The following is a 257030-nucleotide window of genomic DNA, read 5'->3' on the forward strand; positions in this document are numbered from 1 at the left end:
TGTTTGCCTATGCAGATGCTGTTAGGGTAAAATACACAGTTTGTGTTTTGAGAATAGCTTTCTATTGTTAAAACACCAATGAATGAAATAAATATACTGAAATAAATACCCTGAAGCAAACCACAGAAGTTGTCTAATTGTGTCCAGATATGTCTTGTAGGTACATGTACTAGGTAAACAATGAGGAAAACCCATAATCAAATGTGATGCATTGCTGATTACAAACTTGTACTTGTGTGTTTGTACACATGTGTGTATGGGACTGCATGTACATGTTGCATACAGATGGAAGCCAGAAGTCAGTCAACCTCAGGTGCCATTCATTGGGTGTCATCCACCTTGTGTTTTTGAGACAAGTAGTCACTGGCCTGAAATTTACTTATTTGGTTAGGCTGAGTGCCCAGTGGGTACCAGGGATTTGCCTGGCTCTGCCTCCCCAGTATGGGGATTGCGAGTGCATAGCATCATGCCTGGACTCTTAACTATTATTTTGAACACTTTATAATTAGAAATTATAATCCAGTTATACAGCATGCATGACTAAGGAGCCACATTCAGGAGGGAAATGGAGTGATGGAGCCCTTCCTTCGGTTGTCAGAGCTCATGCTCTCCGGGCGCTGATAGGCGCTGGGAGTTCGAGACCAGCATTGTCTACATAGCAGGTCTCAGTCTACCCAAGGCTTCATAGTGAGACCTTGCTTTTAAAAAGAAAAAAATGTGTAAAATAATAAAGCTGCTGGCTCCGCAGCTAACACTTAAGGTTTGCTATAGGGTGTGCAAATACCTGTAAGACCTTCACGTGAAACTATTTTACAGATAAAAGGCAGAAAATGTTGCAGCCTTATGCCTAAATTTCCTTACTAATTTTGATCCCTTTGAAAGTCACCCATTACCTGTCCCTGTATCTTTCACAACCATTAAAATATATTTCTAGAAGACCATTGGTTTTCACCAAGCCAAAGGCTAAAAATGCCATCATACAGCATTTGAGTCCTCTACCAAAGCTTCCCCCATTTCGTCATAGCCCACAGGCCTACAGTCCACACCAGTGTATTTGGTAAGTGCTCTGATTCATGACTTCCTTTGCTCTGGGATAATGTGACATTTAAATAACCACTCCCACCATGGGATGTAACTTTGAAGGCAACCTGAATCCATGTTTCCAGATCATAGTCATTACCATTTGGGTCAAGAATAAACTCTGCCTTATGTCCTTGGAAATGAGAGCTAGGTTTGTGTTGACATTAACCACAGACTTCTAAAGTTATAAGTGAAATGACCAGAGTAGAACACTGGTCATTATAAGGTGAAGCAATTCTTAGAATTCAGTCTTCTCAGTTGGCAAGAATCTCAGTTTTTTACTTTCAATATTCTCCATTCCATATTGAGAGTGTTCAAATCTCTAGCCGAAGCAGGAGCCTATGCAATGAGGGACCTCACCAACCCCTTTCTGTAATATTTAATATTAATAGTAAATGTTATTTTCTAGTGGGGCAGTGTTTCAGCATTTTCACAACCTGTATGACAGCTCAGAATTACCCAAGTATGAGCCTTGAGCATTATCAATACTCTATATTTAGGAAACATTATTAATTTGGAACAAGAAGATGGAAAGAAACAGGTTTGATTTTACTCAAAAAATAAAGTAATTAATAAAACCCTCAGATATGTTGTGCTCAGGGACATATAACAACTAACGGACAGTAAAGGAAAGTGAACTAACTCTTCAGATATAAAGTCTCCTCTTATTGGCATATTGAATTATAAAACATTGATACTTTCTAAAATTAATGTTATACACTATAAATCCAACATTTTCCAGAATATAATTATAATTGCCTGAGAACATATCAAACGTTAACTTACATAATGTGATAGTCTATTTCTCATTCTGGAATCCATAAATTTCACATCCTGATCAAGCAAGCAGAACTTAGACATATGTGAGGAGGAAAAGCTATTCGCCCATGTACTCAATAAGCCTGGTGTCATTACTCACTAGAGAAAAGTTCTAGAAACAAAATTGATTTGTTGCCATTGGTTCACATTTAAATAAAGCAGCAGCAGAAAATGATGGTGCTATGGAGAATCATGCTCATCTGTTGCCACGTCAGAGCAGATTATTGAAAGCCAGAAACACAACTCACAGGTAGCAACTTATCAAAGGGCACAAACCTCCCTAAAAAGGGGAGCATCCATCTAATGTCTTCCAATATTCTGATACCATCATCTCATGGACTGAATATTCTTGTAATTTGAGGTGGGGAAAAAAGCATTTTTACTCTGGAAATCTCTTTGGTTGGTATGAAATAGAGACCACCTTTATACAAATGGATAGGCATCAAGAAATCATGCCTGACAAATAAAGTAGGCATCAAAGATGATGTTTTCTATCATACATAATTCAGCTATCAAGGCCCTAAGCTCTAGATTAAAATGTCAGTCTGAAGTCAGCCTTGGATAAGTTTTCATTATGAAATATCCCAATGCTATGTGCTATTAACTTGTGCATGCTATTTCTTGGAATTGTGTGGCTGTCATGGATTTGTCACTGTGAATGTTGTTTGGGAACTGTCACCACATGATGTCACTACAATTCAATCTTGTCCTTTTCTGTCTTGCCACTTTAGGGTGACAAACAGCTCTACTAGCCATTCTGGCCAAGGAAACAGGAAGCCGCACTGCAAATCTTTACCTCGCTCTCCTCTCCTTTAAATCTGATGCCCTAGTCTCACCCCAGATCTGTAGCAGACTATTTGTTATGGTCCTCTCCTCACTCTCTGCCCCCATTCCGGATACTAAGCAGATCCTTCTGGAACACCCTGCTTCCTCCCTCCTGTGAACCCCCTCAGCTCTTCCCCTTATATTCCATCCCCATTTCTAAGTGTCCGTTCCCATTACCTAGAAATACAGTCTACCCAGGACACTCAGTGGCCTCACTTATCAGGATCCTACAAGAATTTCTTACCAGGCAACCAGGAGCCACCTCACCCTCCTAAGAACCAGTGAGGATGACAGAAACCAAGGAACAAAACACCCACTCAACAAAGTCAAGACTAGATGCCAGCACCTAGAATTACAATCAGCCCATACACAGATGAGCTAGATGCCAGGGGGAGGGGAGCAAACAACAGTAACAGCCAAGAAAACATGTCTCCACTAGAGTCCAGCAATCTTACCACAGTAAGCCCCATTAAAGAAATCTATGTAAACACAAACAAGCAGTGGAAGAAAATAAATAAAACCATCCAAGACCTGAAAGTAGGAATAGAATCAACAAAGACAACCCAGAGGGAAATCTGGAAATAAAAACTTGACAGGAATCTCAGAAGCAAGCCTCATCAGCAGAATATAAGAGACAGAAGAGAGAGTCTCAGCTAATGAAGACAAGATAAAAGAAATGAATACCGTGGTCCCAGGAAATCTGAGACACTATGAAAAGACCAAATCTGTGAATTATAGAAATATAAAGGAAGAAGAAATTCAGGTCAAAGGCACAGAAAATATTTTCAACAAAATCAAAGAAGAAAATTTTCCTAAACTAAAAAAGGAGATGACTATCAAGATACAAGAAGCATACAGAATACCAAGTAGACTGGGCCAAAAAAGAAACTCCCTAAGGCACATAATAATTAAAACATTAAATGTGGAGAACAGCAACAACAAAGAATATAAAAAGTTGCAAAGGAAAAAGACCAAGTAACATATAACTGAAGCTAACTAAAGTTATAAACCAAATGGACCTAACAAATATTTACATAACTTTTCACCCAAACGCAAAAATTTACCTCCATCTCAAAGCCTCATGGAACTTTCCCCAAAATTGATCATGTACTTAGATACACAGTAAGTCTCAACAGATACAAGAAAATTGAAAAAAAAAATCCTACCTGACTACCAAAGATTGAAGTCAATATCAACAAAAACAGAAACAACAGAAAGCCTACAAGCTTATGGAAACTGAACAACTCACAAATTAGTGTAAATGGGTCAAGATAGAAATTAAGAAAAATAAGCTTTCTAGAATTCAATGAAAAATGATAATACAACTTACCCCAACTTATTGGGCACAATGAAGGCAGTTCTAAGAAGCAAGTTCATAGCACTAAGGACCTACATTTTTTTTGTTTAATGGAGAGATCTCATAGTAGTAACTTAACAGTACACCTGAATACTCTACTAACACACACACACAAAAGAAAGAAAGAAAGAAAGAAAGAAAGAAAGAAAGAAAGAAAGAAAGAAAGAAAGAAAATAACATCATACCCAAAAAGATTAGAGGGCAAGTACTAATTAAACTCAGGGATAAAATTAATAAAATAGAAATGAAATAACAATACAAAGAATCAATGAAGCAATGAGTAAGATTTTTGGAAAAAAACAGTAAGGTTGACAAAACTTTATCAAAATTAACTAAAAGACATAAAGAGAAGAACCAAATTAACAAAATTAGAGATGAAAAGAGGGACATAACAACAGATACTGAGGCAATCCAGAGAATCAAAGAACTTGCACTTCACCAAACACAAAAACCTAGAGGAAATGCATAATTTTCTCAATACATACCACTTGCCAAAGTTAAATCAGTATCAGATAAGCAGTTTAAACAGACCTATAAGCCCTAGTAAAATAGAAGGAGTCATTAAAATTTCCCCACTCAAAAAGAAAAAGCCTAGGGCCAGATGGTTTTAATATACAATTCTATCAGACTTGGTTTTTTTGTTTGTTTGTTGGTTGGTTGGTTTTTTGTTTTGTTTTGTTTTGTTTTTTGAAACAGGCTTTCTCTGTAGCTCTGGCTGTCCTGGACTTGCTTTGTAGACCAGACTAGCCTTGAACTCATAGCAATCCTCCTGCCCCTGCCTCCCTAGTGCTGGGATTAAAAGCATGCACCACCACGCTTGGCTCTACCAGATTTTCAAAGAAGAACTAACACCAATACTCTTCAAATTAGTCCACAAAACAGAAAGAAAACAAACATCACCCAATCATTTTTAAGAAGTCACAGCTACTCTGATGCCCAAAGCATATAAAGGCCCAACAAGAAAAAAAGAGAATTATAGACCATGTCCCCTTATTAGCATAGATGCAAAAATTCTCAATAAAATACTTGCAAACCAAATCCAAGAACACATCAAAAAGATGATCCACCGTCATCAAGTAAGCTTCATCCAAGAGATGCAGGGATAGTTCAACATACATAAATTGATATATGAAATCCACCATATAAACAATTTTAAGGGCAAAAAACCCACATGGTCATTTCAATATATGCAGAAAAGGCCTTTGACAAAATCCAACATCCCTTCATGATAATAGTCCTGGATCTATTGGGGACACAGGCAATACACCTCAACATAGTAAAAGCAGCTTAAAGCAAGTCCATAACCAAAATCAACTTAAACAGAGAAGAACCCAAAGCAACCCACTAAAATCAGAAACAACATAGGGCACTCAGCTCTCTCCATACCTACTCAATACAGTACTAGAAGTCTTAGCTACAGTAATAAGACAACTGAAGGAGATCAGGGGAGATACAAATAGAAAAGGAAGAGGTCACAGTAGTTTTATTTCCAAATGGTGTGATTGTATGCATAAATGACCCTAAAAATTCTACCATGAGACTCCCACAGCTAATAACCCCTTTCAGCAAAGTAGCAAGATGCAAATCTAACACACACCAAGAAAAAAATAGTAGCCTTTGCATATACAAATGACAGAGGTAACTGAGAAGAAATCAAGGAAACACTAGCTTTTACAATCGCCTCAAAAAAAAATTCTTGGAGTGTTGCAGGATATTTGATCTCATTGTGACCACAGAGATTGTGAACTGCAAAACCCTGTTTCTTGTTTGGTATGGTTGAGCCCTAACACACACCTTAAATTCAGGAATTTTCAGTTTATTGTAAACAGGTTGTATTGCCTCAGTTACGATGGCAATCACTGTGGAAAGAGGAAGCAAAGGTCATAGGAAAATGAAATCAGGGCAGAGGTATTGTTATTTCCCAGGGTCAGCTGATAGGTGATGGTCAATATGCTGATTTACAAAGACAATTTGAATTTGATGATCACACCCTGGCACTATGTCATCTAGCAGCTTTAAATGCTTGGAATAAGGTTGAAAAAATAAGGAAAGAGGTCTGACTCATTTACTAAAATTATACAAAGCATAAAAGAAGCCTTCACTTTTTTTTTTTTTTTTTTTTTGCAAAGATTGACTTCAGCTGTAGATAGAATACTATCATATTTAGAAGTTACAAAAAATACTAGTTGAATCTTTGGCTTTTGAAAATGCTAATTCAGAATTCAAAAGAGTGATTAGGCCTTTAAAGGCAAGATCAGCACCAATAGGGGAATGGATTAGACATACGGCTGATACTGGATCTCATGTTTACGATGATAATCTGACAGGAAAAATGATTTCTAAAAGTCTTAGGAGAAATCAAAATGGCAGAGGTCTTAATTGTGGTAAACAAGGGCATTTGAAAAGGGATTGTGGGCAAGGTGTTCCTAGAAGCAATGGTTTTCCTAGAGATAATCCAAGAAGGCAGCCCCAGCCTTCTGGAGTATGCAGAAGGTATAGCAAGGGCCGGCATTGGACTAATGAGTGCAGATCAACAAGGAAAAGCCAAGGTAACCCTGTGCCATTAGGAAACACCCGAAGAGGCCTCCCCAGGCCCCAACATCAAATCCTATGCACCTGTTCTCTGTCAGTACAGGAGAAACTCATCCACAGAGCAATTAAAAGATTTAATAAGTCTAACGGTTGCAAATAAAATTTTAACAGAAAGCAAAAAAAAAAAAAAAAAAAAAAAAAAAAAAAAAAAAAAAGATTTAATGCCTGTTGTCAAAAAACAATTTTGCTCTGGATATAATCAATAACAGAACAGCTTCAATAATTAATACAAATATTCAAAAAAGACTATAAATCAATCTACAGATTTAATGCACTCCACATCAAAATTCCAACTCAATTCTTTACAGATATTGAAAAGACAATTTTCAGCTTCATATGGAAATAAGAAGCAAAACAAAATAAAACAAAAACAAATCTAAAACAATCCTAAACAGTTAAAATAAACTGCTAGAGGTATCACCACCTCCAATCTCAAAACATACATAGTAATAGAAACAGCATGGTATTAGCATAAAAACAGACATCAATGGGTTAAATCGAAGAAACAGGCAAAAGTCCATATACCTATGAATACCTGACATTTTATTAAAAAAAAAAATACACACTATAAAAAAAGCATCTTGAGCAAATGGGCTGGTCAAACTAGATGGTTGCATGTAGGATACAAATGGATCCATATTTATCCCCCTATACAAAACTCAACTCCAGATGCATCAAAGATTTCGATATAAGGCCAGATACCCTGAATCTGACAGAGATAAAGTGAATAACAATCTTGAACTCATTGACACGTGAAAAGAGTTTCCAAACAGAGCATTGATAGCACAGGCACTAAGATCAGCAATCAATAAATGAGACCACATGAAACTGAGAAGCTTTGGTAAGGAATGCACAACGTTGTTCAGATAAAGCAGCAGACTCAGATGGCTGTGAAGAACTCAAAGATGTGTTCAATATCCTTAGTCATCAGGGAAATGTAAATCAAAATACTTTGAGATTTTTATCATACACCTGACAGAATGGCTGGAATCTATAAAACAAATGATAACAGCTCATGCTGGCTGGGATGAAAACTAAGGTAAGCACTCATTCATTGCTGGTGGGGGTGTTAACTTTCATAGCCACTATATAAATCAGTTTAGTGATTCCTCAATAAGTTGTGAATAGATTTATCTCAAGGTCCGGATACACCACTCTTGGGCATATACCCAAAGGACACTTTATTCCTAGTACAGAGATATTTGCTCAATCATGCTTATGGCTGCTCTATTCATAATAGCCACGGGAAAAATGAAAGCAGCCTAGATGTCTATCAGTGGATGAATAGACAAAGAAAATGTGATATATTTACACAATAGAGTATTACTCAGACATTAAAAAATTAAATTTGAAGATAAATAGATAGATGTAGAAAAAAATCATTCTGAGTGAAGTAACCCAAACCCAAAAGGACAAATATGTTATGTATTCACTTATATATGTATGTTAGCTGTTAAATCATTGATAAGCAAACTAAAATCCATAGAACCACAGAAGTTGGGTGTAGAGTAAGGAACTAGAGGAGAGGAATGACTCTCCCTAGGAAGTAGAAGTAGAATAGATAGTTATGAATGGATGAGGTAGGGGACTGGAACAGGGGGATTAAACTTGGAGGAGGAAGAAAGAAGCAGGCGAGGGAGGGTCAGTTAAAACTAAGGGGTCATACGGAAACCTAATTTAGTAGACACTTCCTATAATATAGGCATATATGAAGGTGACATAAATGAAATGACCAAACAACGGAGAAGACAGAGCCCCAACTGGACATCTGTCATCACCAAATGGAGCTTCCAATACCAGGAATGGGTTACATCTAATTGAGTTGTTGGCCAAATGGATTCCATGGGAACCCCCAAAACAACCCAGGTCGTTGCCAAAACTATTGGTTGCTCTCCACAACCTGTCAGTGAGACCATATTTCTGAAAGCAACACCTACAGAACTCAGTGAACCTGGAGAAGCCAAGCTGGTGCTTACCTAGATCCTTTGCCCCTACTGGGTGAATGAACAGATGTGTGAGCCAGTTTCATTTATTGCCCACAGTCCTCTTTGAGGAAGGCACTAAATTCCTACTACATTTATTAAGTTTACTACTTTTAGGAATCTGCAGTAAACTTAGTTCACAGTTACTTCTTTACTGGTCTTCCAAAGTAGGAACAGAGGTCCCATCCACATGGAACGGGGGTTTTTGCTTGACTCATGAAACATGCCTGAGTGGACTGATCTTCTACTTGGTAAAGACTCTACTTCCACAGGTTTCAGGTGTGCATTTTCCTACTTGTTCCCTATGTATCAGTGCTGGTCATATGCAGTGGTATGAACAGGAATGGCCCCCATAGGATATTATATTTGAATGTTTAGTCACCAGGGAGTGATTATTTGAAAGCTATTTGAAAAGATTAAAAGGGTTATGAGGTATAGCTTTGTTGGAGGAAGTGCGTCACTGGGGGTGGGCTTTGAGGATTCAAAAGCCCATGCCAAGTCCAGGGTCTCTTTATTCCTATCAGTCAGGATGCAGCTCTCAGCTACTGCTCCAGCACCATTTCTGCCTGCATGATGCTTCTTGCCATGATGATAATGGACTAAACCTCTGAAACTGTAAGCAAGGCTCCAATTAATTGTTTTATTTTATAAGAGTCTCTATAATCATGGTATATGATCACAGCAATAGAACAGTGATTAAGAAAAGTGACTTTTCCGTTTGTAATAATCTGCACCCCTTTCTGGGTTCTATTTTCTCTTCTCAGCAAAAACAAAAGGATCGGGGTGACCTGGCTTCTATTAGATGTTGATTGCTGGGACTAGACTTCGCTGTAAAAGCATGGTGTGTGTGTGTGCTTGGGAGCTAATCTGTGTGCATCAGTGGGTACCATGGTCTCTCTGAAGCTCATTCTGACTCTCCAGGTGTTATTCAGTTAAATACCTTTGATTTGCTTATGCAGCTTTCAAGTCTTGTCTATTTTCAGAAAACTGCATTAGGTCAGGAATTGTTCTTGCTTTTCACACTTTATATGAGATGCAAAGCAGCGTGTACATTCCCTCTTCTCACATGATTCATCTAATAGAAAAGAACAAACACATGGAACCATTTGTTCTCTTTAGACGAAGTTGTTTTACATGTCCAAGCAGAAGATTTTCTCTTGTGATGTCAAAGAAGCTAACTGAAAAAACTACCAAAAGCAAAAGAGAAAAATCTCTAGAAGCCCGTGGAACAGTTTTGCCATGCTACAGATTTTAACCATACCAGGGCTGGGCTGGGGAGCGAGGTAGGCTCTGTATTACTAATATTCAACAAAGAGCTCAAATGATTTATCAGCATTGTTAGATGATTTTGTTCCAGTAAAAGGAAGGAAGGAAGGAAGGAAGGAAGGAAGGAAGGAAGGAAGGAAGAAAGAAAGAAAAAGAAAAGAAAGGAAATAAATTCTTGGCATGTCTACACAACTTTTTCATGTACCAGAGAAATTTGAAGAAGAAATCCAAACAAAATATTGGGCAGTTTTGTTCCAAGTTGAGATTATCATCAAATTACTTTACTTATAAAAACTTCTATTATCTGTGAGTCTGACAAAGTTATCATGAGGTAAAATTTTTATTAGCTTTTTCTCTTGCTCAAAAGTATCCAGTAGCTTGTCCATTTTCTTTTTTTAAATAAAGATTTATTTATTATTGTGTGTACAGTGCTCTGTCTGCATGTACACCTGCAGGCCAGAAGAGGCCATCACATTACATTATAGATGGTTGTGAGCCACCATGTTTGGTTGCTGGGAATTGAATTCAGGAGCCATTGCCCTTAACCTTTGAGCCATCTCTCCAGGCCCTCTTAAGTATTCAAGTTAAAGCACGCTGTAGACAGGCTACCACTTCTGTAATGACATGTAAATGGGTGATTTCTCACCCACAGTTTTCCTACATACATTATAAGGTTTCATCACCCCAAAGCTATCCTCAGCTTGATTTCTTTTATGCCCCTTCTAACTTATCACTGGGGACAACACTGGACCACAAATCTTGCACTCTTCCAAGTTTGGCCTTACAGTGTGAAAAATGAAATTAATATTTGCCTTTTTAATGTGGTATTAAGTACAGTGAACTATGATGCACACAGGCTCTACAATGAAGCACATTTTATGGCAAGTAAAAATCACCACCTATTATTCAAATGCTGGTGCAAGGCTCCTCCCCTCGGCAGGTTTTCTTGCTCGTTTTCTTGTCTACTGGTGGCAATGACTAACAATTCTATCCCTCTGACAGTGATTCAGATACTATACTGAGTACTTCACCTACTTCTACGCACTTAATCATCATGACCATCATTGGATTATGTTGTATTACTATTGAAAGCAGATAAGCCATTAAGTGAGTAAGGTCCTGACTGACAGTGTTGTTAACATAGGCACCCATATCAAGGATCCCATATCTTTCCCCTGGGGCGAGACTCAGTGATAAATGGCAAAGCCTTACTGGGAGGGAGGAGGTCGAGTTGGAGAGTTGACAATGAGTTCAGAAATGTTCACCCTTCTCTCCCAGGATGTTTATGGCCTGAAGGCTGTTCCCCTGCAGAGACTGATCCTACTGAGACTAGATAAACCTGTATCACTGGTCCAGCTGTGCACCATAATCCCTGCCTTCTTGTTTATCTAAATGTAACATCCCTACATCCTTGATGCTGTGTGCAATAACCCACCTTTCTGTTCAGTACACTTCTGTGGTGCTGCAGTTTCTCCTGCCGATAGCTCAGTCTGCCTGATCCCAGAGTACTGCCTGTGTGTCCATCTGTCTCTATGAAGCTGGGGATATTAGTGCTGCTAGTGGATTCTAGGCTTCAGCATGCTCTCTGGTTGATCTCTTGAATTACTGAGAGCCACTCTACCTAGAGGTAGCTTCTTTAGGATTCTCAGTTCCTGTGTATATATTAACATGTTGAAGAGACCACTGCACTCCCATATTGATTGCAGCACTGATCTCAACTAAGAAATGGAAACCACCTGTATCCATCAACTGATGACTGAACAAAAGAAAGATGCTACATGTACAAAACGGGACAGTGCTTCACCACAAAAAGAAGAAATCCTGTCATTTTGTGGCATGAAGGGAATTAAAGAGCACAAGGGAAGTAGGTTAGAGACAGAAAGGCACATGTTGGCATGGCCTCACTCATGAAACTTAAAAAGTTGATCTGATAAAAGTGGGGAATAGAATGGTGGTTAACACAGTTGGGAAGATGGGATGCAATATGGGGTTGGTAGATGTGGGCTGTGTTGCAGTCGATAGGAGTGAGAATTTCTCTTGTATGATACCAGAGAAAAATGACTACACCAGAAAGAGTGTACTATAGAATTCAGAGAGCAGGAAGAAAGGATTTCCAATGGCTTCAGCCCAAAAAAAAAATGCTCAACAATTCAGAGGATGGGTTTGTTTGCCTTCATTAAAAATTATGCAATGAGTACAAATGCTGAAACACTCCATAACACCCACAGATTGGAACCAATTTTTCTGTTTTTGTGTGTCTATTTAAAATTTTAATTTAAAAGACAAGAACAAAGAGCTAATGAAGCACAGACAGTCTACACTTTGGGAATATGAACAGAAACTAATCTATAGAATACAAATTTTCATTAATTTTGTATAATATGAGAACCTAGATCCAAGTATTCTGTTGCACTCTGAGAGCTGTGCAGCTGGACAGTGATTTGGGGGAAAAATCCGTTTGACTCAGTGTTATGGTTTGAATATGAAGGATCTCCCTAAAACTCAACTGTGGACAGCATGGTCTCAGTGTAGAAGTATTCAGAAAATGGGCTCTGAATTCATGAATGTGTTAATCTATTGATGGATTCATAGATCAATGGGCTAGGGGCAGGAAGTGAAAACTTGAGGAGGCCTAGTGGGAGGATGCAAGTGTTTTTTCAGAATATATTTTATCTCTGGTATTCTTTTGTCTCCTTCACTATACTTCCAGGCCATAAAAAGTGAAAGGCTTTGTATTAATCACGCACTCTCCACCATAATGCTGTGCCTTGTCACAGGCTCAGAAGCAAGAGAGCCAAGCAAAGCTTGGCCTGAAACCTGGGGAACCAAGATTCAAAACCAATTCTTCCTCCACCAAGATGATTTTCTCAGTTATTTTGTCACGGCAATGTGAAGCTGATTGACACACTACAGAAACAAATTCTAGAGTATAAAGAAGGAGCAAGAAGGGCACCAGATGATTTCATGGATATGAGTAAATGTACACTCCATAATATCCTTCAGAAGATGACACAGTCCACATTTTAGAGACAGAAAATATGCTCATGGAAGTTTTAAATATCACACACACACCATGAGCCCTGATTCGGGAGCAATGGTAGAGCTCCTTAAGCCTTCCTCTTCCATACAGTCTGAGACCATTTATACACTTTCTTAAGGCTGTACTTCAGATTTATTATCTTACAATAAGAAGAGAAGGCTTGGACTGGGGAAATGGCTGAGTGGGTAAAGTGCTTTCTCTGCAAGCATGAGGAACTGAGTTCAAATCCCAGCACCTACACGAAATCAGGATATAGTAACACATTATTTCTATAATCTCAGTGTTCCTATACCAAGAAGAGAGGCAGAGTCAGGAGAATCTCTGGGGTCTAGCAAGCCAGGTAGCATGATCTGCACAGCGGTCAAAAACAAAGAAACTCTGCTTTAAGCAAGATAGAAACTGAGGATGACCTCTGTATACATGCTGTCACACACCTGTGCCTGAATGCACACACAAGAGCACTCATGTGTAAGTGCACACACGCCATACACAGAAGAAAGAGGAGGAGAGGAAGAGGAAAAGCAAGAAAAATAGGAGGAGCAGCAGAAGGAGGAGGAGGAAAAGGAAGAAGAGGGAGGAGGAAGAAGAGGAAGGGAAAGAAGAAAGGGAGGAGAAGGAAGAAGAAGGAGGAAAAGGTGTCAGAAAGAAAGAGAAGAAGGACCATACCTTGCAGTCCAGAGCTGCTCTGGTTAATGCCTTGTCATTTTTTATTGTGTTCAAAGTAAAACTTAATTTAGTTTCACCTGGAGGAAATCATCCAGACAAAGTACCAAAGTGAACAGCTACTCACTTTGTGAGCAAGGGGGAGCAGTAAGTCACCAGATTTGAACACAGAGGAAGAGGAGGTGCTGAAACCAGCAGTGTACAATCTGTGCCCTGCTTGATGGTGTGCTCTGCCTGGGCTTTCCCCGGGAAAGGATTTTACTCAAGCCTGAAATCACAAAAGCTTTTCTGCCCTTGGCCTTATGGCTTTTGGACTGTGACCCTTCATGAGCATGGCATTCATCAAGGTTCATTGAAAAGGAAGGAAGAGGAGGAGGGAGAGGAGGAGGAGAGGGAGGAGGGAGAGGAAAGGGAGTAGGAAGGTGCCAGGCTCACAAACCATGCTAGGGAGAAAAAAACCATTCAATTTTGCTGGAGGAAAAACAGACGTCACAAGTTATGAGTGCCAAAAGACTTGGAAACTAGTGAGAATTCATGTCAAATATTGTTAAGTAAAATTTTGTGGTAAGAAGATTACCAGAATGCATTTCATTCAGAGGGAATAGTTTCAAATGCTGCATCCAAAAAAGTGAGTATTCAGAAAAAAAGTGAATCCTTTTGAGTGTTGATTAGAGACATTGTGAGAAATTAACTCTTTAAACTCTATAAAACTGACTACATGTTCCACTAACATTGAAAGCATATGTAACCCTACTCATTAATGTAGCATACATAAGAATAAGTTGTAAAGGCTTTGCTTGACAAAGTTCCAGAGATCTCCGACTGTCCAGCATGATCTCTAGACATCCAGAGCAGCTGTTGAGGCTTTGCTTGACAAAGTTCCAAAGATCTCCGGCTGATCACCACTGCCACCCAAATATTACGTATGGTCCAGGTGTCATGTTGTTTAGAAATCTGCTATTTCTCCTAAAACTGTTTTTTATATTTATATCTCAGCCCTAAGGATAGTCATACATGGAAAACTTTTTCCCATAAAGAATGTTGAAAGAGGGCATCTGGCCAAAGGCTTGAGACCATGATAGAGTTTTTTTTTTTTTGCTCTGATGTGAGCACCCAAGCAGAAACTGCATCAAAGAAAGTTAAGACCTTGACATGATAGTTCCTGGCTAGATACTGCTACCTGTAGAAATGTTTCCTTAGAATCTGCTTTGAGAGCAATAGATGGGGGCTTGGAACTTCATGCTGTACAGATAGTTTACAATAGAGGACCCCTTGGCAGTTGGCTTAGGCTTAGATAACACACCTGTTGGTCTGGGATTGGAAGCAGGTCAAGTTTTTTCTTTATTAGATAACATTTAGCTTAAGCTATGTTGTTATGACAATCATATAAACACAATGGCTTTGTCCCAGGGAATTTATAATTAAACTTTCCTGAGCATTGTTTAAGAAATAATAATAAGGTTATGCTGACCATCGCTTGGAAATTGATTGATTTTTGCAGTATGTTCTATTGTAGGATATACAGAACTGTTTGTGCTTCCTTGTTAGACTGTTCTATTGCTTTGTTGATTTTTGAATGCCCTATTGATTGTAAAAGATGAGGAATTCATGATGTAATCTGTAATGAAAAATTTAAACTTCACTTTAATAAAATACTGGGGTTGGCCCATGGAGAGAGCTAGTTGGACAAACAGCCAGCAAGCAAGTAAGAAATCAGTTAGTTAGATAGAGGGCAGGAGCAAGCAAGTAACAGACGTGAGAGGAAGCTAGCATGAGATGGGGAACAGCAGGAAGAGAAACAGATAGATGGGAAACAAGCAAGCAAGGAGACAGAAAGCTGGGTAACAGCAAGAGATAGATAGATAGATAATTAGATAGATGATAGATAGATAATTAGATGGATGGATAGATAGATAGATAGATAGATAGATGGATAGATAGATAGATAATTAGATGATAGATAGATAATTAGATGGATGGATAGATAGATAGATGGATAGATAGATAGATAGATAATTAGATAGATGATAGATAATTAGATGGATGGATAGATAGATAGATAGATAGATAGATAGATAGATAGATAGATAATTAGATGATAGATAGATAGATAGACAGACAGGAAGCGAGGAAGCGAGCAAGGAGCAAGGAGCAAGAAGCAAGCTTGTCAGACAAAAAGCAAGACAGAGACAAAAGCAAGATAGAAAAGTTCTCCTGGGGTTTGAGACCTTCTGCTTGTACCGCATACTCCTGAGTCTCCACTTTTCTTTTCCCTCCAGTCCTCAACCTCTCATCAACAACTAGATCCTCTAGCTGGTTGTTCATTCAATGCTTGGGTTCCCTTATCCAGCCGCTAACCGCTTGCTCAATTCTCCCTACTGCATATCCTCCTTTCTCTCCTCCTCGCCGTTCCCGGAGCTGGTCTTGGGGAGCGGCACATTAATATCACTTTCTGATGTTATTAATATTATTTTTCTGTAGTTGCTGCTTTTTATAATTTGGCATGTAAAGTTGTGTATATTAATTGTACATGCAGTGGTGTTTTAAAATATGTGTACATTGTCAGCTAAACCAAGTTAATTAATATATGCATTTTCTCATAATTCTTATTATCATTCACCTTCAAAAGCAAACTCATTCCTAAAAGCTGATGAAGGGAGGGAAATAGTAAAATATGTTTCTCTAAGGGTCCAAATTTTAATTAGACAGGAAAAGTATAGTGAAAGAATTAATACAGTATAGCTGCTGTATTAATAACAATGTATAGTCTGCTCCAAAAATGCTAAAAACATTTTAAATGTGATCATAACAGAAGACTTATATTAGTAATTTACTATGTTCTTAAAAACATCTCTCTGTGAGGAATATATTCATTTCATTACATTTTGTAATATAATAAGTGCCAATCTTGAATATATTGTAAAAAGAAAAAGCACCAATTGAATTACAAAATAATCCATTTTTTTTTTCTTGTCTAGTAAACACAGAGAAAAGGACACTGCTGGGTAAATATTTGGATTTTATCATCTACAAATCTCCCTGACTCACATTATAAGAACAACACTGCCCTCTAGTCTTCACTCTGCGTGAAGACACTGTTACCAAAGAAAGGAAACTATCCTCCAATACATGTAACATGTTTTTTAACTACATAAGAATTATTTACTCCTGAAATAATTTAACTAAATAATTAAATAATTATTTAGTCAAAAACCTGTCATCTTTTCACCTCAAATATTTAATTCTGTCTTTTAACTTTTTTCTGGTTTTTTTTTTTTTTTTTCAAGACAGGTTTTTCTGTCTGCCTGCCTGCCTGTCCTGGAACTCTTTGTGGTGTCGGCTGCCCTGGAACTCATGGACATCCACCTGCCTCTGCCACCCAAGTGTTGGGATTGAAGACGTGTGCTACCATGCCCAGCTGTTTTTTTACTTTTAATTGACTATATCTTTTGATAGCCTAATAGATATCAAGAACAGAATTGGACAGAAAGATATAAGGCTAGCACAATGTATTAAAATGTAATTGTAACATGCCCAACATTGAATTTGTATAGGAGAAATTGTGGCATTCTCTGAGTAATTATGAATGGAAAAGAGTCTCCTAGAAATGCCTTAAGGAAATGTCTCACATGGGCCTCCAGGGCTCCAAGCAGCACATAAGTACAGTAACTATCTGAAAACATCAATCCCACACCTCTGCAAAAACAGAAAAAGTGTAACATTCATGACATCTTGGATACTATTATTCCTACACACACACACTAGGAAGCAGGAAAGCCTGGCCTGAAGCTAGGACCAAAGCTCAACTGGAAACATACTGACACGGTAAGAACAAAGCCTGGGTCTTAGAAACAAGCTAGGCTCAGCCACCTGTCTCCAATGGGCCAATTAAAGAGACAAAGAAATAACGGAAATCAGGGAAAGGTGACTTACTCAATATGGTCACATCGAGAAGAAGCAAATCCATTAACACTTCCTCCCTCAAGTCCATCTTTGAAGTCATGAGGTTTATGTTTAATGGAGGAAGAGGTGTGCAGGAGCTCCTGGGGCATGGTCAATATGATAAAGCCAGGCTGAGTGATGATGTGAGGGGAGACCAACCCATCTCATGCTGAGCCAAGGATCACCCCAGGTTTTCCCTGCTTTCAAGTTGGCTGGCAGGAGCATCATTCATGACAGGACTTCATTGCAAAGAGGTCAGCCTATGTTTTAAGCCTGAAGATCTGATTGATTACAAACCTTTTGCTCATCACTGGGTCTATTAGTAGAGGTGGACAAAACTGGGTTCCTTTCAGCATTGCCTGATGGACCTGGACACAGAAGTTCATTTCATGACCAGAAGCACTAAATGGACCCCCCCCTTTATTTGTCAATGAAGCCTCTAAGACTGAGAAATGTGATTTAGTAAGTGAACTCTTTATTGAGGGGATCAGCAGGAAGCAGAAGCTGGGCAAAGATCAGTGTCATTAAAAAAATAAATGAACATGGAGCGTGGCGGGGGGGGGACTAAAAATGGGGCCATTTTAAATACTCTGACAAAAGTCAGACTGAGTGAGAAAAGATGGCAAGGCAGAGAATGGATTTGAAGAAATAATGACTGGAAGGTTCTCAATTTGATTAAAATAATAAAAGCCCACTAGATGATCAATAGAGCCCCAGAAAAAAAAAGCCTGAGCACGGAGCTGGAGGACAGCAGGCAGTGTCCTCACATGCTGAGGGCCATGCTGGGGATGAGTGGAGAGAGAATAGCAAAGACATGCTTCCCACAGAACACAGAAAAGAATGGTGACACCATCTCAGCAGAGACGGTTGCCCGGTGACATCATCTCAGCAGAGACGGTTGCCCACCGACGCCATCTTTAGAAGCTCCCAATTTTTATTTTGGAGCTCTAATTCACCATCTTAGCAGATAAAGACAGAAATCCATGTGGGACATTTCAATATGGGTCTGGTCACAGCTTACAATTATTTGAAATTAAAAATTACTTGACAAAATCCAATGCACAGAGAAAGGATCTATCCCCACCAAACACCAAACAAACAAACAAACAACTCAAAACTTCAATGGACACTAATTCTAATAGTTAGAAGGCAGCTCTGCAGAGTTATTTTCCCTTAAGAAGCAAAGCTAAAGCTGTTATAATACAAGAATTGTCACACAAACCACTCAAGCACCAATCTTAATGATACATTGATGGCTTATTAGAATGCCCCAAGATGACCATGGCCAGGGACACAGTAGACTCAGGAGCTGAACTGTGACACTGGTCTGTTTCTAATGCAGGCATTCACAAGAAAACCCATAACCAGGTAACAACCAAGTAACCAGGTGAAAAGCAAGGGGGGGCAGTATTACATCATTTTGATTAGTCAAACACAAGAAGAATCAATTTTGTTCCGAGCACAATGTCCAGGTGGCTAGACAAAGCATTTCAAGCTGATTGGCTAGGATATAGGCTTGGGGGCTTTCCAGTTCCCCACTGTTCCAGGAGAAAGGAACATAGCAGGATATTGTGGTTTTGTTTAAGTAAAACACATATTATTAATTCAAGCAGAATGTCCAACCAGTATTGAATTGTAAGCAAAAGGCCAGTCAAGTTCCCAAGCAGATAGAGCCGGAGAACCTGAACCTAATCTTACTTTGTGATCAGGATGGAGACTTAGAGACAAAATGGCCTCTGATATGCTAAGAGTGAAAGCTGGTGTTAACAAAGGAGGCACAGTTTTGCTAGGAACTAAAGTAGGTCTCAACAGAGAGGCTATAGAGTTTAAGCAGGTTAAGCAGGTTACCACAAAGCTAGCATTGGTGCCTGTGTCTGAACTGAACAGCTCTCTCCTTCCCCCACGAAGGCAGCAGCACAGCATCTTCCCTTTCCTCTGACATCCTGACCCTATTACAAGGGGGTGATAATAAATGGGGTTCACCTGGGTAATCCAGCCTACATTCCCTACTATAGGATCCTTAACACATCACACCTGCTGTCAAGATTAAATTTAATCGTCAACTTGACTGAATTAAGGAACTCAGACTTAGGTCTTAATATTTGGATAGGTCTGAGACGACTGTACCAGGGAGTATTAACCAAGTGGAGAAATCCAACCTTGAATGTGGTCACATCAGCCCTTGGCCTGGGGGCTGAGACAAAATAAAATGGGACAAAAGGAAAGATCCAGCTGTGTGGGCATCTGCCTTTTTTTGCATCCTGATCTGCCCAGATGGCCTTCATGCCTAGCCAGTCATAATGGATTGTATCTCCTTGACCCTGAACCTGAGCCAAGCCCTACTCACCTCCTTTATTTTGACAAAGCCGGGCATTTTATCCCAAGTAGAAAAGTGCCTGGAAATCACATATCTGTGTAATGGTTGATCCTCACTGTTGGCTTGATTACAGTGAGAACAGGTCACTTAGTTCACAATTCCTTTGTAATGTGTGTGCCAACCAATTTGGGGGTTAGCCTGTATGTACCTCTGAGGGCAGTTATTTAGTCTGCCAGGACAAGGATGCCTTGGTTTTACTGTTTACCACTCAACACTGCTCTAGAATTCCTACTCTTTGCAGAAAGAAGAGAGATAAAGAGGAATTACATAGCACCCAAGCATTCACCCTACACATATGTGACACTACAAAGCTCAAGGTAAACACATGCATATTTCCAGCATTATCAGTAACACAGGGGTAAAATAGTTCCTTAAGGAGTCACCAAAGTCGGTTCACTTCCGGAGGCTTCTGGGCTTTGTGTGTATGTGTGTTCCCTTCAGCCTGGTGAGCACTGGTCAACCTTCTTCATAATCTGAGGTCCCAACTTCCCTCTCAGCTGCCGTGTTTCCTTCTCTGTTCTTTGGGATATAAATCCTTTAGAAGAATTTCACCTGTCAGTTACACAGCACCGGAATTGCTCTTAGGAGGACGATGAAACCACTGTTTGGAATACACACTAGAATGGTAGCGCCTCTATAGCTCAGTCTCTATAGGAAACCAGGAGGCTAACTCTGGTGGCCTCCTTCCTCCAACCTATAAAGTACATTTTAACTAAAGGAAATGAGAATACTTTGCTCTAGATCGTAAACAGGGGCTTATTGTCTGCTCCCATCCTTGTCCTCAGCTCTAAAGTCTTCTGAGCTTAGAACCAAGTTCTGGCCTTATTGCACTAACAGAAGAAATAGCCAGAATAAGGTGTTTCTTCCAGTTCAATTTGTCTGGGTGTGTGTTTTGCCTTCTCTGTCTTGACTTAACATTCTGTCAGCTATCAGGTAGATTGTATGTGTAGAATGTATACATTCTATACATTAAAAATTATAAACTGGACAGACCACTAGTTTATACCAACTCAAAAGCTAAGAATGTCATCAGAAAGCATATGAAACCTATAGCAGGGATACCCCCATTTTGCTCTGATTGCCTACTTAAACTTTCTACCAATGTCTTTGAAAAATTCTGGAACTTTTGCCTTTGTTATGTTCTGAAACTAGAAAACTTCATAATATCACGTCTATGTAGGTGCATATTTTTTAATCTATTTTATTTGGTTCCTTATATCTCTTTCTCCCTTCTCCACCCAGTACCTTCCAGCCCCCCAACACCAGGTTTGAGAGAAAGAAGGTTAGTGGGGAGAAGGGGTGTAGGTCTTTTTAGCTACTTCCTGCTGGTTAGGGTCGTTGGGCTCCTTGGGGCGAGGCCAATCTCCATTACTTCTTCCCAACAAACTGCATCAGCAGCAACCAGGAGCAGCATAGGGAGCATCAGCAGCCTCCCTCCTCTCTCTCCAGGCTCCGGAATTTATTCCCTCTCCAGATTTCCCAGAATTAAACTATCTGCTTTTGACAAAGATCATGCCCTTCTCAAAGCCTGCAGGAGGCAAATAGTCTACTGCTGGGGACACTGTGGAGCAGCACCATACCCCACATCTGGGATTAAAACAAAAACATGTTTACACAACACAAGTGAGTTTTTAAGGACACCAAAACTTCTACTACATTTCCAGGTTTGAACATGTTATTGGGGCCACCAAAAACTGGTCCTGATCACAGTTGCCAATATTTGGTGAAAGAGTAAATGTTTCCTTATACTCTTTGAGATTCAAGTGCTCGCCCAGCACTCAGGAGGCAGAGGTAGGCGGATCACTGTGAGTTCGAGGTCAGGCTAGTCTACAAAGCGAGTCTAGGACAGCCAAGGGTACACAGGGAAACCCTGTCTCAAAAAAAAAAACAAAAACAAAAAAACAAAAAGAAAGGGAAGCTACTTGTCATTCTCATATAAGTACCTTAACCCTAATTGGGTGGATTTATGATGCACTTAAGGCTGAGACCTCTCTAGAGAAAAGGGAAAAAAATAAAAGAAAATGAGGAGAAAATCTGATTAAAATTTGCACTGAACTATCAAAGATTTTGTAGACCATGAGCAGAGCTGTTGGTGGAGATGGCACTGGGTGCCTTCAGGTCCACTGTCAAGCACATAAAACAATTAAGAGATGAACACCAGAAAACTGAAGGCCAGTTTGCTGGAGTCAGAGGAAGAAAACGTTTAGAAGCAGTCTTGTGTCTTATGTTCTGCTGCTATTACCATGATAAAACACCCTGACAAAAGCAGCTTGTGGGAGGAAGGCTTTATACTGTCTCACAGTTCAAGAGCACAGTCCACCATGGTGGGAAGTTCAAGGCAGCAGGAGTTTGAAGCAGCCATATTTTCTCTCAAGTCAGGAAGAGAAGGGTGAACAGTGCTTGTGCTTGGCTTGCTTCCTTTCCTCCTTACACTATCCAGACCTAAGCCCAGCGAGTGGTGCAGCCCACACTAAGAGTGGACTTCCTATATCAAGCCTGCACACATACACACACACACACACACACACACACACACACACACACCAAAATGCTTCATTTGGGCCACTTTTTAGTTTTCTGGGTTATTTTTTTTTTCACTTACCCCTTCTATACCAAAGTGATAACAATTTTTTTCTTTCTTTTTTTTTTTTTTTTTTTAGTAACCTTTTAAGTTGCTGCAAGATTTTCAAAGCTCTTAATATTAAGAAAGCAGAATATCCTTTACAAGTAGTTATAATTAAACATCATTGTGTTCTAGTCACAAAATAGCAAAGAACTAATTTCTAATTCAAATGTTCAAATTAGAGTTTTATACAGTTGTTTTGAAAAAGTAAAATGTTAGATAGAGTTCTATATTATTTTTATAAACATTAAATTAGTTTTCTTTATAACTGTATCAGGAATCTTTTCTCTTTACTAATTAGTAGTCACATATATTATTTAACTATGTATTACTGTATATTTGGCATACTACATATATGTAGTATATAAATAATAATATATTATATAATATCTATATATTATTACTATTATCTGCTATTATTATCTAACTATATATATTACTGTGATCATATAGTACACTGTATATATAGTATGTAGTTAGATAACTTAGATAAATATTGAATTAATCCATATGTTATATAATTATATTATTTATATACTTATGTAGTATATAATTATTATATTATATATTAATATATGTAAGATATGTAAAATATTACACATGTCTTATTACAAACCAAACACACACACACACACACTCAAATGCATGAGCCACTTGAGTTTTATACCAATATTTGATTTTGGCTGTTAAGATCACAACAAATAAAGGAATAAAAGAAGTTGGCAACAGTCAAGTGCTCACATGTTCTGGGGAAGTCAGGAAGTGAACAATTGATTACATGCAAATTTCAGTACAGTGCTTTGTGCTCACAACAAAGAGCAAATTATAGCTTTGCTCTAACTTAAAACTATATGAAGCATTTAGATACTCTCACAGGCTTATGTGTTATCTTCTGCAAGAATATTGTTTAATAAGCTAAAGGGAATTTGCAGTATAGCCCAGGATAGTTTTCATTATTCAGTTTAAAAATTAACATACAAAATGTCTGTTTATTGTGGTATTCTTATACACAATGCTGATAGATTTTGTTCCTGTCCGTCTTTTCACATATTTCTTCTCTATCTATTTTGCTGGTCCCCTTCTCATATCAAACAGTCCCTTCCTTCTGCCTTAATGTCAGATGCATTTCATCACCCTCCCCACGTAAGATGTTTTCTACCCTGATGGTCCTCTTCCTACTTGAATATCACACACACACACACACACACACACACACCTACATCTGGATTTTACATATGAGAGAAGACATGCTTGTCTTTCTGAATTTGTTTCAGTCATTTTTTTCCGCAAATGAAAATGTCATAATTTCATTTTCTGCGCAGCTAAATAAAATGCCATTGTGAATATAGGCCACATTTTCTTCGTCCATTCATCTGTTGATAGACGTCTAGGCTGGATGCATTTCTTAGCTGTTGTGAATACTGAAGCAATGAGCATGGATGTGCAAATGTGGTGAATACTGCAGCAATGCACATAGGTGTGCAAATGTGGTGTTCACTTAGAGTCCTTCAGCTATATACCCAGGAATGATATAACTGGGCTTTGTAGAATTTCTGTTTTTAGTTTTTGAGGAGCCTTCACGCTGACTTGTATAGTGGCTGCCACAGTTCAAAGTCTAGCATCAGTGCATAAGACGAGTTCATCTTCTCCTCACACCCTGTATTTTCTTGAGGATAGAAATTCTGACTGGAGTGAGATGGAATCACAATATAATTTTCATTTCCATGATAGCTAAAGATAGTGGACACTTTCAAATAACTCTTGGTCATTTGTCTTCTTTGAGAAGCTTCTCTGCAGTTGATTCATCCATCTATTGATTGGATGAGGTTTTGTGAATTTACATTTCAGTCCTTTATATAGTCTAGATGTTAATCTCATGTCAGATGTTTGTTAATGGTTTTTTATTCTGTCTGTTGTCTTTTTACTTTATTAATTATTTCTCTTGTGAGGCAGAACATTTATTCATCCTTGAGGTTATTCTCCTGCGATTGGATCCTTTTTAGAAATTCTGACTATCTCTCACAGTGATTTATGTTTTTCTTTATCAGTCTCAATGTTTTGGGTCTTATATTTTATTTTTAATACATTCCTGTGAAATATGAAATTAATTTTATTTTATTCTACTCCATGTGAATACTCAGTTAACCCAGCAACATCTCATGAAGAGGCTTTTTCTTTTGTCAAAAATTAGGTGATTGCGGCTGTGTGGGCTGATTTCCATTTTGGTGGGGATTGAATTGGTTATACAGGTATTTTTTGCTAAGATAGACATTTTGGCAGCATTAATTTTGGCAATTCATGAACCCTGGAGGTCTTTCCATCTTCTTGTGTCTTCTTCAGCTTCTTTCACCATTGTTTTATTGTTTTGTTTCTCTATTGATTCTGCGGTAGAGGTTTTTCACTTCCTTTGTTCAGCTCATTGCAAGGTTAGTTTTCAAAAACCTGTCTTGAATGGGATTATTTCTTAATTTGCTTTCCCAGTATGTTTGTTACTGGTACATAGAAAAGCTACAGGTTTAAGTGTTTTTAGGTGCAGTGAACTTTGTTGATGGTATTCAAGAGAGTAAGGCTCCCTGGGGCCCTCCCATTATTCTGGGGGTCTAGGATAGAAACTGTGAGGGGTGATGTTCAGTGACAAGGGCTGAGTTGGAACAGGGACTCCTCAGCAGCCAAGGGCCTCTCTCTTGCTCTCATGTCCTTGCTGGAGTGGGTGGTCCAGGGTGTCTTACTCCTTGGAAGCCATGTAGGCCATGTAGGCCCTGAGGTCCACCACCCTGTTACTGTAGCCATATTCATTGTTATACCAGGAAATGAGCTTTGCAAAGTTGTCATTGAGAGAAATGCCAGCCCCAGCATCAAAGGTGAAAGAGTGAGAGTCACTGTTAAAGTTGCAGGGGACAACCTTGTCCTCAGTGTAGCCCAGGATGCCCTTTAGTGGACCCTCAGATGCCTGCTTTACCACATTTTTTATGTCATTGTACTTGGCAGGTTTCTCCAGTCAGATCCAAGATGGACACGTTGGGGGTAGGAACATGGAAGGCAATGGCAGGGAGATTCTCTTTCACCTCTGGGATGACCTTTCCCACATCCTTGGCAGCACCAGTGGATGCAGAGATGATGTTCTTAGCAGCCCCACGGCCATCACGCCACAGCTTTCCATAGGGTTCATCCACAGTCTTCTGGGTATCAGGATGGCATGGACTGTGGTCATGAGTCCTTCCACGATGCCAGAGTTGTCATGGATGACCTTGGCCAGGGGCGCTAAGCAGTTGGTGGTGCAGGAAGCATTGCTGACAATTTTGACTGAGCTGTCATACTTCTTGTGGTTCACGCCCATCACAAACATGGAGACATTGGCACAAGGGGCTGAGACGATGACTCTTTTGGCCCCACCCTTCAAGTGGGCGTCAGCCTTCTCCATGGTAATGAAGTCACCAGTAGACTACACAACGTACTCAGCACCAGCATCACCCCATTTGATGTTAGCGGAATCTCAACCCTGGAAGATGGTGATGGGCTTCCCGTTGACGATAACCTTCCCGTTCTCAGCCTTGACTGTACCATTGAACTCGCCATGGGTAGAGTCATACTGGAACATGTAGACCATGGAGTTGAGATCAATGAAGGGGTCATTAATGGCAACAATCTCTACTTCTCCAGATAAGAAGCCAGCCCTAGTCACCAGGCGCCCAATATAGCCAAATCCGTTTACTCCGACCTTCACTATCATGTCAAGTGATGAAGCTAGCACAGCATGAGAAGATGCAGCTGTCTTTGGAATGGGGAGGAGTAAAAAGCCAAGCTACAGGTTTTTTTAATTTTTGACTTTTTGCTGTTAATTTTCTGAAACTATGAATTACAAGGATTTTTGAGTGAATACATCTGAGTTGTTTGCAAATAGAATCCCATTGTCTCCAAATGGGAAAACTTTGACATCTTCCTTTCCTATTGATCTCCATTTTATTTCTTCTTATCATATGATTATTCTGAAACCTTTAAATACCATATGAAGTGAAAGCAGGCTACCTGTGTTCTCTCTTCCCTCCTCCGTCATTCTTTCCCCCTAGTCCTTCTGTTGCTTCTCTCAGAGAGGCCCCTTTCCTCAATCCATTTCCCTTTCTTTGGGGCTTGAGGCCAATCCACTTGTTACCAGATACCCTGCAGTCATTAACCTCAGTCCTTCTTAATACCAGGGACCCTGCTGCCAAAATACATACCACGCACCCACATGGCCTACCTATGTTCTCCTTCACCCCCTCTCCATTCCAATTGTTTGTGCCACATCAACCTCCAGGCCTTGTGTGGGTCCCATGTTCTGTGCCCAGGTCTAGTCTGGTGAATTCCCTGAACCCTGGTCCATTTTTACCTCTCCAAACCCCAGACTTGGCATGGGTCACACATCTTCATCACAGGCCCAGTCAGATAAGTCCTGCCTGTGCTGTTTCCATAAATCTACTGTACCTACCCAGCAAAATTATTTGTCATGGTTGAAGAAGAAAGAAAAACTTTCATGGTGTAGACAGGTTAAAAGATTTCATGTCCACCAGCTAGCTATACACAGAGTAGTGAAAGCAGTACTCTGAACTGAAGAGAGGAATAATCATAGCCAAGAGACTACAGAAAACAAATGAGTTTTCCTGTATGTATGCATGTGTGTGTGTGTGTGTGTGTGTGTGTGTGTGTGTAACTAAGTATACATGTGTATATAATTACTAAAACACAAATATGACTAAGAACACAAAACAAAAAAGCAAAAATAAAAATTAAATGACTACAAGCAACATATGCCTTTAAATATTAACAGCTGTAACTCCCCAATAAATAGTCAGAGGTTAGCTGAGTGGATTAAAAAACAAACTCCATCTTTCTACTGTCTATGAGAAACTCAGCTTTAAAGACAGAAACCATCTTTAAGTTAAAAAGATGGAAAAGAGTGTTCCAAACAAATGAGACCAGGAAACAAGTGTCGCTATCCTACCATGTGGCAGAGAAGACTTCAAATCAAAACTAATAAGAAAAGATAAAGAAATTTCATTCCAATTGTGGGAACTACTCACCAAGAAGGCATCCATAGGTTCTAAACATATATGACCCAAACTCTGGTGTACCGATTTCTTTTCTTTTCTTTTCTTTTCTTTTCTTAAGGGTATTAATGGGCTGGAAGACTCAGATTAGCTTCAATTCAACACCTATAGGTGATTTCAGCACTGCACTTTCTCCAATACACAAGTCATCTGGGCAAAAAAATAAACAGAAAAACATCATAATTGAACGACATTATACAGCAAATATACCTAACAGCACTCTAGATTTAAGCTTCATACTTCCAATATCAATACTGAGGAAGCGGAGTTTTAACTTCGTGGAATTAAAAAGTGTCAGAGGAGTCCTGAAGGGGCACAGCCTTCATCTGGTAATGGAAAACTTTATGTACAACTGAGTAAGTATTAAAATCAGGAAACTAAGTGCTCCCTTTACCTCTAATTTACTCAAAGTTTCACAAAGGAAGAAATATATACAAGAGTGTCAATTTGTCACAGTCAAGCATCATTAATGAAGAATAGCCTGGTCAGATTGGTCTGTGGGCATGTCGGGGGTGTGATATTCTACTAATTGACATAGGATGGCACACCCATTGTGGGCAAGTGATCCTGGGCTGTATAAAAAGGCTAGCGTGCAAGAGAACCAGCAGGATCTCTGCTTCAAGATCCTGCTTGGGTTGCTTCCTTGGCTTCCTCCAAGAACAGTCTACAACCTGTGAGCTGAGATAAGCTCTTTCCTCCTCTAAATTTTGGTTGTGGTATTTACCACAGCAGCAGAATGAAACTCTTGTATATATGCAACACATAGGAATCTAACTGAATGAACGTTACTAAGTGATTAGAACTCCAACCTCACTCCCAGAAACCAGGAAGACAACAGGTAAACAGGCTGTCTTCTGCTCTTCCCTGATTAATCGGCATCTCTGATAGTCTTAAAGCTTCCTACTGTGTAAACAAGCTGCGAGCTGATATCTCATTTCAAAGAGAGTCCAGCTGTGCAAGTCCTACTTTATGTTTTCAATTTCATTAGCATAGCAGTGCCCAATAGCTGTAATGAAAAGTGCTTTAAACATCATCTAAATGCCGTTTATTTATATAGCATTTTTTGCATAATGCATTTACCGCCGTCTACAAATGACCAAACAGATAACTAAGCCGGGGAATATTTATGAAAGTATTCATTTGTTTTGAGAGCCTTACTTAGCTGTAGGTAAATTAATGTGCAAAATAAATATTCATTAGCCAATTTATGTTATTGATTTACATTATAACATCTGGGTGCCATTTTTCTCTTCTTCATATTCTATGATAGACATCTGAGGTTCAAATGCAAACACCACCAAGCAAAATTGTTATGCCTGCTGTCATTAAAAATGAATCATGAGGCTCCCTGGAAGAAAGCATTTAATCTTTAAAATGAGACAGTTCCCTTGGGAATCTTATTTTCTACCTTAATATTATATCTATAGTGCCAATTTTTAGCACAACTGTCTTAAAATTTTGGTCTTTGGGTTTGTTGACATTATTAGAACTTATTAAGGAAATGTTTTTCTTTATGTGGATTATGTATAATAGTTGTATTAGAAATATTACAAATTAAAACTACTAAAAAATTAAACTCTTCTGTTTAATTAAAGTTACATTTATACATTATAAAATAACAATTATAAGTATCCTTGCATGTGTGCCATGGTTTTATAAAATTTTCGATTTTCTAAAAACAAAATAAAATTAGGATCACTGTATTTTATATTTTGGTAACTATAGCTTGGTAGTGGGTTTTGGGTTTTTTTGTTTTTTTTTTGTTTGTTTGTTTTGTTTTTTTTTAGTAGACTAGGCTCAGTAGAAATCATACTGCTTCTCCTATCTTCCTCTGTAGTTAGTGTGTTCCAAAACATGTTGGTTAAGTATGTACCTGAAAAGAATTCGGGTCAAAACACATCATTGGAAAGGGCAGATATTTCAGCACCTTATTTTTCTTTGACACATATAAAAGTGAAAACATCATTTTTCTGTATGAAAATTGAAATTATGTCAATGAAAGTTTTGTTCTCTTGATTTTATCAACCCAGCTGTGCTATGCACAAACCAATTGGATGCAAAGCAAGTGGTGTACTACATGCTAATTACATCAGGATCTGACTACCTTTCTCCTTATATATAATCAACTCAATCTGTGACTAGTTATTCAATGTCACTGAAATTTTATATGATTTCTTATTAATGTGTGTTGTGTGTAGATGACATGTGTGCCTGGGTGCTTGTAGCGTGGCTCATATGCAGGACTCAGGGGAAATTTTGTGCTTTGGTTCTCTCCTTCCCTGTGTGTTTTTCAAACACTGGCCACATCTTTGCAGTTTGGAATCTCTTTCCAGATCACCACTCTTGTGCCGGTGTCCCAGAAGGGGAGCACATCTCCAAAAGTCACTCTTCACCCTGGATTCTCACAAACAGCATGTATGCCCAGGTGTTGGGTTGGCTACTTCTTCATAGAGAAAGTCCCACCTCAGCTTCTTTCTTTTTTTTTTTCCCCTGAAGCTTTTTCTGTAATATGAATAATGATATGAAATGTAGTTCTTCACCATGACTCTTGATTTTTCACATGGCTGTCCACATTTCAGATTGACCTTGATTTCCTAGACTGCTATCTGTCAGTTCGCACATATGCTTTATAGTTTGCCTGTTGTTTGAAGAAAATCCTAAGCATTAGATTTTACCAATAAAGACACAGGAGCCAGATGCTGGCATGAAACCTTGCTAGCTCAGAGAGGCAGAGAAGGTACCCAGCCGACCTTCCTACTCAGCTCACATCCCAAAGGAAAAAGCCAAAAGCCAAAAGTCCAAGGCCAAAAGCTTGCTAGCTCACCCAACAGGCCAGGAGGAAAAAGCCAAAAACTAAGACCCAAGGAGCTAAAGAGCTCAAGAGCCCTTTTTCTTCTCCACAGTATCTTAAATACCCTTCTCTCAAAGTCCCTACTTTCTGTCAGCTGGTTTCTTGCTCTGCCTCTTGACCAAGGGTTACCTTACTAAATCCTTTATACAGAAAGCTCTTAGATTAAAGGTGTGTGTTAGGCCTGGCTGAGCCACACTATAATCCCTGTTTACAATAAACAGAAAGTTCTTGGATTTAAGGTGTGTGTCAGGACTGAACCACACCAAATAAGAAACAGATTTTTTTTTTAAAGTTCACAATCTCAGGGTTCACAATGGGATCAAAGGTCCTGCAACATTTGCCCATATAAAGTTTTATTAAAACTATGAAATTCAACTTTAAATGATCAGTTCCTGCTAGTTCATATTTACATAATTATTTACAGTGTTGGCTTGAAAAAAGATGAAGATATTTGCGAAAGCAAATGAAAATTATATACATCAGCACTTGAATACAGATATGGATAACAACCTAGTTCTGTGGGATAAAAGCCATTCAGAAACTGCTAACTTAACCCAGCTAATTTGAAACTACTAATGTTGAAATTAAATAATTAGAATTGCTTTATTAATATTTCATGTTTGTATTAAAACTATATATTGCCCAAGAAGAACTGAAGAGCAATTTATAATATTGACTTGACTACTTAGGTCTATTTAGAAAGTCTTTAGGTGGGAATCAATACATCTGGTTGTCTTGGAACAATGAAGAGACTAAAGTCAGAAGGTCTGGTTTCTGGGGTGGGGTCAATATTTGTCCTGTTAGTTATTCTTTGTAGGGAAAATTCCCTAAGTTCTTTACAAAACAGACTCTCCTATGGAGAGGTTTGGTCTGAATTATGTGTGTGACTAATATGAATAGTGAATTACAAAATAAAACTGTTACGATCTCTAAAAAGCAAGCGATTATAAGAAAAATATCCTGTACTCCTGGCAGAAAACCCAGACAGAGAAATACAGTTTTGATCATTTGAAGGCTGTAATCTTTTCTTCTTTCAACTTAGGTAAACAAAAAGCTTTAAAATGCTTGTGGAGAAATAAAACAAAAGATGAAAGAACCACAGAGTGTAAAGACCGGATGCCCCAAGGTGAGAGCTATTGCCTCTCTTTCTGTGTATTTAGAATATTCAGCTTCATGGTGCTGCTAAAAAACAACTTCTCAAAGATGAAAGGACATGTTTCTGAAAGAGACCAGCAATTTATGAAAATAGATGAAGTAACAGCTCATGAAGCAGCTGCATCATCAGTGTGTCTTCTGAGAGTCTATTGAGTTGCTGCCTCCAGCTACATAGCTGTAGGTAATCCCTCTGACTTCACATCCATCTTTTATTTGAGCCCAGACATCCTTAAGCTGTATGGGGAAATATGTAAGTCTGGCCTGGTTTAAAGGGATAAGATAATTCTTACGGTTTTATCATGTGACTAAGTGCCATGTTGATGTTCAAAGAATTGAACTTTAGGCCCCCTGAAAACGTATACAGAATTAAACATTGTTTTTCATATCTTCTAAGTTCATAGACTATAAACACCAGAGTATCAAAACAGATAAAAAGAAAACAATATTAGGGAAAACAACAGTATGGAAAATGTCACATTCTTAAATATTAAATAACATGTTGAAATTCAAGACTTTCTGTTTACCAACTCATTGGATGAGTAACTGGCTGATTGTCAGTAAGGCACTCACATTCAGTGAGTAAGGCAGACTTTTTGTGCTTCTATTTCTTATTTGGAAAATAATGCTACAATAATAGTGCCTATGTACAGTATAGGTTGTAAGCCTTCCTAATATGCATCTTCTCGTTGGTTTATCAACAGTACTGTGCATCTTTTCATTTTTCCCTCTTTCTACTCATCTATATGAAGTGATGAAAGGTGTCCACATAGCTAAGGGTTATCATACACTTCTGCTCCATAAAATCTTCTAAAGAGTTCTTCTACCTTGTGGCCCTGCCATTCTCCACACCAGTACTGCTAGACTATATTTCTAGATATAGAAATGTAATAGAGATATTCTGACAGACTATGATTTCTGACCCAGCAATGATAGCTGAGAGTTCTACATCCAGATCCAAAGGCAAGAGGAAGAGAGAGATACCAAGGCCGAGTTGAGCTATTGAAACTCCAAAGCTCACCCTCAGTGACACACTTCCTCTAACAATGCCACACCTGCTCCAATGAGGCCATGCTTTCTCCAACAAGGCCACACCTCCAAGTCCCTGTCAAGTAGTGTCACACCCTAATAATGAATCATTCAAATCTATGTGTCCAACAACAGAATGAATAAAGAAATTGTAATGTGTATGTGCAATGCAATGTTTCTCACTAATAAAAAACAAATTTATGCAGTTTGCAGGGAAGTAGATGTTGTGATTTCATGGTCCAATCAATGGCCACGTCACATCCAGAAGACAGTTCTTTAAAAAGCACCCTCCCCATGTTCTAGCTCTTCTATCCTTTTAACTCTGTCTTTCAAAATATTTCCTGAGTCTTGTGCTGGAGAGGGTGGGTGATAAAGATGTCCTACTTAAAGACTGAGCACTCAGTAGTCCCTTATTCCTAACTCTTTGACCAGCTATGAGTCTCTGCATTAACTGCTGCCCAGTGCCACTAGATGTTCCTTGGACAAAGATTAAGAGCAGCACTGACCTATGGATATAAATATGGGGTTTTTTTTTTTCCTTTACTGAAAATAGCTTCTCTTCTCTCTCTCTCTCTCTCTCTCTCTCTCTCTCTCTCTCTCTCTCTCCTCTCTCTCTCTCATCTCCCTCTCTCCTCTCTCTCTCCTCTCCTCGTCTCTCTCTCTCTCTCTCTCTCTCTCTCTCTCTCTCTCTCTCTCTCTGGGTGTGTGTGTGTGTGTGTGTCTGTGTGTGTGTGTCTGTCTCTCTCTCTCTCTCTCTGTGTATATGTGTGTGTGTCTCTGTGTGTGTGTGTGTGTGTGTATGTATGTGTGTGTGTCTCTCTCTTTCCCTCTCTCTCTCTCTCTCTCTCTGTGTGTGTGTGTGTGTGTGTGTGTGTGTATGTGTGTGTGTGTGTCTCTCTCTTTCCCTCTCTCTCTCTCCGTGTGTGTGTGTGTATGGGTGGGTGTGTCTCTGTCTCTCTCTCTATGCATGTATTCTGATTGTTCTGATTGTTTTCCCTCTCCCCTCCTCCCAGTGCCTCTCTACGCACACTTTCCATCTATATAAATATAATCATTTATAATTCAGTCTGACAATACAGCCAGTTGGCAAAACAATAGTAACAGGTTTCTTCCTAGGACTTATGACCATCATAGCCATGGGCTTTGGGCTAGGTTTGCCAGAAAGTAGTTGGCTACCCACATAGCATTCTTGCCACCACTGCACCAGTGAGTATATCTTGCCTGTAGATCAGTATTGTAGCATGCATGATCCACTGCTGGGAAAGAGCACTAATGGCGGTTCTCTCCCAGCATTCTGCATAGCATCTTCTGGCACTGTGAATGCTAGCAAGCAAGAAGAAGGGTGTTGGGCACAGCCTAGCTTGATTGCTCTAATCCTGCAAGCATCAATAGAGTCTTACCACCTACGTCAGGTGAGCAACCAAGAGCAGCAGCAATAGCGCGTATTGTTTGGAGAATGTGTAGAGACTTCCTGGTCAGCAATTCAGATGACTGTATCCTAGGTCTCAGGCTGTCCAAATGTACAAAAATGAGCTCAAGCCAGAGTACAGATTCCTCCTCAGGAACTTGTGGATTTGGTTCCCATTTTCTTTACCTCTGGCAGAAGGGACATATCACTAGCATGTGCCTGTGGCAGCAGAGTAAAGCCTATGCAGCTGACCTCCAGGCTCCCTCAGTTCTTACTTACAAGCACTTGTTCATTTCACAGTCCGTTATAGCATTCCAGCCCTTCTCACCTCCTCCTGCCCTACCCCAGACTCCCTCCAGCTCCGTGAGCTTCTCTCCACCCATCTAGTCTCATCCTTTTTCTATCTATCTATCTATCTATCTATCTATCTATCATCTATTCTCTACCTACCTCTCAATTCCCTATCTCTTGCTATCTCAATATATCCACCTTCTCTCCTGCTCTTCCACTCCCTTTATCCTCTCCAAGTCCACTCTTATGGCCATTTTCAGTCGGCTTCTCTCTCTGCTCTGGACTCTTCCAGATGCCTCTGGATGTTCTCTCATATCTACAGTGAGAACCTTAACCATATCGTGGAGCAGTCATTTCTGAAGTTTCTTTACTGTGCTGCCAGGCATCCCATATCTGACACTGAAGTTATATTGGTATATATGGTGCACAATATGTGCATATACATTATGGGATGGCTAAGTGGAGCTGAGCAACACATTCACTGCCTAACAATTCGTCAATGTCTTGGTATGAGAATACTCCAGATGCGCAATACATTTTTAATGATAGTCATGTTATACAAGAAATCCTTTGATTTATTTCTCATGGCCATATACTTACAGGTAAACAAACATCTGCATTATAGTTTGACTGTCAGATCCACCTAAGGAATAAGATTATATATGACTGGGCATGATGGGGGCAGGCTGTTCACATGTTCACCATTCATGGCAGGCAAACTGTACTCTTAGGTATGTCTCTAGTAGTCTTTCCTCTTCCCTGGGCCCAAAGGAAGCCTTCTCTGGGCCCCACAACAACTGACTCCACCTCTGAGAAGACCACAGAGTAACTGACTTTTTCTCTCAAGCTCCAGGGAAGACCTCACCTCCTAAATTATACTCAAAGAACTGCACCTGCTGTGGTGTTGATTGCATCCTTTTGACATTAAAATCCCTACCACACTTCACTGGGGCCTAAGAATTCTTTATGTGGGGAGCCTGCCCTCTTAGATAAAGGCAGGAACCAGGTTTTCTGAATCAAAGCATCTCTGTGTTCTTAACTGGCTTAGGAAGCATGGTGGTCTGTCACTCTCTTGGGTGAACTGTAACACTCCTCTTTAGCATGGTGTGGTTATTTTTTCTCACTGGGAGGGAAAGCCTTCAGACCTACCAATCTCTCTGGAGCAAATTCTGGATTTCTTCCCAGTTCCGCCTCACAAGGTTCTACTTTTATAAAGGTTTTCTCTTGCCACCTGACTCCTCTGATACTGTTATCCAATTTCCTTGGATGGTTTCCTGGAGATTCTAGCAGACTGTGCTTGTGTGCCATCCATCCTCTTCCCTTTCCAAGGGCTGTCTTAGACAATCAATTTACGCTTTCAGAAATACACGCACTGGTTTTGAAGAGAAAAACATCACTTAGACGTGGGGGGGGGGAGGTAAGCTGAAATACATCGAAGAGTCTGTATTGTATAAGGTTCTGAGCACTACAGGTCTAGGCAAAAACACCAGAGGTACACGTCTCCTCAACAAACAACTTCACAAAATGGGCCCCACATTGGTTCTAAGAAAGAATTAGATCTCTGTAAACACATCTTTCAAGGTGAGCCAGGTGCTCTTATGTAAAGAATGCTATATTTAATCCCCACAAGTTATTCCTGGATTTTTAATGTTTTGACAATATCTGGTGATGACCTAGCCTGCCTCCATCATGGGCTTAAAAGGTGTCTTATAATAAAGACAAACTAGGCCAATTCTTGCTTATAGCTAAACCTCTGTTTCTCAAAAATTGGGCTATGCCCCACATGTAACCTGAACTACAAATGTTTCTGTACTGCCTGTTCCAGGAAATAGCAACTATGTCTTTGTTTCAAAAAGTTGCTGTGGCCACTTTGCACCACCTGTGCCTTTGTTCCAGGAGTTGTTAGGACCATCTTGCAATCCTACCTTTGTTTCACATGTTGATATCACCTTGTTGTTTCTGTGACTGGCCTATTTGGAAACTCTCTGCTCCTGAGCTATAAAAACCCTTATTCTTCCCTGTTAGGGTATTTTGGAAGAGATCCTTGGTGGATTAGGGCCAAGGTGTGCTGAAAAAAAAATCACACCATGCAACAGATCTCACACAAGAGATTTATTGGGGTGGAGGGTGGGTGCAAAAGGCATTCCCAGAGCTGGGACTTGAGAGACTGAGACAGAGAAACAGAGACAGAGTGAGAGAGTGAGGGAGTGACTGTGATGGCAGGAAGCTTTTAAAGGGTGTGCATGTTGCACAATTAGAATATGAGACTCATGGGTGACAGTGGATTGGCAGTGGCAGGTGATGATGTGGAGTCTGGCACTGAGTTGCTGGAAGCAAGCTGGGGCTAACCTTTGCCCAGATCCAATGCTAACCTCTTAGGGAAAGGTAGCCTGTGGACACAAATAAAACAGGTTGCTTTAATTTGGGTCAGTGTCGGGGGTTGGTCTGGTGCTGTGTGTTCTAATGCTAATTAATGGTCCCCAAGATCCGGTTGCTGCCCAGACAAGCACATTCTCCTGTGTCTTTGTTGTGTAAGTTTTGCTCTGTCTAATTCAAGGTTAATTGGTTAATAAAGACGTTGAAGCCTGTGACTGGGCAGAAGAGAGGTAGGCAGGGCTTAGGTTCCTGGGCTTAGGGTCTTGGAGGGACTACAAGGAGAAGTGGGGAGAGAAAAGAGGAAGAAGGAAGGGGCTCGGCAACTGGACTGGATGGGCTAGGAGCACCAGACCTAGGCAAGTCGGCTCTGAGGACCAACTAATGGAACAGAGCAGCCGAGGCAGGAACTATCATGACAAGTAACTTGGGGTATATATCTGGGAAATAGCAAAATAGCTTAGAGGCTTGATACCTGCCCAATTATAGTGCCTTAAAGATTTTATAAATCCAAGAGGTCTCTGTCTCAATTATTTGGGAACTAGCTGGGGTAGGGAAGCCCTCAAGAGTTTAATATTCTTCGACAACAGGTCAATGGTCTTTCTCCTCGCATCTTTGGGATTAAGACTGGAAAAATTTTAAACTAGGCACTTTGGTTGATATTCTATGAAGCTCCACTGATAAAGCATGCTCTCTGCTTTGACTGTTCTTAGATCCTGGCTGGAAAACTGGCTACATAATTTGATCAGGATCCCTTTGACTTTTCAAGCTTTTCAGTGTTCTAATGTGTAACCCTATATTAGTTACTTTTCTGTTGCTCTGATAAAACATCATGACCAGAAGCGACTTATTGATGGTATAGTTTATTTGGGGCTTACAGCTCCAGATGGATGAGAGACCATCGGAACAGGGCAGCGGCATGGTAGCAGGCAGACAACGTCACAGGAGCAGGAAGCCAAAAGGTCTCATCTTCAAAGGTGAACATGGAGCCGAGTGTGAACCGTGAATAAAGAAAAGGAAATAAAAGGAATACATGACTTCTCCTAAGGACTTGAGGTATTTATTATAGATTTAAGAGAGAAAACAGATAGAGGCAGAAACATAGGCATCTGGGAGAGTACAGAGTGGATATGAACAGCAGTCTGAGGTGGGCAACGTGAGGAGAGGGGAGAAAGGGGAAACTGGAGCATCAGCCAAGAGGTCAAAAGGCAAAAGGGGGCCAAAAGAACTGGTGTAGCCAAAACGCATGGCTTCCATAGGAATCAGAGAATCTAAGGAAAGGGAGAGCCCAGCCCAATTTCTGGGCAGGAGAAGTTTAGGGTAGTGGGTGGCATATGCCAGCCATGAGGACCATGTAACAGGTAAGGACTGAAGGATGCTGGGAGAACCTGGCAGCCAGAGTCCAATTTGATATGTTAATAATAGGCACTTCAGCCATTTGTCCTAGGTTTGAGAACTAACAAACCAACAGAAGGAAGCAAATTAAGTGGTATGAGACTTAAACTCTCAAAGCCTAACCCCACTGACAAACCTCCTTCATCAAGGCCACACCACCTAAACCTCCCCTAAACAATGCGGCCAACTTAAGATTTGAGCCTAAGAGTGTTATTCTCACTCAAAATACTACAATACCCCAGGTCGAAAACCATGTCACATAGTCTCTGCCTCACCAACAACTGGCAATTCAGCAAAAGCTAGCAAAAAAAAAAAAAAAAATCTTTTTTAAAGAAAAACCTTGTGTACATTGAAACTCAAGTGATTTCCAATAGAAGCATTCATCTCAAAAATGGGAGAAGGAGGACCACTAACCCAAATCATCATGGCCAAATTAAAACAAGCAATTAATTAAAGCAAGTTTTCTTTATTTATTCGAGTACACAGGCTGCCTCCCCCTAAGGAAGAGTTCAAGAAGTGAGCATTGGAAGAAGACAAGGGGTAGGTGGTTTCCAAATGAGGATTTGGCAGGAAGAATAGGCAGGGTTAAAGAGCAGAAGATAAGTATCCCAAGTTAGTCCCTCTTGAGCAAAACAAGGTAGTGGTAACAGGTAGTCACAGCAACACAGTCATAGGCACTCAAGGCAGTTAGTGTATCTCATGGTCATCACAAGCATCTTGTGTGTAGACGCAGATGAAGGCACAGAGAGCAATCGCATCGAGCGGACTGGTTCCCATCAGCTTTCAGCAAGTCCAGGGCATTCCTGTTTTGTAGGACAACTGGGGCTGCCATGGTGTAGATCACCTTTGAAGCAGTTCATAGTCCACAGTTGATTTCTGGATGGTGTCTACCAGCTTAGTGGAACTCTCCCAAGACAGATACAGACTAGGGACAGAAGCTGAAGTTTAAGAACTTAATGTTTGGAGATGCTCCTTCGGGAACAGGCTTCCCGACAGGGAGGCTTGGGCTGTTGGTTGGGAGGGAGGGCTTCTCTGGAGTCCATTTCATCAGTGAGAGGTGGATCTAAAGCTTACGCTCTTATTTTCAACTGCCCAAAGGTTACCTTAAAATCTTGAGCTTGTGGCTGATAATAATAGTTAGTGCTTTACCAGAACTCCACTGATCAATGTTAAAACTTTGGATTTTTGAACTCTTAGTATACTAGTAACAGAGTAACTTTTACTTATATATCTTAAGTTGTTTTTAGATCCTTATAATTTATTAAAGCCTTTTTATATCCTCCGATGTTTACAATTTTAAATTATTTTAGACCTTTGTAATTTATATAAACCTTAAACATTTTTATTCAATTATTTACCACTAGATATACATAAGTGGTTGATTGCTAAGAGCAGTCTTTGCAAAGCCAGTTCCTTTAAATAGTAAATAATGCCTGAAACCTGTTTGCCCTTTAATGCGAAGCCTGTTAGTAAGGCAAAGCTGTCTGTGAGTTTCCCTTTTTCTTCAGGTGACCTAATAGCTCTAGAAAATAAGGCCTGGTTTTTATATGTGAAATGCACTGACCAGACATCTCCTGCTAAATTGATGCAGCTACGAGAACTGAGAAAGATTAAATTATAGCAGGAAGTGTAATCCAAATGGCCTGCATATCAGCTAAAATGACAGAGACTTACCCACTACCTAGATGGTTGTCCTAGGCTCCTGTGGTCTCCATGGCTTCCCTGAGAGGAGCGGTTGTAGGTCTTCAACTGTCCGACAGGACATCATCAGGCTTTGGATGCCAGGTCTGAGAGATTTTCTGTAAAGGAGGAACCTGGGGGGCTGTCCTTACTTTGACAAGGCAAAGTCAACCCAACAGTGTCCACAGTTCGTACAGGCCTCTCTCGAGTGGCAGGTGAGTCATGGGCCAGTTTCTCCCTGTGGTTGGGATTACCACAATCCAGGTAGAGTCATTGTGCCCTATATGCCCTCTTTGGAGACCTTAGGAGCTGTCATAGTGAACTTTTTTCACTGAACATTTTTAAATGACACAATAAGCAGATCTCTGAAAAGTTTCAGGGCTGTCTACCAACTGTGCCGGATTTTAAATAAACTTTGTTATTAGTTGCTTGTTCTAGGCTTTACTTTGAAAACATATATAAGAGGCTAAATTAAGCTTTTTCCCTATAAATGAATTGCATTTGTAAAAAAAAATTGATCATTTATAAGCTGTATGTCTTAATTATCTTTAACAGTTTATAACAAGTTCATAGCTTTTATAAGATTGAGATTCTATAGTTTTATCCCTATTAAGTTTGGCCTTAAAAATTACAATTCTTGAGGGACTGAAGAGATGGCTCAGTGGTTAAAAGCACTGTCTGCTCTTCAAAGGGTCCTGAGTTCAATTCCTGACAACCACATGGTGCCTCCCATCTATACTGGGATCTGATGACCTCTTCTGGTGTGCAGGTGTACATACAGGTAGAGCACTCACATAAATGAAAAAAATTTACAATTCCTGAATTGAAGCTTTTTTTAGTATAACTAGAACTTTAAACCACAACTACAGTCCATAGGCAGACTGGCAACTTTACTTTCATAGTGCATCCTTGCAGAACGTCACAGTTTCTTGTATGACTCAGTTTATCAAAATAGCTAAAGCTGCATTAAGTTAGCAAAGAAAATGAGTCTACAGAGACATTCTTAAGTCAGTCTCTGTCAGCCTGAAGAGCCCTCAGGTTCGGAGAGACATGTTATAGGCTCTTTGCCGTATCGCTTCCGTCTTGCTGCATCGTTAGACGGGAACATGCCCATGCCTGGTCTTCAGCAGCTGTGGTCCTGACTTTAGTTGGCCGGTGACTATGCCAGGTGTTGGGGATCCCAGTGGAGCCTTAAGCCTTTTTTCAGAGTCAGCCCTTAAGCATGAAAACTATGTTTTGGCTTGACATATTTCAGCTAACAAGAACAGGTAGTCAGAAGTAGAACGTCAGGAGTTAAAAAGCAAGGTTGGCACATTTGAATTTTTCCCCAGAACTTTAGACATTGATGAACTAGGTGTTCCCTTTTAAGGTTACCTATGTAGCGTTCTAATTATTCACCTTGTATTATAAGTTTTAACTTTTGTTACAGATTCTATACATTTTTAACTGCATCCAATAAACTTATAAATCCTGAGGTACAGAAAGTTCATGTAATAGCTTTACAGATATAAGATTTGTATCTTAGCAGAAGTTAAACCAATAGTCTTCATCATGACCCATACACAGAAGATATTTGGATCCTTGCTAAACTTAATCCAGTGACCAGAAAGCTCAGAGAATATGAGGAATTATCAGCCTTGGCTATCAAGGCAGTCCCGGCAAGCAGAAGCAGTGGGTTTGGACCTGGGCCCTCCCGGAGAGGGCACAGAAGATGCCCACAGGATGGCATGCTGAGGGCAGAGGCAGTGCCAGCAGCGCCCAAGCTTAGCTTGGCAGTGTGGAAGTGGCAGCAGCTAGAGCTTGGTCTGGCTCCCAAGTCCACCTGGAACTGGCACAGAAACACACACATCTAGAGACCGAGTACAGTCAAAACCAATACAAAGAACTCGCCCCAGGTGCACTGCACAGAGACAAGCAAAATGCAGACACAGAGCAAAATAACAGAGGCAGCAACAGCTGGGGTCCTTCAGAGGTTAACCAGTTTGAACAAAAAAAAAAAAAAATGTCTTAAAGAGAGGCTTTTTTTTTTCCCCAGTTACCTCCCCTGCACAAGCCAGATGTTAGGAACCCACCAGAAGCTTTCTAAGAGTCAGCTTTACCCAACAGAGTTATGCTGGGCCTTTCTGAATTCTCCTGGCTCCCAGTGTGCCTGACATCATGTGCTAGGCCTCTCCAAACCCTTGGCTCAGTGCCAGTGTAGTGAGACATCCTTCTGTTTCCTCAGCTCTGTTAATACAGCCTAGGCATTGAAACCCTGCCAATGGGTGTTGAGATGTCAGGCCTCTCAGATGTCCTCAGCCCCGGGTATCACCAGGGCATCCTCAATGACTCAAAGCATGTCAGAGAAAGAACAGATAGCTCAAGACGAATTTCTAATTAACCAGAAATGACCAGTGAGCCATGGGACATCTCCCTTTGCCATGGATAGAGGAATTCCAGGCCTTATCAGATCCCCAATGTCCCCAGATCAGGATCCCACAGAACCAGAACAGAACCAGAAACCAGCTGTCACAAATAAATAAATAAAAAGTTTCTATTATTTATTAGAGGAGGCCTCTGTAAAAAGGGGCTTACTATTTTCCTTTTTTTTTAATGCCATTTTCTCAGGCAGTCCAACAACTGAAGGTGTGCCTTGGGGCCCTGGAATATCCCCAAGGTGTGCACTCACTAAGGAACAGCTCTTCAGCTCTTCAGTCCCCAAGAGCAAGAGGAAGAGGCCTGGCTTCTGAATTTCTGAATTTGGGCCGTGGTCTTGATCTTGCTGGGGAACTCCAAATGTCCATCCAAAAGAGAGGAGGAAAACTAACCACAGAGCCTTTGGTCAGCAGTATAAACCAGTTACCACAACCGTGCAGACTATTCCATAGTCTTAAGTACAATCCTAAATTGAGGCTAAGAGAGGAACCACAATATGCCAAAGAAACTGTATAAAAAACCATGCCTGGCAAAAACACATGAACTATGCACAACACACACCTTCAAATCCAAGCTCCCTCAAGCTTAATCAGCTTCCATAGTATCTGGCTTGGACTGAGTTATGTTTTAGATGTAAAAAAAAAAATATATCCCACATGGTCCCCAGAGGGCAGTGCCATTTTGGGGGAGGTTGTAGGACCTTTAGGAGGCAGGGCCTAAGTAGCAGTGGACCATGGGGAGGGACAAGAATTGAGATTTATACCCCGGCCCTACCTCATCTCCTCTTCCACCTAGATGTGAACAGTCTCATATTCCTACCACAGCAACTAAAAGCTGCCCCTGAGCCATTCACTCACTACCTTGATAAAAAGCAAGCCACAAGTCAAAAATAAATCATACCTTGCTTAAATTGCTGGTCCAGCATTTAGTCACAGCAAGTAGGAACTGTAGTCAATATAGACGATCCTAGAGAAACACACCACGGTCAAGCCCCAACCCTAGATCTGCTTCGCAAGCTAAATCAACAAGCTTCCACCAAGCCCTGCCTACCACCTCCCACCTATAAACTGCTTTGCCGAACTGATCGGAAAAAGAAAAAGAAAGGTGCCCAAGTGTGTAAGCCTCTCCGTTCATTGTTGAGTGGCCTTGGCTTGGCAATATTCTGATAAGCCATCTTGCTTTTCCAGTCACAACATCTATTTCCGCCCGTCTTCTGGGGGGTCCTCTGCCTACAGCCACCTAAAGAGAAACTGGATTACAAGAAGAAAGAGAGACCGCTTCCTGCCCCCCCTAGAACGTGACAGACATGAATCTCGGACTGGAGAAAAAGGAGACACAAATATTAAATGAGATTTTACTGAGGCAAAACCACCAGCCATTGACCATCTACATCCAAGGTTACAAATAGGTTAAAAGCGTTGGACGTGTGGCCTATTGGCTGAATGAACTGTCCCTTCAATGCCAAGTCAGAGACTGGGCTCATGCAAAGGGTTTAGTGACCTAAGTCATTTCTTTTTTACCCCCTTAACCTCTTAAGTAAATTACCCAAAGGAAATGTTTCTGATAAAGTGTTCATATTATTCTTCAACTAATAGCCCCACAGGTTCAAATATCTCTATGGGACAGGATTGGTGAAGGCCTTTCCCAGCCCTCGGATACATTAGCCCTTGTTATCTGTGGAAAGAAGCTTGCTGACCTCCTCAACTCCAACAACAGCGCGCCCTTCCAGTAATTTCCATCCTGTTATCGTCATCTGCTGCAGGGAGGGTGGGGTTTGAGACATCCCACGTGCAAGTGAGCAAGGCAAACCACTCGCCAGCCTCAGTCTCATACTCACAGAAGCCGCTACCAGGGCAACCAGGAAGGGTTTTGTCTGCCAGAGGGAACCCACTCTCAAGTCAGAAATCTAAGAAGGAAACAGAGCAGAGAGTGTGAAGAGGAACACTCGAGCAGCAGCGACAGACTCCCGGGAAGGAAGCCTTAGCGGAAGGGAAGTAGTCGTCATGAGAACACTAACGGTCCCAAAGCATGAAGAAAATGGCTTCAAATGAGGCCAAGAGTCCGGTGATACGGTACTGTTCCAGCATGGACACATTTCTAATTAAAGCCATATTTTTTTCTTTTTTAATTAATTAAATTTGTTTACTTTACATCCCGATAGCAGCTTCCCCTTCCTCCTTTCCTCCCAGACCCTCCCTTTCCCCTTCCCCTCCCCACCGTCCACCCCTCCTTCCCTTCTCCTCAGAAAAGAGGAGGCCCCCCCATAGATATCAACCAGCCTCGGCATCCTGTTGTGATAAGTGAGACTAGGCACCTCTTCTACTGAGGCTGGACAAAGCAGTCAGAGGAGAGGGATCCAAAACCAGGCAATGTAGTCAGAGACAGCCCCTGCTTCTGTGGCAGGCGTCCCACGTGAAGATCCAGCTGGACAACTGTTACCTATGTTCATACCAAGCATGCCATCGTGGTTTTCCTCTGCTTCTAAGACATGAACGACATCGATGCCTTTTCTCGCCATCAGCACACCTTCTAATTTGTATCGGGTTTTTTCCCCCTTCCCTACCATTCTCCTCAAAGGAAATTATATATCTTTGCTTGATGACTTGTTATGATGCGCATTTGCATTCTCCAGATAACCTTCCCCGTGTCTCCTTAACTGAACCTGGACATACGTAGCTTCCGCTGGAAGGCTTTGTCTTTTTGATTCTGCTTTTTAACTAGAGGAGTACTGACTTACTCCATCAGTAGAAAAGACCTTCAAGGAAGACCCCTCTTGTTCTCCCAAAGAAGGTTAAAGAGTGAAAGCCAAAGGCGTGCCTGAAGGATGCAGTGGCCAGTGAAAAAGCCACTACGTGACCTACAGGTGGGATGTGATCCGTTCTCAGGTTGCATATCACCTATGACCACAGTGACCAATGTTCTCACTAAGGAAGCTGTACGTGGGAAACTCAGAAGACCTGGCCATCTACCAGTAAAGAGTTTGAGGTTTAGTCAAAACCTGGAAACAGTGAATTAATCATTGAGAACAAGGAGAGCCTGGTCCACGGGGCAGGTTTCCAGGATACTGGCTGTGGCACTCCTACCTTAACAGTGCAGTGTTCACCAGAGTAGGTGCAGTGAGCTCTGTGAAGCAGGGAGCCTGCTCTTCTTACTGGGTTCAGAAACACAAAAAAGATTTTAAAGTCTACCAGAAGAACTCAACTTCCTTGACTTCAATCCTGTGATTAAGCACGGTGCCTAAACCAAGAAAAGTTAGGAGTTACTCTCTCAGACATTTTAGAACTGTAGTTCTTGTCCTAAGGGCTTACCAGCTCCTGGGCTATTGATATAATAATAAGATGTTTGAATATGCTGAAATGTAGACCTTGGAAGGAGGGAGAAAGAGGCATGGGAGGAGCTTAAGGAAGAATATTCCCCAGTCGAAGAGTCAAACTCTGGTACAAAAGGCATCAGCAGCTGAGACTGCCAAGTCCCTGGAGAGAAGCACAGGGATGCCTCTGCCTCACAAGCACTTGGAACAGTTCTTTTGACACAGAGAGATACAGTAGACTCAAGCCTTATTCAAATAAGGAAATCTTCACTGTTCAATCCAATGCATTCCATCATATGTTCCAGGCAGCTCTGCACCCCGTCTGCATCAGAAAACACCCTTTAAAAAAAGGAGGAGGCTCTCTTGATTTATTTTCACATTTTTCTAGTCCGACTAGTGCTAACAGCTGCTTCAGTAGCTAAAGACAGTGGGAAACTGGCACGAGGCATAGCACAGAGGGCGTATGTCACACAAGGGAAATACACTAAGACAGGAAAAAAACCAAAAAAAAAAAAAAAAATTAAATTAAAATAAACTTAAGCACATATTTTTCTATTTTCTGAACAATCTTATACCTTCAAACAAATACTGTATATGCTATCTCTAGTTTTCTGCATCACTGCATTGATTCAAAATTCAGTTACCAAAGCTGGAAGCTTCATGGCTAATTCCAAGACATGAATGGGGACAAGAGACCAAGCACAGGGTATCACAGCTTTGCAAATGAACAGTGGATACAAAGCAAAGGTAACAAGAGCAAAAAGCCAGAGTTTTCTGCACAGCACTCTATTTTTATTTTATTCTAGAATTCGCTGTCTGTGATATCAGCTCTTTGAAGAGATGGAGAGATACATCCCAGAAGAGCTGTATGTTGAGCTAAGTGCCTGAGTCCAGGCGAGGATCACCCCCTGACTGGCTGTGTGATTTTCAGTGTGTTATTTCACCTCTGCAAAGTTCTTTTTTTTTTTTTCTCCCCTAAATGGGACACACAATAAGAAGAGTTGTCTGTAAAGTGTAAGTGGGATAATCTGTGTAAAGGATTTGGCTCGGTATCTCACACACACTGAGAAAATGGGTGTGGCCAAGGACACTGATGAAGTATAAAATGAGCCATTCAAATTCAAGACTTTTCTAAGCAAAGGGAAAGGGGCTTTACAGGATTCTATTGCTACCTAAGAAGTAGCACAGTCTTCTTTAAATGTTGCCTTGAATTAGTGAGAGATGCAGGTGGCGAACTATAGGACAACTAACTTTAGAATGTAAAGTATATTGGATACATTTTTTTAAAAATTTAATGGAACTGTAGCAATTATAGAAAAGCTCATCTTAAGCCAACAAAAGGACGAAATGGGCAGAAAAGGGACACAAAAAGTTTCAAATAACAAAAGTCTGTTTTAATTGTAATATGCTAATTTAAATGCCAATGGCCTAAAGATGTCAAGTTAAGGGCAATTCCTATCAAAGTGGATTAAAAAAAAAAAAAAAACAAAAGAGCCAATGACACATTACCTGAAAAGATCCACTTTAGGTGGATCGCTTTTTTGAGAGGCCCATAGCCATGTCTTGAGTGTGTATTAACCGTTTCCTAAGCACTTTCTCTCTCTCCCTTAATACCTGTCCTTAAATCTATAACAAAGTTCTATAACAAAGTCTTTTAATAAACTCAACTTTGATTCCAAAAAAAAAAAAAAAAAAAAAAAAACTTGAAATATGGCTCAGTCAGTAAAGCACTCACTACATGAGCAGGAGGACTTGAGTTTAGATCCCCAACACCTATGCAAACCGCCAGACAGAAGCAATGGGGGAGGCCTTATAATCCCAGCACAGGGAAGCTGAGACTGGAAGGTTACAGGCACTCACTGGTGCCAGTCTAACAGAACTGAGGCACTCCAGTTTTAATGAGAGACTTTATCTTTAAGAAATAAGGTGGAGAAAAACTGAAAAAGATACCCAGTGTCAGTCTATGGCCTGCGCGCGCGCGCACACACATACACACACACACACACACACACACACACACACACACACACACGCACACGCACGCGCACACACACACACACGAAAGAAGTCTACTTTAATGAGGACATAGATATGTTAAGGCTAAAACAAAGAGATCTACCACAATTACACTACGCGAGAGAAGGCCAGAGTAGCTAAATGAATTTCAGACAAAGCTAGGGAAATTGTCAGGGACAAAGCAGAGCATTATATAACAATACAAAATTTAGTTCTCCAGCAAGACTAAAGTGTTCGTCAGCGTAATAACAAAGCATCAGACTACAGAAGGTAAAATCAATAGGAGGCTGTTAGGCATTATGGTGCACACCTGTAATCCCAGAATGCAGGAAGGTGAAGGAGGGGGATCTTGCGTTTGAGGCCAGCCTAGGCGACATAGTGAGTTCCAGGTTAGCCTGGGCTACATAGCAAGACCCTGTCTCAAAATATAAACGAAAAGCAGGTAGACCAGAAGACATAGACAAACCCACTCTTAGGGTGGGAGGCATCAACATTATTCACACTTCTAAGTGAACACAATAATCAGAGAGTAGATAAGGATACGGTGGAATTAAATGGTACTTTCAATCAACTGCAGCCAGTTGACATTTACAGAAACCTTTATCGACCAGCAGAGGGCACAGTTAAGAGTCATAAATCAAATATCTGCCCTCAGACAGCAGAGTTAATATAATGATCAAGAACGGAAATGTAGCTGGAAGATCCAAAAATATTTGAAGGCTGATGTCTGAACAATACGTGACCACATGGCTGAAATTTGGGTCAATAGCAGATTCCATCAACATGGAAACAAACTCGATAATATATAGATAGGTTAAAGAAGAAGTCTCAAAAGAATGTGTTTTACATTTTCAACAAACTGAAAGTACAGTTTATAAAATTATAGGCTGCAGGGGAGCCACGCATGCGTTCAATGTGCATGGTGTAAATAAGAGCAGAAGTTTCCTAATCCCAAACCCAGCAATGGAAACTCAAGTTAGAGCAGAGACTGATGAAGCCAGATATCCTAACTCAGTGCCCAAAGAGACAACCACACAAAATGCTGGGTTTGCAGAGGAAATCAATGAAACTGATAAACACAGACAAAAGGTAACTGAAGAAACAAATTGCTGAAAGCAGAAATGAATGAGGAGACATCAGTACCGATCCCATGAACATTAAGAGGATCGTAAAGGAATGGAATTATAGCTCAAAGGTGGAGAGCTCAGTCTTCATGTGTGAGGCCCTGCCAGATTCAATCCCCAGCACTACAAAGAGAAAAAGGGGCAATTGAAAGAATGAACAAAATCTATATCCAAGAGAAATAGACCAATTCCTTGAAAAGCACAATCTAAAAATATTCATGAAAAAATAGGTCCCTTATCAATTAAAGAAGCAGAATCAATAATTAATAGGCCCTGTAAAACAGAAAACACTCAGACTTACTGGTGGATTCTTCCAAAATTTTAAGGAAGAAATTACACCAATTTTCCATAACTCCTTCAGCAAATAGAAGCAAAAAGACTCCTTTGTAACTCAAAGTGGGAATCCATCATCACCTAATACCCAGACAGCCAAAGACATGGCAAGAAAGGGAAAATAGAAGTATTTCTCATAAACAAAACACAGACAGCAGATCAATCAACCAGAAACATGAAACAGCCAACCACAAGTACAGAACAACAAACCACCTGAAAGAAGGTGAGGATGAGCCCTGGGGGTACAAATCCAGAGAAAGTAGCACTGAGTGGCCGGCAGGTCGGCCAGGTGGGTCAGCCAGGCAGGTAGCAATGCTTGCCAAGAAGAACAAGCAAAGTCATCACTTATACAAGGAAAGCCAGCAATGTCTGTTTATTACACGCTGGATAAGAAGATCAGAACCAAACAAGAACAACTTCAGCCTTCTGGGCAACACCCCGTGCGTAGTAAATCCCAGAGACCTAGAACTGCCTGCCTCCACTCCAGAGAAAGCTGGCAAACGGCCACAGGGTCATCAAATGCCACAGTAACAGAGCACAAGCATATCTGCTCAAAGAAAATCAACAGGCTGTGAGGGGTTGGGAAAGAAATTAGCACCATCACCATTGACGGTACAAAACAAAACGAAATAAGCATTGCCCGCTATGGCTAAGTGGCACAGACTCTACTAAGAATAGTGAGAGTACACAGAGAAATAGTTAGATGACTCCAAAACAAAAACTAGAAATTACAGGATTTCAAAATTTCACACAGAGAGAGGAGAGGTGGGAGAGGGGAGAGGGAGAGACAGAGAAATCTGAAAGTTTCTCAAGGGGAAAAAATCAGGAGTGAATCATTTATCTAGGTCCTAAACAAAACAAAATAAAACCCATCAGATTCTACAAGAGTAAGTAACAATACAAAATACTCAGGACTATAGTCCCAAATTTTGTGACCTTTCTAGCTGTCCAGGCTATGAGCCTAAAGGACTAAAAGGCATCTTTTCAGATATGTGTGTATGCGTGCGTGCATGCGTGCATGTGTGTGTGTGTGTGCATGCGTGCGTGTGTGTGTGTGTGTGTGTGTGTCTAAGTTCTCAAATATTTTGCCTACTGAAAACAAATATCATGAAACTATGTATGGAACAGGATTTTCTTTGTACAAGTGAGGAAGAAAGCCAAAAGAAAGATGAGTTCCAGACATCAGTGAGCAGGGGGTGAATACATGAGAAATGTAACAGAAATTCCAAGGCTAAGGATAAATACTGCCCAGATGACCTTAAAAAAAAAAATGTGTTCATTTCAAACTAAGATGAAGGACATAAGGGCAAGGTGGGGAGCTATCTGGTAGCCAACCAGGTCTCTTCACCTTGCACTGAGAAGTTTACAACTTTATACTAACATTGCAGGGAAGAAAGGTATTGTGGACACATTGATATATACGTAGAAGTTGAGACAATTTACTCTAAAAAAAATATATTGAGAAAATTGGCATTGTGAAATAAAATTCTATGAGAGGTGACAATGTCTGCCTAATGCTTAGCCGTGTGTAATTTACAAACCCTGGAGCTAAGATTTTTAAAATGAAAATAAAACCTTTCAAAATGAATATTTAGAATAAGCACCCAAAAAAGGAAGCAAAATATAGAGACAACTTGATCCCTGAGAGAAGCCAAATACGCAAGGTAAGATCTGTGTTTACATGATTTGTTACCCGTGCACACACAGGGCCATGTGGCATAAAGACGCTGAGCCTCAAGCAGAATGCCACCGTACTGTGGGCTCCAAATATTAGAAGATTAAGATTAACTCTGCACGTGAGTGGGAAAGGAAGAATAGGAGGAAGACAAATTCCAAAAGCAAAGTCCAAATCGCCCCCTCAACTGCGCTAGGTCCTGTTGAACAAGCAAGAGCAGAGTACACACAGCGGGAAATCTCAAACTTTGCAGGGGCAGCAGGCAAGAGGCCGCGGTAAGCCTCATGGGGCTAACCCCCGTGTGCATCACATACACAAAGGTGAACTCAGATCCCAGTCTCACACACCGTGCAAAAATCAACACCAAGTGGCCACTGAATTTTTTCCAAAGACCCACCTAAATGGAAGATGCAGAACAGCAGCAAAACGCAGTGACTGCTGGTGCAGTATCCAAAGCACATCTGACACGGGGCGGGGGGGGGGGGGAGGAAGAAGAGCAGAAGGGGGAAAAAAGAAAACTTGATTTTACCAGTACAAAAAAAAAAAATCAAAAGTTAAATGTAAAAGTGCAGTTGAGGGACAGAGACAGAACAAGTATTTATTTTAACAAGGTCCTTGGGTCTAGAATATTGAAAAAAAATCATACAAGTTACTAACAACCCAGTGTTTAAATAGCCAAAGTGCCTAGGTAAGCAGATCTTCCTAAGAAGACCTAAAATGGTCAATGATCACACTGAACAGTTTTCAGCACCTTTAGCTATAGGAGACAAAAGCAAAAACCCTAGTGTGGTGCCCTCTGCACACCCACTGGGATATCTGTAATCAAACTAAAGTGAACACCAAGCAGATTGTAGAAAAACAAAACCTGGACGCGTTCGTGGCGGGAATGCAACACAGAAAACAGCTTGGCGGTTCCTCACAGTGCACAGCACAACTTCTGTAAGACCCACCATCTTCATGTCTAGAGGAAGACTCCGGGAAAATGCAAATAGTTGACCCCACTGAAAAAGTGTACACGGACGGCCCTGGTATTGGGCTGTGACACTTGACCTCTGTTGCACCCATTCCAGATATCCATGCCCTCAGTCTGGGTTATGAACAAGGCCAAACGTGGATGGTACTCTACAGGAAGCCTGGGCCAGTGACCTTCAAGACTGACAATGTCATTAAAAATAAAAGATAAAAGCTAAAGAGTGCCTACATTGACAGGGCACAGGAGATATGACAAGAAAAGGTACTGTGTTACCATGGTGGGCTACTGAAAAAGAAAAGAGACATGAACAGAGCACCCAGGGAGTGCCTAAACAAAGCCTACAACGAGTAGCGACGTACTAGGTCGGAACCTAAATGCTGGCAACTGTGCCACGGGAATGTAAAGTGCTGACACTTAAGTCAACTGGAGAAGACTGTATAGAAACTCTGTGGGGTTTTCTGAACACGCATGTAAGCCTAAGATCCTTCCAAAGCTCAAAGTTTTGTTTTGTTTTTTAATTTCTTTTTCCTTAAGCAAGGTAACTAAATATAACCATTTCAACAATATTAACTGCTGGAAGTCAGTGGTACAACGTGTCCAAAATTCTTATCCTTCCATATTAGAATACTACCCCCAGAATATACATTAATTCAACCGGGAAAGCCTCAGTTTACTGTTTCATACACTTTTTCATGAAACTACTATAAACTATGCTTCAGAGAAATGAAGTAAACCAGGAAAAGAACCGTTCGGAGTGCCGTCGCTTCTCCCCCCGTTGCTCACAGGGTCCATCTGGAGAACTGAGCACAGTTTGCCTACCTACATGATAAGGAAGGAAGACGACAGCAGGCAGGGGGACGGGAGGAAGGAAAAGGATCCTGAACAGAAAACGGGAAGTAAACATTTCCGTGCCACCTGAACAGACTGTGGGTAGCCGTGGGAAAATCTCCTGAGGGGCAATCGCTCCCGAATACCTGCCTTGGATCCACCTGGTCCAGGAGCATCAGTTACCCACAGACTTCTCAGACTAGCTAGCTATCAATTAGGTTTCTGGGTCTTGTGTTCTGGCTCAGGTACTTCTTCAGTGGGCCAAGCCAGCCAAGTAGCTAGGTGGCCTTTCAATGTGTATGTTTTTGTCTTAGGACATATTCTTTGGAGACATTATGTGATGTATATCCCATTGTCCCTGTCTTTTTCTATGAGCTCTGATACTTTTATGTCCCTGTAAGTTCCATCTAAGGACTTTGTAACAGCACCACAGCGCCTCAGCAATCCACGACACTCACCCACTATGCCAAGCAGACACCCCAGCTGGTCTCAAGCCAACCCCAACCCCGCTCCTCCCACAGTGCTTCGGGAAACTGTCCCAGCATACCTCCTACCACAGAATGAATGTCCAAAAGCTGTCAACGTGAGTCTCAGGGAGCACTGACAGATTGCTTCCATTCTAAAAGACTTGACATCTCCTCTCCAGGCACTTTCCACACACCCCACCAGCTCTCAGCACTTATATTTCTCTAACCCATGCAAGCACTGGAAGTAAATTATTATTTCTCCTAAACTTCACTTCCTCTTATTATCATTAATTTGGATTTCTAATTAAAAGTCTATCAGTAATTGACCAGAATTAAAGAAGAGAGTTCAAAAAGAAAAGCACACACAAAAGCGTATTTTCAAAAGATTCATATAAAACTGAAAATGTAAATTATCTAAGGTTAACCCATCCTGGGTAGGAGGTGGGGATGTAGCTCAGTTGGTAGAGTGTGTGGCCAGCTTGGAGAAATCTTAGACTCCAAAACAAATCACAGTGGTACATGCCAGTAATCTCAGCACTTGGGGGGAGGGGGGGTGGAGGCAGAAGGATCGGAAGTTCAAGGTCATCCTCAGCTACATAGCAAGATTGAAGTCAGCCTAGAATACATAAAACCCTCTGTCAAAAGAAAACAAAAACAACAAACCCTGAGTCGCAGCTAGCCTAGGAGACTTGCCTGGCAGGTACACTGAGTGCCGTGGCCAGTCTCCGTGTGCCGTACCATGGTGTGAATGTGTTGGCTACATGAGCAAAACGATCTGAAATGACAGAATTCCAGAATAGTGGCTTCCAAAGCTTGGGACTGAGAGATCTGAAGCCACATAGAAGAGACAAAGGCAGAATGCACAAGCAGCCCCCCGCCGGGGGGTTGGGAGGGGGCCTCTGAAGAGTAGTAGAGGCTGGGTGTGTCCCTGTCCATGTCCTAGTCTGGGGTTTTAGACTAGCAACTTATCATTTATTAAGACGTTGCCATTAGCGAGCACTGAACAAAGTGTGGGAAAATCCTCAGCACTGATGCACAACATCATGCGGGTGAGTACAGACTCACCAATCACATTCTCAACCAAAATGTAGGAAGCCAATGAGGCATGACTACAAACAGCATGCGCTATGTAGGACACAGAATGAAACAGGCTAGGAAGTTAGGCAAAGTGCCACTAAGTCAGCATCAGACTGCCTAGTAAGAATATCATGGGAGTCCCCCTACACACACACACACACACACACACACACACACACACACACACACACACACACACACGTGAATGAGACCAAAAAAAATTATGAGGAAATAGTGGCCAAAATATTTTTCAATTTTCATGAAAGCCACTCAACTCTCATAGTCAAGAAACTCAGTGAACCCACAGCTCCAATACCACACCACGCTCAAGTTTTCAAGCCCAGTAACAGACAGCTGTAAAAGCAACTAGACTCATAAAAACATAAGTGCCCAGCAACATGTTAGGAGAGACTACAGAGCAACTGGATTCAGGCAGAGGAGGGCGAAGACACAGTCCACCCCTCTCTGTCCACAGGAAGTATCTTTCAAAACCAAAGGCAAAATGAAGATCCGCTTTGAGTCATACAACAGCTTAAAGAAACAAAAAAGCTGAAGGAATTGGTCACCAGAGCAATGTTCTAGGGAAGATAAAGCCTCCAGTCCGAAGGGGAAACGACGAGGTGTAGAACCTGGCTCCACACAGAAGCAATGAAGATCACAATAAACTGTAAACTTGTAGCCCAACAGAACACGATTTCTCAGGTTTTTCAACTTCTTGGAAAATAACTGAGTGTTCAAAGAAAAAAAAAAATGGTACTCATAAAAGCATATAGGATTTCTAAACATCAAGCCTACCATAATGGCACAAAAGCCATAGAGAAAAAAAAAGTGTCAAGTGTGTCCTTGTAACGTGCTTGCCTCGTCTGCTCACACACCATGGTCAACAAGTATACGCAGGCTCAATTTAAACAACACATATTTATTTTCTCAAAGTTCTGGAGGCCAGAGATGTACAGTCAGAGTACTGGAGGGTTGGATTCTGCTGAGAGCCAACTTCTCCCCGCATGAAGATCCTGTGGCTTCTTCTCCTGGGTGTACCTGTAACGTAAGAGAGCAAACAAGCTCTCTGCTCTCTTCTTTTATAGAGACACTAACCATACCCGGATGGCCCCACCCTTATGAGCTCATCAATCTCAAATTACCTCCTTTCACATTTGTGGTTAGTGCTTCACCATATGGAGTGGGAGACAAGAAGTCTGTAAGAGGCTCTGTTGAATGCATCAAGTTTTCATGTTGTATGAGGGTAGAGTGATATAGTACAGTAAAAGAATTAACCAGAGTAATGTTGATCAGACAAGACTGCAGGTGGGAGGATTTTTGTTTTTTTGTTTTGTTTTGTTTTTTCAGTTTTTTTTGTTTGGTTGTTTTTTTTTTTTTTTTTTTTTTTTTTTTTTTTTTTTTTTAGTTCTCAGCTAAACTAATAGAAGAACAAACTTGGGGAGAAGAGGAAACCTTGTCTAGATTAGACAAAAAGAAAATGGCACACCTAAAAACATCGTCACATTAAACATAAATAGTCTAAACACCCAACTGATTGTCAGATTTTGTTGGAATAAGTAAGGGGGAAATGGCTGTAATGGTAAATCTTGTCGCTCTCCGTGGGATTTGAAATCACTATGGAAACAAACATCTGAGTATGGATGTCAGTCAGCGGGTTTTGAGAGTTAGTTATCTGGGCCAATAAAGCATACACAGGTGTGAGAGTAGGGTGGAAGAAGAGCTAGCAGTTGAAAACTAGATAAAAGACTTGAATAGGCATTCAAAAGGGAAGAAAGGGGAAGGACCAAAGCCAAATATATGAAAATGACCATCCTCATTTGTAAAAAAATCAAGCATTAAAAATAAAAATATATAAGGTGTCATGTTATATGTAGTAAGGAAAAAGTTTAAAGTGACATTGAGCAATGAAGATTATATTTAGTAGAGAATATATTTGTGTTCATCTTGAAAAAATAATTTGCATTTCTTTCTAAAACTGAAAACCTATATGCTCTGAGATTCAACAGTTTCTCTGTGTTGTAATGCTTTTGCAAGTTTACCAACAAAAAGAGCATGCGTAATTTCCTGGCAAAATTTTTAATAGCCAAAAAAAAAAAAAAATGGAAAAGAGTATACTACCTGCCATACTCAGGAAGATTTGTAATCAAAATATTGTCACAAAAGATACTTAGCAGTGACAATGAGCTGTGGCTGCAGTGTGAAGTCTCAAGAGAATTCATGAAAAAATTAACGCAACACTAAGCAACATATTGTTGAGAAATACAAGCCCAAGCGGAAAAGCCAGCTGTGATATTAGCTATGTCTGGTGGCCTTGTCTCATCTGCTAGATCGGTGCCCATGTCACACCAGTTGTTAAATATTTTGAATATTAACCCTCAAAACAAAACAAAAGGCTGAAGGACTATAACCCACAAAATTCAATTCCTACCCATTTTCAGGAATGAACAGCAAGCAAAGGCTTAAATGGCTGAAGTTTGGGGCAATTTTCTATTTTTATATGTATTTGAGAGTGTGTTTTCTCCAACCCTCTTCCCCATGTGTGTGTGCACACACACACACAATACATCCCAAATGTTCCTGTGCTCTGCCATTTGTGTCACTGTGTCATCCCTTCAATAAAGGGCAGGGCGTGGCTTTAGAAATGACAATGTATGGTTTCCATGCATAATCGGGCTCATACAAAGCAAAATTGCACTACTGTGTTGTGAGGTGCTCCTAGCAGCCCTGTGCAGAGACCCATGGGTCAAGGAGCTAAGGCTTCCAGGAACAGCTAGGACCGGTTTCCAGATGTGAGAGTGGAGAGGTATCTGGAACTAGACCTGTGTGTCCCACACAGATGTTCACATCACTGCCTCAGATGATGATGATGATGCCTTAAAATTCATGAAGTGTCCACAAACAGACAGCACCACATAGCCTGGAAGTCTCTAATTCCTGACCCAGCAAGACCAGCGAGACAGTAAGTCACTCACTCTCCTCACCGGGAGCACTGAATCTTAGGTAACTGTTGTCAAAATAAGGAATAAATTTCAGAAGTGGGGTGCTACTGCCAAGGAAAACAACCTAAAGTATATGCTTCAATGTGGACTTGAGAGTCTCCATATGCTGAGGGCTTAGTCAACAACGGACATTGCACTATGGGAGACACAGGGTGAAGGGGCAGCCTAATGGATGGACGTCAGGTCAGTGAGGAGCAGACCACTGCAGGGCATACTGGAACCCAGACCTAACTCTCTTTTACTTCTTGGCCACCAGCAGGCAAGCAGCTCGGCTCTGCCACAAGCAACTTGCTGTGATGTTTTCTGCATTGCCACAGGCCCACAAACGATGGAGCCAGCCAAGCACAGACTGAAGCATCTGAAACTCTGAGCCAAAATCAGTCTTTCCACCCGACAAACTTAGCATCTCAAGTATTTTGTCCCAGTGACAGAAAGCTGACCTCACCTACACCCTATGGATGGAGCAGTGGACAGAAGCAGAGGCGGACCGCAAGGGTTGTCACCTCATGGGCTTTGAGGGAATTGTCTGCAAAACTTTTGGTGACGTTGGAAAAGTCACCTTATAAGGGCACATAGGAGCTGCCAAGTGACAATATAGGAGGTTGTGTAGTGGCAGAAAGCTTAACAACATTGCTATGTCCAGAATCAAGAAAGCATAAAATGCACCCAATGAACTAAGCTAGACAGCTGGATTTTGACATCAGAATTGCTGACATTTAACTGTTAGGGCAGAGACAAACTGAAGGAGAAGCTATCCAAAGGATTCAGGGACAGTTGCATTTGAAAAATCTCCAGCCATTCCAGATTTTCAAAGGAAACTGCAAACTGGTTTTTGAGCAAAGATCTTTGCCGGAGCCCATTGAAAAGACTCCGCTCCGAAGACTCCCAGATTGCATCCGCAAAGCCCCTTAGCTGACAGCATCTCTGAGAACTGAGAAGCAAACAGCAGAAGGTTCTGTGGGTTACAAAAGCACTGCCCCCACCACCACCACCACCACCACCATCACCTCCACCAGCCTCAGCTGCTGTCTGGAGTAAGGGGAGGCTTATTTTGAAAAACTTGTAAACATGACATCTGTCCTATAGAACCAGCCCATTTAAGCAGGCGGTCTACCGGGCTGGAAGGGAATTTGACAGGAGCAGCCCCCCAGCTGCTTGGGCTACAAGTGATATAGAGGCCACCAAATGAAAGGTGGCCTCTGAACTTTCAAATATCTTCACGCAGGAAGCAAACATTAACCACCAATCAGAATCATGCAAAGATAGAGACTATCAGCGAGCGCAGAGAAAGAGGCCGAAAGAGCGGCTTCCGTTAAGCCAGGAGAGAAACCTTCCTTGAGACATGTTTTAAAATGCACCCATGTTGGGCTTTGGAACAACCTCAGTGTGAACAGAAAGGGCCTGTGGCAGTTCCCTGTGGCCTGTCCTCCGCAAACACTCAGATGTGAGGACCTTGGACCCCAATAGCCCTAATCACATAATGTCACCCTGGAGTTTCCTGGGTGAGCATTTTTGTGAAATGAAATTCATGGAAGAGGGAGAACTTGCAGGAGAGAACACTATTTTGCCCACGGAAAGCACTGGGGACTGGAAGGCAAGTTAGGGTACCAGTATCCAAGATGACCTCCAGTTTTCCTGGGTTCCTGGTATTCAGATCATATGGGCTTCTTCCACAGCCTAGGGGTGGGCAAAAGACATTTCACCTACTCTTGTGCTGTCTTGGATTACCCATTCTCCAAAAACTGGAACACTACAGCAATTTCCAGTGACCCATGTTAGCAAGGAAGTAACACACAATTAGCACGGGCTCTTGCCAATGGCTAGCTGACTTCAATTTCCCAGGCACATGAGACATTTTGATATTGTTTTAAACATCCACTAAAAACATGGGGTTTGTTGTGCTGTGGCAGATGTATACTACAGTTCAGAATGTGGAACGGGGATCACCAAAAGCAACGAGCTTATATAGGAGCTGCTGTGGATTTGACAGTGGGCAGAAGCCAGGCCGCCTCCCTGCACACCGCTACCCACCACCTCTACTCTCATCTCCACTCCACCTCCAAGCAGGTATAAAGCTTTTTTTTAACAACCGTGAGACCTGCACCCATTTCATTACAAATCTTTCTCAGAAGAAGGAAGCATCATGAACACAGGCTGAAAGGAAACTACTAACAGCTTCTAAGCTGTCAGCATAATGAAATCCATTTCACAAAAAAAAAAAAAAAATCTTGTTTTAAACTTAAAAGTTTATACTTCATCATATATACTGCAATAAAATGGATTTATTCATAATTCCATTTTTAGTAACAGTAAACAAAATGAGGTTTTTTACATTTTTTTTAATTAAAATATAATTACATCATTCCCCTCCTTCTCTCTCCAGCCCTTCCTACATTCCCTGCTCCCTCCCAAATTCATTTCATCTTTTTCCATAGTTATTGTTTTACATATTATCCTTATATCTAAATGAGTAAATATGTAAATACAACCTACTGAGTCCATTTAATGTTGTTTGTATGTATATGGTTTCAGGGCTAGCCACTTGGTGTTTAATAACCAAATAGGGGTTTGTCCCTGAGGAAGACTGATTCTCCCTCTCTTGGCAGTTGTTAATTGCCTGTGACAGAGTCCACTTCAGAAAGCCACAACTGGTCAAAATGCAGAGAACAGTTGATCTTGATTGCCCAGCCCCAGCTTCACGTACAATGCAATCCTTACCCCCAAGGCTCAGGGAGCACCAAGGAGGACCTATAAGAAAGAGCCAGAGGACTAGGGTGTCTGCTATGAGACTGTGTCTTCTAAACATGATGAGGAAACATCACTGTGGAATTTCAACAACACAGTTGCCCTAAACAAGACCTGAACAATAACCATGGCTACACCCATTGAAAAGGTTTTGTTTTTTTATATACTTTGTATATCCACCACAGTGACGCTGCTAACTTTACTTTGTGCTCTTTTCCCAAGTTCACTCGCGTGTATTTTATTCTGTGCTCATTTGCAATTACATCCGACCGGATTTTTTTTTTCATGCCTCTTTTACACATCATCAACAGTCATTGCAGGTTTCTTAGAAAATTTTATAATCAGAAGAGCAAAGAAAATGTGGAGTTTAAAAAAAAAAAAAGAAAGAAAGAAAGAAAGAAAGAAAGAAAATGTGGAGTTTTATCCCCTGTGGCTACTTGAACACTTTTTTGAGCCTGCCCCTCCCTGAGTAGTGAGGGGGTAACGTTTGAACGTGACATTGCACGTTACTACAGGTCTCACCCTGTTAGGTGGATGAACTAGAAGTGAATGGCATCTGCTTCCTCTGTTCTCCTTAGGGGTGGGGCAAGGGGTGTGAGGTCCCAATGGCATGACAAGCCAACCAGCATCCCCAGTCTCCATGCCAAGGCATATCTTGGTCCCACATAGGCTGACTGTCTTGATGACAAGCCTCTTCTTTGGGAGTTCCTCCCAAGGAGCTCTGTCACCCGCCCTTGCTGACAACACTTCCCTATATCCTGGCTGGAGCTGAGAGCCAACTGGGGGGGGGGGGGGCGGGGTCTCCTTGTTGCCCATCCCTGACCCAGGTAACTAATCTGGATACTTGACAGCTTCAGGGACAAGTTCTCAATAAGACACAAGGGTCCACCCTGCAACCCCCGCACTGATTCCAACACGTACCCAATGCTGCTCAGTATGGTATAAACCTGTGTTACATTTCCCTTCATCCATGCCCTCCTTCCTGGGAATTTCTAAGTGCAAGGAGACAGGTTTAGCCAGCCCATACTGAGCACTCACTGCCCTGCCCTCCCCCCTACACACACACACACACACACACACACACACACACACACATACACACATCATAGCCTTCTGTGTTGAGCTACACAGAACAAAGTAAAAGAATATCTGGGACAGAGCCCAAAGTAACAACAAAGGCAGAAGAACCCTTAATGTCACACATAAATGACCAAAGGCACAGTTGTGTAGAGGCCAGAAGGGTGAGGAGCGGAAAGGGACACATGTAGAGAAGGCAAGATCTGCTGCCACCTGACCACAGGCCTTGGTCACATGCAGGCTGTGGGTAGCCTTGAATTAGGTCACTTTGCAGAGTATACAGGAGATAGAAAGCCGTTCAGCTTTATCCTGGCCGTGGGGAGGCGAAGCCATGGATATAAGCACTGTTTTCAAGAAACCTGGCTGTGAGGGGGGTGGGGGTGGGGAAGACATGAGCTGCAGGACAAGAAGAGCATATCCATCACTGAGGAAGAGAAGCTTGCCTCCCCTTTCTGCACGGGGCAGATGTGAGTGAGTTAAATACTTATAAGAACCAGTATTGTGGGATTCTAGTCACATCCTGGCATCACTCCATCCAAAGGACAGGTAAGAGGAGGATCCCTCGGCATCTGTCCTAGTGAAGCATCTTCTTCTCCCATCAACAGGGCAAGACCTATGGAGATGCTTCTCAGTCCAGCTCCAGGCAGTGCCTCAGGCATTCGCTCCCCCACTCGTCCAGGTGCTTCTAACTGCAGCTTCTCTTTTCAAGGCTCTCCCCTCAGTCTTTCCAAACACTCCTCCCTCCCTCGTGAGTTCTCCTAGGTGCCTGGGCCACCTCTAGCTCTCTCCTCCCTCTAGCCATTCGGGATCCTCCTCTGAGCCATCTGCCCACTGGGCCACTCCCCCGTCAGCTCCACTCCTTTCTCAACCCTTCCAACCTGAGTAAGTGCCCCAAAGGGGACTGTCCTCTGCAACGTCACCAGCAGCCTAGCCAGCCACACATGCTTCTCTAATTATTTCCTTCCTGTCATTTTCAGAAGATTTGAACACTATGAACTGTTGTGATTTCTCCTTAGGATGCCATCCCCTCAGGGCTCCAGCTGACATCTCTGCTCACCTTCTGACCCTCTGGCCAGCTTTCTTGAGCTCTCGCTTTCGGTGAGGAGTTCCCACTATATCACCAGCCTGCACACAAAGGAACTCCCTTCCAAGGTTTTATTCACTACTATGGCTCGGATGTGTTCCCCAGATTTCTACCTCCAGATTGCAGGTCTGCTCAGAGTTCCTGTCCCACTCCTCATCTCTTCCATCTAAAGGCTTCAAGAGCACCCCCATCTCAGCAGGACTGAGAACCAACCAGAATCAGCCTCATCAGGGTGCACAGTCCTCCCTCCTGACAGACTGTCCCCACTGATGCAGATGCTTCTTCTTGGTGGCCTCCTCTTACAAAGTGGCATGTCAACAAAGAAGCCACCGGTGCCAAAGACATGAACTCATCATCCTTCATGTCTTCTCTTCCTCCTGCTTCCACCCAATCCAACATGGGCTGAGTTCTACCAACTCTGTCTTCTGAATATACATCAACTTCACCTCCATCTCTGCCCCTTCTACCCTAACCATGACTTCTGCTATATGATGCTCCCAAAAGCGCCTACACGCTCCACCGCCCCGCCTCCCCAGTCATGAGAATACTGCTGAAAGCTCTGTGTCACTTCACATGATCCTTAGTGTGGCCCCTGGACATGGGGTCTCATTTACCTTGGACCATGCTGTGGTGCCAGAGTGTGGCACCTTGGGTTTCTTGGTACTGAGAATGGATTGCTACACTACACGGGGGTTGACATGACACATCCGAAACACAACTTTGTGGGGTCTCTCTAGTGACAGAGCTGTTTCCAGAATCTTCAGAGAGAGTGGACATACTTCTATTGAGAGGAGAAGAGGGTCAATAGAGGGGAGGGCGGTTTCAGTGTGCTCAGCACTCAGACTGATGCCAGCAAGGCATGGGGGATATTGAGGCAGAATCCCACTCAGGCAAAGTGGAACAATGAAATTAGCAATAAGAAAAGAAGAGCAGACGACTATCTCTAGACCTTCAGCAGGTCCGCAGGTCTCTGTCACACCAAGCAGAAAAATCATAACTACAAATCTAGCCCTGGCCATCCATAAGCTGGGGCTGCGGTCACTCATGGGCCTTAATGTTTGTTTGCCGGGGACCAGAGTAGAAGGCAATACTCAGAAGTAACAAAAAGGCCATTGAACCTTGATAACCGTGACACCGCTGAGTACTTTTACCTCCAGGCACAATTGATGTGCCCTTGAATTGCACCTTTTACTCATGTGCCCACTTGCTATGGACAAACAGAGTTCTTCAATTCATCCAGAGTCTAACTTTCCAAGGGCCCTGAAGCCATCCTTCTCCATGGCACAGGAACTGTCTAGCATCCGCTGGAGCCGATGCCCATTTCACCACACAGCAAGTCATCCTTTATGGGACTATATGGAAAGTGTAGAATGTGTCTAGGCCTTTGTAGACTTGGACCTATACATAGCAGTCCTCCCTTCCATCCGCGTGTCACACGTGAGCTCTGTGCTATGCCTTGAGTGTTCCAGTGTATGATGAACCCTGACACAGACATCGGGGGATAGCATAACATAGAAACCCAACTCTTCAAGCTGCAGCGCTTTTTTTTTTTTCTCCTATATCTCTCAGCTTCTCACTGAGGCTGACACTTTGCTCATCTATGTCCCTTCCCCCTTGATGGAAAGTATGATGCTTCTTACAGCATCCCTCTGGGATCACACCGCCAACACACATTCACACCCATTAATGAAGCCAAATGGAAAATTACACGGCGCTGGGTCCTAGCCCAAAAGGACCTAGGTCTGGAAGAAATCACCCTGGTCTACATCTTGCATTCACAGGGACTATAGGAGTTGAGAGACTGGCTCCTCTGGGGAGCACATAAACTGCCTGCCCTAGGAGCCCACAGTGGTGGTAGACGGGGAAATCCAAATCATGCTCTCCTTGTCACCTACCCTCAAGTTTTACACAGCATGTAAGAGGAGACCCACTCCTGGCACTGCTCAGAAGCCATTATTCCATGTGTCTTCCTTTCCAATCATACTCAAACACTTGCCAGTGGGAATTTACCCAGTACTTTCTATGTACCAGGTACTTTAAAGACCAAACAAAGTTAAGACTGAGTCAGCTGTTTGCCTGGTTGTTAGAGGACATACAAGCCAGGTCAAAATGCAAGGTGTCATTGGGCAACTGCATTCCCTATAGCACTGTGGGTGTCAGTGAAGCAGACCAGCCCCGGGCACCACCACTCTACCACCCCAGCAGGGAAAACAGCACCAAAGCAGGCAGATAAATGAAGAAGAGTGCAGGTGCAAATCATCAAAGCCCGGGAGTCAAAAGATGAAAGGAGTCGTCCGGGCTGAACCCACGGGGCTGAACCCTGTCTTCTCGGAAGTGTCATGGTTGAGCTGTGTCTCCATAGGAATTACTCTGCAAAGACATGAGACAAGAGCTTTCCTGGAGCCAGGAGTGGGGTAGAACCTACAATAGATCTAGGGCCAAACGAGTAGGCAACTCAGCAGAGAGTGTAGGAAGAATGCGGAGCTGTGCACGTGACATATGCAGAGCTCTCTGAGATGAGATGAGGGATTTTCATTTTATCCTAAGGGGGATCGGTGGTGTTATGTAGATGAGAGACATCACTAGGATTGCCATGGTAAATATAGATGCCATGGTGACGAGTGAGAGTACCATGTCCGTGGGAGCCACAAATGTGCCAAAGAGGGCCAGAAAGCAGGACTGTAAGGGACAGTGCCAACTTATCTATCCCTCCTGTGCTGGGCACCTACTGTGAGGTGGCATAAGCAGGGAGGTGCCACAAGGGGAAACACCTGCTGATGCTTAAAGCCTGTCTGCCACCTTTGGAGGTGGGCTGATGGCACATTTGCTCATCACTGCCCTTAAAGGAAAGACAAGCTTGTGTCCCAAGGTCACAATAGATATATGGGTTGGAGAATCTTAACATCCCTGTTAGAGGTAGCAGCCGGAACAAGGTGGCTCATTTGAGAAAAAATGAAAAGTCCTCCAAGAGCCAGAGAGAATGCAGGCAAAACACCTTAAGGGTAGAGGCCTTGTGCCTGGTTCTGGGCAAGGGACAAAGCTGCAGAGCAGAAGGCCAGGTGGCTCAGAGAGCCAGAGCAGAGGATAGCAGGGAGGGAGCGGGAGGCCCCGCAGGACACTGGGCTCCCAAACAATATTAGAGTTCTCACTGTCTCCTGTGGATGAAGTAGGTTTCCTTTGGGAAGGAAGCTATGATTCAGGTTTAAATCAGGGAACTGACTTTAAGGAGACAAAGGGTGGAGTACCCCACAGAACATGTGTGGGTCCCTTTCAGAGCCAATTGACAAAAAATAACCACATGCTGGGGGGAAGGGGGACTTTAGGACTGAGTGCTCAGTGCTTCCTGTCTCAGCGCCCTCTCCCTGCCCTGCACAGTAGATAGAAGCTGTCATTACCTCAGTTCATAGACACAGCAAAGGACAGAAGGTGGAGCTGTGCAGGACACAGTTCGCAGTCTGCGGGGCTGTCACCCTGTTTTGGGTAACTATACCGAGAGCCAGGTTGCATTCATAGCCCTCTCACCAAATAAAAAAGGTCCACGTAGATACAGTGCCCTTTTAAAATAGGTGGGGCAAGACAACTGGAAAGCAAATGGATCTCGGGATGTCCTGGGGATGCCTTTAGCCAGAGCCTGCTCGCTCCCTTTAGCTCTCCTTTTTCAGGATCTTCACTAACCACCTCTCAGCATTTTTTATTTTTTTTTTCCCCCAACTGGGCTCTGAGAAGTGGGCCACACAGAAGCATCTTGAATCCACCCCTGCTCCCTGAAAGCCAGGAGAAAATGAAGGTGCCCCAGCCTTTCTGTGGGTGCCCAATGACACTTTATGGTTCTCTCAATTCCACTCCAGGCTCTTCACCCTGCCACCATCACTTCAGTATCCTTAGAGCCATGAAAGTTAAACTTCTCTTCAAATCCCCTCCCCCAAACGAACTCGCACAGAAGCTGTCGGCCAAAATGTGGCCTTTCCAGATTGTGCTCTCTGGTGCCATGGCATAGAGCACTTATCCCAGTCACCAGGACACCTGGGCATCCACCAGCGCTTCATCCAAAGTTCCTACTCAGTGCTTCCTCTTTGGGAGGAGACAGCCCGCCCATGTGTCTCCCCACCTTGCTTGCCCCTCCGCAGTCAGGCTTGTGGCTCCAATGATCTCGTTCTCTACCACCCCAAAGTCAGAGCAACTCAGATTTCCCAATCCTACACCACGTCCCCTTTTCAAGATCTTCATGGACAGGACCAGTCATTCTATCTTTCCGTAGCAAATAGCTACATACCTGTGTTCATACATGACAGATTAGGTGCTTTGTATTTCTTAAATTACTTTTTGTATCCGATTAAACCCAAGGTTTTATGTCTATCCCATTGGTGTGTGTCCCAGGGAGACAGAAACTTAGAGGTTCAAAATCAAGTCACTCTAGGGCTTTTGTTAGTGAGAGCCAGTGACGAACATCATTTGACAAAACTTGTATCTGCCATTCCTGAGAATAAGAATAAGAACAAGAATACACGTTCAGGAGATTTTGAAAAGTGAAACAAAGAAAAACTAGTGCGTTTGACCTAAGAGAGAAGTGACAAAAAGTTGGGGGGGTCTCATTCTTCATTTCCCCTCTGAATTTCAGCATGACTTTATAGTCATTTCAGAATTCAGTATAAGCAAATTGTTGGAAGGAAAAATACCAGGCAGGCGGCTGACAGAGAAAGTGGGTGTGGTGGCAGAGAAGAGCCAGACAGCTTCCCTAGCTGGGATTTGCCAGAGATAATGTCTGCCTTCCTTCTGTGGCAGCATACAGTGTGAGAGTCCCCACTGACTGCCTTCTCATGACTGAGCCCAACTTTAACCTTTAACCATTTAACCTGTCATCTCAGAGACCCCTCCAGAGCCGCGGGACTGTGCCCAGAACATATGAGAAGTGAATTCCCAAACCAGATTGCCAATTCTTTTCCTATGTTTTAAAAACAAGAAAACAAAAGCAAAAGCAAAATTTCCTATAAGAAAAAAAAAAAAAAAAGTAACTCCTTGTCTCCAGTCTTCTCAGTTTTTAACCTCCTCCTTAGAGTTTTCTTACTTTTGTCTCATTCTCAGCTCCAGCTCAGCCAACCAACTTTTCTGACAAATGCAAAACAGAGTAAATAAATTCTCTTCTTCCTGCACAGCAGAGACCTGGGGTTGGGAGGGTACACAATGCTGCCCATGGCCTGGACCCTCCCTAGAAGGCTTCAGTGATGGCCACAGCCAGCTGCCAACTGCACTTGTATTGGGAGACTTGACCCACTTGGAAAGACTGCTACTTCCCTAAGAAATCTCCAGTCATAGGACTAGACATGAGAAAGCCACAGCACAGAGGCAGCTTTGCCAAGTGTGGGATTCTGGCCTCACAAACAATAACATATTATTTGCAGGTAGGTTGTGTCTGTTCTCCAGAGAGTTCAGTGTATAAAACTCCTTCCTCTTGTAGTAGATGTATCTATTGCCCTCTTCTTGTTAATAGTAACCACAGGTCCAGGAGAGGGGAGGCAAGGCAGCCAAACTCCCCAAAACCACAAAGCCCTCAGTCAGCCAGAGGCAGTAAGGACTGGTGTTCATCCCAGCCAGTTCTCACCATTTGCCTGGTCTTCCAGGTTCCTGGGGTTGTGGGGAGGGGAGTTTCAAGAGAAGCCAGAAAAGCAATTTCCAGCACTCAGAAAGTCGCAGGTGTTTTAACATCTACAGCCAATTTGACCTTTTCCTAAAACACTGTGTAAATCACAGGACACATTTCTGCTAGCTGGCTTAGATCTCTAGGGGTGTCCATTTGAGATCTGTGGCCTGGAGCACAGGCCTCACAACTGTACGTTTAGACTGGCTGGTGCACCCACACTTACAGCCTTAACAGGAGTTAGGGTAGGGCCAGAGCCTCATGGTGTGTTTATCCTGGAATCTTGTCATAAGTCTGTGTCTTAGGGAACATTAAGAGGCCTTTCTTAAATAAGCTGTCTTCTTGATTATCACACAGGATATTTTACTTAATGTTTCCCTTTAAAAGGCTAAGAGATTTTTACCTTGGCTTTTTACACAAGGTGTAACAAAGGAGATATTTCTTTCCAAATTATAGTTCAAACTTTAGGAGCTCCATAAGGTTCATAGGATAAAGAATGGCAGTGTTCCTTCCCAGTTTATTCCAGATCTCGTAGCTCTGCATCCAACCAGCTCAGGCCCGAGACTGCATCCTAGTACCATGTCATCCGTACCCTACCTAGGCCAAACCCCCCAACTATATGGGGAACTCTGGCCCAGGATTTGTTTCGCTCATAGAAATCATCTTTTTAAATCAATCCCTTAAAAATGTAGACATTTTCATCAAATGGCAGCATTTCCTCAGGGTGTCTGAGGGCACACGAGGATCGCAGCCCGTGACACCCTGCCTTTCGACGTGTTCATATTTCACATCACATGGGTGCCTAGAGCCATGCCATCACCTTCTAACACAAGGCCCTGGGCAAGGGAAGACAGCAGGACCCCAAATAAAATTGGCTCTGTCTTCCACGTGGGACACTGGGGACCTTGCATAGGATCATGATGCTATGAAACTTAGTGGAAGCAAATACAGGTAGCTGTCTCTTGACTGAACCCAGATGGGAACTTTAGTAAATAGGCAACATTGTAATATGAATTGTAAAAAAAAAAAAAATACAAAATAGATAAATGGGCAACATATTTAAAGCTTGCACAATCAAATACCTGGGATATTAAAATATACAACACATGACCTTTGTTCTAGACACTTCTTAGATTCTACAGAAGCATTCTCCATGCACCACCTCCTTCACAAAGGCGATGTACCACCCTTTCCCCAAAGCCCTCTACCACTAGTACAAGAAACTGAAGATTTTGTGCCAATCAGGACACTGGAGTGAAATGGCTATGCCCCGGTCATAACTCAGAATATGGATGTAAGCTTGAATTTAGGCCCTCTGATTTGGGAGTCTAGACTATATTTTGTCTGTAAATCTTTGAATGCCAGATGTCATGCCGTATCTATGCTTAAATAGGTCCAGGAAAAAGCAATAAACTACAGTGGTAAAGATTTCCTTGCTCTAGGGATCACCATATTGCAGCAAAGACTTTATAGTAAGTGACTCAGCAAAGCCAGCCCCTCGTGAACACAGAGGAGGAGACACATGGCATCAAGTGATTGTATAGGGAACATGGACTTTACAGCAATGTGTTCTCAGGGCTACTCGGGCTCTCCTGGAAATGTGCCCATAACTATGTGAGGAAGTGTTCAGTCCAACAGCACTTGTGTAGCATGCACCTCGCCCCTCCCCCCCCCCCACACACACACTGGTCATGCTTGTGCTTCCTGGTGCATCTGGCTAGGCTCTCCGGGCTTTTCTCCATGGTTCTACTGCATGTAGTAACTGCGGCAGAAGAAAGCTTGTGGCCCATGTTTGCCCAGGCAGACCTCTTACCAGAACATTTGCCATCATTACAAGGTAAAAAGGCATTTTTCTGAAGCTGAGGGAGTTATGACATAAGCTGCATTGACCACCATGCATGGGGACCTTACTCAGAGACAGTGTCAACGCAGAGAGACAAGAAGGCTCAAGACTTAGTGAGTCTTGATCACATTCAAGCTCCTGGATGTGATCAACGTTGAAGCTATTATTACCTTGAGGTCTCGGAATTATCTGGTCAAATTCCTCGTTTTGCTTAAACAAGTTTGGCTTGAGTTTCTGTTGCTTGCAACCACAAATCTTGACAGAGATGAGCAGTCAGCAGAGACAACGTGTGAGTCGTACACTTGTGAGCTGCTGAGTGTCTTAAGTGTCACTCTTAAAAACCCTCACAGAGATGTGTGGGCATAGTATGCCGAGAGCCCTTTGTACGCCACAGTCATTATTAATACTGATCACTGTCAGTTACGATGTTGTAAAAAAAAAAAAAAAACTGTTAAAATTTGGGAGAATGCCTAACAAAAGCAAGTCACAAGCGTCCAACTTCTGGGCCATCCGAACACAAATGTCACTCCCTTGGGCATTCTTCCAGCTCATGAGAGGAAGAAAGCAACCCAGGTAGAAGTGAGACCTTCCCCCGCCCCTTTGAAATGACAGTGACTAAGGGGGAAACCCACAATTGTGAATAGGAGACTTATGAGCAAAGATCTCCTGAAGCCTCGCCCCTCCTCCCAAGAAGCTACTGCTCTATTCCTTAGTAACCAGAGTAACCAGCAGTTATAGCGCCCTAATCATAGGAGGTTTCCTCTCTGGACCCATCAGCATTGGTAGAGGAAGTCCCTGGATGGAGAAATGACAGAATTTGTTTTCACAGCATTTCTTAAGTGCTGGCGTGGGTTGTAGCGATTTTAGCCTTAGTCCCTTCTATCTCCAGAAAATAAAAATAAAAAGCCAGTAAACCAAAGAAAAGAGAGGGTTGCATCAAGAAGGTATTATTCGGGGATACAGAATTAAACCACATATTGCCAACGCTGAAAGGGAGTCAAGGAGCGTCTATTTGAACTCTATTGTTTTACAGAAAATGAGACCTAGAAATGTCCTAAGAGCCTTAGGCAAATATTTAGCCCAATGTTATAAAGTTAATGGTGACATTCTCACCATATTAAAAACGAGTTTAAGATGCCTTGTCTCCTTCGTGTTCTGTTTTTGAAGATGGCTTTAACTATATAGCCCGTTCTTTATACACAGTCTTTCCCCCAAATCCCTGGAGACTAAATCTTTCTGCACACAATCACAGATAGCAATACCTCAGCTCTGGCACTCGGTCCTAAAGGCCTCATTGTAGCAAAGGTTAACATATTTTGTTTTTGTAATCTGTGCGTGAGACTTGTAAATTTCTTAAGTTAAACTGAAGTTTTCTATTCTACATTTTACTGCCTCCCACCAAAGTTGACAGTCTCTCAGCAGGTCATTTCCCACATTATCATAGTGCCCTTCGGGTGCCCCTCTATGATCAGGAAGGAAGCCAAGAAGAAACCTAATGGAAGTCTCTGTTTATAGATGAGACGAGCAACACTCTGGAGAAGTTCCTGGTCCAAAGACATCCCACAGTGACTCCTGGTAAACATCCAGAATCAGGAGCAGGCTCCTCCTCCTATTTCCAACTGCCCTTGTTGCACAGTAGTTTACGTAGATGCTACTCTGCCTCAGGACCATAGCCAATGAGTGAAAAAAATAAAAGGACTTAACTGCTTCTAGGTATGGAGGAGAAAGTGTTTTATTAGGGAGACCACTTGTAGAAGAAGCAGGAGCCCAGAGACCAAGAGAGCAAGGGGACAAAAGGACCAGTGTAGCAAAAATGGCTAAGTTATAGGCAAGAGCATCATGGGGAGGAGGTGAGGGAAGGCCAGCCCAGCCCAGTCCCTAGTCTGGAGAAGTTTAGGGTAAAGGGCCGGGTATGCCAGCCAGGAGGACCCTACTGATAAGGACGGAAGGATACTGAGAGAACCTCACAGCGTGTATCTGCTTTGATAATGTTAACATATACCATTCATCCCAGGTTTGAGACCTTACCATCCCGGAAATGAAAGGCTTGCCAGGGATGTAAATAATTATAATCCAAATTTTTTTTTCATCAAAATCTGTGGTAAAACAGCAAACCCATCCCATTGGTTGAGTTCAATGACGCAAAAGTCAGCCAAAAATTTTCAGTCCTACTCATTGCTTCCATGTTGTTTTGTTATTTACTGAAACGTCTAAACATGCCATGGATTAATAACGGTTACCTTATGTTATGTTTATCCTACTGTCTTAACACCCCAGGTGTGAACTCAGGATTTAAAGATACAAGAGTAATCAAAATAGTTTAAACGCAAGGCTACATACAATCCGTGGCCTCACATTCTAAAGAATCAACATTTTCTCTTCATCTGCTACTCTAAAACAATTTCACGAGGCTTTGTTTTATTTATATGTTTACAAGACACTGAGGAAAAGCACAGAATCCACAGTTTTTACCCCTTAAAGAACGTAAGTAGTGAGGAAAAGGAGGCACACACATTTTTTAAAAAAAAATTTTTTTTTTACTTAAAAAACTTATCAGTCAAGAGGCAAAAGTTTATCACAAAATAAATCTTCCAAATTAACTTAGAGGAAGAGAAATCAGAGGGCAATATTAGGGAGCAACTGGCTTGTCAAATGCCAGGGGATGGGGGTGTCCAGTGTGAAAAAGAGAAGACCAAAGAAACCCATGCAGACGGAACTGGGTACATTTTGAATAACCACCTGGGCAGCATTATAACAGTTTCCTGGAGTCCTACAAAATCTGACTGTGCAGCTTCAGGCTAGAAACATCAAAGCTGTTGCCGCTCTGGTAGGGGTCCCCTTCCTGGCAGAAGACATTAAGTTGTAAAGAAGAGAAACTAGGGCGTACCACATTTGTCGGGCCACATTTATACAAGTGTGTGTGTGTGTGTGTGTGTGCGCGCGCGCGCGCCCCATGTTGTGCAGAATGAAGGGTCTGCAAAGTAAACCTGCTGTGGAGAACCACTCCCAGATAGAGAAGTACTCGTCCTTGTGATAAAGACTATGAACAAAGTGACAGGAAGCGGGGATGATGTGCCTTAGGTAGGAAGGCTCTGGGATCCTGGGAAACCTAGTACAGGGTACTTTTGTTGAGACCTAGAGAAGCCTTCAAGAGAGGTGAGGAAAGCCCCCAAGAAGAGCAGACTGAGGCATGTCAGGTGGCTGATGAGGGTAGCAACCCAGAGTTGGCAATGAGGAAGAAAGAACTGGCCAGGAGATCAGAAAAGTCTCAGAGGACATCAAAGGGACCGACTCTGTGGGGAGTAGCTGGGAGTCAGCCAAACAACTAATGAAAACAATATGGCTGCTGCCAAGTACTGGGAAAGCTTGGTCCTTCTCTGCGCACTTCAGGAAGCCTTTGGGAAATAGGACCCATGCTTATTGTCAGGCACCACACACTTGACTAAATGCTGCTCCCCTGTTATGTGCTGCTCTAGAAATGACTACGTGTTCCCCACTTGCTTTCTGGCTTGTTGGCAACGCCATGTGGGCTTCCCGCCGCCTGCGTTTGGCCATCGAGCTCTGATTTCCTCTCTGAATACACAGAAGCACCTTGTCATTGGAGGCAGCAGAAGAGCACAATTTGCCCTGGGAGGCTAGACCTTTCCTCAAGCCCTCCCTGTCCCCGCCCCCGCCCCGCCCCGCCCCGCCCCGCCCTGCCCCACCCCGCCCCATTGCTCTCCCTCTAGCACAAAAAGGTTTGTGCTCTCTACCACCTGGCAGGTGGTGCGAGCCTCCCTCAGCCCCAGCCTGTGGCCCACAGGCAGAACAGAGAGTCCTACAGGATGAGATCATTCCCAGCTGTTGCATGGAACCACTTTCCCAACTGCCTTAGATTCTAACTGCTGCCCATCAACTGCCCCCAAGCAACTGCCACTCAGCACCGCCCGGCTGCGGGGGGCTCAGGTCACACAGTACCACATGCCTCCTCCTGTCCTCTCTGCTTCTTGTGGCCACTTCAGTGTTGACTCCAAGACTAGGCACTACTAGTTCTGAAACCTAGGACGAACTTCTGACTAAAGTGTTGTCATATGCTAACATACATGATATTATCATGCCAAAGCTGCGCTGGCCACCAGTTTCTCCCAGCATCCCTCAGTCCCTATCTGTTACAGGGGTCTCCTTTCTGGTATAGCCTGCCCACCCCCACCCCAAATGTCTCCTTTTCCCCAGCCTCTCTGGCTCCTATTTAACTCAGTCATTGTGGCGATGCCAGGCCTTGGGCCAGTCTGTTGGCCTAGGCTGCCCCTTTGGGTTGGCAGTTCCTCTATTGCTGTCTCTCCTCTCCTCTCCTCACATGGCTCCTCTCACTTTTTGGTCATGTTCACTCTGAACTCTTAAAGGTGTGTCTGGTGTCTCTGTCTCTGCCTGTTTTCTTCCTTATAAGAAAAACCTCAACCCCTTAGGAGCTTCTGTGTCCTTTTTTTTTTTTTTTATTTCATCAGGTTTTTTCTTTAAACACTGTTTCTCATTTTCACAGTAGAGCTGGAGTCTAGTGGCCATTGCCCTAAAGGACATTGTGATTTCTGAACACACAGGCCTTTTGAGGGCCTGTCTAAAGCAGCTGGAGCTCACATATCTAGTTTTAAAAAAAAAAAAAAAAACCACCCTGACATACAACCCTGCTTCAGCTCATGGGACCACCCACCAGAAAGTCTAGTATGTCTGCCCATCTCCTCCATAGCACCAAAGTGCTTTAAATCCAAAGAACATTTGGATTCAAGATCCAGAAGTCTATCGTTGAAATTTTAGCACAGTCAGAACTGAACTGCTATAGCCTAGCCTTATGCCTGATCTACCAAGAAACATAAACGTTCTCCTAGCCTGGGCCCTCCTGTCAGGCTATAGCCCATTTCAACTAAATCACTTCACATTTTCTCCTTCACAACCAAATTTCTTGGAAGTGTTGCTCACTCTTTTCCTCCTCCTCGCCTCCCCTTCAACACTTATTTTTCATTTATAAACATTGGTTGATGGTTTGCCTGAATGCATATCTGTGTGAAGATGTCTTATCCCCTGGGACTGGAGCTACAGACAGTTGTGAGCAGTCATGTGGGTGCTGGGGATTGAACTCAGGACCTCTGGGAGAGCAGCCAGTGCTCTTAACCATTGAGCCATCTCTCCAGCCCCACTTCACCACTCTCTAATCCATGCCATTCCAGTTTCTGCATCCACTGTGTGCCCCGTATACACAATCGTATACAAGATACCAGTGAACTGCCGTGTTGTTATGATAGACTTTTATCATTCCTGGGAATATGTCCCAGGAATATGTCTGTTGAGCACCGTGTCTTACGACCCTGTCGGAGATCCTGACATTTTCAGGGTCCATAACAAACAGTGGGACTGCAGAGACAAATTCAGACACCACCCTCCCAAACATCTCACGTCTAAAGGAAATGAAGCTAACTCTTCTCTGGGGAGGACAGCACAGGCCTCGGGCTAGAAGAAGCCCAGGAGAAGGGTGGAGAAGTACCCAAGTAAAAACAGTAGAAAAGCCCAAAGGGATAGTTCCTGCTGCCAAGACAGTGGTCTTGGGGCCTATACCACAAGATTTCAAGGCCAAGAGAGCAGCTAAAAATCCCTGGGCAGTCTCTTTTTTTTTTTTTTTTTTTTTTCCATCTCTGTCCCGCTGAGTAGATATATCCTTTTTTTTCCCATCTGCAAAGTGGTTCCCATTTTCCTGGCTGCTCTATTGTCTGCGTTCAGATGCTATACATCATTATCCAGTTCCTCAGGGCCAGCATGATGGGCCTAGAGCACAGATGTGCCAGGCAGAACACAACCCTTTCAAGATACTGTAGCCCTTGATCCCAGAAGCCAGCGGAGTGGGTTCAAGCACAGAGAAAGATAAAAGCTATTGCTACCCTGTGTAGGTTTTGCACTGTCCCTCATTGTTCACTCACTAAGCTTTCTGACCTATCTATGCACTGATTGGTTAGAAAGACCCAACCCCCTCTTATTCCTGGGTCATGTTCTCCAACAGGTACTCCTGGAAAACACTAGCACAATAATCTAACTCCCTGCCCAGTTTGGAGGCTAGCCCCTTCCCCGCACACCCTGGCTTCCTTCCTCCCTGGTGTCTGGCTTCTGGTGGAGCTTGTTGGCCCCATCAACTCGGATTTTCTTCCAAGATCTTCCTAATACCGTCTTCCCTACAGCTCGTTCCTGAAGTAAAGGATGCTGCTACCATCAACGGTGGCTTGTAATACTGACCACAGCCATATCTGACTTCCACAGACAGCATGCACTGTCAAGGACTACTGTTGATATAGGATGAAAGTCCTGCCCCTAACACCTGCCAGGATTCTGACAAACAATATTTCTAGTGTAGGTGACCTCGTCTCTGGGATCAAGGTTTGGAGCCATTGCATGGCTTGTGTTCCTAGGAAGCAGAAGCTGAACTTTGCTTCTCACCTCACAGCCCTTTAGGGAGAGGTGGCTTTCTAGAAGCTGACTTAGGATATCAAGTGTTATAACGTGACACCTTGACTTCGTATCCACACATCACAATTAGCATTGATCGTGACCTGAAGAAGGGAGAAGGGATTAAATCAGTAAGAAAGTAAAATGTCCTTCCTATTAATCAATTACATTCCTATTTGGAGACTTTATTCAGATTGCTTAGCAAGTTACAGGTCTGTAGCCATTTGTGTGCTGGTAAGTCAGGATCTCTGAGAAGAGAGGGGGAAGGGCCCTGATTTCCAGCATTTGTTAATTTCTCTAGTATAAATATTCCCACCATAGTTACCACTATGATACCACTGAGCAAAGTATGTGACCAGGGAAATGTAGAATGTGTGTCATTGGCTCACACAATCCAGGGATGTCCCTTCCATTCCCAGCCCTCCCCTTGGGTTTTTAGCCACTTAAGTGGGATATAAGATGAGTCGCTTTATGTGTGGCAGCCCTGAGTCACCAATCTGCAGAGATCTTTTTTTCCCATGCACTGTTGTGTGGCTCCCTTGGTCTGATGACACCACCTGCCACTTTTCTGATGTAAGATGTTAGTGAGCCTACTTTCACACTCCTATCTCCGCCTTCTTATTTTTCTACCTCTGCATCTTGCTGCAATGTTGGTGCCTCAACCTGGAGTCAAAAGGCACATAAGCTTAATTTACTCCTTCCTCAGCCTTGGAGCATGGACTCTTAGCACAGGAAGCGAGATGGGTGTGGTGGAAGCTATCTCCTTTCTTTCTAGATCCTATCCAGTTTTCATATCATTTTCTGCAGTCTCTTCTTTCTTGGGGATGCCATGTCTAAAAGACCTCCGTCTATTCATTTACTCAGAAAGACACTAAGAGCACAGAACACCAGAGAAACTACACTTCTCTCTGCACAGGGCTTACATTGGAACCCACTTCCTTTCTGGTAACCATTCACTGTATTTGAAGCTGCTTCCTGGATCTGGAAGCCACTTGATAAGGTTTCCAGGCCAAGGAAGGGACAATTTCAGAGGCCCTGAAGTCAGAAGGGAATCCAGTGTCTAAGGACCAGAAAGAAAATCTATGAATGTGACCAACACGTGTGGTGGGAGAGTGGCAGGAGCCAAGAAAGGAAGCAGAATCTAGGTCATACAGGAATCAAACCAGGTCAAGGAGAAAGACAAGGTATGAGCACAAGACACACCAAGACCAAATTTTCAACACAAAGGAGATTTGCCCCAGAGGAACAAAGGGCATAGCACAGCCATATAGGCAGCATAGACACAGCACATAAGAAAACGGTGCTTTATAAAGGTAAAAGGGGAAACCTCGTGTTAGCATGAGATGTTTCATTTTAATTGAGCATGTTAATTAGGTAAGCCAAAGGCGGTTTCTAATTGCTAGACTTGAGTACTTTGATAGCTGGGTGTGGAAGTCAGCCTCAGGAGGAGAAAATGGCCAAATAAGGAAATATTTGGGGAACTTGGGAACTGGCTTTAGGAATGTAACCTAATGGCTTTCATCAAGGCAGAAGAGATGAGAGAAAACATCCAGATCCATGCTTGCCACACTAGAACTGGCCAGAGTCCCTTCAGAGATAGTTCTTACTCAACTGTAAAGGGAAAACATTTCTATATAAGCAACAGAGTGACACAGCTGGGACACAAAGTTCTGTTGAAAACATGCAAAACAGGACCACTGGAAGTGTTGTAGAAAATAAAAAGATGAGTAAGGTTTACTATTAATTACATAATTATTTCAGTGGTTATATTTAACACACTATCATATTAATAAAAGACACAGACACCTGATAGGTTTTTATTACGGTTTTTCAAGACAGGGTTTCTCTGTGTAGCCTTTGGTATCCTGGACTCCCTTTGTAGACCAGACTGGCCTTGGACTCACAGAGATCCACCTGCCTCTGCCTCCTGAGGGCTGGGATTAAAGACATATGCCATCACACCTGGTTACCTGATAGATTTTTAATAAATCTTATTAAGTTGGGGCTGGGCAGATATTAACCTCCTAAACTACCTCATTATTTCCCAATCTCACATCCCATGCGATTTGCTCTAATCATTCCTATCCTATCCCATCCAAAATACTATAAAAACTTGCATATGCTTTCCATCTGGGCTGCTTCTCTCCAGTCACACTGATCCTCAGAATAAATTCCTCCTAGCCACTCGGTTCTTCTTTATACTAAGAAGCCTTGGCAGTTTACCTTCTCCTGCTCCTCCTCTACCTGCCTCTCTCATCTTCTCTCTCTTCCCCTCAGGTGACCTTTGTCCTCCAAGCCCAGAAACCTTAGCTCTACCTACCTCACCTCTGCCCTGCCTGGGTGTGTAGGCAACTTTATTTAAGCCAATCGGAGAATTTTGGAGGCAAAGTTACACAGTAACATTTTGGTATATGTGAGGGACTGCTCATAGAGCAGGAAGTAGGAGACGTGGGGCAAGCAATCAACATCTGGATACAAAGCACCAGAACTGGTGCTGTAACAGGAAGATGGGTTGTACAAGAAGTAGATGAGCCCATCGGCCATGCTTCTGGAGGTGCCAGCAGCAGTGAAACTTGCTAGAGTTTATCCTTGGATGCACTACACTGGGGTAAAGAAGTTGAGACCAAGATGAATGGATATCAAGATGACTCTATGACAGTGTTTCTCAACCTTTCAAATGCTGTGACCCTTTAATACAGTTCTGGTTACTGTATGTGGGCATATCTGCATGTTGTCAGACCGGCCGATAGACAGGGGAACAGAGTCTGGGTTCATTTCAGAGTCATTGGAAATATATGTTTTCCAAGGGTCTTAGGCGATCCCTGTGAGGATCATTCAACCTCCAAAGGGGTCACCACCCACAGTCTGAGAACCACTACTCTGTGAGGACAGATATGCTTGTGTACATATTAATGTTTAGTCCTTTGTCCTTAAGGGAGACAAACACGCCACTTAACCAAAGTGAAAACAACTGGGTGTACTTGGCAAAAAGTATATTGCATCCCCATGACTTCTGCCTTCCAGAGAGATGTGTGATGAGTGTGTGTTCACAGTGCCCCTCAAGGCAGTCTTACTTTGTTTCTACCCCAGCAGCTACAAGCAGGAACAGAGGTATCATTTTCTCATAGCCAAACATGTCAGTCCATTTTCATCCACATTGTCTGTCTTCCTCTAGGCAGACAGTAAGGCTTACAAACCTATAGCTTGCTATAAAACACTGATAAACCCGTGACCTGTTCTGATATCTGTAACTTGGTATACAATGAATGCAGCTAGAAAAGCGCATCTGTGGAGGTAAGGAAAGAGGCACCAACATCATAGACCTCAGGGATCCGGTGGGCCACCTGGTGAGAGGAACAAGACTGAATTCTGGAGTAGCTGACTGCCCTGTGCTCCTTTGTTATGTAACCTGATGTCGGGACATGAGACAGAAGTTTTCTAAGGTGTTAACCTGTGTGGCACCCGTGCCACCATGGTACCGAGTTGAGGGCAAGGGACTGCAGATTTAACTCATGCACACACACACACACACACACACACACACACACACACAATAACACAGCAGGTCCTTCGTGCTAAGGGAGTAGCAGCCGCAGCAGCAGCCTCCAGAGTTCCTCTCCAGAGTTCCAAAGAGCCTTCTTATAGGCAGCAAAACAGGAATCCTCCTCCCAGGTGAAATCCCCCAAGAGGTGATTGCACACAGGAGGAAAAGTCTCGAGGAAGGGAGGGGTGCGTTCTCAGAGCAGTAAACATGACTTGCTAACCAAGATAAACACAGACATGGAAGCTGCTAGAAACAGGACATGAAATAGCAAGACAGGCAGGCAGCCCAGTCGGGCCTGGTTCCTACAGGTCCCCCCTTTATATAAAATACAAATGAGCTCCTGTCTTAGGCCACCAGAACATTGGTTTCCTATCTTACCTGTCATTGGAAAGGCTTTGTGCTTCAAAACCCTCCTGTCTTAGGTGGATAGGTACCTCCATGGTCTTATCCGTCATTGGATACTCATTTATCAAGGCTCAGCCAAGTCAGGGCAGTAGGGTTATCCCCTGCCAAAGGCATGAGGACCTGTTTGGCATGGAACTGTTGAAATGCCTGTTGCGTTCTTATGCGGCAGAGGCTCCAGAACAGAAAACCTAAGCCACATAGCAGGATGCCTAGCGCGATAGCATCACTTCAGCTTTTTAGCAAGCTTCCCAACATCTGTAGGCCCTTTATGAAGGCATTCCCCGTAATGGGTGGAACTCTAGTCTCCTGTAATAAGGCTGTTCACTGATTAAGATTTTAGATAGCCAATTGTATCATAGAATTTAGAGAATTCTGAGTAACCAATGCACTGGCCACCTCTCCTGAGAGTTTATCCACCGTGTGCACAGTAGTTAACAGACTAAGACATGGCAATCACAGTGGTAGCGGCAGCAGCCGCTACAGCAATGGTGACAATAACAGTGGCAGTATTTCTGAAATCTCTCCTTTCCTGATAGATCACCAGGCCTTGCCAGCCGTCATGCATCACAGGAAAGGGAACCACTCCAGTTGTCCATGCCACCACTGCAGTCTTCTCATCATTCCAGCAACTTCTTAAATGGCAAACCTGCAGGGAACAATTTAAAGTCTCCCTCTCAAGGGAGTCATTAGTAACAACAAGGAAAGGTGCTACAGCACAGATAGCTGAACGTATGATATTTTAAATGAAATGTCCCCATAATGCTACTCCTTTCCAAATCCTCAAGCATAGCAGCCCTGCCCAGGCTGCAATTAGTCAAATACAGCCATACTGGTCTGCTCAGACCTACTGACATCAGGATGGGAGGGCTCTTCACCAGAGCCCAAACAGTCTCCTGTAGGCTGGGCTGACTCTTGTGGGAAAATGCACAGGTTGAATCATTTGAAGGGCAGGTGTCTGCAAGGCTCCATACACCTGTCTTGACCAGGTCCAGAGCTGACCCCGGGGGCTGTTTCCCTGCAATGGCCTCCCTTGCCTATTTGTCTTAGAGCGGCGCTCATTCCCCCAATGATACCCTCGTTGGCAACAAGGACACAAACCTGGCTTAGTATGATCAACTCTATCTCAAGCGTTGTCCAGTCTCCCTTCCAGTACATTCTCTCTTAAGGTGTCCTATCTGGTCACATCTGAAACATGTTTTCGGCCGGACTACCCCAGAAGGTGACCGTCCCTGAACAGCAGAAGCTAATACTTGTCCCATTATGTGAGTAAGTATCTATACTTCGGCAAATTTTCAGATAATCATTCACACTTTTATATTTATAAGGCATAAGGACTTCCTGACAATGTTTATTAGCATTTTCAAAGGCCAATTGTTTAATAATAGGCATGGCTCCTTCCACATCTCCAAAAATCCTCCCTGCCAATTGCATAAGGCAATCAACAAATTCCTGGAAGGGCTCCAAGGGTCCCTGGACCACTTTAGACAGCTGTTCTCCTGCCCTCTTATTAGGCAAAGACTTCCAAGCCCTTGTGGCGCAAGTTGCAATCTGCACATACACAGCTGGGTCATATTGTATCTGGGCACTAAGTTCAGTATACAAACCCATGCCTGCTAGCATATCCATGTTTCTCTGTGGAACCCCAGCTGCCGCATTACGTGCGGCGGTCTGAATACACTGTTCTTGTTAATCACTGCGCCAAAGCAAATAATCACCCCCACTGAGGACTGCTCTACACATTTGTTGCCAATCACTAGGTGTTAGAATTGTCCTGTGAAGGATTCAAAACTGGCAATCGTAAAAGGGGCATGTGGACCATAGGCCATAACTGCCTCCTTAAGCTGTTTTATGTTTTTAAACTGGAGGGCTTCATGCTGTCTCTGCATTTGCCTTGGGTTAGTTGGGTGAGGCACTTCGACTACTGGAAAGACTACTCCCCGAGGGGGAGCAGAAGGCTTTGCCAAAGATAATTGACTTTGATAATCTGAGTTATACACCGAGGGCCACTCTCCTCTAGTTTCTTTTCCTTCAATCTTACACTCCTTCAACTTCTTCTTTAGGGCCAGTATCTCAGAGGTTAAAGTTGCCTCTTCCTCCTCAGAATTAAAAGATATATCAGAGGCAATCTCAGACAGGGCCAAGGATTTTACAGATTGCTCCTCCTGCACTTCGTTTAGGGCAAGTTCCAAACTTCCTAGCTGCTCTCTTATTTTCTCGTCCTCGCTCCTAAGTGCACCTCTAACAAGATGCCATAACGAAAAGGTAGCGATAGGAACACTGTTGGACCCTTCATTTCGTAAAGTCTTCTGGAGATCAGACTTCACCTGACCCCAATCTTGGATATTTAGCTCCCCCGATACCATAAACCAAGGACTACTCAATTCTACTGTTTTTATAAAATTTTTAACACTCTCATGCTTAATCCTGGTGCCTTAATCACTAGCCCACCAGAACCGTGGACGAACCTGCAGCACCTATTTTCCCGGTGCCTTAATCACTAGTCCACCAGAACCATGGACGAACCTGCAGCACCTATTTCCAATACACCTATTTCCTACCTCCGTGAGGCGCTGGCCAGCTTCCCTGGGCGATCCATCAGCTTCCTCCCTTCCTTCCCTGATCTCGGTGGAACCTCCACTTGTGGCGCCCGTACCACCACGGTACCGAGTAGAGGGTGAGGGATTGTGGATTTAACTCATACACACACACACACACACACACACACACACAATAACACAGCGGGTCCTTCATGCTAAGAGAGCAGCAGCCGCAACAGTGGTTTATTATTCTCATTCCTCCCAGAGTTCCAAAGAGCCTTCTTATAGGTTGCAAAACAGGAATCCACCTCCCAGGTGAAATCCCTCAAGAGGTGATTGCACATAGGAGGAAAAGTCTCGAGGAAGGGAGGGGTGCGTTCTCAGAGCAGTAAACATGACTAGCTAACCAAGATAAACACAGACATGGAAGCTGCTAGAAACAGGACATGAAACAGCAAGACAGGCAGGCAGCCCAATCTGGTCTGGTTCCTACAAACCTGCTGCCTTCTTAGGTCACAAGCCTTTGGAATAAGTGCAGCTTTTCTGCCTCTGTCTCTGTTCATTGGCATCTGTGGTGGCGGGCATTACAAACTCCAATATTCTTGTCACAGAAAGTATTGTCATGAAAACCATGAAGAAACTAATAATGCATGGCCAGGTGTGTGACCTCCAAAACAGTAAGGTAGTTTAAGAAAGAGCAAGCAGAACCGCGGCTTATGTTGATTTTACCATTCTGGTATTACCATTGGCACCAAGACAAAGGGTGAAGGCCAAAAGTGGCAAAATGAGAAATGCTTAGCAGGGTGACTAGCATCACACTCTCACCCGAGCCCATGGTATGAAGTGTCAATGCTCTGAAAGCAAGGAATGAACCGAAAACACTAGAGGAGGACAGATGCCACACAACATCCTCTAGCAGTGAAAATGTCAAATGCATCAATAAAAGCTAAGTACTTGGGCTTGGGGAGACAACCCAGAGGCTAAGAGAGTGAACCATTCTTGGAGAGGAGCCAAGTTTGGTTCGCAGCACCCACAATAGGCAGCTTATACCTGCCTGTGACTCCAGTTCCAGAGGACCTGATGCCTGCAGGCACCTGCACTCAGATGCTCAAACCCACACATAGATACATGTGTACACACTTAAGTGTTTTTCTTTGTGTGTGTGTGTGTGTGTGTGTGTGTGTTTTCAATAAATTCTCTTTTTTTAAAGATTGATTTTTTTCTTTTATATGTACAAGGGGTTTGTGTGTGTGTGTGTGTGTGTGTGTGTGTGTGTGTGTGTACCCCAAATGCATACCTGGTGCCTTCAGAAGCCAGAAGAGGAAGTCAGATTCCCTGGAATTGGAGTTGCAAACGGTTGAGAGCTGCCATGTGGGGCCTGGGAACCCAGGTCTGCTGCAAGAGCTGCAAGTGCTCTTAACTGCTGAGCCATCTCTCTAGCCCTAAAAATAAAAGTTACTTTGTTTTAACAAAGAAAATAAATGTTTAATGTCAGCTGACCATTTGTGTCTGTTGTCTGCCCAAGGATGTGACAACTAGGTGCCACACTGTCTTAGTTCCTTTTCTATTGCAGTGACAAAGCACCATGACCAACACAGAGTTTAATTGGACTCACAGTTTGGACAGGCTAGAATCTGTGATGGCGGAGCAAAGGCGCAGCAGCAGGAACAGTTGACAGTCATATCTCAAACCACAAGCAAGAAGTAAAAGCAGGCGTTAAGTCTTTTGACACTTCACTGTTACAAGCTTGGGAATTCAAAAGCCTCCTGCTGTGCCCAGTGCCTTCCCTTTGCCTCCCACTTGTGGGTCAAGATGTGAGCTCTCAGCTGTCTGCTGCCATACCTTCACTTGCTACCATAGACTTTAACCGTCTGGCAATGTAAACCAAAATTATCTCTTTTATAAGTTGCCTTGGCCATGGTGTTTTTATCACCACAATAGAAATGCAACAAACGTGGCTTCATAGTTAGAAATTAAATTAGGTGCATTCAAATTCTTTGTAACTGACACCACATATACTTAAGAGTACAAGGTAATGTTTGGTTTGTATTTATACTGAAGATGGTTAAACGAAACATAAGCTTGGTCTCATAGTGACTCTGTTGAAGGCACTTAATATGTACTCTTTCAGGAATGTTGTGACATAAGATACAGTATGGTGGGTCCTTAAAAAAAAGGGTGCAAATAGAAACTACCACATGAGGGCCAGTGAGATGGCTCAGTGGGTAAAGGCACTTGTTACCAAGCCTGCTGGTCTGGATGACTTGGGGATATCACCTGATGGAAGAAGAGAGCCAACTACCAAAACTTTCACTCTGTTCTCTACACGCATGTCACGGCAAGGAGGCACATGCATGCAGACTCACACATAAAAAGGTTTTCAATGTTCTTACAAAGAACTACCATAAGATCCAGCAGTCTGCTATTGGGCAAATGTCTAGTAGGCTAACAGAAAGCCTAGTGCTGGCAATGTGTTACTTCTTTTGGAGTTGTTGACCAATGAAACCCCAAATACACCCCAAACATTACAAGCTATTGCCAGTGTTCTTGGTTACTCTCCAGATTTCATGGTGAGACCTTCCTGCTGAAGACGCCATGTATTTGAGTCAAAAGACGTGAAGAAATTGAGCAGGTTCTGGCCTGGAAGCTTCCTCTCTAATTGGCCAGCTTTCCTAGAAAGGATGGGTCTAAGCGTGTTGCTGGAGAAGGAAAGTACACTCTCCTGGAGAAGACATACAAGTTATATTATACAGACTGAGGAAGCTATATCTAGGTATGTGTGCGTGTGACAATGATGCCATGAATTTGAATGAGAGCATGGAAGGGTCCATGGATGGGGATGAAGGGAGGAAAGAGAAAGAGAAAGTGATGGAATCATATTACAAGCTCAAAAACAATATTTTAAAGTAATCCTCCTTCCCCATAAAAAAAAATATATATAGTCTTCACCCTTGACAATACCTCTAGCCTTCTTCTAATTTTGACTTAGAAGCCAGAGGCTTTTGGCTCCAGGTGCCCTAGCTGCTCCTCTGGGGTCCAAGCACCAGTAGCCTGGCACTCTGCCCTTAAGGAACAGCAACAGTCAGCAGCAGGTAGTGCCAGCTACTATTAGGGCCTTCAAGAACTACCTGTTGACTCTCCACTTATACCCTACAGTGAGCAGGAAATTAGCACTATCGCTCTCACGCAGGCCTAGAGTAGCAGGACTCTCAACCATGAGGGCTGGGCAGCTCCAGTGACCACGCCCTGCAGAGCATCTATTTTTCACAGCCTCCCTCTTTCTACTCTTGGTCTTTCACCCCTGCCTTCTGCCTCTACCCTTCCATCAAGTGCCACTGGACCTCAGGAGCTGGTGATGGTTGCTCTCCTAACCCTCCAGCTGTCTTCTTACCACAGCAGCTTGTTGTCACTGGTGTTTGCAGCTAAGCTGGCGGTACCCATGATGAAAGACCACAAGTAGGCAAGAAAAAGACCATTTGGGGGTTCATCTTTATTAGACCTAATGTTGCAACAGCATAGGGGCAACAGAAAAACTAGCTCAGCCATTTATTTATATAGCCCGGAGAAGGATTTGGCAAAGATGTGTCATGTAAATGAAGAATTGTATTTGCAGCCGTCACAGCACACAGCCTCCAGCTTCGTGGCCCTGGCTACCACTTCTCCTCCTATCTTAAACGCAAAGAGCTCCCAGGCCATCTAACAGTCACCACGGCCCATCTTGGCTGGAGACACTGTCTTCCAAAGCTGGCAGGGATTGTCTGTAGTGGTCAGGACTGGAACGAGGCCTTCTGGATCAGAAGTCGTTCCTTCAGTTGCTCTTATCCATTCAGCTGGCGTTCGTCACAAGGCTTTCAAGCGTAGAGAACAAGCTGGCTATTAGAGAGCGGCTGCTGCTTAATTATCTTCTCCCTTCCAAGCTGCCAAGCTTAAGGGAAAGGTCTACCGAATACACACTATCCACTGCTATCCAAAGGTCTCACCAACCCATCTTGGGAGTTTTGCTCATTCGTATAAAGTTCCACCAAAACTTAACATTTTCAACAGCCTTTAACAATGCTCTACCCTAACCCAGCCCCATGGGTCTCCGTCTCTGTCTCAATTCGAGCAAGTGATAACCTAACCGCTCCTGCCACAAGCCAAGGAGTTTTGTCTGGTATTTAAGGTACGCGAGCAGCCCCTGGTAGCAATATTTTCCATAGGAGGAGGTATTTACGGTAACAGACTGCGCGGCGGCATTTACGGTAACGCGGCTGGGCTGGCCAAGGCCCGGCATCTGGGTCGGCTCCGCCAGTTTGCCGCGCTCTCAGGGGCCAGCTCACGCCCAGGACGATCAAAAAGATGCACAATGGCCCGTCGGGGCAGTGAGGGGCCGTGGCCCTCAGGCTGGACCCACCGCAGCCACGCCCCACAGCCGGTGTCCCGGGGTCCGAGTGCAACGCTACCTCGTGCATCGGTAGGAGCCCCGGTCTGACCTGCGAGACCTACCCGCGCCCCGAGCCTCGATGGGCCTGTGCTACAGCCTGCGGCCACTGCTCTTCGGGAGCTCAGAGGAGGCCCCCTGCGTGGCCTCGGACTCGCGCGCTGAGGATGGCGCGCGCTGCGCCTCCCCGGCCCCTGTCCCAGTCCCGGCCCCGGCTCCGGCTCCGGCGGGGACCTTGCTCCGGAGGGGCGGCGGCCAGGACCCCGCCAGCTCGCGGCCGCCAGTGGAGCTGCAGAGCCGCCGGAGACAGGAGCAGCTGCGCGCGGAGGAGCGCGAGGCGGCTAAGGAGGCGCGGAAAGTGAGCCGCGGCATCGACCGCATGCTGCGCGAGCAGAAGCGCGACCTGCAGCAGACGCACCGGCTCCTGCTGCTGGGTAGGTGTGCAGCCGTGGGCACGAGAGCTGGGGATTCGGGCGGGACCCTGCCTTAGGGAATGTCAGGGTGGACACTGCAGACAGAATGACTTTCACCCTGACATTTAAATGGCTTCGTCGCCACAACGCCCCTGGGTGGTTTCTCTCTTTCTCCCATGCCTTGTGACCGAGGACAGTGGTTCACGGATTACTAATTAATAAGCCTCTTTGGGAAATTTCCGCCCTTGATCCATTGATTTCCGCAGCGTGAACTCCACAGGGATGTCTTATCCTACTCCTCCATTTCCTGTCACAGTCCAGGAGGCTTAGTTTGTTCTAAGAACACCAATAAAAGGAGACTTAGAAAGCCTTTTAGCTAGACCGCAAAGCTTTTACTGTAAAAGCAGAGCTGGGATGGATGTAGGGTGCTGGCTGTTGAGAAACAGTATCATTGTCTGTATAGTGTTATAAGCTGTATCCGGTGCTGTGGTGGTATTTCTTCTTTTCAGAACAGTTTAAGAGGGTGTCCTGTCCAGTCCTGTCTGTTCCCGCCCTGTGCCCCGCTCCTAGTCTCAATAGTCCCTCATCAATTATACGAAAATGGACATAAACCTGCCGGCATTTATTTAGAGGTTCCCTGGTATTTTTCAGAGTTTAGGGTAACTGTGCTCTTATTAACAATTAGAAAACGTTTTCGGTGCAGTCAAGTGTAAAATGAAAAGAGAAATGAGTCGTATGAGGTCCTCGGCATGACTCAGAGGACAGAAAGAGACCAGAGGAGGACACTGGGAGTCCTGCTCTACCCGGATTGTAACAGTCAAGCCTTTGGGGTCTCAGGGTTTCACTGACGCTGGACTCCCAGAGCATCAAGTCCCACGTCTCAATCCTCTAAATCACAAAGGCTTTGTTTTCTTTTACAATTTTATTGCATCTGTGTGTGTAGGTCAGAGGACAACATTTATGAGTTTGTGGTATCCTAACAACTTGTGGGTCCCAGGGCTGGAACTCAGGTTATCAGACTTGGCAAGTCCTGGCCCTGAGTCGTGAATTTCGGGAGGGGGGCGGGGCGCAGGGGGGATTAAGATGGCAGAATTTAATCCATCAGATGGAATGGCTGGCAGCTGTGCTCAGCTATATGACTGCAGCTCTTAACACCTCAAGAGCAAATACTGAGTTTAAAACGAATAATGTAAGAACAAAACTAGCTGGTGTATCATGGTGAAATATCCGAATTCTAAAACAAAGAGAATTTTCTTTTGAAACAAAGAATGTATAAGCATGAGAGTCCCTCCTTTTCTTCAGGAGATGCATTTCCAGACCTCTATGGATAGTGAAAAGTGTGTATAGAACCCTCTACACACTATGCTTTGCCCATGTATGCATACCTATTGTGAAGCTTAATTGGGCTTAACTGTGAAGTGTAAATTGGGCACAATTTAGACTAACAACAGTGAATTACAATTTAGACTAACACAATAGAGACTAACAACAACTAATAGTACACTTACAAACAATAACCTATAATAAATGTCATATGAATGTGGTTTCTCTCCATATCGTGTTGTGCTCTATACCTGCCCTTATGATTCTGTGAGGCAATACATAGTCTCAGTGATGAAATAAAGGTGAATGACACTGGGGTTGCTGTGTATGTGGAATGCTGGAGCATCCTATGTGTTGTCCGTCTCCACAAAGGTACATAAACAGACACATGTTATGTTCACACTGCACTTCATTCAGTGGACCTGTGATCTAAAAAGGTCACTGCCAAGTTAGCAACTAAAGAAACTGTCTCCGCATTTCAACCCCAGTCAACAGTCGTTACAGAGAAAAAAAAAAGCACAGTTTTTCCTAGGTAGCCTTGAGTACTGGTGTTCGTGATGAGCTCGCCTCCCTCATTAACAGCCTTTGCACTTGTCTTTCATTATAATCTTTATGAATATCTGGGCAGAGACACTTGGACCCCTACGTCTAGCTAGTGTCTGCTAGTGTCAACTCTTTGCACCCTTAAGAACAAATGGATCATTAATAGAGTGTATATGCAGATCCTTTCCTATGCTACAGAATACAGAAAGTACCCTAGCCCATCCTGTGACCCTCCCTGACCTCGGGGACCACTGACCAATATCTCCCAATATTGGTCCCCGGGGGCAAAGGAAGCAAGGGCAAAAGATGGGGAATTTGGAAACTCCATGAGTACAGCCATAAATGACGACTTCCAGGACCAGCTTCAGGGAGGCAAACCAATTTTATTCAGGATAAACAAGGGTTATATTGAACTTTGGTGAGGGGGAAGGGATTTCCAGGGTGGGTGTAGATCTTTGGCTGGAGGGCTAAGGTACTGAGATGCCTCATTTACTTGGAAAGGCATTCCAGGAATCCCAGGTGCTTGCTGGGTGGGTTCTTACCAGGAGAAAGGGAGCTGAACCTGCAAATTCCATAAGAGACATGAAACATTCCTCAGGTAGAGGGTGTGGGGATCCAGGGGTCCCTGGGCGGAGAAGAGGAAGCCAGCTGACAAAGGGAATTCTCTATTTTCTGCCAAGCTCAAGGCTTTCGAGTCATGGTGAACTGCAACCTTAACCAAAGGAGTCCTGAGCACTGGCCTTGGGTTCACCGCACCAGTACTGGAAAAAACAAACAAACAAAACAAAAAAAATCACAATAATTTTTTTAAAAACTGTTACATCAGACTGAAACAGCTTATAGATTTTATATAGATCTAAGTTAAATACAGAGAAGTTGTTAACATTTGTTACAATTTAAAACGTACTTGACTTAGAAATCTTGGGTCAGCCTTGTAGGCCCTTGATCTCATATGTCTGCTTCGGTCGCTCCTATGTTTGCTAGTGGTGTATTTTTGCTTGCCCGCTCTTTTACTGATCCTAGATTGAGAGCCTCGAATTGGGAACAGAGTTCACAGACTCGGGGAAGGCACACTGCCTCCATGCCTCCCCGTCCTGGCCCACTATGCTGAGAATGCTCTCCTCCCATTCCATAACAACTCCTCAAGCAAGGATGTCACTCCAAGATCCAGCTCTACCATAAGGTGGATCGGGTGGCATGGCTGTCTCCCATACAGCACTCAACATGGTTCCCCAGCAACATCTAGGCATCCCTGGAGCAGTGAGGGCCCTTGATGGGAAGGATATGGCCCTGTTTTGATTCTTAGGGGGAGCCATCTTCCAGGAATATAGGATATTATCAGGTTCAGGAGTTGGATGTGGATGTGATGGAGTCAAATTTGGACAGCATGGTAGGAACTGGGAGGCGTGGCTTTGGGAAGAGGGCTCAGAGTCTGGAGTGGAGTACAGGCAGCAGGGAGGGATCTGAGATAACTTGGTTCTGTAAGCAAGAAGTCTGTGATGGAGGTGCTGACAGGGTTGTTTTCTAGCGTGGGATCCAGGACCTATAGACAGAATATTTCACATGGTGTTTGCTGTTAAAATATTCTGTGTGCAGGTGAGGGGCTCTCTCCTGCCTCTCCTCCTCTTATGAGGATGTCAGCTCTATCAGATTAGAGTTTTGCCTCATGGCCCCATTTTACCTTAGGCTCGGTGGCAAGATAACATTGAGGATTATAATTCAGTATATGAATTTGGGGTAGAAAATGCAAAGTTGTGCCCTAGCCAGCAATTAGAGAGTGCATGCCCTGTCTTAGAAGAAGCAGCTTCATTTCCTTGTTGCCTTATGAGAATGTACACTGGTTCCCACTCAGATGTTCCTAGAATAAGATGGATCTATCCGTTCTCCTCTGAAAATTATGTTTGACAGGGTCTATTATGAGGCTCTGTCATCCAACTCAGATCTACCTGCCTTTGCCTCCAAGTGCTGGGAGTAAAGCCATATGTTACCACTAGCCAGACTATTTCTTACATATTATCTCATATTTTTTGTGAGCCACTGTCTGAATGACCAATTCATGGTTAGAAAACTCTTGCCCCTAGTTTCTTTCAGGCCACACTAAGAAGGCCCATTGATGGCAAGCCTGGATCTATACCAATTTAAATCATAATTTGCCAGAGTCTAGCTCCAGATGAGGGTTGTCTTGCAATGAAACAGCCAGGGGGGAAACTTACCCTATCTTCAGGTCCCTGTTTGGGCACCAGTTGTGGGAGTCCAGCTCTGGATAAGGGTCGGGCCCGGAAGAAGGGTGTATATAAGAGTGACAAGAGACGGGACAACATCCAATTCTTTTGATGAGAGACGGGACAGAGAGACGCCTTAGTGGCTTTACCTGCCCTGACAACCTGAGTCTCCTTTAAGCTTTATTTATACACAAAATCATTTCCTTAAAGACTTTAATCATTCATTACACAGCTTGAAATCTTTTTCGGTTGCATAAATATATAGGGACAAGGGGAGCAAAGCAAGGAAACAGCAAATTTCCTGAGAATTAAAAATTAACTTTAGGATAAAGTCAGCTTTCTTTTAACTTAAAACTTTCTTCCTGATGACTAGTATCATAAAGCCTTGTGGTTACAAAAGGTATTAAACAAAGTGACTCTATTTGATTTTGTTTTAATTTGGCATATAGTTAATAGATCAAAGATCAATACCTTTACCTGATACCCTTAACTTGTCTTCCTGACCCTTACTTAGTTATCCTTTCTTTTCCTATTTTATATTTAAAACAAAGCTATCATTTTAAAATGTTATGTAGCCCTTTTACTTAAAAGCAGCTTGTCCTTTTGTCTTTCCAGAACATCAGGAAAGTCCTGGCCTGTCAAGTTTATTCAGCAGGGCAGGCGGTTCACTGAGCCAACATGCCTGTCTCCGTGACTTTGTCTCGAACTCCTCTATCAATACAATTTCTATATTTACTATAATTTTGTAAAGAATAGAAAACTGTTAGGACATTAGGACTGTCTCCAGTGCCTTCCTTTAACCTCATCATGAACTTTTACTTCAGTGCAATTTCTATCTTTACTATAATCCTGTGAAGGAACATTAGAATTTTAAAACTGTTTTCTTTTGCTTTTAAGCAGGCACCAAGCTCTATTGATAATGGCATGATCAAGATCTCTTTTCTTTCTAAATTAGCTCCTTGTTTCCGAAGCTGAGTATAAAGACCTAGTGATTTTAATTACAGCTTGTCAGCTTTCAAAGCTTTCCTAAATTTTTCTTCTTTATTATTCTAAAATCCTCTAAATCATTTACCAAAATCATTTATTAATAATCTAACAATCAATCTGAATAAATTGTATAAAAGACTCAATTTTCTGCATAGCTGTATTTTCCCAGGGAATCACCAATAACTTTATTAATTTTTATTAGTATCAGCTTTTACTAATTTTCAGTTCTAGCCTTTGGAAAGAAGCCTCTAACAGGAATTTCCACAGTAGAGGGTCAATCCAGGGCATCCAGGCACTGGAACTTTGTCAAGCAGGCCTTAAGGACACCTGGTTGTTGGGGCACTGGAACTTTGTTAAGCAGTGCCCCCAGAATTCTTGGCTTCACCAATAATTGACTTGACTGGATATACTAATCCATTTTGCAATACTATATTGAAATACCTGAGGCCAAGTAACTTTGTAACAAAGAGAGGTTTACTATGGAGTATACTTCTGAAAACCAATGTTGAAGGGCTTACATCTGGTGACTGTCTATTTGTTAACCTTTTAGTGATCTCTTGGTCTTGAGGTGGTTCAGTCTCGACATGCAAGAGGGGGAGAGGGGAACAAAAAGAAGAGGAGAGAGAGAAAAGAGGAGAGGACAGCAGAACAGAGCAGAGCAGATACCCTGGTCTCTCCCGCTCCTTGGTTATTCAACCACAGAAACCAACACTAATTGTTGTTCTGTGTCCTGTGGTAGGCTGGGCTATTGGCTTCCAGATGGAAACAAAGGAACCTCAAGATCAAAGGTTCTGTTTCTCTCAGGAACAGAGTGCTCAGAGCAAGGCCGTGTGCTAGGCACGGTTTCTGGTCTCTCTAGGAGAGGTGGAAATGCGTTTTCCACTGGGTGCTACAGTTAGCTCTTATAAGGGAGATTGCCAGTATCAGACAACAGTGGAAACTCCAGAGTTTCAAAAACCTGTGATGACACTGAAATGTTACATCCCTTTGGTTAAGCCGCTATATTAACAGCAAGGTATGGGTGAAAGCCCGTGTGTGGTCAGCTCACAGCCGAAACATAGGTCTGGTGAGAGATGTGGGCCTGGTGGGTGCTCTGCCAGGGTTCAGCACAGAGCTTACAGCTGTCAGGCAGGCTCCAGTGGTGAGTGACTGAGGCATCTATGGTGGCCTGGCCAGCAACCACACCCCAGGGTCCAGAAATAAATTCTCTGGGAAGAAATGGAGCCCTTTCTCTCTCTTCCCCAGAATAAATGATGAGTATCAGAAGATCTTTGATGAAACAGGTGATGCTGGTCCCTTTATTTTGTGTGAAACAGGGACTTATAAACCTTGGGCACTTGGAGAAGTTTTGAGGGTGTTTGATGACTCGCTGGGGCTAGAGGTGCTAGGAATACTTCATTTATATTCAAAAGCACAACCCTATCATAAGGAGGGAAACACAGTACTTAATTATCCTAGGGGTGGGGGAAGATCTCCAGGAATAGTAAAAGGTCATTGGCTAAAAGCCAAGACAATTCACTAGCATAGATATTTCCAGGAATCCCCAGGTACTTGCTGAACGGGTTTCTTATCAGGAAAAAGTTGGGTTTGTAATCTCCCTGAGGGCTATGTGACTCTCCTTAGATGATGAGGGGTTCCCCTAGATCAGGCGGAGAGAGAACCAAGCTAAGAAACTGAGTCTGTCATCTTATACCAAGCTCAGAAGCTATTCTGAAATGCAAGACTTCACCTTAACAGTAGAGTCCCTCACCTAGTGACTTCATCTAGATTCTAAACAACTAGTACAGGCCCCACCTCTAGACATCAGATTTGGATTAAGTGTCTACACTCTTAATATCTCAATTTTTCAATTAAATTTAACATAAGAAGCATAAGGTACAAAGTCAGAGCTGTTCATAGTGGCACACATAATACTAGCTTTTGGAGAGGCTGAGGTAGGATTATCGTGAGTTTGAGGTCAGCCTGGACGATAAAGTGAATTCCAGGCCAGCCAGAACTAAATAGCAAGATCTTGTTTCAAAAGAGAGATATGGGGGTGGGAGGGGAGTGGCTGTGGTGGGGTGGAGTGGAGTGGAGAAGGGAAAGAGGAAGGGGGAAAGGGTTTAAAAATATATATATATTCAAACCATACCTTTTTCACGAAGGGCAATCTCTTTGGGATAGTCATTGGTGTTCTTTTACCAGAATCCTGGTGTGACTTTAACTCATGTCTTAAGATCCTTAAAGGAATAAGGTAAAGTCATGCAAGACTGTTTCCCTTTCCTATGGAGTTAGTCATTTTTCTTTCAGGTATCTTTGTGCTAGCTAGTTTTTATGAGACAAGCTTGAGACAAGCTAGGATCATCTGGGAAGAAGGAATCTTAACCAAGAAAAGCCTCCGTAGGATCAGCCTGTAGACAACTGCGTAGGGTGTTTTCTTGATTGATGATTGATGTGGGATGAGTCAGATCACTGTGGGAAGTGACACCTCTGGGCAGGTAGTCCCGAGTGGTATAAGAAAGCAGGCCCAGAAAGCTGTGAGGAGCAAGCCAATGAGCAGCGCCCCTCCGTGGCCTCTGCATCAGCTCCTGCCTCTAGGTCCCAGCTCTGGAGCAAGCCAGTGAGCAGCGCCCCTCCGTGGCCTCTGCATCAACTCCTGCCTCCAGGTCCCGGCTCTGTCCTCCCTGGATAATGGGGTATAAACTGTAAGGTGAAACTCTTTCCTCCCCAGGCCGCTTTGGGCCATGGCGTTTTCTCGTCCAGCAATAAAAACTCTAAGGCCAAGATTGATGCCAGGTCATGTAGTATTGCTGTGACAGACCTGACCATGTGTTCTGGGGAGAATTGTAGAAGGAGCTTAGAACTTTAGGCTAGGAGAGCCATTAAGTACTCAGAACTCAGTGTACTGTTCTCCAGGAGCTTCAAAAATCAGAGAGTGGAGAGAAACGCAGCCGATGGACATACGAATTGTGAGGCTTCGTGGAGAATTCTAAGAGCCCTTTAAAGATTATCCAGGCCATTTTCTGTTTTGCATTAAGAATCTGTGGCTTTGGTGGGCCATAATTAACAAGAGATCGGAACCACCAAGATGAAACATTTTCTTGGCTGGGTCAATGGACGCCGGCCTGCTGGGGCTGAGAATTCGCTGTGATTATGAAGGGGCTAGCATCACTGAAGTGAAATCTTCTGCAGAGTGTTCCCTCAGGATCAGTGCACAGAAGCTGTGGCTGTGGTCCAGAGTCACCCCCTCTTCCCCAACCGCTCCCCAGAGGCTGTACCTTGTGCTGGCAGCTGAGCTTGGTAATGTGTAAAGAGTTTTCTAGGTGGTACTGATTGTGGACAGTGAAGAGGTCATGGTGAACCACAGGGTTGGGAGGGGCGGGGCTTGATACTGGGTGGCTTGGCTGGCAACCCTGAAGAGAGAGGGTGGGAGAGGCCATTGGTGAAGGTGCGTCAGTTGCAGTAGATAGAAGTCCATATTTTGAAAAGGTCTTGGAGAGACATTGAGGCTTGGCACCATTTGACAGGGCCAGAGTCCCTGGAGAGAGCCCAGGAGAGGGTACTGGTGAAGGTGCAGAGACCCCAGCATTTTGTAGAGGGAAGGCTGCCAAGGACAGCAGCAGGTATGAAAAGGAGCCAGTCTGAGCCTACAAGACAAGTTGTGTGTGCTGTAGATGGCAGAGCTCCTAAAAAAAAAAAAAAATTGGAGCTGTCGAAGTCCTTTGGAGCCCAGAGGGTTGTGAGTCCCATATGTCAAGCACTGAACATTTTATACTGTTGAACTTTAATTTTGTTTAGTGTTATTTTTTTAACTGTGCTCTGGTTCTTCCTTCTTGTAGTAAGTATGTATTTAACTTCTTTTTATTTAACAGGAATCCACAGCTCAAACTTTTAAACAGATGAAATTTTTAAAGTGTTGAAATGTTTAAAAACTGGGAAACTTTTAAAAGTTGGAATGTTTTGTCTGGTGTGGTGGGGCATGCTTGTAATCTGAGGCAGAGACACTCTGGGAGGCAGAGGCAACCAGATCTCCATGAGTTTGAGGCCAGCCTGGTCTACAAAAATGAGTCCAGGACAGGCAATGTTACAGAGAGAAACAAAAAAGGTGGAATGTTTTATATTGTCATATTAACTTGGAGTTTGGGGGACAACAAAAAATGCTGTGACTTAATAAGTGATATATTTATATGTCAAGGTGACAAGGAGTCAGTTGTACCAGCTTGACATAAGCTGGGACCATCTGGAAAGAAGGAATATTAATCAAGACAATGCTTCCATAGCATTGGCCTATATGCCAGTGTGTAGGGAATATTTTTGGTTGCTGAAGTAGGTGGGCCCAGCACACTGTCCCACAGTGCCACCCCTGGGCATGTGGTCCTGGATTGTATAAAAAAGCAGACTGACACCGAGTATGGTGGCGGTTGCCTTTAATCCCAACCCTCAGGGACCAGCCTGGTCTACAGAGCAAGTTCCAGGATATCCAGGGCGGTTACACAGATAAACTCTGCCTCAAGAAACCAAGAGAGAGAGAGGGTTGGGGGAGAGAAAAGAAAGGAAAAGAAAGAAAGCTGCCCCATGCCTTTTAATCCCAGCACTCAGAAAAGAGAGACGGGTAAATCTCCATCCTCTGACAGTTCAAGGACAGCCAGGGCTACACAAAGAAAGCAGTCTGACCAAGCCATGAGGATCAAACCAGTAAGCAGCATCTTCTATGGCCTCCGTATCAGTTCCTGCCTCCAAGACCTGCTCTGACTTCCCTGGGTGATGGACTACAAGCTAAAAGGTAAAACAAACTCTTTCCTCTTCAAGCTGCTTAGGGTCATGGCGCTTTATCACAGCAACAGAAATACTAAGGCAGTGTCTGTGTGCTCTGGTTTTATTTGGTTTGGTTTCATTTAGTATGGTGATTAAACCTTTGATTAAATGTGGGTGAGCTGCATCACACGTCCTAGAATGTCCCCTGTAGGTCCCACGTTCATGCACCTGCCATGTGACAGATCAAGGAGTCCAGCCCGGCTATCTGTACCACTATACATCGTGAGAAGGTGGCAGCACAGCCAGTTGCTGACCATGAATATGTTATATGTTCCAACCAAGAGGTATGAGGTGAACACAGAAGCTGTATGAACAACAGAGGAAGGGGTGGGCATTGTTGTGAGTGGCAGTTGAATGGGCCCATGCTGCGCTGTCAAGAAGGCAGTTTGGAAAAGTACGAATGAAATGGGCGGCAAAGGCCAGAGGTTGGGAGAATCCTCCATCTTTGTACTACTGGACTTGGAGGTCCACCTGTCTCTGCCTGGACAATGGTTTTGCAGCCACTGATAGAACACTACCGTACCGTGTGTGGACTCGGTCTCTATCCCCTGCCGCAGGTAACTCCGCTGCTGGCACCATCTGACAGGCTCGCAGTTTAGAGAAAAAATAATTAAGGAATGAGGAAGACAGAACACTCTGACAAACTGTTTATAAAAGATTTCCAAACATGCATGTCCTCAGAGACAAAGCCTGAGTTCCGAGGCCTGACAGCGGATGGTGACCCTGGAAACAGTCATTGGGAGATGCCCCGCGGCAGGAGCTTGTGATATAATGGCAGAGCACCGGCCTAGCCTACAGGAGCCCCTCATGTCAGTCCCCAGCACCCCCTGGCATGGGGGGTGAACCTAGAACCAAAGTTTTGTGACAAAATTAAATGAGAATGGGGAGGAGATTGGGGCTGGAGAGCTTGCTCTGTGGTTCAGAACACCTGCTCTAGGAAGTGTGGACAAAAGGGTATCCTGTGTAACACACTGTGACACACGACAGCTTCCACAACCAGGCTTTATTCTTCTTTTGAGAGGGAGGCTTCAAGGGCAAAGGGCAGGTATGAGGGGATGAGGAGGTGGGTGAGATTAGGGCATGTGATGTGAAATCCACAAAGAACTGAAAAGTTTTTTAAAATGCAGTAAGCACATGACATTTACCCTGTCCTCCCTGTCCTCCCTGCCCTCCCTGTCCTCCCTGCCCTCCCTGTCCTCCCTGCCCTCCCTGCCCTCCCTGCCCTCCCTGTCCTCCCTGCCCTCCCTGACCTCCCTGACCTCCCTGCCCTCCCTGACCTCCCTGACCTCCCTGCCCTCCCTGCCCTCCCTGTCCTCCCTGTCCTCCCTGTCCTCCATGTCCTCCCTGCCCTCCCTGCCCTCCCTGCCCTCCCTGCCCTCCCTATCCTCCCTATCCTCCCTGCCCTCCCTGTCCTCCCTGTCCTCCCTGCCCTCCCTGCCCTCCCTGTCCTCCCTGCCCTCCCTGCCCTCCCTGCCCTCCCTGTCCTCCCTGTCCTCCCTGCCCTCCCTGTCCTCCCTGTCCTCCCTGTCCTCCCTGCCCTCCCTGTCCTCCCTGCCCTCCCTGCCCTCCCTGCCCTCCCTGTCCTCCCTGTCCCCAGTGAGAAAGTGAATGACTTACTAAGTAATGAGATCTGGGTCACATTTACAAATAGTGTTTCTAATTTTCTATCTCCAGTGTACTAAGTACATTTTTCCTACAAAAATAAGTAATAAATACACTTTATTACCCACCACAAAAAAAAAAAAAAAAAAAAAAAAGCTTTCTCTTGCAAAAGACCCCAGTCCAGTTCCCATCACCTATGTGGTGATTCTCAACCATACATAACTCCAGTTCCAGGGACCTCTGTGGCCACTAGGCAGGAATATTGTGTTCATATATACATGCAAACAAAATACTCATACACTTAAAATGAATAAGTAAATCTTTTAAAATGTTTTAAAAAGAAAAAATCCACAAGGACTCTTGTTTACTTCGTAGCACACTTAACACTGACAGTATCTGGAGCACCAACAGTATCTGGAGCACTAACAGATTCTGGTGCATTGACAGATTCTGGAGCACTGACAATACCTGGAGCATAAAAGAATCTGGAGCACTGACAGAATCTGGAGCACCGACAGAATCTGGAGCACCGACAGTATCTGGAGCACCGACAGTATCTGGAGCACTGACAGTATCTGGCACACCGACAGAATCTGGAGCACCGACAGTATCTGGAGCACCGACAGAATCTGGAGCACCGACAGAATCTGGAGCACCGACAGAATCTGGAGCACTGACAGAATCTGGAGCATCGGCAGTATCTGGAGCACCGACAGAATCTGGAGCACTGACAGTATCTGAAGCATCGACAGAATCTGGAGCATCGGCAGTATCTGGAGCACCGACAGAATCTGGAGCACCAGCAGATCTGGAGCACTGACAGAATCTGGAGCATCAACAGCATCCGGAGCACCGACAGCATCTGGAGCACCCACAGAATCTGGAGCACCGACAGTATCTGGAGCACTGACAGTATCTAGAGGGGAAAGGGTGATCTCGAACTCAAGTCAACGCTTCCTCTGAAAAACATGGAAATGAGATCCTATCCACTGAGGCAGTGACTTCCGTGTGTTTAGAGGCCAGTGAAAATGTCTAGCATTTCAGGTTCTTTAGCAGGGCTAGGAGGAGCCAAGGTATCTTTAGGGCAGGGAAGCTGACCTATCCAATGAAGCCAGGGAGGGTGTGTGTTGTTGCTCCTTCGTCCAAAACCACTGAATGCCCAGCAAAACGGGGCACTCCCACTGCAGACTCAGTGAGAGTGATGTGTCTGGGTGCTTCATCCATAATGCCAGATGCATCTCTCTGTGGAATGGCAATGAGGCAGGCTATGTGTGAATGTGGAGGGACAGATGGAAAACCTCTGGACCTTCTGCTCAGCTTTGCTGTGAACCAGAATGGCTCTAAAAGGCAAAATCTGCCAGATAGGTAGGTAGATAGGCAGATAGCTGGGTCTTCAGCTCTGGACAAGAAAATTTTAGGCAGCTAAGGAATTCTGGGAGTAGGAGAAATAGTTTTCCTCAAGGAAAGGCCCCTCTGTTGGCAAGTGGTCAGCCCTGCAATTACATACATACAGTGGCATTAGGTGGACTGAAAGGTTGTATTTATATATTTAAGAATAGATATGGATGTGTGTGTGTGTGTGTGTGTGTGTGTGTGTGTGTGTGTGTGTGTAAGAGAAGAAATAGAGGCCATGAATTTTTGAGAGAGAAAGAGAGAGGAGAGAGAAAGCATGGGAACAGTTGGATGGAGCAGGGAGAAGGGGAAATTTATGTAACTTTTAATTTTAAAACTTTTTTTTTAATTAAAGCTGAGATTTAGTGCTGTGGTAAAGCACTCAGCTATCATGCACAAGGCCCTACTATGTTCACTCTTTAGTACCACAAAAATAAAATAATTATTCCCTTTTTCTGGTATATTGTATTAGTGGGGGAACACAGGAACTGTGGAAACAATTGCTACTGTATTTTTGATGCTGGCAAATCAGTGCATAGTGCTGCTGTTGCCCCGGATGCATATCATCTGAAGACCCCATTGTGAGTCTGCTGTGCATTTGCACTGACATCCAGGCTTCCTGTGTTCCAGCCACAAGAAGAACCCACACGTACCTATGGCGCCTGGACCTGGTGTTCACGCTTAGCTACTGTCACCTAATGGTCTGAGAAATCCAAGACTGCATGAGTATGCTATGGGGTCAAGTGGGGATTGCACATCTTTTGTCCAACTTTCTTGTGTAGACCACAACATCGTGAGAGATTGGAGATTGTCACCACAAATAGATATAAAGAGAAATATGGAAGGTTTATCTTCTGTGTGTGGGACTCTATATTAATTGCCATCTACTACAGAAAGAAGCTTCTCTGATGCAGGATGAGAGGTGAACTAGTCTATGGTTATAAAGACAAGAACTTAGGGAATGGTTTTATTATTATTATTATTATTATTATTATTATTATTATTATTATTATTACTTCCACTTACCAGAATAAACAGTATTACGTTCTCTCTGGTGATGCTTTGTGACCTAGCCAGGCATGGGTTTTGTCCCCAGTAACAGTGAGGGGAATGAATTCTGTCTTGTGGAGTTGTCTTTAAATGCAACCAGAGGGTGATTAGTTACACAATATTTGTGCCACGATTGCACTAGTGGCATTATCTTGGCAGGTTAGCCAAGGTAGTTCACAGGATTCACAGCTATGTAGTAAGATGGATGATGGCCTCTCTCCCCCAGCAATATGCATAGCCACTCCAGCACTGTGGAAGCTGCCCATTAGAGATGAAACTTCCAGGTTGTCTAATTTGACTTCCCCATGCCTTAGGATTCAAGTATGTGGTGTCTTCAGCAATAGGGTTTTATCAAAAAGTCTGAAGGGTAACCAATGGAATGTCAGCAGACTACAGTATGTGTGAAGGGCAATGGGACCCCATGGACCAACAGCTCGAAAAGAGGTCATCAATACCTAGCACAGGGCTTTGTACCTAACAGCATACGGTGCCTGGGAGGGGCATTGTCTCGGTTATAGCGTAACTCCTTTCAAGCTCCTTTTATATGATTACGCATTTAATGAAGTATCTACAGCAGCGGTATTTTCAAAGGTCCTTAGTGTTATCCCTCTCCAAACTTCCTCCACTACTCTGCCTTCACATCCCCCAACCTGTTTACCCCTTCTTGATGCATTATTTCCCTTTTCTCCATCACCTGTGTTCTAGCCTCCTTCTTTCAAACTTTCCCTGTTGTCCCAGTATTAGTCAAGGTTCCCTTAAGGAACAGAAGTAAAGGAGTGTGTGTGTATGTATGAAATATATGTATATATACATATATATGGATCTAATATTATACTGGCTTACATGATACAGCCTGGGTAGCCCCACAGTGGCTGTCTCACACTGGAGAGAGGCTGAGAATCTGGTACCTTCTCATCCTGTGAGGCTCATGCCTTCAGTCCCAATCTGATGCTGAAGGCCTGGAGGACTCCTGGAGAGCTACTAGTCTTCAGGCTGTGATGGAATCCTGAAGGACCGGTTCTAATGTTGGGGGAGGGGCAGCGAAGCGACAGGAAGGATGAGCTTGCCAGCAGGAATGACAGCAAGCAGACAAGAGGCAAAGCTTCCCTCTGCCATGTCCTTCGGATCTGCCACCAGGAAGTGCCCCACATTCAAGGCAAGTCTTCCTACTTCAAGTAATCTGATCAAGAAAATCCCTCGCTTGAGTGCCCAGTGGCAGGAATTTTAGTTGATTCCAGATCCAGTGAGGTTGACAAACAATATTATTCATCGCAGCCCCTTACTGGTTTTCTAATTTCTATGGGTACTAAGTACCCTCAGTATGCATTGGAGTATTTATTTCATCTAATTAATCATGATGTTTCACAAAAGGAAAGAAATGCATTAAGGAATTCAGGAGATACTACATGCCTTGGAAACCTTTGACATGGGCTGGGGGCAGTGCTAGCTAATCTGGGGGTGCAGGCAGCAGCTATTCTTCCCTTGATAGTGGCACTTAAGATGTCACCACAATAGAGTCCTGCTTAACTCTCGTCTCAGTGGCTGGAAAGGAATCATTGTGAGAAAGGTGGGTAGGTGCTGACCCACACTGCTGAAACTTGGCTGCTGGAGAAGATGCATTTTATATGCCCTCTGGGAGCAGATAATGTATTCTGGAGTCTCCACAGAAAGGCAGCAAGAGAACACAGGTCAGAGTCTGTGCCCTGAAGCTCACATTTATCAAGACCCCACTGTCCTTCCTCTCCAAAAGAGAGTTCCCTGGAAGTAAGTGTCCTGCAGAAATGTGTGTGAGTCTCACCAGCACAGGAGTAAACTGTACAGAGGAAAGAACAGCGCAGGCAGGCCTGAACAAGAGCCACAGAGCAGGAGCACTGAGTGGACCTCACCTTCCCCTGCCCCTCAGAGGCCACAAGTTTACCACAAGCTTACACTTACCCTGAAAAGGAAGCATGGGACACAGCCAAAACCAGAATAGCCCTAAAGACTGAATGGCTGTCACAAATCAATCAGCCATTTGATGTATGGGACAATATCTGTATTGAGACAGATACCTGAGCTGTGCTCAGACCTACTCCCTGTAGACTGGCCATTATTGGGAATCAGTAGTCACACGTCCCTGTTGTTTCTAACAAAAATATCAACCCAATAAAGACTCGGGAGCCAGATGCTGAGGTAAAAGCCTGCTAGCTCAAAAAGGCAAAGAAAGCACCCAGCTGCCCTTCCTCTTCAGCTGTTGTCCCAAAAAAGAATGCTCCTTCCCCACACTGTCCAAAACCCCCTCAAACTGAATGCCCCTCCCTTCTACTTCCTGTGCATCTTTCTATCCATCCTCCTTACTTTATCTTACTCTCTATGGTTTTCTTCCTGTGTTCATCCCCTGTCAACTTGTTGCTTGCACCGCCTCTTGGCCTCTGGTTGATTTTATTTCATTCAAGCAGGAAGCTCTTGGATTAAAGATGTGTCCTAGGTCTGAGATACACCACAACTAGAAACAGGTTTTTCCAGTAAATAACACAATCTCGGCATTCACGGTATGATCAAATATCCAACAAGTTCCAGGCCAGTCATAGTTGCTATCTTAAAAGACAAGCCAAGTTCAGTTAACATCTATGGCATTATTCATCAGAACCAAGTTGACTTCATTTCATAGATGCAAGGGATGGTTCAGCATTAGTAAAGCAATAATGTATTTGCCACATAAATGGACTCAAAGACAAAAATCACATGGTCATGTCCATAGACATAGAAAGACCATTGACATGTTGTGGAGTCTGCTTAGATTCAGCATAATTCAAACACCAGGTCAATGCAAATGACAAGAATGTATTGTAATCAGGCCACTACTGATCAATCAAGGTCTCAGAACAAACTCTGGAGCTGAACTGTGACACCCCCAACTCCCAGTCACCCATCTCCCGCACCTCATCCCCCACCCCAAGCCAAAATATTACAGAGCTTTTAAGCAAGAAAGCCTCAAATACCTGTGCCAAGTTACAGTTACATTTTTTCCACAATTCAGGATTTAGGGATAGAAGGCTTCCTTGAGAACATGTCTTTATGGTACATTTATCCTGTTCCCATTAATTGGGTTATTCAACTGTGATGGGGAGACTTGCCTAGCATTCATTCTCAACTTGCCAACCAGGATGCCAGTTACCCAAGCACATGTCTCTTTCTGCTAAGCAGGATGTCAGTTACCCAGGGAGATCTTGGGAACTTAAATGTTACTTGATGCCTATTATAAATGGAAGTTTTATTCAAAATAGCTTTAGTTTGGTTTCTTACAGACAAAATCTAACATCCCTTTATGCTGAATGTTGCAGAGAAGCAAAGCACAGAGGGAACATACATCAACATAAAAATGTTCTATATGACATGGATTCTGAAAGCAATGGTTGTAATTCTAACTTTAAAAAAAAAATACATGAGGCCAGGCATAGTGACACATGCCTTTAATCCCAGCACTCGGGAGGTAGAGGTAGATGGAACACTGTGAGTTTGAGGCCAGCCTGGTCTACAAAGTGAATCCAAGACAGCCAAGGCTACACAGAGAAACTCTGACTCAAAAAAAAAAAAAGAAAGAAAGAAAGAAAGAAAACCAATATGCTTTTTAAAGGGAGAAGATGAGGCAGAGTGAGGGGTGTGGTTTGAGCAGAATAATTTCCCCAGAATAAAAAGCTGCAGTTATTAGAGGCACATTGTATGCTGGTAAGGGCAGTAGGGCAGTGTATTAGAACCAGAGAAGTGAGATTTGAATCCAGACAGACTCGGCTGTAGCCTACTGGCATGACCTTAAGGAACAGACTCTTTCTTTCTCTTTTCCTCTTCTGTGACTGTCCTGGACTTGCTTTGTAGACCAGGCCGGCCTTGAACTCACAAAGATCCACCTGCCTCTGCCTCCCTGAGTGCTGGGATTAGAGGTGTGCGCCACCACCCCCATCTGAAACAGATTTTTTTCCTAACTCTCAGTTTCCTGCTCTGTAAAATGAAGAGAAACCTGTATCTCTCAGAGGTATAAAGTTTGGGTAGAAAAGGGGGTGTTCAGATCAAGCACAAGAAGACACAGTTTTTCCTGTAAGTATTCTGCAGATACGAACCATCTGATTTTTAAATTTTGCATCTGAGGTCTGCTCTAAAGAAGGAATGTCAGTACAAGCACTGTGGACCTGGTCAAGGGCCCATCCATGACTTTGGAAGTCATAAGCACTAGGTGTGAACTTATAACTTTTGTTTTGCTGAAGTGGCAAGTTGTCAAACGGTCTCGTAAGTGTTTATATTTATACCCATAGACTAGTGCTGTCTTTGATTAAAAAAAAAAAAACTTCTCTTTGCAGAAAATGAGGGTTAATTGAGATACTTGTGGGCTGGCCAAGGTGCTAAGAACAAATGACTGTTGAGTGCTTACAGTGACTGGCAGCTTTATCGCGTCCTCAAGAAACATTGCAGCAGAGAGGGTAGGAAGGACCATGAAACACTATCTTCTGGACATCACGTGGCTGTGTCATTCATGAACTCAGAACAGCTGCATTTGCCTGCCTGCGTGCAACCCGCACAAGACTGAACCCACAAACATGCAGTCGTAGGTGAGGCAGGGTTCCTGGGTCATGGCCAAGGGCATTAAGGGCTCCTATAGGAGAGGAAGACTTTGTCTTTAGTAAGGTAGCACTGGCCAGTTGCTCGGGCTCCTGCAGATAGCTTCAATCCCACGCCCAAATAAGGGGCCCTCATTAAATCCAGTGGGTCACAAAGCAAAAACAAGACATAAGAGAGATGGGGATTTGGTGGAAGGAGTCAGTCAAATTGGTGGAGATGGGAGCATAATAAAGAATAGGAGGCGTGAGGAGAGTGTATTATAAACATACATGAAATTTTCAAATATTGAATTGATAATATTTTAGAAGAAATAGCAACAGGCAAGGGAAAAGGAGGATCTGTCGAGGAAAAGACCTGGAGGTGCCTTCTGATCTATCTTGAGCTGCACATAGATGCTCAAAATCGTGTTCACGAGTGGATCATCCCCCGAAGAGCCCACAAGGGGGTGGTGTTGCACAGAGAACAACCCTCTCGCTCACCTAGGCAGAAACTTCACAATCTACCAAGTGCACCAGGACCTTTGTGTGGTCCAACCCTGTCAAGTGGCTGCCCAGCCAAGTTCAAGCTCTGCCTGAGGGGATCATAGGTGCTTATCATTGTGACAGATACCTGAGAAAATCAACTTAAGGGACAAAGGGTTTGTTTTGGTGCACAAAAGAGCTTAGGTCTGTGGTTGGCCGACTCCCCTCACCCCACCTTAGGCATTTATTTTATTTTTCATTTGTTCACTTTACATGCTGATTGTAGCCCCCTCCCTAATCACCTTCCAGTCTCACCCTCCTTCCCTCATTGCCCTCCTCACCTAGTCCTCAGAAAGGGGGAAACCTCCTCTCCTATTATCTGACCCCAGCCTAATGAGTCTCATCTAGATTGCATCTTCTTCCTCTGTGGCCTAGCAAGGCTGTCCTGCCAAGGGGGAGTGATCTATGAGTGGGCACCAGAGTCCATGTCAGAGGTAGCCCCAAGTCTCCATATTATCGGACCCACAAGGAGACTGAGCTGCCTATCGATTACATCTGAGCAGAGAGTCTAGTCCCCACCATGCATGGTCCTTGGTTGGTCATTGTAAGTCCCCCTGGGTCCAGATTTGTTCATAAGTCCAAGTTTTAATCTCTTTCTACTGCCTGTGGATTCAGATGTAGAACTCTCAGATACCCTGTCTACCTGTGTGCCACCATGGTGATAACGGACTAAACCTCTAAAACTATAAGCAAGCCCCAATTAAATGCACTTTTTTATAAGAGCTGTCCTGGTCGTGGTATCTCTTTACAATAGAACAGTGACCAAAATGACCAAGATTCCAGAGTATGGGAGAACAACAGGAAGGTACTTTAGGTCTGGTGGACCGAGAGAGGCATGGGGGAAGTGCTGGCCAGCATGCAGGTTGGCAAATATTTTACAAGATTAGTAAATGGTGCCCACAGTGAGCTGGACAAATAGACAAACTATGAGAGACAGATTGTTTTCTTTCTTTCTTTTTAAGGTAGCACTTTTTTTTTTTAAGATTATTTTTCTTTATTCTGTATACAATGTTTTGCCTGCATGTACACCTGCATGCCAGAAAAGGGCACCAGATCTCATTATAGATGGTTGTAGCCATCAAGTAGTTGCTGGGAGTTGAACTCAGGACCTTTGGAAGAGCAGCCAGTGCTCTTAACCTCTGAGCCATCTCTCCGAGAGTTATTTGTTGATTTCATTAATGAAAAAAAAGTACAAGTTCATCCTCTAGAGCCTGGAGAAGGACAGGCAGCTGGGATGAGAGCATTATTCCATGGAACATGGTGGATTTCCTGCTGTGCATCTGGAAGCTACCAATATAATGACAGCCACCTATCAAACATGGAAAAAACATCCTTCACAGTGGTTTCTTTTTCATGTCAACTACAGATTGTGAATTCCTCAGCTATACTAAAAGAAAAACCTAAAAACCATACTAAACCTGGGTTAACTCTTACAAGAAGAATGGTAAAGATTACTCTAAGAGATAAATCATAATCTAGTTTTCATCACTGGAACTGAATACTTGAAGCTGGGTAACTTTTTTGTGTGTTTGTTTTTTGTTTTTCAAAACAGGGTTTCTCTGTGTAGCCTTGGCTGGCCTAGACTAACTTTGTAGACCAGGTCGGCCTCGAACTCACAGCTATCGCCTGCCTCTGCCTCCCGAGTGCTGGGATTAAAGGCATGTGCCACCACGCCCGGCTGGTAACTTTTGTTTTTTTTAAGTTTTATTTTTTTCACAGTTTCGAAGGCTGAAAATCCAAATAACATGATGGCACCTATAATGAGGACATGATGGCATTGTGACAAAAGAATGCCAGGAAGAACAGGACTACATGATGAGAGAGAAAGCTACGGAGGGCCAGGAAGAGGCAAGGAAGCTTGTCTCTAATTCTTCAGTCTGGTGAAGACTGAGAGTCCCATGAGAACTGCTCTATGACCCCTTCCAAAGGTCATGTCACCAATGCCCAGCCACTAAATTCCTCCACCTCTCACAGGCTCTGCTGCCTCTCACACACATACCAAGGAGGGTGAGCCTTCATGGGGGACACATTCCGACCATGTCTGGAAGTAGAGCATCCTTGACTAACTTCAGATATAGACTAGATGAGTGTTGAGTCCTGTGACTTACATAAGGGACTCGCATCCTTAGCAAGCAGACATGGAGGCAGCAGAATATCATAGCTTCATCTCAAATTGTTTATGGGAAAAGTCAGTAATTATGAAAACAGACAAATAGAGTGCTTCAAAATGCTAGCAGCCAGAGATGAGGATGCTGAGTGTTGGGGAAACCCCTTCCCCTCCCCGCCAACTCTGCCTGCAGCATCCCTGTAAGCTTGACATTATTTCACATTTACAATTCATTTGTGTTTGTTGCTAACCGTCCCCTGGGGGCCCCTATATATATTCACTACAAGTGACTTAACAATCTCTACAGATGAGAAAAGCAGCTTTCCTCCGAACAATGACATATGCGTGCTTTACACTGAATGTCTCCGTTTGGGGTCAGTTTCTAATCATCTTGAGTCATTTTTCATCTCCTTCTCTCTGACTTATCTGAGCTTTGGGTAAGAGGCTCAGCTGCCTGTCTGGCTTTGCATCTTTCCAGTCTACTGGTTCATCTTCCTTTTGAGACCACAGAGCCTGAAAACGTGCCGGGACTATCTATACAGTTGTTCAGGTTTGCAACTAAGCAAAGGCACTGACAAATTAGGAGTGGAGACTGAGCACCAGGTCTTTTGCACAAGCCTTGCCTAGTGCCATTAGGGCAGAGGAAGGTGCTTCTCAGTGGGGCTTCTGGGAGGAACTAACAAACTATCTAAATAGTTTAGTGAAGGGTTATCTACAAAAATGTGAGGGAAGGCTCAGAACACCACTAGATGCTCCAGATGTTTCATAGGCGGCAGCAGCAGGGAGCTCCTCCATGCCGCATTGATCAGGATGGCGTTGAGAAAGTACCCTAAGCTCTGGCTCTACCATTGACCCCTCTGCAACCCCAGGAGCCAGGACATGGAGTCGGAGAGAGCCTCCTAGGAGACAGGGGCAGGTCTCTGGAGATGCAGAGGAGGTGGGGCCTCCAGAGCCTACTGCAGCTCAGGGCAGAGAAACTGCCTGCCTCTCCGCCTTGGAAGTTGAAATCTCCAAACTGTGCAGCCTATAGGGTTTTTGCACCTCTGGCTGCTGCGCAGTTCAGGCCTATACTGCCAAGTCAGTGCTGCAACATGAGCCCAGCTGCATTAGATGCCCATTTGTCCCCCCCTACCCATGAGACCATGTTCAAAAAGGAAGACACTCTCCTGAAACCACCAATATGTGCTATCATTGCAAAGAGATTTCTCTTTTCCATACGAGCACACCAGCAACTACAGGGAAATTTTAATTTCCTGCCTTTCTCAGCAGCCAGTACACGCACGCACGCACGCACGCACGCATGGTCACATAGTCTCATACTGTTCCTATGATCCAAATCCATCCCTGTGGGTTTTGTTTGTTTATTTTTTCTTTCTTTCTTTCTTTCTTTCTTTTTTTTTTTTTTTTAATTTATTCCTGCCATTCCATATTTATTTGGCACTTCTTTCTGTCACTCACGGGGTCAGCACACTTCTGTATTTGCTCATCCTGTGGCTTACCTACCTTTGTTTAGGATTTTTCTGGGATGAGAAAAAAAATGTATACTACAGCCTTGGAGCATTGCTGGCCCTTGAGATTTGAAGTGTGGATAATTGTTATCTCTGCCTTCAGAAATCATAAAAGTTTAGTCAAAGAAAATAGGCCTGGCATCAGGGTCTGTGAATTCTATCCAGTTTCCAGTGGGAATACATAGGGACATGCAGGCTCCATTCTAAATGTGTAGAGAACAGAATCCTCACTTTCCTAGAGAAACTTCCACTAACCTGTGTGAGCCACTGTTCACCTGAGGTTTAAAAAGACAGCCAGAGGGAGCGGACTTCCTGCACCTTACTTGATCCTCACAGGTGATTACTGGCCACAGTTCTGTCTGAAGGTAACAGGAGGGACTGGGGGAGGCGGGGGAGGGCATGGTCTCCCTCCCAGGAGGACCTGGAACCTGGGTCCTAGCAGATTCCACACCATTTTCTTTCCCACTGTTGCAGAAGAAACACTGAACAAGCCTACCTCTCTTCCCACTCATTAGGGAGATTAATCTGCATATAATGACTGTCAAATTAATTATCTCTCTGCCCAGTTGCCTTAGCAACTAGTTTCTTTTAGAATTGGGTTTAGTTGCAGAGTTTAAAGCCGCCATAACCCTCATGACAGAGTGTCAGGTTGAATATGAGATTAAACAGAGCATAAACTCATTCTAACCCAGGTGCCAACTGTACACCTTTCTCAGAAAACTCAGTATATTCAAACTCACAGGGCAGTTGGCGGAGGATGAGTAGGAGGGCTTAATATGTCTGTGGGTTGTAGCGTTCCTCACTGACACTTTAGGTTTCAAGCTTTGCATTTATTTTCAAGAATTTAAACTAGAGCTAGGGCTGGGGCTATGAAAGTTTCTCTAGGAAAGTGAGGATTTTGCTCTCTACACATTTAGAACGAAGCCCACATGTCCCTATGTGTTCCCACTGAAATATGGATAGAACCCACAGACTCTGATGCCAGGCCTATTTTTTTTTTTTTTTTTGACTAAACTTTTATGATATCTGAAGTCAGAGATAACAATTATCCACACTCCAAATCTCAAGGGCCAGCAATGCACCAAGGCTATAGTATATGTATTTTTACATGCTTTCATGTGCCTATGGGTACAACTCCATGGTAGAACACTTTCCTATCATGGAATGATGTTAGGTTTGATTGTCAGCAGTATAGAAATAAAATCTAATTTTTAAAAATGTGCTTCATGACAAATGAATGGTGAAAATGTTGCGCTCCAATGAACCCACATGGTTGCACTTTGCTCTGTTCAACTGTGACCCCATAGTAAGAAGCTGAAATTGAAGTGGCCGTGCACAGTGGAAGTCAGTACTGGAGGAGGCACTAACAAAACCCCTCAGAAGGCAGAAGCAGGAGGACCACATTGCAGGATGTTTCATCACACTGTGAACCCTTAGATTGTGTACTGGGGAAAAAAAAAACTTGTTGTGGTGTGGCTCAGCCCCACCACACAACTTTAACCCAAGAGCTTTCTCTTTACTGGAAACAAGTACTTGTGGTATGGCTCAGCCCTAGCACATACCTTTAATCCAAGACCTAAATAAAGTCAGTCAGCCATAGGTCAAGAGGTGGAGCAAGCTGACAGTTGACAGGGAGTGAACATAAGTAAACAGAGAGGAGGGACATTGAGTTGAGAGTATTTAAGACAGCGTGGAGAAGAAGGGTTTTTTCCTTCTAGGAGGTGAGCTGAGTAGGAAGGGTCAGCTGGGTGTTTTCTCTGCCTCTCTGAGCTAGTAGGTTTTCACCCCAGCATCTGTCTCTTGAGTCTTTATTGGTAAAATTGAACAAATGAGATTTTCTTTATAACAATAGGACCATGAGTTTGAGGTCAGCCTGTGCTATAGAGTAGACTCTGTTTTGGTTTTGGTTTTAGGGGGAAGGGTTAAGTTAGGAGAAAACCTCTCTGAAACAATAAACCTATGTTCTCACTCCAGAAGAATCTTCCTTCCATTGATATCATGCTGAAGATTCCGCTTGTCCTTTGTTCATTTTAATAAAATACATATATGATGTACTATTTTAACCACTAGTAATTGTCCCGCCCAATGGCACTAAGCATATTTACGTTGTTGTAAACTGTCCCCACAATCCATGTTTAGAACTTAGTCACTCTCCCAATCTGAAACTCTGCCTTCATTAAAACATGCCTCCTCGTCCACACCTCCCAGCACCTGGCCACCACATTCCATTTTCTGTCTTTATTTGCTGCCTATCTATGGGAGAATGCATGGGATAATGCAGCATTTGCTCTTCTATGACAGGTTGGTTCTCTTTGCATTTTATCTTCAAGATCCGTCTACATTCTAGTACATGTCAGCTTCTTTTCATCCTAAAGCTGACTCTTCCTCCACGCTGCACAAGTCACATTCTCTTCTTGAGCATATGCCATAGATCCAGTTCTGTAACATGTCTGGTTGCCTCTAGTCCTCAGCTTGTACATCTGCATGAAGGTCCTCAGGAAATCTCTGTTGAATGTGTGATACTCACTTTGAATGAGTCTTCCCTAGTACCAAAAAAAAAAAAAAAAAAAAAAAAAGACTTCTTCGAGGATATCAACATGTTGCCTTATCTTGAAGGAAAAAAAAGGATCGGTATCTGTTCAATTGATACTAAATGATAATACTTACTAGGCATATTGAGAAATTACTTCCGATCACACGCTGTGAGAAGACGGATTCGTTGAAACCATTCTCACCATAAGCCTATGGGCTTGGTCCTGTTGTCTCTAGCCATTTGCAAGGTGGTCATAGCGTTGAAGAGGGTCTATTCCTGTCAATAAGATACTTCACCAGATAGATTAGAGCTTAGGAAATGTTGCAATTCTGGGAATGTATGCTTCCACTTCCCCCATGGCTCTTCTGGTTCACCAACCTCTGGACTTAGTCTCTACTTCTGTATAGCGTGTTTCCGGAAACCCAACATCCTTACTTTCTCTTACTTTTGCATTTCTACTTATCCCATGCCTGACAAGCTCGCCTTTTCTTATCCCAACACACACTATTGGTCTCTTTTTTCCCCAGGAAGCATGTCTCTTCCCATGTCCAATAGAGGCCCTTTGTGGCTCTTCATTCTTTGGTGCAAATACATTGTCACACTTGGTTTTCTGAATACCTGGGGTATAAATGTTGCATGTTCCCTGTTCAAAATGCTTTCATGTGGGAAAGACTGTAAGCTTTGTCACACAGATTTCAGTGGTTTTTGTTTGTTGTTTTGTTTGGTTTGGTTTTACATTTTGGAATATTTGTCCACTGATCCAGCTTCCTTTCTTTTGCTGTAATAAAACACTCCAACCAAAGGCAACTTGGGAAGAAAGAGCTTTATATGGCTCACACTTCCAGCTCCCAATCCATCACTGAGGGAAGCCAGGGCAGGAATTCAAGCAAGAACTTGAATCAAAACCCACAGAGGAGTGCTGTTTGCTGACTCACTCACAGGCTCATGCTCAGCTAGCTTTCTTTTACAATCTAGGACCACCTGCCCAGAAAAATGGTGCCACCCATGGTGGGCTGGGCCCACCTACATAAGGCAATCCAAACAACCCTTCACAAGCATGGTCCCAGACCAACCTAATAAAGGCAATTCCTCAACTGAGACGCTTCTCAGCTGATATGGACTGTCAGGTTGGCAAGTAATGCTAACCAGGATACATACATATCCATCATGAGATGCATATATACACATTACTGTATATACATTGATATCATTGAGATAAGACTCAAGTCTTAATACAAAATTAGCTTGTTATATGTACACATAGCCTGAAGGTAACCTTATGTGGTATTTTTAGAACTGTGTTCCAAGTTCAACCTGTCACTTGAGGTCAGATGTGGAATTTTCCACTGACAGCACCCAGAAAAACCTTAAGGTTGCATAGATTTTATGTTTGGATTTGTGAACTAGAGGTACTTTACCTATAGCTCATCTTACCATGCTCATGAGCATAAGAAACTGATCATATAGTTTTCTTTAGTTTTCATTGATTCATTCATATTTTGAGACAAAAAAAAAAAATCTCACGCTGAAGCTCAGGCAAACCTAGGACTCGCTGTATAGCCCACACTAACCTGACACTGATGTCAACCCTCCTGCTTCAGCCTTCCAAGTGCTGAGATTGCAGACATGAGTCACCATACCTGGCTTGTTCTTATGCATGGCAGTAAATGGGAAAGATTAAACATGTTCAGTTATATGAGCCTCTGCTGTGCAGACGTGAACTAGGATTCTGTTAATCAGTTTTCCTCAAGTCTGCTGTCATGTGATTTGCTAACATACAAGAACAGATGTACACAGGTACACAGTCTTGAAGTCCAAGCCAGACTTAGTATGTTACTACGAGGATCTGTGCCATGACATCTCTCATAGTTCTGAGTCTTACATGAGCTGTCACCAACACAAGAACAGTGTCCATCATTTAAAATGCAGACCATATATTCCTTCCCCCCCCCCATCCACTCTCCCACCCAATCCAATGAAAGGACCTTGTGGAACTGGGTTCACTTTATAAGAAAGTAGGTTTGAAGCTGGGTGTGGTGGCACATGCCTTTGATCCTGGCACTCATGGAAGCAGAAGCAGGTGGGTCTCTGTGAGTTCAAGGACAGCTTGATCTACAAAGTGAGTTCAGGACAGCAAAGGCTACACAAAGAAACCCTGTCTCAAAAAATGAAAAAAAGAAAGAAAGAAAGAAAAGAAAAGAAGGAAAGGAAAAGAAAAGAAAGTATGTTTGAGCATAGAATTACCTGAATTAGAACCATCTCTAAATACTGAAGCTATTTTTTAATCATAAAATATACCTTAAAATATGTGTTTTGTTTGTGTAGTTTAGGGTTGTTTGCATCATTTCATATTTTATTTTATCTGGCTACTGTTAATTAGTGGATAAAGAGTATCTTTCAAGCTTGGTAGATATTTTTAAACTTCACATTAGTGTTTCAATATTTTTATTAAACAACTTGCATTTGGATATCTACAGGAGTCCAAAAGTTTGCTAGGCTTTTTAAGGCTAAGGAGCAGAACAAAACCTTTGGGGTGCTGATTGACACTTCGGTGTGGCCTTCGGTGACATCGCTGAGCTCTTTGGTTTCATGTGTGGCTTGTAAAATATATTTGAAATGTCATTGTGATACTTGCCTCTGCCAAGCACCTCTGTCTCAGAATTGGTATTTGTCAGAATCTGTTCCAGGAATGGATTCTGGGCTCACAGCTTTACTTGTCTCACAGCTGTGGATGCTTTGGGCCATTGATGTCTTGTCCCATTGATGGCACCATACTGAAAAAAAAAAAAAAAAAAAAAAAGATCGTACATATGCACAGACACACACACACACACACACACACACACACACACACACACACACTAAACAGACACACAGGCAGGCAGGCAAGCAGGCAGGCAGGCAGACAGGCAGACAGACAAACTGCCATGACCTGGAAACCAAACTTTTACCAACACACAGGGTTTTGGAAGACACACACTCAAGCCTGACAGAGCCTGGTCAGGTTTGGTGGCTCTCACAGGATTTCTGGACTGAAAGCACCATTCTGTTTGCAAACTCCCTTTTATGGCATGTAGGATATTTTGTTGTGCTGAGATTGTTTTAATGTATTTGGTCATCTCTCACCTCATGTCACACACAGTTGAATATTCTCTGTGGAACTGAGAATATTCTATCAGGGACACTGTAATCATGAGGTTAGGACACAAAGAGAGGTCAGTGGCATTTAGCACATCACTACTGCTGTGCTGCTCTTTTAGTGTTGAAAACTGCCAGTTGCTAATCCTTTCTGGGTGGCAGCTTTCACAGCTACTCCATATTACTTTTGTTGTAGGAGTAAGAAAAAAGAAGACACATCATCTCAATACATTGTTAAATATTTGATCTCAAGGTATGTACAGAAGAGGAAACTTGAAGCTATTTCTTCACTTTTCGGTTTAAAAACTGCTAAAAACAATGTACCTTAATACTTTCTGTATTATTATAACTGGGTCATACAGTGATTTAGAAAGTGAATGACAGCCTATTTCTACCAAGACACTAAGTGGTGGGATAAAACAGCAAACAGTTGTGCAAGCTGTTGTGCACGTGATACCCTGTGCTACTACATGGCCCAGTTTGTAGGCCACTCTCTGGCCACAACTGTAAACTTCTCCAAGCACTGCCCTTGCTCTGAGTTAGTGACTCCTCAGCTTTCACAATTACTCTGTTCTTAGAACATTTGATGGACCCACACTAAAAGTCTTACCACAGTTTTAGTGTTTAATGTCATCAAAAACAACAACACAATAACAAGCTAATTTTTTTTCATTCACATTTAGCACTTGATATCTCTTGTGATGCATCACTTGGCTCATTTTTCAGATTTGCTCTTGTTTCCTGGATCTAGGGCTGGTTTCTAGTTGACACAACTGTCCTAAATGTTTTTCATCTAGTTGCTAATTACATTTTCCCAGGGAACTGCCTATAATGGCTGACATAACAACTCCTCTTGCTGTCCTAGGCTTTGTTCCTAGCTCACCAGAGAAAAGCTTCATTCTCTGCAGTGTTTATCATCTTCAGGCAGGGAGACTGAAGCAAACAGAAACTTTTATGTCCTTATTTTAAATTCGCAGAACGAAAATGTAAGAGATTTAAATCAGACTTTTGAAGCGCTCTACCTGACTTTATCCTCAGTAGTGAGGGAACCACCATTTTGTCACCTTTGTCTTGGGACCTGTCGCATTCTGGAGCCTTCCTCCCTTTCTCTTTTCCCTGACCCCATCCACTTGCTGCCCTCTGCTGGGAAGGTTCATGGGAAGGTTCAGGCTTGTGTGCCTAGCCTGGGGAGCCTCCTACTGCTGCCTTGTTCAGGTTGCCTAGCAACAGATGCTTTCCTTGCCCCTGGCAGCAAATTGGTTTTCTGAACTAGCTGCTCTGTCCTGTGGCTCCAGATGAGCCGATGAGTATCTTGGAATCTGAGTCAAAGTTTGGGAACATGGATGAGGATCGATTCTCCAGGTTATGAGAGCAAAAGGCAGACAACTGGACTTAACTTTTTTTTTTTAAGTTTGGGGGCCAAGGTTGTAAATCAGTAGTAGAACACTCACATGCACAAATCTCTGCACTTAGTTCCAAAGACAAGAAGGAAGAGGAAGGGAGAGGGAAAGGGAGGAGGAAGAAGAAAGGAGGAGGGAGAAGGAGGGAGGAGGGAGAAGGAGGGAGGAGGGAAGAAGGGGCTACCTTGAGCTCCTGTTTAATAACAGGCTGAGATTGACTTTGCATTTTTCACATTTTTCACTGAAATCGCTGAACAAAACAGGCACTGCCACGCTTTAGACTATGGAGCCTGCAAGTTAGTGCCATGTGTCAGTGCACACACAGTAGGTTGCATTGGGCAGATTTTGAGCCAGGCAGTCACCCTTCTAAGTCATCTTAAACTCACTTAAAAGGGTGGTGGCAGTAATTCCTGCATTTTACACTAAAAATTTTTTCCAAAGACAGGACTTAGGCCAGTACCAGCCATCACTCAATAGCCAAAAGCTGCTTTTCCAGTGTATGTGTTTTTATTGTACTATCTGCTAACTTTCTGTAGACAGTGCGGTTTTTCATTAAATCCATGTATTTAATGTCTAAATTTTATAATCCTATTCTTTTATATATCTGATAACACCATAATCATCTGCTATACTTTCAGAGTAACTGAATGTCATAGTACTTTGTGTGTTTGGGGGTTTCTAAACTAATTTCCCCTTTATAACTTTTTGTGAAATGTTTAGTTCCCATCATTTAAAAAAATAATTTATAGATGTCTTGGCATTCAAAAATTGACAAATCCTTCAAATGCTACCCACACTGTGTTATGCATTTATATTTCACCCTGCCCTAATAGCTATGGTATTGGCTGGGTTGATACATGCATTAGCACACTCACAAATGTGGCAACTGTGCCAAACAATTTCCTACAAAACCAGAACTTTTAATGTCATTCAAAATGGTTGTATGTGTCTACATGTGTTGAGAAGCTGCTGCTTTTGTTTTTAGAATAAGTATTTCTATTTTCAACATAATGCTACACTGGAGAAATATTTTATGAATTTAAAATGTGGCCATGAAATGCCTGTCACAACAGCCCATGCTTTGACTAAGAACTGTCTCTGGCTTTCTGCTTGCATTTAATAAATATTCACAATGAATTTCTGGCTGAGACACTACAGTGGGTACAAGTGCAGGAAGTGCCCAGCCTGGCCTCCAAGGCACCCACAGTCTAGTAGAGTTACAAGGCAACCGGAAGCAATCCATCGCGCAGTGCGGCAGATGAGATGAAGAAGTACGGGCTCTATGAGATGTGAAATGGGGTTTCTGGGTGTGTGCGGTGGCTGATTTTGGTCGTCAAGGTTGGCGGGATCTGGGACCAACTAAACCAGAAAGCCACTGGGAACTCAACCAAACACTTAATCAGAGCATTTGAAACGGAAAGACCTACCACAACGCGGGTACCACTGTCAGTCGGCAGCTCAGATAAAAGGACGTGGAAGAAAGAAGCTTCGCTTTTTGCCTGCTTGCCTTCACACTCACTGACAAGTTTGTTTGTCCTATTCTTAAAGCTGTCCTTTACTGAAGTTAAAAGACGCTTTCTAAATCTTCTAAATCTTAAACTGAAGACCAGCAGCTCTCCAGGAATCCTCCAGGTTGCCAGCACACGACTGGGACTGCTGAGATGCCCGGTCTCATGGACCGAGCAACTAAGATTCTCAGCCTCTCAATGTCACACTACCATTGTCAAACTACCCAGCCCATGTCATGCGGGCCAATCCAATCAATCCCCTTTAGTATATATTCATTGTACCATCAGTTCTGCTCCTCTAGAGAACACTTACTAATGCAATGTGGCTACAACGAAGACAGCGAAGCCAAGGAGGGTAACTAGGCGTTGGCTCAGACAGAGAAGGGGCCATGGAGACACCCAGGAGAAGAACAACAATGCGATGAACCTAGCTGGTTAGGAAGGAGGAGTGAGGGACGGTGGAGAGGTGGCGCTTAAAGCTGGAGGCAGGTCTAGAAGAACCAGGGAAGGAGTCTGCAGGTGGGGACAGTGGCATAGTCAGACTGGCGTCGATGTGAGGGCCACACCGCGCAGGCTGCATTTGAACAAGACTGGAGACAATGCAAAGAGGCTTGGACTGCTGAAATTGTGCTTCGAATTAATGATCAAAGACCATAGTGGTGGAAGAGGACAGGATGCATATTTAGGAAACACCCAACAAGGCACAGGAAGTTTTTGTGTTTGCAAGAAAGCAAAACAAAGCAAAACAGGATCACCCCATTCCAAACGGTTCAGAAAATCCAGAGAAAGTCGGGGGTGTCGGGGCGGGTGGCCAGTTATGTCTGGGGAGAAAGGATGAGCTGACATCCTCTAGGCAGAGGAGATGAGCAAAACTCAAAGGGTGGGATGAGGTGGTTAAAAGCCAAGAGCCCCGGAAAGGATCAGACTGGCTTCACTGAGAGGACAGAGATCAGAAGTGCCCAAATCTAATGTTTATTCTGATGAGGGTATTCTCAGCATGGGCCACTGTCAGGCTAGCAGGGGTCAAGAGAGACAATCAGGACAGGAGCGCCACAGGAAGGAAGAAGATTGGTAGAACCAATGAGAGGGGAGACTGAAGGTCAAAGTTTGCAATGAGCGGGGTGTGTTTGCATGCTTTAGGAAAACAGGCCCCATCAGAGACGGGGGTGGGGGTGGTGGGGTGGGGGATCAAGTGTGGAAAACCAGAGGAAGTCAAAAGTGAGGAGGCAGGCATAAGTGAAGGGACCACCGAGAGGGCTTGGTCTGAATTCAGGACAAAGAAACGGGTCAGTGTCTGCTCCGGAACATAGCCCAGGTCATGCTGACAGCAAGGGAAAATGTAGGGCCTGGAGAGAGCTGAGCAAAGGCTTGTAACACTTGATGCTCAGTACCCAAGTGTCTCCACGCTAGGGAGCATCAACTTCTTGTGGTCTCTAGGACTCCTTTTGCCTCTATGTCTTGTGTTGGAGTCCAATATCTGGGTCCTCTTTTGTCCCCCTCATCCCCTGCTCTTGCACTGTGAACACAAAGCACCTGTGCTCAGCAGAGTTAACTAATGGGTCTTATTTTCAGTCACAATAAAGGACCAGCAGGTGCCAGTCCCCTGTCCTCACCCATTTCTCGGCTCTAAGGTCAAGTTCAAAACCACAGTGTGCTCTAGAAAACCAGTGGAACTGTTTCCCAGATATGCAAAGAAAGACGGGGGCTAGAGGTAAAGACGGGCTGGAAAGGTGGCAGCGGGGGCGAGCTGGAATAGTCTAGAAGCTGAAAGGGAGCGAACGCGATGTGACTGGTGAGCCTCCTAGCGATCCTCCTCCCTGATAGAATATGCATGATCCCGAGTCCTCGCTCGCCTGGGAGCAACGAGGCGTTGAGGTAGAACGAGGAGCCCGTGCCCAGACGCACTGGGGCGCGGGGTGCGAGGAAGCCACGCAGGCCGGCGTGTAAGCAATCGTCCCTTGTTCCTCCTCTGATTCACTGGGTTAGGGAAACGCTCCTCTGAGCCTCTAAGTCAACTCCTACCCCAGTCCCCGGCTCCTTCCTTGGGAGCGGGACTCTTAGGGCGCGCACATCAGAGAAGCAACAAGCTGGCCTAGCAGGTGGCCACAGTGGCCCTGTGGGGACCCTTTGGTACGAGCTCTGGCCCTCGGTGCTGCGCTTAGTCACTACTAGGGCAAGACCCAGCTTTCAGTTGCGCAACACCCCCCCCCCTCGGCATCTCTGTGGGGCGGTGCTGAGCCAAGGCGCAGGCTGAGCCGGGGCACAGCGCCACCCGGCTGTCTCCAGCAGAGCCGGGCGCCGGGGACACAGCGCGTTGTGCGCTGTTTCCCCAACAGGTTCCTAAGACGACCAGCCTTTAAGGAGCGTTTCCCTAGGCGCACCTGCCTGCGGGCACCGTTATCCAGGAGCGTACGGTGAGCAGGGGAGGGAGAAGCCGGTGCAGATCCCCGGGAGACCAGGCCGTCTCTTTCAGTAACAGCAAGTAGAGAAGCCGTCGCGGGAGCGCACATCTCGGGGTCTCACTGGCTCTGGTGCGTCTTCCTACTTGCCTGACGGGAGTGTGAGCCAGCAGGCATGGGGTGTTTGGGCAACAGCAGCAAGACCGCGGAAGATCAGGGCGTGGATGAAAAAGAACGCCGGGAGGCCAACAAAAAGATCGAGAAGCAGTTGCAGAAAGAGCGCCTGGCTTACAAAGCGACTCACCGCCTGCTGCTTCTGGGTAAGGCCAGGATGTACCATACCTCTGACCCCAGCGGCTACCGGTGTCCCAGGGTGCACAGTCCTGGGCTCACCATCACCCGCATGGACAATGCCAAACCGGACTGCATACCACTGGGCACCGACCGGAGCCTGGCCAGGGCGAACTACTGCGAAAGTCCCCACGAAGGGAAGAATATGTTGGGTAGCGACAGGATGGCCCATTAGGAGGACACGGATGACCGCCTTCTTTCTGTTTGTTCACAGGGGCTGGTGAGTCCGGGAAAAGCACTATCGTCAAACAGATGAGGATTTTGCATGTCAATGGCTTCAACCCCGAGTAAGGATATCCATATTCTATGTTAACTGCGTCATTTCTCAAAAGTACTTTCTCCGTGCGGTTCTTTGGATAATGAAGTAGATCTGGGCGGCAGGGAGATAGAACTCTAGCATTGAATTTGCTCCATTTGAGCAAACCCGTCTTTGGTAGTGTCTAATTTAAAAAGTAACCTGCTTGCCAAAATACAATTCGGTAAGAATTCTTGAGAGAATTGCTCTCTAATATTGTTTTGACTCCGAATCCTCCGCCAATAAATACATTGATCCTTCATCCATTAGTATCTGAAGGGGAGGGCCCTCGAAAGCCAAGAATGTTGGGATCTGTTGCATAAACTAGCATATTAGTTGGAAAACACCTATGAGCATCCTTCAGCTTACTTCAGATCGCTTCTAGATGACTCACAGCACCTACTGCAACGTGTTAATAAAAGCTGTGAATTTATCGTGTTGGATGATTTAGGAAATAATAAGGAAAACTGTACACATTTCAGTACAGATTCAGTTTTTTGCCAAACTTTCCTCTTTTTTTTTTTTTTTTTTTTATCGTCAGTTGGTTGAATCCACCAACATAGAACTGCCTATAGTGATTACATTGCAATCCACCCTTTCCCTATAAGATAACCACTCACATCTACTTCAGTGATAACCACTCACATCTACTTCAGTTTATAACTATCAATATAAGGGATAGCTTTGAGTATAACTGTAGAGTCATATTTGTATGTAATATCCACAGTAATTGTGATTCTGTGACCTTGATGTTTGTTTGAACTGTAGATTTCAATGCAGACAGATTCAATCTGTATAGAGCACAGTGGGGAAGGGGTGGGGGTGGGCGATGTTTTCATTTCAGGCTCAAAAACTCGGCAGATGCCTTGGGGGGGGTTGGTACCCACTTCTGGTTTTAAAAAAAGGTCTACCTGTTGCTGCACTCACTGGAAATGTTTCTATCAATGAGAAGTGGAGAAATTAGTAACAGCTCTCTTTCAATGCAGGGAAAAGAAGCAGAAAATTCTGGACATCAGGAAAAATGTCAAAGATGCTATTGTGGTAAGGATCCCCTTAATATTTGTTCACCTGACATGTTGAGTAGGCTAGACTCACTGGGTAAACACACATTATATGTTTCTGGTTATCATTCATGGGACGCTGACCTGTTACATCCCTCTGCTGTGCTGTTCTCCTGTTTCAGACGATCGTCTCAGCGATGAGTACCATAATTCCTCCAGTTCCACTGGCCAACCCTGAAAACCAGTTCCGGTCAGATTATATCAAGAGCATAGCCCCCATCACTGACTTTGAGTATTCCCAGGTAAGGAAATCTGCCCTGAAATACTTTAAGTAACAGGAGGTGAGCCCACTTCTAATGAAGCTGCTTCCTGAGAAGCAGAATGAATTCTCTAAAATTTAGCCCTCTAGGTGCTTCATTTGTGCTTGGCAAAAATAGTAAAAACAACAGAATTGTAAGAAATGTCTTTGTGGATGGCTGATCATCAGGGGAGGTAGTTTGTCTTTCGGAAATGTTGGCGTGCTTTTCCCTGTATGTTTTTAAGGCATTGTCACATACAACAATAACAAATTACATGACAGAGAGAAAAACTTATGGCACATAACTGTCTCTGAGGGAATAACAGAAGAAAAAAATAACAGAATTCAGTATTTTCTTAGGTTTTGTGGCCATCTGGTCACAAGAGCATGCTGCAAGTAACACAGAGCAGCGTTCTGTGTGTTGTAACAAGCAGGATACAGTGAGGTTTACATCTGTGTCACTGATGGCTGCTACCCATCATTCCTGTACCAGCATTACTGGTGCCAGAGTGAGACTAGCCAGTACCAGTTGTCTCTTGTTGGGTTTGCATTTCTTTAAAATATTGTTTGGTGCAGTCAGGTGTGGTGGCACACATCTTTAATCCCAGCACTCGGGAGGCAGAGGCAGGTGGATCGATTTGAGTGAGTTCTAGGCCAGCCTGGTCTATAAAGTAAATCTAAGTCAGCTAAGGCTAAACAGAGAAACCCTGTCTCAAAAAAATAGATAGATAGATAGATAGATAGATAGATAGATAGATAGATAGTGTGATGTAGCAGATTTTAACCACACTGTATGCTGTTTTGGAGAAAGTCATTTTTGTCTCAGTTGTAGCAGGAGGGCATCTTTGTGTATGCATGGTACATGCATACACCTGTCAGCATTCCATTTCAGAGCCGTCACTGCCTGGCAGGTGGTTTGCAGATACTTCTCCTCCAAGTACCCATTTTACAGAATCCACTGTGGCCTGCCCTGGCTTAAAGGCCTGGTACACCTGCTGATCCTTCCTCGCCTATAAAGTGCCATGTTGTAGGCTCTGTATCTGGTTAATGGGTAACATTTTTTTCCTTGAAACAGGGTCTCCCTACATAGCCCTTACTGTACTAGAACTTACTACGTAGATCAGGCTGGCATCAAACTCATAGTGATCCACCTGCCTCTGCCTCCTGAGTGTTGGGATTAAAGGCGTGCGCCACCACGCCTGGTTAACAGTGTCCTTTTAAAGAATTTAGTTTTCAGCCATTAGTATGATTTTTGCTTCTGATAAGTATTGAAGGATAGCCGGAAGTACCTGGGCAATTTCTAAAGAGCAGTTAAGAGTGACATCATGTGTAAAAGAAGTTTGGCAACTGGCATGAGGCACCTTGGCTCTGAACTATGTCTTTTCTCATGGATGGCTGGGACTGGGATAAGGAGATGGTAAGGTGGGGTGAAAGGCAGCAAGATGCTTCTGCTATACCAGGAAGCCGCCTGGTTCTAGCTGGGGCTGTCGGGTGTCCACTCTGTTCTCTGTGGCATTTTGTGCACTGGAAAAATCACTTTAAATTACAGTCTTGGTTGAAATCATTCAGCCGGAGCTGTAAACTGTCCTGCCATGGTTTATTAAAGTCAGATTCCTGAACATAGTCTTCAAAAATGCCATTGCCCGCATATGAGAGGTTAGGACTGGTCCCTCAGCTGTGCAGCGTTTTCTTTCTGTTCATGAACATTCCCAGATAATTCTTTCCTTCTGAAATTCAGAAACGCAGACCTCTCCTGCGCTGTCTTGGCATCCTCATAAAGTGTGAATGTGCCTTTTGGGTTAAATCTTACATAGTTTAATAGAAACATAAAACCTGAGGAATCACATTCTACATATGCATATAGTTTCATAAAATTATTGCCATAAGTCATATTTAATTATGCATCGAGTAGAAAATACAAATGCAATGTGGAGGCAAACTGTTTTAGGTGTTGTTCTGTTATTTTGCTGTTGTTGTTGTTGTTGTTGTTGTTGTTGTTGCTGTTGTTATTTTCTGTCCTAGCATTCTGTGGTCTTGCATGTCCATGATCACATAAAATGAGGGTATTTGATTTATAATTTTAAAAAATCTAAACTTATATATAAAAAAGAACTTAATCTTAATAGATTGTTTCTGAAAATGCTATTTCTTGTTTAATATGCACTCACTCTTCATAGACTTTATTCAGTAGTGCTTTGAAACATTCAAACTACTTACTTGGTATGGAAGAGTTTGGAGGGTGCTCGGTGGCATTGTGTTTTAGGCAGGATGCCAGCTAGGTGTAAAGAACACACTGTAGGAGGCAAGTGTTGGAGTCAGGTGGTCATTTTGGAGCCGACTGAAACTATCCAGACATAAGATGGTATGGTGATCTGGTGTGGAGTATCTTTCATTGGGGACAATGAAATGGCCCCAGTTTGGCATATATTTTGGATGTGGAGTCACTCATATGGTCACAACTTTGCACGTGGGTATCGAGCCTGGATTTCTGCACAGAAAATAGAAGCAGGTTGGGAAGGCTGGGGGGGGGGGGGCGGGAGGGGAAGGAGAGCGAAGTATTGCTTTCCTGAAAAACTGGAGACCTCCAGGAAGGCATGCAGGTGTGGGCGTGAAGGGCATGCTGTGCAGGTTGGAGTGAGGAGAGCGGAAGCTGGAGGTCTGTGCACAGAAGCTGTATGCGGGGCAAGTAGCTAAGTGGCTGTCCAGGATATACTGGCAGGACACCCTGGAGCCAGGGAAATCAGAGCAGGGGTGAGGGGGCCCTAAGAAGAGCCATTCAAGATTGAAAGAGAACTCTGCCACAGGCAATGTGGAGAAAGTGGATCTAAGTAGGCATTCGAGGAACACAGCTTTTACAGCCAGAACGTCAGCAGTGACCTTGACGAAGATCAGTTAGTGTGCTGAGAAGAGAGTGTCAACAAGAGAAAACTGAGGCAGGCAGCGAGAGCATCTGAGGCTTTCCTCCCGCTCTGCTGTGACCAAAAAAAAAAAAAAAAAAGCCAAGAAGCAGAGATGAGGAAGGGTAGGAAAGAGCCAGAAGCATCCTGGGCTTGTTGCAAGGTCTGCCTCTAGAAAATCCAGGAAGCAGGGTGGTGGTGCACACCTTTAATCCCAGCACTTGGGAGGCAGAGGCAGGCAGATCACTGTGAGTTCGAGGCCAGCCTGGTCTACAAAAGCGAGTCCAAGACAGTCAAGGCTACACAGAGAAACCCTATCTCGAAAAACAAAACAAAAAACAAAGAGAGAGAGAAAGAAAAGAAAAGAAAATCCAGGAAGCAAGGACCTGATGGGGCAGAAAGGGCTTAGAGTGGTTACAAAAAAATAAAAATAAAAACAGCTTTATTTTACATGTGTGTGAGAGAACGGGAGGCAGCGAGAAGGAGAAGTGGCAGAGTGTGCATACCATGGTGCACATGGGAAGCCCAGGAAATGATGGGGCCCAGAGAGGCTGTTTTTTGCATGAAAGATACAAAATCACATCTCAACACACATGACCTGTGTTCTTTGGCAAAGAGAGGGAACATGTCAGTGCAGGGAACAGAGGCTCTTGACAGAGCCTTTCACACAGCATAAGGAGATGGGATAGAAAACTAAAAGAGACAGCGCTTGAATAGGAGGGAGGGCAAAGGACAGCAATAGACCGAGGTTAGGTGGTAGATCTGGGACAGGAAAAGGAAGAAAGCTGGCTTGCAATGGCCTTTTAAAACAAACTGTTAAAGCAAACTGGCAAACATCCATTTTAAAAAATTTAAAAAAAAAAAAGATTGTCTGGTTTGGGAATCTCCATAGCCCACCCCACCTGCTGCTTGTGGCACTGTTCAGGGAGGGAACAGGGCTGTGGTGGCCTTGAACCCACGTGATACTGTTAGTCCTTTCACAAACCAAACGTGCAAAAGGAGAGTTCATTCCAGATGTCAAAAGCAAATACTCCAATTGTCCTCATAGCTACCTGACGGGCTGTTTGCTGATGATGACATGAAATTTGGGGAGACAAGGAAAGCACAGCATGCTCAGTTTTAACGTCCAGTGAAACAAATGCAAACTTCCTCTACAACATATAAATTACATCGGACGGAAGTGTGGCCTTTAAATACAAATAATTAATTAACAATTGCATAGTTGCTGCTTCGGTTTTTCGTGAATATGTCTAGACTTTGGGTCATCTTGGTTTCAGACTCAGTCTACACAAGAATCCTTTCATTAGCTGGTGCCATGTACTTGAAATCAAATTTTATATAGTATCTAACACATCTACAAAGGAAGAAATTTTTAAAAAAGCAGTCTCAACAAATAGTTAAATGAGACAATATAAACTGGTTGAGCAAACACTAAATAGGAAAATGTTATGGTTGCCTCTCACTCCAAAAATCCTTCCACGTACACTAGGTCAAGTCACTATTGAGGTGGATTCTCTATTGGTTTGAATTTTCTTCTTCAAATATGAAGATTGTATTAGCTCTGTTAGTAATGTGCTTTGTCAGGATGGGTTCAAGACAAAGAAGGGCTTACAAGAATGAAAAAACAGAACTGGTAGGGGGTGGTGGGTATATCTGCTGCCCTAGCATTCGGGAGGCAGAGGCAGGAAGAGTGCAAGCTTGAGGGCAGCCTGGTCTGTATAGCATGTTTCAGAATTCTCGAGATTCTGGCTCAGAAAAAAAAAAAAAAAAAAAAGGAAAAGGAAAAAAGGAGAGAAGGCAGGCAGGCCAAACAAAAGCAGTCAGGCCATGTTTTGTCATCACCACCTGATAGTCCCTAAGATGACGGTGTTCATCACAATTCCATTACCAACATAAACCCAAGGAGCAGGAGTTATAGTTTCCCCTCCCCCAGTGAGAGTAGGTGGGTGAGGTCTCTACAGCTATCATGCATTTGGTCAGGCTGTAGGTGGAGGATGGCACCAGGGACTGGACAAGGAGCCAGGAGGTAGACTTCCCGTGCTATGTAACATACTACCTTAACTAACTGTCCTTGAGTAGCAGTTTCCCCACTGGGGCCCGTGAGCATGTCCACATAAAACTTAAGGTAGAGCTGAGATCCCACACAACATATTGGGTCTTAGCTACACCTGCCTGTGTAACTCGTCTTCTGCTTTTGAGTAAGTGTGTGTAGCCCTGGCTAGCCTCAAATCACTATGTAGTTCAGGCTAGCCTCAAACATGGTATCCTTCTGTTTCCTCTTCCCCTGTACCAGGATTACAGGCATGAGGTACTATATCAAGCTTAAACTACAATTTTTATATAGAGGCACTAGGATCCAACCGAGGACCTCACAAGTGCTAGTTTGACACTTACCACTGAGCTGATCCCAGGCCCCGTTTTTGTTATTATTGTTGTTGGGAGAGGGTCATTTGTTTGTTTGGGCATGAGTTTTGTTTGTTTTTGCTTTGGGGGTTTTCTTTGTGGGGGGTGGGGGCAGCTAGAGAGCTTGTGATCAATCAGTCTGAAGCCTACGATGTAAGCCAGTGGCAGTGAGATCTTCCATGCGAGCCCAAGCTACAGTCACACTTGCATTCCCAGCCTCTTTAGCATAGCCTCAAGTCTCCCAATCCTGTTTGTGCTCTTTGAGACACAGCCAAGGAAGTGTCCTCCCTCTCACCATGTTCCTCCCATACTCAAAACACAGTTCAGCCATGTGTCCCATACGCTGAAAACGTCACAGAATATCTGTTACTCTAGAGTAGGACAGAATCGCGTGCATCAGTGTAGGATGCCATCAGATAGGCTGGTTATCATGGTATCATGGGAACATTCTATCGCATACAGCAAAATGGCAGCCCACAAATTTAATTCAAAGCAGTGTTAATCAGTTCCCCAAGCAGCCACCACATCCTTCACCCCTTGAACTGATGAAGCCATTTGCCTGTTTATAAAGCAACTGAAGAAGAGCTGTGAGTGTAGCTCGGCAGCTGCAGAGCACTTGCCTAGCATGTGTGAGTATTGCATGTCAAAACCTCAGGACTGGTGTAGCAAAGAGCGAAGACGATCACTTTGCTTAGGGAACTGAAGTGCTTAAAGATTTTTATCTGCTGCATGAAAAGGAGCTCCAGCTATGGCCACAGGCTAAGGACAAATGGGAAACATTTGAGAGACTCTAAGGGTCTGGCTGCCCCTCTGCTGGCTGGATGGGAAGGAAATAGCTGCCTTGAAGGAGCCCTAACAGTGAGGGACCACTGGCCTATACTGTCTCCATGCTGTCAAGGATATTGAGGCATGGTCAGCGAGGAGCATCTCTGTATTCTCACTGGGAAAGAAGGAAGCAGTGATGGGAGCTTCACACCATGCTCACACCCCAGGCAGACTGAGCACTTGCTCTGTAACCCTGAGCCCATTACTTCATTGCTGCCTGTAATTTCTCAACAGTGCGACAGTGGGGATCATGCCAGGTACTCCACAGGCTGTGACAGGATTAAATAGAGTGATGCCTACAAGGCGGCCAGCTCGTGAGAGACACACCTTTACAACGAATGTGAGAGAGACTAGCAGGTGGAGTCAAATGGACAGGGTCCTCTGATTCCAGCTCAGGCTGTGGTCCTCATCCTCTCCCCATGTCATCCAGCCCAAGAACCTAGTGAACTAATAGATACCTGTTCACTGTCAAGTCTTCCTTTGATCCCCTGGGAACTAACAGATCCCAGAGCCATCCCACCCTGCCTTAGGCAGCATTCACAAACAGTCTCTTTTGTCTCATGCCAAGAGCCAGGGTCCCCTAAACCTCACAACATTCCTAAAGGAACTCACCCCTAAGTATCACAATGGAGACAAGCTAAGGAACTCTGACCTCTGACCTCTGACCTCTGGCCATCTTGGAAAACAGATTTCCTGAGGAGAGTGTACCAGGTACCATGGCTGATTGGCTTCATCTCCATCTCTGTCACTAGCAGCTTCAGGTCCCACCCTGCCACATTATTTTCACATTTTTATTTTTCCTTTTTCTGAATTTCTTTGTTTGCGGAAATGCTTGGTTTGGTTTGGTTTCTTTTGTTTGACCTGGAGTCTCATACAGCCCAGGTTGGCCTCAAACTCAATACGTAACAAAGGATGACCTTGAACTTCTGAGTTCCTCCTTCCTCCTCCTGAGTTTGGGGTGTCACCATGCTGTTTATGGGATGCTAGGGTTTGTGCCCAGAACCTCACGCACACTGAGCAAGCATCCTACCCACTGAGCGCCATGGCAGGCCCTTCACTCATTTTCACAAACCAACTCTATCCGTCCTTCTTATGTATTTCCGCCCACCTTCACCCTGCTGTTCAACCCTGTGGCTTCCTCGAGCTGCTTAGAACTAACCAGACCTTGGTCGACGTGGTAGAGATTTTGTGGTTGTTCTTGATGTTGTTTAACCTTATTTTTTAATTAAAATATTTACAATATTTTAGTTAAATATTTTAATTAAAATAATGTCTCATGACATGAAAAGTATCTGTCCACGTTTTTACATAAGATTTCACAAGTCCTGGCTAACTCACCCTAGGATTTCTCATGTGTCCAGCGATAGGTGAGGGGTCGCCTGAACCATGGCCTGAGTTGGGAATATGACCTGACTCAGTATTTCACATTTTTGTTAGTCAAGTTGTCAGCATTTGGAATTTTTGTAATAAAATATTTTGACTGTCCTATTGTATATTTTCTGTTTTTCAAAAAGTTCTAGAAAAATTCCTTCTAAACTGGAGTGAGACTCTGAAGGCAGAGGCAAAGGGCTCTTCAGTTTGAGATAAACTAAACATTTTCTCAATAATAATAATAATAATAATAATAATAATAATAATAATAAATGAACAAGTGTTCTCTAAATTTACACCTAGGATTATTTTTCTTATTTCTGGGATTTGATGAAAGTGGCAAACACTTCTTAGGTGTGGGAGAGCTATATTGATTCCATACAGAATAATATACTTGAAAACGGAAGCAGTGGTGTGTGTTGAGAGTGAGGCCTTACAGATATTTGACAGCTCCGACTGAAGAAGAGAGAGCGGAGATAAGGAGTGTGGGGCTGAAGAGAGCCCGCGGCATGTGGTTTAGTCTCTCTAGCCATCTGGGGAACGTGAAGCACTTGGCTGATGTGGAGGAGTTCTGTCTGGCCAGCAGTTGAGGGATAGTGTTGGTCCCAAGGTAGAGAGGTGAAAGAGGGCTGGAGAGAAGGCTCAGAGGTTAAGAGCACTGGCTGCTCATCCAGAGATCCTGAGTTCAATTCCAAGCAACCACATGGTGGCTCACAACCATCTGTAATGACATCTGGTGCCCTCCTCTAGCATGCAGGCATACACGCAGGTAGAACACTGTATACTAAATAAATAAATAGAAAGAAAAAAGAAAAGAAAGGTGACAGAAGGGGTCACACAAACTGAGCTTGCTTCTTCACTGGGGCTTCAGCCAAGTCAGGAAGTGGGGGGTGGGGTGGGGTACAGGGATGAACAGGGGCCATGCTTTCCTCAGTTTCAGATGTTGTCATGTGACAAGCATAGGAGGGTTCACAGGTATTGGGAGCACACAAAGGATGCCTACCCCCTGTGGTGAGGAGAAATCCCTCCCACCTGGAATCTCTGCACTGAAGTGGACAGAGCAGAGGGAGAAAATGGCTCCTTGTGACTGAGGCTGAGGGCATTAACCACACCTGAGAAGAGGGCAAGGAGTATGCCAACTACAGGGCTGTTCCTCCTCCTCACGCTTCACAGCGCTTCTCGCCAAAAGGGAAGCGTTCGTTCTTTTCGGGGGGAAATGACTCTGGAACTCAACGCACTTGGAGGTCTGCAGTGGACAGATGTTCTGAGGGGTTGGCATAGGGCAAAAGGCGTTTCTTCTACCAGAAAACTTCTCCTGGACCTCATAGGACTTGTGTCAAATACTAAGGAATTTTGGCACTTCATAAGTAAGTTTTAGAAATGTCCCCTAGAACTGTATAACTTTATGTGTGAATGTGAGCACGTGTGTGTGTGTGTGTGTGTGTGTGTGTGTGTGTGTGTGTGTGTGTGTCCCTGATCTTATCAATATGTTCTCTTGCTAGTTTTATCACAATATGCTAAGCTTGAACCACAATAAATACTTAGGAGGGAAAACTGTTTCTGGATTCTTTAAACTCTTATAAATCCTACAATGCTCTGGGAACATGTAGCTCAGTAGTAAAACCTCTGCTTAACATGAGTAAGGCCTTGGATTTGATCCCAGACACCTTGGATAAAGTGAAAACTATAAAGAAAATGAGACAGAATGGAGACCATTCCCCTTCATGCATGAAAACACACTGTTCCATGTATCTCAGAGTAAACGCTGCTGTTTACTGTGACTCAGGTGGACTCATAGCCTGAAACTGTCCTGGGAATGTTTGTCTAAGAACAAGGGCCCTGGACATGGTGGTGCAGCGCTCAGAAAGCCGAGGCTGGCACATCTATGTGAGTTCAAGGCTAGCCTGATCTACATAGTGATTTGCAGGCCAGCCATGACTGTATGGTTTGTCTCGAAAAGAAAAAGAGAGAAAGAGAGAAAGAATGAAAGAAAGAAAGAAAGAAAGAAAGAAAGAAAGAAAGAAAGAAAGGAAGGAAGGAAGGAAGAAAGGGGTATTGATACAGTTCCAGAAACATCCCATTGCCCATTACTTAGGGAATGAAGAATATTTTGAAAGCAGACCCCCATCTATCTTCCCTAAGTAACATGCCAGAATTTTGACCTCCAGACTGCACCAAAAACAAAACAAAACAAAAAAATCTAGAGGTTGAGCCATATGACTTTTATGTAAAGAGTTGGTGCTTAGAGAAAATGAAGTTTAAGCAATAAAATAAGGCAACAATGTTTTAATCCCTTGCATAAGATGTCACTGAAATCTCAAGTTCTATGAAAGACTTGGACAAAAGAGACTTCTGACATGAAGCTCTCCCTGGGTGGGGTGTCCTAGAAGCTAGCTGCTGGGCTCATCACAGGGATGCAAAGCCCAGGGTGTGAGCACCTCAGAACCCTTCTCAGTCCTTGTCATTGCTAGCTTTATGTAACTGAGAGGAAATATTTTGAACTTTTCAGCCGTCTCTTTGGGGAATGGCAGAAGGAACAGTAAGTAGGCTATTCTTAGGCCAAATTAAGCCTTAAGTGAGTCAACACTTGTGGCTTGTGAGAAACGCACACCAAGGCTTGATGAGGCAGGATAACAGGCATGTTCCTAAGAGGATTCTTCAAGCACTGCGACTTTTCAAAATTGTTTTTTATTTGGTATGGTGTCCTGGTTCACTTCTCTGTGATAAAACACTGACCAAGAGCAACTTGGAGAGGAAAGGGTTTATTTGCCTTGCACCTTCCAGGTCATCATCCAGGGCAAGGCAAGAATCTGGAGACAGGAACTAAAGCAGAAACAGCAGCAGCACACTGCTTATTGTCTTGTCCCATGGCTTGCTCGCCCTGCTCTCTTATAAAACCCAAGACCACCTTTCTAAGAGGTAGCACCGCCCACAGTGGGCTTGACCCTCCCTCCTCAACTTCGTCATTAATCAAGAAAATGTCTGACAGGTCAGTGTCATTGACGCAATTCCTCCATTGAAATTTTCTTTTCTCAAATGACTGTAGTTAGTATCAAGTTGGAAAACACACACACACACACACAACTAACCAGTACGCTTTGGAATGCCATCCATGAAGGTGTGAGTTTTTTTTCTTCACCTCTTAAAATAATTTTGTACTTTTATTATGCAGTGGTATGTAGTATGCATTAACAAATGCAACTTTCTGCATGATATTCTCTCTACACAAAGCAGTTTCATTTTTAAATTTTTATAATGCTTGTTTAGAATGTATTTGCATATGAAATAAAATCTAAAAAAAAAAAAATAATAAGAGTATGAGACAGATTTTCTCACGCTGCCTCTTCCCCGATCCCCACCCATATGCAGCATGTGGCCCATCAATCAACACAGTGGTCAGTGCAGCACTGACAGAGTGTCTGAAAGCAAGCCTCTTACTGGATTTTTTTTTTCTCATACTGAATCTAAACCAGAGCTTTGAGCACAACACACTAAAAAGTACTCTTCTGTGAGCCATACCCTCAACTCTTAACACACTTCTACCCCATAGGAGAACCTGTTAAAAAATGCAGGTATGGAATTGCAATTAATCGTCTTAGCATAAAAATTGCCTAGCCTGAATTGCCAAGTGAGCCTTTTTCAAGAAAACTTGACACTGAGGTGAACTGTATAGAAACTGCTTGGGAGGAGGAGGGGCTGAAACAAGATGCCACAGTACTTAGGAAAACATAGAACGATTTTATCAGCTACGTGTTCACTGTTGTTGTTTTAACTATATGAGCTGCAGCCGTCATCGCTCAAGGGGAAAATCATACATTAGACGGTTCCAGGCAGGACACCTGGAGGGCATTTGATTGTGAGGTTCCAAGCAGGTGGCTACCCCTTGAGGACCAATCTCTCATCACTTTAGACTCACTCTTCTCCCAGGAGCGACCCATTCAATCTGCACCTGCCCTGTTGCTGGCCTCTGTCTCACAGCCTAGTCTGACATCTGTGCCATCCTCCATGTGCCACCCTTGATTTCTTCTTGCCTTGACACTTGACCCTCCTTCCTGCTGGTCTTGTTATCCCTTCTTCAAAATCTGGGTCACCTACTGGGTTTTCTGGAAAAACAAACAAACAAACAAACAAGGCTTCCCCTACTGCCTCTGCAAGCTGCTCAGTTATCCTCATTCACTCACTGAGTTCAGACTAAATGACTTGACCACTTACTCCATTAAAGCCAAATGACCCAAGTCTAAGGAAACAGGTTGTCTGGCCCACTTTAATTCCCTCCAAGCACAAGGCTAGTCTGTCTTAGGAAACAGATTTATTTGGTGTAATATAAAGGGTTTTGCTTGCATACCACCCTCTAAGTTTTACAAGTCAGTCTTAACTATATTGAGCTTGCCACTGTGCCTACTTAGTGGGGGTAAGGTAGGGGTCTTTTCTTGGGATGTGGCATTTGGCATGTGTTCTGAAGAGTAACCGCGCTAAAGCCACTGTGTATCTTCTGCTCTGTTCTGTGTGGCGCTTGGGACAAAGAGTTACACAAGAGAGTGTAAGCCCTGACCTCTGCAAATGCTGGCTCTTCAAAGAAGCAGGTTAATAAGGCTCAAGTTAAGATAATGAACAAGAAGAATTGTGTGATTCACTAGTAATTTCCTTAACAGAGGCTCACCCTCTATAGTCGTTCAGTGACTGTTAGTGGCACATGGCCTCAGAGCAAAAGCTCTATGATAGAAAGAGTTGCCTACTGAGATCTCACAGGCAGAGCAGTGAGGAGCCCATGAAGGAAAAAAAAACCACTTCCACTAAAGTCAAAGGTGGGTTATAAAAACAATATTGAGAGTCAGAGAGATGGGATGCAAACTACCAATCCCACCTCAATTTTTTTTTTAACTAAAAAGTGACATGGGTTGAGGCTGAAGAGACGGTTCAGTGGTTAAGAGCATTGTCTGCTCTTCCAGAGGTCTTGAGTTCGATTCCTATTCTGGCACACAGGTGTCTATGCAGAGAGCACTCATATACATTTTTAAAAGGTGACATGGTCATGCTGTAGGTTTGACATGTGGTCAATTGGGGCAAAAAGGCAAAATAGACTGAGAAAGAAACCCATAGAGACCTGGAAGCCCCAAGTCAGGACATTGTTGCCCATCACAAGTCAAGGCTGTGCCCAGCTCAGCAACTTCACTCTCTAGCCTGGGGGTACAATGAGCTCTAATGAGCTCAGCCTGAGCCGGAGTCCACACCCTTCTCCCATGGGCCTTCCACAGTATGTGGCTGTCAGTGTATTTCATACATACCACATTCAGTGTTTAAAGAACTGTTAATAAGGCCAGGCATTTTGGCTCCTTTAATCCCAGCACCTGGAAGGCAGAAGCAAGAGAATCTCTGTGAGTTCAAGGCTACCCTGGTCTACATAGCAAGTTCCAGGACAGCCAGGAAAACATGAAGACTCGGTCTCTGAGAAAGAAAGGAAGAAAGGAAGAAGGAAAGAAAAGAAGGAAGGAAGGAAAAAGGAAAGAAAAGAAGGAAGGAAGGAGGAATGTTAGTGAAAAATACATGCAAGCACATTGTATTAAATCTGTTTTATTTTATAAAGCATGCTCACTGAGGCAAAGAGAAATAAATGAATACTGGTTGATTTTTATTTATTTATCTCCACTTACACTTTTTTATCCCAAGTTTTTTTAGACTAATCTTTACCTTCTTATCCACATGCATACCTGTAACATGTGCATGCATAAGCATGCATGTACAGTGGCTGAATCACACACAAATATTACTGAAAATGTGAATATCATCTTAAAGATATTCCCAAGATGCCTCACTTAGTTCCATGACTATTCTTCAAAAAGTACCTAAAAGAAATGAAGGCTCTGTTCATAGCAGAAATGTCTGACTATTTGAAGAATGAGCCGTGCAGTCTCAATCGTGTGAGAAAATAGTAACACCTTGGTAGAAAAAAAATGACAAGTTGTTATTTGAGTTTTTGTTTTTATCATGTGTCACCAACCTACAAAGTACCTCTTATGGGCCTAGAATAAGCCACTCAATTTGAGAACATACTCCAAGGCTCCTCAGCTCTCCTCTCCTGGACTACACTCCTTACTCAGGTGCCTAAACATGATTTGAATGTCCTGTAGCTTCTCATGCGGTGCAGGGGGGTGGAACCAGGATGCTGAGCATATTTAAAGGGCACACTACCAGTGAGCTACACCCTCAACCCAAAGCAGTTACTTTTTAAAACTTCTTATATTTTTTAATGTTTCTAAACGGTGCATCTTTATTATTTCTTGTTAAACTATATAATCAACAACCAAAGAAACTAAAATGGTACTTGCTGGTATTGATAAGTGCCTGGTAGAACCAAGCCTGTAAAATGCATCATCAGTCTTTCTTATTTCTTGAGCTAAACCTTGTGCTTGCTGGGGTATACCACATAGCAGAGAACCTGCCTAGAGGGTATAAAGTGTGTTCAAGCCCCAACACAGAAAAGAAATACAGTAATCCATGGCACCATCACATCTTATTTAGATTTCCGTGACTGAAGGTTAATATACTTCAATGAACAACTAAATGTTTTCTGAGTTTGGCTCTGTTTTTCGAGTTGATGAAGGAGTACATGCCAGATGCTGTCTGGCCTGTGAACCCATTTTAGGAAAATGTCCTGGCAGCATAGGGTTTGAATAATCCCAGCACATTGTGGCAGGAGTCTAAGCCTCTGTGGAACTGTGGAGCTGTCACTGTAGCAGTCCCAGGGAAAAGTGGCACTTTGGCAAATGAAAAACTCATCAGGGAGTGGGCTACCAGAAATGACCAAATCGGGGGGTGGGGGTGGGGAGATACTTTCAGCACAAGTACTAATGGACACTTAGGGGAGAGGGGTGACTTTCCCAGACCCTACGCCACAGAAGGAATCCCATGGGAGGTCTAGCCCTGCAGGACGGTCTAGACATGCAGGGAAGCATCTGTAGTCCTGGCTCTCCTGACGTGAATTTTCACATTATTCCACAGAAGACTTCGACACTTACTGAGCAGGGAGCCCCACTGCGTGAATGCAGTATGGTTAATACAGTGGGAATTTCAACACAGGAGGTAGAAAGGTGTTTCAAGAAATCCAGGAAGTGTGTGTGCTTACCCTAAAAGTTTTCCTTAAATTGGCCTGTTGGTGTTGACAGCATATTTGAAACGTAGCAGGCATCTCTTACCCAAATAACTGCTGGCACTTGTCTGCTTGCTTTACCTGGATTCCCAGAGGGCAAAGGCTTAGCAGGGTTCTCTTCTGGCAATCCTACAGCCACCAGCTTGCCCCAGCACTGTCCTCCTGCTGTGGACCACACCTAGATTCTACAAGGCCTTTGACCATACCATCTATCCATCTCTCCATCTGTCCGGGCTTAGCCTTAACCCTTAGCGCTTTGCTGAACTCTGACCCCACGATCTGCTTTACAGATGAACAAGGGATGAGGGCAGGACTGTGTGTGGCTTGGGAGGGATCACCCCACTGTGTTGGCCTGCAAGTGTTGTCTGGGCTAGAGACAGAGTCACCTGCTCTACCGTTCAAGTCTCTTGCTGTCACCACCCTTCATGCATCTATTAGATTGGACCATAAAAATTGCCAATATTTAACTATTTTTAGCTATATTGTGACAGTTTCATACGGTTTGGCCTCTTTGGCTACATGAATATCATGAGTCAGTCTTTTGTCGTTATCCCTTATGTCCCCTAAGTGGCCTTGCTATGAGTGACAGGCCTGCTACCAAGAGTAAAGGCCTTCCCTTCTTGTGCCTCCTCCCTCCCCACCTTCCTGCTTCAGTGCGTTCTGTCTCTCACCTTCATCTTGATTTCCAAGCCTGTCTCTGCTGGAGTTACATTCTACCTGTGAGGTAACATGGGAAAAATCTGCCAACAGCCATACTGACTGCACAGACTCACCCTTCATAGCCAGCCAACGTACCGCTCACCAGGTCCTGCACGCCACATCTCCGTTCCCCACCCTGTAAATGCCATTTTGGCAGCTAAGTAGATACTCACTTGTAGCAATCAGAACTTTATGGTCTGCCCAAAGGACTTTGTGTAAAATCGCCCTGATGGATTGCCAGTGTGTGCTAGGGCTGTCAGTAGACAAGATGGCGCACCCTGAGCAACCAGACTCTGAAGTCATCCCCATAATCACCTTGCTGTTGCTTCTTGAGCACACCTCCCAAACTAATAATGGTTGTATATGTAGGTCTAGTAAAACTGAGCCTGAGTAATTCTGGCAGCTAAAATAGCAGCATGCCAACATCAATCGGGAGCACAGGCGTCATTGTTCACCTCATCTCCGTCATCCCATCTCTGTAAACCTGGTCCCTGGCATCTCTTGACTCAATATTCTCGTCTGTAAAACAGAAATGTTAAACATAATGCCTCTCAAGTGAGGCTTTTGGGCGATCAAATACAGTAATGTTCCAGAAGTACTTGGCTGTGCCTGGCACACTGTAGACATCCAGTGTGTGTCAGGTTCCTCTTACCCACCGCTTGGTACAGTATTGCTGATGGGTGTATCCTGGCTTTCAAGATGCTGCTCAGCTCTGGACACCCCGTTTAGGAGTTTCGCTATCAAATGTGCTCTATCCGGGTCATGTAAAGAGCTTCCTGGAGGCTTTCGAGCCCTCTCTCATTAGAGAATTGGGGAAGTTCTGTTTTACCACTAGATTCCCCAACACACAAGTAGTGTGGGCTACCATGAAAAACTGGGCAGCAGCCTATAACTCCTGAATCAAATACCTCCACCAAGGGGAGTCTAGGAGCCACCCACAGGCACCCAGTGTGACGCATACTTCCTGACATGGCCCAAGAATAAAGTTTACCCTGAGCACATCATCAGCTCGCCAGTCATTGATGTTTTCATAGGACCCTCCACCTTCTGTGGCATTTCAAAGCTAGGTGTGACATAAAAATAGTATAAATGTTCTACTTGGCAGAAAACAGTTTAGGCTGAAATACATCATTTCAATAAGACGATAAAGAAAAACACGACTGGCTCCTCTGGTTTTGGGTGCACTTGTGATGTGGTAAAGTGGCTCTCGATATTGACAATGAGAGTGGGTGGCCACATAGCCCTGCATGCAGAGACCTGTCCTGACGTGCAGACTCACACATCCCAAGTGTGAGGAAACAACACATAGGAGGTTTTTTGACTGCCCCAGGTCATGGAGCTGGCTAGGAGGCTGTCCAGAATTTGAGCCCAGGCTGTCTGGCCTCAGTCAGAGAGCTCAGGCAGTCTTGCCCACCTGTGATCCACCATGTTGTCTCCCCAGAGCTGTGTGGTACCCTAGTCAATTGACGGCTTGTCCAAGTCACCTCACTATTCCTCATTTTGGTTTTATTTTCAGAGTTTAGGTTGGTGGATATTTCTGATTTCTTGTGATCACCTTGCCTATGAATGTGGTCCTTCATCTCAAGCCAGGGGCAGTGCAGGTGCAGGTGGGTGGGACTCACCTAGCCTTGCCCTCTTTCACATCTGCCTCTTCTAAAATTCAGAGCTCCCTGTAGTTGAAAAGCCAAGTGGCTGTGCCTCAGTGGAGCCCAGAGGACGCCTCCTTGACCAACTGTGACTTTTGACTCCGACACTTGAAAGGGTCACTATGTGGTTTTTCCCAACCTTTAATCAGCACTTCTAGGGGCACCTGATTAGAATCCTTTATTCTAGGCACTGATAACCCCCAGGATAAATTTGATTTACAAGATGGAAAGGGAGAAGAAAGAGAGGGTTGGCCCAGCGAGTTAGGCTCCAAGCCCCACACCTTGCCTGTGCACATAGAAGCTTTTATTTATTTTTAGACTACAGAATTGAGTAGTCATTCAGTGGGTGGTACTTAGTTGTGCAGTGCTTACTACTCAGAAGCCTTACATGGGTTACCTAGTATCGCACATGTATGTGCACATACACACACCCCTATAAAACAGCCTGTGACAGCCCCACCCTGCAAAATAATGAAGAAGACCAAGTGGACTGCCTGCCCTCATAGCACAGAGATGGTACCAGCTCCACTGGCAGCATAGCCTACCTCTTAGCTATGATGTCAAAGGCTATGACCACACCCCTGTCCCTGTGTCACATGAGAAGTGAAGAGCAGAGAAGAAAAGTGTCGTCACGCATCATTTAAAGGCAGATATCATTCAGACGCATGCCGGCGCAAGCCAGCTTCCAGGGTGAACTACGTGTGAAAAAAAGGAACCAGTTGCATCGTTCATGACGTGCACTGCACTGCTCTGTGGCTGATAGTGCACCTGCTTGCCTATAACAGCACCACCACAACCACATGCAGCCCACTGTGCTACACTGTTAGGAGGCTTTAGTGCTGCTAAACTGTTATCCAGGCACAGTGTAGCCATGTATGTGTTTCTCTGTTTTTGAGACAGAATCTCATGTCACCCAGACAGGCCTCAAACTCACTATTGCAGCCAAAGGTGACCTTGAACTTTTTGGTTCTCCTACCTCCATCTCCCAAGTGCTAGGATTACAGGTGTGTGTCCTCACACTCAGTTCATGCTTTGCTGAGGCTCAGACCTAGAGCTTTGCGCACACTAGGTAAGCGCTCTGCCAAGTGAGCCATATCCCAGCCCTCCACTGTAGTCCTACGGGGCCACCACCATACACATGGTCATTTTTTACTCCATTGCCCTTATGCTGTATATGACTTTACACTAAGAAGACATGTAAATCAGAACTCAAAAAAAAATCCTTGGAAATATTCAGCGTTGGGGGCACATCTCCTGGAAGTCAGAAAAGGGCATTGGATCCCCTGGAACTGGAGTTATGGGTGGTTGTGAACCACCACGTGGGTTCTGGGAATCAAATCTAGGTCCTCATTAAGAGCTAATAAGTGCTCTTAATCACCAGGCATTCTCTCCAGACATCCCCTAATTTTTTTTTAAAAGAAGTTAAGTTATGTATGAGATGTTCCAGGAATATGGGCACTCAAGGCCTGATGGGAGGGGTATTGATGCCAGAGTTAAATACATAATTGTGTAGAAATCTCTGCTGTGCGTTGATCAGCTTGGTGGCCTCTCATCCTCTGAGATGCCTGCTGATCTGACAAAGACAATCCCTAGACAGAAGTCACTTACAATGTGCTCATTCGTTGTCCATGCTCAGTGTCCTCTCCCAGGTACCTAAAACATCAACAGCTTGATGGGTACTCCTCCCCTCCCACTGGGCTGTACCTGGACTTTCCACCTTTCTATCACCTTGTCTTGTTCCACCCCATGTCTCTTGTTCTCTTCCCATGGCCACTGGGTTGCCAAGAAACCAGTGCTCTGCCAGGAGGGAGCCTCCTAACTCTCCCTGTCATGAGCACATTGAATGGTGCCTGGGTTGAGGGTGTCTCAATTATCTGCTTATGAGAAGGTAGCTCCGTGGGTCACCTGCCTCTCCCATAGTCAGCAGCCCAATGGCTCCGTGATTCCTCCAGCTTCTTTCATGTGCATTCTACAAAATATTCTTTTTGTAGGTAACAACTAAATTCTCATTATATAATTCAAAAAGAAAGAAACCTGTACTCCATAAGGAAGTTTTATGTAAGGGATATATTAATGAAAAGATTTAAGCCTCTCAGAGCACAACTCTGATGTGCATTGTTAGAAGTGACCATAGTCCTATGACTTTAAACTTTAGAAAGACTACAAGGTATGCACTGCAGTCCCAGATACCCAGGGGGGCTGAAGCAGAAAAGCAAGACTTTGAGGCCCAGAATCTAAGACTATCCTGAGCAATGTAGCAAGACCCTTGTACCCCAAGATATGTTATCCTCAATGCTGCTCCTCAGGCCCTTCTTGCTGACCATATCCAGGGGGCTACAGACATGTCTTCTGAAGGCTGTGGAGTGTGTCCTGAAGGCAACCGGCACATAACTCTCACCACTTGCTGAGAGGCCTTTACTATGAGCTCACATGACCATTGTAGGAGGATGGAAACTTAAGTGCAGAGGTGAAGATTGCTAGCTAGCCAGACAGAGAACCCCAGCATCTAGCTCTGGGGTATGTGTCCTCCTCTCACTGGGATGTTTCTGGGAGCAGAATCTACACCTTTCCACCAGCCAGTCTTGTGCCTAAAGTCCCATGGCAGAGCTAGCTCTGTTCCTGAAGCTACTCTGTGTCCTGGAAGCCAGTGCTGTTCGTCTAAGGAGCCTCGTACTTTCTCCTGTCCATGTACATGTGCCTGAGGTGGGTGCTCTTTGGTTACCTACCTTAAGAGTTGGAAAGATTTTCATTTGACCCCTAATGGTGTTTGTCTTTGGTGCAGAACACCTTAATTCAAAATCAAGTCAGAGTTCAGTTTCCCACCTATCTGAATCGTGACCCATTGACACACCTGTAGATATGATTCCTCACACGCCTGTCACGGGCCATTTACTTGTCCTGCCTCTACTTATTGGCTGAAAAAGTATGTCGAGTTCAAATTAAGCATCCTTAGATCCTCATTTGGATCTAGTGAAATATCTGCAGAGGCATTCAACAGGAAGGCTGCAGGAAGCATTCTCATTGCTCTGCCCCTCCCTGTGTGTTAGCTGAGAAACCTTGGGAAACGTCACTCAGTATCCAGAGATTTAGCTGTACTCTCTGTACAAATAAATTCTGGGTCAGACACAGTAGCTTATATCGATAGTCCCAGCACTTGAGACACTGAGGAGACCTGTGTCCGTACAGAAGCATCACCTGTCAATAAAAAGCTAATGACCAGCCAGGACAGTGATGCACATCTGTGCTCCCAGCACTCTGGGAGGCAGAGGCAGGCAGATCTCTCAGGCCAGCCTGGTCTACAAAGTGAGTCCAGGATAGCCAAGGATACACAGAAAGACCCTGTCTCAAAAAACAAACAAACAAATAAATAAATAAATAAATAAATAAAAGCTAATGGCCTGTTAGCTGAGGCAGGAAATAGAAAGTGGGAATTCCCTGGGGTGGGGGTGGGGGACTCTGGGAGATGGTCGGAGGCTGGGAGTAGCTCTGGGATTCTGAAAAAGATGGATGTATGAAACTGAGCAGAGGTAACCAGCCATATTGCAAAACTTAGAATATAATAAATGGGATATTAATTATGAGAAAGTCATGGATCATGCCTAGCTATATTTGCCTAGGCTTTCGTAAATACATTTAAGACTCAGAGTCTTTATTTTAGGAGCCGAGGTACAGGAGGAAAAACATGCATTTATACTTTGAGGAAAGCTTTATTAAGATAATATTATATCTTAGATTTTTTTTTTTTTAAGTGAGGCTGGTCATGGTGGCACACAGCTTTAATCCCAGCACTTAGGGGCAGAGATCAGGGTGGGCAGAGACAGGCAGATCTCTGTGAGCTCGAGGCCAGCCTGGTCTACAAAGTGAGTTGAGGGCAGCCAGGGCTCTGGTACATAGAAAAACCCTATCTCAAGAAACAATAACAGCAACAACAACAAAAGTGGGTGTTAGCAAGCTGATCCTGGGAGACCTGCAGCAATAAGTGACATAAGTAGACCCCTGATAGAAGTCCACTTCAGGCCATGGGCACATTGATGAACCCCTGAATAGATGAAACCTTTTCCTCTAATTTCCACCATGGATTGGGAGGTGCATTCTAAAAGAAGAGTTGAGGTCTGTTGGAAGACGGGAAGCCAACCCCTCCCAGTCCACTAACAACAGCATTAGTGACATGGAGATGTTACTCTTTCTGGTGTTTTTCAGTCCCGGAAGAGCCTTCACTGTTCCGCTAAGTTAGAGCTAAGAGCCATCCCTACAGGGCAGCAAGGTTGCAAATAGATGAGAGAAAAAGTGTAGAAGTTACTAGTCCATTAACACGGGTGGATCTCCTGAATGCCTCAAGCTGGGGGACATCTGGCCTCTAGACCATCACAGCAACCGAGATACAGTCCCAGCCAGGAAGAACACACCTCCAACCAAATGGCGAGAGTCAGCCATTTTCTCTTGAGTACTCTTTAGATTCCACTCATTTCCTTGCATCATGCTATATACAACATGCCGTCGCTAACAAATACAGGGATAGAAAATAACAACCTAGCCGGCTGTTTCCACTCACCTGAAAAGAGCCATTAATAGTGTTGTTGGCAGTGGAGCTGGACTGGCGGCTCAGTCGGCCCTGGCCACAGCTCTAAGTTTTATACACTGACACTGCTGTTGGCACTCTGGTGCTTTATGTTAGCTTTCTCAGCTGTAATGCAAAAATACCTGCCAGCCATATTTGTATCTTTTTCTTTCTTAACTAACCTCTTTTTATGTACCGTGACCTAAAATGACTCTGTAGGGAGGGGGTTGAAACCAGCCTCTGAAGGAAAAACTGTTTCCACACAGTTACACCCATGCTACTCACATGGGAACTCACCCTACGTGCTGGACCTCCAGGCTCCATCCTAACACAGAGCCTTCCTTCAGAGCAGTTTCTGGTATCTTGATTACCCCTCTTTAAAAAAAAAAAAATGGATTAATTTGAAGCATGCCAATTCTGAGCCTTAGTTTAAGGTCTTCAAGAAAAATAATTTTGGGGAGGCTGGAGAGATGGCTCACTGGTTAAGAGCACTGACTGCTCTTCCAAAGGACCCAGGTTCAATGTCCAGCACCCAAATGGCAGCTTACAACTGTTTGTAACCCCAAGGTCTGACACGCTCACATGGACATACATGCAGGCAAAATTTCAATGCACAATAAATAAATAAGAAAAACAAATGTTTGTAGTGTTGCAATGAGAACACCTTTGGGGCTTTAAATAAAAACACTTGAGTTATAAGTGGACTAGTCTGTCCTTGTAGACAGGACAGCCATGGTAGGATGAACCCAAGGCTGGAGAGAATCGAGTCAGCTCATGAGCAGTTTCAGCCTCCTACAGCCTGCCTGTGAGTCTCCTCACCATAGGTGGGGTTGTGAACACAAATGCTAAAGAGTTCCAGTGAGCGATGAATGATTGGACCATGGCTTGATGAGGTTTTTAAAAAATTAAATGTGAATTATTTTTTTATTTTTATTTATTTATTGCCAATTTCAAATACTACACTAGAATAGGACACAAATTGTTTTGGAAATTATCTACAAGCAGAGAGGACTTTGGCGTACACATTGCTAGAAGTTCCGTTCCTAGACATCAGTTTTAAGGCATGGCCTAAGTCGCACTACGGTATAAATGAGTGACAAGAGATTATGTAACCTCCCGCTCTATCAGATATATCTTGAATAAGAGCTTTTAATTAAAAGATATTCCATGAGAAAAAATCGTCAACAGGCAAATGAGAAAAGTAATGACAAAAGCATAGATGTTTTATGAGCAGCTTAGAAGTAAGACTGAGTAAGGCAAGCCTGCTTCGTGTTCTTCTTACATGCTTTAACTGGTCCACACATCTTTTAACGTGCTGCATATGTGGTAACTGCAAGTGGAGCGTTCCTCAAATGATAAATAAAAACTAATCTTAAGGATGCCTGGTTTTTATTTGTAAGTGTGAAAGACTCTGAATGGTCCTGGGAGTTGCCTAAGCCTAGAAGAGTAAGCTTGGGTTGAGAAAGCGTCAGTGTACACCTTAAGCAATGTGGGACTTCTGCATCTTATAATAGATGTGTAGATTTAATTGTGATTGGTTTCTCTTCTCATACACCCACACCCTCAGAAATCTATTCTTAAAACAGTGCTACATCAAGAATGGAGAAAATATAGCATTTTATAGAAATTTAAATATCAGTATCGCTTTTTAAAAACATTTGTAGACATTTTCTTGACTAATTGCATAATTTTTTTAAATCATTTAACATGAGGTGTAAATTAGCAAGACACCAAGGAATGTAAGCTGCACCGAGGAATGTATTGGCGCTTCCCTAAGCCACACAGAGAGGAAGCTGTGAGCTGCTCAGGAGTCGCTATGTTCCCAAGCCTGTTTATTCTGCCACTTTTCAGGAAAGCTTAGGGGGCGGGGCTTCCAGGGAGGCCAGGGTTGCAATGGATTTCCAAATCATAAAGATTGTGATGAAGAGGGTATCACAGGAAACCTATTCTACAACACTCACAAAGGGATATTCATAAGGAGAAAGAGGAGTGTCAGGCAGTGCCTGACAATAGAACAATAGAACAGTGGCCACATGAGGTGTGGAAGGTTTGGCCATCCCTAAAAGTGGATGAGCTGTCACAGTGGCAACCTGGGGAGTCGCCACGGCTTTTTCCTTTTCTCTTTTCTTTCTTTCTTTCTTTTTTTTTTTTTTTTTTTTAAGAGTTTCACTATATTGCCCAGGCTGACCTCAAACTCAAGAGTCCGCTGCCTCTATCTCACAAGTTCTGGGATTACAGACATGAGCCATCATGCCTAGCTGGACTCAGGTTCTATTATTTTCTTTTTTTTTTTTTTTTTTTTTTTCTTGAGTTTCCAATATAATTATAGCATGTCTCCCTCCCTTTTACCTCACTCCAAATCCTCCCATAGACCTCTCTTTGCTCTCTTCTAGACTTGTGGCCTCCTTTTTTTTTTTTTTTTTTTTTTTTTTTTTTTCCATTAATTGTTGTTATATACAAGCAGATTCTTAAATGCATAAATACAACATGCTCCGTCTACATAGCGTTACTTGGATGTGTGTTTTCAGGGCTGACCATTTGGTGTTGGACAACTAATTGGTGTGTCCTTCCCTGGGGAACAGTGTTTTCTGGCTCCTGGCATTCCTTAGTCACCTGTAGTTCTTTTGTAGCATGGAGGCCCCTTGGCTTTTCCTCCATCCATCTTAGGATGCTCCCTGCTGTTGGCCTTGTTCAGTCCATGTTTATGCACTCACGTGTCAGTGTAGCCTCTGATATTCATAGAAGACACAGGTACAGCAAACTCCCTGTATGGTTAGAACTAGAAAAGATTACACTGAGTAAGATTACTTGGACGTAGGAAGACAAATGTCACACGTCCTCTCGCTCATCTCAGTCACGTAGCTCCAACTCTTATGTGAGTATTACAACATGGAGTTGCTGCAGAGACCAGGGACTGCTGCTCCTGGAGGGCGGGGCAATAGAAGGGAACGGGGAGAAGCAGGGTACAGGGGATCTGATCAGGAGGGTGGGGAAAGGGGTTCTAATTAGGGAGGGGTGGGACATAAATATAGAAGGAGAGAGGTAGGTAAAATTACACTAAGGATATCTGAAAACAGTAACAAGCAGCCAGGCATGGAGCACACGCCTTAGATCCCAGCACTCAGGAGGCAGAGGTGGGTGGATCTCTGAGTTCGAGGCCAGCCTGGCCAACAGAGTGAGTTCCAGGACAGCCAGGGCTGCACAGAGAAACCCTGTCTCAAACAAACAAACAGTAGTCAAAAAAAAAAAAAAAAAAAAAAGTCATAGTTTTAACTATCTACCTAAAAAATTCCAATGGTATACATGAAGCCATGTATAAATATAAATACATATTTTAAAGAAAATGTCCCATCTGGGCTGACAATCCTCCCTCCAAGAGCCAAAACCATCTAACAAACACCATAACAGCAGACAAGAGAACCGTCTTCTGAGGTTTTTGTCAGGGTTGCCCAAGAGACTTCCAAAACATGATGGGCCACTGCTCTTGCCCTTGGTTGGCTCCCAAGGTGGACGTTAAGTTCCACTTGCTGGACTCAGGTTAATACCGAATAATTAACTTGAGTGTTAGCCTGAGACCGAGCTTCTATCTCAAAACAGAGCAGAATGGAAGCTCACGCGTTTTAAGGTTGTTTTCAATGCAATGCTCCTTTATAAAGCTCAAAAGCGACTCGAGCAAACTACTATAATGTCTACACACAGGTCTTCTGTGATCGTTGTCTTTTAAGAAAAGCATGGTGGCATAATGCTCAAGCTAGCAGAGAGGAGGCAGAGGGTGAAGAGCGGCCTAGGAAAACCACACAGCTAATGTCCTTTCCTAAGCATGTTCACTGTGGAACTAGGAGAGCTCACGCATGTCTATTGTATTGTTAAGTTAATATAAAGAAAACCGTGAAGGGCCAGTGGAGGCCATAGACCGTTAACTCATTCAACTCCTCTCTAGGCTACACAGTTTCTTCCTTTTTCTAGTGTGTTTCTTTTATCTTCACTTTTTAAATTTTGGACTGTAATGAGGCACCAAATCCAGAACTGTGTGCATGCCAGACAGAGGCTGTACTCAGCTGTCCTCTGCTTTTTCTAATTTAGCAACACGCATGTTTTGTGGTGTCTTCTTTTTAAAGGGAATGTTTGCGTGGTCACTGTTGAATGGGCTCAGTGAACATAGCACACAATAAGGAGAATCCTGACTCTCAAGAGTTGAACTTGGGGCTGGCTGGAGATGGCTGGCTCATTTGGAAAAGTGCTTGTGGCACAAACTGAAGGGCCTGAGTTCAGACCCCCAGCACCCGTGTAGTAAATTGGGCAGCTGTGGAAGGTCCTGTCATCATCCCAGTGCTGAAGAGGCTTGCTGGCCAGCTAGGCTAGCCTGGTCTGGAAGCTTTAGAATCTTTGAAAAGATACTGTCTCAAAAAACAAAGGGAACAGCAATCAGCAGGACGTCTGACTTCTACCCCTGCCAACCTCCACACACACACGTTCACGCATGCAGGCACATGCCCATGGACTCCCACACACCAAAAAAAAAAAAAAAAAAGACGTGAGCATACACAAAAAGGAATTGTTTTTTGAGGTTTATATTTGCTGTACCACTGAGTTGGTGCTGTAAATGACTACCTCTGTAAGAAGATGTGTAAGAGGCATGTCAGAAGGTCACCCAAGCCAGCTGTGTTGGTGTACATGTGTGCTCCCTGCACTCTGGAGCTGGAGAAAGGACTTCAAGTTCAACACTAGCCAAGGTCACTGGCTGTTATCACACAGATTTCCAGCTGCCGTTCTTTTTTTGTTGTTGTTTTGTTTTGTTTTTGTTTTTGTTTTGCAGTAAACTACACCCCAACTCCAGCCATGGTACATCTCTCTCTCTCTCCCCTCCCCCAAACACAGCACCGTGGGGGAATCTCATTCACTCCTCTGAGATGGGCACTTGCCTTGCAGAGCCGCTGAGGACTAGAAGGTTATGCTCACAGTTTGCATATATCGATGTGTGTTCACTGTGAAAGAGAACTTTGGTGTTTGCAAGGCTACTGGTGTCGGAGTCTGTGATCAGACTTGATTCCATGAACATATTCGCTTGACTGGTTCCTACCAAATAGACACAAACCTGAAATCTAGCATGGGAATGTAAACCATGTTTGTAATTTTACATTTTCTAACAACCATATTTTCAAAGTAAAACTAACACAAATGTTAAATAACATAAATATTAAAAGAATGTGTTTACTTAACACAGTATGCCCAAAGTATTATTTTGGCATATGATTTTTAGAAATTACTAATGAGTGATTTGATGTTCTTTTTCATAATACACCATTTAGTCACCTGTGTTTTTTACATACCTAGAACACCTCAATTTGAGAATCTCACATTGCAAGGGTGCAGGGGCCTACATGTTGCTAGAAGCTACCAAATCAAAGCAAGTCCAAACAGCAGGGCTAGAAGAAGGAGAGACCCTGCCTTCTGACACCTTAATCCCCACATCCTCATATTCAACCAAAAGCAGATAGGAAAGATTTGTAAAAAAGGCTTCTCTACTGACTAGGTACATTCTTTGGCTTATCATTATTCCCTAAGCAATATAACTTGACAACTCTCTGCATGGCATTTGGCATGGTATTAGGCCTTATAAGTAGTCAGAGGTGATTTGAAGCATCCAGGAGGATGTGGGCAGGTGCTCTGAAAACACGTGTCTCCTCTCCCTAAGGAACTTGAGCATCAAGTTTTGATACTCGAAAAGAGTCCTCAAACCAGTCCCTTCCAATACCAAGGGGTGACCATGATGATTTCCTTTACAGGCCTCAGTTTTCATGGTGTCATCATCTTTGTCCTGTCAGACCAGAGTGTGACAATCCTGACTGGTCCCTGCATCCTAGAAATGCATCCTCCTGTCCACAGGACCTAGCAGAGGCTTGGCCCCTGTATCTCTTGGATGCTGGAATTAATGGTGTGTACTCTTAGAGTGCACCCCAAGTGTACTCTTAAGTACTCTTGAGTAAGAGAGCACTTAGTGTACTCTTAGAGACATTTCTGCAACACTTTCTTGTATCTGACTAGTGAGTGAAGTGTAAATCTCACTGGTTGGTCATGGCTCCTAATCCAGCTGGAAATTCTGTCTCCTATGTCACCACCAGGGCTTTACCAAGAGGATGGATCTAGCCACGTGGCTCTTTTCCATACCTACAGTGTACAGGAACTCCATCTTACTTTCAATCTACTGTCTGTGGGCTGCAATTATAATCCCACTGGGATAGGAAAGTGCATCCTACATGTCGGTGGCAGGATTCCCTGGTTGGGGTCCTAGACTGTATGAAAAGGGGGAAACACCAACATTCCTGCTGTCTGCTTTCTGGCTGTGGATACAACGCAACAAGCAGACTCCTCCTGCTTCTGCAGTTGTGGCTCCTCTGCCATGATGAACTTCTCCTCAAACCAAACCAAAATTAACTCTGCCTGTCTGAAGCTGCTTTGGTGAGGGGCTTTGTCATAGCAACAAGGAAAGAAACTGAATCGCTCGTCTCCCTTGCCACACTTTCGTGATGTCCCAGTTCTCTTCAAAGCCCAATGCTGTACTTTTAAATATTTTTTTCAGTAGCAAAGCTCAAACCCAGGTCCTTGAACAAAATGGGAAAATATTTTGTCCCCGAGCCACACCCACAGTCTGTAAAAATATTTTGATGCCTTTCCTGAAAGAGCCATTTGGTTATGTGCCACACGGGCAGTAGCAGATTGTGTGATCTTGTTCTTTTATTTTATGCATGCACTTTTTAGGGCTACTTAGTAATTCACTCAAAATACAAATTAACATTTTGTTTCTGAGCCAAGAAAGCAGCTTTGGCCCGTGTGCATGTGTTTATGAGTGCTGCACTACGAATCTGATCAGGATATGTGAAGATAGATCCTTGTAGCCTCTGTGGGGGCTGCAGTGGGTGGAGGGACAAATTAGCAAGCCATACTGAGTTCTGTCTTATAGGAGTCTGCTTTGCATAGCCTGTTGGATTCTGGGAAAACTGCACAGACCTGGTTACACTGTATATAAGGAAGCTAGAAAAGTGGGAGGAGATAGATGATTCACACTGTACAGAGAATTCAGGTTTGGAAATGGGGAATAAACAAGAGGAATTACTCAGTCACCACTATTTAAAACTAGAAAGACAATTAGCACATGGACATTCAAAGAAAGGTCCAGATCATGTAATGTTTTCAGTTTCTTCAGAGTCTGGAGTGACTGATTCATTGTTTTCCTAGTCCACGCCATGTCCATCCTCTGTAGCCAATGAAACCAAGGCTTTCCCCCCCCCCCCCCTTCATTGCAAAGAAGTCTTCCAGACAGTTTTGCACAAGAGTGCACCTCAGTGGGGTTTGGCAAAAAGTCTAAGAAGTTCAAAGACCAGTGAGGAAGTTGAGGCAGCTAAGAGTCAAGTTTTACTTGCTCCCATGAAGTCAGCCTTGAGAGAATCCCTACAAATATAGGATGGATGTCTACCTGGGAGGTAAGGCACATGCTGTAGTAAACCTGTATACCCAGAAGCCCCCAATGAGTAGGACACCAGGAGGTACAGCTGTCCCTTGATGCCCACAAAAGGCTGGTTTCGGTGAACCCATGCAATTACCAAATTCTGAAGTGTTCAAGTCCCTTATTTAAAATGGCATCGTATTGCATAGAATCCACATGCATCTGTCTTTATATTTTAACCATGCCTGCAAATACAGAGATGGTTCTGTATAAATGTCAGAGACTAGCAGTGAGGAAAAACCAGGAAGCTGGGCATTGCTTGGCCTTGTCAGCATTGGCGTCCAGGGAGACAGCTGTTCTCCAAATTCATGTGTGGTACCTACCACCATCCTCTGAGACAAGAAGCCCTAAAGAGCATCCCATCTAGCCCTAGCACGAGTTTGTCTTTTTCCTTTCTCTAGCATTCAGTGAAATATCTTAGGCTAAAGGAATCTATGCCGTGAAAGTGTGTGTGTGTGTGTGTGTGTGTGTGTGTGTGTGTGTGTGTGTGTGTGTGTTTAGAACATGCCTTTCATAATGTGGGTCCTGTTCATGCATGAAAAGGTAGAAGGGACCATTTTTCTCTCACACCTATTTTTACTCTCCCTCTCCTGCTGAACCGGGCTCTGAAAGGGTTAAGCCCCAGATCCCAGCTCAGCTGGTGTCAAGCTGTTATTGAAGGCCTTTAAAGACTTCCACCCACTGCCTCCCACTCCCTTGGCAAGTGAAAGACATTTGAATTCCTCTAGCAAGGGAGGAAATTATTAAAATGAAAGAAAATGACTGTTCCCTGTTCTAAAAAGGAGAGAGAAGGGGAGCGGGCCTGCCCCTCCTTCCTTCTTCCTTGGCTGTGAAGGGTACTGTCAGAGACAGTAGGGTTCTGACTCTCAGAAGCAAAAGGAGGGCGTTATCCCTCCACCTGCCTCAGTGGGAGATTATCACCCAGTTTGCAGCACAGCCATTGTTCTAACACGGGACCTGCACATCCCAGGACACATGGTCAGTAGGATTAAGTCCTTACAAAGTAACTTTCTTCAAAGACCCAGAAGTTACTAGAACCTAAACAAGAATGAGAACATAAACAAGAATGTGACATTTTGTTTCCTTGGAGCAGGGCTTGTGTTGAAAATGAGTCTGTTGTGAGAGGGCGTTGTCAGATCTGAATGGAAAATGGAGTTGGGCAGCAATTGTTTTTCATGCAGCTGAAAAAGTGTGCGACTGGATAGAATTTCACAGACTTCCACTCAAGCCTTTGCATATTTGAGGAGCATCATTTCATTATGTCTACTAACTCCGCTCACCATTCCACACCCCTGGAGATTAAGACTATTGCCTCCACCTGTGTTTAGTTCTCATTCACTGCCCTGGGCGCTGGGGCAGACGCAGAGGTGGGGCTGGACCCAGGTGGAGATGAATAGGAATTGTTAAGTAATCCCTGGGCTAGGGCTTTTTAGTTAAGGAAAGTTAGACTAACACTTGTTAAAAAGCTAAATCAATAATAGTACTTAGCCCCAGACAAATATAAAGGAAAGCAAGGTTCTCACTGTGGCCACGGTCTGTCCCACACACACTTCAGGACAAGGCATTTTGCATCTGTTTCTCAGGTAGAGATGATAGCACAGCCCTTCTATGGCAACAGCTAATGTTGTGGGAAGTCCCAGTGTGACTGGGAGTGATGTGGGTCGATGCAGCACTCAACATTTGCACAGCATTATCATAATGTTATCACTAAGTGACTTTCTGGAGCTGTGATGTAAAGTAAAGATAAGGAAAATTTCAAACTGTGTTTGAAATCAAACGACAATTGGAACAGCCATCGCATGCTTCCCCTAGATTTGAGATCTACCAGCCTCCATGCCTTACCTGGGAAAGTTCCATGCACTTCGTGTACTGTCTGCCCAACAGCATCAGGAGTGGCCTCCACTGAATTGGAGCTTCCATCTTTCCCGCACACTCTCCTGTGTTCTTTCCTCCTGGAGCCACTCGAACCATCCATCAAGCATCAAGAACATGAGCTCAGCTGTGGAGTGTGTTTCATCTCCCCCTCCTCCCTGCCCGTTTGTGCTTTTGACCACTCAGGAATTCCCTGAGCCCATCCTCTGAGATTTTGGTTCAAGAATTCTTGCGTGATGTCTGCAAGTCTCCCCCAAAATTTCCTCAACTACCATCAAGTTTGACACTAATGACAACAACCAGTGTGGCTGCCAGCATTCGCAAAAGCTAAGATGTGCTCAGAAACTTAGTATGAGCTTTACCACTTCCTCGTTCCTCCATGGAGGGACAGCAAGGAGGGTTGGTGCCTCCACTGTGCTCATGAGCCCCTTGCTCCCTGCCTTCTCTGTAGCTCCACAATCGTGCTACCCACAGAGCTTCGACAGCCCCTCATACACTTCTAATGGGAGCACATTTTGGCTTATGTAGTGGTGTTGGTGTTGATTTTCTTTAAAGGGAGAATGTGTGAGACCAATATAAACACTGGTTACAGTGAAGACAACACCACAGGTGCCTTCTCTGGCCTCTCCTTGCCTTTGGCACCTCCCCCAACTCTTACTGGTCCCCCAGCTGTGCAGCAGCCGAGAGACTTCAGCCAGCCATGCTAGCTTCCCACACCACCTCATAGGAGAACTAAAAGCTCTAAGCCACTCTCCTTAGGCATTGGTTTGGCTTGCTGGCAGGTTAGCCAAGGCTACCCCGCCCCCCCCCTTGGCATCTACCAAAATCATCCCTCCTGTTTCACGGTGACTCCCAGGTCCTCTCTCTGTATGTCAGCCTGCAAAAATAGGGAGTGAAGAAAGAAGTTTAGAATGGGCTCTTTCAAGCCTGGCCTGGTAGCACAAGCCTGTAATCCCATCTACCCAGGAGGCTGGAACAAAGGAACACAAGTCCAAGACCTGCCTAGGCACTTCAGAAAAGTTCAGACCCAGCCTGCGCAACTTACAGAGACCATTTCTCAAAATAAAAAGCAAAAGTGGTAGCTGCATGGTAGGACACATGCTCACCATGTATGAGCCCCCAAGACTTAGTACCACATGCAAAAAGATTCTTTTAAACTTAGTGGTCTTCTGGGCTGTGGTAGGCTCTCTCCCCTGTTAGTGCTGTCACATGTCATCGCCCTGCTTCAAGCATTTTCTCCCTATCTCTTGGCTCACTGGAATGAGTGTGTGTACTTGCAACACAGGGCGGTGGCCTCTAATCAGTGAGGAAAGGTGTGTGCAGTTAACCAGGCTTTACACACACCAAATAATAAAGTCATGCATTTTGTACATTAAAAACAAACAGGACAGTCTTGTAAATTTTTATTAAATTACTCAGGGATCTCAAGGTCTCCTTAAGTTTTATTCCGCCTTTGTCTTGGAACTTATTGTCATATTTTGGAAACAATCGTTAATCTGCCCAGAGTTTCACATGCTCCTCTGGCTTTCAGAGGGTGGACAGGCGGACCCAAGTCTGTCACTGATGTCACTGCACCCAAACCTGGCCCCATAACATATGCATTTGGCTGTGCTTCGTAGAAATCTCAGATGAGAGCAACTTCTTAATTTGAAGTAGAATAAGTCACAGATCTGATGACTTGTGACAGGGAAGACTCTGGTTACTGATGAGGAAAACAAGGACACTGTCAGATGTTCACAGGCATGGGCCCTTTGCAGACGGAGAGCATATCCAGGAGGAGGCTGGACCATTGCCACGGGTGGTCAGTTGCTCAGGCACTTCCAAGGCAGAGCAAAGAGCCATGTACTGTGAGCATATGGGCCCTTGTGGGCCACAAGCTTCCCTGGGACCGTACACACCAGTATTGCAACAGACACATTCTCCAAGGTCTTTGTCACCGTGTCACCAGTCCCCCAGCTTTGATCACTGGCATCACTGAATCCTCAGGGAAGCGTTGTTGACGGTAGCACAGCATTTGCACTAAGATAGACTGTATATAACATGGATTCATCCAGCCTTTATTTTATTTATTTATTTGTCTTTTTTTTTCTTGATTGGTATATCTTACCTCATATTTTGCTTCAGAATTCTTAGTATTCCAGAGGGGACCTACTAATGTGCTTGGTCTTTGCCTCTGGAATCTCCTTTGACACTCCAGGTAAAACCTGTGGTTTTTCTACCAAAACTATCTCAGTGCTTAATTAAAAAAAGAAATAAAACTACCGATCTTGTTTCCAAATATGGAGACTCGGAGAAAGAGAACTTACTAGTTCCCAGAGTGGTTTTCTCTCATAGCTGTGGAGAAAAGCCCAAACGACTTTGCCGGATGAATGTCTCCTCTGGCATGGTGGGGACCACAACCACGTGGGAAGGTGGGTGCTTGCACCTTTGCTAGGTGCTAACAAAGCTCCCCATGTGAAGTACAAGCCCTGAAGAGACTTCCTGGCCACAGTTATTTCCCAGGTTCCTGCCTGCATGTATGTGTTACCAGCCACAGGAGCAGGGCCCACTGGTGTTTTTCTGTAGCTACAGTAGAGCAGGCTCCCACAGGACCAAAGAGACACTCAGGCCCACAGCTGAGGTCAGAGAAGGCACAAGGGACACTATTTGCCTTCTAAACAGAAGGTTGATTACCAAGAGATTGTGCTTGTTTGTTTGAAACAAAGGAGCTGACTTCTCTCCTGGGTGTTTTTCCTGGTAAAACATCATAAATGCTTTCAGAACTAAAATGAAGACAAGCCCTATAGCCAATGTCTAAATATGACACTAAGGTCTATAAAAATAACAAACAAAAAAAATTACCTCATATACAATGTATTCAGGTAAGAATTAGTGTTGGAGGGTAGTGAGGTTAGCCTGGGGTCATCACCTGAACTAGAGAGCTACACACACACACACACACTCAGAGACACACACACACACCAAGATTTCTGGCCTATTGAAAGCAACTTGTTTCTGCAAGAATATAGAAAATTCTCAGGGCCTCCTGCCTTCCTGGCTCAGCCATCAATCTCGGCCCTCGTGGCTTAGGAGTATATATGCACCCTGTCCTGAGAAGCCCATCTTTTCAAGAGCTAGTATCACTTTCATAATGACTGTTAACATTTTCATCCCCTGCTTATTCTTTGGGATCAAGCCATCTCCCCTGGAGAGATCCCCAGTCTATCCCGAAGCCCTTTGATGTGGCTTCCTTCAGCTTTGCAAATGGCACCATAGCTTAGCTTCTCCTGCTACTGCTTGGTGTCCTGTTTCATTTCCTGCTTCTTTGCCGTCTCTTGGCCACAGACTCTCCTCTAAATGGCTAACTTCTTGAGAACACACTTGTGATTTCTTCTTGTGCCCCATCTCCCGAGCACCCCGCCTAGTTGATGGATGCATACTCTGCCAAGTGTAAACTCTTTGAAGACAGGGTTCTCTCTTTCTCATTCGTCGCAGGATCCCCAGTTCTTGCAGGGCTTGAGTTCGGTGAACACTTGGTGAGTGGCTAACAAAGAACTCAGCTGGAGAGAAAAGAAAAATTCTTCTTTTCAAATGTCTTGACAAGTCGCCAACCCAGGGACGTAGCGATAGAGCATTGCTGCTGGATTCTTTGTATCCTGTTTGTAAAAAAGAAGGCAGTACAGGATTCCCGAATAGAGTCAGTACGTCCGTGAACTTGAGAAACATGTCAGTTTCCAGTTAAAACCAGTGTCAATGTAATAAATAGCCTTGTTTGAACTGACTCTAAATTATGTCTATAATGACACCCTACATAGTCGACTCAAAATTGATTACCTAAATGCAAGAGCTAAAACTGCAAAACTCCTACAAGGAAACACAGCGATGGCTCTACACCATACTAGATTTGGTTGTGATTTCCTGGATGGAAGATTGATTTAAGGCTTACCATGAGGATAAGAGCAGGTAAGTTGCATTTCATCAAGATGTAAACTTCTCATGCATCGGTGACACGATCAAGGAATCAAAAGGACACTCCGCAGGATGCGGGAAATGGTCACAAATTGTATTTGATATGAGTCTAATATTCAGAATGATAAGGAATACTTACCACTTAATAAAAAGACAATGTACTTTAAGAAAGGACAAAGGACCAGAATAGACATTTTTTCCAAAGAGGTTACACAGCTGGAGACTAAAGTTCATGGGAAGATTCTCAACATCATGTGTTTTCTTAGGGAACCCCCAAGGCAATGTTACTTCATACCCAATAGGATTTCCAAAACAACAAAAAATACCACTAGTTAAGCCACAGAGAAACCGAGGCATTTGAATGCTACTGATGAGGTAGAAATGGTGCTGACACTATGGAAACCTGTGATGGTCCCTTCAAAAGTTAAACAGCAGTACTATATCCACTAGCAACTCCAAGAAGTCATTGAAAGCAGAGAACCAAATTGTTTTTTACATTACTGTTGCTAGCTACTGTTCACAGTATTAAAAGGTCACATCATTAGGAAGGTTGAGGACCACTGGCATAGAGCTGCAGGATGGCAACTGAGGCTGAGACTGTCCTGGTCTCTGGTCTGCGCACTTGGCCATGGCATAGATGCAAGATGACTTCATGTCATTATATTGTGTTTTGGTGCATTATGTTGTTATTGCTGCTGCTGCTGCTGCTGTTGTTTGTAGTTGTTTTTGTTTTGTTTTGAGACAAGGTCCTACTGTGTAGCCCTGGCTCATCTGGAATTTGCTATATAGACCAAGCTGGCCAGGAAGGCTCAAGATCCTTCTGTTTCTACCTAAGTGCTAAGATTAAATACTTGTACCACCATGCTTGGTTGGGGTGTGTGTGTGTGTGTGTGTGTGTGTGTGTGTGTGTGTGTGTGTGTGTGTGTGTGTGTGTAAAATGTTATATGCTTTTGGACTAACTCTTGGTATTCAAGAAAAATTAAATGTTTTATTTCTTGTACACAGTTTGATCTCTTGAATTCTAGTCCCATGTCACTTTAAGATAAAGATACAGTCTCAATAAAGTGGTCATTAAGTGTTTACTTCATCATGTGAACATCACAAAATGTGCTTACACAAACCAAGACAGAGCCACAAATATCACTAGCTTCCTGTGGAGTTTCTAAGTGAACCTGGGGCTGTGGCTGCAGCGTCTTGGAACATCACTGCAGCTGTGTGATGTGTGAGACCCTAGTTTCCATTTTCAGTACCACAGAAGGAAAGGAGTGAGTCTGCCAGAATCCGTTGTGTTTTTCTTCTTCATGCAGATCCATAGAGAGAAAGACAAAAGTAAACATTCACAATCATTTCAGATGCCATTGACTTAGTGTCGTCTGCAGTTGGGGAGAGCCTGGCGTGGTGGCTTTAACTGAAGCGCTCAGAAGGTAGAAGCAAGATGTGAATTCAAGGTCAACCAGGACTGTATTATAGAGAAACAGAGTCTCAATAACAAAACAGCTATGGTGGGACAGAACCCTCACCTCACTCTTCACAGCAGGCTGCTGTGTGCACTATAGCTTAAGTGGGTGAACTGTTTCTTTCCAACAAGCATATTCAAACAAGCACGTTTCTATAACGTAGATGACTGAACAGTCTCCTCCAGCTGGCAGCTAGAATGACAAACACTCCCATTACAGTCATGATCTCTGTTTAGTGTTGCAGCCTGCAAATCCCTAACAGGAGTTAGTGTTGCAGGAGGCGGTGCCTTCCTTATGGAGTACATTAGCAGAGGTTCCATTTTACACAGGCTAGCATAGACTTAGTCAGACAGGATCCTCACTCTACTCAGGGAGGTCTCTTTAGTCCCTGTGCCTTTTAACTTTTTGGGATTTTTTTGTTTTTTGTTTTTTGCTTGTTTGTTTGTTTGTTTGTTTGTTTGTTTGAGTTTTATGTGTATGGGTGCTTTGCTGACAGGTATGCCTAGGCACCACTTGCTTTCCTGGTACCCACAGAGGCCAGAAGAGGGCATTGGATTCCCCTGGAATTGGAGTTAGCCACCTTGTGGGAGCTGGAAACAAAACCCATGTAAGAATATCAAGTGCCCTTAACCGCGGCGCCATTGCTCCAGAGTCCCCTACCCCATGCCTTTAGACAAATTACTATAGCCCTTCTTTCAGCCTTCTTTTATCCTTAAAATAAAAGGCAAATACTTGGGCTGGGGTGAGTGGTTCCCAGTAGAGAAATCACCTAAGGTCCTGGGTAAAATTCTACTTACCCCCATCTAGTCCCTAAAAGATGCAGGAACTGTTTGTATTTACAGTATAAACATGGATAATGTTGTGGTGACATCTGTGACAGGCAGAACTATACACCTGGGTTGTCGTTGTGAATGTTATTGAATGCTTTGGTGGATACAAGGGACATCTTTCTCTTCTTTACCAGGAAATAGAATATTTACAGACAAATACAGATGGAGAATCATAAGCTTCAAGCAGTTAAGTTCCCTAACTGTTTTAAATGAATATACTTTCTTAACAATGCCTTTGGAAATTAAACCTCAAACTAATGAGTCCCAAGGTCCCAATCCTGGTTCCCCAGACACAGAATTTCATCTGTTCCCAGGAGGCTTCTTTATCTCCCCACCACCACCACCCCAAGCACAGGGGTTTTGTTTTTTTGTTTTTGAAAATTATAATTTCATTCTCCTTTCTCTTCCTTCCCTCTAAACCCTTCCATATACCCCTCCTGCTCTCTTTCAGATTCATGGCTTTTTATTAATTGTTATCACATGCATGTGTGTGTGTGTGTGTGTGTGTGTGTACACACACACACACATTTCTAAATACAGCCTGATTGATCTGTATGCTGTTACTCATGTGTGTGTTTTCAGGGCTGACCATTCGGTATTAGACAGCCTATTGGTGCTCTCTTCTCTGGAGAAGGCTAGTTCTGCTGCTCTCGGGATTCCTTCCCTATAGTTCTTTGTACCAGGTTCAGGCCCCCTGAAGCCATGTGTAAGAGCAGACACACAGCCTCAGCAGCACTGCTGCTCAAACTGACCCAGGTTGGTTTCAGATTCGCACTCCTTCCTCACCATTCCAAGCGCTGGGATTGCAAGCAATGGTCTATCTTAAACATGAGTATTGTATTATTTCTCCAATGAGTAATGAGGTCAGTGTTTGGCTTTTGGCAATGACAAAATGGTATAATAGGATCACTGCTAACCCCAAGCAAGTTGTAACTCATAGTGTGTTATCAAATAAACTACCCAGAGTTAGTACTGGTTTCCATATAGTTTTTTTTTTAATGGGTTCAGTTTCCAGTACAGAGAGAGAGACAGAGAGAACAAAGTGAAAATAATTTGTTTTAAACTGATGTATTTAGCCTAACTATGGAGACACATTCCTATAACCCAACACTCAGGAGGCTAAGACTGGAAGACTGAATTCAAGATCTGCCTGGGCTACACAGTGAAATCCCCATCTCAGGGGGAGTTTATTTTATTTTATTTTATTTTTTACTTTGATGTAGAGTCTTGACAGAGTCATAAATGCCCTGCCTTTTCCCAGTCAACAAGCAATGCTTCTGTCCTTCAGTGTGTCTTCTCTTTGCCTCTCTTCCTCTCCTGTTTTCTCACCATCTCCCATCCCTGTGTGTGTCCTTATTTCCTTACTGTTCCCCTATTCTGTACTGGCTGAGGCTAAAATGCCATTATTTATTATCATTATTTAGTATTTGCCTTGCTGAGCTGAGTCTAATACTACATATTCCAGTCTCTCCCTGGTGGATCAGCAGTCTGCAACAGAAATGACAGCTGTGTGTACAGATGCATAAATACACAGCCATCCCTCAGCATCTTCATGTGATTGTTTCCAGGACCCCCAGGGGTACCACACCTCACAGATCCTCATTTCTTGTACAGACTGACATTGTATTTTCATATAACCTATTCGTGTATCCCTCATATATTTGCAATTATCTCCAGACGACTTATGCCTAAGACAATGCAAATTCCCCCACTCATCCACAATGCAAATTTTATATAAGTTATATACTTAGTATTTTTAAAATGACAAAAAATATTATACATGTTCACTATGCATAGAGTCATTTTTTCTCTGAAGCTTGCTGAATCCATGGATAGATAACTGTATTGATATATATATATATATATATATATATATATATATATATATATATATATATATATATATACACACACACACACACATATGTTGTAAATACATACAGACATGCATATATGTATATATACATATATATGCATAGATATATACATATACATATGTATACATATATACATCATGTATGCATGATATGTATACATGAAAGATGAGACCTATGTGGGTAGGTTCATAGATGGATCATTTATCTAAATGATGAAGGAGAAGGGGCAAGGAAACTCAGATAAAGAAGCAAGCAGGACGCATCTAACTAGTCTCTGCAATGAGGCAAGATACCCAAAGGTCTTCTGAGGGTCATGTTGCAGAGTTCATGAAAATGTAGACTAAGACCATGACTGAACGTGTGCATCTCAGGCCACTCTATTGCTGGTCACAATTAAGACTCCAACAAACATGGGCCTGGAGAGATGGCTCAGAGGTTAAAAGTACTGTCTGTTCTTCCAAAGGTCCTGAGTTCAAGTCCAGAAACCACATGGTGGCTCACAACCGTCTATTATGTGATTTGGTGCCCTCTTCTGACATACAGGCATACATGTGGGCAGACTACTGTATAAATAATAAATAACAGCTGGTGAAAGATTCCCTGGGGGAGGGCATGAGTGCCAGAAGGCAATTTTGTTACTGCATTGAAACACCATTTCCTGAACGGAGAGTCATAAATCCTAGCAAAGGCCAACTGAGATAAGGAGGCTACTTCTTCCGTAGAATTCCCCCTCAGGCCATGGGATTGGGTTGAATTTGCTCAGCCACACTTGGAACTCTGCCACCAGCGGGGAACAGCTGAGACCAGAAAGTAGGACGGTCTGTGTGGAAGATGCATGCGCTGAAGTGGCCTCTCTCTCAGGAAACACACAACGCCTCACAGCACTGCTCTGTGTTCACCAGTCCCACACTCCACTCACAGCTTTTGAGGAGTTAGCATCTTGGACTTCAGAAAAGCTATTTTTAAACTATTCGTGAGGTTGACCCAGGATGAGCATGCCTGCAAGTGTCAAACACAAGCCCCCGTACACCCAAACCAGCTTTCCAGCAATTTACAGAGCTTTAGAGAATGTATTTATGTTTATTTTGTGTGCATTCGTGTTTTGCCTGCACGGATGTCTGTGTGAGGGTGTCAGGTCCCCTGAAACTGGAACAGCAGACAGTTGTAAGCTGCCATGTGGCTGCTGGAAATTGAACCCTGGTCCTTTTGAAGAGAAGTTAATGCTCTTAACTGCGGAGCCATCTCTCCAGGCCCCAATTCACAGTTTTTAACAAGTAATATGTGTGACATTTAAACTTGGTTGTACATATTTGGGGGGAGGCAAAAGGATACATGAAGTAGGACAGTCACAGAAGACACTGCCACCAAAGCTTGTATGTCCATCCAGGGAGATAATAACAGGGTCCCAGGACGGTGTTATCTGCTTGAGACAGGTCAACAAGTGAGCCGGAAAGACCCTGTAACAGAAATGCAGAGAAAAAAAATAATAATAATAAAAAAATAAATAATATATATATATATATATACACACACAAAGAAGGAAGCTCATGGATTTTAGAAACTGACACACTCTAGAGAGATTAGAATGGCCCAGAGATGTCAAAGTGGCAGGGTGCCCTGTGCAAGAAGGTGACAGGAGGGGCTGGAGAGATGGCTCAGTGGTTAAGAGCACTGTCTCCTCTTCCAGAGGACCTGGGTTCAATTCCCAGCACCCACATGGCAGCTCACAGCTGTCTGTAACTCCAAGATCTGACACCCTCACATTGACATTCACACAAGCAAAATATCAATGGACAGAAAATTAAAATAATAAATAAGTTATTTTTAAAAATACTTTTTAAAAAGTTAAAAAAAAAAAAAAAGGTGACCAGGGAGGAACTCATCAAGGAGCACTGTAAAGGGGGTGTTGTATCAGTCAGGGTTCCCTAAAGGAACAGGACCAATGCAAGAATGTGTGTGTGGTGTGTGTGTGTGTGTGTGTGTGTGTGTGTGTGTGTGTGTGTGTGTATGTATATATACATACATATACATGCCATATACATGTATGTATGTATGTGTATATATACATATATATACATGCCATATACATGTATGTATACAGTTTAAAACTTATTAGGTCAACTTTAAAATACTAAAACCAGCAGAATCACACCTGAGAACTGAGAGCTGATCGTTGCTCAGACCTTGAAGCTGAGGAGTTCCACAGTGGCTGTCTCTCCCTGTGGGGGCAGTCCGACACCCTGTTGTTGTTGCTCGGTGCCTAGGCCTGGATGCCTCAGCAGTCTCTATCTAATGCCAGAAGCCTGAAAGGTTCCTGGAGAGCTGTTGGCCCCGAGTCCACAGTGAGATCTTGGAATTCAGCTGGTTCTGGTGTCAGCATAAGAATCAGCAGCAGCAACAAGGCACCTTAGCTCATCGACAGGCCAGAAAACAAAATGCGAAATCATCTTCCTCCTATCCCACCCTTTGTGCCTGGACAGCTACCAGAAGGTTCCTCCCACAGTCACAGTGGTTCTTTCCACACCAGTCAAAATGATCCGGACATGTCTTCAGGTGAGGTCTCCTACTGAGGTGATTCTAATTTGGCAAGTTGACATTAAAACCAACTATAATAGTACTGAAGGAGGAGGAGACACAGTAAGCGAGTCGGGGGATTCAGGAGGAAGATAGTGCTGCAATCCTAGCCCTGAGGGAGAGCCCCGGGGAAAGGGGGGCTCAGGGAGCATGGGGTTAGTGGGCTAGAACAGAGCAGACTGAAGGTGCTCTGAAAACAGTGATGGAGCAGGTAGAGGGACAGTCTGGAAGTGTTTTGGGAACCCTGGGTGAATAAGGCCCCTGTGAGAACTTGGAGGTAAGGAATGGCCTGAGCTGATCCATGCCATAAAAGCTGACTCCTAGCTCCTGTGTCAGAGGATGCTCTCTACACAGGCCAGAAGAGAGGTAAAGAGACCAGGAGGCAAGGCAAACGTGGCCATCCAGGTAGGAGGCCATGGTGGTTGAGACCATGGCAGATGAGACACTCAAAATCGGATAGTTTCAAATGAGTCTTAGACAGATAAACTTGATGTAGTGAGAAAAAAAAATGCCCAGGATGACTTCATGGTTCAGAGTGAACCACTGGGAAGAAAATGAGCCCTGAGGTGCAAAGACCTCAGGCAGAGCAGGTACAACTCATCAATTCAGCCCTGAGCAGATGGAGTATCACATCCATCGTATGTCCAACTAAGGTTGTCATGACCACTTCTTCCCCCATCTGTGAGAATCAGGCTCTCTGAGGAAGGTTCATTGGGATCCAAGAATTAGGTGATATTCTCCTTATATTTTTGGTTGTAAGCCTAGCCTTTAACGGCTAAGCCATCTCTCTAGCCCTAGGTGATATTTCTCAAGTAAGGAACGCATACCCAAACCAAAATGGTCCCAGGCAATGATCAATGTATTACACAGCTGTCATAGAGACTTCTGGCTTTTTCAAATATAAACTTGATTATCTGTTTCCCTGAAGAGTCTCAAGGACATTTTCTTTGTTATAAGAACACGTAATTTCAGATAAATATGACAAGATAAATATTTCTGCTTCCAGTGCTCTTGGTAGACTGACAAGCGAGTAATAAGTAGACATTCTATTTATAGGGCTTCTTTTGTTATGCAGAACCATGAGGATTCTTCTAAGTTGTTCTTATAATACCTGAACCGTATGGAAGAAGTTGTGTCTCACTCATTACCCATGGTGCTTTGCTTTAGTGTTAGCGGTATGGTTCAATTCCAACTTATGCCAGCCACCTTTTTGGTCCCTGCTGCAAAATGCGGAAAAGGAAGATTTGTTGGGGCTCCCAGTTTTAGACATTCCAGTCTGTGGTTATCTAGATACACTGCCATGGGCCCATCCTAGCTCACTTTCTCTTGCTATGATAAATAGCTTGACCAAAAGCAACTTGGAAAAGAAAGGAATTTTCTGGCTTGTGTGTCCCAATCACAGTCCATCACTGAGGAAAGTCAGAAAAGGAACCAAGTCAGGAGCAGGGACGGGAATCATGAAGTACAAGTGCTTGTTAGCTTACTCTCTGTGGCTTGCTCAGCTTGCTTCATTGCACAAGCCAGAACTACCTGTCCAGGGCTGGCACTGCCCACAGTGGGCTGGGCCCTCCCACATCTATCATTAATCAAGAAAATTGCCCCCACAGACTTGCCTACAGGCTAATCTGATTGAAGGTATGTTCTCAGTAGAGGTTCTCTGTCCCCAGATGGCCCTAGCTTGTGTCAAGTTGACAAGAATGTAACTAGTACAAGACCTGCGGTGAAGTAAAGCATCTTGGTGACAGGAAGGCATAGCAGAACAAAGCTACTCACTGCACATCAGCCAGAAAGCGGAGATGGAGCAGGGAGGAGGAAGGAGCAGGGAAGATGTACTCTTTGGGGGCATGTCCATAGTGACCAGCAACCAGGCTCCGCCTTCTATTATCACAGTCGATATAAACTCATCAGCGGGTCAACTCATTGATGAAGTTGGCACTCTAATCCAATAACCTCTCAGTAGCACGACCAACTGAAGATGGTACTATCAGCACATGAGCACATGTAAGGGGAGACACCCCACACTCAAACTGTAACGCGGCTGTACATGTCCCTGCCCCAGGCATGTCTCTCTTACATTTCATTTCGCTCTGCATGTCTGTTTGTTCTTTTAACTCTCCTCTTCTTCAAAATCCAGGTGTTCTGAAATATCTCATTGTTTTTATTATTCTCTCCTCTCTTTCTCTCCCTGGTGTATTCAATTGGCTTTAGAACCTGAATCCTCAGCCTCTACAGACCTCTCCCTAAGTGTATCCAGTCTCCACCTCCAACTCTAACTCAAACTCTCCTTCCATTTCAGTCCCTCCTAGACTTGGCTCTGGTCATTCCACCAAGAGCACAACCCAGGCTTTCTCTACCTTTGAGCTGTGTACTACTTAGTCCTGGCTGTGGTGCCACCCTTGGCCTGGAAATACTGTATCCCCTTAGCTATTCTCTAGGACAGTTGACAGAACAGAATTTCAGCAGTCAGAGCTGAGAACCCGCCCTTCTGGGTTTGAACCCAAGAACTCAGATACTAAAATCCAAGTGCAGCCACCATGGATATTATCCGATGGGCCTTAGCAGAACGCTTAGCGTGTCTTTCTGTTGACCTTGTCAGTTGGAACGCAGAGGACCTACCTCTAGACGTTTGCCTTAAACTCAGCTGGATTTCTCCAAAAAAGGGATCTCCTTTCTCCGTGTTGCCCCAGTAGACAGAAAAGCTTGAGTGACTCAGAAGGACAAGGATAATTACATAATTTGAGCTTGCTTTTTCTGAGAATTCTTGTCAAGTAACAGTGCATTGTCTGAGAGCAAAGGCTTAAAGTCGTGATTCTTGGAGTCTCTTTTTCCCAGTGAAAATATTTAATTATTTTTTTTCTGATCCCACGCAAATAAGTTTCTGCTCTGAAGGCAGGCTGCACTTAGCTGTTTCCTCAGAGATTTATCATTTATAGAGTCTCTTAAGTTTAGGAGTGGGAGTACTGTGAACAATCTCAAAAGCTAAAAACTAATTTTTATGGGGGGAAAGGAGGTAATTAGGAAAAGTTATGTCCCAATCGCCAAAGGGTAGATTTAATCAGTTCTCCACTATGGGCCATAAATCTGATTTCTAAACATCTATAACTTAACACAATTGCTAGGTGAGATAGAATTTGGAAGAAGGAGCTAGAATTTTACATATATTTAAAAACAACAATTTCTGACCTTCGCACATGCGCACACATGTGCACGCTCGCGCGCGTGCACACGCACACACACACACACACACACACACACACACACACACACACACACACACACACACACGAAATATAAAAGGACCAAACCCATGAAGGTTAACATAGTGCCTGTAGAGGTCTCATGGCTCCTGTGTTTTCAATCTACATAAAATTCCAATTCTTTCCTAGTCATAAGCTTATAAACTAATAGGTAAAAAGTAGCAAGCTTGCAACAGATTATACTAAAACAGATACCAATTTGTATGCTACTAAGAATGTCCAAAATGAAGTTTTTAACAAAGTTTTAGAGGTAGAGAAAATACCCAAATTAATAATATTAGATATACATAAGAGAGACGTCAAAAAGACACTGGGGAAATTCAGAGAATCATAAGAACACATTTTTAAAATCTGTATCATGAGCCGGGCATGGTGGTGCACATGCCTTTAATCCCAGCACTTGGGAGACAGAGGCAGGCAGATCGCTGTGAGTTTGAGGCCAGCCTGGTCGACAAAGTGAGTCCAGGATGGCCAAGGCTACACAGAGGAACCTTGTCTCAAAAAACCAAAAAGGAAAAAGAAAGAAAGAAAGAAAAATAAATAAATAAATAAAATCTGTATCATACCAAGCTGGAAACAAAAGAAATAGAATATATATTCTACCAAATCTAAATCAAGAAGAAATAGATAATTCAAATAGTCCTCCTGTGTTATCTTATTGGACCCATGATGTCCAATGAGATAGAAATAGTAACTAAAAATACCCCAACTGAAACAAATCAAATATATTCAGTGAAGAATTCTATCAGACCTTCTAAGAACTAACACCAATACTACCTAAAATACTCTACAAAATAGGAAATGAAGGAATATTTCAAGTTTTTTTTATAAAGCCAGTACTATCCTGATACTAAAAGCAGATAGAAAACCAAAACAAAAAGATAATTATGGATCAATAGCTCTGATGAACATGAGCCAAAAAATTATCTATAACATGCTTGCAAACAGAATCCAAGAACATATCCACCATGATCAAGTTCACTCCATCTCAGAATGCAGAGATGGTTCATCAACAAATGTAATCTACCCCATAATAGACTCTAGGACAGAAACCATACAACCATCTCACTGAATGCAGAAAAGGCCATTGAACAGCTGGAGAGATGGCTCAGAGGTTAAGAGCACTTCCAGAGGTTCAATTCCCAGCAACCACATGGTGGCTCACAACTATCTATAATGTGATCTGATGCCCTCTTCTGGCCTGCAGGTCTACATGAGGACAGAGCACTCATACATTCATTAAATAAATAAATAATAAAATGGTCATTGACAAAACTCCAACATCCCTTCATAATAAAAGTTCTAGTGGGCTAGAGAGATGGCTCAGAGATTAAGAGCACTGTCTGCTCTTCCAAAGGTCCCGAGTTCAATTCCCAGCAACCACATAGTGGCTCACAACCATCTGTAATGATATCTGGTGCCTCCTTGAGGCAGGCAGGTGCACATGCAGGCAGAATAGTATACAAATAATAAATTTAAAAAAGTTTAAAGCTCTTATTCCCTCTCTCTTACCCCCCCTCGGGTACTCATCCCCACTTCCTTCCCTCCCCATGTTCACTTAATAAACCTCATATAATCTAATAAATAAATAAATAAAAAGTTCTAGAATCTCTGAGAATACAGGGGGCATATCTCAGCATAACAAAGGCAATATACAACAATCCTACAGCCAATATCCTGTTCAATGGAAAACTCACAAAGCATTTCCACTGAAATCAACAAGACAAGGATGCCAACTCTCCCCACTTCTGTTCAATACAATCCTTGAAGTCATAGGCTAGGCATAAAGGACCGTGCCTTTAATCTCAACTCTTGGGAGGCAGAAGCAGACAGATCTCTGTGAGTTCAAGACCAGCCTAATCTACACAGTGAATGCCAAGATAGCCAGGACTAAATAGTAAGACTCTGTCTCAAAGGAGGAAAAAAGAAAATAAAACTTGAAATCTTGGCTACAGCAATCATACAAATAAAGGAGATAAAGGGGGTATAAATAGAAAACAAGGAGGTAAAAATATCCTTATTTGCAGATGAAATGATTCTATATGTTAAAAAAGCTAAGGATTCTGCCCAAAGCCTCCTATAGCTGATAAAATAGCCTAACAACAAGATATAAAAATCAGTAGCCCTTCCTATTTGTAGACAGCGAACACGCTGAGAAGGAAATCAAGGGGTAAATCCCATTTTTAATAGCCTAAAAAAGAACTATATCCTGGGTGTGGGGTGAAATCTATCCAAGAAAGTGAAAGATTTATAAAAACAAATATAAGTGAATTCTAAATAACCAAGAAAATTTGCTTAGGAAAACATTTAACAAAGAATACAAAATAGTTGAACATTGGAAACTATGAAACACTATGAATTCATAATAGGCTTATGATGTTCATAGAGGACTCATGATTAAATTTCATTGTTAGTGACCTAAAGACTCTATAAAACACCAATAAAAGCACAAGCAAGATAATCCTGGAATGTTCTATGAAACTCAAAAGACCTTAAGGTGGCCCTAATAATGTTCTAACAATGCTGGAGCAGGGGAAAAAAATCAAGGGCTTAAAGGTTCGTGATTTGGAAGCTGGAAGTTAAGCTGGTGCTAGACTTCACGTGACAAAAACTAGTGATTCAACTCCAGAACCAAAATTAAAGAAAACTCGTTTCAAGGTCACTAGAAGTCCACAGTGACAGACTGGTGTGGATGGAAAGATGACAGAGATGTCAGGTAAACGCGTTGGTAACAAAGCTCCAGAGGTAGATCCAAGTACATTGGTCAGTTTCACCAAAGGGCTCATGGTAATTCAACTGAGAGAACATAGTCTTCTCTGGGTGTGCTGCAAAACATGGACATCCCTGTGGGAAAAGCAAACTTTGGGCTTTTCTTTGAACCATGACAAAAATAATTCACTGGGTTAAGACGCAAATATATGACGTATAAAGCTTATGAGAAAACATTGGAATGTTTTTAATTTTAAATTATCCAATGACTTTTCTGATTGAATACACATACACATGCACACGCATGAGCAAACACACACACACACACACACAGCCATAAACCCTGAAAGAAAATTAAACTAGCTGGGCATGGTGGCACACGCCTTTAATTTCAGCACTCAAGAGGCAGAGGCGGGTGGATCTCTGTGAGTTCGAGGCCAGCCTGGTCTACATAGAGTCCAGGACAGCCAAAGCTACACAGAGAGACACTGTCTCGAAAAACCAAAAAAAGAAAAAAAGAAAAAAGAAAGAAAGAAAATTAAACTGATTAATCGAATATCACCAAAAATTAAAAATTGTGTTCATCAACAGACACTTAAGAAAATTAAAATTCAAGAGAAGATATAAATAAATCCCATACTTAAGAAAGGTTTTAACTTCAGATGGCATTTTTTAAAAATCATTTACTCTTTTTAAATTTTTTTTAAAAATCAGTAACCAGAAGCCAAAAAAAAAAAAAAAAAAAAAAAAGCAAGAATCTAGGCAGGGCAGCACACACCTGTAATCTAAGCACTCAGGAGACTGAGACAAAAGGGTTATGAATTGGAGGCCAGTTTGGGGCTACACAACAAATTCCAGGCAGCATGCCTGTCACACCAACACTCAGAAGGTAGAGGGCACAGTCCCAGGATGGAGAAGCTGGTGGGTGAGCTACAGCATCCATTTCCATGCGCTCTGGATTTGTTTGAGAGATGCTGCCTCAACAAAAAAGGTTGAGAGCAATAGAAGCGAACTCCCATTGTCAGCTTCAGATGTGTACATGCACTTGCATACATGAACTTGCACACACAGATGCCCGCATATGCAGACATGAGTACACATACAGATGCACACACCATACATCTGCATGCAAAAAAAATCCAAAATTATGCTTTCAAAACTTTAAAAGGTTGTTTTGAAAAGTAGTTCTATATGTGGTGCAATGTTTACCTTAGGTAATGCAACTCAACCCCTTTAAAAAGAGTCAAAGTATCCTTGCATTTTGATCTTTCTATGTTTATATAAAGATCTCAAGATGTTTCTCATTAGGTAATGCAAAAAAAAAAAAAAAAAAAAAAAAGCTAAGAAATGTCACATTTCTCCTTAGCTTCCCTTTTCTGAATGGACTTTCCAGTGGAGCTGGAGATCAGGGACACAGACACTGATGTAGGAGAGAGCCTAGTGGATCCCCCAGGGATCTTGAGAGCTGTGGGCCTGAATGATGCAGGCACCCCATGGCCCTGCTCTCCTACTTCCACCCCACCCAGGAAGCACCTGTCCTGCTGTCAGTGACCAGATAGCAATGAGTTGCAATCTGAGTGCCTCTCCCCTGCCACCTGCCATACAGAGGGTCCTGTATGGTGCCACTGCACCCCCTCCACTTCCCCTAGATCCAGTCGCTATGTCAAGCTTGCCATGGCCTGGTCACCTGAGGGGCTAATCTCTTCCTGTCTCTGGCCCCTAGTCTCATCCCAATTAGTTCAGGGTCTGACCTGTGTTGGGTCTCTTCTGTGATTGGCTGCTGTGACCACCACGTCAGCCTGCTACACCAGATATGGGGGCAGCTCTCCTGACACTAACATGGGCCAGAGAACCTTGAGAGAGTTTCCCAGCAAGAGGCAGATGCCTGCACCTGTTGGTGTTTTCCTCCTTAGTTTGTGTTAGCCTTCCCTAAGCCAAGAAACAAGATGAAGGGTCTGCTGCTCTTCATACCAGGCTTAGACTCATGCTGGGCCCTTTTTAAACTGCCAATGGAAGCGATGCAGACTTTTATAAAATGTAGTATAGTATGAATGGTTCCTATATTCAAATCCAGCCCAATTTATTGTACATTAAGTCTATCACCTGGAAAGGAATCAGTACCCCAGAGCTAGGGACAAGGACTTGCTGCCATAATGGGTGAGCATGGTGTCCTTATAGCTCTTGGGTAAGCTGGAACTCACCATTCCTACTTAACTATGGTTTGCTTTAAACAAAACCAAAAAACAAACAAAAACAACAACAACAACTCATACAAAGGCTCAGTGATAGCCCTGAAGGCCTGTAGGAGGATCATAATTTGGAGGACAGGCTGGGCTCCCTGAGGCCCTATGGTAGATTTCTTTATGTTAATGAGCCAATACAATCTATTTTGATTTTGCCATTTTTAATATTATTATGAGTATGTATATTTTGCCTCATGTGAACATGTGTTTCTGGTTCCCAAAGAGGTCAAAAGGGCCATTGGATCCCCTTGGAGTAGAATCATAGGTAGTTGGGGCTGGAGAGATGGCTTAGTGGTTAAAAGCATTTGCTGCTCTTCCAGAGGTCTTGAGTTCAATTCCCAGCAACCACATGGTAGCTCACCACCATCCATAATGGAATCTGATTCCCTCTTCTGGTGCACATGAAAACAGAGCACTCATCTACATAAAATAAATAAATCTTTTTTTAAAAAATAGTTACAGATAGTTGTGAGTCACCATTTGGATGCTGAGAATCAAACCTGGTTGGGGGGGGCGGTGTTCTGCAAGAAGAGCAAGTCTTCTTAACCCCTGTGCCATCTCTCTCGCCCTCCATTCTGATTGTACCTCGCATAGAAAAGTCAAAAGAAAGCTGCAAAGACAGACCTTAGATTAGCTATGTCTTCCATTGCTAAGGCAGTTGCTTAGCTGTCAAAAGTACTTAATGCTGAGAACCACACAACTATGTTCTTGCTTTATGACTAATGACCAGCATTAATTTTTTACTTACAGTTTTTGTTCTAGTAAAATTTGTGAACAGCAAAGAGGTTCTGGAGCTTGATGAGCAGTGAAAGCCAAGCTGCCTGCCCTGCATCACGATGACCCATCAGAGCATGTGACAGGGTAGCACTTGGACTGCCACACTGAAAGAATCCCTGCCCTCTTTGCAACTTCCAGCTTGCCATTTTTTTTTTCCTGCTTTCTACTATGTAAAATGTCCTGACATGTGTTTTCTTGTCACTCTTTCTAACCTTAGGAGTTCTTTGATCATGTGAAGAAACTGTGGGATGATGAGGGGGTGAAGGCCTGTTTTGAGAGATCCAATGAGTACCAGCTGATCGACTGTGCACAATAGTAAGTTGCTTCCCTGTCCAAGCCTCTCTGGAGCAAGATTGTATTCTTGGCTGTGCCCTCCATATGGCTCTGGGATTTCCTAGAGCAGGGAAGAAGTGTAGCTTTGACCCCAAAAGTTAACTTTCTAAAGGAGGTGTGTTCAGCAACATTGTTTCACTAAAGAGATATGCTTGGTAACATTGTCTCACTAAAGATGTGTGTTTGGCAACATTGTTTCACTAAAGAGTTGAACTTGGCAACATTGTTTCACTAAAGAGGTGTGATCAGCAACATTGTTTCACTAAAGAAGTGTGATCAGCAACATTGTTTCACTAAAGAGGTGCATGGTGCCATTGTTTCTCTGAAGAAGGTGTGTTTGATAACTGTTGTTTCACAGATGTATTCTGTAAAAATGTTTCTCAGAAAAACCAGAATAACCTTCACTCACTTTGTCCTGATTGTTTTCAATTCTATTCATTTTTTCCATTTTTTGCAGAGAGTTAAAGGCATATTTGCACATTCTAATGTCCCTAAATATTCATTATTATATTTTAATTTTGAAGCAAGGCTCCCCAAATTTGTGGGACTGGAGAAATGGCTCAGAGTCTAAGAGCACTGGCTGCTCTTCCAAAGGACCTGAGTTCTGTTCCCAGGACAAACATGGCAGCTCACAACTGCCTGTAACTTCAGTGTCAGAAGACCTGATGACCTGGCCTCCTCAAGCACCTACACGCACATTCACAAAGATACACACACACACACACACACACACACACACACACACACACACACACACCTAATTTAAAGTAAAATAAATCCTGTTCCCTATTGGTTTTCTGCTGCACTTTGGAGTTTGGCATTACAAAACTTACATTGATTGCAGACAGGTTCTTCCTTCCCCTGGCCCCCTCCCCCCACCCCCCCCTCACTGATGTTTTGGAATGCTTCGGGCCTTGAACCGGCAGTGACTTTGGTGTGTTCTAATGATTGGCTGATAGTGAAAATAAAAGCAGACTCTTCCATTATGACACAGAAATGAGACTTGGCCACATACTCCTGGCCATACAACTGCCCTATAAGCAGAATACAAAGCTTCAGTGATGACTTTTCTTGTTCTGCTCTTTCCTGTGGGATGAATTTGTGTTCCAGGGAAATGATGTTTTCATATTGTCCGAGATCAAGTGCAGGCAAGTGTTGGATCTCACCCATAGATTCCAGGTGGTTTGCCTTGTAAAGAGACTTCAACTATCTTCTCTAGAGCTTTTTAAAATAAATGAGTATGGTGTGGGTACCTTCGGTGGTGGTTCCCAAGTAATAGGACTATACCCATTGGCTTCCTTACAAAGCAAAAAAAAAAAAAAAAAGTGGATTAATAATTCCTGCATTAAGACCCCCCCCTTTGTAAAATAAATAAATACATAAGCTGGGCATGGTGGTGCATGCTTACGATCCCAGTACTCAGGGAAGCAGAGGCAGGTGGATTGTTGTGATTTCAAGGCTAGCCTGGTCTACAAAGTGAGTCCAGGACAGCCAAGGCTACACGGAGAAACACTATGTCAAAAAAAAAAAAAAATTTACAAAAAACAAAACAAAAACTTTGTTCTCTGTATCAGGTTCAACTGTACTGTTGTTCTGCCCATTTCACGTCAATAATGACATCAGTAACCTATTTAAATGCACTCTGGGATTTGGAATAATACAGATTATAATGTCATGTTTAGTAAGTTAATTCTAAGTGCACTTGTCACTGGAACTTTCTCTGTGAAGGACAAGCTCACAATAAAGCTATTGTTGTATGAGTAAAAAATAAAATAATTGTTTTTAGACGTGTGACCAAGGCCTGCCTCTTAAAGCATATGGTCCTCCTTATGCTTATTAGAAAGTTGAGGCAGGAGGATCATTGCTTTGAGCTCTGCCTGCATAATATAATGTCTACGAAGCTACACACTAAAGCAGAAAATGGCAGCAGCTGAGATCTGTAGCATAGGTCGTGATGACAATGAAACTCACATGTGTTTGCACTGGAAGTTGCTGTGCAGTATGTGTTTTGTCATCCTGTTTCAGTGTCCTTGGAAACGTGGTATTGCCACTCATTGTCACATGAGGAATTTCTTCTCTTAAACAGGAAAAAAAAATGGAAACCTTTCTTTTGTGTCAGTGGCATGGAGGGCAAATGATTAGGCTTCAAGTAGAATGTGCAAAATCATCTTTTTTTTTTTTTCTTTTTTGTTAAGTGACATGAGTTTGGCAGTGAGCAGACCAAGAATCAGATGAGGTAATAGCTCTGCCACCAGCTGTTGCCTGAGACTTGGGGCAAAGTATTCCAAAAGGAGAAGGAAAAAAAAAAAAAAAAAAAAACAGTGGCACTTAGTCCCATGGAGTTGGATAGGACAAATAAGTTAGAAACCCAAAGCCCTCAGAATAGTGCCTGGCATACAGTTGAGCTCTTGATAAGTATTACTCTTGCTAGTATGTGACTGATACCCTGTGGCCAGAGAGGTAGACTGAGGCATCCTAGAGTCACAGGTTCCCAGTAACAGACACAACCACAAGAAGAGGTCTCTGCTTGCTTTCACTTCTGTCCTTGGAAACTACAGTGAGCCAGGAATACAAAGTGCCTTATGAATGAGGCTCCCAGCTTTAGACTGAGACTCCTCTTTCAGGCTTACTAGGAATAAAGCCCGAGTTTCTTAACCTCAAACCTGGCCAAGTCACAGGAAGCCACCACCATGGAGACTTGTGAACCCACCTCTTCATAACTCCTCTTGCATCACCATTTTATCCATCTTAACATGTGAGAATCATGCTGGCTCAGTATCTTTGTCCCTTATGATCTTTTTAAAGATTGATTGATTGATTGATTGATTGATACAGTATTCTGTCTGCGTGTATGCCTACATACCAGAAGAGGGCAGCAGATCGCATTATAGATGGTTGTGAGCCACCATGTGATTGCTGGGAACTGAACTCAGGACCTTTAGAAGAACAATCAGTGCTCTTAACCTCTGAGTCATCCAGGCCCCTATGATCTTGTTTCACTTCTATACTCAGGTTCTGGGGCTGAGGAAATGGAGAGTCCAGAGAGTTTTACATTGCTGAGTAACTGTTAGAAAACTGTAAGCTTTGACTATCTCCCACCATGGGGACACACATTCGTCACATTGGCAGAGGAACATGACCATGATGCTGTGCTATTTGTCCATTCATAAGGCTTTCACTTTCTCCAGGGAATAGGTGCTGATAATATTCATGCACCCATTTCTCGGCTGGACATCACTGTGGGAAGGTAGCCTTTGTCAGTCTTACATGTAACAGAGTCAAATATAGCTGATGGCATAGACATGCTCTAAGAAGTGTGTCATTACATAGTTCCATTACTATATAAACATCAGAGAGCAAACTGTTTATGAAGATCTGGGTTGCACAGCCTCTGGACATCCAAGCCACCAGGTGGAGATACATCCAAATGTTCACTAGCCTACTGTTCCCAGGACTTTGATGAATAAAATAACTCAAGATTAAGTCAAGCACAAAAGAAAAGAAATTATGCAATCAAGAGACAAAGTAGGGACTGGACAGTGGCTCAGTGGTTAAAAGTACTTCCTGTTCTTCCAAGAGGACAGGAGTGCAGTTCTGAGCACCCAGGTGGCCCACAACTGCCTCTAACTACAGATTCAGGGAATCCAATGCCCTCTGTTGGCCTCAGCCAGCACCCACACATGCACAGCATACACACACACAGACTCACCCACATATACACACAAAAAAATCTTGTATTTTTAAAAAGAGACAAGGTAAATATCAGACATGTGAGGCAGCTGCTGTCAAAACAGTTTAGTTTACAGTCCACTTTTTTCCCACTAGTAGGAGGCATGTACTATGAAATCATAGTAGAAAGTCCAGTATGGTAAAGACCACACTGATAACACAGTCATTTCCTTACCTTATCAGGGATGATGTACTGCACGTGACTCCCATGTTGTTCTTTTATCTGGCCGGCAGCCAAGTGTGTGGCTCATACCAACATCACTACAAATGCTGGGAGACGCATTGTGCTGCATTCCAACAGCCGTGAGGACTGGGAAAGAGAATTGTTCCAGTCTGTACAGTCTTAGAGATCACTGTCTGTACTCAGTCCAGAGAATACTGAAGTTTCATGTACTGCATGGGATAATAGCTGAATTAACAAAGCCAGAGCCTCATATTCCATGTGCCACTGATTGGAGACACTGACCAGAGACTCTTTCACGAATCCATACCATACCCTAGATTCTCACACACTGAAGCTTACTCTTGCAGATCCCCAGGATCTTGATGTGGTTTCTTTTTTTCCTCCTCTAAATTGCTAGGAGAAGATCTGACTAATGTGTTGGGTGACTCTGAGTCACTGTGATATGTTGCTCTGCAGTTCTGCACTTTGAACTCTGATACTTACTTAGAAGCCGTCTTTCTCTCTCCCACCCCTATTTATTTTTTTTTTTTTTTATTTACTCACTTTACAGTCTGATCCCAGCCCCTTCCCTCCTCTCTTCTCTGCCCCACCCTCATGCCGCCCTCTCTCTCTGTTCCACCCTCTCCTTCTTCACTGAGAAGAGGAGGCCCCCCAGGGGTACCAACCCACCCTGTTACCTCAAGTCACAGCAGGACTGAGGTCTGACAAAGCAGCCCAGCTAGGGGAAACGGATGCAAAGGCAGGCAACAGAGTCAGAGACTGTCCCTATTCCCATTGTTAGGGGATCCACATGATGACCAAGCTGCACATCTGCTACATATGTGTAGGGGGTCTAGGTCCAGCCCATGCATGCTCTTTGGTTGGTGGTTCAGTCTCCTGTGAGCCTCATGGGCCCAGGTTAGTTTTCTCTGTAGGTCTTCTTGTGGTGTCCTTGACCCCTCCAGCTCCCTCAATCCTTCCTCCCATTCTTCCACAAAACTCCCTGAGCTTGGCCTATTGTTTGGCCCTGGGTCTCTGCATCTGTTTCCATCAGCTGCTGGATGAAGCAAGCCTCACAGAGAACAGCTATGCTAAGCTCCTGTCTGCAAGCATAACGAAGTATCATTAATAGTGTCAGGGGATCTGTCTTTGTATGCATAATTCTCAGAACCATCTGGGGAAGAGTTCCTCAGTGGTGCTGAAATTCTGTTAGGGCCTCAGAAGACTGGGTTGCCCACTAAGACCTAAGAAGCCAGGCCTGGTGGTCCCAGCTTGCGATCCCAGCTACTCAGGAGTTTGAGACGAGAGGATAACAAGTTCAAGGTCTGGGCTTTAGTGTGAGCTGGAGGAAAGCTTGGTCAGCTTAATGAAAACCTAGCTCAAAACAAACCTATAAGGAGGGCTCTAGCTTTAGTTCAGTGGTTGCCTAGCATGCATAAGGACCTAGGCTTAACTTCCAATACCAGAAAGAAAAAAAAAAAGAATGATATCCTGAGAATCTATCAGTTCATAAAAGGCTCAGTCTATAGCCTCGTTATTCACTTAGATATATGTATGCCCAAAAGAATTACAAACATATATCCATACAAACAAGTGATTGTAGCAACCTTATCCACAGTAGCCAGAATCAGAAGCAACCCAAGTGCCCACCAACAGATAGATGTGCAATGTCCTTGCAATGGAATGTATTCAGCAACAGGAGAAAAAGGCAGTACTGATGCACAGGATTCCTAGACAGACCTAGAAGACACCATGCTAAGTGATGGAAGCCTAACCCAAAGGGACACAAATAAGTGGTCCATGCATATAAGATGCCCATGAATGAGAAACCCATAAAGGTAGATAGTACTGGGGATGAGGAGAGGAGAAAATTGAAGCACTACTCAGGCTAAGTAGATTATCATAGGGATGGTGTACACATTGGTTACTTTTGTGTTGCTATGGCAAAATCCCCAGCAGAAGTAACTTGAAGAAGAAAGAACTAGTTTTGGCTCATGAGTCCACGGAGTTCAGTTGTCATGGCCAGCAGGGCAGAGTGGAGCAGCTCACTCCTGTCATGTCAGGCCAGGAGCAGAGAGAGAAATACAAGTGTCCTTTTGGCTTTTTCCTTTTTCCATTCTATTCTGCACAGACCTCAGTCTGTAGGTTAGTGCTAACCACTTTCAGGATGGGTCTTCATCCCTTCAGATAATTCTCTCTAGAAACATCTAGAACTGTGCCTTACAAATCTCCTAGGAGATTCTGAATACAGTCAAGTCGACAAAAATTAGCCATCAGGATGAGTGCTCTGGGACTGGCTAAATGTGCTGGTCATACAACCTTGTGACTATACCAAAACCATTAAATTCTATGCTCCAAAGGGGTGACATTTATGTACCATACGTTACATCGTATACATATATATTCAGCTTAAAAAGAAAGATGGCAAGAGGATGGAGGAAGGCAGAGCGGGAAAAAATGTCAGGCACATGGTAGTGGGGCTGGCTGTGTGTGGGCAGCCATCATGCAGGCCTGATGACAACAGAACAGCAGCCTGCTCTTTCAGTTCCCAGTGGGACATAGTGGAAACGTGCACATGGGTTGCAAGGCCTGCATCTTCATACTCAGCCAACTGGCATTGCGTGCCCACAGAAGCGTGCTGGAAGCTGAAATACGTGTGCAAAGGGAGGGGCCTCTGAAGTTTACCGCATGGATAAGGTAGATCTTTGGAGGCCACTAAGATCTGATTTATGTTGTTTGATACACGAGGAGTAGAAACGTCCTCAGGCTGCTTCTAGAAAAAGTAGCATTTCTCCAAAGCTGTCTTCAAGCTGGTTTTGAATCAACCGTGCTTTGGAGAAGGGCCCTGGGTAGGTGGTTCCCCTTGGGATAATGGGTATATTGGCTCCCCTTGAGTGTCTTGCTTCCTATTTTCATTTTTTTTTTCCACTTTTCCCTTTGAAGAGCCAATTCCAGATGAAGTAGATAAATATCCAGCCCACGCCACCTCATATGTGCCCCTCTAGCCAGTTACTGGAACCCCCTCACCTGAGTCCGTAGTCACTTCTGTGTCCCAAGCAGGAACTGCTGCTTCCAGCAACAAGGCATGTATACCTTGGGGGGGGGGATAGAGTGGGAGTCAGCAATACCACTGAGCTTGAAACTCCCCACATGGGTATGACTGTCTTTTTTATCATCAAGCAAAACTTCAAATTACCAGAGATTATATTTTATTCCAAGTTCCCTAGTTCCTGCTATGAAATTTTAAACACAGTCTACTGAATTAACCCCCCAAATGCATTTCCTTTAAGCCCTCATAATAAGTGATTAGGTAACCATGGAAACAGCTATTTTAGGAGAGAGAGAAAATTGGGTCTTTAGAAGATCTCTATAAAGTCAGACTTCACTTAATGTAACTTCCAACACCACCCAGTGTGGGTTCCTTTGCTTTGTACCAACACACAAGCTCATTTAGAAGCACGTCCATTTCAACAACTGACTTGGGAAGACTCTTAGACTAGCAGAGAAAAAGAAGAAAGAATGCCCAGAGTGAAAAGTCAGACGATCCTGTCCTCTAGTCCCAGGTCTGTCTTTCCTCAACTGCCAGCAGTTTTCCCAGCCCCATCCCCCATCTCTAACAATAACTTCAACCATATGGCTCACTGCCATGCCCTGGGAATACTAAACTTTTAGAATAATCTTGAAATTATTGGCACCTATATAGTTCCCGCTTCAAAACTGGTCTTTTGCAGATAATTTCAAAATAGAAGAAAAAAGAACTTAAAAGACATATATTACACAATACCATTGAGTACATTAAAAATAAAACCGAAACCAAGATGTTTAAGCACATTATTCTAAACTATCCTTTTCATCTTTATTCTTAAATTGATTTTCAGATTTATTTTCTAGATCTGCAAAACTGGAGCTGTCCCTGCTTATGGGGCAGTTGGGCTTCTTCTTCCTCTTTTGGTGTGGGAAGTGATCGTGTGGTGGAGATAACATACATGAATAGAGCCCGAGCAAAAGCCTCTCAGCCCCCCTCCCTCTGTCCTTCATTTCTTCCATCATTGTCTGGAAATGTCTGTCTGATTGCATACAAAAGAATTTTTTAACTAACTGGTTCTTTTTTTTTTTTTTTTTTTTTTTTTTCTTCTTCTTCTTTTCTTTTTTCCAAGGCAGGGTTTCTCTGTGTAGCCTTGACTGTCCAGGACTCACTTTGTAGACCAGGCTGGCCTCGAACTCACAGAGATCTGCCTGCCTCTGCCTCCCAAGTGCTAGGTTTAAAGGTGTGTGCCACCACAGCCCAGTTACTGCCTGATTCTTTTCACTTTGGGTGTATATGCAATGTGTGTGTTCACATTCATATGTGTAAGTGTTGGGCATGCTTGTGCCAAGACACATGTGTGGTCAGAAGACAAGCCCTTCTTGGGTGTCTGCTCTTACCTTCCACCTTGTTTGGAACAGCTCTCTTCTCTTTGCCATGGAGTACGCCAGGCTAGCAAGTCCAAGGGCTTTCAAGCCTTCTATCTCCAATACAATCACAGAATTACACACAGGTGTGCACACTACTGTGTCAGGCTTTCTGTCAGTTCTGAAGACCAAAACTCCATCCTCACATTTGCGTGGCAAGGCTTTTACCCTCTGACTCATGGCCCCAGCCCACAGAAAAGAAATTTTTGAGGTGGGTTACCACACATGATTTTGTGTAAAATGTTACTTAAAATATCTCAAAATAATGGTTCACTTGCATGAAGAACAGCCATTTGTCACCCTGTTCCATATTCGCTCTTTGTATAAGGCAGGGTGGCAGGACAGTGTGGGTCCCTCAGTCCTTTCCTCTTCCTAGAATATCACAAGTTTCTATTACTCTTTGCCATTTGCTTTGCGTTGCTGGGTTTTCATGGTCAGGGTGCTAGATCTTAGGACCTTCAAATTATACACAATGAAATAAAACAAAAAACATATCTTTTTGCTAGCTTAGAACTATGTTGTTTAGTATTCATTAGAAATGGAACCCTTTGTCACACAGACCCAAGGTGCAGAATGCCAATAAAAAAATGTGCCAAGAGGCTGTGATGTGGCCCCACCCTACCCCATTCCTGTGCTGCCTCATGTCCCTCTGTTGGCTCTAGTTCATGATATCAAAAGCAGTACTGCTTTTCAAGGCGCATAACAGAAAAGAACCCAGTTAACACCAGGTGCTAAAGCAATGTGGTGACTTATTAAATAGTCCAAAGTAAAGTAGGACTGTATTTGAGTAGCATTTATTGTGAGTTTACATTCACAGCCCTTAAATAACTACAAGTCAGAGGTCTCTGTGTCTTCCCCTCCCCACATTGGGCTCAGTATTCTTTCCTGCTAGGGGAGAAGCTGTGCAGAAATGTCCTGGCATATGTCCAGGACAGGTTACAAATGGGACCAAATATATTTTACATTTGTGGTTCTTGTTTGTTTGGTTGGTTGGTTGGTTTTGGTTTTTTGGTTTGGGTTTCTTTGGTTTTTTCAAGACAAGATTTCTCTGTGTAGCCTTGGCTGTCCTGGACTCTGTACTCATAGAGATCTGCCTGCCTCTGCCCCCCAAGTGTTGGGATTAAAGGCATGTGCCACCACCGCCCAGCCATTTTCCTTTTTGAAAAAAAGGTTTATTTATTATTTATACAGTATTCTGTCCACATGTGTGCCTGCATGCCAGAAGAGGACACCAGATAACATTATAGATTACATTATGTAATCTATAATGTTGCTGGGAACTGAACTCAGGACTTTTGGAAAAACAAATATTGGCCTTTGGATCACATGAAATACTTTACATAAAATTATACAGTAAGGTGACAAGAAAAACAGTCCAATTTTCTTGCAACTTTAATTCCAAATACTCTGTAGCAACACCTCACACTTCTTATTAGAAATAGAAAATCTGGAAAATAGAATTTCTATCTCACTGAGACACACACACACACACACACACACACACACGTGAGGATATAACAGCTGTCCTGCAAGGAGAGCGTGGGCCCAAGCCTGGCCTCCAACTCATCCAATGCTGGATGGAGCTTGTTGTGTCGTTTGCTCCTCACCAAGTGTTCACAGGGGAGATGATTCATCTTTTTCCTTAATGAGGGGCTGAGGAGGGCACTTGTCAGTACTGAACAAACATGAGGATCCAAGTTCAATCCCCTAAACTCATGCAAAAAGCTGAGTGCCCATGGCAGGCTCTTAGAATCCCAGCACTAGGGTAGTGAGGAGCAGAGAGGGGAGGATCGTTGAGGCTCACTGGCTAAACCAGTCTAGCCTACTTGGCAAGTTGCAGACCAGTCTTTAAAGGATCCAAAATGGACTGCTGTCCTGAGACTGACCTCCTCTGGCCTTGTGCACCACCACAGACATGAACACATACATACACAGCGCCCGTGCGCACGCAGACACACACACACAAACACACACACACAGGAGCAGAGGCTGACATGATGGTTCAGTGGTAGGATACTTTGTTGGTAGTGTACTTAGTTGGCATCCATGAAGATCTTGGTTTCATCTCCAACATGGAAAAAAATTAAAAACCAGATGTAAAGTTTACCCTGAAATGAAACGCTGTGACTAAGATGGTTTCTAAACAATAATGTTGAAGTGTTTAGGAAGAGGTGTGCCACTGTCTTTAAAATGCATCCAGATAAGATGGATTAGTGAATGGGCAGATGAACAGATACATGGCTTTTAAGTACAATAAAAAAACAGATGGTCAGCAGTCCCAGCTACTCAGGAGGCTGAGGCAGAAAGATCCCCTTGAGCCCAGGAATTCAAGACCACCCTGAACAACAAAGGGAGAATAGTAATAGTAAAATGGGGTCTAGATAGGTATGAATTTGAGTATTCATTATAGATTCAAATGTTTTGATGCTTGAAAGTTTTTATAATAAAGTCAGAGGGGAAAGAAAAATGTATATAGGTGTATGTGATCATACATTTCATAGAAAATAAGTTACACAGTAGCACAGCCTAATAAATGTGTGTCCTTCATATTACAAACTGTCCAAACTGTTGCTGTAGCTGGGTGGTATGGTGCTTGCCAAGCAGGAACAAGGTTCTGAGGTTCCATCCCTAGCCCCTCACATGGTGGTGGTGGCGGTGGTCATGGTGAGGATGAGGATGGTGGTGGTGATGATGAGGACGAGGATGATGGTGGTGATGATGGTGATGAGGATGGTGGTGGTGGTGATGAGGATGAGGATGATGATGGTGGTGGTGGTGATAGTGATGGTGGTGATGGTGGTGATGATGAGGGTGGAGGTGGTGGTGGTGATGAGGATGATGGTGGTGGTGGCGATGAGGATGAAGATGATGGTGGTGGTGGAGGATGATGATGATGGTGGTGGTGGTGGTGATGAGGATGATGGTGGTGGTGGTGATGATGAAGATGATGGTGGTGGTGGTGGTGGAGGATGATCATGATGATGGTGGTGGTGATGTGGTGGTGATGGTGATGATGATGATAATGGTTGTGATGGTGGTAATGATGAGGGTAGTGGTGGTGATGGCCATGGTGATGATGGAGATGGTGGTGGTGGTGATGGTGATGGTGGTGATGGTGGTGATGGTGGTGGTGGTGGTGGTGGTGATGGTGGTGGTGGTGGTGATGGTGGTGGTGGTGGTGATGGTGGTGGTGGTGGTGATGGTGGTGATGGTGGTGGTGGTGGTGATGGTGGTGGTGATGGTGGTGGTGGTGATGGTGGTGGTGATGGTGGTGGTGGTGGTGGTGGTGATGGTGGTGATGGTGGTGATGGTGGTGGTGGTGGTGGTGGTGGTGATGGTGGTGGTGGTGGTGGTGGTGGTGGTGGTGATGATGAGGGTAGTGATGGTGGTCGTGGTGATGGTGGTGGTGGTGGTGATGGTGGTGGTGGTGATGATGAGGGTGGTGATGGTGGTGGTGATGAATGTTGATAACATAATTGAGTACGTGAAGGGTTATGTTATAGTTATTTTTAACTGTCTTCTGAATTCTTTTAAATATTTTCAGGGAATTAAGTACCACTAGTAACCACATGTCTATGTTCCCCTCCTCCCGCGCTGTGGTTGGTATTTCTTGGCTTCCCGTTCTTTTGTCCTTCCTGGCCTTGTCTCTGCCTGGTGTCTTCACTCCTGTACCTGCATCCTGCCCTGCCCAGTACGCTTCTTCTCTCCGCTCTCCCGAGGAGGAAGTGACATCACATAAAATTACACAAGCCTACATGATACTATTACTTACATTAGCTAGGATTTCATGCTTTCAGCCTAAAGATCATGAGAGATAATTAGTATAAGGTTAAATTTTCATCATGTATTCCGTAGGCATCAGGCGCAAGCGCGGCACTGCCAAATGGTAAGCTACAAAGATGATGATGCCTGGCATCTGAAACTAAACAAGGACATTATCAAAGAGGGTGTCTAATTAGGGTTACTATTGCTGTAATAAAACATCATGACCAAAAGCCAGTTGGGGAAGAAAGGGTTTATTTAGCTTACACTTCCATATCACTGTGGAAGGAAGTCAGAACAAGAACGCAAACGGGGCAGAAACCTGGAGGCAGGAGCTGATACAGAGGCCATGAAGGTGCTACTCACTGGCTTGGTCTCCATGGCTTGCTCAGCCTGCTTTCTTATAGAACCCAGGACCACAGGCCCAGGGATGGCCCCACCCACGATGAGCTAGGCTCTCCCCCACCAACCACTGATTAAGAAAATGCCCCACAAGGCTTGCCTACAATCCAATCTAATGGAGGCATCTTCTAAATTGAGGCTTGCTCTCTGATGGCAATTCCACAGAAAATTAACCATAGTCAGTATAATTAACCCAGTAGTCCCACTTCTGTTTATATACCCAGGAGAACTGAAAGTGTACATGCACATGGAATTTTCCAGCAGGGATGTTCGTAACAACCAAACTGTAGAAACAGCCCAAATAAAGGGATAAACAAAACATTATACAGCCACGTGATGCAAAGTTTAATATAGCTATATAAAACAATGAAGTCACTTTGCATACTGAAACACAGAAGAACCTGGAACACATTCTAAGTCAGTGAAGGCAGACGTGAAAGGCCCCGTGTACATGAAATATCCAGGACAGGTATATATGTTGAGACAAAATAGATTAGGTGCATATAGGGGCCAAGGTGAGCTGGGAGTTAAGTAGCTTTGGTGGGTAGATGGTTCTTTATCGAATGATGAAAATGTTCTGAGGGATTATGAAGATAGTTATGCAAACCTTGAATATAAAAAAAAAATCAATTGATTACAGGTCTTAAATACATTTCAAAGTGAGACTCCCAGCCATGTGTGGGGACATGCACCTGAAGTCTCAGCTAAGCAGGAAGCTGAGGCAGGAGAGTCACCTTAGCCCAACAGTTGGAAACTGGGCAATTCAGCAAGACCACATTTCAAAAGAAAAGTAGGCAGAGTATGGTGGGGCATGCCTTTACTCCCAGCAGAGGCAGGCAGATGCCGGTGAAATCAGGACCAGCCTGACCTACATAGAGTTCCAGGCCAGGCAGGACCACATACTAAGATGCTGTCTCCAAGAAAAGAAACATAAATTAGCATTTACTGTCGGACTGGTTTGCTAAGTTTTTAACTTGGATATTACAGAGTCCTGATCTTTGGAGTCTGCCTGTTTAGGGGACCTTTCTATTTAATAATCAAAGAAATGAGAGACTCCATTCCAAGGTATCAACAGGCCACTGAGTAGACCCTAAAGTGATCTGCTCCATCATCATGAGACCTAAAACATGTCATGTCTGCCGTGTGCTTATCGTTATTTTATCCATTCATGATGGCTTTTTGTCAGCTTGACACAAGCTAGAATCATTTGCAAAAGGGGAACACCAATTAGGGAATTGCCTCCATCAGACTGGCCTGTGTGCAAATCTGCGGGGCATTTTCTTGATTGATTACAGATCTGGGGAGGCCCAGCTTACCGTGCATGGTGTCACCCTGGGGCAGATGTCCTGCAAGTCATGAGGGACACGCTAGTAATCAGCAGTCCTCCAGGTTCCTGCCTCAAGTTCCTCCCCTAACTTCCCTTCATGATGGACTGTAAGCTATAGTGACAGCATACTGCCCCCAGTCTGCCTAGCAACCTATGACATCATTACCTGCCTGCCACTAGGTGTGCCAGCTGCCCAAGATGTAAAAAGGGCAAACTCACCTCATATCTCTCTCTCTCTCTCTCTCTCTCTCTCTCTCTCTCTCTCTCTCTCTATCTATCTATCTATCTATCTCTCTCTCTCTCTCTCCCTCTCTCTCTTTCTCTCTCTCTCTCATTCTTCCTTCTCTGTTGCCTCTCTCTCTCTTCCTCTCTTCCTCTCTCTTGTTCTCTGTGTCTGTCTCTCTCTCTCTGCTTGGGGTTCCCCTCCCACTTCCCTGCTCTCCCACGCTTACACAATAAACTTCTCCATATCATATCTGTTGCCTGGCATCTTATTTTTTAATCACGAGCAGTCTGTAAAGCTTTAACTGAATGTATCGTACGTAGGCCTTTTCTGTTTTCCCCACTATCTTAGTCCACTATGTTCATGAATACAAAAGGAATGTTTTTATAATGATAACATCGTTAAAGGCACAGTATCTGCTCACAACACTGTTCATAGTCCTTCAAAAAAAAAAAAAAAAAACAGCGTTCAGCAGCTGGTGAACGATTAAACAGAATATGATATGTTCATAGAATGAACAGTGGTTCAGGAATAAGAAGAATGAGGTCATCTGAGCTGTGTGTCAGGAGGCATAGCTTAAAAAAAAGAAGAAAAGAAAAGACTAAGGTTATGCCACACAGCCTCCTTTACAATAGAAGCATTTACTGCCTCGGGGACAATAGAAAACTGTAATGACACCTTATGTAAGGACCGTCCCTCCTCCCAGTAATGCAATCAGAGCTTTTAGAAAGGACATTAGAATGTAAGGAAGCCTCTCTTTGAGAATTTCACATTAAAGTCTGAAAAAAGGGCTCCATAGGCTGGTGTATGTACCAGTCATTAGAATGAAATAACTTTATTATAGAAAAATCCCACCGATCACATAATAACTAGGGTCCCTCATATCCATGGTTAACATTTAAGAAGTAAGCATTATTCTATTATAATAGTAAAATGATATAATGAAACCTAAACACAGTTTACACTTTTTTATGGACTTCACTGTTCATATGAGATGTCCTTATTTCTTTTTTTTTTTTTTTTTTCCGAGACAGGGTTTCTCTGTGTAGCCTTGGCCATCCTGGATTCACTTTGTAGACCAGACTGGCCTCGAACTCACAGCGATCCGCCTGCCTCTGCCTCCCGAGTGCTGGGATTAAAGGCGTGCGCCACCATGCCTGGCTTGAGATGTCCTCATTTCACATTCTATTTGATATTAATAAAAAGTTAGCGGTTGGCATTATTTCTGGGATTAATAAATGCAAAGTCCCTAATCTGGCTGCCTCTCGCAGGCAGCGGTTGCTAAGGAAGAAACTGCTTTGCTATAACTTTCTAGTAAGATGTGAGCAGCACCTAAATATATCTTCTAAGATAAAAAAGACCTGGAAGGTCATTTTGCCAAAAAAGGTAATTTTGTATTGTTTTCAACTGAACATATTTAATGATGTTTCAGTTCTCTTAAGAAACTAGTGTGGGGAGGGTGGGGGCAGGAGGAATGGCGGGAGGGGCCACGATTGGGATTTAAAGTGAATAAACACATTAATTAATGGGAAAATAAAAGAAACTAATATGAAGTTAACATTGACTACAAGGTCAGTTTCCCATTCTGGTTCCTTCTAAGATATGATGTGACCTGACGAGTGTGGCTATCCCCTTGGATGCTCAGGCAGCTGGTTCTGGGTGCACAGATGTCAAATTCTGTGTCTACTGAAGTTCCTATGTACTCATAAAGTGACAGACGTGTTTGCACCGTCCATGTGCTCATCCTCCTGTGTTCTAAATCAACCCCAGGTGACTTGTGAAGCCCATGCAGTGTAAGTGCTTTGTGAGCTGATGTTACACTGGGCTGTTAGGGGGCCAAAGACAAGGGAGAAGCCTGTGCAAATTCAGCCCAGGCTAAGTTCCTTTGTTTGTTTGTTTGTTTGTTAAATACTGTCACTCCACAACTGGCTAAGGCAAAAGCGTAAAACTTGCAGATAAAGAGATGTCTATCCCTCTCCAGAAGTAAACACTTCTCAGAGTGCTGGGAACTCTTCCAGGAGATAGGGGCTCTTGAGAAATGAAACTGACGATTCAGTCCTGGGCTGCTACCAAAAAGAACAGAACAGAAACCTTCCAACCAGCCAGAGCCAATGAGGCATTGCTATCACCGTTCCCGTATTTTGGTTCAGGTAAATGCATTGAAAATTTTTCAGTTTGGGTTAGTGAAAAGAAAATTCAATTATTGTTTTTCAGTTCTTTTTTTTAACACACACACACACTCCAATCACTTCTGCAAACCTACTTTCTCCATGTATGGTGACTTACTGGTGAATGCTGCTTTCCACACATTGGTGTAGGCTGGAGTGAGGAGAGGAGGATCTTGCTCCACCACCCCCACAACCACACCCCCACCACCACCCCACCACCCACGACCCCCTCCCCCGGGCTTGGCTCGAGCTAGGCAACACTACAGCGAGCTCCACCCCCATTACTAACTGGAACCTGGGATTTATTTATTTCTTCCCTGAGCTCTTCCTGGTGGTTCCCAGAGAGAAGTGGCCACACTTCTCCCTCCCTCACCAGGTTCTTAAGAATGCTTGCCATGCACACAGGAAGTTATCATTTGCTTGGGTTTGCCAACTATCTTTGTCCCCTATAGTGCTCATCTAGCCTGGAGCTCATTAAATACTTTGTGGCATACAGGCATGGACTAGAAGATTCCAGCACAGCTCTACCAATCAGCATAAGAAGGCACACATTATATTTTAAACCGCTCCCCCACCACACACATACACACACACACACACACACACACACACACACACACACACACACGCACACGCACACACACAGCTAGATGTGTAGGAAGAACACATGCCAGAAGAACAGAGCCAGAAGACCACCACCTCATAAAGAATGAATGTGCAGATGTAAATCAGAGCATCCTCAGCGATAACTCCTGAAACTCTAACCCAAACCTCTAGTTGGACAGAGATGTGTGTAAGTAGGCGTGAAGACAGAGGTCAGTCTCTCTAAAGATTTGCCAAGTGGCCTTACCTCACTAATTATCCAGTGCCCGGGAGCCAGCTGTGTGAGAATCTCAGAACAGAATAAAAGCTTGCTGCTGAAGATTGTGCCTAGGACTTATTAGCTGTATATTATGTTGGGTTTTGGGGCATCCATGGAAAAGAAGAAGCAGGACCTGGGATACTGCTTTCATTACTCAGGGAGAGGAGAGCCTCCGCTAGTCTCTGTGCCTACCTGCGATCTCTGGATATAGGGGTCCTAGACTTCACCCACACTGGGAAGTGGTCCTGCTGTGGTTTAGTGTGTAGCCCCTTTTAGTGCCTGTCCCACACTTTAAAATCAACCTTGCCATTGGTACCACTCCTCAGTCTTCTCAAGGGGACAACACTCGGTCAATTTACCTTTCTAGAATAAGTAGTGATCATTTGTTGTGTTACTGTTGTGTTTGGGTTTTTGAAGCCAAGTAGCCTAGGCTAACTTGGGACTTTGTATTTTCCCATCTTGGCCTTCCCAGATGCTGGCATTACAGGTGGACACCACCACACCCAGTGGGGATCGAACCTAGGGCTTTATGAATGATAGGCAAGCACTGTTACAATTAACCTACATCCCGCATCCCTGAGGTTTCTTTGTTCTTTGTTTCTTTGTTGTTATGTTCTCTACATTGGATTGATTTCTTTCTGCTTCTGAGGGTGTCCATGGAATCGGATGTCAACCCTTAAGCAGAGGAATGGTCTCTGCCAAGTTACTTAGTTCCCTATGCTGAGGTTTCCTGGCCTGAAAACTGGATCTGTTAAAGGTATCTACCTACTGCCGTGTGAGGATAAAATGAGTTTATTTATGGGAAAGTGCTGAACAATGCCTATCAGTTAAGCATGTAATGGGTAGCGGTAGTCATTAGCTCCATCTGCCAGCATTTGCCATGATTGTATTCCAAACCATCCCGCCTAATTAGAGTTTGTTATGAAGAAAGCTATAGGGCTAGGATGCGGCTCAGTATAAACAGTCTGTCTAGTATGCATGGAGCCCTAGGTCCCATCCCCACGACCACAAGGAAACAAAGAGGAAGGGACGAAAGACTGAGAGCAGGGAAAGGGAGGTAGGGACTGCTGACAAGGAACTTGTTTGTAAACTCCAAGACAGGCCAGAGATCTAAAGCGAGAGGAGAGTAGGCTGAGGGTGAGCAGGAGAGCTCAAACACCCTCTTCCCTCACCTTTGACACATTGACATACGACATGTCTAGAAAAGCTTCCGTGGGCATGGGAGGTGAGTGCTAAGCTTGCCCCTCAGCCACACTTCCTGCTCCCACACGGCACAGTGGGACAGCAGAATAGCGCCCCCTGCTGTCTCATACTTAATGTCACAACAGATGCGAACCAGGCGTGTGTCCCGTGCTTTGGCAGCCTTACAGAATTCAGCTGCCCCACACAGTAAGGGGACCTCACTAGGGGGAGGCATTCGAGGAAGCAGTCCCTCGTCCCCCACCTCTGCTTTGGTCAGGTGGCACAAATCTTGAATTTCAATTCTTCAATCTGATTTGCCTGGAACAAGAACGAACCCTGCCCTATAAGGGAAGGTAGCCTGTGTGCCCTGGGGCAGAGACCAGTGATGTTAGTAAGAGCCGTATTCTGAGGAAAGGCACATTTTAGCTGATTAGCCAGCTATCACATGAGTGATGCAGGACCCTGGATTAAAATAATCTCTAAACAGAATTTGCTCACATACTCAGTATCTTCTGCTAACTCCTGAGGGCAGAGGGCCATCTTGTTACTGCTGTGTGGGAGGAACGTTTGTAAAGGAAAGTTACAGCACACATTGCTGCCATGGAAAGCCTACATTTATTTTTAAAGTGCCTACCAGGCAGTGACAGGCTTGGTGTATGCCAGTGTGTGGGTCTCTGTACCTCACCCTTAGCTCCTGCATAATGTAAAATGGCAGATAACCTGTCAGAATTCAGTGTGAGCAAAGCTCCTTGGATATTTATAAAACACTAGAAAGATAAAATCGTACCAGCAAAAGATGGGTCTTTTTGTTGCTCAGAAACATAAGGGTTAGTGATGGCAACTGTCAGCCAGATCCCCTGTAAACTGAGCTACCAGCCAGTGCGTGCGGTTAGGTCAGAAAAGAGGCATCACAGCTCCTGCACAGATTGTAAGCAAAGACCCAGACGCAGGCCCTGGGCAGCTTTTGTCTTCCAGGAATAGATTCTGGTTCCCTAAGAAAGCAGAGGTTGCCCTTGTGCATAAAGAAAGCTTTAGTCTGGCAGGGGCGGGGAGGGGGCTTGCTATTTTGCATTTCAGCGCAGCGCCCAAACACTCCTCCCTAGCTAGCCAAGTTTGGAGCCTCGATATTTTTTACGTACAGGTCTGGACATATCCCGTCTTCTTCCATAGCTTACACTCCCAAACAAAAGTGCCTGCGGGCACTGGTTTTGTGAATTTGCTCCTAGTTTGGGGCCAGGTTAACTCCCGCAGCGACTGCGCAGGCGCTTAGGCGGGAGGGGCCAAGCATTGTCCGTCACTCCGGCACCTCCCTCTGGCACCGCCCTCCCTTACTTCCGTCTCCAGCGGGCCCCGCCCCGGCGCTGAATTTGACGTCACTGTCTACGCCGCTCGCCGTAGATACAGGAAGTGGGACCAAAACAAAGGATTGTTGGCCGGGTGCGGACCTCCTTGCGCCGGTCTTCCTGCTGCTTTGGCCCGGCCCACCCCACAGAAGCCGCCCGACCATGTCCAACATGGAGAAACACCTATTCAACCTGAAGTTCGCGGCCAAAGAACTGAACAGGAGTGCCAAAAAATGCGACAAGGAGGAAAAGGCCGAAAAGGCCAAAATTAAAAAGGCCATTCAGAAGGGCAACATGGAAGTTGCGAGGATACACGCCGAAAATGCCATCCGCCAGAAGAATCAAGCGGTGAATTTCTTAAGAATGAGTGCACGGGTGGATGCGGTGGCTGCCAGAGTCCAGACTGCAGTGACGATGGGCAAAGTGACCAAGTCCATGGCCGGTGTGGTTAAGTCGATGGATGCGACGTTGAGGACCATGAATCTGGAGAAGATCTCTGCTTTGATGGACAAATTCGAGCACCAGTTTGAGACCTTGGACGTCCAGACGCAGCAAATGGAGGACACGATGAGCAGCACGACTACGCTGACCACTCCCCAGAACCAAGTGGATCTGCTGCTCCAGGAAATGGCAGACGAGGCGGGCCTCGACCTCAACATGGAGTTGCCGCAGGGCCAGACCGGTTCCGTGGGAGCGAGCGTGGCTTCGGCTGAGCAGGATGAACTGTCGCAGAGACTGGCCCGCCCTTCGCGATCAAGTCTGACGGCCGAAACCGTCCGAGGTTTCCTTTTGACGTGCTCTCTGTGTTTTAGAGAGGTATCCTAGAACTGTGCCAGAATGCCGAACTCTCTTCCAAGAACCTTTGCGTTTACAGCCCTCTCCAGATACGTTAAATTCCAGTTTTTCTCCACTTCTAACTGGATTTTAAAGCTCTTTATGGCTTATGATGATGTGTATTTTTATAGCTGCCTTTTAACAGAACTGGTTATTTTGCTCTATATAAGCCTAGGAAAAATCGACAAAACTCTAGTCCTCATGTATTCCGTTTTCGGTATGACTGATGGTACATAGACTGACAAGTGGTGCATAAAAATTAGAGGAGGAGGGATGGATGGTTTAGTAATAAATATGTAAACACTTTGTTCAACTTACTAGTGGAAAATACTTTTTGTATATCATTTGGTTTTCTTTGTTTTTGCCATCAAAGACTGCAATTGACTATTAATTTATTCTCATAACTTATACTAAAGTTACCTTAGAAAATTTTTGCAAACTACTCTTTTTACATTAGCTCATGTAATAATGGGGGAAATGGCACATCATTTATTATCAAGAAAATTTAAATTTGTTTATATATATTTTATTTAGGAGGCTTACCGTTTAATAATTCCTAGCTGTTTTCTAATGAAAGTCAACCCTTTATAGACTTTGGATCAAAATAATTACATGCCTAACATTGCCAAAGAACTGTTGATTTGTCCAGGTTAGCCCTGGGACTGTGTAATTATAGATTTTGTTTTTATTTAATAACCAAAAATATAAATAAAATTAGGACAACATATTTAAGTTATAACTATTTGTATATATTATTTTGTCTTAAAGCAACAACTTTTTTTTTGGTTTTTCGAGACAGGGTTTCTCTGTGTAGCCTTGGCCATCCTGGACTCACTTTGTAGACCAGGCTGGCCTCGAACTCACAGCGATCCGCCTGCCTCTGCCTCCCGAGTGCTGGGATTAAAGGTGTGCGCCACCACGCCCGGCTAAAGCAACAACTTTTTAAATCGCAAAAAGCCTAAGTTAATGCTATAGATGTACAAAACTTAAATGTACTTGTAGCCAGCTAGAAGTCTAGGACAAAGGAATGAGTTGAGATTAGAAGGAAATAGATAGAGGCTGGAAGCCACCACCACCAGCTGCCTTACTTTATAGCCTTCAGTGTAAAGTAAGCAACTCCCACTTTCTTCTGTCCTCAACACACAAGCAACTTGTGTTTGCTTGGCACATCTATTAACCTAAGTTAAATACTTATAAAGTTTGTTTTATTCCTCAGTTTCCTACGGGTTTCTTTTTTTTCCCCATTAACAGATCCAATGTTTCAGACAAGACAGAGCCTCTGAAAAACTCTTTGAAAAATTCATTATTATAGTGTGCGTTTTCATGTGAATGAGTGTTTAATGAAAAAAGGGCAAGCATACACAGATGAGTAGTGGCACTCAAGGTGTATGTCTGTTTATGAGAGTGTGTACGTGCTGTGTGTGTGTGTGTGTGTGTGTGTGTGTGTGTGTGTGAATACAGCCTGTGTCTTAATCCTTTATACTGGAAAACTTTGGTTAATTGCAACTTTAAAAAATAGATTAATAGCCAGGCATGGTGGCGCATGCCTTTGATCCCAGCACTCAGGAGGTAGAGGCCAGCCTGGTCCACAAAGTGAGTCAAGGACAGCCACGGCTGTTCAAAAACAAACAAAAAAGTAATATTGGCTCCTTGTTAAATTGAAGATCATTTTGTACTGCAAGTATTCCCATCAAAATATTTTCTGTGAGATTGAAGAATACTACATATACTTAAACTCAAACTATGTTCATTTCATACTTACCATATGAATGTATATTTTTATGAATCATAAACATTATTTTCAAAAGAACTTAGGCCCATGAATTATTTCCTCGATTTTGGAATGGATGCAGTTTTGAATTTTAAATCATTAAAACAGGATAAGTATATTTTTAAATGGCATATTATTACATGTGTGTTTATGAATCTCAGCCTAGAATGAATGCTTAACATCCATGAGACCCTGGGCTAGATTCCCAGCAACAATGACAACCAAAAAAAGGAAAAAGAATTGTGGGGGAGGGGGGCAGAAGCTATTAAGGTATTTGAGAATGGAGAACTCAGAAGTAGGTTTGGATCAGAGCATGCGCTTTCAATCCTAAATTATCAACCGGGTAGCACAGCATTTTCTTCTAGATTCTTGGGAGCCTTGATATTCTTACTCTGAGTGTTTCTTCATGGAAATACACACACACACACACACACACACACAAAGCTGGGTTTTAAAATTAAGGAGAAAACAATACAAATGGACTGATGTGCAAAGGCAGCTTTCCCATGTTAATGTATTTTAGTGCAGGGCCCCAGCTTTGTGTGATCAGAAAACATTCTAACCAAACTCTTCTTCCTGCTGCTTTTGATTTGGGGGTGAGGTAGGGGAGACACATGTCAGTACCCATCTCCTCTGATTGACTTATTAACCCAGCCTGTGTGTAATCAATAGTGAAAGATTTCCCGGCAATACATACAGTGTCGGGTCCCAGCCCGCAGGAAAAATCGAATCAGGGTTCACCTGAAAGAGGGAGTGGGGATTGAAAGTAGGATACAGAGACGTGAGAAATAATAAATCAAGTCAGGAAATTTCTGATCAAGACCCACTTTAATGTCCTACTAGTAAGAATATATAGAGAGCAAGGTCAATAGGATCTGTTCTAATCTCACTCACCCTAGGCAAGAATACAATAGCCTAAATCGCTCCCTGTGGAACTTCCTAGTTCTCTGAGTAGTTCCCTGTAAGAATTTCCTTGATCCTCTAAGTGGTTCCAAGTTGAGACTTCTCTACTTCTTTCAAAGGTAAATAGTCCAAGGATAGCCTAGAACACAAGACCTCGTGAAGTAAAGGTCAGCAACTCGAAGGTCACAGCATACAGCCTAAGCACAGGATTTCTGACGTGGCAGAATTTGGCATGGCTTCTTCCCACAATACAGCATCCTTCTGGGGGCGTTTGCTGTCAAAACATAGCTCAAAACTGCCAGCAAAACCAACAAAGCAGGAGACATCCAGCAAACTAGTGAAAACACCTACTTCTTTTTTTTTTTTTTTTTTTTTTTTTTTTTTTTTTTTTTCTTTTCTTCCTTTCTTCCAGTACCTGGTCTGGTAAACTGTCTGCCCATTTCCCCCAAGTTCATTTTTCTACAATTACATTGTCAGGCCCATAGGGAGCAGAACCAGACAGAATCTGGTCGTACAGTCAGCTCCTGGCAGTATCTCAGAGATTCAAGCCTTGTTCGGTGCTTGTGGCAGTACTCAGAATCCCCTGATGACCACAGGCAGACAGGGAAGGCCAGGAGAGGGAGCACACCCAGAACCCTGGTACTTTCTCACCATGTGAATATTTTTATTCATCAGCACTTTTATATCTTATAGGTAGGTATCAGGATTTAGAGGAAAATTTCTTACTTTGCTCAACAATTGCAGCTTGCTCTTTTTTTTTTTCACAAAAATTATGTAAAACTATAATTAAAATGAAAAGGTAGGGCTGGGAGACATTGTTTTATGTACTGGGGTTTTAACCCAGTGTCATACAACATTTTCACTGAGCTGTATCCCCAGCTTTCCCCACTCCCTACTTTCTGATTTTGAGACAGAATCTCACTAAGTGTCCAAGTACTTCTGCAGTTTGCTTGGAACTAGGCCAAGGGTCAGGGCTGGACAGACTTTGGAAACCGCCTTGCAGAGCAGAGTGGGGGGAGCCTGAGGCGTCTCTGTCACCTTTGCTTCTTCCGTTGGCATCTCAGTCTCACAACCTTAACAGGCTTCAGGAAGGTTCCCACCAGGTCCCTCCCACCAGGTCCCTCCCACCACTTCCTCTGGAAGCAGTGTTTAATTACATCCCTCAAGAACCTCATATGTACTCTTTGTCAACCATTTTTCACCCTTTCTACTTGTAATAATTATCCAAGAATATTATGTTCACCCACCTGCCTCCACCCTGGGTTGCACTGTGTTTTAAATTGGTTGCTTCCTAAGCTAACTCTGACTCTAACCACCAGCTTTGTATCTCATCGTTAGCTCCGTCCAGCCCTTCTTGTCAGGGTCCTTCCTCATTGTCTCACTCAGTTGAAGGAGGAGTAGATGTGTGTCCCTTCCATGGCTGTTTCCTGAAGACTGGGCACTGCACTAAGTGTTGGGGACCTCACAGTCCCTGAGACAAAGACATGTGCTCTGGGTCCCTCCCAGGACCTGGAACACTAGGTGCCCCATGAAACAGGCTCTTGCCTCCAACAGCAGGAGGAAGAAGTGGCCTGCTACCAGGAACAGGAAAGGCTTGAAATACGGCAGCCTGTTGATTCACCTGCCACACCCTACACAGGTCTGGTCACCCTGCCCCTGAACTGACTTACATGAGAGTGACTGCGAAGAATGTGCTGACAAAATATGCAGATGCTCTTTCTCAGCTGCACACACTCAGGCTCATCCTTCCACACGCTCACACCACTGTTCACACTGACATCCTCTCATTCACATGCTTATTCTCACAAGCACATGCAAACATCATACCGTCAACCTCAGACACACTCAGACTTTCACACTCACATTATTTTTGTTGGTTTCTGTTTTGTAGTAGCGTTACAACTCCTTTTCCTACCAGCTTGGCTTTGGAAACAGTTTGCATTCCCCTGCCTCAGTTTCAGACGAGCCACCACTAACAACCTTTCCTGACTGGGGAAGAGGGAACGAGGAAGGGAAGCAGAGGTCAAAGGACAGGGTGACAACATCAAACAGAATGCAGGCCTTGGCCTCCCCTCGGGACAGATATATATCAGCACCTAGGCCTGTCTTCACTGTGACTTTGCAAATGTCCCATTAATTGTAGGCCAGGCCCTGGGATACAGTGACCAGAGAACAGGACTGACCTTGTACTGGTTTTCCTTGCAGCTTCCTGGAAAGGATTGACAGTGTCAGTCTGGTTGACTACACACCCACAGACCAGGTACGTGAGAGTAGAGCCATCAGAAGCTTCTAGATAGGCTGCCAAGAACATTCCAGGTTAATTTAGAAGACTTAGGAAAAACGTACTCATAACCACTGCTGCTTGCACCTTGCTATGCCTCCCTCGTGTTGGCCCTAACAGAGCACAACTATGCAAGTAAGTGACAAGAAAGCTACTAAAGTGCAGTAGCTTGCAGCCCTGGGATCCCTGACTTATGAATGAGAGTTAATTCCTATCGATCCTTCCCAGTAGACTGCCAGGTATAGCTGAGCAGCACAGACTTTGTCCCTGAGCACTGTCACTGTGGTTTGGCTGTCATATAACAAGATGTGGGCATGATTCATTTCTAAAACATCCCAAGAAGCATGCAAGCATAGTTACTGTGTGAAGGGCCAAACTGATTAACTTTGAAGGGGTTCTAAAACAGAGCATTCATCTATGTTTTAATTACTCCTTTTTTTTTTTTTTTTTTTTTTTAACAATCGACGTTGTTGTTTCTCACCTTCCACACTTATGCCAGGGCACACTTTATTTCTCTCTTCTTGCCCCAGGACCTCCTCAGATGCAGAGTGCTGACATCGGGAATTTTTGAGACGCGATTCCAAGTGGACAAAGTGAACTTTCAGTGAGTACTTGCTAAGAGTGTGGTCCATGGCAGGGGGAGGGATAGGAAGCCCATCCTAGTGCCAGCGTCTGGGAAGAACGGGAGCAACAAGGCCTTGGGGCCGAAGGGGTTGGGACTGGGATACAGGAAAGGCTAGACTCCAGCAAGGGCACTAAGAAGCTCATCCACAGGGAGATATTGCTCCAGGAAAGGGGTGCACTGTGCAGGAAGGCATGAGAAGAGGGGCCCACCTGACGAGCTGCAGGAACAGCAAGGAAACTGTGCGTGGGGACTTGAGCCCAACAACTGGAGAGCCTCAGGGATGGCAGTGTCATCTGCCAGAATGAGGGTGATGGAGACCTTTCAGAAGCACCTGGTGATGAGGGGGCTGTGGGTGGAGCCGGGTCAGAAGGAAGCCCCTCCCACTTCCGCCGGGGAAGACCGCCTTCCGAAGCTGAGACCAGATATCAGAAGTATCCGCCCCAGCACAGACGTAGCATGCACCTGGTACAAGACGTGGTATAAACTAGAAGGCACCACATTTATTAGGCACCTACTGTATGTTCCTGGACACCATGCCCGCTGTTTTTGTGCCATACTCTTGACTCCTACAACCACAACGTAGGACGAAGGAGGAGGAACTGAAGCCGGGAGAGACTGCATGACTTGTAGCTCAAGATCAAGGGCTGAGACACATGATGTGCATCATGAGCAGCTAACCATTCTGACAACAAAGGAGAATGGTGAACGCTTGTGCCCTTTGCCCCAGTTTCCCGCCCCACCTCCCACCCCCCATAACTGGAGTCTCTCTGTTTCTCTTCCGTAGCATGTTTGATGTCGGTGGCCAGAGGGATGAGAGAAGAAAATGGATCCAGTGCTTTAACGGTGATTTGCATGCTCCACAGAGGGCTTGATGCTGGCTCCCACCACGGGGTCCAGCTGTGTCTTAATCAGACAAACTCTAATCCTTGTGTAAAGTACAAGCCTTATAAATAACCATGCTCTTTTCTTAAACATGAATCCCATAGAGAATTTCAGCATATCACATTCCCTGTTACCTTTTTGGGTAGACTCAGGTGCAGCAACGCCCAGCTACGCATGCAGCCTATATTCAAGTCGTTCTAGATACAACGCCCAAATGACAGTGCCTAGGACCTGAGCAGTTATAACCCCAGGACGACTGACATTGTCCATCTAAAGTGCTTCCCCTCCCCTCTTTGCCCCAACTTAGATGTCACCGCCATCATCTACGTGGCAGCCTGCAGTAGCTACAACATGGTCATCCGGGAAGACAACAACACCAACAGACTGAGGGAGTCACTGGACCTGTTCGAAAGCATCTGGAATAACAGGTGATAAATTAATTCAAACCCAACACTGCATCACAGGCCTTTTATTAAAAATATAGCCAGGCGTGTGGGGACGTACGCCTATAATCCCAGCACTCAGGGAGGCAGAGGCAAGCTGATCTCTGTGGGTTCGAGGCCAGCCTGGTCTAAAAAGCGAGTCCAGGACAGCCAGAGATACACAGAGAAACCCTGTCTTGAAAAACAAAACAAACAAACACATGCAAAAAAGTATGTTAGCACATACCTCTAACATTAAGGCTTGTATTGTTGAATAAATATCTCTCTGTCAAGTGTTCTGCTACCATCCTCCCTATGGAATCATAGTTAATGGGAAAGAAACAGAGTCAGGAAGCACCAGGGATGCAGACGCATGCTCTGGAATGGTGGTCCATGGATATACAGCAAAACATCCACATTGTTGCGATAGGGAGAAAAGAATGAAAGTTCTAAGCCCAGCACTCAGGATGCAGGGTAGGACTGCCTTGCTGTAAGACCCTCTCAAAGAAAGGGGGGCATCAGGCACAGAGGATGCAGCTCAGTCATTGCTAGAGCTTTGCCTGTGCACGAAGCTCTGGGTCTGATTCCCAGTCCTAAAAAAGTTATAATCTTGTCTTAATTTATAAGTATGCATGAGAATAAACTGGGTGTGGTGGCACACGCCTTTAATTTCAGCACTCAGGAGGCAGAGACAGGTGGATCTCTGTGAGTTGGAGGCCAGCCTGTTCTATAGAGTAAGTCCAGAACAGCCAGGGCTGTTACATAGAGAAACCCTGTCTCAAAATAAAAAAAAAAAAAAAAAAAGCATGCATGAGAATAAAATATCTAGGCATAAAATTATAAAATTTCTAATAGTAATTATCATTTGATATAATGCATTTGAACACATGCACATTTTTCTATAACTTAAGTTATAGGGAGTGGGGGTGAACTCTGTGCCTCAAACTGGGCAAGCACCTGCCACTAAACCACATCATTTGTGTGTAGTATCTACAAAAATTACATAAGTGAAAGAGAAAACAAAACTAATGCATCTGAGGGTGAAATGGGTTGCATTTACATTTGTGGTCAGGTTCCTATGGACCAATCCCTTGGACCTTGTGGATGTCAAAGGGCTTTGTTTATTTGGCAACTAAGTTCCCTTTGGCTCTCTTTCAGCTTTCCTTACCTCACCACCTCTGTTCCTGGGCCTCATCCCTTTAGCTTCTCACATAGCTTTTCCCATGTGCTAAGAGGAGATGAGACAAAGAAAGATCCACGCTGGCAGCTAATTAAACTCATTGCGATTGGCTAATGAGTCATTTGGTACTTTAGTAACATGTTAACTTCTCCCATTAGAGTTTTCTGGCCCATTAAACCCCAAAATTACATCACAAGAGTCCAAATGTATTCATTATGTGCCTAGATCTTCACTTTGTTATCAATAAATAAATGTATGTCCCCACAGAGGTTCATGGAGAAGGAATGAACTGCTGCTATATTGTGATGCTTTTTCCTTGCTGGTGCAAAGTGCAAATAATTAGTATATGAAATGATCATGAGTCAGTTTCTGGAAGATGACAGTGATGTCCCTCTCCCCGACCACCTTTTTTGTTTCCCTGTCTTGCAGAGCTAGGGAGTGGGGGTGAACTCTGTGCCTCAAACTGGGCAAGCACCTGCCACTAAACCACATCATCTGAACTTCCCTGTTAATCAGGCAACATCGGTGTGTGTGGTGCTTCCACGTGCTGGTTTTGTGACACTGGCGTGGATTTTTGTTCTTTCCAGGTGGTTACGGACCATTTCTATCATCTTGTTCTTGAACAAACAAGATATGCTGGCAGAAAAGGTCTTGGCAGGGAAGTCAAAAATTGAAGACTATTTCCCAGAGTATGCCAACTACACTGTCCCGGAAGATGGTAAGTTTTCAGAACACCGTCTCACGTACAATTGAAGGATCTAGCTGTTCTTTTCTCATAGTCCTATAGCCGTAAATCAGAGATGTCTGATGAATCTAAGAAATGGCCTCAGATCAAACCACCTTTCTGCTCTCCCCTCAGAAATACTAGAGTACAGAGTGAGTAACCCTATCCAAAATGCTTCGGACCAGAAGTATCAGAGAGTTTAAAATGTTTAAAAATTTTTGCAACGTTTACTTACCCACAATGCTTACTGCATTGAACCCAAATTTCAGTGGATGTTGAAATGTGTTTGTATCTACCTCATATACATAGCCTGAGAGTTTTGACTGGCCTGTGACGTGAAGCCAGGTGTGCAAGTTTCTATTTGTGGTATTACATCAGTACATGAAAAGTTACTAGATGTGAAATATTCAAGGTTTTGTGTGTTCAGAATAGGAGTGCTTAGTTGGTATTCAAATGCCCTACTTGGGATTTTACTTGTAAATGGTTCAGAGTTTGGCTTTCCAGCAATGCTGTACCACATAAGCTGTGCCTGTGACGATGTCATACTGAGTAAGCTCTCTCATGCTACCAGCTGAATCTTTTGAGACCAGGCATATCGTTCAAAGTCTACCCAGTAACCCTAGGTGGTAACTTCTGTTCATTTTCCCGCAGAACAGTGATTCTCAACCTGTGGGTCGTGACCCCTTTGGGGGTGTGGCATATCAGATACCCTGTATCTCACATATTTACATTAGGATTCATAATAGTACCAAAATTACAGTAGCAATGAGATAATTTTATAATTGGAGGTCACCACACGTGATGAAATGGTATTAAAGGGTCACAGCATTAGGAGGGTTGGGAACCACTCCCGGAGAACAAGAGAGGTGATACATCCTGCTCCAGGCCACATAGATAGAATTGTGAAGGTAAACCAGGCCTCCATCACCTGGTGTCCAGATCGGTGCTGTTAACCACTCCTGTGCCTTCCGTTGACCTTGGTGGCAGCACGGCTGGTCCCCACTGGGTGACCAGCTACACCACCCTCCTGAGATGGAGGTTCCAGTGCTAAGACAAAGAATGTAAAAGAAAGGAGCTTGCCGCCCCTGTTCGTCTTGTGCTTTTGTTTTCAGTGTGCGTTGAGCCTCTCAGAATTTCTGGGAGTGATTTGCTAGAGGGAAAGTAAGACCAATGCTAAAAATGTGAGCCCTTGAGCCAGGCAAAGCCAGATGGAGGGGTGTCTCTATAAACCGGAGTTGGAGTTAGGGCCGCATGTCCTTACCACCAGTGAGGGAGGAGAAAGCTCAGGCTAGCATGAAGGTTCCTTGTCCCTTAGGTTCCCTTTTGTCTCCCCTGCCTGTCATCCCAGGAGCCCCGGCTTTCGTACACTCCTAGGAAAATCCTGAGTGACATGGGACCTGATTGGGGGAGCAGTTCCTTGTGAGAATCTGGGAAAGGACCTGGGGCACAGTCCCTGTTCTGTCCCACAGCCTTTCCTTTGTAGCAAACTACAAGCAGCCTGAACCGGCCAAAGCATCTGCTGTTAACACCAGCCCTGACTGCAGCCACTTTGTTTCTGTTTTGTGTGGTTTGTTGGTTAGTTTGGAGGTTTGTTGTTTTGTTTTTTTGAGACAGTGACTTACCAAGTAACTCTGGCTGGCCTGGAATTCACTATATAGACCAGTCTAGCCTTGAAAACACACACACACACACACACACACACACACACACACACACACACACACAGACAGACACACACAGACACACACACACACACACACACACACACACACACACACACACACACACACACACACACACACACACACACACACACACACACACACACACACACACACACACACACACACACACACACACACACACACACACCCTGCCTCCCCAGGGATTAAAGAAATGAGCTACACCTACCCACAGGCCCTTTTGAAGCCTGCACACTCAGCTCTCACCTCACATTCTGGCCAGGTGCTCTCCCAGGCTGAGCCAGAGCTCTTGGGAAAGCTGGCCAAGCTTGGCTTCAGCTGCTATAGTTGGCTTCTCCATCCCCACCCCCACCCCCTTGACAGGAGATTGCCTTGCCCCAGATACCACCTGTCTCTCAGTGCACTTAGTGCAGCCAACAGCTGAGTTCTGTGGAGCCTCCTCCAAACATCTTATCTCCAGGTGTGGTCCTCACTTCACTCCCCTCTTTTCAGTGACAGCTTCTGGCTTAGCCTCCATGTGTGCTTACTTGCCTTCCCAGAGCATCCTTGGATATATGGCACATGTGCACACAGAGAGAGAGACAGAGACAGAAACAGAGACAGAGAGGAGAGACACAGAGAAAGATTGAGAGATTTCTTTTAATTAGTTTTTCAAGACAAGGTTTCTCTGGGTGGCCTTGGCTATCCTTAACTCACTTTGTAGACCAGGCTGGCCTCAAACTCACAGAGATCTCCTGCCTCTGCCTCCCTGAATGCTGGAATTACAGGCATGTGCCACCACACCTGGCTCACAGCCACCTTTCTAAAGCACAAATTCCCTCTGCTTGTGACCCCGTCAGAGGGCACCAGCCCTAGTGACACCCTGTTCTGCATGAGGAGCTGGAACTTTCCAGCAAAGAAACCCCAAAGGGATCTATTGTGAAAGCCAAAGGGACCTTGGTTCCAGCTGCAGTGCCAGGCCCAATGACTGATGCTCACTTGGTACCAGGTGCCCAGTCTGTCTGTGACTTCCAGGGCACCCATCCCTCCCTGGCATGGGTAGTGAGTGCCGGTAGTCTGGTTCATCATCCAGCTTGGTGATCCTCAACTCTGACTTGGCAAGAAAAGCAAGAAAATGTGAGTCCTGAAAGGCACAGTGATCACACAGAATGGAAGAATCTGGGCCACGGGGACTTCAGGCTGTGTAAAGTGGTGGAAATGCGGAGTCCGTGGTGCCAGAGTCATACTTGCTTGGTTGGGAATGGGAAATAAGAGCTGCAGAGGGAAGCGGGCACTTCTGAGGGCGTTGGATACATGGTTATTTTGGTCACTCATTATTTTGATCATACTGATTTGAAATGTGTACAGTTTAGGTTCTCTAAGTCATCCCTCCGTAAAACCAGGGCCCGGTTCCCATCAGATGAATAGCCAGAGCATCTCTAAAGGTGGAGACATCACCAGACCCAGAGGTTCCAGGGCATGCTTGGGTCTGTAGCCAGAGGATCTCCTGTAGTGGACGTCCCAAGGTCCCCAGTGTGAGTCCGTGCAGTGGCTAGAAGAGAGTCTTCCTAACAGCAAGATTGGTTGTTGGTTTTTTGGTTGGTTTTTTTTTTTTTTTTTTTTTTTAATTTTTAAAAATTAAAAAAAAAAAAGCAGAGTGCTTCCAGACAGCTCAGCCTTCCTTTCTAGAACAGCCTGAAAGAAGAAGTGGAAGAGAGGGAAACTCGGCTTCTCAGAATTCAGTTAAATGCTTTCTTGAGCAGGCATTACTTGCCCTCACCTGTCTGCTTGGGTTGCTAGAACAAAATTCCTTAGGCAGGGTGATTTATAAACAACAAAAGTGTTCTGGAGGCTGAGAAATCCAGTAGCTAGGGACTAGCAGATTCGGAGTGTGGTGAGGCCCACTGTCTCTTCATTGAGTTCTGCGTCCTCAGCCGGTGGAAGACACCAACCAGCTCTTTTGGGTCTCTGTTATGAGTGCTGTATCCCACTCCTCACAGCTGAGCCCCTTGTGATGGAATCACACTCCCTCCCTTGACACTTTGATGAGGAAGACATGAGGATAATTCACACAGCATTCAGACCGCACCACTTTTTCTCAGAGCTCTCTCTGTGAGAGTTAAAATGCTCTGGGAGAAGAAAAGGAACATTACATTTAGTTTTTGTCCTGTATGTACATGTATGTTAATGCCATGAGCATACACATGCCAATGGAGTTGATTCCTTTGGTGTTGCTGTGCTTTGTGTACCTTTGCTTAAAATGTTGTTTTTTAATTTTTGACAGCAACACCAGATGCGGGAGAAGATCCCAAAGTCACGAGAGCCAAGTTCTTCATCCGAGATCTGTTTTTGGTAAGCACTTTTGTTGCCCTTCTGTCGTCTGCCACCTAACAATTACCTTGTTCTCTGCAGTTCGATTATTTATCACTCTGGGTTCTCATTGTTTCTCTAAATCCTGAGCGGCGAGAGAAGCAATTAGCCTCCCCTGCCGGAGTGAGCGCAGGGACTCCAGAGAGGTTAGCCCTCTCACTCAGTTCCATAGAGCTTCCTGCACAGCCGGAAGGGACCAGCAGGTAGCAGGGCTACACTGCTCACATGCGTCTTCCAAGCAGAAGCCAGTCAGTCCTTCTGCAGAGTCAAGAGTGCACACATTCCAACCTTGGTGCCTGTTTCCTCCATCAAAAAAAGTACCAGCAGGATGACACAAAAATGAACTTGCCCAAATTCTGCTCCCCTCTTCTTCTCAGCTTGCCATGTTTGCTGTATCCTTTTTTGTTTGTTTTATTGTTTTGTTTTGCTTTTTCAGTATATATGTTAGACATATGCCACTGAGCTATATCCCAGTCCTTGTTGTTGTTGTTGTTGTTGTTGTTGTTGTTGTTGTTGTTGTGTTAAGACAGAGTATATATAGTCAGGCTGGCCTCAGAATCACTGTACAGCCCATGATGGCCTCTAATTTACATTCCTTTTACCTCTACCTCCATATATGCAGAAGCTGATCAGGCATGAAATAATGACTTTGGCCTGGCATGGTGGCACATGCCCTTAATCTCAGCACTCACAAGGCAGAGGCAGGTGAATCTCTGCTGAGTTCCAGGCCAGCCTGGTCTACAAAGTGAGTCCAGGACAGCCAAGGCTACACAGAGAAACCCTGTCAAAAAAAAAAAGAAAGAAAGAGAAAGGAAAAAGGAAAGGGAAGGGAAGGAAAGGAAAGGGAAGGAAAGGGAAGGGAAGGAAAGGGAAGGAAAGGAAAGGAAAGAAAAGGGAAGGAAAGGGAAGGGAAGGAAAGGGAAGGAAAGGAAGGGGAAGGGAAGGAAAGGGAAGGAAAGGGAAGGGAAGGGAAGGAATGATTTTGGTAATTCAAGCCTCAAGGAGTCATGGACAGTTGTGTTGAAGTACATAAACTTCTTTTGAAGAGAAGAAGAAGAAGAAGAGTCTGGCAGAGAAGGGAGTAGATTCAGGAAGAAGTCTATTGTGAGGGAGGGCCCCAGGCAGTGTGAGCACTCTCCTTAGGGGAAGGTGCTAAGTGTGATTCTGTGTGACACAAGCGCCACCCTATCCCCCACAGGAGGAGGCAGGAGCCACCCTCCACAGGCAGGAGGAATTTAGGACCAGGTGGCCGCCTGGGAGCAGGAGAGCCAGACAGTCACCCTTCAGTGTCCCACCAGTCACTGCAAGCAGCTCTGTCCTCCAAAATCAGCAGTGAATCCACACTTAAGACAGGCTGGCTCCCAAAGCCTTAAAGTCTTTAAGACTGATCACAGTGGCTAAGAGGTTATACTGGTGTTCAAGTTCTGGTATGATGGGTACACCACCATGTCCAGTGTTGTGGGGTGCTGAGGGTAATCTTCATTACATGACAGGCAAGCACTGTGTCAACTAAGCTGCATCTCCAGCCTATTACTGTGTCTTAGTCCTCAGAATTGTGACAGCCTTGTGTTTCTTAGGCTATGCAAGCCATTTTGACCAACTCACTTCAGAGTTTTCTTACCTTGGGCATCCTCTCCTCAAGCCCCAGGAGTGGGGCCACAGCCACACAGATTTCTTTGTTGTTGTTGTTTTCTGAAACATGATCTTACTGTGTAGCTCTATCTGGCCTGGAACTGGTTACATAGGCCAGGCTGGTCTCAAACTTACGGTTGACTTCCCAGGCTTCCTGAGTTCTCAGATTCCAAGCATAGCAACCATACCTGGCTTGCTCAGTTCAACTGATAAATTCATTTTGCATTTTTAAATGAAAATTAGCGAATGAATTGGGTTCAAGGAGAGGTTTAGGCTTTTTGAAGTATGCAAATTCAACCTGATAATAACTCACTTCCTAAATGGATGTTGCCCCAAACAGGGACAAGTCAATAAATTACATAAGAAAATGTTTCTATCCCTTACTTTTTCCATACATACTGGCCAGGTATCCTACCTGGTGCTTTAGGGCCAAAGGGCATTTGTTTCTATGTCCTTAAGCTTAAAAATGAAGAAATGGGTCAGGCTGTAGCTCAGCGGTAGAATACTTTGCCTACCTTGGGTTCCATCCCCAGCAACAAACACTGTACTCACAGGGGAGGTTGCCACCCACTCTGACCCCTCTGAGAAGTTTCATAACCACATGTACATTTCCCCAAGACTCTTGCTTTGATCCTAACAGCTCCCTCTCTGATGAGTCCCAAGATGCTTTGCAGACAAAAGATGTTGGACAGGAGGCCATGTATGGGATCCTTCCGGTGACCATGTGTAGCTGCTGAGGGTTTGGGAGCTTCCAAGGTGGCATTCCATAGAATAGCATCCCACAGGCTAGAGGCTTCCTTACAGGTCTGGATGCTGAAGTTTGGAGTCAGGTGCCAGCAGAAGACCTAATCCTGAGTTGCTCTTCTTGGTTCATGGATGGCATCCCCACTTTGTGTCCCCATGATCAACATCTGCCTGTCTGTCCCGACCTCCTCCCCTTACAGGGACATCAGTTGTGTGGCACTCAAGCTCAAGCTGATGATGACTTTATTTAACTGTAATTGGCTCTTTAAAGATCTTGTCACCAAGTCGGGTGTGGTGGCACACACCTTTAATCCCAGCACTGGGGAGGCAGAGGCAGGCGGATTAGATCACTATGAGTTCAAGGCCAGCCTGGCCTACAAAGCAAGTCCAGGACAGCTAAGGGTACACAGAGAGACCCTGTCTCAAAAAAACAAAACAACAGAAAAACAACAAAAAAAAGATCTTGTCACCAGGGCTGGAGAGATGGCTCAGAGGTTAAGAGCACTGACTGCCCTTCCAGAGATCCTAAATTCAATTCCCAGCAACCACATAACCACATGGTGGCTCACAACCATCTGTAATGTGATCTGATGCCCTCTTCTGGTGTGCAGGTATACATGCAGGCAGAGCACTCTTTACATAATAAATAAATACATCTTTTTTTTTTTTAAATAAAAAAGATCTTGTCACCAAAATCAGGCACATCCCGAGGCATTGGAGGATTCAGCTCTAACATAGAAGGTTCGAGATGCAAATCAGCTCTGCCTTTCTCTAGCCTGACCCAGGTAGCTTCACAAATGGATCATGTTTAATCTTGTGCTTCCCACAGCCGACAGCAAAAAACTTTTCTCGTACCAACACACACACACACACACACCAGGCAACATTCCACAGCCAGCCAAAGTCAACTATGTGAAAGGGGCAGAAGTTTGACTAAGTTACAGCCATCACATGTAGATACTTAGATGCACAAGGTGGCACAGGCCTGTGGTGAGGCAGGAGGATGGCTGCAGTTATGGAGTTCAAGGTTTATGTGTACAATATAGCCAGACCATACCTCAAAATAAATATAAATGAATGAAAACTGTTAGAGATCAGTTCCTTCTCCCTACTAACACACATATAAGCAGAATATATTTACACTAGCAGAGTTCCGTCCGCCAGGGCAACGTAGACAGGTGCTGGTCCATTCTGGAAATCTTAGCCTGCCTTGTTCTCTTCAAAGCCTGCACTGTTTCAGTTCAGACTCAGCGCCTGTGTCAGAACAAACTTGTCTGTCCTGGCACAGGCACGCCATCTATACAGTTTATAAAGACAGCAGCCAGTCGGCCTTATGTCCTCTCTCATCCCTTTATAAAGTGTCCCCTAAGCTGTCTCTCCTCCCATCTGGCCGCACTGGGCCCTGACATCCGGAGCACAACATTCTTTTTTTTTTTTTTTTTTTTTTTTTTTTTTTTTTTTTTTTTACAGCGGATCAGCACGGCCACGGGCGACGGCAAACATTACTGCTACCCTCACTTCACCTGCGCCGTGGACACGGAGAACATCCGCAGAGTGTTCAACGACTGCCGGGACATCATCCAGAGAATGCACCTCAAGCAGTACGAACTCTTGTGAGGGCTGCCGGCCCCTCCCACTTCCCCTCCTCATGGCCGCCTCTCCTCCCGCCCCTCCCCCTCCTCCAGGCCCCCTCCCCTCCCTCTCGGCCGCTTCTGGAGGCCGCTTGTGTCTCCTTAGCCTGCAGTGTCTGTCCACCCCAGCCATGGTAGGGCGCGTAGTGAGTGTCTAGTGTCACTGGGCTGCCGTCTGTCCTGTCCTAGGGATGCCTCCATGTGACCACCAAGCCTCTGGCTACCTCTGTCCCCCCCCCACACACACCCCCAGGTTTGGTTCTGTAGCTTTTGTTTTCACTGGACTAAGCACCCACCGGTCAGTTTATATCACTGCAAAGCCACCAACTCTCACTTGGGTGAGAGTGAGTTTTCTCTGGGTGGGAATCTATTTATTCTATTCGTCTTTTCAAAGACAGCCTGGTAAGGGGTGGGGGGGGATACATTGTTTTCAAGTTCTCAAGCATGATCACAGAATTGTCCAGAGAGTGCCATGCTGTGTGGCTCTTTCTGGCTTTCCATTTATGAAGTGTCAGGCCAACAGGCATCTGCCCCTTCTGATCTGCATTGGCCCAGGGAGGCTTAGCATAGACCCAAGCCAGGCACCACTGAGCAAGAGAAACATTTTTCAGCCACAGTTCAGTGGCTATAAGCCTGGGGCACTTCTTGGAACCTTTCACATTTAGGCAGAAAAACCTGCCACTTTCACTACTGCAAATTGTGTCCTGTCTAAAAACAAAGTCCGCTCTGCACCTCTAATGACAGCTGGGCGTAGTCTCTCCTATCTTCCTTTTTGTTGTTGCTTTAGTAGATTGTACAGACCACAAGACGTAATACTCTTTTTGTGTGACTTACTAAAGAGGCCTCCTTGTAGAGCCCTGTGCCTTGGTGGCCGCCACATCTGTAAGGAAGTATATCCCAGCTGTGCCCAGCTGCTTGCAGCCCACACAGCCTGCCCCTCCCCAGCGGGGAATCGGTAGTATCTGTTCCTCTTAGGATATTTTTACCAGCTTGGTACATAGGGAAGATTCGTTGAGTTTAGAACCATCCACCTTACCAGCAGTAGCATCCCAACGCTGGAGCTGTTGCAGCCCCCTGCTTTTACTGCTCCGAACCTCAGCTGCTGCAAACACTTGGATGACCCGATTCCAAGGCATAAATTACAATCTATTCCTTATTCAGGGTCCCAAGGGTTCTTTTCCCCTCCAGGATGAAATGTTTCTGATGACTCCTTCAGGTGCCCTAGGTAGGAGCAGACCAACCATCCCTTAGTTTAGCTCTATACATAGTCTCTATCATACCAAAAAAAAAAAAAAAAAATGATGGTCAGAGAAAAAAACATAATGGTGTCAGTGCTGTGTAAGACGGTATCTTCTGAAGATGAGATACTGCAAAGCTACTTACTTATTATCTCTCTATCACCATTGCTAGGATGACCCCGGCACCTAGTGCATGCTGGGCAAGCACTCTGTTGCTAATCCACATCCTCAGCCATAACGCCAGCCCCACAAAAACCTTTATTTTAAATGTAAAGACAAAAGAAATGGCTGTTCCTCACATGTGCAAAACCTGCAAATGCAACCTCGAGTTACAGTAGGACACTTAAAACATAACAGTTGCTGCAGCGGTGCACTGCTCCCTCTGTATACGGCCGAGGCTTTCTGGATGGTTCTCTTAGGCTTAACATTATCTCTAAAAATGTCCAAAGTTAAATTCTCAACAGTACAAATATGAAATATGTGACAGCCTGCACCTGTTCTTCATCTCCTTATTGTTGTTTCAAGTTTATCCCATAAGTCGGCATTGTATGACGCTTTATAAACTTCATCCTGGTTGGCATGCTTTTCCGTGAAAGGGTACAGCACATTCCTTAGCCCACAGTTGCTGTCTTCTTGTGCCACTCTTCACCATTGCACAAAACTTCCATCTGGAGCCAGGCGATGGTGGCGCACACCTTTAATCCCAGCACTCAGGAGGCAGAGGCAGGCGGATCTCCGAAGTGGAGGCCAACCTGATCTACAGAGGGAGTTCTGGGACAGCCAGGGCTACACAGAGAAACCTGTCTTGAAAAACAAACAAACAAAACTTCCATCTGAACATACACATGAAACAAAAGTGATTTTCAGTTCCCCCTGCACTTCAAAGCAAAGCAAGAAGAAAACTTGGACACACACACAAAAAAGTGAAGTTTTGTACTTCTGTGTGCTATTGAAAAGTTCTGTAGGGGCTGAATGGATAACTCTGATAGACCACATGCTTAGCATGCGTAAGACCCAAGCTCAATCAAATTAAAAGAAATACAAATAAAACCAGATCATTAAGAATGATCCAGACTCCTCAAGGAAAAAAAGAATATGCTTTCTCAGACAAAATTATTATGCCATTTATTTTTAAATGTAAACATTCATGTCCTCCTCCATTTTTTCAAGTTTTAATTATCAACAGGCATTGAACTCAAGTGTGACAACATGGTCTCCTGGAGAGAAAATTACACTTACCTAAAAATCTAATTCCATTAGCACAGAGACACAAAAGCCTTTAATCTTGTACATTGGATCTGTACTTTTGAGCATACAACTTCATGATCTATAAGAAACTGAGAGTCACCTCACAGAAGGACAAAGATAAAATCCTAACTTTTGGTGCACACATAGCCTCAAGTGTGCACCAAAGTTGATGGTTCCTTCCTGGGGAAGCAAGGGCTGTGTCATCATGCGAGTGCCAGTGTCCATAACATTTACATACTGTACAGACATTGATTATACATATCTTTGATAAAATGAAAAGGCGAATTTGTTGTAGAGCACATGTTCCATTTTTTTTTTTTTTTTTTTATAGCATGAGAACAGCGCAGCCAACTGTTTATTCTGTAGTCACTGGTGATGATTCAGAATTCCCATGATGTGCACAAGGACAACCAGCATTTCCTCTCCTCCGTGACTTACACGAGCCCTGCTGGAAGTCCTATGTCTTTGGCTTTGATTTATGGTACCATATGCAACAATCACTGGCTCTTCATCTTCTCGTGTGCATCCTGCACAGTTTCCAACCAAACAGAAAAGATGAGAGCAAACGCTCAAAGTGAGCTAAGATGAGGACTACGAGGAAGCCAGCTGCTGCACCGTATGTGGTCAGTACCGTGTCCTCAAAAGGGAGGTAGCACTTGGAAAGAGCGTAGTCTCTGGATGTCAGGCTGCCCTGGGAAAGAAATAGAAAGTTTATGCTACAGGACACAAGTCTGACTTAGAGGCTGTCTCCTATGTTCCCATGGGTACAGGAGGGAAGAGCTCTCTTCACCCAGGACCAAGGGGCTTAAAGCCATGACAAGTTACCACCTACCACACAGGTGCTGGCTAAAGAAAGAAGCTGAAAATGAGCTGGCTTGGGAAGGAGGTCTGGTATCCTGACCCCTCCATTAAAATGTATCCCTCCCACAGTAGAGCATCCCCGGGGGAGACCAAGAGGCGTCAGTCCCAGAGGACAAGAGTTTCCCTATCATTTGATAGCAGAGCAGTGCCCTCCTGCATCTCCATAAGCTTTTCATTGTAGGCAGTTTGCAGCATGGGATCAAGGTAGCAAATGTTTTTACCTACTTGAACTTGAAAACACAAAGAGCCCCCACCTTTTTATAGCTAGGACTGTAGAACAGCAGAGCAGCAGCGTTAAGACCAGGTGCGAGAACCCACAGTTACAAAGAAGGTATGTCACCGAGTCAACACTTGTCACCAACTTGGAAATTCTGTAGTATGTGTGCCTGGCACACTTAGAAAATGAAATATGACCAAGTCTGTTAATGAGTAGACAACTGTTTCCTTGGAAGCAAACTGGCACTTCCTGGACCCCACCTCTGCTCTCGAGATAAAATTCTGGCAGCTGCTCCTCAAAGTCCCAGCCCCAAAGCCACAATCTGCCTATTATTTGTCCCCAGACAGGTGACTAGAGACGGGCGATGTATCCAACTCAGAGTGCAAAAGGGGCGGTTTATTTCTGGCTTTTGTACATTTTTACAGATTGCAGCCATTAAGTAGTTGAATACTGTGTTGATTTTAATACTCAAGAAAGCTTTCAGAGAAAAAATAAATAAATAAACAAACAAAATAAAGGTTTACGTTACCATTATGAAGCTGGGGTTGTTTCTGTTCCTCCAACTGAAGGATGGGACGCTCACCTCAGGGGCTCCCCCGGGATGGAGCACCTCGCAGGCGCTGTGCGTGTGGCCACTCAGAACCAGCCGAGGCCGGAGCCACCACAGCAGCTGGAAACCAAGGAGACGCAGGCAGACGGTCAGCGCTTAGCCTGGCAGTGACACCGGCATGGCTTTGCCAGGGCTACTGACTGTGCCACTAATTCCATTCAAACAAACACAAACCCTTGATGTGTAAGGCTTCTATTCCTTCAGATCCCCTCCTCCTGGGAAGCCTCAGAGCCCACTCTTCCTAGCACAGATTTGCATATACTAATTTTATTTTTATAAACTTGTTTCATAAATATTTCTCACAGATATATTTAAAATATAAATTTACATTTAATATCTATATATTTACATTGTAACATATTTCTATATCATAATACATAAATATTACATATTACGTGTACATTTCTTAAATATACATAGTTGGGAAAGTACACTTCTAATTAAATCCTCCAAAATTAGAATTAGACTCTAAATTTCATTTACACTCAATCCATTTATGTTGACCTTTAAATTTTTGTATGTAAAGATTATCCAAGAACATAATTTTAATTGAGATTAGGAAATAGTGGATCTACCAAAGGAGGGAAAAGGAACAAAGAGATTGAGCAGAAATCTGAGATGGTGTCAAAGCCCTCTGCTTCCTGCAGCTGGTAACCACAAAGGCCCTGTGTGTTCTCTGTCCCCATGTGACATTGGCATGAGGTCATATCACCACACACCTTTTGCGAGGCCTCCCGAGAAAGAACATCATATTTCTCCTTAAAGGGGACGCTTCTTTCCTCTGGAGGAGCCGCATCTTCACCAGAACAATTAGCATCACTGGCCCGATAGAGCGGGTAGTGCTGTCCAGAATGAAGGTGGCATCAGTGAGATTCTCAGATATGTGGCTGGCTACTTTCCTCCCCCCTCCCACCCACCCCCTGCAGCTCACCTGCAGCAACACTGGGGCGGATGAGGGAAGCTGCTGCTTGCCCTCACACTGGCTTGATCCCTGCACCTGCTGGCCAGAAGTCACCTGGTTAACCCAGCAAACCCAGGGCTTACCACTGGGAGAGGGAAGCGGAGCTGGGCGACTGACAGCCAGTGTGCCCACTGTGGCACAGAGTGCCACTTCAGCGCAGAGGCTGAAGCTGTTCCAGTGGTCCTACCTCTCGGGAGCAATTCAGTTTACGAGAGATGTCTCTGAGTTCAGCCTCCGCTTCCGAGCATATGCTACAACCATCCCCTTCCATTGCGACGCTGTTGACCATCACAAAACTGAGGCAGACAGGAGCAGGCAGAGGTCAGGCCACTGGACGCATGTGTGAGCCTCTTTTCCCTTTGTCCCCATAGAAACAACATTATGAATCCATAGTGTGAGGTAAGAAGCCTGACATCAGCTTAGTCCCAGCTAAAGACTATGAGTTAATAATGGTGAAACAAAAATAGCATGACACCCAAGATCCGATAAAGCTGCACTTGTTTATGTAATGAAAGACCGACCCAACTTGTAACTGGTAGGAAATCCTACATGAAAGAAGTCATGGGGTCTGACTAGCTCTCAGTCCAAGCATCCAATAGAAGTCTGGCCTTGGGCAAGCTCCTGAGCCTTTGTCTCACCTGTGCAGGCGTGGGTATGGCCAGGAAGCCTACACCACCAGCTGGTGGTGAAGGGTTAGTGAAATAGTGTAGCGGGAGCTCAGAACAGCAAACAGTAAAGTGGACTCAGGGAGCTCACAGGACACACACACACAGTCAGCAAGGAAGGCTGAGGACTGCATGTGGATGGGTACTGACGTCGGCTTGGATAATCCCTAACCGGGAGAGTAAAGGTCAAGTCTGGCTAACCTCGACTTTTGTAGCATTTTTATAGACTCTCATGAAAACATGCTTTTATTTCCTATGCACATGCCACCTAGGCATGGAAAAGATACCTGTCAGCAGGGCTGCTTAAGACCTAAACAGCTTTTGGTATAAGGCGCTGAAGTGGCCTGGAATCTGGTGAGCATGTATAAATTCCAAAGCACTACAGTTAGGCAGGAATGACTCAATAACATCAGTCCCGTGCCTATGCAGGAAAGGGAAGTACTGCTGGAGAGACTGACCTCTTACCCCTCCCCCCTGCCAAGGGTTATGAAAAAGGAGTGCTGGTGGGAACAACCATGATATTTTCATCACCAGCTCTTGACAATGATGGTCTCACTACAGTGGCGTTCTGGGACCACAAAGGGAGGGACAGGACAGTGAAGGAGGCACAGTGAAGATGTTCCGTCCACTGTGTGGATGTGCCAGAGCAGGACACACAGTTTCAGAGGTTGCACTGCCAACACAATGCAAAGAAGGTCTAGAGTGGTCCTGCTTATGGCCTTTTGGGGTGGGGCAACCCAGTGACCAGACTAAAGGCAGGTTGCTCTCTTCTAAAGGTCAAGGCTGATGAACTAGGAAGGCAGAGCTATAGAAACACCTGGCTGCACCTGAAATGCCAGGATACCGTGCCTATCAGAGCAGCCTTTGTAAAATGGGACAAATAGATTTGGATCAAATGAGAAGGTGCCTCAGGATGTACACAGCGGCATGTGCCTACAGTCCCAGCTCAGGAGTTTGCCACAGCAAGGGCAACATAGCAAGACCCTGTCTGCAAAAACCAAACCAAAACAAGAAGAGCCACAAAGGCATCTCTATACAGTGGACTGCTGAATGAATGTACACAACACCTGGGACCGTGCAGCTAGAACGCCACGCTCACAGTGAGTGGGCGGAGCCACAGGCTGACTGGTTCTTTGTGGGTGCTTCTAAGTGTCCCATCTGCCCATTCCCACAGTGACCATCAGCAACCAAGGTACCAGGTAAAAGAGAACAAGGGTCTGACCGTATGGCAACCACTTTTGAATAAAGATAGGTTTGGGCTGGGGGTGCAGTTTGGTGGAAGGGTCTTAGGCTCTGGGCATCACCCTCAGCACCTCTTTTTTTCAAAAGTTGATAAGAATTCCCAGATAATACTCACTTAACTCCTTTCCGAGAGAACAGCCTTTCAGAGCTGAACACTTTCTCAAACCGCTTTATTCTGTATGTACTCATCCTGTATGCAATTATAAAAAGAAACACGCTTTTCAGGTCAAGCTGTCTTAGCCCCCATGGAGTTATGATGAACATGAAAAATAATTTCTCCCAGGTATGGTGGCACATGCCTGTAATCCCACCACTCAGGGAGGCAGAGGCAGGTGGATCTTTGTGAATTCAAGGCCAGTCTAGTCTACAAAGTTTGAATCTAGGACAGCCAAGGCTACACAGAGAAATGCTGTCTCAAAAAAAAAAAAAAAAAAAAAAAAAAAAAAGTGAAAGAAGAAAGGAAAGAAGGAAGAGAAGAAAAGAAAAAGAATTTCCATAATGAGGTATTATTAACTGGCCCCAGACAACTGAGTTCAAAGGTCGGTTCCACTGCTTATCCTGGGAGGGCAAGTTTCTTAGTGCCCTGGGACCTCCGAGGAACAATAAGCAACCGGACATGAAAAAGAGAGGAATTAAGTACAGAAAGTACTTAAAGTGACTGGTACATGAGCATCATAGCACACATAGTGTGAGATGGCAAAGGCTATGTGGGCTTATCTGACTTCTAAAGTAGTTTGACATTTAATCGAGGGGCTGAAGGCAGGAGGATTGCAAGTTTGAAGCCAGCCTGAGCTACATTGGAAGACTGAGTCTCCAAAGACAAAAACAAAAGTAGCCAGGCGTGGTAACACCTTTAATCTTATCACTTAGCAGCAAAGGCGGGTAGAGTTTGGGGTCAGCCTGGTGGTCTACATAGTGAATTCCAGCCAGCTTGAACTACACAGTGAGACCCTGTCTCCAAAAAAATAAATAAATAAATAAATAAATAATAATAATAATAATAATTTCTTCTCATGATATGTACAACTCATTCATGCCAGATATTTGTTAAGGGTGCAAACATGCCAAGATTTTTTCTAATTAGGAAGCCTCCATTTCAGACCCTACACCTTTAAGGAAAGCAAATTTCTTCTGTAAAGTACAAATAAGGTTTCCCCCATATTTTAGCAACTTTAACATACTAATGGTTGATCATTCTCAAGGCACACACGTTTCACACACTACTTACTGATAATGGAAGCCAACGTCGTGGTTGCCAATGACCACCTTCAGCTGCACATGGCTGTCGTGCCTGAACATTTTCTGGAACCTCTGCACATCGTCTGCCCAGGCCTGAGGGAAGAAGAGCCGTAGCTAAGAGCCTCAAACCTTTTTCCCTCTGGCAGAAAAAAGACCTGCCCCTAGGCCCAACACAAAGTTTTAATTCTATTAGCATCTATTAGCAGCTGTGGAAAAAAGCAATAGAATTTACTACAATAAGCTGAGGACGTTTCCACTTTGGGACACCACACTCAGGGAAGCCAGGATCATGACTTATGACACAGAAAAGAATTTGGGAAAGAGCCATAGGAAGCAGTGAGATTTATTAAGTGTCCACACTGTAGATTTCAGAGAAGGCATTGAGGGGAGGATGTGCGAGTGACTTGAGTGCTGTGTTTTTGTTTTTGTTTTGTTGTGTTTTGTTTTGACTTTTAAAGTCACATTGTCAAGCTGGGCATGGTGGCACACGCCTTTGATACCAGCACTCAGGAGGCAGAGGCAGAGGCAGGCGGATTGCTGTGAGTTCGAGGCTAGCCTGGTCTACAAAGTGAGTCCCAGACAGCCAAGATAACACAAAGAAACCCTATCTCGAAAAAACCAAAATAAATAAATAAATAAATAAAATAAAGTCACATTGTTCAAAGGATGTAATTTGCAACAGGTTCAAAGGTAAGTTTTAAAATTGGATAAAATAAATATGAGCTGTTTACGTATTTCTCACATTGAAGAATTTCCAATGTCAGGCATAGGCCTGATTCAACATCTCAGAGGCAGACATGGGAGGAAGATCACCTATTAGTTGAAGTTTTAAGCCAACCTGAGTTGGTTTAAGCCAGCGAGTTTCAGAGCAGCCAGGGCTAGACCCTGTCTCAAATACAAAAAAATAAAATAAAATAAAAACAAATTTCCTTTTGTGAATGAAGTTACAACATAAATGATGAAGACTACTGTTTAGTGATGAGAGGAAAGTGTTGCTAGGTGTCCTGTTTGTTTCTGCTGTGATAAAACACAGACCAAAAGCAACTTGGGAAGGGGAAGGCTTATTTCAGTTTACAGATTATAGTCATTCATCAAGGGAAGCTAAGGCAGGAACCCAGAGGCAGGGACTGAAGAGAATAATGATTGTACCAGCCTGACTCCGTCCCCTTCCCCTCCCCCACCCCCCCCCCAGCTCACATTCAGCTACTGTTCTCTCAGAACCAGGACTGCCTGCCTAGGCGGGTGGCTCCACCCACAGTGAGCTAGGCCCGCCTCCATTGATTATTAGGAAATGGGGAAAATGTTCCAAGGGCCCATCTGATGGAGCTAATGTCTTAATTGAGGCTCCTCCTTCCCACGTGTCTCTAGAGTTTGTGTCAAGTGACAAAATCTAACCAGCACAAATACATTCTGACCAGGCCAATAATGATTCATTTACTGGCTTAGCACTCTCATTTGAGAGCACCAAGGAAAACAAGCCTTATCTCTTTGACAATCTTCCCTGATTGCTGGGGGGGGGGGCAGGGGGTCGTGGTGACCCACGCCTTTAATCCCAGCACTTGGGAGGCAGAGGCAGGCAGATCTCTGTGAGTTTGAGGCCAGCCTGGTCTACAGAGGGAGTCCAGGACAGCCAAGGCTACACAGAGAAACCCTGTCTTGGGTGGAGGTGGGGGCGAGGCATAATGAGCAGGGCGTTCTGACTGCTCTCTTTTGTGGAAAGCATTACATCATCCTTGTGCCTTGCAGAAGTCTCAGCCCCGGAACACAGGAGAAGCTCACAGCAGATCCCTGTGGCTCCTTTTGCAACTCTTCCCTCATTGGAAAGGAAAGCAGAGTACAATGCCAAGTAACTAATTCACACAAAGTACAGTCAAACAGGGGGATAAAGCTAGGGCTAGAACGAATCTCAGTGGTAGAGCACCTACCTAATACACACAAGGCCTGGGTTCAATCCCTGATGTCAACAAAGAAAAAAAAAAAAGAAGTACATGAAGCTAAGTACCCATCTCAACATGTGTGCTGTAATTCTGGTTACAGGTGAAAGAACACCATCTTGCCTATTTCTACTGTTCCCCAGGAGGCTATAGGATTTTCAATTATAATGTCAGTCTCACCACATATTTCCTACATAGATAAATAAAAGATTAGCCGGCCTAACACAAGACTGGCATTGAGCAGGAACCCCAAGGATTTTTAAAGATAGGCTGTATTTGGAGCTCAGGGTCCAAAATAAGAGCCTGGCACATGCTAAGCACCCACTCCACTGGTGATTGATATCCCTGGCCATAGGACAATACATGCCCGTTATCAGAACTAATAAAAACTCCCAGCTCACGAGGACTTCATTGACTGTCTGCTGCCAAAGTAAAAATCCTCAAGGCAGAATCAGAACCCAGGTCCTACCTGGGCAGAGCTCCACTTCCCTTCATCAAAGATGTCTCCCAAAATGAAGACGACTTCCGGTTGCAGCAACCACAGAGCTGTCTGAAAGGCTCTCTCCATTTGCCACTCCCTTGAGAAAAATTAAAGTATCAGTCTGGTTCTTGGGTAAAGGAAGCTACTTGGGCCTTCCCAGGCATTTAGAGGGTGAATTAGCCTGGTGTGGGGGGACATATCTTTAATTCCAGCTCTCAGGAGGCAGAGGCAAGCAGAACTTCGTGAGTTTAGAGTCAGTCTAGTCTACATAGCAAGTTCCACGACAGTCATGGCTACATACTGAAAGCCTGTTACAAACAAGTAAATTAACTAATCAACAAAAGCAAATAAAAAGCGAACAAATAGGACAGTCTCTGTCTCCCATGGCTCCAATCTCAGCTTTCAAACAACCAATGGATTTGCATCTGATCAAATTTAGGGAATTTTAGGCTGCCCTTCTTTCCACTGCAATCCCGCCCCCAAATCCTCAAATGCCCTAAAGCCGTCAGTCCAACAAGAGAACCCAGGAATTTGGAAGAACGTAACACAGCTTCCAGAGAGGTCCAGCAGGTTTACAGAACACTGCGAAGATGACTTACAGCTTAAGACTCTTTCTCTGTTTGTTCATTTGTTTGTTTTGGTGGTGCCAGGCAAGCAGGCTCTAAGGGGCTACAAGCCCAGCTCAAGCGTCCCTTCTTAAAAAGACCTCAACTTCAGAGTTACAGGGAAACAAAGAAATGGCTACAGTAAATGTGGTCAATTCAGATATGAGTGATCCCAAAGGTGAGTTCAAAAATGGGGAAAAAGCATCTAGGGTGTTCCGTCTGACAGGCAGTAGTTTAAAAGCCCAGCTCCATCAGTGGGTAAGAGTAGCCTGGCGAATATAACCATTCTGGTACCCAATTTCTTCCTTAGTTACAAAGTTTTTTTGTTTTTTTTTTTTAAGAAAACTATATTGTTGCCAGCACAGTGGTGCAGTCCTGTCATCCCAGTACTACTGGGAGGAAGAGGCAGAAAGATCGTGAATTTAAGGCTGATGTGTACCACATAGAAAGACTGCCTCCCCCCAAAATTAATTTCTCTATTACAAATGTAAAGCACTCACTTTTGCCAGGCATGGTGGCGCACACCTTTAATCCCAGCACTCAGGAGGCAGAGGCAGGCAGATCATTGTGAGTTCGAGCCCAGCCTGGTCTACAAAGTGAGTCTAGAACAGCCAGGGCTACACAGAGAAACTCTGTCTTGAAAAACCAAAAAAAAAAAAAAAAGCACCCACTTTTGTGGGACAGTGATGGGACTAAACTAGATGGTGCTTATAGAGTGACAGCACAGCACAGGCACAAGGAAAGTGCTGTGCTCCTCTGTCTGCCCTTCCTTTTCCCTTACCAACTCCAGCTAAAGTCACTGTCCGAAGGCTCCCCCTCCCTCATCGCCATGGCTGCTCCAGGAGGCATCTCCTCTAAAGAGGAACGCTATGTCTTACCTTACAGAAATAAAAGAAAGTTGTTGTTGTTGTTTTAATTCGAGTAGTTTTGTTTGTTTTGTTTGTTTGTTTGTTTGTTTGTTTGTTTTAGGCCCCAAGTATTTGGTATACATCTCTACTTCAAAGTTTGACGTTCCCAAGCCAGAGAGGGCCCTGTGACAGGACACCAGCACAACAGCAGTGACAAACAGAATGGGAAACTGAGCAGAGTGGCTGAACTTGCAAGCCCCACTCACAGTCTGGGAACTGTAGTCTAGCCCTGGCCTTCTCTAGCTCATGTCTCCACTGGCCAGAACTCTTCATGGAAAGACCTAGAAGAAGCCCCTCACCCTTCTTTCCTCTTGCCTCTTTGACTCACACTGGGAACATCACACACACACACAAACACACACATACACACACACACACACATCCTGCCCACTCCGCCAACCCCAGGCCACCCAGGCCTACCTCATTGGGAGGGTTTTAGAAAACAAGCTGTGGTGAGGAGAGTTAGAGGTGGGTCTGCAGCGTCCCCTGAGGGCTCACATGTGACCGCTTTGGTTGCCCACTGATGGGTTTGGGAGATGACTAGGTCATAAGGGACTGAACCACGCCGATACAGCAAGTTTAGGGTGGATTCACAGTATGGCAACATCATTGGAAAGTGTGACCTAGCTGAAAGGAATAAGTTGATGGGGACTTTGTTCTTGGCTCCTTCCTGGCTCTCTTTCTGCTTCCTGGCTCTACTCTGCAAACTTCTCCCCCAAGACACCCTGCTTCACTTCAAGGCCAGACATAAGAAAGCGAAACACTAATGATCTGAGCCCCACAACTGTTAACCATAATAAAGCTTTCTCCTTTTAACTTGCATGAGAGATTTTGTCTCAGAGATGAAAAGCTAACACAAAGAGCAGCTGCAGTATTAGCAGCGGCTTGCTGGGCAGAGCCCCGCCAACGTCTGTCACAGGAGCCAACGCCAGTCTCTGCCCAGTTGAAAGAATTGTCAAAATGTGGTTCAAACCAGACCTGCAACCTCAGCTCTCGACAGGCTGATAGGATTGCCACAACTGCAAGGCCAGCCTGGGCTTCATAATAAGTTAAGGCCAGCCTGAGCTACGCAGTGTCTGTCCCAAAAGGCAAACAAAAATATGAGGTACAAACAAGGGAATATAGTTCAGTTTTACAAAGGAACGCGATCCTGGCATGTGCTACAATATGGGTAAGCCCTGAAGGATATTATGCTAAGCGATGTAGCCAGTTACAGGAAGAAATGCTATGTGATCAGGGCGTGGTGGCGCACGCCTTTAATCCCAGCACTCGGGAGGCAGAGGCAGGCAGATCGCTGTGAGTTCGAGGCCAGCCTGGTCTACAAAGTGAGTCCAGGATGGCCAAGGCTACACAGAGAAACCCTGTCTCGAAAAACCAAAAAAAAAAAAAAAGAAAGAAACACCATGTGGAAGGCAGGCACAGCGGCACACACCTTTAATCCCAGCACTCTGGAGGCAGAGGCAGGTGGATTGCTGTGAGTTTGAGGCCAGCCTCATCTACAAAGTGAGTCCAAGACAGCCAAGGCGACACAGAGAAACCCTGTCTTGGAAAAAAAAAGAAAAGAAAAGAAAGAAAGAAAGAAAGAAATGCTGTGTGGTTCCTCTTAGCTGTGACGTCTGCTGTAGCCAGGTTCACAGAGACCAGAAACACAATGGTGACTTTCAGGGACAAGAGAAGAGAGAAAAGGGAGAAATTGGTGCTTCGTGGGCAGAGTTGCAGTTCAAGAAGAAAACATCTGTAGATGGATAGTGGTAACAACTGTGCGACAGTTTGAAAATACAAACACCACCGTGAGTCTGTGTAAAAGCAGATAGGTGACAGTGGGCATTGTGTATTTTGCATTGATTCAAAATAGAGAACAAGAAAAACTTGCTAGTGAAAAAACAGACTAAGCTGGGGCAGGTCAGAGTTGAAAAGACAAGACCTCACCCATCCTCAGAGAGACAGGCACACACCTGCCTCATGCCTCTGGCTGCCCACAGGAGCCAAAAAACCCAATGTGCTCAAACTCACACACCACCAAGATGAAAAGGCATTCTTCTGCCCAGGAACCATGCCCACATCCCAGAGGGCATGTGGGTACCCTCTTCATACAGCTGTGAGGTGTCCTATAGTAGCCCAGTGATTGCCAAGGAGGCAGGATTTACAGACTCCACAAACTCCCAGAACTACTCAACAGCCCAGACCACGCCCTAATTACAGGGCTCTGTAGATAATGCGTGCATGGTGATTCTTAGGAAAAATTCAAAACCCTGAATATCCTGAGAGAGAAAAGCAGCTGTAACTGAAGCTTCTCAGCTGACCTGTAGGGAGAGGGCCATGCCTTTCTGCCTACAGAACTCCAAAAGAGTTCCCAGCTGCCCCCAGCCATAGCCCCTTACCTCCGTAATTTGTCCAGCCAGTGGCCTCTTATCTCTCCAAGTAAATGGGTATCAGCCAGAAACATGGCTTTCAGCACAGGCTCCTGCCTGCCACCATGGGCTGGGGTCTTCACCTCAGGCCAGCGGCACTGAAAGATGACCAGGTAATAGATGAAATATTCACAAAACAGGAGCACGGAGATGACAACAACCGTGAGTTTCAGCAGCAGCAACGCTCTCCTCCTCCTCCTCCTCAGCGGGTGGAAGTTCTGTCTTCTCAGCCCCCAGCTGAACAGAGCCATGTCTCCTGCCCAGGAGTCGCCAGCAGAAGAGGACCAAGTTCATCAAGAACGCGCCATGGAAGCCTGAGGAGGGTGGCAGTGATGGGGCCCAGCCCGAGCTGTACCTACAGGGAAACAGAAAAGAAAAATCCCTGAAGCCGGGCATGGTGGCGCATGCCTTTAATCCCAGCACTCGGGAGGCAGAGGCAGGTGGATCGTTGTGAGTTCGAGGCCAGCCTGGACTACAAAGTGAGTTCAGGACAGTCAAGGTTACACAGAGAAACCTTGTCTTGAAAACACAACAAAACAAAAGAAAAAGAAAAATCCCTGAAACTTGATTATGTATGTTTCCACAAAGGTGGGTTTGCCCTGCAAATTAGTATTGGTACTAGCTACTGCAGAATTCCCCGACATGAGCTCAGGATGAGAGAGCCTGGGCATCAGAGAAGCCACGATAGGAGGTGAGGCCATGGGCAACAGTGACCAGAGGTTCCAAAGGAGCCAACAGAGAAAGGAAAGCCACATCTGCACAGTTGGCTTTCAAACAAAAATCCAGGAACTGCATTGGGTCATAGACACAGGGTCATGAACACACTCATTGCTAGAGGGTGGACAATTGTCTCTGTGAACTTCAGGCTTCAGGACTATTCACACCCACAACACAGAAAGAGAGTCTGGGTACGGTGGCACACACTCGTAGTCCCAGCACTCAGGAGACAGAGAGATCTAGGAGTTCGAGGCCAGCCTAGTCTATAAAGCCAGTCCAGGACAGCTAAGTCTATACAGAGAAACCCTGTTTCAAAAAAAAAAAAAAAAGTGCCTGGCTCAGCTTTTTAAAGAAAGCAACAGAGAGGAATGGGGGGTGGGGGGGAAGCTAGTCTTGTGAGCCCTGCTTGCCCAGAGAGTCAACAAGCCACCTCACCTTTGAAAGAATGCTATTTGTAGTTGTGTCAAGGCTCCAAGTTGGCATCTGCATTCCAAAATCAGGTTATAGCCATCTGAAATAAAACAGAAAATGTGTTTTGATGCTGAGTTAGATTTTATTTAGTGAACTAGCAACTAGCAACATGACTGTAAAAGTACAAAGAAAGCTATTTTGGGTTTTTTTGTTTGGTTGGTTTGGTTTGGTTTTGGTTTTGGTTTTGGTTTTTTAAGATTTATTTTATTTATTGTCACATTATAGATGGCTGTGAGCCACCATGTGGTTGCTGGGAATTGAACTCAGGACCTCTGGAAGAGCAGGCGGTGCTCTTAACCATCTCTCCAGCCCCTGTTCTTGTTTTTTAATGACTGGCATCATGTTGTCTTTCTAAGGCTAGCAATGTGGCTCAATGGAGAATCCTTTTGATTCCCCACATCCCAATCAAGTTATCAGTCTTAGTTTGGTTTCTAGATAAACACGCTGGCCATAAGCAGCTTAGGAAGGAAGGGTTTATTTGGCTCACACACCACAGGTTACAGTTCACTGAGGAAAAACAAGGCAGGGACTCAAGGCAACCTGGAAACAGGAACTGTAACAGAGACATGGAGGAACACTGACTTTACAACGCTCCCCCCCCCCCAGCCCCCCACCCCCCATCCCCCACCCCCCCTCACACACACTAGTTCACTTTGCTTTTTTATACACCACAGGACCACTTGCCCAGGGATGCCTCAGTGGGCAGGCCCTGCCACATCAGTCATGAATCAAGAAAATGCCCCCATAGACTTGCCTAGAGACCAATCCGACCAGGGCAGTTCCTCAGTTGAGATTTCCACCTCCCAAATGTGTCTAGGTTTGTGCCAAGTTGACAAACTGCAACCATCACACAAGTCTTTTGAGCTATACAAAACACACAGAGCATCGTTCTGTGCAACCCAAAACAAACGAATTGCCACCATCTACAACGAAAAGCAAAATATTTTTCTCCACTGACTGATGGCTAATTTCGGAGCTATTATCAAATATTTCAAGCATCCTCCAAAACAGCATGAAAATTAATACTTAAATCCACTTCTTCTGGTTGTTTATAATCTTAAATAAAGTATTAACACAATCTCATCGATGGCTATTTGCATGTGAAAATTTGCATATTAAGTGATCTTTTTAAATGTTGGATTTTTTTTTTCAATCTGAGGAGTAACTGAGATAGCCCTGCAAGTCAACGCCTCTCTCAGTGTGTAAATAATGTTTTCAGGAAGCTGTTTTTTCAGAGATTTAACTTGCTGAAGCACAACGGCCTTGCAGTTCCCACTTAATAAGAAAAGGGCAGATGACCTTGAAGTGTAAAATGTGGCAGGGCCGCAGAACTCACTTTTTCCGTCTTTCTTGATCCCTGCGCTTTGCAGGGCGCAAAGCCGCGGAAGCAAAACCCCGGGAAGACCCCGGATCCCATCACCCACCCTGGGAACTCGGTCGAGGCCACGAAATACCCCGGCTGGCGTGGCAGCTCCAGCGCTGGATGGCCGAGCCAGGTGTCAATCGTCTCGAAAACCGGGAGTTCTCCAAAGCCCGCACCCGCGTCGTGGAACGCCAGCTGCGGGAGGCTCCGGGGCCGAGTCTGTGCTTTGGAAGAGCAGATGGAAAAAAGATGGAAACCTACGCGGGGCTGCGGCGGCCTCGGCTCGAGGGTGCCATGCTCCGGGAACCGCCTGCGCCCTTCCTCCGGCCTGGGACCGCGGCGACTCCGGGAAGGCTCCGCACAAGGTGGCGGCAGGAAGGAGCCGCCAGACGAGGGTAGTGATGCGCAATGGAGGACCGGCCCGTTGGGGACCGAGCCGCGCGCCCGGGGACCTCGAGGCCTGTGTACAGCACAGTGGCTGCCGTGGCGCCCGCCGCCCCGCGCCCTACGGCCAAAGTCCCAGCCGCCGCAGCACCTTCTCAGGAAGCCGCGAAAGTCCTTCCGGCCTGCCACCACGAGTGATTGTATTTTCTGTCTTTTGTCATCTTCCGAGCTGGCAAAGTGTCTTTTGGAAAAATGTTCAAGGAAGGCGTCATTTGTAGATTAGCGGGTCAGAGGCTTATTGTGGTGTTTCATTTTCTTTTCAGTGACAAAACGTAACAAGTTCAATTTTGGGTACTTGCACATCTGCTATTTTAAATAATTCTTGGAATAAGCCTTGGGGATGGAGGGAGCACCGGGGTCATTAACTCGTGCTTGAAGAGGCACATTAAGTGCGGGCTTGAGAAACTATGTATTGCTGGTCCAGTTCTGCAAACCTGAGTATAGTTTGTAGAGTAAACCGCAGGGTGACAAATCAGAATAAAATGCGTGGGATGCCTTAAGCATGCAGTAATGGTATCTAGCTACTAAAATAGACTATATATAGTCTTTTCTACTCTGTCCAGGCTAGCAACGTTTAACATTACCAAAGTAAGGCATATCCATACTGGTGTAAGTCATGGAGATAGAGGAGGGCAGTGTTGGGATTGCGGGGGACTAAATCCAGTCAGGTAAGAGCTTAAGAAGTAACGGAGCCAAAAGAATTTGCTGGATAACACACCTGGAAGCTGTCAGCCAGAACCAGAAAGCAGAGCTCCTGCAGACTATAAACAATCTCTATTCAAGCGTAAAGATCAAGTCATTGGGTGCGGTGGACCATTCTAGAAGCTAAGGCAGCTAAGATCTCTGTGTGCCACCAGCCCTGGTTATACAGCATCCCTGTCTCAACTTTTTTGTTTTGTTTTGTTTTGTTCGTTTTCAAAACAGGGTTTCTCTGTATAGCCCTGGCTGTCCTGGAACTCACTTTGTAGAGCAGGCTGGCCTGGAACTCAGAGATCCGCTTGTCTCCGCCTCCCAAGTGTAAATATTAAAGACATTCAATATTTTTTCTAAATTGAAATAAAAATGTTAAATGAGACGAGAAAAGAGAGGGCAGGGTCAGAGGGAGAACTAAAGGAGACTTGAGATACAAGTTAGCAAAACCGTAGTCTGTGAGCCTTATTTGATGGTTTGATTTGATACAAAGAAACTGTTATTACATTTATTTATCCCGCCCAGCAACCCTACCCTAGAACCCCATCTGAGTGCAGGTGTGCACAACATGGCACACCACTGGTGCAAAGAGAGTGAGGGGACAGTTTAACAGTGGTTCTCTTCTTCCACTATATGGTTCCCAGAGATCAAACTCAAGTCTTCATACTTGCCTACAAATGCCTTTACCCACTGAGCGAGCCTGAGACCCCCCAATCAAACTTTTTTTTTTCAAAGACATTTGTGGTTCTCTCGCTATGCTCTCTCTACTCCCCCCTACTCTTCTTCTCCCTCTTGTTCTTACTCTTCCAGTCTCTGTCTCTGTCCCTCTATGGGGTACCCCTCCCCCCTTTCGTTCTCTCCTCACGCTCGTTTAATAAACTCCTCAACAACATTTTAAAAAAAGATATTTGTGAACAGGTTGGGAAATGTCAATATAGTCAGGATGCTAAATGGCGCTTAATTACCTTGTGAGAGAATGCTTTCCTTTTGATTGAGACAGGGTCTTGCTCTTTAGTCCAGACTGGCCTTGAACTCACAGTCCTCGGCCTCAGGAATAGTAGACTCACGGGAGCGCACCATTGCACCCCACTTTCTGCCATGTTTTCCTAAGGGTCCCTTTCAAGAAGCACACAGAAGAATTTAAACGCAAATGATAGGATTTCTGAGGTTTAGTTTCATAGCAAACTTTGGAATTTGTCTTTTCTTTTTTTTTTAATAATTTAAGATTTACTTCTTTTCTGCATGTGGATGTTTAATCTGCATGTACACCTATTAAATACCAGAAGACATCATCTGATCCCATGAGACTACAGTTATAGATGGTTGTGAGCCACCAAGTGGGTGCTGGGAATTGAACTCAGGACCTCTGAAAGAGCAGCTAGTACTCTTAACCACTGAGCCATCTCTCCAGCCCTTGGAATTTGTCCTTAGCGGGAAAGTTTAAGTAGTAGAAACAATACATGCACCAAGTTTACTACAGAAGCAAGCAGTCCACATGGGCAATGTGGCTTTTACCTATCATTGTTATAACAAGTATAGCCAGAGAGACTAGAATCCGGGCATCTTTTCAGGGTCATGGTTCTGCCATGCCATGCCGTGTGTGGAGCCTTGATGGAGGAAGCATATCAATGGGGGAGGGTTTTGAGGTTTTTAGAGTCTGTCCCCACTTCCTGTTTTTTCTCTGTGTGTCCTATATGCTGATGAAATGTGGTCACTCTGCTTCCAGAGTGGCAGGCTGGCCTCATACTCCTCTAGCTTGCCTTCCTTACTTTGATGGGTTGTTTCCCTCTGGAACCAAAAGCCAAAAAGAAGAAGGAGGAGGAGGAGAAGAAGAAGAAAAGCCCCTTTCTCCCCTACACCTTTTGTCAGGGTCTTCTATCATAGCAACAGAAAAGTTAAAGATATGAGCCACAGCTTAGGAGTGAACAGGCAATGGCCCTCAACGCCAAAAAACACAAGGAAATGGTGAGTCACAGAATCGACACATGCTCTATAGCCAGTCTTAGCTCCATGAGAATTGTGTTGGACTCCTACCCTACAGGACTGTATTTAACCAGCTGTAAGATTATCAATTTGTGTTATTTGGAGTAGGCCATTTAGGGCTATCAGCAGAACCCTTGGTTCAACTGAGCTCCAATACTGAGAATACAAACAAAAAAGAAAAGCTGTGTTGGAGGAAGGTCTTGTGCACTGTTTTCAGATGCTGACGTCAGTGCCCTGAGATCTGGTTACCACCCTGCCATGGACATTATTATTATTAATGTTGAACCATCTCCTCTATCCATGTGATGTAAAGAATGTTCTCCAGGGGCTAGAAAGATAGCTCAGAGGTTAAGAACACTGACTGCTTTTCCAGAGGTCCTGAGTTCAATTCCCAGCAACCACGTGGTGGCTCACAACCATCTATAATGTGATCTAATGCCCTCTTCTGGCCTGCAGGTGTACATGCAGACAGAGCACTGTATACATAGTAAATAAATAATTAAAACAACAAACAAACAACAAACAGAGAATGTTCTCCAGTTAGTCCTGTTTGGATAATAAAGATGCTGAAGCCTGTGACTGGGCAGAAGAGGTTGGGGTCTTGGAGGGACCAAGAGGAGGAGGAAGAAGCGAGGGAAGAGTAGGAAGGAGTTCAGTGACTGGACAGGATGGGCTAGAAGCATGAGGTCAGGGGAAGTGCACCATAAGCACAGACTGACACAGCATAAGCCTCCTGGCAGTCTTCAGATTGGCACGTGATTGGCTTTTATGTGGGCTTTAAGGGTAGTAGGATTAGAATAGCTCAGAATCTACTCAGCATACTGACTTTTGATGGGGGGAGGGGAAGGGGGGGAAACAGCCTTCTCAGGAGGCTCATTTGAGAGAGAAACAAAAGGACAGACAGACAAGCTGAAAATGCCAGGAAGATGGAGGGGGGGGAGAAGAAGAGGAGACTCATGCCTTTTATATAAGTCCTGGAGATTGGGAAACAGTTGTGGGAAAGGCAGAGATGAGGATGGGGAGAAACAGTGAGGTAGCTGAGTATGAGGGAAAGCATGCTTCAGATGTTTGCCACTATCTGGGGGAAAAAATAGGAAGAAAATGAGAAGTTACACTTTGGAGTTAGAACCCACAAAAGCAAGCAAGCTCATCAATAAAGAGCTGCAAGCCACTGACTCAAAGAAGAGGCTCTCCAGGGGTGTGTAATTATTCCTCCCATGTGCTTAGCATGTCTTCCTGAGGGGTGGTCTCCTGGCCAGGTGATTGACAGGCCCAGCTGGATGACTCTTAAGGGAGGAGACAAGAGTATGTAATATTCTAATCTTTGGGGCGTATCAGAATGTCCCATCTTCAACCAGAGCTAGAAACAGTACTCAGATTCCATTCTCTTTACCCTGTAGAAAGTACTTTTCTCTTGGTCCATTACTTTTGATTTCAGCTTCACTCAATTTTTCTATGAACAGACCATAGACAGGTGCTTTGCCACAATGTAACACGAATGACCTTTAGTCCAAGTCCTAACTGAATCCTTGCATCCTTCTAAAACCTTGCAAGCACAGCATCTACTGTCCACGTTTCTATTTTATGAACAATTTGGGGTTTTTTGTTTTGTTTTATTTTTTTGAGACAAGGTTTCTGTGTGCCTAGAACTCTTTCTCTACAGCAGGCTGGCCTCAAACTCATAGGTATCCACCTGCCTCTGCCTCCCATGTGCTAGGATTAAAGGCATGCACTACCCCTGCCTGGCTGAACAAATTGTGGGTCTGAAGAAGACACATTCCATGGCAAATATGTGGAGTCAGAGGGTACCTTACGGGAGTTGGTTCTCTCCTGCTGTGTGGGTCCTCGGGATCAAATGCAGGCCATCAGGCTCGGAGGCTAGTGCCCGCATCCGCTGAACCATTTCACCAGCTATTTTTAGTTTTTTCAGCATCTACTTATTTGTGAGAACAGCTTGGGAAGGCACATGGCATGGAGTGCATGGGGGTGGGGGGGGCACATACATTAAAGGGTAGCTTGAGATTGTTGGTTCTCTTTTTCTACCCCGGGAGTTCAGGAATAGAACTCAGGCTGTCAGACTTCGTGGCAAGTGCTTTTTCTCTTGAGCATCTCACTAGCTCAGCTGTCCACACCACTGTGTCTTCCATGCTCTCAACAGAATGGTTATTAAACTCAACGTTGCATCCTAGAAACTTCTGTAGGTTGCCGTTCCAAGCGCTCCCACATTTCTCTCTCAAACTGGTCTTAAAACCCTCACAACTTTCTGATCTTTGTCACAGCAACAGCTCCGCTTTGTGGTGCTGATTTTCTTAGTTCCTTCTCCAGTTTATTGGGATAAATATGAGGCGTTGGTGCTTAAAAGAAAAAGCATTTGTTTGGGCTCATCGTTTGAGACAACACAGTCCTTTGTGATAGGGACCACATGGTGGCAAGAGAGTCTTACAGTGCTGCAGGGAGAGTATGAGGTGACTGGCTACCTCCTGTGTACAGTTAGGAGGCAGAGCTGTGGCTAGTTTTGATCACTGCCTTTAACAAGGAGTGCTTCTTTTCCTTGCCACTGTTTTCTGTAAGGGTGTCAGTGTCTCAGCAATGGGTGTATTGTCGGACGTTCCCTGGAGCTCTTGAACTGAATAGAAGAATAAGATCCTACAAATTCCGCTCTTAGCTGGCCAAAGGACACAGCACGGAAGGAAGGCCAGTACATGAATGAGGAAGTCAGGTCAGGAACTGCCTCAACAGACAGGAAGGGCATAAAACCTAGGAAGAGCTAGCCTGCCTTGGATTTCAAGGAAGGCCGACTGGAGGAGACTTGAAACTGCCCAAGGTTTTGATGTGTTGGTCTGTTTGTTTTGAGGTTTCTCTTTCTCCCAGCTGTCCTGGAACAAGCCATCACATGAGAAAAAAATGATCTGATGTCTGCCACCTACTCTTTGGCTCCCCAGGCCTGTACACGTAACTCTGCAAGTTTCAAATACTCAGCCTCCGTCCTGGCTGGTTGTCACACTCCTCTCTCAATGCTGCCTGTGTCGCACCACACCTGAGCTCTGTCTACCCAGCTGCTTGCCAGTCATGTGCCACCTCACCTAAAGTGAATCTCACTGGGAGTGAGACAGAGCCTATCAACCGTGCGTAGTCTTTCTTCCTGGCTAAGAGCATGCAGATGCTGTGATGGGCTCTCGGGCCTCCCATTCCTTTCTCCTTACTGAAAATTGGTAAATTCTGGAAAGTAACCAAGAGATGATTAAGTGTGTGTGTGTGTGTGTGTGTGTGCGCGCGCGCGTGTGTGTACCCTGGCTGTCCTGAAACTCACTCTGGGAAGTTCTTTATTGGCTGAGCTATCTCCCTAGCTGAAGACCTGGCTTCTGTAGGCAAGACACTCCAAACTGACCAGAAATACAGGTGCCTTAGAAAGTGGGTGTCATCATGGCTAAGTTGAAGGGGTAGTAATGTCAGACGTTACTAAATGCAGCTGCTGTGATAAAGGCTGTGGCATTGACTCAGAGGCACAGAGGTTGGCAGGCAGCAGAGGCCAAAGAGACCATGTCTGGTGATTCTCAAAAGGGAGGCAACTGGTTTTGGTGGCACATGCCTAGACTCCCAATTCTCAGGAGACTGAGTGAAGGTGGGAATTTGCATTTCCCTTGAACTTTTAAAGAATATATATCTAACTGTTTATTTATAAATGAATTTTTGTTTGTTAGTTTAGGTTTTTTGAGACAGGGTTTCTCTGTATAACAGCCCTGACTGTCCTAGACTCCCTATGTAGACCAGGCTGGCCTTGAACTCACAGAGATCCACCTGCCTTTGCCTCCCAAGTACTGGGATTAAAGGCATGCCCCACCACACCTGGCTCATAAATGATCTTTTTTTTTGGGGGGGGGGACTGGCCTGGAACTCACTATGCAGCCAAAGATGGCACTCAATGGGAGAATAATTGCTTGCCGTGTACAGGGTACATGGAATGGATCCCCAACACCAAAAATAAACAAACAAGTGTGTAAGAGGGAGACGAAAACAGGGTCTCTGAGGGTTTCTGCTGCTGCTGCAGCCAATTATCATGGAGATGGCATTCCGAAAAAAAAACACTGTGCCTCTCCTGACTGTATCAAAGGTCAGAAGCCCTGTGTAGTCTCAGTGAGCTAAAAATAAAACCATGCAAGGTCTGGATTCCTTCCAGTAGCTCAAGGAGGATTTTTTTAACCGCAATAGCATGAAGAGTCTGCCCAGTCCTCAGATTTCCGCCCCACCCCCACCACCACCCCTGGCTCAGTGGAAGGCCACTATTGGAGAATTCATCAGAACAAGCCAAGCTATAAGTGTCCCAGTGTAGCGTGGCGTTGAAACGTGCAGGGATTCCCCAGCCACAAAAGCAGCCCCTTAGAGAGCTTCTGTGCAGATTCTCTCCACTGCCTTTCCTGCAGCTTCTGTAGCACAGACCTAAGGGTACAGAACCTCATCATGCATCTAAGAACTATGCATGCCTCTTCTGCCGTAGGCCTGTCACTGCTGTCTCACACCCTAGAAAATGAGGGAAGGAAAGAGAGAGGAAAAAAGAAGGGAAGGAGAAAGGGGGAAGTTACAGTTACAAATAAACATGGAGCTTGTGCTTTTCTGCTAGACCAGAGGTTCTCAACTTGTAGGTCGCGACCTCTTTGGAAATCAAACGACCCTCTCACAGGGGTCACCTGAGGCTGCCAGAAAACATAGACATTTACACTACGATTCCCAACAGCAGCAAAATTACAGATGTGAAGTAGCAACGTAAATAGTTTTGTGCTTGTGGGTCAGCAGCAGCGTGAGGAGCTGTGTTAAAGGGTCGCAGCTTTGGGAAGGCTGAGGACTACTGTGCTAGACGACGCCCTGCAGGGAGAACAGCAATGCTACAGTCTTCTCAGAGAAGGATGGTGAACGGATTCAGGACCTCTGTCAATCTCACAGAAACACACAGTCTAATTCTAGAGAGGCAAGCTTGCCCACCTGCCAAAGTGCCTTTTTGTTACCATGGAGACATCTGAAGCACGTCATCCCTGTTCCTTTCCTCCTCCCCTCTCACCTCATAGTACTTCTGACACTGCCTGACAGGTGTGTGGGAGGTGGGGAGGAGGGCACAGAGACAGACATTCTCACAAGCCCAACCTGATCGTATGATTTAAATATCCCAGCTACCAGGGGATGTGTATGCTGCAAGAGTAAAGTCCTCAACCCCAGGTGACTTCTAAAAAACAGCTTTTGTCTCCAAGGTTGTCAAATACAAATAGCCAAAACACTGCGAATGTCACATTTACATAATTTCTAATTGTTTCGTCGTTCTTCTTGCTGTATGTACTTTATTGTATATATGTGTAATAATATAAACTCAAAATTTTTATTGTTTGTTTGTTTGTTTTTGTTTTGTTTTTCGAGACAGGGTCTCTCTGTGTAGCCTTGGCCATCCTGAACTCACTTTGTAGACCAGGCTGGCCTCGAACTCACAGCGATCCGCCTGCCTCTGCCTCCCGAGTGCTGGGATTAAAGGCGTGCGCCACCACGCCCGGCTTCAAAATTTTTAAAAAAGAAAAATAAATAAAAGAAACAGCTTTTGTCTGGAAAAACTAACTATAACATTGGGGTGGAGATGGGGTGGTGACAAGGTTTCCTGTAGCCAAGGCTGATCCTGACCAGACTTTGTGGCTGAGACTGACCTTGAACTTCTGATCCTCTTGCCTCCAAGTGTTGTGATTATAAGTATGTACCATCACACACACACACACACACACACACACACACACACACACACACACACTAATTTAGTTTTCTAAGTAATGATTACTAATGTTAAACGTTCATATTCTTGGCTATTTGTAGGTCTTTTTAAAAATCATGTGCATTTTGTCTATCTATTTGGGGTCAGAGGTCAGAGGTCAGAGGACAACTTGGAGGAGTCAGTTCTCTCCTTTCACCATGTAGATTCAAACCCAGTTCTAAGGCTTAGTGACAAGCACCTCTCACCAGCTAAGCCTTCTCACCAACCAGTTTTCAGAACTCTAACATCACCAGTTTACTCAGATGCAAATAGTTACTCAACTGTGTATATTATAAATAGATTATACATAATATGATTAATATGTGTGTCATATATTACATATGTTATATTGTTTGTATGTATGTGTATGTTTATATGTGTGTATATTATATATATATAGTAGAAAGAGTCAAAATTACAGCCCTCTGAGTTATCAGCCTCTCTCAACTACTCCCAACATCTTTTTATTATTATTATTATTATTATTTTATGTGTATGGTTGTTTTGCCTGCATTTATGGCTATGCACCATGAGTGTGTACAGTGCCCATGGAGGCCATGGGCTGCCATGTGGATGCTGGGAATTAAACCTGAGTCCTCTGGAAGAGCCGCCAGTGCCCGTCTTTAGTAACTGTAGCGCTCCTTCGACATTCAAGTCACTAGCTGATCATTTTGTTCACAGCTGGCCAATACATGCTGGAGCCCTTCCTAACAGGAAATGAATCTTTGTGTCTTTGCTTTGGCTCCTCAGTCACTTGCTTCAAAAATAGAACCTGCACCATGGAAGAAATATTGATCGCATAGCTCTGTGGTCGTTTAGGAAAACTACAAAATTTCCTCATATCTCAGACTCCATCCACTGTAAGGTACACAGTTACTTTAGGTGCGTAATGAAGAAAAGAAGGGCTGGGCTATAGCTCTTGATTGGTAAGCACACAGTCCTGAGTTTGAGCCTAGAAGGAGGGAGGGGAGATAGGGCGGGAGGTGTGGGGGGGGGAACCATCTGCTCTTATATAAGATGCACTTCAGTGTATGTCTTTTTTTTTTTTTTCACATAAATTAACCCATTTATTGCAGGCTAGGCAACTCCCAATCGGTAGTACTTCTACTTTTCCTTCAGTTCCTCTAGTCCTCTGATCGCAGACTTCACTGTGACGGCAGACGTGGTGTTGTAGGCCCCACCAGCCACTGTTTTCATGCAGCAACCACAGTGCCAGATGCCAACAGCATCTCTTCATCTTGGTCTTCCACAGAAGGAGCAAGTGTACTTGGCATGCTGGCTGGTTTCAATTTTCTTCACCATTTTCAGGAGGGAGGCATCATAGCAGGTCCCTTATCTCCTGATGATCCAGACACCTTCTTGGTGCCTGTAGCATGTGTCCAGTGTAGGTCTTAGGATGGATGGAATAACTTCTTACCACCTAGTGTTGAGAACAGAAGTACTATTTTCCCAGGGTATAGTGGGAGAGGGATGTTAACATGCAAGTCGCTGGTTCATGGTTCGGTTCACAATGACTAATACAGACCTATGTGACAGAAGGTTTGCATTTGACAACGCCCCATTTTCTCACAGCCTCTTTTTGTGTTTTCAAGACAGGGTTTCTCTGTGTAGCCTTGGCTGTCCTGAACTCTCTTTGTAGACCAGGCTGGCCTACAACTCAGAGATCACCTGTCTCTGCCTCCCAAGTGCTGCAATTACAGGTATGTACCACTGCCCGGGCTTTCTCACAACTTCTAAGCTGAGGAATGCCAGTGTGCTTAGCTGGAGGATGTGGCCTGGAGAACCAGAGGACATGACCTGGAAATCTTAGAAGGTAGTATCAAAGCCATCAAGCAGGCTGGTTCTGGCCTGGGCTGGAGAACACACCTCATTCACATGGTGGTTTGGGTGGACTCATTTCCTCACGGGCTGTTAGCTGATTGTGTGCAAAGATGACCTTCTCAACGGCATCCTTAGCACGGTAGGTAGGGTGTCAGTCTCATTGGCATCCCAGTGTAAGAAAATCAAGAAGCCTCCTATAACCTAATCTCAGAAATGACATTCCAGGACTCTGTACATCATACCGTTCATAAGGACAATTGTGTAGGAGACTAGGGACTTGGTAATGGGCTAGTACAGATTACAGTACACATTACAGAAGTAAAACTAATCTCCTTCTAAGTTTAAGTAACATCTATTAAACACTTACTATATACCTTTTATATTAGTTACTATTCTCACTGCTGTGACCAAATACCTGATAAGAAGGAGCTCAAGGGGGCCAGAAAGATGGCTCAATGGTTAAAAAGCATTGGCTGTTCTTCCAGAGGAGCCAGGTTCAATCCCCAGCAGCCACATGGAAATTCACAATTGTCTGTAGTAACTCCACTTCCAGAGGATCTGACATCCTCACACAGACATACATGCAGGCCAAACATCAATGTACATAAAATATAAATAAATCATTTTTAAGATTAAAAAAAGAAGCAATTTAAGAAGGGGCAGGTTTGTTCTGGCTTACAGTTTGAGGATTCAGAAAGGTTGTCATCTGTGGAGCAGGCACACGAAGATCAGGGAGCAGAAAGCAGAGACTGTCGACTTGGAACTAACCTTCTTTCCCCATTTCCTCTCTCTGTCTGGGGTCCCACTCCATGGAACAGTGCCACCTATATCCAGGGCAGGTCTTCTCCTTAATTAATTATCTCTAGAAACATCCTCTTAGACACAACAAAAGCTGTGCCTGACCAGTGCCCTAGGCATTTCTTAATCTAATAAGGTAGAACAATTAACCCCTGAACTATGTTCCTTACTCCATACTAACAGCTCACTTAAGATAATTAAATAAAAGCTAAGCATGATGGCTCACAACCATAGTCCAACACTTAGGAGGCTGAGCAGAAGGGACATGGTTAAGTTATAGGCTAGCCTGGGCTACGTAGTTGAGCTCTGGGCCAGCCTGGGCTACAGTATGAATTCCTGACTGAAAAAAAGAAAGATGGAAGGAAGAAAAGAAGGAAGGGAGTGGGGGATAGAAGAGAGAGAAAGGGAAGAAGAAAGAGGAAGGAAGGAAGGAAAGACAGATAGTTAAATGAGAAAAACAAACAACTGTTGAAATGAGTCTACTACTCTCAGTATTGTACAATAAAATGAAGAAACTAAAGTTGAGAAGGGCATGTGACTTTACCAAGATAACAGAGCTAGTAAGAGTAACAGCTGGAACTTTTTTGTTTTGTTGTTGTTGTTTTTTCTAGACAGAGTTTCTCTGTGTACCCTTGGCTGTCCTATACTCACTTTGTATACCAGACTGGCCTCAAACTCAATGGAGATCCACCTGCCTCTACCTCTTGAGTGCTGGGATTAACGATGTGCACCACCATGCCTGGAGACCACCTGAACTTATGTTTCACTAAAAATCTAAATGTTCAAGCTTTGCCTCAATGTATATTATTGTAAAATATCAACCTCTCAAGTCTTTTTTTGTTTTTGTTTTTTGAGACAGGGTTTCTCTGTGTAGCCCTGGCTGTCCTGGAGCTTACTCTGTAAACTAGGCTGTCCTTGATCTGCCTCCCTCTCCCTCCCTCACTGCCTGGCAACCTCTGGAATCTTAAAAGAAACCCTGTCTCAAAAAATGAAAAAAAAAATTTTTTTTAAAGAAAGAAAGAAAGAACCCTGTAAGCATCTAGAAGTAGTCACTTCCTTTGCCATGCCCACATTTCCTTCACCACGCCCATCAGTGGTTCAGGAGAATGCTCTCTAGTGTGTTCTAACACTCTCTGGTGCAGTGGATTGAGCTCAATCTTTCTTGCACTAAGCACAAATTCTACCACTAAGTGGCTCTTCCCCTCCCCGGTCCTGTTATTTACTTCGTTATGGTGATTATACTTTTAAAAATATAGATTGATAGCCTGTGGTCTTAGACTGTCTGCATCTTGGACAAGGAAATGCACACACCCTAACACATGCATTCACACATGGATACACTCGTCCTCGCATGCACAAGCAGAACTGGATGCTGCAACACTTGGCTCACAGCGCAGTAGGGGCAAATAATGAAGCCAGAGCCTCTGAGAACATTTGAACAATTTCTCCTGCAGATGAATTGTCTCAGGTGAAACCATTTCAAGTTGTCATAACCACGAAGGAACAGGAAGACAAAGACTACTTTTTGTTGTTGTTGTTGTTGCTGCTGCTGTTGTTGTTGATGATGATGATAATGTTGATGATGTTTTTGAGACAGAGTTTCTCTGTATAGCCTTTGCTGTCCTGGACTCACTCTGTAGATCAGACTGCCCTCAAACTCACAGAGATGCATCTGCCTCTACCTTTCAGAGTTCTGGGATTACAGGCATGCACCATCAGGCCCAACACAAAGACCATTTTTTATATGGTGGAGATGTCCAAATACAAGTGACCTCCAGCAGTTGGCAGGCACACACTTCCAGCCCACCGACTCTACCCCGCCCCCATGCTTAGTAGCATCAGGAAGCTGGAACAGAGCTCCCAGAATGCTCAGCAAGCACACAGTGAAGGTGGCCTTCTCCTGCCTGAGTTCACCCTCCTTATTTCCAACAGATATCTACAAGTCGTTCCTATAAAGAAGCAGGCGTATAGAATTAGGTCCTGGCCTTCCCAGTTCATAATAAACCAAGCAATTTCTTTTCAAATCTCCGGTTAGTTCACTAGACTCATAAATACAAACTTCTGTGACATCCAAGGGAAAGGAAGGGTCTTACTGCAGGCTGGTTCCAGTCGCAATCAAACAGTGACAGCTAGGGACCAGAATCTCGACTCATAAAAAGCCATACCCGAGCGGGGCACAGATGAGTGTTCCTCAAAACCTGGGACCCAAGGGATCTCAAGCCAGGAAGCCCAAGAGTGGATACAACAAGGGTGCTCCTCAGGGACGGGCGGGTGTAGGCCCCACACAGCTGAGTGCTGAACGCACTCAGAATGCAGGAGACTAGTACGGTCCCCACTAGGTGGCGCAAACTGCTTCTGCTGTGAGAAGACACACTGAGTATGTAGCATTTATTTAATTATATATTTAGGGGTTGTTTGTTTGCTTGCTTGTTTTTCGAGACAAGGGTTCTCTGTGTAGCCTTGGCTGGCCTAGACTCGTTTTGTTGGCCAGGCTGGCCTCAAACTCACAGTGATCCGCCTGCCTCTGCCTCCCAAGTGCTGGGATTAAAGGGGTGCGCCACCACGCCCGGCTATTGGTTTTCATTTTTAATTGAAAAAAAAAAAAAAAAGCAATGTATTTTGATCATTTTTTACTCTCCTTCACTTTTCTTAGATCCTTTCTACCTCTCTATCCACCAAATTTTATGTTCTTTTTCTCACTTAAAACACACCCCCCCCAAAAGAAACACAAAAATAAAAATAAACAAGCAAGAGGCCAATAAAAATGTTATTGATTTTGTTTTGTGTTAGTCAGCTACACCTGGCATGGAACTTTCCCTAGAGTGCAGTTGATATACTCAATGATGCTCCCTTAGAGAAAACCAGTTTTCTCATTGCCAGCAAGTATCAGTTGCAGATAGGTTTTTGGGTTAGAAGTGGGACCCTATGCCCACTTACCCTCTCAGTGCAAGGGTCCCATTTGACTTGAACCTGTGCAAGCCATGTGTGTGCTGTCACAAATATCTATGAGCTCATACATGCACCATGCAGTCTTGTGTGTCTGGAAGGCAGATGTTTGGAGTCATCCATCACTCAGCCTCCTCTTCTGCATAGTTCACTGAGCCTTGAAGGGAGAGGTTTGATTTAAAAAAAAAAAAAAACCATCCTATTTAGGCATGAGTGATCCAAAGCTCCCACTCTGTACATTGCCCAGTTGTGGGTCTCAGTATTAACTCCCACCTATTGCAAGAAAAAGCCTCACTAACGTCAGTTGAACAGGGAATTATTGATCTATGGGTATAGAGGCATATCATCAGGAGTGATTTTATTGCTATGCTCTTTTAGCAGAATAACAGTAGTATCCCACCCCCACCCGCAAGCCTGTGACCTATCTAGCCTGGTTATTGACCACTTTAGCAGTATCTGGTATGGGTTCCATCGTGTGGATTAAGCCTTAAGTTCAACCAAAAAGTGGGTGGTTACTCGAGTAATAGCTGTGCCACTGTTGTACCAGGCACTTGCAGGTAGGTCAGTGTTGTAGGTCACAAGGTTTCTAGCTGGATGATATTGGTGATTTCACCTTTCTCTTTTAGTAAGTAGTGTTTATGTAGCTTCCAGCGGCATGAATTCTAGTCAGCAGGAATAAAGCTTCTAGTTAGTCTCTGGCTTGATGTCTCTGGACTGCATGGAGTTAAATAAGCAGTATTTTAGCCAGGTGCGGTGGTGCATGCCTGCAGTACACAAAGAAATCTTGTCTCTAAAAACAAAACATCACTGAGACAGGTAGCATGGCTGTTAAAAAGCACTGAAATTAAGAAGAACGGATGGATTAGATCAACACACATGTGATAACCTCAGAATGAAAGAAAGGAAGTATACTGCATGGAGAGGGTATCTTTGCATGTGTTCCAAGAGGAAAAGAAAAGCTATGTCTTCCATCCAAACTGATAGAAGTCAGACTTGACAGAGGGGGACCCCTGAAGATCTTGACTTCAGACAGAAAGAAGGAAATCAAAAGGGCCAAGACAGGTCAGTATATGCTGATGCCTCTACAAGGGAAGAGCTCTGAAACTGGCTGAGACATGAATGTCTTTGCATAGCCATTAAATCTGGTTTTTAAAAAATATTTATTTGTTTGTTGTGTATACAGTGTTCTGCCTGCCTATACACCTGCACGCCAGAAGAGAGCCCCAGATCTCATTATACATGGTTGTGAGTTACCATGCGGTTGCTGGGAATTGAACCTAGGACCTTTAGACTCTTGACCTCTGAGCCATCTCTTTAGCCCACCATAGAACCTTGTTGGCTACAGAGTCCTCATGACATTTTAGAGAAAGATAGAGGTCTTTCACCTGCTCAAAGAACAGAGAATCATCTTTAATTGATCTGTGCACATTGCATATTCTATACATATGTAATTACAGAACTGTATATTACTTGTCAGAATTTATATGTTTAGAGAACAAAAAGACCAAACAGCCATTGATTGAAGATGGCCTTAGTAAGACTCATCTCCCAGGATGCTGGGACGCTGAGACACTTTTATTCCAGCATCTTGCTTGATCCAGCCTCAAACAGCTTCAGTTTCTTTTTCATGAAAGCTTGCTTCCAGGACAGCTTCAAAGAAAGCTGCTGATCCCAACTGCTCCAGCCTTTCAGATGGTTCCAAACAGGACTTCCTTTTAGCCTGCATTTCCACAGCATTTAGAGACTGGACAACAAATGTTACATCTACCTTTCTTAACCATTTTTCCAATTTTCTTGGGCCCTCAAAAAAAGAATACTATGCCCCAAATCAAGAGGAAGCAATTCTAAGAGAGCAACGCCTATTCCCTTAGACAAGGTGGGTAGATTTTGGTCATTTGATGGAGACTTATTGTCAAGAAAGGGGTTGGTTACAAGCTATTAATTGGTCTTGATAAGGAAGGAAACTAGTTACAGGAGTTTGAACTCAGGAATTTCTCTCTTTCCTTTTCTTTTTTTCTATCTTTTCTTTCTTAGGTAAGGGGAAAGGGTTTGAAAATAAAAGGGGGGTATATAGGAATAATAGGTAAAAGGGGTAGGTTATTGAATCTATTCTTAAAGATTTATTTACTTATTATTATGTATACGGTGCTCTACCTGCATGTACACCTGCAAAAGAGGGCATCAGATCACATCATAGATAGTTGTGAGCCACCATGTAGTTGCTGGTAATTGAACTCAGGACCTCTGGAAGAGCAGTTAGTGCCCTTAACCTCTGAGCCATCTCTCCAGCCCCTTGAATCTGTTCTTAAACCAAAGAACATTTTATAAGTCAATAATTTAATATTGGTGTAGGTTTTATATCTTGATACAAAAATAAGGTTATTTTGCTTATATTAGTATAGGCTTTTGTACAATCATACAAATTTAAAGTTTACATTGGTTTAGATTATTGTATATTGATACAAATTTAAAGTTATTTTTGATATACATAAGGTCTATGCATTTCAACTATTGTATAAGGTATTGCACTTTTTCAACTCATTTATAACTACAAGGTTTAATTCTAGTCTTTTAATTTTTTTTTAAGATTTATTTATTTATTATTTATACAGTGTTCTACATGTATGTACTCCTGCATGCCAGAAGAGGGCACCAGACCTTTCTTCTTCTTCCTCTTCCTCCTCCTCTTCTTCTTCTTCTTCTTCTTCTTCTTCTTCTTCTTCTTCTTCTTCTTCCTCTGGGGGAGATTTTCAAGACAGGGTTTCTCTGTGTAACCTTGGCTGTCCTGGACTTACTCTGTAGACCAAGCTGGCCTCGAACTCACAGAGGTCCACCTGCCTCTGCTTCCCAAGTGCTGGGATTAAAGGTGTGTGCTGCCGCCGCCACCACCACCCAGCTGAACATTTTCTTTGAGCCATCCGTTTCTTCTACCTTGTCTTCAACACCTGAGGTTCTCTATTCCACCGATGAGGCTTGCCTCTGAGGTTTTTGTTTGAGTTTCAGAATTGTTAATTTGTAGTTTTATCTCAATATAGGTAAGTATAAATATCTCTAATAATGTTTATTTTAAAATTAGCCTATGGTCATTACTGTGGTATTACATAACCCACTACCATAAACAATAAAGACATAGACACCTGTTGTATTTTAGACTAGTCTCATTTTACCTGGGACTGGGCAGATATTAACCCTCTACACTGTCCTCATCACTTCCCAGCCCCCATCCCAGGCCATCTGCTCTAATCATTCCTACATGGGCTATTTCCCATCCATAATCCCCAAATACATGCTAATGTTGCTCACCTGGGCTGCTTTCCGCCATCCACCCAATCCTCCTAAGTGCTTCTCGCCACACTGACCCATCACAGCGGCTCTGCTGCCTTCCTGGTTCCTCTTCCTGGGCCCACCTCCTACCCAAGATCCTTTTCTCTTCATGTTTCTTCCTCTCTCCTCAGCCATGTTCCTTCCTTCTGCCCTGCCTATGTATGGACCTTTTAAAAATTAACGAATCAACTTTAAATAGGTAGAGCACGGTTTCCTCAAGGACAGGTGTTCATGAGAATGTGCTCATCTTGGCGGCGGTGGCCAGATTATGGGACCAGTAATTAGCATCAAAATACATAGCACCAGGCCAACCCCCAACATATAGGCTTTCTGTAGTGATTTTTATTCCTACTTTCATGCCTTGAACTATTTTCATTATCTCCTTCGAATGTTTGCTTACATTTTCAAGGTCTTCATTAAAGCATTTATTCAGATCCTCTTCGAGGCCCTCAATCATATTTATAATTGCCATTTTGAAGCCTTGTCTTCTGCTTTAGCTAAATTGCACTACTCATTTCTCGAGGCCTACTATAATAGGGTTACTGGCTTCTGTCTTGACGGTTCAGGTTTGTGTCTATGAGCTAGGATCGAGGCATCCGGAGTCACTGTATTTGAGGTGTTTCTTAGTGTAAATAGCTGGTCTGGTCTTTGTTGCATGGTTATTCTGCTCACTGGTAGATGTTGCCTACTCTAAATCGGAGACAAAGGTAGGAGCTGTGGGGACTCGGTAAAGAGTGCTTCTGTAATCAATGGCTGACACGAAGAATAAAGATGGGTGCTCCCCTGGGCCTGCTTTTCCCCTCAGGGTGTCCAGATACGGTTGTGCACAGGGCTGGACCGGAAGGGATGAAGTTTAGCAGAGGCAGGTGGGTTACACAAGGTCTGAGTGTTGGTCTGAGCTGAGTAAGAAACAGCCCCCTCTGAGGTACTCCTCAGTGAAACAACTCTCTTTATTGGGGATGAATCAAGGCTATATAAACCTTGGGGAGTGGGTAGGGGGTTTTGGGGTGAGTGGACATCATTGGCTGGGGCTGGGGTGCTGGGAGTACTTCATTTGCATGAAGACGAATTCCAAGAGCTAGCTGGACATTTCGTTATAAGGAGGTAGGAAGTTTAATCTGAACCCTGGCCACCAGGCTACATGACTACCTCAAGGGTGGCAAAGGTGGGCTGGGCTGGGACATGCAGGCCGAGAGTGTGAGGAAGCAGTCCTACTCCTGCCGGTCTCACAAGAATGGGGGTGAGGGAGGTTGGACCCATCCAGACCTCAGTCTTCCTCTGGACCGACTCTGAGTCACACGGCTTTTTGGCCCCACAGATGGGCTAGAAGGGAAGGCTAAGAGGATTGGGAGGAAGAACTAAGGAGACCCTGGGTTCACTCCAAGAGGCAGAGTCTCCAGGGAAGGAGCATAGAGAATTTGATGTCAAAATATGGGAAAAGTGGATCCCAGAGAGGTTAAGTGTTGGGCCAGGAAATAAATTGCTCAGCACGATTACACTGTATGTAAATGAGGTGAGATACAATCTAGAAATGTATAGTTTTCCCCTCCTGTCAGTCAGAGAATGTGTATCGACCTCACCTATAATACTTCCCAATCGTGTATCTTTTTATTCTGAAAGAGTTAAGAATTCCCTCATGATGAGGCTTTAGATTAAATCCAAAAGGGGAAAAAAAAGAAAAGTCCGAATTAGGGCACACATATTTTTTTTCTTTCTTCTTCTTCTTTTTTTTTTTTTTTTTTTTAACTTCCTTCCTTCAGTGGGTTCCCATGCCAACCTCAAATTCTCTGTGTAGCATGACCGTCAAGATCCGATTCTTCTACCTCCACCTCTCGGTTGCTGGGAGTGCAGGTATGGGGCACCACTCCTGGGAGTGCAGGTATGGGGCACCACTCCTGGGAGTGCAGGTATGGGGCACCACGCCTGGTATCTGTAGTGCTGGGGACCTCATGCAGGTAAGGCAAGCACTCTTCCAACTGAGCTGCCTCTCAAGCATGAACAAGTTTTGGGTTGTTTTGGTTGTTTTTTGGATCCTCGAGACAGGCTTTCTCTGGGTAGCCTTGGCTGTCCTGGATTTGCTTTATAGACCAGGCTGGCCTCAAACTCAGAGCAATCTGCCTGCCTCTGCCTCCCTGAGTGCTGGTGTTATGCCGAGATTACCTAAATCGTGAGACCCCCAAAAAAGACTACCAGGACTCGATACCGATACAATATACGCAGCATCCTATATTAAGGGCTCAGAGCTTCAGATCACAATTCTTCCTGACAAAGCAGGATAGGAGAGTGATACCGGAGCTTCAAGGGTAATGGGCTTATAAGGAATAACTGTAATTAGGGGTGGGGGTCACAGGGAAGTAAGGACAAAACCATAAGCGGGGGTCGTGAGTCTCAGCAATGTAGTCCTTCAGGCAGGTTGGGTGGAGGCTGGATCTCCAGGGAAAGTTGTGAGTCTCAGGAATGTGGACCTTCAGGCAGGTTGGGTCCAGGAGGCTGAATCTCCAGGGAAGTTGTTTTAACTCAGAGGATCATTGGGCGTTAATTGTATCTAATTGTTCCGGTGGAGTTTCTGAAGAGTGCTGGCAGGCCCAGTTTATGACAGTGTGTGATCATTGCCAAAACGCAGGAAGGAGTGAGGTCACCTGGAGACAAGTTCTCATACAGAACATGGTATTAAATGCAGAATATACATTAAATATAGGATATGGCATTAATTTTGCCCCTACACTGGGATTACAGGCTTGCATCACTGCAACTGGCTCCATGAAGAAGTTTTTAAATCAAGTCAGTTCTGAAGGAGACCGTGGGGAAGAGGTGTGGATGAAAGACAGTTGTGACCTCTGGTGTTTCCCCTGCTTTGCTGTCTATTCACAAGTAAATGGGTGCTCATGCCCATAGCCTGATGCTCTAGTCTGTGCATTCTTCTTAAGGAATGAGAGTAGGGGGACTAGAAGCTTCCCTGAGCACCCTCGCTCACTAAATATCTCACCCTGGAACTATCTGCTAGAGAGACAGAGAGAGAGAGAGAGAGAGAGAGAGAGAGAGAGAGAGAGAGAGAGAGAGATCGAGAGATCGAGACTATGGTGATTACTCCAAAGACCCAAAACTGGTCAACATTCAAAAAATGACAGTCTGCAGAGTGTTTTAGTCCTAAATGGAACATCTGTATCACCCACCCCCTATAAGGTTCAGGGGTCATCTTAGAAAGATTCTAAGAGCCAGAGGTGGTGGAGGAGGACCATTTTAATACAGCACTTTTGAGACGTGCAGGGCCAGGTGCACACATGAGCTCAGCCACCTGAAAAGGATCAAGTCAGTTAAAGCCCAGCTCAGGTGGAAGGGAGGCCTCACAGCTAGCTCCGCACCTAGCTGAGGAGCCAGAGTCATTTTTCTTCAGAGGTACAGGCCCTGACAGGCTGCCCATGCCCCACCAATGGCCCTACACCCGTGCACATACACTCAGCACTAAGTGGACTCAGTGGGTTAAGAAAAAAAACAGTACAAAGTAGGGAAAGGAAAGTGGGGGAGGACAGGATGCAGGAGGAGATGAAGGGAGGAGTGGTGAGCTGAGCTGATCAAAACACATTAGATGCATGTGTGAAACTCTCAAACAACAATAAAACAATTAAAGGGGCAATCCCAAGAATTAGAGTGGGCTAGTGCATTAGTCAGGGTTCTAGAGGAATGAAGTGTGTGTGTGTAGGGAGGGAGAGAGGGAGAAAGAGAGAGAGAGAGAGAGAGAGAGAGAGAGAGAGAGAGAGAGAGAGAGAGAGAGAGTTCTAGCAGTATATATATATATCTACAGGGTCCTACTACACTGCCAGATATGAGACGAAAGAAAACAGTTGGAATTACTAAAAGGTCATGTAAGTGTGAAGACAAGGCCACTGTCTTGGTACACTGAGGCGGGTTCTGCACGTATCGGAAAAATCACCAAGGAGACTCCAGCTCCTGGCACCGGAAGAGGCTGCGTGGCCGGCCACTGCGCCGGGTGGAAAGGGGAAAGCTTGCCTCCCTCCCTCCCGCTGCTCCTAGAATGCTATTTCGCACCATAGACACCTGGTGGCGCTGAGAAAGGAGAATGGGCTGGAGCTGGTGAAGAAAGGAGTGTGCGTCTAGCACCGCTGGCTGGCGCAGGTTGTTTATGTGAAGTTTAAACGAAAACAGAGAGGTGGCGTTAGTGCTGGGATAAAGGATACCCGGGCAAAGGGAGAAGGCAGTGGCTGCAGTAGGAGCCGGTGTCAGTGCCAGTTTATGGACAATGGGCACAGGATGTGTGAACACAGTTTTGAGTTAGCACCTGGCCTCCTCAGGTCAACTCTGCTGTCTGACCTAACAGAAAAGCCCTCTCTGGTACCCTTCCCGGATTGTGTCCTCACTCCTCCTGCATCCAGAGGCCTAAGAAGTTTATCATCCGACTTCACAAGAGGCCCCGCAAACGCAGAACTAGTTCTACCACCAATAAGCCTTTGGCATAGAACCCCAGGGTACTCTCAGACCCTAGAATAGCATAGCTTGGGGCTGGTCATTGACAGTGTCCATGAATACGTTGTTTGAGGGTCAGCATCAGACAGACAGGGTGCCTTTTGGGGTTATTTATTGCCTGGAGGAAGGCCAGAGGATGACGCAGGGGCAAATCACCTGATTGTAAATCCAGTCGCGGAAGTCTCTAGAAAGTCCCTACTAGGACACTGGAGGGGAGCCTGGGGCGGAACAGCCAAGCACAGCACTCCTCGAGACCTTTGCCCTACTTGTAATGACCGGTTGGCAGCCCAAGCGGATCCAGCCATCCGGGGACCTGTTCGCTCAATTCTCACGCTTGAGCTTGAACATGTACTCATCACTCAACCGAGCAGCCTTTCTAGAGCTCTTCCTGCTTATGCTAGGCTATTTTTAAACTGCTCCTGAAAGTCCCTTACTGAAGCAGCAGGTCCCTAGCCTGCCACTCTGTCTTCCCACAGGCACTAAGAAGCAGCTCCCAGATCGAAGCTCCAGTTCAGGATAGAAAGACGGCTCAGCTGGAGCAGGTGCTTGTAGCCAAGTCTGATGGCCAGAGTTCGATCTACAGGCCCTAAGTGATGGAAAAAAAAACTGACATACAAAAGTCATTCTCCGACCTATACACACACACACACAACATACACACACACTCTAAATGAATAATGAAGTAAAAACTATTATAGTATTTCATTAACCCTTTGACAACTTTATACATGCAAATATAGGCATAAATGTTATGCCGGGCATGGTGGCGCACTCCTTTAATCCCAGCACTTGGGAGGCAGAGGCAGACACATTGCTGTGAGTTCGAGGCCACCCTGGTCTACATAAGTGAGTCTAGGATAGCCAAGGCTACATAGAGAAACCCTGTCTTGGAAAACAAAAACAAACAAACAAAAAAATTATTTTATAATATTTACCATTTTATGTAGCTATATAAATCCTGAGTTATATAAAAAAAAAAACTAATTCAATTCAAAGACCTGAGACTATATGACTATCAGAGGAAAATAGAACAAAAACTTTCATGGCATGGGATTCATCAATGATTCTTATAGCACAGGGTACAGGGAACAAAAGAAAAAGGGAAATTTAAGAATCTGGAGCTAGTAGCCTGAGCTGGCATATGTCTCATCTGCCTCTGTCTGCCTCTGTGCAGGCAATAGTTTAGTGAATGTGTCATGAAGCCACTGAGGGTGACAGGCACCCGGGGCCATACCTCCTGCTCTGTGAGACAGGTTTTTTCATGGTTGTGATGACATTAGAATGGTACTTGTAGGTCACTGGGAAGATAGAGAAGTGACAGAATTACGTGACTGCATTGATTCATTTGGGCTCCTTTACAAAGGGTCAGATCCTTGGGGAGGAGGGCTTACGTAACAAACTGGTCACCTCAAGTTCTGGAGGCCACCATGCCCTGGTCTGTGTTGTTCAGGGGTGGGGGGGACTGAACCCTCGGTTTCGTGCGTGTTAGCCAACACTGCCAGCTGAGTTACACCCCCATCCCAGCTCACACTTCTTAACTTGGAATGAGGACTCAGGAATTCGCTCCAGTGTAAACTCACCCCTCTTTGTTCACACATGCCACATGACAACAAGTTACCCAGCTAGTTACTTAAGATCCTGTTTTCCTCTGTAAAATGGGTGTAACAGTAACAGTCTTCTGGGGGGGGGGGAGATATTGGGCTACTGTGTGTATTTTCTGAGATCACTGTAGGCAGGTGTTGGAGCCTCTTGGCTGTTGCCACTTTGTATTAATGTCTTTCTCATAGTGTTTTATGCAGTGACTGATGTGTAGCCAGTCAGTTTTCCGTGTGGAGCTGGGTGTGCAGGCTTTGCTGACAGCGTGAGGTGCTGCATGCTGGACATGCCGCTCTCTGTTTATGACAGACTCACATCCAACCCCTCACCCCACCCCACCCCCAAACCCATCTTCTGAAAATGCAGATTGGCCAGACAGGGAAGCGTCATGGCAAGTAAGAAGACTCTCACTGGTAGTTCAGGTTCCAGAAGGTTTGGCCTATTGACTTATTTAGTCTTAAATAAATGTGCTGCCTTGCATGTTCTTCTTTGGTTTCAGGCATCCCTCTGTCCTTATCTGCTGCTGGGTGTGGCTAGCATACCCAGCCCTCTACCCTGAACTTTCCAGCACGTGGTGGGGCTTCCCCTCCCCCTTCACTATATAATTCAGACATTTTGATTCCCCTCTCTTCTCTCTCTTCTCTTGCTCACTCTCTGCCCATCTCTCTCTGCTTATCTTCCCTCACTCTCTCTTTTCTCACCCTTCTCTCTCTTTCTGAGCTTCTCCTCTTTCTCTTCTCTCTCTTTCTGCACTCCAGAGAGAGTGCTTTTCTCTATCTCCCCCTGGCCCTGCATGGTGGCTGCTTCCAATAAGCCTGCATTTACATAACTATAACTTCGTTGTGCAATTAGCTCATTCTGACGTTTCCATCAGTTCTTTCATCTACATCTGTGTGGCACATAATTTGATCCAAAACCATTTGGTTGACAACTGGACTGAGAACAGTATTTTAAAACGACAAATCATGTATGAGCAAATATATCTTCTACTACCTTTTCTTATAATGTTCTCACTTGCTGTGCTGGAAAGATAGCTCAGCAGTTAAGGGCACTTCCTAACCATTCCCAAGCAGTACCACTTGCTGGTGCTATGCATTCAAATGTGTAAGCCTATGGAGGCCGTTCTTAATAAGACCACCACGCGTGCCTTGGTGCTGCTATGTCCTACCTACTTAAAGTCAAGGGTTCAGCTGCCTGCATCAGTGTAGTGCATTTCACACCATCTTCCTCTCAGATGCTAATTGCTTGGAAACGTCCTTGTGTGACCCCAACATGCACACTTCCCAGGGCCAATAAAGATCATTTTCTCCTCTTACCTGTAGAAAAATATTCCAAAACTGAATGAAGTCACATAACGGTTTTTGGTGGTTTTTTTTTTTTTTTAGACTAAGGGGGGGGGGGGGGGGAACTTTCATATGCATACAAATGGAACATAATCTTTCAAGAAAAAAAAAAACACTCAGCGAAACATTGCCCAAGAGCAATCTTGTTTTAAGTTACAGACAAGGTGGGGAATTTGTGACTACATTTCCATGCCTGTTCATTCTTATCCCCAGACTCCATTCTCTCCCATGTGAGCAGAAATCAGAGGCTTCATCCACTATACTAGTTAGGCTTCTCTGGAGAGATAGAACTGATGGAACACATACACATATACAATGAATAATTTTATTATACACACACATATATATACACATGTATGTATATATATATAGGGAGAGAGAGAGATGGATATAGCCAGGCTGGTTTATATATTTATATCATATTTTTATATTATATAATATGATATTATATAATGTATATTATATAAATATGGCACACACACATATATATGAATGATTATATATGTAGCCATCCTGGCTTATATATTTATATCATATAAGATATTACATAACATATTATTATATAATGTATATTATATAAGCCTGGCATACACACACAGCACACACACACATAATTGTGTGGAGTTCAAGAACGCTGAAAGACCATTGAGGTTTTGCCACTGGTGCACAGCCTGTAATCCCAGCACTTGGGAGGCAGAGGCAGGTGGATCTCTGTGAGTTTGAGGCCAGCCTGGTCTACAAAGTGAGTCCAGGACAGCCAAGGCTACACAGAGAAACCCTGTCTCAAAAAAAAAAAAAAAAAAAAAAAAAAAAAAAAAAAAAATAAGAAAGAAAGAAAAATAAGGGAAAAAAAGAAAGAAAAAGAAACCAAAAGAAAGACTATTGAGATTTTAATCAGCTCTTGGTTGGATTTGTGGCTGCAGCCCTGGCTGGAGCCAAGTGGGGATGGAGGTGAGGGGCTGTTAAAGGCAAAAGTCACATTTTGTTCCTGGGAACATGCACTCCTGCAGATGCAATTCCTGTGGACATGCACCCTGGGTCTTTTGCATTTCTGGAATTCCTGGAATGTTCTAACTGACTCAAGCGGCTGACAGGCCAATCTCAGACCTCTAGTTGCTTTAGTCAAACATGGACTCATTTTAACTGCTATAATATATTATATTAAAAGGGGGCTTATTAAAATGGCTTACCGAGTGTGGTTCAGCTGTCCAACAAAAGGATCTAGAGGGTCCTAGAAACCTACAAGAACATTATGATGGGCAGATCTAGGCCCAGGAGTCCTGCTCAAACTATGGCACCAGCCAAGGACAATGCATGCAGTAAACATTGAACCCCTACCCAGATCAAGCCAATGAACAGGACATTCTCCATAGATGAGTGAAGAGTAAGGACTGACTTTCACATGAACTCTGGTGCCCCATATTTGGCCACATCCTCTTGATGGGGAGGCCCAGTGGCACTCAGAGAAAGGATAGCAGGCTACCAAGAAGAGACTTTATACCCTATGATCATATACAGGGGGAGGAGGTCCCTCTCAGTCACAGTCATAGGGGAAGGGAGTAAGGAAAAAATAGGAGGGAGGGAGGAATGAGAGGATAGAAGGGATGGGATAACAATTGAGATGTAATATGAATGAGTTAATAAATAATTTTTTTAAAAAAAGAAAAAAGAAAATTCCTAACCAGGTGGTGGTGGTTCCTTTAAGCCCAGCACTCCAGAGGCAGAGGCAGATGGATTTCTGTAAGTTTGAGGCCAGCCTGGTCTAAAAAGCAAGCTCCAGGACAACCCGGATTGTTACACAGAGGAACCTTGTCTCAAAAAAAAAAAAAAAAAAAAAAAAAAAAACGAGAGAGAGAGAGAGAGAGAGAGAGAGAGAGAGAGAGAGAGAGAGAGAGAGATAGCTGGGTGTGGTGGCGCACACCTTTGATCCCAGAACTTGGGAGGCAGAGACAGGTAGATCTCTGTGAGTTCGAGACCAGCCTGGTCTGCAAATCAAGTTCTCTTTTACACAGAGAAGCCCTGTCTCAAAAAACAAGAAGCAAAAACAAAACAAAAAAACAAGCAAAATAAAATCCCTCACAGGAGTGTCCAGCTGCTTAGGATGTGGTCAAGTTGACAACCAAGATTAGCCATCATATCCACCCTGCAGGGATGGGGCAGGCATTGGTTGAAGGAAAAACTCAAAACAAAGCCATGCCATGGAGTATAATGCCGATAAAGAAAAGAAAATAGTTTGACAAAGATAAGAGGCTGCGTGGCAGTGATTATGGGAGCTCTGTGAACCTTCCTCTTCCTTGCTCTGAATCTAAAACAAGAAAAACAAAAAACAAAACAAAACAAAAAACATTGGGAAAGCATCTGCCTTGCATACATGAGACCCTGGCTTTGGTTCCCAGCACCACAGGGAGCTAAAACATATCTGGGATGGAAGTAAAGAACTAACCTGCCTCCATCTCAGGCAGTAAAGACAAACTAGGTTTATTCTTGTTTATGATTAAACCTGTTTCTCAAGGATTAGTCTATGCCCCAACCTGTAACTGTAACTACAAATGGTCTATTCTGCCCATTTTAGGAATGGTGATCATGTCTTTGTTTCAAAAAAAGTAATAAACATCTTGCAACCCTACCTTTGTTTTGAAAGGTTTGTTATAGCTACCTTGTTATGACTGCCTGTTGTTATGCCCATCTTGCAATCGTGTCTTTGTTTCAAGAGGTCATTGTGACTAACTTCTTATGCTTATGTTCTGCTCCTGAATCCTGTCTATTTTGCCCCCAAGTCTCCCATTTGGAAACCCTCTACCCCTGAGCTATAAAAGCCTTGTCTTCCTCACATCCAATGCTGACCTCTCAAACTATGGTTTAGGGGGAGGCAGCTGCGTACACTATTTGAAAAGCTTGCTTTAATTAATTTGGCCATGTTGTTTTGGGTCTGTGGACTTCTCCTCCCATCTTTGGGATTAACAGAGGGAGATATACTGACACAGCCTGCTCTCTCCTCTAATGACCCAGAACCAAGAGAGGTAGATATGGGACCACCAGGCAGCCAGAGAGGCTGAGGACTAAGGCTCTTTATGCAGGCAACCTCCCCTTATCAGAGGTGAAACAGTGATTGAACTGCAGGATAACTTTTCTAGATATTTTTAGTCTCGGGAGTCTGTGATACCAAAGAAACAAGCTCCTAACTTCCTTTAAGAGGACATCAGCATGAGGCAGGGGTGACCAGGAAAGCAGAAGAGCCCACCCAAGGAGTGTGGCAAGCATCCCGGGCATGTGGGGGAAAGGGGGCAGAAGACAAAGGACCAGAATCACAGAGATCACTGGTTCTTAGCCTTCCTGACGCTGCAACCTTTAACACAATGTCTCATGTTATCATGACCCCCCAACCATGAAAGTATTTTTTGTTCCTATTCATAAATGTAATTTCACTAAATATCTGTGTTTTCCACTGGTCTTAGGCGGTCCCTGTGAAAGGGTCATTTGACCCCAAAGGGGTTGTGATCCACAAGTTGGGAACCACTGCTTTAGAGAATCCTGATTAAAACAGGAATCAATCATCAATCAAGAAAATACCTCACAGCTGGGTGAAGTGGTATACATCTGTAATCCAAGTGCTCAGGGAGGCAGAGGCAGGCAGATCTCCACGAGTTCGA

General features: G+C 44.0%; 3 protein-coding genes and 1 pseudogene across 5 annotated transcripts; 2 read left to right on the top strand and 2 right to left on the bottom strand.

Annotated features, from left to right (window-relative positions):
* Positions 1-25291: 25291 nt before the first annotated feature.
* On the bottom strand, positions 25292-26296 carry LOC127204287 (glyceraldehyde-3-phosphate dehydrogenase-like; annotated as a pseudogene).
* A 60355-nt stretch (positions 26297-86651) lies between these two features.
* Positions 86652-211043, top strand: Gnal (G protein subunit alpha L). 2 transcript variants are annotated; one of them, XM_051163474.1, is made up of 12 exons: positions 86652-87235; positions 121400-121472; positions 122467-122521; positions 122664-122783; positions 173591-173688; positions 199033-199087; positions 199639-199712; positions 200518-200576; positions 200923-201043; positions 202805-202935; positions 206908-206975; positions 210840-211043. In XM_051163474.1, exons 1-12 carry the CDS (start codon positions 86884-86886, stop codon positions 210984-210986), a joined length of 1353 nt encoding a protein of 450 aa, XP_051019431.1. In that variant the 5' UTR covers positions 86652-86883; the 3' UTR covers positions 210987-211043. The 2 variants fall into 2 exon arrangements, with proteins under 2 accessions (XP_051019431.1, XP_051019432.1); XM_051163475.1 differs by lacking the exon at positions 86652-87235 and adding an exon at positions 120647-121154.
* Chmp1b (charged multivesicular body protein 1B) lies at positions 193410-194431 on the top strand. Its single transcript, XM_051163476.1, is given in 2 exon segments — positions 193410-194063; positions 194065-194431. Coding segments are annotated over 2 exon segments (600 nt in total). The 5' UTR covers positions 193410-193481; the 3' UTR covers positions 194083-194431.
* A 2793-nt stretch (positions 211044-213836) lies between the features above and the next one.
* Mppe1 (metallophosphoesterase 1) lies at positions 213837-225906 on the bottom strand. Of its 2 annotated transcripts, none has more exons than XM_051163479.1 (9): positions 225591-225906; positions 221685-221793; positions 219271-219374; positions 218158-218232; positions 216323-216431; positions 216106-216171; positions 215894-216016; positions 215094-215234; positions 213837-214177 (listed from the first exon to the last, which is right to left on the bottom strand). In XM_051163479.1, the coding sequence occupies exons 1-9, from the start codon at positions 225869-225871 to the stop codon at positions 213995-213997; spliced, it is 1191 nt and encodes a 396-aa protein (XP_051019436.1). In that variant the 5' UTR covers positions 225872-225906; the 3' UTR covers positions 213837-213994. The 2 variants fall into 2 exon arrangements, with proteins under 2 accessions (XP_051019436.1, XP_051019435.1); XM_051163478.1 differs by having other exon boundaries at positions 216106-216174.
* Between the last annotated feature and the right edge of the window lie 31124 nt (positions 225907-257030).

This window comes from Acomys russatus, chromosome 20 (genome assembly GCF_903995435.1).
Source record: "Acomys russatus chromosome 20, mAcoRus1.1, whole genome shotgun sequence".
NCBI lineage: Eukaryota > Metazoa > Chordata > Mammalia > Rodentia > Muridae > Acomys > Acomys russatus.

Excerpts from the sequence above, each read along its gene's own strand:
- Mppe1 (XM_051163478.1), bottom strand. The coding sequence starts at position 225,871 with ATGGCTCTGTTCAGCTGGGGGCTGAGAAGACAGAACTTCCACCCGCTG. Across the intron at positions 221,794-225,590 it reads TGGCTGGACAAATTACGGAG|GGAGTGGCAAATGGAGAGAG; the intron begins GTAAGGGGCTAT and ends ATTTTTCTCAAG. Across the intron at positions 216,432-218,157 it reads TTCTCTCGGAAAGGAGTTAA|TTTTGTGATGGTCAACAGCG; the intron begins GTGAGTATTATC and ends TGTCTGCCTCAG.
- Gnal (XM_051163474.1), top strand. The coding sequence starts at position 86,884 with ATGGGCCTGTGCTACAGCCTGCGGCCACTGCTCTTCGGGAGCTCAGAG. Across the intron at positions 87,236-121,399 it reads GCACCGGCTCCTGCTGCTGG|GGGCTGGTGAGTCCGGGAAA; the intron begins GTAGGTGTGCAG and ends GTTTGTTCACAG. Across the intron at positions 122,522-122,663 it reads ATGTCAAAGATGCTATTGTG|ACGATCGTCTCAGCGATGAG; the intron begins GTAAGGATCCCC and ends CTCCTGTTTCAG.